The sequence below is a fragment of the Drosophila takahashii genome, chromosome 3L (genome assembly GCF_030179915.1).
Source record: "Drosophila takahashii strain IR98-3 E-12201 chromosome 3L, DtakHiC1v2, whole genome shotgun sequence".
NCBI lineage: Eukaryota > Metazoa > Arthropoda > Insecta > Diptera > Drosophilidae > Drosophila > Drosophila takahashii.
In genome coordinates this window covers 6,450,366-6,692,161 of record NC_091680.1, presented here as the reverse complement: position 1 = coordinate 6,692,161, position 241,796 = coordinate 6,450,366, and the positions used below count along the sequence as shown (strand labels likewise).

The 241,796-nt window shown below is 39.8% G+C and overlaps 11 protein-coding genes and 1 long non-coding RNA gene across 13 annotated transcripts; 7 read left to right on the top strand and 5 right to left on the bottom strand.

Moving 5' to 3' along the window:
* Nucleotides 1-33,252: 33,252 nt before the first annotated feature.
* LOC108055836 (phosphate-regulating neutral endopeptidase PHEX-like) lies at nt 33,253-35,169 on the top strand. Its single transcript, XM_017139379.3, has one exon. It carries the CDS (start codon nt 33,253-33,255, stop codon nt 35,167-35,169), a length of 1,917 nt encoding a protein of 638 aa, XP_016994868.3.
* A 1,187-nt stretch (nt 35,170-36,356) lies between these two features.
* LOC108055835 (membrane metallo-endopeptidase-like 1) lies at nt 36,357-38,237 on the top strand. The gene has a single exon (XM_017139378.2). It carries the CDS (start codon nt 36,357-36,359, stop codon nt 38,235-38,237), a length of 1,881 nt encoding a protein of 626 aa, XP_016994867.2.
* Nucleotides 38,238-57,474: 19,237 nt separating this feature from the next.
* On the top strand, nt 57,475-58,130 carry ATPsynCF6L (ATP synthase, coupling factor 6-like). The gene is made up of 2 exons (XM_017139424.3): nt 57,475-57,812; nt 57,872-58,130. Exons 1-2 carry the CDS (start codon nt 57,517-57,519, stop codon nt 58,041-58,043), a joined length of 468 nt encoding a protein of 155 aa, XP_016994913.2. The 5' UTR covers nt 57,475-57,516; the 3' UTR covers nt 58,044-58,130.
* An 18,892-nt stretch (nt 58,131-77,022) lies between these two features.
* On the top strand, nt 77,023-80,088 carry t-Grip128 (testis-specific gamma-tubulin ring protein 128). The gene has a single exon (XM_017139377.3). It carries the CDS (start codon nt 77,114-77,116, stop codon nt 79,991-79,993), a length of 2,880 nt encoding a protein of 959 aa, XP_016994866.2. The 5' UTR covers nt 77,023-77,113; the 3' UTR covers nt 79,994-80,088.
* Nucleotides 80,089-96,762: 16,674 nt separating this feature from the next.
* LOC108055846 (ubiquitin-conjugating enzyme E2-18 kDa) lies at nt 96,763-97,529 on the top strand. Its single transcript, XM_017139389.3, has one exon. It carries the CDS (start codon nt 96,868-96,870, stop codon nt 97,408-97,410), a length of 543 nt encoding a protein of 180 aa, XP_016994878.1. The 5' UTR covers nt 96,763-96,867; the 3' UTR covers nt 97,411-97,529.
* Nucleotides 97,530-102,023: 4,494 nt separating this feature from the next.
* On the top strand, nt 102,024-148,059 carry Con (leucine rich repeat protein connectin). 2 transcript variants are annotated; one of them, XM_017139419.3, is made up of 5 exons: nt 102,024-102,374; nt 119,019-119,093; nt 125,493-126,538; nt 129,708-129,924; nt 144,504-148,059. In XM_017139419.3, the coding sequence occupies exons 3-5, from the start codon at nt 125,528-125,530 to the stop codon at nt 145,352-145,354; spliced, it is 2,079 nt and encodes a 692-aa protein (XP_016994908.1). In that variant the 5' UTR covers nt 102,024-102,374; nt 119,019-119,093; nt 125,493-125,527; the 3' UTR covers nt 145,355-148,059. The 2 variants fall into 2 exon arrangements, with proteins under 2 accessions (XP_016994908.1, XP_070071343.1); XM_070215242.1 differs by lacking the exon at nt 102,024-102,374 and adding an exon at nt 116,619-116,778.
* A 16,197-nt stretch (nt 148,060-164,256) lies between these two features.
* On the bottom strand, nt 164,257-164,823 carry LOC138913173 (uncharacterized). The gene is made up of 3 exons (XR_011418822.1): nt 164,635-164,823; nt 164,447-164,574; nt 164,257-164,381 (listed from the first exon to the last, which is right to left on the bottom strand). It is a non-coding gene; the product is annotated as an uncharacterized lncRNA (long non-coding RNA).
* A 5,428-nt stretch (nt 164,824-170,251) lies between these two features.
* On the bottom strand, nt 170,252-182,662 carry Rh50 (Rhesus blood group-associated glycoprotein Rh50). Its single transcript, XM_017139427.3, has 9 exons — nt 182,192-182,662; nt 179,192-179,360; nt 178,255-178,420; nt 177,293-177,554; nt 173,003-173,193; nt 171,439-171,633; nt 171,276-171,369; nt 170,794-170,896; nt 170,252-170,527 (listed from the first exon to the last, which is right to left on the bottom strand). The coding sequence occupies exons 1-9, from the start codon at nt 182,358-182,360 to the stop codon at nt 170,494-170,496; spliced, it is 1,383 nt and encodes a 460-aa protein (XP_016994916.2). The 5' UTR covers nt 182,361-182,662; the 3' UTR covers nt 170,252-170,493.
* A 4,365-nt stretch (nt 182,663-187,027) lies between these two features.
* hoka lies at nt 187,028-189,107 on the bottom strand. Its single transcript, XM_017158712.2, has 3 exons — nt 188,962-189,107; nt 187,425-187,508; nt 187,028-187,371 (listed from the first exon to the last, which is right to left on the bottom strand). The coding sequence occupies exons 1-3, from the start codon at nt 189,005-189,007 to the stop codon at nt 187,091-187,093; spliced, it is 411 nt and encodes a 136-aa protein (XP_017014201.1). The 5' UTR covers nt 189,008-189,107; the 3' UTR covers nt 187,028-187,090.
* Nucleotides 189,108-190,112: 1,005 nt separating this feature from the next.
* LOC108068880 (uncharacterized) lies at nt 190,113-191,762 on the bottom strand. The gene is made up of 2 exons (XM_017158709.3): nt 191,645-191,762; nt 190,113-191,580 (listed from the first exon to the last, which is right to left on the bottom strand). The coding sequence occupies exons 1-2, from the start codon at nt 191,645-191,647 to the stop codon at nt 190,297-190,299; spliced, it is 1,287 nt and encodes a 428-aa protein (XP_017014198.2). The 5' UTR covers nt 191,648-191,762; the 3' UTR covers nt 190,113-190,296.
* Nucleotides 191,763-192,914: 1,152 nt separating this feature from the next.
* On the bottom strand, nt 192,915-233,045 carry Dnah3 (dynein heavy chain 3, axonemal). Its single transcript, XM_017158839.3, has 52 exons — nt 232,678-233,045; nt 232,324-232,527; nt 230,820-230,861; nt 230,480-230,749; nt 230,032-230,198; nt 229,870-229,970; nt 229,520-229,667; nt 228,849-228,965; nt 227,774-227,940; nt 227,431-227,722; nt 226,736-227,155; nt 226,513-226,678; nt 226,010-226,224; nt 224,619-224,809; nt 224,267-224,451; nt 222,812-222,929; nt 222,574-222,721; nt 221,931-222,088; nt 221,533-221,599; nt 219,547-220,437; nt 219,217-219,321; nt 218,986-219,156; nt 218,513-218,660; nt 218,008-218,106; nt 217,819-217,933; nt 216,467-216,635; nt 212,520-212,713; nt 211,557-211,759; nt 209,510-209,697; nt 209,038-209,208; nt 207,311-208,516; nt 206,938-207,081; nt 206,615-206,797; nt 205,758-205,963; nt 205,373-205,687; nt 204,612-204,843; nt 203,220-203,345; nt 201,342-202,738; nt 200,913-201,060; nt 200,434-200,644; nt 200,019-200,153; nt 199,778-199,950; nt 199,014-199,181; nt 197,884-198,443; nt 197,292-197,466; nt 197,017-197,189; nt 196,292-196,774; nt 195,734-195,913; nt 195,524-195,683; nt 195,061-195,470; nt 194,200-194,410; nt 192,915-193,598 (listed from the first exon to the last, which is right to left on the bottom strand). The coding sequence occupies exons 1-52, from the start codon at nt 232,895-232,897 to the stop codon at nt 193,272-193,274; spliced, it is 13,173 nt and encodes a 4,390-aa protein (XP_017014328.2). The 5' UTR covers nt 232,898-233,045; the 3' UTR covers nt 192,915-193,271.
* Nucleotides 233,046-234,594: 1,549 nt separating this feature from the next.
* Nucleotides 234,595-235,714, top strand: LOC108068870 (uncharacterized). The gene is given in 4 exon segments (XM_017158697.3): nt 234,595-234,633; nt 234,635-234,684; nt 234,686-234,728; nt 235,616-235,714. Coding segments are annotated over 4 exon segments (231 nt in total).
* The last annotated feature ends 6,082 nt before the right edge of the window (nt 235,715-241,796 follow it).

Sequence of the window (241,796 nt, the reverse complement as noted above, 5' to 3'; positions counted from 1 at the left end):
AGTTTCCAAATTTCAAAATAGGATATTTTTATAGGTTCTTTAGTATTTGAGTGATTTTAGATGTTTTGTTGGTTGATTGATTGATTAAAGCTTGAGCAAAACGACGCATAAAAATACTTGTAGTAATGGTAAACCTAATAATCCAATTAATATATTTTTTAAGGTAGAAGTGCAAAATGTACTTTATAAAATAGGTCAAGGAATCACTTTTCTTCGAAAAAGTGTGATAAACATTGTTTTTAATTAAAGAAAAATAAAATTGGGTATCTTACCGTGGATACAGTGTCTATCTCCTCCTCAGTTGTCTCTTTCTACTTCACCTCCCCCTCTATCTCTCTCTGCTTCTCGTCCTGCTCCTCCGTTTCTGTTCGCAGCCACGCGAAGAGGTCACACTTAATTTCCGCTCCCCAGCCGTAGCATACTTTTTTGGGGCTGTTGCTCCTGCTGCCGTTGCTTCTGCTGTCATTGTTGATGCAGCCCTGTGCTTGGTCCTGTCAGTTGCGCTGAACTTTCAACATCCGCTTTTCATTTACACACACACACACAAAGGCACACGCACACACGCACGCTATTTGGCCTGTGTCCTGCTCTTCATCTTGTTGTTGCTGGCAACATCTGTTGATTATTTTGGCGCTGCCTTCGTTTTTTTTTGCACTCCACAATGCAGTTGTGAGTGTGTGTGTGTGGCTTGTTTATCGCTCACGCACACATACAGGCACATGACACAAGGTGGCTCAAAGTTTTTTGTGTGTTTTTTCATTGCTTCTTTTTGTGTTCTTTGGTGCTTCCCCTTTTTTGCATTTCTCCTCACACAGACACACACACACATGTCAGCGGCAAAATTGATTATGAAATGATTTATTGGCCTCAAAAACTGCTTCAATATTGATTAAAGTTACTGTTGCTCCCTCTCGATTTTTCTCGCTTTTCCTCTTTTTCATGTTTTCCCTTTTTATACCCGTTTGTGGCCATTTCCGAGTCGCGGACCATGCGGCGTATGCGTAACGTTTGTCATGGCATTTTATTACCACCCCATCCAGTTTTTTGAACCCCAACCGTTTAAATGCATTTTTGTAAGCTACCAAATATCCGCATCTCAAAAATAAAACCATTGCGAAATAAAACTCTGCATGCATTTTTCAACAAAGCTCATATTTGCGGGTTAGAGAAAAATGCATATTTGTCGGGATGGCAAGAAGAAAATGCGGTGAAAAAAAATCAGTATAAAATATATCTTTTGTGTCGCAGCATTCGGGAATTTGCACAGATGAATTGAGTGTGTATTGCTTTTAATAAAGGGATTATTTATCCGGGTTTAAATCGGTTAATTAACGCAGCCATTGTTATGAATAAAAATTGAACCATTAGTGGCTTAAATGTTTTTTTTCCAAATCTCCACCATTTCAGGATTGATTAAATATTTAGTTACTTTTGTACCTTTATACAATGGGATTCTCTTGATTGTTAAGGTTTTATTTTTTGTTCAAAAAAGTATTTCATATTTTTTGAATACCTAGTATTTGTTTGGAATTTGTCTGCATTCCTATTCAATTATAATGCCCTGGTAAACTCAATATTGGTTGAACTAAATTTGTCGGGATCTGAAAACTAGTTTTCATAAGTCTAGGCCATAAACATATTTAATGCCACTGCTTTAAACCTATTTTAAATATTTGTTGAAGGTTTTCTTTCTAAATTAAAAATAAATTACATTTTATTAATGGAAGATTTGGGTTTCTAGCAAACATCCAAATTATAAAAACTTTTACATAAATATTATAAGTTTTAATTTGGTATTACCTTTAAAATATTATTCAAAATAGTTTATAAAATAATGTTTTAATAATATTTTAAGTTACATTAAATATAACCAATGACACAAACAATCATCAGAGTATATTGTTCTTCGGTGACTATTGATGGGCCCTCTGTTGTTTTTGAAGACTGCATTTTTTATATATGATATTTCATAGACCTGGTTGTTGCTGTCGCTGCTCCTGTTTTTGCTATATTTCTGCTGTTCGTCCTGTCAGCAGTTGTCAACACAAAAAGGTGCGCAGCTCACGCCAATCCAACAATCCAAACAGGTGTGAGCCCCGGTGATTGGATGCTTTGTGGGGAGCCAAGTCGAGTGGAATGGAATGGGGCTAGTGGATATGTCACATGAGTTTTGTTTCAACACATTTGGAGCGTTAAATCATTCATGTTGATTTAATTATTTTACGTTGTTGATTCAATAATTTTTTATTTGATTTATTTATTTATTTACACGTTGCCACGTTTGAGGCGAAAACTTTGTTGTTACTGCCGCCGCTGTTGCTGCTGTTATTTCGTGGGTCACTTTAAATGACATCATCAATCAATCACGTCACTTATGACAGGCTCCATATGAATGCCATACAACATAATGCTTCAAACTTGTAATGAGAGCAAAAAAGAAACCCAATCTGCATTGCAAATTGCAGTGAAATTAAAATTACATTTCGCCGCGCTCTGATTAGGGCAATGAATTATTGTTGACTGCTGGTCAAATGAGTAATGGATTAATAATTATGTACAACAAAATATAAAATACGGACTGTGGAAATTACCTTTGAGTGGCGGGATTAAAATGCAAATAAATATGAAAACAAATTGTTTGTTCTATTACTTTATTAAAGTTTCAACTGGGACAAAAACTAAAATTTTTCTCCTTCTCTTACTCTTATTTATTTCAGATCTCTCGCTCTGGAAACTTGGTGTTTTTTGGGTAAGCATTAAAACAAAAAATGGAAAAAGGAATATTCGCTTTTTCAAAAGTTTCCCCGGCCAAGTGGCGGCGGAAAATGGTGAAAATGGGCCACGGATAATGCCAAAAACGGCGCCGGCTGATTAAGAGTGCAGGGCGTGAAATGCAGCTCACGATAAATTTAAATGATTTCCATCGAGGCAGAAACCCAAATGGCACTTGCTCAGCCTCAGCTCTCTCGGCTTTCCATTGTTGTCCTCGTTGTTTTTGTTGGTTTTTGCTGGCTGGCAGCGCCTTTTGGATTTATTATTATGATTTGAAAGTGCATAAACCACTTGAGGGCGATTCGGATTCGGAGCAGCGCATTTCGCTGCATAATTGGCACAATCAGCCAAAGGCAAGCGCGATAAAATCCGCTAGCCCCTCGAATCACCCACTCAAAAGACAGTGGCGTACGGAGGGGGTGTTTTAACCCCTAGGGGATTGGACAGTAATTATTGTATGGATGACATCTTAAAGTAAAATATTTCATCTTGTTTCTTTAACAAACAGATTTATGTTATGCTTTCAGAAATTATTAGACAATTTAAAGGAATAAATCATAATAAAAAGTTAACTAATTTACTAAAGAAATGTTTTAATTTAGGCTTCCTATTAAAAAAACACAATTTACGCATTTTGAAACACCCAATTATATAAAATAAAAGATTAACTAATTTAAGTAATAAAAACTAATATTTTTTTAGTCAGCAAAATAAATTTAATAATTTTAAAATACTTTAAAAAAATGCTATATACATTTTAATCAATTAAAATATATACAAATTTATCAATTTAAGTTTTAAATGTAGTACGACCAAGTAACCCGTATTAAATTAATTGCTTATGAATCCCCATTAAAAATTGTGGGTACTCCACTGTCACAGATCCTTTCAAAACTTGAAGTTGTCCGCTTCGGTCTGAGCTGAGCTCTTGTGGGGTCGTTTTATATTTTTTGCTGCTGCTTGTGTTGATTTTCCAACCTTTTAATTAAGTGACAGGACGAGGGCAAGGCGTCAGTTGAGCTCAAGTTCCAGCTGCATTATAATGACGTAGGGCCACGAGTCTTTATGGGGGGCGTCGCATCGAGACTTTGGTCCGCAAACAAATCGCTGGCAAAACAAACAAGCCAACAGAGCAACAAACAAACGAACAAACAGACTGAGGACTGAAGGCAGACAGTGATTGAAAGAAGTCTGCACACGTGCGCACAGGTGCCCATCGCTGGCGCTCCTCATTAAAATGCAACTGTGTGCGGTAATGGCCAAAAAGGGAAACGTGCAATAAAAGCAGAGCCAGAAAAAACAGTAGTGGAAATGGTGGAAATGCTGGGAAAGCGTAGAACATAGCATAGAAATACATTTCGCTTTATGCAAATGCATAAAAAATACCACAGACCAAATGGAGGCAAATAAACGGGGCGGCAGCGGCAAAAACAAAAAACTCCAAACGCCAAATGGAGCAAAATGCGGGAGTATATCAAAAATCCATGTCGGCATCTATCTCCCATCTCCTCCAGCTTTTTAGTAGCGTCTGTCTGCCTGGCATGGAAATTTCTGGATCCACTGCTGATTTTCCCCCTGCTGCGCGTGTTATTTCAGTAAAAACGCGCGCCAAATAAATCTAAAAAGTTTTTTAACCAAAAACACAAGGAAATTTATTTCGGAAAAAAGTGAAAGAAACGGGAATACCCTCTTATTTTTCTGGAAAAATAACAAAAATATTTAAAGTTTTCCTTTTAATCCGCCTGGAAATTCTTTGTTGCACATTTTCACTTTCTTTTCAAAAAAAATATCTTCTTGTAAAATTAACATAATTTAGGAACTTATTTCCTAATTGTTTAATTAAAAGTTGACTTTAAATTGTCACCCAAAATGTAAATTTAAATACGGAAACATCAAACGGATTTGCCCGCCATCATAATTGTTAGACGCTAAGCTTTAATTTCGCCTGCAGGTGTGAAATGCAAACTACATAATCCAAATACATACAGATAATTATCAATACCCTTTGATAGACTTAATGTGAAGTGCTGAAAAGGGTTTGGGGTTAATCCGAATGTCTCAAAGGGCCCAGAGCTAAAATAAGAAATGTTTTTCGTTGTTTTTCAAATTTTACGCTCGACTGAGGTCGGTCTTCAGTCCAACGGAAAGGAGTCTCAAAAGTGCCAAAGGCACAAATTAAACAAGTATTTCTCGAACAAGTTTGGGGGTGGGGTGAGAGAATGTATTTAGTTGCTCAGACTTAAATTGGTTTGAAATTAGAAGCGTGTTCGTTTGCTTAAGAGCCCCTCGTTTCCTTTTCCCTTCCTTTTCCTCGATGAGTAGTTGTTTCGGGACTAATCAGCCGAACAGCTGATGGCCAAGAGGGTCGGGCTCGGGCTCGGGCCAAAACGCTTTGGGTCAGACAAACATCAATAAATTAGAAAATGAATAAATAAATAAGCTTCGAGCTCACACACACAGGAAGGCAGTATTTCGAGTGTGGGGGCGGTAAATAAATCACCACAATAAATCTTTGGCACGCAGTTGGAAGCGTTTTGCGGGTGACCCACCCATCCATCCACCTCCCACCTCACGACCATGGCACATTTTTCCGCTTGTAACTATAAATATATTTATGCATGCATGACATAAGTTTGTCCGGAGAGTGGATGAGCTGCTGCTCCTCCGGATGCGCCTCCTCCATTGAAAATCCCAGCAAGCTGCAAAGTGGCAAAACTTTAAGCAACTTTGGGGCAACCGCAACACCGCACTCAATAGACGACAACTGCCACTGGGACAATTTCCAGTTGGGGCGGGAAAATCGCATTAATTTCCACAAATTTAACTGGCAAAAGTTTGGAGCACCAGGCATCAGGCACTTGAAGTTAAATGCCATTTAAAGACAAAAGGATACACTTCAGAGGCGGAACAGGAGGCTCAATAGTCAACATTTAATACGGGGTGATTTGCCTTTGTCGCTAAACTTTTGAATGGATCCTTTTAGCAGGCAAATTTTAAAGCAAGCGATAAGAAGCTGATAAAATTTCCAAACTAAAATATAAAATATTTTTATTTTATTTCCTATTTTTCCAATTATTGATTTCTTACTAATATTTTTCGTAAATAATAACTTCAAGTTGAAATCTAATTTTTGTATGTAATGACTTCCAATTTCTAGCAATTGTTTTTCCAATAAATTATTAAAAAGCAAAAATATGCCATCCTCCTAAAATTGAGGCTCACAAAATAAGCCCAAGTTAAAAATTCAAAAGCAAAGCTTTGCTGTTCTGTGTAGAGCAAGAATTCTGGGCACTCAATTCATAGCCACACTTCCATTTATTCGAATTCACCTTGGCCACACACTTTGTGCGTATTTTAAAAAAAGAAAACGAAAAGAGCTCGCAATTTATACAATAAATTCCAGTTGGACTTAAGAAATTTGCGGCTTCTATTTTTAAATCTCAAAGCCAAATTAGCCTTCTTGTTGCCTGTCAATAAAAAGCCATGTTCAATTTATTTTGCCAACAATTTATTCATATTTTTAATGGATCTTTCAAGCCTTCTGGCCCGAAGCAAAACCAAATATATATTCTGCAACGACTTTCTTTCACAATTTTCTTGTAGTTTTTTCTTCTCGTTCTCTTATATATATTTTTATTTTTAAAATTTTACACTTTTTGGTAAGGATTTTCTTTTCTGTTAAATCATGCTGCTTGAAGAGTTTTTCCCTGGCAACGGCACGGCTTTTCTTTTGGCAGCAGTCAAGCCGCAGCCATTAGCTTAATTTGTTTAATTAATGAATTTGCTGAAACTTGTTCCCTGATTTTATCCTTCTTTTCCTTGCTTTTTTCTTACCCGCAGTGAGTGTGTGTGTATTTGCAGAGGCGTTTAAATGGGAATTCGTCTTCACAAGTAGGCCCACACATACACCGAAAAATTAAGGAAATTAATCATACGCACTGTGTGCCCATAAGAGAGGCAGAGGCGGAGAGTCAACTCCCAGTCGACTGACTGCACAGTAAATTTTGTATTTTCCACATTTACTCGTTGAATATGCACTCAATTGGAATTTATGTGATTTGTGTGCTCAAGGACCTGTTTGGGTTATCAACAACACGGCAGGCTGTGCTCCTCCTGCTCTGGAAATCCTTTTGCCTGGTCCATGACTTTGGACTTTTGGCTTATACGCTCATAGATACTATATATATATATGCAGACTAGAACCTGCTTTTGGGTCTTTTAATTAGCAGAAACTCTGAATGTCTGGGTGTGTGTGCCCAAAGTTTTGGGGCATTTTAATATTGTCATCATCATCATAATTGAAATAAAGCAACATAGCTCCTCCAGGCATAGAGCTCCTCTGCTTCGTCTAAGGGCGTGACCCAAACTCTTTTCGGTTTCCCGTTTATACATTTTGTGTGCTACTTTTTCACAACTTGTTGGGTGTTTCACTGGTGCCCTTTTTCTTTTTTTTCTGTGAGTGGGGTTTTTGGTTTTTTGGTTTTTATTTTTACGCCACTTTGTGTGCTACTTTTTGGCCCAGAAAGTGTGTTGCCCTGCGTTTACCTTTATAAGCGGCTTTTGGCCAATTTACAGGGGTACGAGGATGCGAGGTACGGCGGTTACAACGTGCGTGGGAGATTCCCCCCCTTTGGCGGCAATTTTCGGTCGGTTGTCGTCGGTTACGGCAGCCGGTTATCATTTATGGCTTACACATTTGCCTAGACTTTGTTTTGTTATTGCAATTAGCAGCAGGCAGCATAATGAAGTTGGCTAATTGTTGGACCGCCAGCCGATATGGGCGAAGGGCCCTAAAATCATTTACGGTTAGCCATAAAGCAATTAACCAAAGCTCCTTTTAAACCGAAAAACTAATGTGCATGTGGGAAAATATATGACCGAATGGTAATTCGGGGTTCGGAGGAAGGGATATCTAAATATTAGGGAATAATTAAACCAGAAAAATAATATGGGTTTTTTTTTAATTTATGAGCTTAAACAATTTTTCAACTTAAATAATTTATTAAATTTTAAATTGTAGAAAAGTGAACTTAAAATTAAACAAAATTAAAAATGTTTTCTGTGTATATAAAATGGATGCATAGTATTTTGTGATTTTTTAAAATATTTTTACGAGCTAAAACACTTTGTAAGTTTAAATAATTTGATGAATTATAAATTGTAAAAAAATGTAACTTTTATACAAATTTATATATTTTTTCTTCAGTGTAAACAAAACGGAAGCAAAGTAAGCCATTCCGTTGGTTTATTTTAATGAAACATTACAGTTTCACCCAATGGCAGACAATTTAAATGCCTGTAGATGTCATTATTTATGCGCTAATGTTTTTGGCCCAGCGAAATGCGAAATTCGATTTGACCCGGCGGCAGGAGGAATAACAACAACAATAATGGCCGGGAATCACTATCAAACCGAGCGGACAAACGTGCGGACCTCCAAAAAGTTTTTACGAGCGCTCAACCAAAACAAAACTTGGATTTGCATAATATACAAATATACCCCATACCCACACACTGGCATTCAGCGGTCCAAAATTGTATCCCTGTGTTCGTCCTGTGTGTCCTGTGTGAATTTAATGGCTGCAACTACAACGACAAGCGACAAAACTCAAACTGCGGTTATTTAGTACGCAAAGCTTTTGATGTACTTTATGCGCAAGCAATGAACTTTTAATATGAGCATTGCCAAAAGCAACAAGGCCGCCAAAAATGGAAGGAGGAAGTGCCAGTGCCGTTAGTAGTGATATATCAGAGCTAAGCACTCCCGCGAAGCCATTGTACGCCCACAAAGCTGGAACGGAGCAGGGACCATACGAAATTTACTTGCGACTTTCCTCGCCTGAATTCCGCTCTTCCATATTTTTGGGTACACCAAAATAAATTTGTAAAAAAGTAAGACATTTTTAAATAGTGTTGTAAAATTAATAATGATGCAAAAAAAAGTGTTGAGGGCTGGACAAAAATGGAAACATTAAAATTGAAGTGAAATCGAAAACAGCTCATATTTTTAGCAATCAAATAAAACCAGAGTTGAAAAAATCGCTTAAAAGTCTTGTAAAACATATAGGTAGTTCTTAAATCCCATACATACCTGTGATAATTTCTCTCAGTGCCAAACATGACTGCTTCGCACGACTTACGAGCTTTGTACACTCAAAAAATTTTTTTTCCTAAATTTTAGAAAATCGCCATAAAATGAATTTTTTTCTTAATTTTAGAAAATTTTCTGAATTTTAGAAATTGTTTTCTTGAAACTAGGAAAAAAGACCATAAAAACAGAATTTTATGAAAAACCTTTCTAAAATTTAGAAAAATGATTTTTTTTCTTAAATCAATGGTGTTTTTTCCTAGTTTGCTCTCCAAAAGTTTTCTTAAATTAATGGCGATTTCGCCATTAAATTAAGAAAAAATGTACTTCAGCCCTTCCTATAATCTAGAAAGTCGCCATAAAAAATACGGTAAATTTTTCTAAATTTTAAGAATTTTTCTGAATTAAAAAAAAATGTTTTCTTGAAAACAAAAAAGTAGAATTAGAAAATCACCATAGATTTAAGAAAAACTTTTTGTATTTCTTTTATGCTTCTCACTCTTTCTTCGAAACGAAAAAGAAGAAGACAAGGGGTTAGTCCGCGGCGCGTTGCTACGACAGTTTTGGCGTATGTATGTATATGTTTATGTGTGTTTGTGCGTATGATCGAGAATTTTCTTGTGCGTAGCTGTAACTTTTATTGCGTTGTTGTTTTGGAAATGCAGTCTCTCGCGAGAGAGTTGCTTGCGTTGCGCTGCATTTTGAACCCTTGTGCTCAGTTTTGGATGAGCATTCAAAGTAATAAGTTTGTGTTGAGCCTATTTAAGAAAGTTAAAGTGCGATCCCTCTAAGAGGCAATTAATAGGTAAGCAATTTAAATAAATTTAAATATAAATTTGGTAAGTGTGTGAAAATTTATGGTAAGCAAAGGCCATACTATTGCAGGCCGCAAATACTATCCTTCTCTAATATTCATTTTTATTTTCGATTGCAGGAATAATTTCAGTTTCAGGTATTGTTGATAATTTGGCAGTAAGTAAATTTTAATAATAGGTAATATATTAAATACCTACTTAATATTAATATTAATAATTTTTATCTTTTTTGTTTTGTTTTCTTTTTTCTTTTTTGTTTAGCAAATATTTATAATGTAATTTTTATCTTTTTTTGTTTTCTTTTCTCTTTTTTCTTTAGGAAATATTTATTATCTTATTTTTATCTTTTTTGTTTTGTTTTCCTTTTTTGTTTAGGAAATATTAATAATTTTCTTTTCATCCTTTTTATTTTCTTTTCTCTTTCTTGTTTAGGAAATAAAATAGTAAAATAAATATGTATACATTTTATTAAAATAAATAAAATTTTCTGAAAATAAAGAAAGTCATTTCTTATTTTAAGAAAAAAAATTCTATTTTCAAGAAAAGTACTTTCTGGATTTAAGGAAATTTTTCGCAATTTTATGGCAATTTTTCTTGATTTTAGAAAAGTATTTCTGCTTTTCAGAAATTTTTTTCTAAATTTTAGAAAATTCCTTTCTAAAAAATACGGTAAATCGCCATCGACTGAAATTCATGGCGAATTTCTTGATTTAATGGCGATTTCGGGCTGTTTTTTTTTTGAGTGTACGCGGTTTCCTTTTCTTCTGGTGGTTATGTTTTTATTCCCCTTTTCTTTCTTTCCCAACTGAATGATCGTTGAGCTTTGCATTTGGGTAAAGTTAGCATGTGTAAGCGAGAAATAAGAGAATGTTGAATATCATAAAAATCTAATAAATTTTAATAAATTATAAAACAGCAGAAGCGATTTTCCAACGAAAAAAGGCCTAAATAATTATTAAATTTTTATTTTTAAATAACAATAAATTGCTATCCCGATCTGCTCTTCCATAACTTTCTCCAGACTTCTTCTCAGCGCTTTTTATCTCCTCCGGCAGCCACTTCCATTATCAAAGAGCTTGCTAACCGCAGCTAATAGCATCCATTTATCCCATATATATCCCAGGCCCCGACTAAGTTTGAGTAAAAAAGTGGCTGCCATAATCGCAGGGGGTGGGTTCTACCACCCACTTCTTTAGCCCCCTTTTCTTTAACCCCCGATTTTCCCGCATTTTTCTCTCGAACGCCACATGTGCACAGTCTCCATATGCATCTGTGTGTGTGTGTTTGTCTGTGTGTGGGGACGCCTAATTAATTGCCGCCGCGTTGAAAATATTATTTTTAATTGTGTGTTTATGCACACAGGCAAGGAGGAATAAGGAGAGGCATTTAAAAACGGAAGCCATCCGGAGTCAGGTTGCTTGTTTGGTGGCTGAGCTGCTCGGTTGCTAGCCAAAAACCGCTCAGCTGCTCTTCCATTTTTCCGCTTTTCCACTTTTCCGCTTTCGCGCTGGCAACCAGCCTCCAGAAATATATAAACACAAACAGCCACACAGACACACTTAGCCACATGGCTCGAATATTTATGAAAATTATCCTTTCGCTGTGGCTTTTTAAGATGCTCATAATTTATATTTAAGTTGAGTTTAGTATGTCGCCAAGTGAGCAAAAGCAACAACGCGATGTTTTATGGGTTAAGCACCAATACACAGGCAAACATACATTGAGGGCATAAATTATGGGGCCAGCAAATGCGGTTTTTTAGATTTGAAGAATTTTTATTAAGGAAATTTTATGTTAAATTTGTTAAAATCTAAAAGTTTTTATATATAATTTTATAATAAATATATTAAATTTTTAATGATTTTTTTATATTATTTATTATTTTTATCAGTACACTTCATAAAATGTATTTCTAATAACTTTAATATAAACAAATTGTAATTTAAAAAAAAAATGCATTATGAAATTACTTTTGGATTTTGGATATAACATTTATATTAAAAATTAATGTTCCATTATTTGCAAAATAAATATCTAAGCTCCCAATTGCTTAAAGTGTAACACTAAAATTGGTTTCCATAATTTCCGTCAGCACTGTGCCCCCGAAACAGATTTTCCTATATGGAAGGGAAGTCGTGTTCGTGTTTAATGGCGGAAGCTGTTTAGTGTCACGGCTTGCATCATAAATCTCAGTCTCTGCCCCTCTCTGTCTTCTGATCGACCCTCTCGCTTCCTCTCCCTCTTCCTTCCATTTTACTACCCAGGGTAAAGGGTAGAGTGTCAAAGGGTGTTGGGGCAGCCGACTGTGATGCTGCTTTTAATTGGTTATCAAAGGCGGCCAAATAAACCTGGGCGCTCAAATATTTACCCAACGCCCAGAAAGATTTTTGGCAACGAGAGCTGCCAGTTGACCAGGCCAAAGTCAGTCGATGGTTTTTTGGCGGGGGAGTGGTGGGCTAGTAGGTTGATAGGTTGGTGGGTGGCAGGGTGGCCGACGGGCGGTTGTGCAAGGCCATTAAATAAACGCAACGCAGCGCAGCGTTTCGAGTGGTTTTCCCAAAGTAATTTTCACTTTGAGTCAGCCAGAACAGACGATGGAGGCGTTTGCATCTTTAGTCTGCCACCAGCTGTGCAAGCACTATAAAAAAAGGGTAGTTATAAGGCATTAAACACTGTATTTCCTTTTTAATAATTTTGTAATAATCATAACTTATTTATATACCAAAGACCAATAAATACTTTAAAACACCTTTTAAAGAATGAGATGTAAGGAATGTATTTTTATTAATATTGTATAATTTGGTTATTTATAAAATCAAGGAAGTAAATAAATATATTTTCCATTTAAGTTCTTAAAGTAAGGTTTCCAGATAAATAAATTAAATTATTTTATTTCGAGAATAATAATATTTCGTTATTTCGATTCAAACTTGCAGTTTTATTTAAATTTATTAATGTATAGGTAAGTCGTGATATCTGATCAAAGTATTAAGATCAAGAAAACCATTTTTCAAATAAATGGTGTCGCTTAAATAGTATGAACAATAATAAAAATATAAGGAATACTTGATTTATACAATTTTTACAAACCCTAACTTCTAAAGGTTTTCTAACATTTCAAGTGCACTGAAAGCCAGAGGCTTAGCATGGGTTCGGATGAGGAGACGGAGTGTGTGCGTGGGCAGATGAGCTCTTATCGCCTGCACCTCCGCCTGACAGGATATGAGTATTTAAATTTATAGCAGTTGTCGTTCAACGTCTGTGGCAGTTTGTGTACATAAATTAGGGCCAGCACCTTGCCTTTTGCTTCTGGAATTTTCTCCCCCGTATATAGCACCCAATCTAAATCAAAGCTGATGGCAAATCGAAGCCAATAATTGAGTGCCATGTGTGTGTGGTTAGGGGCAAATGGCAACTTGAATTGCAGTTAACAAACATTTACTTTAGGAGAATCACCAAGGTAAAAGGGGTAAAAGGTTAAAGCCATCGGACACATCAAACAAAACCTAAACCAAATCCAAGCGGTGAGTGTTATTTTTTGCCTTAAATGAAATTCAAGCAATCAACGCTAATCGGATCAATTCGTGAATAGTGAATAGTTCGAGTGTGTGTATTTGTATTCGTATTTGAATAAGGCTTTCTTGTTGTTTTATTGGTGTTTTGTCTGCGCATCGCTGCGCTTTTTGCTTTTCCCCTTTTGTCTACGGCTTTCTCTTTGTTTTGTGTATTGTTCTTTTCCTTTCATTTGCATTTGCGCAAAACTTTTGCCTAATGAAATAAGCAGTGTAATCGATGTGACGCTGTTTTTCTTGTTGTAACTTAAGCCACTCCCCCTTTTACCGCCCCCTTTATGTGTGTGTATTTGTTCAAGTGTCGTATCGGTTGCGGCTGTGGCTTGGCTGAATGCCTTCGTATTGGTGAGTCTGAGGCTGTGTGAGTGTTTGAGTGCGAAAGGAAATGGTATCTGTGTGTGCGGTTGAAAAACGGCAATTCAATTAATTTCCGCTGCTGCTTAAAGCCGTAATGAGCATTTAAATTGCTTTTGAATGGGGTTTTGCGGTGCCAGCAATTGTCCATAAAGGCATCGGAAATATGCACCACCATTCGACGAAGCCTCAGTTTAAATGCGAAGTGCACTAAGCGGGGCCATTAACAAATTAACTTCGCTTCCCTCAAGATATGGTCAGTAGATCAATACCAGTTAACCAGCCATAAAGTCACTTTATTGGGCTTATGCAGACATCATAGTGAACTTAAAATATCTGGAATATACATCAGTAAAAATTGTATGAACTAATTAGCGATAAGGTATTAAAACAAGAAAGGAAGCTAGCTTCGGCCAGCCGAAGCTTATATACCCTTGCAGATCATTCCTATTAATTAACAAATCGCAAAAATGTTCAATTTTCTAATATTTCTCATTAATTTTCCGATCGTTCCTATGGCAGCTATATGATATAGTCGTCCGATTTTGATCAAATTAAAATTGAAATTCGGAAATATTTAAAAAGAGTCATATCCTAGAGTAGAAGATAATACAATAAAAACCAAAGAAGCTAGAATTTATTTCCTATTACTTTTCCATTAATTTTCCGATCGTTCCTATGGCAGCTATATGATACAGTCGTCCGATTTTGATTAAATTAAAATTGAAATTCGGAAATATTTAAAAAGAGTCATATCCTAGAGTAGAAGATAATACAATAAAAACCAAAGAAGCTTGAATTTATTTCCTATTACTTTTCCATTAATTTTCCGATCGTTCCTATGGCAGCTATATGATATAGTAGTCCGATTTTTTAAAAAATTAATTCGAAATTCAGAAATATTTTAAAAATAACATCCCCAAAAGTAGAAGGTAATATTTCAAAAAACACCGAAGCTAGAATTTTTTAAAGTTTTTTTTTTCCGATTGTTCCTATGGGAGCTATAAGATATAGTTGTCCGATCCGGTCGGCTCCGACATATATACTACCTGCAATAGAAAGAAGACTTTTGCGAAAGTTTTGTCCCGATAGCTCAAAAACTGAGAGACTAGTTTGCGTAGAAACAGACAGACGGACAGACGGACGGACAGACGGACAGACGGACAGACGGACAGACGGACAGACGGACATGGCTGGATCGACTCGTCTTGTGATGCTGATCAAGAATATATATACTTTATGGGGTCGGAAACGTCTCCTTCACTGCGTTGCAAACTTCTGACTGAAATCATAATACCCTCTGCAAGGGTATAATGATACTTATAACTTTATTGAAACAAAAATAAATAGTGTTGATTTTATAACCTTCATTATTTTTAGCTTAACATTTTAAAATTTTTAATCAAAAATAAATAAAGAAAAGTCTCATTATTATATTTTAATATGAATGATTAATTTTTTTAATGTGAAGCTTGGGTAACGCTTTAAAGATTTAGATAGACAAAAGTATTATTAGGTAAAACATTTTATATGTTACCTGCTATATTTTAAAGTGATTATTTCGGTTTTAATATACAACTTTTTATAATTATTTTCTAATTTAATTATTTAATATTTTGTTAGTTTATTTGTTAGTAATTTATATACATATGGGCACTTCCAAAAAAAAGTCCACCAAGACAAAAACCTTGAAACTTGAATAAAACATATTTCCACATGATTTTGCACCGATATTAGTTTCTAATTAGTTGGATACTGCGCTTAACTACAAATTTGGAGTATAGTTTGATTATTTTTATGAGAAACCCCACCAATATACGCAAAAATCAGTTTTTGGCTATATTTTTGTTATTTTTTGGACCTGTCTTCTGTTGTAAATTTATCCTATAGGAATGCTAATATGTGACATTTTTCTGTACTGAATGCTTCATTCACATGCTAAACTATTAAGTTAAAAGCAAAACATCCAGCAATTGAGAGATAGAGGTAAAGAAATCCGCTTTACAAAACAGTCGGAAAAAATGTCCCGAGCGACATGTCCCGAGCGAATGTGGTTGAAACTGCATAAAAAAAAACGGCAAAGAATTTTTGAGTAAAACCAAAAGTATTTCACAGCGACATGTTTGAACAACATTCTAAAAAAAATCGCATTCAAATATTCCATCAGAATTTGCTAATTTCTGGTGTTGTATGAACTTCCTCGAAATCCACTTCTATTTTTGTCCCGAGCGAATACGGCAGTTTTTTACCGATATCTTAAAAACTAAAAGTGGTACAAAATTAAGATTTTTACCAAAAATAGAGCTTGGGAAGAGTGAAAAGAAAAGCCCATAATTAAAATTAAAATCCATTGTTTTACAATTTTTTTTCAACTTTAAAGGTGTGCAAATGTCCCGAGCGACATTTTGGAAGTGCCCATATACATTTTTTACATAATGTTTCCCAAATTTTTAAATTTTTCAAATAGAGCGTAGCATTAGTAGGACCTTAGTCAGGAAGGACCTTATGTTTTTAGGTTTATTAACTCTAGAGGAATAGGCGATTACGAAGATCCTCAAGCAGGCGGAGAGGAGCCGATGATAAATGTCCGAGTGGTCCTTGTTGAATTAATCCCTGCCACAAATCAGATGGCGCCCCGCAACCAGTTGACCAATCGAGCCATAATTGTCAAGGAGGCAAACTGTTGATCAGCATAATCCCGCATCGGGTGACACCTGTCAGCAGAGCAACCTAAAGAGCCGAACGAGCCAAAAGTTGCCTCTGCCCAAGATTTATGTGCCTCGATGCGGTGTCCATTAAGTCAGGGAGTCCCAAACATTTTCGGATATCCGGATGCGATGCGTACATAACCTTTTAACATTTATTGAAGTTTATTGAGGTCCGAAACGATTTGGTATGCGTGCGACGGGCTCACACCCATTACTCAATGGGCATTCGAATGTGAATGTGTGTGTGCGAGTGTCTGAGTGTGCGGATTGTCAACAAATTAATCAATGTTTATTTGCTAAGTAAGTTCGCCCTCGAGGCGGACAGCCGGTTATCCCAGGCTTCAGGGGGGGGGGGTCAATGTTTTGTTTCCTTTCGCCATTTCCTACTTCCGGCCATGCGTGTCTGTGAGCGAATACGAATGCGTGTGTGTGGGTTTGTGCGTGAGTTGGTCCTTTGTGCCTTTGTATTTGTGTAACTAATCGCGTTAATAGAGTGGATAATGTGCCGCAGGTATGTTGGCCGGCGCAGCGCCTTCGAATGCCAACGGTAAACGGTGAGCGGCGCATTGAAAGTGTTTCCCTTTGAGGCACTGCGAAAGGACCCCCCTTGAATCCTGGAATACCCCCCTTAAACTCCACCCTTGTGCTCGCTCTTATTGAGTGTGTGTCTGATGATTAGGCCCTGTTTAACGCCTTCGTTGTTGTTGCTGTCGGTCTTTGCCCATCTTGTTTGGGTTTTAAGTGTCTTTTGATTGGTTAACGGGGCGTATGCGTAATATTCAATTCTGGCCAAATTACAGGGCCCGAAATCCCCCGCTACTTTTTTCTGACTTTGTGTGTGTGCGCTCGCCTGGCATTTAAGCCATCGCTTTGTGGGCGTTGGTTGGGAAAATTACAGAAATTACAGATCGAGTCAACGATGCGGAATGAAAAATAGTTAATTTAATAATAAAGTCAAAGGGAAAGGTCATTAAACATTTATGGCATTTTGAAATTAGTTTGGATATTTCTCTATATACATAAAAAAAAGTAAAAGCAGGGATTTACATAAGCCTATGTATTAAATTTTATTTTTAGTATTTCAAAATAAATACCTTAAATTGTATTGCTGTATGTTACTCAAAAATATGCTAAACATTTTAATGGTATTGCTGTTGCTACCCCGGCAGCTTCAATTACAATGCTCATTTGCTTGCACAAGTCCTTTGTTTGTTATCCCAGTTGAAAAAGCAAATCTCAGCATGGAATATGCAAAATCCGCAATCCACTTGAGCCAAAGCACACACACACACAAAATATTTTACTGGGGAATATCAAACCAGAAACGGAACCCAATACCTATCGAATAACGTTGCGTATGTGTGATGTGTGATGTCGCCGTGCTCAAGCGAGCGCAGCAAATGGGCATCAAATGACGCAGCAACATTGTCAAAGCAATCGTAACAAATGAAGTCAACAGTCTGGCTTGGCCGGGGCTTTTGCTCTTGCTATTGCTGATTTTTTAAAGGCATTCGTTTCGTTGCATAGTGAGTTGAAATGCAACGCCCACGCAGAGGCCACAGAGGATCCGGGACAACGAGGACATCCAGGACGACGAGGACGGCCAGGACACCGCCAACACATTACTAATATGAGTTGGCTACGCCTCGCTGTCAGCGCACCAACACTGCTCGCATGAGCTCCTGTGGCAACCGCGATACCACACTGAGAGAAAATCGTAGCCATACTCCTGAAAAGAATTTATAAATATCTAAAATAAAAAAAAATCATAATGTAAAAATGATTTTATTAAAAAGGATCGATTGTTGTTGCATACTTTTAGTCACCTTCATAATATATTTAATACCCCTTGATAATTACAAAAGTATATTTTGCAAATAATTTCTAATTTAAAAAAATGTTATACATCCCACAATTATAAAAAATTAAGTTTGAAATTCATATTTTTAGACACCTTTATGAAATCTTTATCCCGCTTTGTAGTAAATTTTAATATTTCCATATAAAATAACTTTCTTTCCACCAATTTCAACTAAAGTTTTTCGCTGTTTAGTCAGGACAACGACAACGACCACCGACAGCTCTAGTTGCCTTCAAGTGGCAACGCTTGGGATGTGAATTTATGGCAAACACGGAAATGCGAGCCGGATGACGGCGTCAATTGCAGAGGCCATGCACACGCGCTGATTATGAAATGCGTCTCATTAAAAGGAGAGACCTCAGCCAGCAACCAACTTGGATCCTTTGCGGATCCTGTGGATCCCTTATCCTGCGTGCTCCCCCAGTGCCTGACCTAATTCCACTTTTACACTGGCTGGTGTCAGATTCAGGAGGCAGCCTCAGAAAACTTCAAACTCCGTCCATGGACAGCTGTCACAGGATTCCACAAAATTTTGATATGCAACTGGCTGGCTGTTAGCTGTGTTAGCAAAAACCCCAAGCTCAAATTGACAACACACTTTTGCCACAATATTTTTACAACTGCGCACAGATGCGAACGGATGACACTCCAAATATTTGGTTGGCCCATATAATTGTGGCCATGCGGTTTTCGGTTTCTGGCTAATTTCGTGGGTTTTTGTGGGGATTTGTGTTGATGACGACGGGACGGAACTGGCACAGGCACAAAGTTTGCAATTAAAATTCATGAATTCCCAGATTTTTCTATACGGCTATGTGTTTTGGTCAACAAATTCTACGCATTCATACTTGCAACTCTGAATTCATGCCAAAAAAATGCTGTAAATAAATGTAGGGCCACTAAAGCTCTTTTTAAGTTGCCATGTGTACTGAATTAATCTGCTTCTGCTCCTGTTTTTTTGTGAGCTCCGCTTTTCCTCCACGTTTGGCTGCCCCCAAGACTGCTTTGTTAATCTTTAGCCATGGCTTGTGGGCGCTCGCAGGCAATGACCTAATTCTGTCAACAAAATATCATAGACACCAGTCAAAGATATGAGCTCACTGCTAGCAAACGGTAGCACAGAGAAGAAATTAAGTTAGATTTTTGTAAAAATTTAATAATTTTACAACGTTAATTAAATTGAAATTTTTCACAATATACAAAAATGGTTTAACACAAAAATGTATAATAGTTTGAAGTTAGGAACTTTTTGCAACTTGAAACTTAAGCCTTTCCCTATTACTATATTATTATTATTATTTTAAAAAAATTGAACAAAAATGATTTTACAAAATAGAAACTGAAAACACTTTTTTAACAAACAAAAAACAACTATAATCAAAAATTTATTATTTTTGGAAAAATTAATCTTAGATTCTAAGTATAAGAAAATAGTTTTGCATATAATACCATATCTACCTAGGACTTTGAGATGATAACTAAGCCCTGACATTATTTTAAAAATATTTATAGGTCAAAACAATTGTTGTATGGTTTTTATGACCTTTTGTGCGGATGATACGTCTTTTTAGGTCTATAAACTTAATACCCAAGCACTAAGATTAGTTTTCTCTCAGTGCTGGCTTACAAAGAACCCCTGGCAGTGGCAGTGGCAACAGTCGGCAGGCTAAGGGCATAATGCTAGTCACAAGCTAGTCGCAAACCCCACATGACTCCGCTCCCTTGGCCATTTAACACTTTCATATTTCGTCGTCCCCGTCGTCCTTTGCCTCGTCCTCTTTCTCGCCAGGTTGTTTACCGCCTCGGGGCCAGACTTTTACTTTGCATATAGTATAGCATATAGCCTTGGCTGTTGGGAATCGGGAATGGCGATGGTTTGGCATCCCTGGGAGCCCGCACGTTTATACACTTTTGCCGGGCCGCTGCCATATTTGTGTCTCCCCGGGCGCCCATTCCTTAGGTTGGGTCGCCCTTTTTGTTTCGACTCGGGGAAACGTGGCCAACAATTTATCAAACAAAATATGCACTTGAAATACACGTAGCTAACAGCCAACACAACATCTTGCCTTTTGCTCCTGCACGCCGAGTGCATTTTTATTCAATTTTTTTCTAGAAGATCTTGGATTTTGGCCCCCAAAACGACCCTCTCATCGCGAGAAAAACATTCCCAGTTTTTGGTGATAAAGTGCGGCAGTGAAATGAATTCGTAAGTGGCAGGGACGGGAATGTTCGCTGGTTCCCATTTGGGCCAAGGAATTTATGGCCAGCGATTCCTTGAAGTGGAACACAGAGAACTATGTGTGTGTTAGTTTTTAAAGTGGTGGGATCAAAGGCCTGCTAGTGGGATGTTCTTTGCTCCAACTTGACTTCCCAATTTTGGGCCCCAGACATTTTGCCATATTTACATATAACAAGAACGTGAACTTTCGGCTCCTTGCCAATTAAAACTTAAATTATTCTATTTTGATTTTGTCAAATGAACGTTTGACATGCAAGGCAAGCCACGCCCTCCGTCTTTTGCGGCATTCATAAGTTCTTCGCTTTATGGAGTTACATGAATGAATAGTTCGGAAATTCGCCTTTGCAAATTTTGTAAGATAAAACAGTGACACAGTTACAGAAGAAAAATTTAAATTGTGGATCTATAAATGTGTACAAAATTAATAAAATGTAAATAAAATTTTTTTTTAGCCTAAAAATGATTGTGTTAATTTATAATTAAGTTTACATTTTAGAAAAATTTTGTTGTATTTAAAAAGGTATACAACATTATTTTAGCTTAAATTGAACTTGTACTACTTTTTTTCTGTTTTTCTAAAAATTAGTATTTTAAATTATAATAAAGTTTACACAATATAAATATTTTTTAAATATTGTAAAAATATAAATTTTCGAGCTTTTAAAACTTGAAGATAAAATTAAATTTATATATTGTCATTTTTAAAAGTCAAAAATATTTGATACTTACATATTTTTATACAAGAATAATATTTTTAGAATTTTTCTAATGCTGCTTCTGCTAATTTTTCTTTGTCAAACTTTAAGGCCAGACCTTTTTACCTCAAACTTTCACTTTAAGTCCGGAATCCTGTGGTGGTGTCCCACTTATCCCTCATTGTGCGCTCATTAATCCCCAGCGGTGCTTTATCGATTTCCTTTGCCGCTAATGCAAACAGATAAATCTGCCGAATGAGTCGATTTGTAGGTATATCAGTACAACATACAACAGCACTCCCTGCTCCCAAAGGGTGCGGATATATGCGACGGGATTAAAGTGGAGTGGATTCGAGGGTCCTGGGAGCCACTCGGCTGCCAAATGGGGCCTAATGTGGAGCACACAGACAGCAGTAATGAACTGTTGCTATTGTTTGTTATTAGTTTTTATGGCTGTTGCTGCGTCGGTTTCCCAGCCCCGCCCACAATTATCCGCTTTTTCGGGGGGGCTATGTAATTTGTCTCCATTTTTATCATTAAAATAACAATTAAAGCTTTCGGTGTGTGCGTGGTGGAGCTCGGGCACACGCTCGGCCCGTAAATGTGCGCAGCATTTGCGGTCTATATATCATTATGAGTGCCGCTGGGTTGTACGGGTAGTTTTATTGCTTGTAAACATTCGTACTTATTGTTACGGCAAATTACATGCTTCCCTGCCCAGCGAACCGTATAGGAAAACACATCGGACACTGATGAGTCAATATAGTCGAAGCGACAGCAGTAGTCAATCAGTATTAGTTAATATGATTATGGCCGGGCAACTAATGTTAATGAAGTTAATCAAGGCGATGGCAGAAAAATAGTAAAACTACCCATAGTGATGGGAAAATTGAGGTCAGCATAAAAAGATCATAAAATCGAATGTATTTTCCTACACAGAAATAAATGAAGATTAAAAATTAAAAATCAGCATCCTGAACTCAACGATTTCTATTACTTTTTTAATATTTAATAAAAAAGCATATTTCATTTGAAAATACTTAAGTAAAGGTTAAAAATATTAAATAAATTATGATTGTTAAATTTAATATTTAATATTTTTTTAATTAATAAAAACCTCATTCAATGAAACATATAGCGAAAAATATTTAAAGTTCTTAAGAAAAAACAAACAATTTTCACTATCGCACGAATATTTTTCAAATCAAAAACTTGATTTTTTGATTGCATTTAAGATCACTTGGTATCTATAAACCCATCCTTCACATCTCTGCGAACACTATCCTTTCCATCACATCCATCAGTTTTACGGCCCTCAAGAGATGGTTTTAATTACGGGCAAATCAGCAATCCAAGTTACAACTTGCTCTGCAGCTATTAGCTCGCATGTTCACAATGCATAAGCTTACGAGCAGGTGTACATACATCCATATGCAGGTACACAGAAAGAGATGGGTAGCTCTGAATGAAAGAGACAGGGAGAAGAGAGCATAAAGGACAGTGTACAGGCTTTTAGCAACATGAAAATGCTTTATGGCAATTAAAAAGGTAATACATCAAATGCAAAATATACAAGCCAGTGCATGTAGCAAGTTTTCTCTATTTTTTATAACTAGCTAGAGAAAAGGATGGAGACAGATTGATAGAAAAAGAAAGAGAGAGAGAGGGAGATTGAAACAAATTGCAGTGACATGAGTGCAATTGTCCGATGTGTTCCGTAAATCGAAACCTCTGAAAATTTCACTCTTAACTTTCGACCATGGTCCATTTATAATTGTAATTTTAAGGCCAAAACGATTTCAGGAACATTGGCTGGGCAGCCATTTTATATGTAGCATGAAATGTCAATTTGCAGGTAAAAGCAATTGGAATTAAATGTCAAACACCTGCACATACATTTTCATTCGAATATTCCTGAATGCAAACAATATAAAATTCAAGGGGGGAAGGATGGAGGATGTTCGTTAGGCGGCACTTAAATGCCGTCAAATTTGCAATGTCCGATGGACAAAAGTATTTGTGTAAAACATACGATAAGCTCACTTATTGATCCACTTGCAAGTGTAGTGGTCGCTGTTTTTGTGTTGCCCCTAACCCCTCACCCCAAATATTCCGCTTTTTACCCCTCCATTCGACCATTTTGGCCAACTTTCAGCGCGACGCCATGTTGGTACATTTTCATAGACGATTGGACACCGTCTAAACAAATGGATTGGGAGTGGTGTGGTATGTCTGTGGGTGTCTGAGCGCTAAGCAAATACGGCGAATGCAAACACAAAGAGCGGACATTCATACATTCAGACAAGCTGACAAAGCAAATGTAGAATCTACACAAATAGAGTCTATACTTAGCATAATTTGGGCAATAATTGGGAGCTGAAAAAGAACTATCAATAAAATCGATAGCATAGTTTATTTCAGAATTTTTCATTTAATTTCTGAAATACATTTTTCGAAAATAAAGTTTTACCATTTTGCTACAATGATTTTGCCTAATTTTCATTGCAGATCTCGACAACACACACAACATTTTGTGGTAAGTTCTTTTTGTCATTTGGAATATTCATTCGAGTTTGATTGCAATTTGGCAATATCAATATGCATTCCCATAAATCACTTTCAAGTCGGAGCCCCTCGTTGTTCTCCCCCTATTTTCCCATTTATGAACATATCCTTTTGTGTGCGTTTACATTTGAGAATGGGTACGAGTGTGTGTTGATGAATGTTCTGCCATCTAAGCTAGTAGTTTCAATTGATTTTACAAATTGCAAACAAATTTAGTAAACAACAAACAAACAAATTCAAAGCGAACTACCTCACACAAAGAGGTTTTATTGTTCTCATTTCTTATTCATATTTCGATATTATGTTCGAGGTTGATTGGGATTTTCAGACAATTAAAATATGCTTGTAGTTCTTATTTAAATTTAGACTAAACTATAATTGAAATTATTAAAATATGTATAAGCATTCACATCACTTTTGACTTAAAAATATTTTGTTGCATTCTTTTGGACACCATTTCAAATAGATTTTACAAATCCAGATATTTCTGTGGCACCCCATACATTTTTTGTGGACATTTTCTTACTATATCCCTGCAAGTCGATTTCCCTTTTTGGCCGAGAGGCACTTAACCAACTTAAGCCGTTAGCAAAGATTAGAAATGTTTGCTAATTAGTCAACTTGAGCTGAGTGTTCCCCAGAGTAGATATTTTATGCAGGTTGAGAGTAAAAAAAAAGTGTACAACTCTTTGTAATGCAAATCGTACGCAAATGATGCCCGAGAAAAATATGAAATGGAGCTCTATTACTTTGAGCACTCGGTATCCCAATTGGGGACTCGGGACTCGGCACAAAAAGGGGTTATGCAAAGTCAAGCAACCTGAAAAAGACACATTTGTGATGCAAATTCGTTGGCTGTGCGCCCTCTTCGCCATGGCGACGTGTAAATCAGGCTAAGTACGTGGTCTTTTGGTCTTTTGCCTGCCGCTTCTGCCATTTTTTGCCCATTTCGGGGTGGCTGGGTGGCATGGGAAACCGTGCCCCAAAAAATATGCAACAATTTTTGCCTGCTCAACGCTGTTTGCCCAACTTTTGCTACGGATTTACTACCTTTTACTACCCACCTATCACCCACTCCCACTTTTTATTTTTAATATGGCAGCGACTGAAAAGGGGGCGTGGCAGTGGCGCCCCCGAGTGGGGCTCTCTCAAAGCTTGTTTGCACGGCCCAAACATTTGCCGTGCGAATCGTTTTGCTTGCTATGAAATAATTACATATGCATGACAGCCCAGTCAAAGTGTGGGCGTTTTCAATCGCTCGCAATATGTACACACTACAGATATACCAGCAATATATAAGGCTATATATATAGTATCTGCATGGAAGTCAGGTTCACTTTGCCACTGTGGGTGCTATTGAAATTACGCATACGACGTGTGGGCCAGCTGCCCTTTTTCTGTTTTTTGCTGCAACCCCATTCTCCCTTCTTCATGACACCGGGCAATTGTTGTTTTAAATTAATTAATTTCGTTTTCATTAGCAACAGTAGCGTCATCTGAGAGAGGCTTTTGTTTTTTAATTTTATGTTTTTATTTGCCATTATTTGTGCGCTATTTGCCAATTTGCGCGAGCTTCGATTCATCGAAAGCGATTTTCGCGCCACTAATTATTATTTAAATTTAAATTTTGATACGCTGCCGTATGTATGTATGTATATACCGCCATGATGGTACAAATGGGATTATTTAAATAAATAAATTCATGGTAAAAATCAAGAAGTTAGCTGCGGCGCGTATTGCGCATTAAAAAAGGCACACAACACACGTTTCACACCGAATAACGACCGACGCAAAAATTTACATTTCCAAATAGGGATAATATAATTGCATCAGGCAAACAAAAGAGAAGCCCAAATAAATTGGCTGAATAAAAATGAAATTTAAAGCAAATATTGTTGACAGATCTTATGGTTAGCTGAAGGAAAAATAAATACAGTAATTATGACAATATTTTTATGAATAGCTTAAATTTAATATTTTAAAACTAATGCAAATTTTTTGAATTGGCTTGGTAACATTAATATTCTGCCTTTAAGAAGCATTGTCCGAAAAATCTTTGAATGGATGAAGAGATTTATAGTTGGAGTTGCTATTCCCCAATCATAGAGGCCTTCCTTCCGCCCCGGCAATTGCAATTATTTTTTATCTGTATGGTCTGACTGGGGGCTTGTTTATAAACTCATTTCTGCGTTGTAATCCGCCTATTTGGCAAGCGAATGCATGCGTGCTTACTAAGCGAAATGCCACGCCCCCTCCGCCTAGCCGCCCAGTTTATATGGATCCAGAGCAATGGGCCGGATCGAGCATTACAATGTAATTACAGCAAATGCAACTTTGTCTGGGAAACCGGGTAAAATTTATGTAAAAGCCGGAGTTGCGGGAAAAGCGCTCGCTTGCTGTGTAGGCGAAAATGCTGAACTCCCTCCGCGTTTTCCTCCGCGTTTTTGGCATCGACACTCTGGCGTGGCAGTTTTTAAAGGCGGGAAGCAAGCAACAAAGTGAAATTTTAATGCAAACTAATGCAAAATCTTTCGATATGAAACACGGCAACGCAACGCGAGCAACAGCAACATCAACGAAATAAATTGAAAAGCAAAATGCAAAGTGAACGGGACGCAGGACGCAGGACGGAGGACATGGGACGAGGCATCCTGGCTGCTTCGTCCTTGGCGCAGCAAGACAAATGAGTCTGCATCAATCTTAATTAATTATTTAAACGCAGCGGGCATGGAAATGGCGTCGTCGCCCGGAATTAAAGCAGCAACGAAGGCAACTGGCAATTGCACTGAGAGAAATGAATTTGAAATACTAATTAGGTGAATTTTTGATAAGCCAAAGGAAAAAATTCCTTCCTTAATGTAGGCCATGCTAATATTTTAAAATGGTAAATCGTTGAATTATGTACTTATTTTTATTTTTTTTTAATTAAATAGGAACATTAATATAAAGGACTTGAAAACTTTATCAAAATTGTTTCTAATATCCTTAAATATTAAAATTAATTTCCGTTTGTAAAAAAAAAGCTTCATAGCATTTCAAAATCAGTCGAATTTTCAGAGCTCTTCATAATATTTAAACTATTTCAATTTTGTATATTAAATTATTTTTAAAGGTTCCGAAAAACTTTATTTTCATCCCCAAAGATTTTTAAAATTTTCCAAAATTAATGTAATTAAAGAGGGCAATTTTTCGTGTAGAAAAAGGAGGAAATATTGGAAGTGAAGCTCTGGGGTCGAGCTCAAACTACTGAGCACCGACGACGACGTTTCCTTTTTGGTTCTGACTTCGCCTCTTGGCTTTTGTCTTGCGCGTAATTAAAACGAAAGCCTTTTGATATTTAAATTATTTTTCATAAATTGCATTGCAGCCAGCAGCAGCAGCAGGAACGGAATGGAAAGGAAAATAAAACCAAGGAGCCGGGTTAAAAGGCAGGCTAAGAATTCAATTGGTAGTTCTTTCCATTTCCACACATATAACTATAATATAAGTATAGCTCATTACAGGGCCTGCCACTCACTTGGCTCACTTGCTGCCACTTGATGGTGGCGGCTGCCTTATTTTAATGCAAATGCCAGGAGCCGCGCCTGGCATTAGGTTAATTTGCTGCGGCTTGTGCTTAAATTAACCCACGCTGCACTCGACGCAAATAACCGGGCCAAAGGTGGGCTCAAGCCGGCCACAACGGCTTACACATGGCGAAACCACAGCCAGCTGTTGTCAATCAGTGTCATCAACATCATGGTCCTTAGTCTGGGATCGGCAGTCACTCAGGGCTCTGACCGCAGCCAAGGCAAACTGCCATAAAAACCCAGTCTCCGTAGCCAAAGCCACTTAATAGAGACACCCCCACAGACCCATAGACCCCTAGACTCCCACTCCCACTCCCACTCCCACTCCCACTTTCACTTCGGTTCGTGTCTTGTAATTATGATTAATCTCATTTAAATTAAATGGCTTAATTGTGTAGACGGGCGCGCGTCTTGTCATTAAATTATTTTTATCAGAGATACAAAATATAATTTGCTGAGAGTCGAGGCACATGCCACCCACAATTCCAATGCACTACCTCACCCTAACCTCATTCCCTGGCCTACTAATGAATACACGGGAGAAAACTATGGAATTTTACTCTGATATTTACTTTACAATACAAGGAAATTTTATATAAAAAAAGATATATAAATTCAACTATATTTTTCTTTCACCATAACACTAACACATAACTGTCCGACGGTGTTGTTGCTGTTGGTTCCCCCCGTTTCTCAACTTATTTTTCTCTCCTTTATTTAAACACATGGATGACGTCACTATGTTCGTACCATAAGCACACATTTAGTTTCCAATTTTAACTGAAACAATAACTGAAATTATTATATAATTAACAAATGATAAATATAAAAATTAAATAACTTACTATCTTGGGAAAAACACGTTTGGTCGCTCGTGGGAATCGAACCCGTTGCCTCATAGTTTGCAGTCAAACACTTTACTAGCTGCGCTAGCTGCTCTTTGCTAGAACCCAAGAGAACAGAATGAGAATGTACTTTGTACAGCGCCTCTCGTGATGCTTCTGAGAGGCGCTGTACAAAGTACATTCTCATTCTGTTCTCTTGGGTTCTAGCAAAGAGTATAAATATATATTTATACTTTTTGATTTTACTATTATTTTATTTTTTTATTTTACCAATGGATTTCTTTTGTGTGACAATACCAATACGATTTTTGCCAAGTGTATTAGCTCCTATGGATTTGAATGCCATCTGGCCATTCATTGGAGTGTAAACATCTTTCATGGATCCACTTTTCCAAGTTTCTCATGGCAGTTGCCATCGTCCTGCTGGTTTTCCTTTTCCTATTCCTTCACCTTTACCTATCTCTCACCTCATCAGTTCGCACAGATTCCATTTCGTTTGCATTTTCTCCCCACTAGTGCCACGCCCCTGATTCACCATTTCACCGACCCGCCCACTGCCCAGGCTGGCAGCTGGAAAAGCTGGAAAAGCGCATGCCATTTATTAAGAGGCAACTATCAGTTTCGCCCTGCAACGGCGACCGTGTAAAATACTTTTCGAAACTTTTCCTAAGCCAACAGAAACAGGGGGTGGGAAAAAGTGGGTGGAAAAGGGGAGAGATAAAGGGGGCGGTGGGTCACCCAGTGAGGGTCAGTTGCCGTCTTACGCTCAACTTTCGCTTGCATGCACTTTGCTCACTTTCCACTTTTCGCTCCGCCGTTTGACGGTCAAAAGTCAACTCGAAGTCGAGTTCACTTCAAGTTGAATTTGTTTGCAGGGGCAAGTGGGGCCAACTGAGGGGAAGAAGCGGGGGGATCGGGAGTGGGGGATACTATATAGCTGGAGTGATTCATTACTTTGATTCTTTGACTTCTATTCACTTAGTTGTCCTAGTTGTGTGCCATTTTGTGTGCTTTCATTTTCAGCCATCCTGGTTTTCTCATTCTCATTTCCCATTTGCTATTTTCACAACCAGTTTTAAACTGGCACAGACAAATAATGACTCAATCTTTTGCTATTTTTATGCTCATTTCATACTTGCCAAAATTTTTGAGCAGAACAATTGCTGCCGTCACGCACCACACACAAAAATCTGCAAAAATATGTTTTAATAAAAGTTCGCCCCCTTGTTGGTTAAAAAAGAATGTCAAGCAACGACGGCGACGGGGAAAAGTTTTCGGGCCAACTCTAATAATATTAAGCGTATAGCATAAATATTTAAATTTCATTGTCACTCGCACTCAGGCGTCCCGCATTTTTATGCAAATAACCGGCAGCCAAATTTATTCGCCTTTGTCACGCCAAAAGCCGAAGCCAAAGCCAAAGATACACATGAGTGTCTGAGTGCGGAGTCCTGTGTCCTGAGTTGGCAACATGCGGTGGCGAACGGCAGGACATGGCCATCAACTCTGGCCAGTCGGAAATATTACCAGCTACCAGTTGTAATAATATTTGATACCCTCACTGGATTCGGCAATTATCTGGGAACAAATCTACACCGAAGACTACAAGGATCCAAAGTCAGACAATTTTAAAGAGGTTCTTGAAAACTATTCTCAAAAAATAATCAAGGCATTTAGACCTTTTTAAGTTTGCAGAAAAGGTGGATAGATATGTTGATTTTGTAATTTCACTTGAGCTACAAAAAAAATTCATTTCATTAAACTTAATCATTAAAATAAGAGAAGAAAACGTAAGTTTAAGAACCAGTTTTTTAAAGGTAAAATCACTTGAACAATTTGTACTATTTCCGCTTAGTATAATTTAGATAATTTCTTAATTTCTAATAGCACCAATAAACATTTTTTTTCCAACTTCGTTTGATATTCATATTTTAATTTTGTTAAATAGTATTATTATTAAAGTTATTCAAAATTTAAGATTATTTCATAATCTTAATTTTAATAAATTTACCTATTTTTATTGTCTTTTATTTTTGAAGTCAGCAACTACCCGATTTATATTAATTTTAGTTTCTTATTCTTGGTTTACCGCATTCCTCTGGGTGTAACCGACGATTTAAAAGGGTATTCAACCCAGGACCTACCTTTTTTTGCTTCTCGGGGGCATAAAACAAAGGTCTTCTGGTTCTGGCGGTTGGGGGTCGTGGAGTCGCGATGGGTGCCAGTGGCAGCCAAATGAAAACATCAAATGGCTTGTTTGCCTTTGCCAGGTGGGTCGCAATCGTTGTCGTCTGGCTGATAACTTGGCAACTTCAACTGCCACTGCTCAACTGCTGAACTGCTCAAATTATGCCGCCAGACGCGGGCGAGGACGACGACCGCCAAATGACGGGCGGGACAAACAAAGTCCGAACAGAAGCAGAAACACAGACACAAACAAGGACAATTGCCGTGAGCGGCGCGACATGCCAAAATCGAAAGTAGGCAACATCAACATCAATAGTGGGTCCACACCCACAACCATTCGAAAAACCCAACCCAACCAAACCATCCCACTTCTCCCACAGACCAAATGGCGGCAAAAAGAAATGAACTGAAATAAATTGTACGTTTCCTGAGCAATTTCCATTGCTGCCCGGCTCGGCCTGCAGGATTCGCCCTTTTTGCCATCGCTGCTGCTGCTGGCAGGGCATTAAATAAAACGTCAGCTCCAACAATGCTAAAAGTGCCAGCAATCAAATAAATTCAAACGTGACCAAAAATATCCACATATTCGTATTATCCACTTTGGTGGGGACTTTGGTCTGCGGCCGGTTGCATTGTGCAGATTTGCGTCGCGCCATAAATTTCTGAGAATGTCCACATTGACCAGCTTAGTCCAACATCATCAACAACAATCGGGCAGCGTCTAGACCGGCCAACAATAATTCCCCCGAATAGGTAATCATAATGGAGATATGGCTGCCAGAAAATGTAATGCTGAATCACAGCTGGAATCGTTGACTAAAGTGTGGCCACAAAATGTGCAAGGGTTCTTTGCTCAGCTCAGAGGTAATTCGATGAGTTACAATGTTTGCTACACAGAACTAAATAAATATTATTTTTAGAAAATAAAATATGGGAATATTAATGGGATTTTCATAGAAAATTTAATTGTAAGTACAGACAGCAAAGCATAAATAATAATATTAGAAATTATTTTCATATTTAATTTATAATATATATGGACTTTTTATTTGAAATTTGATTGTTCATGCGAAAACAAAGCATAAATAATAATCAAATAAAAATACGTGAAGAATAAGAAATGTTTGCCACACAAAACTAAATAAATATTAGCTTCTAAAAAATAAATAGGAAAACAACAATAGAATTTTTATTTGATATTTAATTTTAAGTAAGCAAAACATAAATAAAATTACTAAAAATACCCTTTACAACGTTGAACTATAATAAAATTAAATTTCAAGCATTGAACCAATTCCTGTGTTATTTACATTTACTTTCACTTTAACAGAGATAATCCCCCAGTGACAACTATAAAAAGCCTTCATCGTGTTGAGCACCTACCGATTAAATTCCTCCTTTCTTTTTCGCCCTTCAATCGTTTTATTATTTAAATCTGAAAATGTAATTAACCATCAATATGCGATTGACAAAATTTATTTGAATTTTTTGCACTTCAGTAGTGAACTCTATGGGTATTTTTTCGTCCATCCACCAGGATGGCGAAATATGTTTTTACCGGGTTGAGGACAAAGCGATTGACATTAAATAAAGAACGACGCGGACAATGGAAAAAACTATGTGGCGAAAAACCAGTAAAGAGCATTGCACCATGACACATTTAATACGTACACTATATGTGTATATATGCATAGGCAAATGGCTTTATTAACACAGCCAGCAGGTATTGATATTGTCTCTTGGGCCTTCCGCCAAAAATTCTGGCCAAAGGTAAAGAGCAAACACGGCGGCTACGTGACATGCTGCTGAATCCGTGCATTTTAATTGAATAAAATAATATTTGCCCAGCTAATGGCTTCATTGCACCCGTCTAAAGCAACAGCTCCAGACAATTACCGCTTTTTAGTGTGAAATACTTCAAATCCCACTCATTCGTGCCGCTATTCACTCGGCGCGGCTTTATCCGTTGCAATAACAACGGCAGATTCAGATTCATATCCGGATCCAACCGCAGAGTCCCGGACGAGCGAAAGCCGTCGACCGAAAACCAAAAACCAAAACCGTACCGAGGTCCTTTCCCCTTCCCCCGCCGCCTAGTTGCAGTTGATAAAACGGATTAAGCGCTGAAAGCAAGGATTTAATCTTTATAAATGTCATCCCGCTGGCACACGAAGACACGACTGAAGTTGGCCACAAATGCGTTGATATCCCAAGAATGCACAATTTATTTTTTTCAGAACAATAAATACTTTATACAAGTGATAACTAATGCTACTTTCAATTCTTTGAATTACAAAATTACGAGCTAACTTATTTTAATTGTATTTTAAAATCAACACGTTGAATTCTTAGATAAGGTTAAATCGGTAAAATTTTTAATTTTCGCTGGCTTGTGACATTATTTTCTAGAAAATTCCTATTACTTATCTGTAAGATTTAATGTGTTTTAGAAATAGGTTTATTACCTTTTTGGGTTATTTCCATATAAATTCTTCCACATTATCACAAACTTGCGTAAATTGAAAGTATGTCTTTTTTAACGTAGTACACTAACCTTCAAAATAATTTACACATTTTTCTCACCTCTAAATCCCGTTGAATTCGTATTGAAATCCTGCTGAATAGCTGAGAAAATTGCTTAATTGATGATCTAACTAACTGATCGTTTACAACCACTGCGATATGTTAATTTCTATAATTGTTGTAATTACGCTATTTAGCTAGTCATCTTTTCTAATTTCTAATTACTCGATTTATTTCGTTTAGTTAGTCATGCGGGAAATATTTTTCATTTGACTATCTCAAGACCTGTTAGCTTGATCTACTTGATATGAGCTAAAGGGGAATACACCTTTGACACCTTTGTTTTCTTTATGAAAAATTCCAAAACTTGCAAGCTTTAAAGCTTTTCAAAGGGCTGATTGGCATTTATATAGCGGAAAACTAGAGATCTGGCTTATTAGTTCCCATTTTCACCTAGAGATGAAGTGGATTATTGGCCTTCTTCTCGTTTCGACTGTATCTGCATCTCGACTTCCGAATGTCGGTTCTAACTTACGTATATTGAAGAACATCATAGGTAGTTTGAATGAAGATGCAGATGCCTGTTCCGACTACTTTGACTTCGCTTGTGGAAATTATTCTGTTACCCACTTCGACGACCCTTTTCCCGATATGTACCAAATGCTGAACCACAAATTAAATGTGAAACTCATCAAACTGATTGAGGAAATTGGTGAGAAGTCGCTGGAAGCGTCGAGTGTGGAGGCGAAGGTCTTGCGATTCTACCACAACTGCCGGGAGGCCCCTCCAGAAACACGGCAGATCGAACATTACTTGAGACTGACTCCTCCCGGCGAGGGGCTCACCTGGCCCCCGCTGACCCCCTCCGGTACTTCCTGGCCCAAAAACCAGTTCAAGTGGTTAGAAACCCTGGCATATTTAAGTCGGTTCGGCCCTATAAATGTATTGATTGATATAGAGATATCGTACAATTGGCAGAACAGTACGGAGTTTCTGCTAAACCTAAACAAATCCAATGCCCAGATCGATTCTGCGGAAGTACGCAAAATTCTTCGATCCATGGGAGTTCCATCAGAAAGAATACAGAATATAATCCGGTTGCTACTTAAGTTGGACTCGGATGTATCTAACCTTGCCCAAGAGGACGGAAGAGGCCAAATTATGAGTGTGCAGAGATTGAACAGCGCTACTGGCTACGACTGGCAGAGGTTCATCGAGATAATTGTGGGCCACCCTATTGAACCCACCCTATTCCGGGTGGAGATCGAGAACTTGCCCTACCTCACGGCTATTACGCAACTGGTAGACTCATACGACGGTGAGCTAGTTGCTTACTATATTATGGCTGGATTCGTGCGATATCTGCAGGAAGACACTGAGTTTGGGAGGGATCCCTTAGACTGCATTCAGGATGTGCGCCGCAACATGTATGTGGCTTCTAACCTACTCTACAGGGAACACTTCCTGACGACGCTGCCATTATACACAAAAGAAATTCAAGAGATCTTCGAGCAAATTCGCCACCAGTTGCTACTAAAAATCGAACGCAATCACCTTGGACTGAACGCCGAGCAGAAAAAGATGATCTACGGGAAAGTAAAAAATACTGTCCTCAACATCGGCAACATGCCCAAGGGCCGAGACCTCCGGAGCTTCGCCGATCAACACTATGAGGATCTGGAGATTTCCTCCGCAGATGAACTCGACTTTGCCCGGGAACACCTCAAGTTTATGGAGTTCCGCAACCGGAAGGAGATGGCGTTACTGCACCAGCCCGATCAGAATCCCAAAGATTATTTCGACATGCCTAGCAGATACTTTGCCACAAGCTCCGGTCCCTACTATTTACCCATTTCCAACGCTATTATATTTCCATACGGTCTTCTGCAGGAACCATACTTCCTGCCTGATAGCCACGATGTATTCAAGTTCAGCATTCTGGGAGCAGATCTTGGCCATGAGCTGATGCACGCCGTTGACAAAGACTATATGTTCGTCGATAGCCATGGAAACCATAACGAATTTGGATGGGAAATAAGGGAGCTGCCGCGGTTTCAGGAGGGTTTGGAGTGCATGAATCGCAGTTGGTCGGCCAAACTGGCAGAGCGAATGGCGGATATTGGGGGTCTTGATCTCGCCTACTCGGCCTACTTTGAAAGCGGCAAAATAAGGGACCCAACAATTATTAAGAAGGTTTCTCCTGAGCAGATGTTTTTCCTTAACTATGCCCAAGCTTTTTGCACAGATGGCTATCCGGAAGACGACGAGGATCACGATGAAGCGAAGTTGCGTTTGGAACTAATTGGAAGCGGTGCCGCCCCGTTTGACAGAGCTTTTGATTGTCGTCGGAATAACACACCATGCCAGTTGTGGTGACGTCTTTATAATCTTTGTAATCTTTAAGGATTTATAATTGGAAAGAGCTATAATTTATTATTTATTTGTTTATTTATTTCTGTAATGGGCAATTCTTTTTTAATAAAATTTATGTAATAAAATTATCAAATCGTATGTATACAATAAATTTTTTTTAAATTTCTGAATGATCTCCTATCAAAATGCTTTTTTGATTAACGGGTAATTATACCCATTACTCGTAGAGTAAAAGGGTATATTAGATTCGTGCAAAAGTATGTAACAGGTAGAAGGAAGCGTTTCCGACCCTATAAACTATATATATTCTTGATCGGGATCACTAGACGAGTCGATCTAGCCATGTACGTCTGTCTGTCTGTCCGTCTGTCTGTCCGTCTGTCTGTCTGTATGAACGCTGAGATCTATAAAAGCTAGAAGATTGACATTTTGCATGCAGATTCTAGGAGTACCTACGCAGCGCAAGTTTGTTTCAAAAGGGTGCCACGCCCCCTCTAACGCCCACAATCGTTTATATACGATTTTAAAAATTTCAATATTTTGGAAAAGTAAAAATGCAGTTTTATTGTGTTTATCAATACCTATCGAAATGTAGAAGAAATTTTTTAAATCGGAACATTCGTTAAAAAGTTACGGCGGATCAAAGTTTTTCTCCATCTCCTTCGCACTCCCTTTAGCTGAATAACGGGTATCTGATAGTCGGGGCACCCGACTATAGCGTTCTCTCTTGTTTTATGGCTCACATGCTTCAGTTTTCTTCTATTTTTAAAAGAATTTTTAAAGTTTTTTTTTTAAGAATGCATAGAATGCATAGATACCGAACGGAAAGAGAGCGTGAGCGAGAAAAGGAGAGGGTTACTTTTAATAAAGCAAATATAAATGTTTAAGTGATTTACGTTTTTTCCTCAGATCTGCCAACTGCATTAATAATACAATTAATATAATTGCAATAACAACGACTTGAAGAAAATTTCCCTACTAGGCTTGATACGATTTTTGATGACTAATCATCGTCAGCACCTATACCTAATTCTGAACAGCCGGGAAAACCGCTTTAGTTTGTAAATATTGCTAAAGCTTTAATGTAATGTTTGGGTTGAGATCTCGCGAGCTTTATGGCTGTTCTGAAACCCGGTTGATAAAAATACATTACACGCACGTCTCGTTCTCAGTCTAGTTTTCTCCCAGCGATGAAGTGGTTCATCTACCTATTTCTCGGCTCAGTGGTGTGGGCTTCTCGATCTTCGGATCTCAATAGACGGCTGCTGAATAACATTTTAGGCGATGGAAGAGGGGATACAAGTCCCTGCACCGATTACTACAACTATGCGTGCGGAAAGTATGGGCAGCGTCACATCAATGACTCCTTCGTCGGGATCTTCCAGGTGCTGAGCCACAAGGTGAACAAGAAGCTGCTCCAACTGATGGAGGAAAATGGTGAGAAGTCGCTGAACGAGTCGAGTGTGGAGGCGAAGGCCTTGCGATTCTATCTGAACTGCAGGGAGGCTCCTCCAGAAACACGGAAGATCGAACATTACTTGAGACAGGCTCCTCCCGCCGAGGGACTCACCTGGCCACCCCTGAACCCCCCTGGAACTCCCTGGCCCGACGATCAGTTCACGTGGATAGAAACTCTGGCCCATCTGAGCCGATACGGCCTCTCCGATGCTTTAATCCAGATAGAAGTAACACAAAATTATCAGAAAAATACGGAGTTTCTACTAAAATTAGGTAGCCCCGAATTAGCAACAATTCTCGACCTTGTGGAAGTGCAAAGAGCTCTTCGGGCCATGAGCGTGCCTTTGGAACGAATCAAGACTCTCATTCGGACCTTAAGACGACTAGATTGGGATGTGCGGACCGTGATCGTAAATCATGACAACGGAAGAAGCCGAGTAATGAGTGTACAAAAGTTGAATAGTGAAACTGGCTACGATTGGCAAAAGTTCATCGAGATAATTGTTGGCCACCGCGTTCAACCCAACTTCCGGGTGGAGGTGGAGAACATCGAATATCTCAAGGAAATTAGACAGCTAATAGACGGGGAAAACGTGGAACTGGTGGCCAACTATATGATGGGCAAATTCATAGAATATCTCCAGAGTTCCAGTGACGGTGGCGGAGATCCCTTGGAATGCATAAAGGATGTGCGCCGCAATATGGGATTGGCCTCGAACCTGCTCTACAAAGATCGCTTCATCAAAGACCTGCCAGCTCAAACAAAGAAAGTGGAGTGGATCTTTGGAAAAATTCGACAGCAGTTAATCGACAAAATCGAACGCAATCGCCTTGACCTGACCCCTGAACAGAGGGGAATGGTTACACGGAAGGTTAGCGATCTTGTCCTCAACATCGGCCACATGCCAAAGTTCCTTGAGCACCGGGACTTTGCCAACGAATACTATATGAATCTCGAAATTCCTTCCGAAGACCTCGACTTTGCTCGGGAACACCTAAAGGTCCTGAAGTTCCGCATGCAAAAGGAGTTGGCTTACCTGCGGCATCCACAAAATTTATTGCTTGAATCGGTGGATGCCACTACCTCTGATCCCGTCCTCATGGGCAGACAAAACTATATCGTAGTGCCCTATGACCTTCTGCAGGATCCGTTCTTCTCTTTCGGAAGTGACGATAAGTTCCAGTTCAGCTTGTTGGGATTTTCGCTTGCCCGGGAACTAATGCGCTCCGTGGATGATATCAATGTGCAGTACGATACCCACGGAAACCTAAACGAAATTGGTATTGAAATCTCGAATTCTCCGCGGTTCGAGGAGGCGGTTCAGTGTGTTAAGGAGACAAACGAGGAGGACATGAACGAACGCCTTGCGGACATTGGAGGTCTGAATCTCGCCTACTCCGCTTACTTGGCCAGCCGCAAAGGGACAGTCAGTGGCGCCACCAAGGAGACCTTCTTCCGGAATCTGGCCCAGTTCTTCTGCACAGATGGATTGCCGGATGCCAATGGTCAGCACAAAAACCAATTGAACTTGGAGTATATGCTACAGGGTTTCGCCCCCTTCGACAGGGCTTTGGAATGTCGTCGCGTTGCCCTTCAGTGCCAGTTTTGGTGAATATAAAAAGTTTAAAATGTTCCAAAAAATTGATTTGTTTTTATACATTTGTCAGTCGAATGTACAATAATTTTTCGTTGCACAATTTTTGTACGCGTGCCATTAATAAAACAGATGGCCAAATAATAATTGAATAAAATTTAAAATTATTTCTCGGAGGCAGCTGATTAAAATGTTTGAGTTTGAGAAATGTTGATAAGGCTGCAGTTATGTATGGAGCTTCTTTAACATCGTTTCTCAAACTCGTCCTTATGTTTATTAAGTCTCCAAACAAATTTCAACCTAATCAGTTGTTTGTGACCCACTTAACAATATATATCTTCTGTGGCAAGCTTTCTTTATTTAAAAAACCCTGGAAATTTAAATTAAATTTTTGGGATATATATACTTTTTTTTTCGTAGAGAGTATTTGGAATCTGAGCTTTCAGTTTCTTATAGAAAATATCTATGAATGGATGTAGAATTATACCCTCAGCAATGAAAAAGCAGTTATTCTGATTTTAAAGCGTTCTCCTAACGAAGATGATGACAAACCCGTTTCAGCCCAATGTATATATCACTAGGAGTCAGATTTGAGGCCACAATTGGATAACTAATAAGCCTTGATTTCCCCTGCAACCACATTCACTGCTGAGTTGTTAATTTAGACCATAATTGCAGCTGATGCTATCAATGTTGCAGCATTCGATGTTCTTGCCCTCTGGTAATTTCTATGCGTAGACCGCACAAATGGACAATATTCAATTAATTTAACAAACAATTATCATCAATTTTCATTAAATTAAATAACAGTTTTAACAAAAAAAGGCAACTGACAAATACAAAAAAACGCTGACCAGGATGACAAACTTTTTCCGCGCATTGCCAGTCGCAATTAGTTGTTAATAAACGGCTTTGGGGAATTGCAGCCACCTTCGGTTCTATGCCTCATAATTAACAGCGAAATAATAGCTATTAAATGGTTTAAATAACTGCGAATAATTAAAAAGGAAAAATAAATAGACTGAAAAGGGTCTGCAAAGGGGGGGAAATAATTTTGTACTTTCTGCAACAGCTGAAAAATAAAACGCAAAATATGTAAAAGAAAAGGAAAGCTGCAAAAACTATGCAAAACTTTTCGAGAGGGCAATGCAGGCTATTCACACTTAAACACAGGCACAAACACATTTTCATACAAATACGACCGCAAAAAGTCACTCACACATACACAGAGCTTCTACATAAAAATGCTTTTAAAATGTCAAAGCGCGTAAAAGAAAGGGGGAGGGAAAGGGGGGAGTGGAAAAGGGGGAGGCCGAGCTAAGGTTAGTCAAAGGATTGATGGCAGCGCTTAAATAAGCCAAGCTGGCAGGGGCAAAAGTTCACGTTGCGTATACGCCGTGTGCCAAAGTCAAAAAACGTAGCGCGCTTCAGAGCGTCGCCTAATCAAAAATGCTTTGCGCGCCGTGCCTTGCCGCTTACCCACACAAGCACACTGGCACACACACACACATACAGCTGCTAAGCCCGTATCAAGTATACGCCGCTTTGTCCCCCTATTTACAGATTCAGATTCAGCCGGGCTTTGACAGAGTTTTTATTTGCGTTTTATTAATGCTAAACGAATTCCATGGTGGCGTTGTGTGAACCACCGAAACTGATTTGCCAAAAGATTGCCCACCAAATTGCTGATTGACAAAAGCTTTCGCAGAAAGTGGGTTTGAAAATATCGTTTGGATATTTTACTTTAAATATTTGTAATTTAATATTTATGATGGAATAAATTTGGTAATTTATTTCAATGGAAATTAATGCTAAAATATGTTACAGAATTTAACATTTTTGAAAAAACAAATAGAATAAATTAGGTACTTTATTTAAATTGAATTAAATGTCCAAAATATTTTTTAGTAATTTTAACATTTTTGAAAACAAATAATATGCAAAATAAATTAGGGACTTTATTTTAATTGAATTGATGGCGGAAAATATTTCATAGGAAATTCAACGTTTTTTAATAATCAAATAGAATACAGCCTTGAAATTCAAGGTTTGATTTTAATGCGAAAACCTTTATGAGTTATTTCGTGCCAACATTTAGTGATACTGACAAAAAAGAAAGTGGGAACGCTGGTGCTTAACACTTTTCGTCACAATGGGGCTCGCCCTTTTGACGGTCGCTGTCACAAAAGTGCGCGCCGGAGTAAAAGTTGCAAAAAAAAATGAAAGGGGAAAAGAATAAAATAATTCATGCAACGCTGACGGCCCTGAAGTGGTCTCCCAGTCCAGTCCACTCGTCCCATCCCATCTCCATCTCCTCGTCCAGGACTTCCTTCTCATCATCAGCGTCCTCATCGTGAATAATTTGGGTCACTTGGCGGCAGTTAGTCAGCTGCATTGTTGCTGTTTGCTGCTGCGGTCGCGTTTTTCATTGTCGGCATGCGGCAGCCGCATTTTTCAATCCCTTTCCCGGCTTTTCCGCTTTCCCTCTCGCTTTCCCTCCGCACGGCACCGTCTCGCTTTGGGCATCTTAAACGCCTTTAAACTGAAAGACGACATAATTAATTAAGCTCGGCGGCTTGACTGATGTCCTGGATGGCCTCCTGCTGTTCGGCCAGACTTTCGAGCTACTCTTGCCGCACTAATTTCACTGAGAAAAAATATTGCAGATTTAACAATTAAGTGTCGAGACATTTTAGGATTTTTACAAATAAATTTGAAGTATCAACAAAAATGTATAACTTTTATTAAAATTAAGGGTTTTTAAAAATAAGTCTAAAAGTCTACAGTGAAAAAATAATGTTGTGTTTTAAAATGAACCTCAGATTTTCCGGCTCTAAATTACTATTGCAAACTTTTAGGCACCGTTATAAGTGATTTGAAAACCTTTGCTTTCTAATATTTTTTTTTTTTCATCAGTCTTTTCCTATCCACATTTAATGAAATTTATTTTCAGTGCTCTTTGCATTATAATGCGTGCCGCGAAAGGGCCACAAATTTAGTTGTGGCCTAAAGTGCTCCGACTGACCCCAAACTGGGCGACTGCGGCCGCTTGTGGCTCATTTGCAGTCTCCGGAAACGGAAATTTATGCGACCCAACAGGCCAAACTAGGAGCAGCTCATAAAGCCTCAACTTTCAGTCTATGAATTTTCTCCAGCTCCTCTGTGCGAGTGTGAGTGTGTTCGCGTAATAATTTAATAAAACGCTCTAACAGCAAACGCTTGATGTAAATGTAAAAAGTTTTCAAATGTTTGGCTGCAGCTCTCGGAGCGGAAGTGCTTTCAGCTTCCAGCCAGCGCAGTGATTGCTCGCCTCTGTGTTGTTATGTGTTAATTTTTAAAAACTGCCCGAAAGCAGCCGAAAAACAAGGAAAGCACAAGCACAGCTCAAAACTCCGCAGCAGTCGGCAAATGGAAATAGAGGAAAACCCATTGCTGTGATTACTTTGCAGCTGCCCAGAAGAGCGGCCACCACAAAAAAGCAGCTCTGATTTTCATATATATAGTTTACCCTTTTTTTTGTTCAACCGTTTTTCGGGGAATAGCCAGCGGTCAAACAGGAATAACTTTACTCGAAACTGTTGCACTTTTAATGCGTTTCGTTTCGGCTGCTTAGGTTCTGGCCGGGCTTTTGGGGCCCAATGAACCCGGGCCACTTTTTGGCCACTCTGAAAATTGTAATGCATTTGTAAGCTGATATAATATAATATAATATTTTCATTTGCATTCCCATTCATAACAATGTTTTAGTATGAATTCATTAATTTTCTGGATCTAAAATATACTATTACATACTTTTTGGCATTTTTATATATGATTTTCCAAATGTACTTTTTGTTATATTACTATTGCATACTTATTGGCACCTTTATATTATTTTACAAGATTACAAGTACTCACTCTCTTAAATTTTCTGAAAATTTAAAGCCACTTTAAGCTGCTGCTTCGGAGGTCTGTTCATCTTGAAGCCTGCTTCATGATGTTTATTTATGCCATTGCATTATTCTTATTATTGTTGATGTGGCCGCTGTAGTTGCAGTTGCTGTTACTGTCAGCAGCAATATTGTCCCAGTTAATGTCGTTCGACTGGCCTGGTCAATGCGATTACGCTGCTGTTTGCATTGATTGCAGGACAGGACAGGACCGGACAGGACATTGCACACACAGGACACGCAGGACACAAGCCACTGACAGAGGTTGTCAGTGGAAGTTGATCGCCTTTTTCAACCCTTTCCATTCATTTGCCTCGCATAATAGGCGTTGAAGTAGGAAGGGAGTTGCATTTGACATGGCCGAGTGTAAATTAATTGCATAAATTAAGTGAAAATGCACGTCCTCAGTGAGGGCAAAAACTTCGAGTGCAGGGCCCACGTGGCGAATGCGTAATGTAATCTCCAGGTGATAATTGATTCTGGCAGGCAAAAAAAACAGGGAGGGAAGCCCTTTTCGATTTTTACCCAAACTGGCAAGCTGCAAATGTGCAAATAATTATCTAAATAATTGAAAAGGGATTCTACTGTCAACTCCCCCTATTTTCCCCCCTCTTTACCATTAATTTCCTTCCCTTTTGCTTGAGTTCAGCAGTTCAGGCGTCAAGGATGCTGCTGTTTCACTTTTAATTATGTAGAACAACAGGTCTGGCAGCTGGACACTCCTTGCTTGTCTTGTGTTTTTGGTGCTTCACGCCAACTTATTTGATTTTCTTTTGCGCTTTTCCGCGCTTTCCCAGCCCTCTCTGCTTTCTACGCTTTTAACTTGTGATCTGTGTGAAAGAGCTGCAGGAAAACTTTGGCCAAGAAAGTTAAGTTTAAAGTGAATGTTCGCTACCTTTGGCTTGAGCGCAGCCCTTTTAATGGCTGCTTTAGGTTGTGTAAGCCAATTAGTTCTTAATTTGCAATTTGTTTTGCTGCAGTCGCCGCCGCCTGAAAAATATCCAAAAAAAAAAGAGGAGAAGCTGGAAAAACAAAGCGGCCAAAGGAGTTAAAGGCAAAGCCAACCAGCAGACGAGCATTTTTAAAAACTTTTGTTTTTCAACTTTGCTACTCTTCCTTTTCAATTTTTTTATTTTCCATTTTTATTGTTCTGCGAGTTTTTCCCTCCATCCGCTGGCTGCTCTTCCTTTAAAACGCTTCGCCCCGCTTTTCCATTCCTTTTCTTTTTCTTTTAATGTGAAACTTTTAACTGAATTAATTCCTTTTACTGCGCTCCTCTCGCCTTTCTGCTCCTGCTACTTATCTATGGCTGGAAATGCGCAGCCAGGCGTTTAGTTTAATCTTTTAATTTTTCGCTTACTTTTTTTTGGGGGCTGCCGGGTCTGTAGCTTCAGCATCGAATGTTGATTAAAGACGCGAACTTTCGGGCCATATGCTAAATTGAATTCTCGAGGGGGAAGCAGCAGAGCATCCAACCCTTTGGCTTGGCCTCCTGTTGCACATTTCCTTCGATCCTGAGGCAGCCATAAATCAAGCGTGTGAGGCCATAAAAAATAAGAGTCGCGAAAGGGGGAAATTAATATTTTAGTTGGGCGAAAAACACACGCACAATGCTGCTGTCATAAAGGTAAATGTCATAAAAGGATGTGGGATGTTGGAATGCTGATCCCTGGGAGTCGAAGGGAGATGGTGACTGCGTGACTGGCGTCGGCTCGTCTGAAACCTACAACCCACGATTCAGAACCCACCGCCTTTTCGCTTTGGGCCAAGTTTATCAGCGTCGCTGGCGGATGTCAGAGTAAGTGAAATATTTCCAAACAAATAAAATGAAATGTGCCGCAAAAACGCGCGTTCTCTCCGAGAAACAGACAAATACAATACCAAAGTGAAATAAAGCGTACAAACCAAGAAAAGAGTGGAGAAAACAAGGAGCCAACGAAATGGTAACATGACATAAACATGACATTTGACTTTCTCCTAGTCTCGACTTCTGTCAGCCTTATGGAGGGGGCACCTCTGTTCCTGGGGCTCCTCTGTTGTTTTTTCCATTTTTGTGGCACGTGACTGGCCGCGTTTAGCAGCTAAGCAAATCATATGCACCTTTGTTAAGAAATTATAAGCCCCAAACTGGCACGCGAATCAAAAATGCACGAAAGGTTGAATAAAAGTACACCGGAAATACAAACAATAATATAATTTAATCAATAATTATATAAATAAAAAAAATATTATCTTCATTTCCATAAATTAATTTAAAACTCCAACTTTTACTTTTGTAAATTTAAATAAAATGTTCTTGTTAATTTTATAAAATGATTTATTTTTTATACAAAAATAATAATAAATCATCAAAATAAATGAATTAACTTTTTCTAAAAGTACATTTAATTAAAGGTTCTACTGTATTAAATTAAACTTAAACAGCTCATTTAAAAAAAATTACTTATTTTTATGAAAAAAAAATCATTAAAAATAAATCAATCTGGTTTCTGAAAAGGAAAAGCCACAGAGTAATCTCCTCAGCTTTTTAGTAAACCCCAATTGCGGGTGAGTGTATTCGGGCTTTGGCCTGTCAAACTTTCTCTGGACCCAAAAACGCCCTCACCGCCTTATTAATTTAAAAGCCTTTAGCCAGAAAAAATAATGCCAGGGCCAATTTGGCAAATTGTTTGGCATCTAAGCTAAATGTTACGACCCAGACATGTGGCCTGAAATTTATTTGCTCGACAATTGGGCGGCCCACCATCCAAACACCATCCCTTAGTCCCTCTCGAAGTTAAAAAGTTTTCAATAAATGCAGTTCGGGTTGGGGGAAAGTCAGAAAGCCAAAGCCAAAGCCAATCAAGAGTGAAACCCAAGGCTCAAATCAATGGCCATTCAAGTTGAATGCATTTTAGCCGAACTTATTTTTGGGTGGAAGTGTGACTGGGTGTCCAGTCAATTGTCAGCTGCCATAATAATTTGCCACATCATTAACGTCTTGGTTGACGACTCCCCGGGCGAGCTGGCTGGCCAAGATCAAAGCCCTTAATAAACTCTGACAGGTCATTTGGCTGTACTTTCTCTCTCTAAACCACGAATTAGAAAGGCATTTGGGGGCCAAGGAGACCAAGTGGGCCGCAATGCCCAGCAGACATTAGCATTTTTAATTTCCAATAAAAATTCAAAAAATCGCCGCACAAGTAGGCGATAAAAAATTAATAAAGCTGCGATTATACAGAGAGACTGAAACCAGCAAGACAGCCGCGGCTCAATGTCAGTCAGCCGGCGGAGAAGCGGAGGTGGAAGTGGAAGTGGATGTGGAAGTGGAGCACCACTAGCCCAGAGAGCTGTGAAAATAATTTGAAATTCAATTTTCGACAATGGCACACAAAGGAATCGCGCCGCATCAGCAGCGGCAGCAACAGACAGTTGAGGGGGTGGTGGTTGAGTGGGTGGGTGGTGGGCAGTGAGTGGGCCACCAGTGGTTGGGCCGCCTGGCCACGGCTCGTTAGGAGGCAAGCGAGCGTCGGCCGAAGTCCTGTCCTATAACGTACCTGCGGCCTGGATATTGTCGTGTGCACTAAGAGAAAAGTGTTTTAAAGTGGTTTTAAAATTGCAAAATAAAGAAAGATTAAACGAAAATTAAAAAACAACTTTTAGAGCATGTGACTTTGTAACCCTGCTATATAAAGTCAATTTATGGTTCAATAAGTCCCAGCAAAGGCATTACAAATAATATAAAGTCCTTAAAGAATAATACGGCTTTATGAAATATTTTAAAAAATTTAATGAAATCACTAAAAAATCCCTAAAGTCATAAAGCTTAAAAAAAGTAATAGTCTTACATTTTATAAATTATCTGTGGGTAATTGTTAATTTTTTTCAAACTTTCAAACTAATTTCTTTAATTTTCTATATTTGTTTTTTTTTTTAATGTTTTATGGAGTTCACAAATTTTCTAATTTATGTTCTACGTTTAAAAAAATTGCCATTAACTCAAAATCATTCTTCAATTTCGAAACAGGGGAGTTAATTATAGTCAAAGTTATTTCTCTGAGTGCACCTTTTTTCAGGTTTTCCGTTGCGCGTTGCGCTTGTTGAATGTCCACCAATTGCAGTGCCTGAGGGTTCGAGGGTTTCGGCGGGTCGAGGTGCCGGGATCGGGATCGGGGGCAGGGGCATTTCACTTGCAACACGACGTGGAAAATTTACGATTTTATTACTCAATAAATGCAAAAACTCGCCACTCGTAAAGAAAAACCCATTGCCCGCCCTCCCATTTTCGCCCTCGGATGCTGCACTTCCTGCGTCGTCCTCTTTAAGTTCTTCGCAAACTGGGTTTAAATTACATCTCGAGGGCGGGGCATTTGGGGGCGGATGGGTTTGGGGGTCCTTTCTACGAGCAAGACATAGACACCCTCCACTCTTTCTGGGTTAATGTTGGCAGGTGGAAATTTTCGAAATCCCCGGCGGTTTGAGCTCCGCTCCGTTCGTTTCGCTTCGCTAGCGGGTCATGCATAATTTAAAATTAATTTCGTTCTATGTAAAATTTTCGCCATGGCTTAGATATTCGAGGGGGTGCGAAGGGGCGAAGAGGATGACTGTGAAATATTATATTTTGGCATTGTGTATTGTGCTGAATTAATAGGGCAAATTGAAATTTTATAGCCATCAAACATTTATGGAGGGGATCGTTTGATATTTGATTTGTGTGATTCCGGATTTCTGATTTGCCCGATTGACCCATCTCATAAATAGAGAGAGAGGTAATCATTCGGTAAGTGTCTGGTTTTTGGGTTGGGCAAATAATTACGAAGGAAACGGGGCAAAAGTTTGCACTCGAATTGCAATTGCTTGGGCTGTGTAATTGTTCTTTCGCAGCTTTTGCCCCTCCTCTTGGCAAACAAACCGTAAAAGCTGTGCCATAAATTGGGCAAATTTTCCTTTGGCAGTGTCAAGACTTTTAATTGCAACAAAATAATTATGGCGCCCTCGGGCAAATTGCAAATTGGAAATTGCAACTCAACGCGGCGCCAAAAAAAGATGCTAAGCAGACTCCAGCTGCACCAGCACTTGCAAAATTAAAAGCAAATGAAACAAAAGGCAAACAACAATAGTGAACAATAGAGATCTGCAAGTTGGGTTGGGGATAAAGTGGATATCTTGGAAATAAAGTTTTCAAGGAAAATCTCGAAATATTTAAGAAGCAGGAAAAATCATAAATGAGTTAAAATGTTATATATTTTGGTTTTTAATAGTTAAACATTTTAAAGTTTACAGATTAAGTCGAAATATATTTTTTATTAAATTTAAACACAAAATATTTTAAATTTTGAGTATATAAGCTACTCTTTTTAAAGCTATTTTATTTTAAAAATTTTTAAAAGGTAAGGTTTACATTTAATGTCAAAATTATATTATCTTACTTCAAACATATAAAACTTTAACTAAAAGGTTTAAAGGTAATTTCTAAAAGCTTCTTTAAATTCTTATTTATTTATTATTCCTTGTTTCCCTTTCAGAATTATTTCCTGTGTGCCGACGAAAGTGCTCTTTTAGTATTTTAGTATCAAATAGTTTTAAACATCTTGTCGAAGTCTTAAAGGTCCTGCTGCTAAATAAAATGGCAATGACTGGACTTTACGAGCCAAGTTGCGTGTGCGGCAATTTTTAGAGCGCATTTGGGTAAAAAGTCCGCAGCAAACCATTTAGCAGTTAGTTTTGGGCTTTAGCCATTTGCAGTTGTTGCTCGACTCGGCTCGGCTTGGCTTGGTTTATGCCAGCCTTATGCCTTTGATACGGATTTTGTTGCCGTTAGAGAAGTCTTTTTATGACTGCACCAAGTGTGCTGAAAGTTTGGCCAGGACGAGGAGGTCCCCCTTATACACCCCCCTAAAACAATGGGCCAAGTGCTTGGTTTCGTTTGTACCACCAGTGCGTGACGCATTCCGGCTGCACTTGAAACTTGAGATTTTTCCCCTTTTCCCCACTGAATTTTCTCCCCTTTTCCCCGCTTTTCCTGCGGCAGGCTGTTCTGTATCTGGCCAAGCTGCAAAGTGTTAGATAAAGTTTCGGCGCCACTTTGTTGACTTGCCAGACCAAAATGTGTGCTTAACTCCCAGGCTCCCTGGCTCCTCATTCCCCGCGTCCTTCGTCCTTGCCGCAGAAAAGTTATCGAAATGAAGATCGGTAGCGCTCGCAGCTGTATCGTGCCGAGTGCAACTTGATTTCGAGTGCATTTGATAAAGTTTATTAAACTCTAAAGTGCTGCGGATGGCCAACCAGTCTTATTCAGCCGGCAAAAGTGCATTAAAGAGCACAGCTCTAACTGGTTTAGTGACACAAATTGGTTAAGAGAAAGTCGTTTGTTTCAGGATTTTCTTTTATAATTTAAATTTGATTAGAAGGAAAAGTGCTGGCTTGGTAAAGAAATTTGAAAACAATTTATTATGAGGGATTTACAGAAGTTAAAACTTAAGCCAAATACATCAAACTATTTAGAAACAAATATTTATCAAAATCAAAATGTTATAAAATAAATTATACTGGTATAAGTAATAAAATAATAAGTAGTAAAATAATAATAGGTCTTATTTTATTTTCTTAAGATTAATTTTATATCCGAAAAACTTTTTATTTTCAATGCAAAAAGTCATCCTTTCAAATCTATCCTTAAATACTTGTACTAAGGCAAACAACCAAATTATTCCAATAGAGCTTTTCCGTCTAATCCTATCCCCAAAAACCCATTAATATCGCATGAATTGATCCCCTTATTTCCCATATTCCCCAGGAATAAAGCGCACGAGAAGCCTATCAAATTAAATAAATTACGTGATCTTATTAAACGCGTCTGGCTAGGCTGAATAGATGTCCTCTATGGCCTAGACACAGTCCAAATGTGAGTTTATTTCCAGCCGACTAAACGTAACTAAGATTAACTGTTGCGCGGCAAACTCGAATGCCAAATGCTGCAACTGCGAACTGGAGGCAGGTGGCAAAAAGCTGCACGTGTCCAAAGGAGTCAGACACTGAATAGAGAGATGGGAACTGGCAAATAGGAACTGGGTAATATGGTAGTGGGACCCCAGATAGAGTGGAAGTGGAAGTAGGAGTACGGGCGGGGTTGTGGAAAATTAAGTGCCGCACAAGCAGCTGGAAATTTATATCAAAAAGTTAACGCAACGCGCAACCGCACCCAAAATCGAGACTAGTCCGAGTCCATTTAAAAGGAAGCCTTCTGTTGCCTGTTATTTCCTGCTACTGCACTTGGAGAAATTCTGGTTGAAAATAATTGCAAATTCCCATTGAAAAAAGTATGTATTTACTTTGAAGACTTTGAAATAATTTTAAAAAGTGTCTAAAAGTATGCAATATTATATTTTAATCTGAAAATTGATTGATTTTAGACACTTTCACAGAAGATTTATAAATGTGTTGAAATCGCGTCTTTTTCAGCAAGTTTCCCCATCTTTAGCTATTTTTCTTAGTGCATAAAACACCTTCCCCCAGCAAGGATCCTTTCTTGGCGCGTGTATAAATCTTGCGCCGGTTTTATTTGGCTTAATGACCAGACGTGCACGGCTCCATAATTTACAGGGGGTTGGGGGTGGTTCGCTTTCATGTAGATGAGCCACCGGCAGACAAAGTAGGCAAAGTCTGGGCTCCGCTTCTTGGCCCGGCCATTTGTATCCTTGTATCCTGGCATCCGGAGCAGTGTGTCGGTGTGTCTGTGCTACTTGAGGCAACATGTTGCGCTTTTACTGCCCCGGACTTTTTGCACAGGGAGGGGAAAGGGAAGTGTCTACTTTGTCTTACTTTGCGCTACTTTGTTGCGGCTTTTAATAGAAATCCTTTGCCCCCCGATTCCAAAAGCCCCCGATGCTCACCTGAACGCGCTGATTATCTCTCCATGGCCCCCAATGGTAATTACCCGGGGACAGAAGCGACTGTCCTGGGGAGAAATCATAAGAAATGCCCATCGCCCCGCTTTGAGTAAATCTCATAATTTATTTAATTGTATTTTAGTGTGTGCAATAAATTTATATTAGTGGACCCGAGCTGGAAGCACCCGCATATGGCCAACCGCAAAATAAAAGGCAGCGGGGTTCGGGAAGTGGAAATGGGAGATACAATGAGGACACCAAGCGTAACAATATAATAGAGGCCAACCCCCGAGTCATGTGTGTCTGTGAGTGCGAACAATGACTGACCAAATATTGACATAAATGTCAAACTCAAATTAGAGCTCAGGGTCAAGGGTCGTACCTCCGCCAGCGCAGCCACCAGCAGTCAGTCGAACAAAAGATGCAAGTTGCCAAATCCAGCCGGTTTCGGGTTCCTGCCCGGGGTCTCTCTGCTCTAATCCTAAACAAACAGGGGAGAACGGAACTCAACAGAACAGACACTTCACCCATTATGCAATAAAACAATGTCGTGGGGGAGGGGGAAGGCAGGAGTACACTGAAGAAAAGAGGTTTAAATTATTCTGTGAATATTTAGAAATAATATTACATTTTATTAGTATGATATTTGCAAAGCATTCAAGTGCAAATGTACTTTTTTATTAATTTAAGCAAGAACAAAATCTCTAATATTTTTTAAATTCATGTTAACAGGAATAAGAAATAACATTTTAAAGTTCTTATTTATTAACTATAATATTTAAAATCGAGGTGTATTTAGTATGTTTTTGCATTATCTATATTTTAAATTTAATATTTTTATGAAAAATGAATAAAATGTATTATAAATTAAAATAAATGATTACTTAAATTGAATATGAGAAAATGAATATGACATTTAAATAGATAATGATTACTACAAATATATTAGAAAATACATAAATAAATTGAATTAAGTGATTTAAAAATCGGAATTGCTTACAAAATATTTGAATAATTTATTTCAGTGCACAGCTCTCGAAAGATATATTGAAGATTAAGTCCGCAGCATATTGGAATTGTTTGATAAACAAATGCCAGGCCGGGGAATCGGGGAATCGGGCAATCCGGGAATCCAGGCACAGTGCATTGGATTAGCGTTAAGTACTCCTCCTCTGCGGGGGCGACTCTATGGGATGGCAGTCGTAAACTAGCTGACTGGAAATGAGCAAATTGCACGCTAATGCAAGGCATTATGCTTCTGGATCGCTCGCAATATCCTTTCCCCCTTCTGTTTGCCTTCGGTGGTGGTGGCTTTTGTTCGGTTTTTGGCTCGAAGTTGTTTGAATGGCGAGCTGCGTTATTTCACCTTTAATCCGCACTTAGTGCATAGCACACAGATGGCTGGGGCACCACCGCTACACCACTACTCAACCACCACCCCCACTTCAACCACCGCTGCAAATGCATTCCATTCATTATGCACCACATCGCAGCTCAGATCCGCTCCCTTTGAATCCACATCCACTGCCACATTGCCATTGATGTGGATGCGAGATGGTGGACTTGTTTATTTCACGGCATGATGCCTCTTCCTCCTCCGCTTTTTTCAGGGGTGGCTAAAAGGTATCGGGTTCAAGGTTCAATACTGCCGCTTGAGCCGAGAACAATGGAATTTATCCCGCAGAAGTGGCTGCTGATCGAGGGGGTGTAAGGTCTACGTGTAGGTTTAATGGGATACCAGCTAAATGGGTTACAGAGCCGCTACTTAATTCCATCCCCTGTATCTGTGTCACATTATTGTGATGTCCTTATAGCTAGGATTTCTGAAATGCGGTGCTCCAACTTAACTAGATTGTTGATACAAAAATTATTTTTTTAATAATATCCACTTGTACACAAATACTGAATAACAATTTTAATAAAATAAATATGTCACATATTTAATTATTATAATTTAAAATCCCTAATTAAAATAACAATTATCCATTACAACATCTTTTAATAAGAATAACTAAGAATAACTTTTTAAAATAATATATAATAATTAAAATAAATTATCTTACCTCCAATATTATGCTAAGAAGAATAAGTGATTGTCCAAAGAGCTATTGCAAAGCCTTCATAGAAAACAGAAAGTTATAAAAACAATTTCTCATATTTCATACATATTTTGTGTGTTGCTGAACTGATAATTTTCCTCTTTAGACACAAGTGCACAATTTGGAAGCAAAACAATAGCCCATCAACTGGACGTAAATATTTGATCAACGCAATAATTAGCAGAAATTACAGATTAATGAATATATAATCACTAGTTCACTAGTCACTGGCCGAAAATGTTGCAAAATTGTTTGTCGTCTTTAGAAAACAGAGTGAAAGGTGGAAGGGTAGTGGAAATTGACAGGTTGACTGGATGGCTGGATGACTGCGGCTGAAATTCTTCTCCTGAGCCTGCATATTTACTTGAAATAATAGCCAGGCCAAATTAATTGAGTTACATTATGCATTAGTGCGTTTCTGTGTGCAAAACCCCAAAACAGCAGCAACAATACATCAGTTGGCAAGTGAAGCCGAAATATTTCACAGCCATCCGAACTGCTTGAATGGTCGAAATGCAATTGGAATTACAACGCTCGCCGCAGAGGGGACACACAGATACACACCCACACATACACCCACAGTCGGCCACTAACTGACATTCTAAATATTGCATACATCTTGTGCATTGTGTCCATGTGGCAAATAATTATGGCATTAATATTCCTATGCAAATATATGCACAGTGCTTTGTTCGCCGTATCTCACATCTAGGCATCCGTGAGATACAATCCGCCTGTTCGGTTTTGCTGGCGGAGTGAGGAGTGAGTCGGCCATGTGTTCATTAATACAATTATGACCGCAACAGGCGTGGGGCATAAACACAGGTCGATCCCCAAGAGAGGCGTGTAAATGTATACTTAAAACAAAAACTGTTTGAATTGGGAGGATGTAAATAAAAATGGGTTGGGAAAATATATTTTTAAATGTAAACACTTTTTATAAAAATTGTTAACAAAAGGTAAGGTCGCGATATAGATTCCTAGTGCTACCCTATCTCCCATTATCTTTTTTTGACGTTTTAAAATATTTTTTTTTGCATTAAAGCTTAGAAATAATCTTTAGCCGGTACTGTATATCCAGAATGGAAGGTGTCTTTTAGATTAAAAAATACTGTTGCATACTTTTAGACACCTTTATAAGTGATTTCATAGGAATGAAGGTGTGATGTCAAAAAAATTTATATTTACTAAAAATTTTTTCTTTACAATTTTTTATAAGTGCCTAAGAGGTAAACATTTGTATCTATATTATTTAAATTTATTACTTTTTAATCCAATGAGAAGAAAATCATTCATTATTATTTTAAATAGACTTAAATTTTTCCTTGTGCATGCATTTAGTTATCCGCTTGTTTCTTTCGCCACCGAAACGGTAAAGTAATCCCCATTAGTGAGTTTTGTTTAATCGCATCAGCCAGCCGAAAATCCAAATCAACGCCAGCTGCAGCTGCAGCTTCCTCGGGGCAGGCCGAAATGTATAATCAAGCAGGTACAGACTGTTAATGGATCTAATACCCCATATCCCGTATTCCGTATTCCAGATCCCCTTCGCGGCAAAGACCACCCAACACAGCACAGCCCCATCTCATTCCCATTCCAACCCCTACTAAGCACAGATTTGGTTCGCTCTAATGAGCTCTGCGTGCAGCTTAAGGGCAACTCCAGCACGGCTGCTTCTATTTGCGGCACTTTGCCAATATGTGGCTAAAATTACTTGCAACTGCCGGCGGCGGGGTGCAGATACATCACCACCAGATGCATTTTAATTGGAATACCGAATACCAAATACCGAAGCGGCGAATAATAGCGCACAAAAAAAATGTGTACAAACAAAAAGGCGGCGACTGCCCAATTAGAAGCCTATTAGTGGCAGCCACCACCCAAACACCCCACCCACTATCCACTTCCAATCGGAGCTGCTCCATTGTTACTGCAAATATTGCAACACGAATCGCCCGGCGCCCAAAGCAAGGCAACAAATTATGCCGAATGGCTAATGAATAAATATCTGCAACTGGCACAGAACTTCCTACTTCCCTCCGCCCTCCGATAGTTTGGCATCCTTTGAGATGCACTAAAGAAAATATTTAGCTTGACTTTCTACATTTTATAAAAATTAAAGGAAATGATAAGAATAAAGAAAACATACTTCTTAAAGCGTTTTATGTTAAATGCATTTTTTATGCTGACAATCTAAGGATCATATTATAAAAAATGTTAAGATAAAAGTATTTTTCCTCATTTTTGCATTCGAGTTTTTGGTTAAAAATATACTTTACGGAAAATCTCATATTTTTTTTTTTAAGTAGATTTAATTTTTTTATAATGGTTTTTAAAATTACAATTTTTTAAGTACCAAAATGATAAAAAAAATGTTAAATATAATGTATTATACGGAAAATCTACGAATAATATTTCTTGGCGTTACAATTATTCAGATTGTTAAAAAAATATGTTTTTTAATTTTTCATACATGTTCTGGTTTACAGAAATATACATTTTTTTAAAAAACTCTCATATTTTTCTTATATATTATTTTTATTCAAGTAAACAATATTATACTTGCATTTTTTCCGCCCTTGTTTATCCTCTATTTAAAAAACGTATTTATCATTTTTATTTGCTGCCGCGCTGTTGGCGCTGAAGCTGCACTTATGAGAGAGCGCAGCGAAAAGCGCAAACAACGGGGAAAAAGCGGCAAATGCAGTTTTGTATCTCTGGCTAGTAGATGTAGCCTGTGCAAATGCATGTATCTGTGTGTGTACTTTGTGGCATGCCACATAAACTTGACGCCGCTGCTACTGCTGTGTGATATTTTAGCATTGAGCAGCTCTCTATCCCACTCCATCGCCCTCTGGGATATTTAAATCCTTGTTCCTACGCAGGGATAGCTGGGATACGCTGCAGCAAGGACTCGGCGCTGTTGGCTTTTGTATGCGCATTAATGCAACGACTCTCATGTTTATTCACACACAAATTTGCAGCGAATACAACGCACAGAGAGAAACACTGCGGTGATAGCGGGTTGCATTTGCACTGGGAAACTCCCCTCCCCTCCCGGATTTCCCAGGATACACTCCTCGCACTTGGCTGGAGCAATCTGCTGGCAAATGCGCTTTACATTTTGCACACGCTAATACAATTTAATGGTCGCATTAATTTGGCGCATCTGTTGCATTTTAAAACACGCACACACACACAGTGTACACCCACGCAGAGATACAGATACAATGGTACACAGATACAGATACACATTGAAGGAGCGGCTGGCTGGCTGAAACCGCAGGATACTTTGCTCACTTTGTTGTCGGCGGGGGAGGTTAAAGCATTTGCCAACTGCAAATAAAGTTGCGCTCAGCTCTCAGCTCTCAGCTAAATATTAATTCTAACCAAGTTAGGGGAAACTACTTTAATGGCGGGGGCGTGGCAGCCGCACAACTGCTTAATCCTTGGCTGTAGTCGGAATGAAGATTGAGATACATGATTCGCTCTGTTCTGGCGCGGACAAAAAAGATCTGATATATTCTGCCAGCAGGCAATAACAGTTCCACATCTTCTTGTTTTCACCAATGAGCGGTTGAATAGAGACTTTATGGTGCACTGACATAAAATTTATATTCATACAAACATGAAATTAAATTAAATTTCAATAAGTTAAAGAAAACTTAAAATTAATGATCTCTACTTTGGTGTATTTTTAAATGCCTACATAAATAAATATTAAACATTTATTTAAAGAAAAATAAAATCATTGAAAGGATTTGCATCATTTAAACTTTATCATAACATAAATAAATAAAATTTAAAAATAAAATTTAAATAAATAAAATTTAAAAAAAGTAAATTAATTTACTTTAAAGAATGATTTATCAAAATGAAAAGGAAGTAAAAATATTATTCAGACAGCACTAAAAAAAGAATAAGTTAATAATTTTTGACCTTAAAAAATATAAAATTAAATTTTAAATTTAAAAATTTAATGAAAAAACTCTTTCAGAAAAATGTAAATTACTATTTGCATTACGAACTTGGCCGATTCAAAACACGTAATAGAGAATTCCCTCTCCATCGCCGTCGCTAATGCATGGCAACTTTGTTATTGCTGCCAATTAGGTTGGCATTCTGTTTGTGCCAATGTTTGCATATTATTTCTGCCCAATTTGCATTGATGCAATATTGTCCATGTTCCGCGACACCATTCCCTCTTGTTCACGGAGCCGCGTCAAATGCAGAGAATGTCAAAATTTAAATATTGAAAGTGACGTTGGGAAAGCTGGGGAAAAACCGGAAAAACCCCCTCGTGTTGCGGGCGTGGCACTAAGCGGATAAGCGCTTGTTAAATTTTTAATGCGTTGCATAATTTTTAGTTCGTCGAGGATATTTTGCACAAAATATATGCAGTATATGTTTGCAATATATTTTAATTCGAATGGCGGATGGCGAAACGCAGCGTGAGTGCTGTTGGCTGCATTTGAAATGAGCCGCATGTGGCGATGGCCGATTAAGCCCGGCTTAGAAGCTGCACATTCCTCATTTCGCACTCGACAATGATCCATTTATTTGCCCTGCCAACTGCCAGCCATGCAAATTTATATTAATTATAATTTTCGCAGCCATGTCTTCTCATCAATTATCTGAGTTTGCCCGCCGGCTCACTTCGCTTTTTCTCATATCTCCTGTACTCTTCTGTTCTGTTCTGCTCTGTGCATTTAAATTTTTCGCCAGCAAAGTCCTTGATAAACATTTTTCAATTAATTTTTATTTGCTGCCGCCGACATTTCTTTGTCCACACACGCGCATACATTTATGTACGTTGCTGCCGTGCACATCAGTAGCAGCAACAGCAGCAACATCATCGCCTTTATGTGTTTCACGTATTTCTTTAACGGATTTCCACATGTCTCACTTTTTGAGAAAAACTTGTCGAGATGGCACACGCATTGTCAAGCCCACTCACACACAGGCATGCGGAGATAAGGCGAGACAGACAGAAGCACAAGCAGAAACAGAAAGAAAATTTTACACGCTCGGGAATAAAAGAGAATGGGCAGCAGCGGCGCGTGAAAAACTCGTCCGGAAGCGGAGGAAAACTCGAGATGTGATAGCCAAAATTCGGGGGTTTGATAAACGAAGCAGATACTCAAATTGAAATTTTAAAAATATTTTAGGTTGAGATATTTAAAGTTTAACAATAAATTATTAAACAAACTAAAGGTTAAGCTACAGGTAAATTTAATAAATTAGATTTTAGTGAGGATATTATTTTTACAATTGAATACAAGTTTTATGAAAATTTTCCAAATTCTGGATCAAATCACAAATCATCTTAGAAAGCCAGCTCAGAAACTTATTTCATCGACCTAGTATAGTATCGAATCGGCAGAGAACAAAACACTCAAAAATGTTCGCCCGAGTCCTGAAACCAAGCCTAGTTTTACGCAGGAGCGTGACCACCACTTCATCCTTGCGTTACAAGGATCCCATTTACCACATTTTTCTGGACAAGGTGCGTGAGTACCGACTGAAGAGCCCAACCGGCAAGCCCATTGATCCTGGTCCGGAATACGACGCGGAACTAAAGGAGTCTCTTGAGCGTCTGGCTCTTCAATACGGTGGCGGTGAGGGCGTTGATATGCTGGAGTTCCCTAAATTCAAGTTGCCCGATATAGATGTTGATCCCATTTCGGTTTTGGAGTTGTGAGTTTTCTTTTTATTTAATAAAAAATTTAAAATTGAAATGCATAATACTCCCAAAGACCAGAAAACCAACCTAAGCCGGAGAAAAAAGGTTCTAAAGATGATAAAGATGAGAAAGTAAAGGGTAAAGATGATAAGAAAGCAAAGAGTGGTGATAAAGATGTGAAGGCCAAAGATGACAAGAAATCGACTGAAACAAAGGGCAAGGACGAAAAGGACAAGAAAAAGTAGTGTCAAACTAAACAAAAATTTAACTAAAATTATTCTTAATTTTTTTTCGATTTTGGATAAATTTCAATAAAGTTCGTCTGTACTAAAGATTGGTTTTTTAATATTTAATATTAAGACAATCTAACTTAAACTTAACCTAAGCAAAACAAATATTCGTTTGGATTAAGAGGCATTTTTTGTTATACAGAAAACCTCGATTTCGCGGCTCTTTAACCTTAAACGCCTCCCTTACTTGTGCTACCCATTTGTAACTGTTCCAGGATATAATCAAAAAAGGACCCACCGAAATATTTATTAAGCACATACATGCATAAGCAGCACTCACCGACACATGCACATGCTTTTGCCATGTTAAGTAATTCCTTAAACAACACAACAGGTCGCCGCCATTGGCATGGCCTTGTCCTCCTCCCCTTCGGAGGTCCTCCTCCCCTTTGCCCTTCCCACGGAGGAGGTTCGCTGTAACTGACGCTGAGTGGCAGACACACAGATACTCACATAAGCAAATTGAATTTAATGCTTTCTGCTGTTGCTCTTGATATAAAGTGGAAGAGGAAGAAGGAGGGGTAGCGAGTGTAAGAGAGAGACAAACAAATCAAGAGACGTCGCGGCGGAAATAAAAGCCAAACGCACAAATAAATACGCACAAGTACATAAATTTAAATTATTTTCGTGGCCCGGCCTCGCTTTCATTTAAGCTTTTTTATTTTATTATGCTTGCTCCGCTCCGCTCAAGTCCGCTTCGAGGATTCAAGGATCCAAGGATCCAGAACCAGACGTCCTGGCACACTTTCTGAATGCCATAAGAGAGGTAGTACCTCTGTGTATATATGTATCTGTATCTGATTCTGTATCTGTATCTGGTACCGCTTCTGCGTTAATCTGTATCTGTGTATCCTGTGTAACTGTGGCAGCGCATCTTCAGCTGTCTCTTAGCGAACTATGCGGCCGCATCGAGCCAACAACTACACACAAACACGGCCAAGACGTCCTTGGTCCCTGTGTAAGGCATGTTAACTGGGATTTGACAGCTCGTAAATAATATTTCGCCTGTTTGCTGGCTCGGCACAACGAGAGCAACGTCTTGCACAAGGCCGAAACAATTACAGTGGGCTGGGATGGGAGGAATATCTTTTCAAGATTCTTATCTTCGGTATTTAGCTAAACAAAATATAAATTTCAATCCAATATGTCAATAGATACTTGGGGAAAATTAAAAAAAAAAATTTTTACTGAATTTTGTACTGAAAACTTTTAAAATTCATGGCGAATATTTATTTGAGAGTACTATATAAATATTTTATTAATTTTAAAAATATGTAGAATCGATTTTCTTTTACAAATGAATTCAATGATTTTAATTTGTTTAAAAAATGGCTTAATTATCTAAATTAATATTTAAAAAAAAAAACAACTAATTTCTTTTTAAAAATTGTAATATTTATAATTTGAGTGTGCTCATGCCTCCCTAACTTCCACCATCTAATATTAATTATAATTCCTAGTTCTTAAACCACTGTGACCTATCCGATGGCAGTCATGTGAAAACGAGAAACGCATTTCATTTTTAAGCTTTCTCCTCCTTGGCTCTGCTTGTTAAACAATCTTTTTACATGACATATGTGGGTGGTTGGTTCATCCGTGGAGGAGTCAGATTCGGATGAGATGCGGTGGCTGTCCTGGCATGTCCCGATTTTTCGGTCCCACTGCCTTTTCCACTCTCATTATGCGCACTCCCCAAGCCGGCTTATTAAATTTTCATAAGGCACAGGGGCTCGTAAAAATTGTACTCGGCCGCTTTTAAGCGCAAGTGGATTAAAATTAAAGCATCGAAGAAGAGGGCGGCGACTTCAAAGGCAAACCCATAATTAAAGCCATGAAAACTGTCCACAATTCGATTGCCAAAAACTGAATTAAACTGGGAACTCGACCATCCAGCCAAGAAATCAGAGAAGTTGTGAAACCCGAAAAGCAGGAAGACTGAAAACCACAAGAGAGTGGAGTTCAGAAGGAGGAGGACCTTCTCAACCTCTTGATTCGCTCAACTGGAAGAAGATGATGGCGATGACGAGGCGGCGAGAGATAGCTAAGGTCGCTTTTCCGCTTTTCCGACCTATAAACTTACATACAGACACATGTCTGTGGCTTAGATATAGGTTTAAATATATATATATACCCGATATATATCTTTGTATATAAAACCACGCCCGCTGGCTGTGCTGAAAGTGAAGCATCTTGTGCAATGTAAACGAAACGTAGCCGATAAAAATAATACGAGAGGCAATTTCGATTTATTGACAGGTGCTCGACTTTATTGAAACGTTTAACTTGAAAACGTAGTATGCTCACTCCATTCTGAAAATATACATATATATATTGCACACATGCAAAATTGTGCAAAACGATAAAAATTATGTGAATTTCGTTTTGATTTATCGCTGTGAGCAGAGCTTGGGTGCCGGGCTGGATTTTATGGGCCCAGATTTATGACTCCTTCGGAAAAGGAGCAAACACAGGATGTGCATCCGAATTTTGGGACAAATTTAATTACAGTTTTACCTTGTGTCTTGTGTGGATCAGCCACGCACTATTTGTCATTTTGTTTGGGCGAAGAGACGAAGAGACCCCATAAATTCCGATGTGCATTTAATTTTGTCGAGCCGCACGTACGCATCAATGCCTGGGCATTATTTAATAATGAAAATTGAATAGTCCTAATTCAAGCTGATGACAAAGTGGGTCCAGGTGTATATATACATGTGTGTATATAAGGACACGTGCCACTCAAACGCACACAGGACACACAGGACGCCCCTCCAATTGTGGTTTTCCTTTTGTCGCTTCCGTTTCCGCATAATTTTTGCAAGCGGAAAACTTGAGAGCGCTAACAAAACATTTGTTAAAACGGAAGACGGCAAACGCAGACAAAGGCGATGGTTTACCGGCAAGATAGAGAGCACTAAAACCCCCTTTAAGCTTACGTAATTTGGTCTGCAGAAGTCTCAGGTCCAAAATACAGGACCAAATGCGGGCACGTACGTACCAAAAATGCCCCAAGTTCTCCACTTCATTTTCCCAGAAGGCAAAGGGGTCCAGGTCCACAGGTCCACAAAGGTTGCATGTGATTTGTGTCGGCGGCGGCGAAGTCGCGCGCCCTCCAGGATATGTCCTATGTCCCAGACTATATATTATGCCGCCGGGCGACAGTTACAACAATAAAACATTTCGGATGCCTCCTTGTCTTGTCGCTCGTCTTTTGGACCCCTCTCTCCCACCCCCTCCGCTTGTTATCCTTCCTCCTGCCGCATCCACATCCACATCCTTATTCACGCACCTGGCCAAAAGGGCTGAGCCTGAACGTAATGAACGATGCCTGGCATTTTCTTGTTATTTTTTCATGCCGCAAGCGGCGGGCGGTCGACGGGCGATGGGCGACATTATCCTTGTAGTTAATGTGGGCGTCCGGCTTTCACAGGCTGTGCACGCACTGCCTCCCACCTGCAGGCACAGTGGGGCAAAAGTTATTTATAGAAGGGTTCCGGGTAAACTTAGCTAGGAAATGCCAGTTAATAAGTAGTTGGTCTAGATTTAAACTGCAAAGGTCGGTTTAGAGATTAATTTAATTAGGCTAATAATAAACCTATTAGCACTTAAATTTTTACTAAATTCTTGAAAGGTTAGGTTTTAGATATTCTATAGGTTCCTTGAAATGTGTATGCTCATTAATGAAGTTATTTAAATTATTTAAAAGTTTTCAAATTTCAGTGGCAAATTGTATGCATTGAAAAGCATAATACTTAAAAATAAATTATAAATATAAACAAATAAAAAAAAAAAACAATTATTAATACATATATTAATAACTAATTCAAAATAAAGGGTAAATCACCACTATTATTAAAAACTTATAGAAAAGGACATTAAACGTGAAGAAAAATTAAAATACTCGAAATCATGGCTATAAAAATGCTTATAATATATTACGATTTTCTTTAAATATTTTGGTTTATTTTCCCCTAAATGTGGTTCCACGGTACCATTTCGCCTGCAGTCTGACATGCAGCATGCCTCGTGGCAGAGATAATGGCGCCGCAGTGTCCTTTATCCTTCATCAGTCCGGGGATTGCCGCGCCCACTGACTTGGCTCGGCGGTTGACTCGCAAATAACCAAGCGGCATGGACTGCAGGTGAGGCCTCTTGCCTGCTGCCTTCTGCCGGCGGAAGTGACAATGAGAACGCATTTAAAATTCATTAATTGAACGCATTTCCTGCTGAACGAAGTCGATCTTCCAGCCTGCTGGCGCCTTATTACTCCATCCATTTGTATGCTGTAATTGAGGGCATTCGGACATTCGGAAATTCCATTCTCTCGCAAGCCTTTCAAGGCAATTTTTAAGGCTTCTTCGAGCCGAAAACTTTACTTCACACTGCATAAATTAATTGAGTCTTCAAACAACGGACTGTGTCTGCGGTTTGGCTTCTCTCCGGGGCGATAGAGTGTGTGCAGTTTTCGTGTTAAGGGCGGAAAAGTGGGAGTCCTGTCTCTGTGGGCAACCGCACCATCAAAAACTTTTGCCAACCGGCTCCTCGAGTCTGCTGGCTGCAGCGTCTAATGCATTTTTCATGCCCAGTTTGAATGGCAGCCCAGCCTCAGCGGCTGCTCTGATGCAATCGAATTAAAATTTATGACAAAACCATTAACAAAGTTGCCCCTTTTGGGAGCTCCGCCCCGATGACGTTCAACGGAGGGGCACATGCAAAAACTTTCCTCACTTTTTTATGTAGTGTCTTCAGATTTAAGAGACTCATTCGGTCGAGACGGCGGCTAAACTTCCCAAATTAATCGATGGCTGCAACGATTTAAGCGTCGACAGCAATTAGCTGAAGAGAAAGACAAAATATGGTCGAGTAATAAGTTTCAGTATATTCACGAGTATTTCGAGTATGAACCATAGTCAGAGAGAATCCCTGCTCGGGCGCCACTTGATCTGCGACACTAGATCCCTGCTCAGGCGCCACTGTAAAAATCTGTTTATTCATATGTTAAATCTAAATATAAAGAGTTTTGAAAATTAGAAGAATATAAAATATAGAGTTAAAGGCAAATTTTCTCTTAGATATTGCAATGTCCGTATTTACCTTACTTTTCGCCTTATAGTAATAGAATTTTTGCCGAAATACTGCTAAAAATTATCGGAATATGAAGTGTCATACCTTGCTGAACTCGTATATTAATTCCCTATCGATTGCCATTCAATCCTGGAAACTTTTATTTTTGTCCATTTTTCGCAAAAAGTCATGTACCTTATCAAAAATGTGAAAATTTGTCCAAATTTTAATTTTTTTTAATTAGTCGTAAAATAATAAAAATCGAAATATTGGGTTATTAGCTGTCCAAAGCAGCGCGACTTTTAGATTTGCGATCATTTTTGTCCAAGTTACAGCAAAAAAAAACACAAAAAAAATTATTTTTTTTGAAAAATATTTTATTTTTCCATTTTTTTTAACTTGTTGTGAAAATTATAAAAGTATTTATTCATTTTTATATTAACCTTCTACTTACTTTTTAAAATGGCTCGGTATTTAACTATCCATCTTATGATTACATTGCATCATCATTTAACGAATTCAGATAAAATTTTCTTTTAGCCATTCTAGCAATTTGTATGCCAAGGTATTTGACTTGTTACACTTATTTGCAGACAATGAAATAAGCAACAGCAATGGAGGAGCCTCCGCGTGGCCATAAATGTTTAATGGCTTTCGAACCGGGCCCCGTTTTATGCCATGTTCTATTTGCGCATACCACAAATGTCTGGCCAAGTGGCCGACAATGGGCCCTGAGGACCGGGCTCCGAGTTCTACTCCCAAGTTCCCTATTCCCATTGCCAGTTCCAAGTCCAAAGCAAACGGCTCGAGTGTGCCGGCATCTCAGACATCTCACGATCTCTCAAGACGGCGACTTTGCGTGGGCCTCCTGTTATCCTTGCCATCCTGCGAGTCCTGCGAGTCTGGACGGGGCGATAAAACGCTTCAATGTTCCCTTATTGGTCAGTGGGCCGGCAACCGGCTGGCTGGCGTTTTAAATTATGAATCGATTCGAATCGGAACTGAAAGAAAACCTGTCGAAGCAGCGACTTCCATGCTGCCAGTTTTCTTTTTTGCGTACATTTTATTCAGTTTATTTTTTCTCTCCTGCCGGATTCGGTTTTAATGGCTTTTTAAATGCCAACTGATAAATGGCCAGGCTGCATGACAAATGAGATTTCCTGTAAAGTGTTCCTGTTATTATTGAGGGGGAGCTTTTTTACCATACATTTTTGTGCCCAGCGGATTATTAACTTATATGGAGAGCCAGAAGCTCATTAATAATTCGCTTATAAAGTGAGATGGCAAAGGGCACGTCTCAATGTGCCAAAGATTAAACAAAGGTTAAAATATTGCGCATACGCCGCTTGGTCCCCGGAGGTCCTTAAAATTAAATGCAAAATAACAACAAGTTACACGAAGTCATCTTTCGCAGGCACTTAGCCTTTGCTTCCAAAGTTTTCTTGCGGGTTTTTGTTATTTTTTTTTCTTTCTTTTTTTTTGGGTGGCACAAAGGACAAGATACAAGGACAGTTGGCAGGACACACAAGCACTGAAGTCTGAAGTTTTCGCGTAATTTCACGTATTTTGTGCAAATACGCTCAAATATGCCACACACAACAAGCGGGCAAACAAACAAAACTGTTTTCCTGCCAAGTTTCCAGTATTTTCCCCCGACTTTATCCGCATTTTCCGACTGGGGACTGTTGTCAGCTTTTTACGTAAAATTAAATTTTATTTATTCATACATTATTGTATTAATGCCTCTGTCGGGCGATTGGGAAATGCAATATCTTTTGAGTGAACTATGAAATAAAATACCCAATGCAAATAAACCGAGTTTAATATTATGTGACAATGAATACGTGAAATTGATCTCATTGTTTGGTTTGTGCAGGTTTTTCGAAAGAAATTCAATATTCCTACTTATTATTATCGAGAGAAACTCTGCTATTTATGGCAATACACTTAGAATCAACTAATTGCAATCACTCAATCACTTTTCTTTCCTCAGCTTGTGTTTGTCTTTTTGCTTTGGCAAATACGAACGAATGCGAAAAGTGCAACATCACTTCTATTTGTTTTTGAGCCACTGCTTGGGGGGCAAACAATGAGGCTGCACTTTCAATAAGTCGAATGTAGAAGGTAGAGAACGACCAGGAAAATCTTAAATGGATTAAAAACCAATGGAAATTAAATTGAATTCAACCAAGCAGAAGTAGTTTTTTCCTTGAGATTTTACTATTCAACGGACGACTCCTTAAAGGCAATCAACAACATTGTCTTGGTCATTCGCTTTAAGCTCCAATTGTTTTTAAACGATGCCCATATGCTGTCAGAGGAAAGCTGAAAGTTGAAGCTGAAAAGTGATTTGCCGTAACGTTTTGTGGCTCTCGATTTAGTCGTAAAAATGTTGGCAGCCCCAAAAAAAATAGAAAAAACAAGAAGAAAACACAGTGAAAGGCAACAAAAGGACTGTGGCATAAATCGAGGCGCTGTCGCAGGACTAAACTGATTTTTATGCCGGGGAAAAGCGAGGCAAGACATCGCCCAGAGAATACAAAACAATAGTGCGTAAAGATGGGCAAATTGTCTATTTAGAAAAGAAGAAAGAAAAAAAGGGATACAAGGTCAGGTTCTTGTTATTGTTGGGATTGTACTAGGGGGTCAACGGAATGATGTCCTGTTTAGTGCTGGCTCAACGAAGCTCAACATTTTATAGACTATAGACAAACTCTGAATAATTTATGCGCCATAAAAATGAAATCGAATTGCGAGTCTCGGGCCCTTTTCAAAAGAGTCATCAAACGGCAATTTATGGCGATTCGGATTCGGATCCTGTTGCTTTATAGGCAGGATCCTCCAGGCTCCTCCAGAACATATGTGTCAGGTAGCGAAGCCAAAACACTTGACGTTCGCTTTATGCAAATTAGTTTCGAAATTCGAGTAACAGGGACACCCGGCAGCGGCAGCCAGAAAGTTGTTACATAAATTACCCAACTGCTGAAAAATAAATTAAATTAAATGAAGTTGAAAACTGCGACAAAGCGACGCTCCCCCGTATCGTCCGTGACCGACAAAATATTTGTTTATGGCGCGTGGAAATTTATGTAAAAGAGCTTAAAATGATACGCGACAAGCGCAAAAATGCAATGAAAATATTTTCCTGCTCATCGCGCAGCAATGAGGCAATAAGGCAATTTTGAAATCAAATTAAGGTGCAAACCGAGAGTTTTGCAATATTTCAGCAGTTATTATTGGGAAAGTTTAAGGGGAAATTAGTTTTTGGGGCAGAATCAGAATCGTGCTGGTATCCGCGATCGAAATCGAAACCGCCAAAGGAATCCTCTTGGAATTTAATTGAAAGATAGTTCCGCGATAGCAAGCCATATGAAATTGCAAGAAATCTCGCACGGTCCCCAGACGTGATCTCGTTTCCCGATGCGATGCTGCTGTCATTGTCTTGGCTCCCGACTCCCGGCTCCCGACATTCGCGGAGTTTGGCTAGGTGACGTGACTTGGCCGCTACGTGCTCCACATTAGCGTTGCCGCAACGTAAACATAATCATCCCCTTTGGCCCACTGCCCCTATCACCCAGAAACACCCCCTCACATACATCGTTGTCGCATGAAAAGTGGAAAATCGGGTTAACAGTGCCAAAAACGCAGACAATGGCAACGTTGACTGCGGTTCGCGATAAATCAGCAACAATACATTCCCAAACTCCGACGCTCCATCGCCATTCAGGTCGTCGCTTGTGCGCTGTGTGGGTGGCAAAAATAGATTTAAAATTTATAAATTATGAGCATTTGTTGCAGCAAATTGAAATGTTACGCTTGCAGCGTGTGTGGAAACCTTTAGCACGACGGATGCGATGGCTGCAAATGGCGCACTTTAAAATGCGTCACATTCAATTTGGTCAACAAATAAATATTTGAAAGTAACCGCGTATATTTCAAGCGATTAGGTATTTGAAAGGCTTAAAGAATTATTTAGAAACTATTTTTAAATATAATGAGATAGAATAGAAGGCAAGGAATAGCAAATTAAAATACCATATATATTTAAACAGATAAGTGGAAAAAAAATAATAGCTCACTAAGTAATTTAACTCGTTTAAAATTGGTAAAATTTTCTTTTGGTTTTTGAGTTCACAAATTTTAAAAGGCATTCCATTAAGTTTTTATAATATGGGTTCAAACATAATGTTGACTACAAGCAAACAAATAATTTTCTTTAAATTAAAACCAACTCAATCGCTGCTCTCAATAGCCAACATAAAAGAATATTTATCCGTAATTATTATCTTGTTTAAGCCATGTTTAAGCCACACTCTATTCAAAAATTTGCAGCTAATTGAGTAATCAAAATTGTGGCAAATATTTGCGCTGCTTTACCATCTTAAAAAGTATTGACAATTTCATTTTCATTTTTCGGATTGAAAATTTGTTTGCTCTCCCCGCTACAAACTATAAATCATTGGCTTAGTTTATTTCAAGTTTTTGGACCACCCACAACCCACCGAAAAATACTCGCACCATATTCAGAGATATTCAGCCGCCACACTCATCCATTTGGGATGATTTTATGGCAACCATTTTCATTTTCATATTCATGCTCGTATATCAAAAACCATTTCAAAATGGCTGTGCGTCGCTTTTGCGGTGGCAAAAGCATAATAAAATGCAGATAACGGCAATCAAATTTACTGGGCATGACGAGGGGGGAGGGGGATTTGGTCTGGACAAGGAAAATGGAGTTCTCTACGATGGAAGGAAAATATCGAATAAAAATATTTCAATAATTCCCAGGCAAACAACGAGGCAATTAATTAACCAAATATTTATATCTCTCTAACATCTCATATTTCTTTCGCTATCCCCCTGCCACTATTTCGATTTGGTTGATGGAATTTGCTGGAGCTTCAGGTTTTGGATTCCTTCACGAATTTTCCTCACCCACGTAATTAATTTTGCCAACATTTAAAGGGACGAAATGTGCCCCTTTTTTTGGGGCGAGCTTCTCCTCATATTTATGCTAATCAAACACAATCCTGACCTCGGGCAGAAATCAGCAAGACAAACAAATCCGGGACGCAGTTAAGAAGAACTTCGACCACCGCAGAGTTTTCGGGTTGCTTTAAATTTTCGAGGGCAAGGGCAAGGCTGCGCCACGCCCCCCGGGGGCTACTGAGCCTGCCTGCTTGTTTATAAAAATAATTAAGAAATATTTTCATGTTTTATAACTTTTGTGCAGCTTGAAACTTTTTAAATAGACAAACTTTTGTTGCCGCCGCTGCTTGTTTACTTACAAAATGTTCGTTCGCTCCGGCTTCCCCGCTCCGCCGATGAGAGGCCCTATATCTGATGGATACATTTGAAAATCTCGAAACAGCTAACAACATACTTCATTATAATATTTTCACTTTTAACTTGCCAGCTAGTGTCCGTCCCGGGTCCTGATAAGACTCTTTAGCACTGGAAAAAATAGTAGTCTAGTTTTGAAAAAATGTACATTTAAATTTGCATTACAATTCCAACAATTAGTTTTAAAAACTTTTGCCTTGGTATTTAAATGTTGAATAATATATATAAAGTATTGTAAAATGTAACATCATGTTATTTTAATGTTGTTACTAGATTTTTAAAATTCTATCTTGTGGTATATTTTTTTATAAACATTAAAATTAAGAAAAAAATTTAAATTTTACAAAAAAAGAATAAATAATTATTTTTAAATTTGATATTTTACTTAAATATATAAATATGTTTTATTTTTAAATTTTTATTTGAAATTTGAATAAATATATTTGTTCAAGGGATTCCCCAGAGAAATGCTATCAACTTTTTTTATTTACACTTTTTACCGGCAAGAGCAAGCGAAACTTTTCCAAATGAAGCATAATTTCATTCCTTTTTCCTAAACCACTTTTCTCAGAGTGCCGATTTCTGCCGGCTCTTTTGGGTTATTGTTCTTGGTATTGTTGTCCCTGCTTTTTGGCCCTCGGGCGAAACATTGCCGCCTCTTCTTGGGAATGGAAATGGGTGTTCCCTTGACAAAATGTCTAATTTCCGTGCAGGAAAGCAAGAAATTACTTTATGGTTTGTTAATAGCGGGCGGCCTCTTCAAAAAGCAGCAGCGATCCTTGGGCTTTGTGCGATGTCCGTTGTTGTCTTGCGAAGACTTGGCTTAAATGCTGTGACATATTTTGCCTGGCATCGCATCCTGGCCAGTTTCCCGGCGGCGAGCCATTTGCCTAGGCCGAGTCCCGTTTAATGGGAATTTAAACGGTAACAATTACAGCTCCTCAAAAGAAAAAGCCGAAGATGGGGCAAATACCCACCTGTCAAGTCAATGAAACTTTCGCTGCGCTATTGAAATTTCTGGCGTGTGCGGCCATAACGACACCTGGTTTTGTGTCCTACGCCCTGTTTTGTGGTCCAAAACTTTGTTAGAAGCTAACGACTAACGACTTGGGCAGCGGAAATGGCCGGGACACCCACGGCATCCCCGGAATTTCATCATCTTGTTGAACTTATTCCTTTTTTTTTGTGTTGCCTCTTCGATGACTCCACGTGGGCCTTTGTTGTGGTTTTTTTCTTCGAGGTTCTAGTTCGGTTTCGGTTGTATTCATATTTACGCATGTAAAAGCTATGATAACAGTGGCTAGACTCAGGAATAACAAAGTTTGCCTGCCCATGGATGGCGTTTCCATGGAAAACAGTTAGCCAAAAATTAGAAAAGGTGGATATATTCTTACTTTTTGTAGGGGCATCAGCATGTAGGGGATAACATAGAATATATTAAAATATTTCATTTTGAGAAATAAATATTTTCGAGAAATAATTTAAATATATAATTTTGGGAAATAACTTTAAAAAAATATATAAGCTTATGAATTTGATTTTTTGCATTTTAATTTGAAACCAATTACATATTAACTAAAAACAAATATTATATATTTTAATTTTATATTATCCATTTAGCAAATTAAACCTAAACTAAATGGAAAAGAGTAAGGAGCTGTGAACTGTAAATTAGACATTAAAATTAAATTAAGCTGGTATTCACCTTTTAGAATAAAGATTTTGAATTAAATAGTTAAAAATGTAGACCTCTTTGGTTCTACTGAAAGCATGAATCGGGGCCTTTTAAATAAGAAAATGTTCTGTGACTCGATTAAATAGCTGTCGGGACCACAAAAATCCAAATTATCTGTGGAGTGTCGTTCCCCTCGCAGGACTCGCAGGACCCCCGATCCTGTTGGCACCCACTTTGTGGGGTGTTCTCAGCGTTTGTCTGCGGCCTGCATTTTTGCGCCCTTTGCGACGATACAAGTTTTTGCATTGCCAACATTTTTTTGTGTGTTTGTCGCCGCTCTTCCCATTTCCCGGCGCCCTCCGCCCCTCGGCCGTTGAGGAATTTTCCGCTTTTTGTTTTCGCCAGTGAAAAGCTCCTGTGGCCTAAGTCCGCTTGTATTTGCCAATTTTGTGTGCTGCCCACAACAAGGACATCAGGAGCAGTAGAAACAGAAACAAACAGGAGGAACAGAACTGCAAGGACCTCGGGGCTAAAAGGGCAGGACGAAGGGAAACTAATTTCTTCCCGGGATTTCGGCTTCTTTTGTATCGTGTTTGTACGTTTGTGTGTGCGTGGCTCGCGGCAGAGTTAAGTTTTTCCCATTGTTGTGAGGGTTTTACTCCAGTTTTTCCTTGTTTGCCGTTGCTGTTGGCTAGCTTGTTAGCCACCCAGTTGCCCAAAATGCCATTTCCTGCCCCCCCTGCCGCCACCGCTGTCCATCTATCCGCAGGGCAAAATATTTAAATTATTATTTTCGGCTCTGCCGAAGAAAGGCAAATTTGATTAGGAAAATAAATGCTACCCGGGGGACTTAACATGCCATTCCAATTTGAGCCAATTTACCCCTGCTTGTCCTCGACAGACACACACTTTCACCTGTGAGCTGTGAGAAAATCGGAAATCGTTATGGTCAAAAATAAAAACAAAGAATAAAATACGATTTCGGTGATGTCGAGCTGCAGATGATGCATTTTCTTGTTAATTAGTTGCAGTCTGTTTATGCTGCGTAATTTATGGCTTCTGTTTTGGGCTACACAGCAAGCACTGCAATAAAAGAAATATAGAATTAGAAAATATCAGAAAACTTTAAGAAATTTCCAGTAATGGCAAAATATTTTTATACCCTTGCAGAGGGTATTATAATTTTGGTCAGAAGTTTGTAACGCAGTGAAGGAGACGTTTCCGACCCCATAAAGTATATATATTCTTGATCAGGATCAATAGGGGAGTCGATATAGCCATGTCCGTCTGTCCGTCTGTCCGTCTGTCCGTCTGTCCGTCTGTTTCAATACCGTTTGCGAGCTCAGTTTAAAAGCTAGCGCCTTGAAACTTTCACAGTCGTCCTAAAACATGTGTACGCAGATCAAGTTTGAAAGCCGACCCGATCGGACGTCTATATCCTATAGCTCCCATAGGAACAATCGGATATAGCTTTCACAAAAATGAAGATATTTCGCTCAGTGTAAGAGCTATTGGCATGAATCTTTCCAAATCGTATTTTTTTGTGCGTACCTTGATCAGGGTAAAAGCGCGTGCCGATCGGACGTCTATATCTTATAGCTCCCATAGGAACAATAGGGTGAAATCGGTCAAAATTTGACGTTTTTCAGGATATTTCGCGCAAAATATTAGCTATTCCCATGAATCTTTCCAAATCGTATTTTTTTGTGCGTACCTTCATTAGGGTAAACGCGCGTGCCGATCGGGCGTCTATATCCTATAGCTCCCATAGGAACAATAGGGTGAAAAATTTTAAAATTTTATTTTTTCAATTATAAAATATTTTGTTGTTTATTAATTCATGTTGCTAGTCTAGTCAAGTTTTAATTCGTAAAATCTGCAAGGGTATTAAAACTTCGGCTTGCCGAAGTTAGCTTCCGTCCTCGTTATACCCTTGTAGAGGGTATTATAATTTCAGTCAGATGTTTGCAACGCAGTGAAGGAGACGTTTCCGACCACATAAAGTATATATATTCTTGATCAGCACCAATAGCCGAGTCTATCTAGCCATGTCCGTCTGTCCGTCTGTCCGTCTGTCCGTTTATATGCGAACTAGTCTCTCAGTTTTAAAGCTATCGCGATGAAACTTTCCCGAAAGCCTTCTTTCTATTGCAGGTAGTACATATGTCGGAGCCAGCCGGATCGGACCACTATATCTTAAGGCTCCCAAACAAATATAAGAAAATTCATTGTAACTTTGTAGGAAGTAGGCGTTTTGATTCTTGACTACTTAAAAACAAAATTGAAATAAATCGAAACGCTGAATCTGGAATCCCTGGAACTGCACCGAGTGAGTATTCTTTTATCTACAAGGGTATATAAGCTTCGGCTGGCCGAAGGTAGCTTCCTTTCTTGTTTTTTTTTAAATTTACTTTTATATGATTAAATGATTTCCATACAAACTGTTTTTAATTAAGGTTTATTTAATTTAATATAACAAAATATTAATTTATTAGCTTTTCTATTCACTTATTAGTAATCATAATATACTGTTTAAGTACAATATTAACATTAAGTAGTTTTTTTTATTTTTGTAGAATAATGGAGAAATGAAATAATATAAGTTACTTTTAAAATTGTAATCATCTCTAAATGAATAAATAAAATAAAATGAATTAAAATAAATAACAAGAAAGGAAGCTAGCTTCGGCCAGCCGAAGCTTATATACCCTTGCAGATCATTCCTATTAATTAACAAATCGCAAACATGTTCAATTTTCTAATATTTCTCATTTATTTACGATCGTTCCTATGGCAGCTATATGATATAGTCGTCCGATTTTGATCCAATTAAAATTGAAATTCGGAAATATTTAAAAAGAGTCATATCCTAGAGTAGAAGATAATACAATAAAAACCAAAGAAGCTTGAATTTATTTCCTATTACTTTTCCATTAATTTTCCGATCGTTCCTATGGCAGCTATATGATATAGTAGTCCGATTTTTTAAATAATTAATTCGAAATTCAGAAATATTTAAAAAATAACATCCCCAAAAGTAGAAGGTAATATTTCAAAAAACACCGAAGCTAGAATTTTTTAAAGTTTTTTTTCTCCGATCCTTCCTATGGGAGCTATAAGATATAGTTGTCCGATCCGGTCGGCTCCGACATATATACTACCTGCAATAGAAAGAAGACTTTTGGGAAAGTTTTATCCCGATAGCTCAAAAACTGAGAGACTAGTTTGCGTAGAAACAGACAGACGGACAGACGGACAGACGGACAGACGGACGGACAGACGGACATAGCTAGATCGACTCGTCTTGTGATGCTGATCAAGAATATATATACTTTATGGGGTCGGAAACGTCTCCTTCACTGCGTTGCAAACTTCTGACTGAAATCATAATACCCTCTGCAAGGGTATAACAAAACTCAACTTAATATAATGCATTTCCAGTTTAAATATATATATATTTTTTTAGGTGTACTTAATTACCCACATTTTCCTTATGTGTAAGGTTCAGAGAGGCGTGAGGTCAACGTCTGACTGTCTTGTGTCTGGATATCCGATATAATTCACATTCAATTTCCATTTCCAATCCGCGGTTGCGGCACCCGAGGCACAGATGTGTGTGTGTCGCATCCCAGAATTCCAGATGCCGTCAGATGCAGTCGCTTCCTCGTTCTCCTCTTCCTCCAGACCCACGTAATAATCAAACCCTTGCGAGGGGAGATACTATATGGTATATGGCATGGCATGTTGTTCCTGCTGCCCCTGTAAACAAAACATTCATCAAAATTTTATACACTCAACATGTGCCACGCCTGACTGCAGTTTTGCTTTCCCCCTCTGAATTTTCGCCTCGGGCTGACAATATTGTTTGTGTTTTCGGCTGCCCGCTTCGATTTTGAATGTTCTTTGAAAAATCACAACTAATTAACTTTGCCCATAGCTCCAAATTACGTGGGACTGGAGTTGGGGGGTTTTTCGGGGAGGTGCTATTTGCCCTTTGGCATCGGGAAGCGTTTTTTGTGTGGCCTGCTGCTCCTGGCGGCCAGATGTGTGGGCTGTGTTGATCTGTGTTGATGAGTAGCTGGCTCCGAAAAAGCAGTTTATAAATAGAAAACGTGTTCGGGCTGAGGTAGTTCGCCCCACACATCCGGTCGCTTGATAAGAAATCGCCGCTAAATGAGGCCCATCAGCGACAGAGGTGAGCTACGCCGAGACTTACGGATTTGTAGGGTCGTTTCCCTCTGTGGTCCCCATAAAATGTTGAACTTTATCGCGAAGTTCATCAGGCTGTAAAAGGGAGGCAGTTTAATTATATCCGTATGGAACTGGTGCACGATTTTTAAAATATACGGAATTGTAACCTTGATAGTATTAAATATATGATGATTTGGGATCAAAATTTATAAGAAATAAATTTATAAAGCAGTATTTCAAAACAAATGTTAATATATATTTATAAGGAATTTTAAATTTTTTATTTGGAGTCTTGATTATTCTTTGTTATTACCTAAAAAAGAAATAGAAATTCTCAGCAACAGACTTTATAAAACTATAAAGAATTTACCTGTCAGTAAAAGCCACCACAAACTGCAGTGCTTTTGTCTTTTCATTTTTTTAACCTCCACAATGCGCAGTTTGATATCTTCTTTTGGACCATTTTCATTCCATTTTCTCAGCTTATTTCGAGAAGCAAACTTTGGTTAATTGCAACAATCGTGGCCGTGGGTTCGGGGGCTGTGAAAAAGTTCATAAAAATGAGTAATTTTGAGCAGCTCTCGTTTGCATTCGGCATTCGGCATTGCGAGTCTGTGATTGAGGCTTCTGGCAGAGCTGATTGTTTCCTGGCGACTGCCTCCATTGTGCGGCAACTTCTGGGGGCAACTGTCGATGAGCGGGTAAATTGTTGGCAACTTCGGTTGCCCCGGAAAACGCGGGAAAACCCCAACCAAGCCAACCAGCAGGTGGCGAAGACAATGGCGAATGGAGGTATTTATTAAAACAAACTTGGGTCGAACACCATCCTCCTTCCACATTTCTCCTTTGGCCTTGGGCAAAAGTTTAGCGCAGTTTCGCAGCTGGGGGAGTTGGCATAAAGGCTGCCAGGATTCAGGATGCAAGCTGGCAGGCGCATAAATGTCACTTAGGCGCTTCTTGACGCCTCCAAGCCACCATCCTCATCACCATTGTTCGGTAGCTGCTGGATCTCCAGTCAACTATTCGGGGGAATTGCGAAAGTGACAATTTCGACAGGCGCCGGATGAAGCGAGTCCTGCGGGAGGCGATGCGAGTCCTGAATGAATTCTCGAAGAACTCGAAGGCGTCTGGCCAAAGTGTAAGTGCAAATTCAGTTTGGTTTAATTTCGACAGGCTGCGGTCGCGGTGCTGCATTCTCCCCTTTCCACTTTCCACTCTCCATTGACCAAAAGCTGTCACCAAGAGTCCTGCCCCTTGAGTCCCCCGGGAGTCCATCTCCCCCTCCTCCTCTGCCTGCAGCAGGTCCTCCGATCTTTATTAAGTTTTTCGCTTACTTCTCTCGCCAAAGTTTTTCCGAGGACCTAGCAAAGGCAAAGGCAAGTTTCTCACTGTTTTTCTACATTTCGGCTTTTGTTTTCTGGTGCAGATTTCATCTAGCCATCCTTCGGGCGAAAACTTTCCCTCTGTGAAGTGTCCTCTGCAAATTTGTTGTCTATCGCCTGGCTAACAGCTAGGAATAAAAAATAAAAAACTAAAATAAATCGCCAGAAGTTTGCATTGGCAGCAAATTAATATTTTGCAAATATTTGGCAAACTTTGGCTAAGTTTAAAAAATTATTATTTGCGGATTTCATTGATTTGGTGTTATTCTTCTCTCGGCTCTCTGTTTTATGCCAAGGAAATTGAAAAAAACTTTCGTCTTTTATTGACAGTGAATTAAAGTTTATGCAAAATTGTGCACTGAGGTCACTGACAAATACGAGAGAGCTGTGGTCATTTGCGAAAGCCTAAAAATATACCATATATGTGGAATATTCCAGAAATAAGTATTCAAAAGTCTTTGGGGGAAAAGCGGAAAACTCTAGTGCAGTTGGAATGCTCGATTGCATTTGAGTTATTGCTCGGAAGCAGCTGACAGGACCTCCTCGTCCTTTTAGCAAACACCTCCCGAATATTTGCTCCATGTCCTTGTGCATTGCCACACACATCCCATTGGTACATATTCAATATTTTGGTATTTATCTTGTCGGACAATAAAATAAAGCAAAATTCGCATGTCGTGCGGAGGGGGGGAGTTGGGAGGTAAAAAAGGATAGCCAAGTGGGTCACTAAGGTCCTCCAGTTGCTGCTCCAGTTCCTGGGTAAATGCCACAGGAATTTACATGTTCGAATTCTCTTTAAGCATTTTGTAAGCCGCTCTGCTCTGCTGTTGTCTTGGCCATTGGAAAACAACGTAAGCCGCTTGGATCCCTATTTTTGCTGCTCTTCCTTTGAAACGGGATACTTTTGCACTCGAATAAGCATTTTAAAAGTCAATTTAATGGACGCATAGAAATAAATTATATATTTGAAATAAATTGAGTAAATTAATGTACATCACTGATAAAAAACGTAGCAAATCCTAAGATTTCATATTGAAATTTAAATATTTTTTATTTACTGTGAAATTTTATTTAAACTAATATGAGTAATACTGAATGTAATATTTTCTACCTTGATTCAAATATTTTCCAATTAAATCATGCAATTAAATATTTTTTAAAGTTACAATTAAATTTTTTTTTAATCTAAACATTTAATACGAATCTTTTAATTCAATGCACAGTTATTTATTTAAGCTATGCCATTTTTTTCTGTGTACCTTGACAGATTTGATTTTTTACCAGTGTAACTGCTAATTCTCTGCTGTCGTTTGTACACAAAAAATTCACATTTATATATTTTTCTACAATATTAACGAGTAAATAAGATGCCCGAGGACCTGTGCCAGCAAGTCATTGACCGCAATGTGCCGCAGTTGATACAATTGCTGTTGGAATCCCCCATCGATGGCAAGAAGAAAGAGGGCGATGTTGAGGTGGACCCTGCCACCCTTGAGCGTTGCCTCCGCTTTGCCAAGAATCACCTGGAGTCTCCCGATCAAGAGGAATCCTCGCCGGACGCCGTGTGGGCCACCATGAACCACTTTGCGGAACGCTATCACAGCGAAAATCTGTCCGAATTCGCCGAGACCTTCAAGCAGCTGGGCAATGTGGTGCTGACTCACCCGATCTGTGTGAACCACCCGCTGCAGAATCTGCATTGGCGCCTCATCGACTTTATGCTATCGGTGGCCTATAGGGCCGTTCAGACGGCCCGTCGCCATTTTAGGGAAATGGATCAGAAGCGTAAGAACATCCTGGAGGCTCTCACGCTGGCCACCGAAAGTTCAGATGTTGCCAGCGAAGAAATAAAAACAAGTGATTCAGAAATTGGTAAGTTATCTAAGGATGAGTATCAGTTGTCTTTGGATGAAAAGATTTTGGAGGAAAAGTCCCAGAGTTCGAGGACGCTTGTTAACTCGGTTAACTCGATTAATCCTCCACTTTCGGAACCGGAACCAATTTCATCATTGGAAACCTATTCTACTTTTGGAAAACCTCTCCCCTACAATAAACTTGTTCGAGAAAACTTTGCCTTAAAAGATGCCCAAATGGAGCTTGAACTGAAACTCTCTCAGTTTGAATCAACGGCCGAGAGACCCACGAGGGTTAATCGCTACAAAGAATCGAATAATTTGCTTTCCCGTATTCAAACTCCCTGGTGGCAAGTGGAGGTCCATGTCTATCATAAGCCGCAAATTCTGGCCAGTAATTTTAGCCAGAGTTATGGAGATTATTTAATCTATCAACTCAGGGAAAATCGCCATTCGGTGGGAAAAATGAGCGAAGAGCATCAGTTGTTGAATGAACTCATTATTCTTTTCTTTGCAAACGTAAATAGTAGATATTTTGAAGTGCTGGATGACAAAATGGAGCTAAGACCAGATGAACCACGCTCTTGTGCCCTCAAACATTTACTAGAAAATGCCCACTTCGGTGAGATTATTAGCTCTATTAAGCAGATGCGTTATCTAAGGGAGTTCATAGAGACCCATGGCATAAAGATAGTATGTGATGATCGCTTGGAGACCCTCTCCTTTTTCAGTGTAGCCCTAAGACGACTTCTTCGACCTGTGATGGAATTCCTGGTTTATTTCAAGAGGCGCTTGGCAACGGGTATTGAAACCCCCACCCTAAAACACTTTGCAGATACTTCAAGGGGTCTCTTAAAAAGTATTAGGTGGCTGTATGAACTCTGCAAGGAAACTAGTGAAGAACAGCCTTCATTGAAAGGTTTAAAAGTTTTGAACACCCTATTCACACGGTGCTCCAGAAATATTCACCCCAAAATCCTGCGATCCCTAAGCGCCTCCTTACTCCTGCACTCCCTGGAGGCCTACTGTCGTTTTTTGGATAGCTGGTGGTCTACGGGGGAATTCAACGATTGGCACGAGGAGTTTCCCTACCAAAGAATCGAAATCGAAAGACGAACCGAGTATGAATTAAGAACCGTATGGGTAGGGATACCAAATAAGGATATATTTCATATCATTCAAAGGCATATTTCCGCGTCCAGTGAAGCTGTGGCCATTCTCTACGATACCCGAAAGATGGGTGACTTCAACTTTTGTCACAAAATCAAACCGGAAATATCCCTGTATAATTTATTAATGGCAGCGGTTTTAAGGGAACTGGCTCATTATCAAACTGAGAAAGTAGAGGAGGTATTCTATGCCCCGGATATCCTGGAGCAGTTAAAGTCCACCGATGACGATGTAGTTCGTCGGTTGTTCTACTCACTTTACATGGAAACTCGACCGGATCCGAGGAAGCCCGCAGCTTATTCGATTCAGGAGTTACTGAGAAACTTTCAGGCCTGTGCTCACTACACTCCTATAAAGGATATCATCTCGCAGGAGCTGAAAAGATTACTAAACCGCCGAAGCCTCTTGGCCAACTCTTATGTCTCTGAGATGGTAACTGATTTTAGGATGGGAAAAATGGTAAAACACCTGCGAAATGTTTTTCTTCTCTCAAACTATGATCTGCTCCGTAATGAGTTTGAGTTGTTCTTTGAGTATCTTGAAAGAAATCAAATGTTAGAAGCCTCTGATAAATTAAGGGATATCGTCCGCTCCCAGGATCCCAAGCTGGGTTATTTATTTCACGTCTCTATGACCAAACGACATCCCGAATTAATGCGTCTCATGGTCTACGACCCTTTACTCAATCGTGTGATTAGCCAGGAGCAAATCGAACAGATGAACAACTGCTTTCGTCTCATATTGAACATGCATTTTTCACTATATCAACTGAATAAGTTACCTCCCTTCGATAACTCAAAGCAACAGCGATTGGTTAAAATTTTCCAATCTCTGAAAGATTCTCTAGTTTCCGTGCTCAGGGAACAGCTATCACATCTTAATTATATGAAACAAGTTCTACAGGAACTTTATTCTTTCAAACTTGGATTAAATGAGTTTACCTCTTTGACTGAGCTTAGAAAAAATCAAACAAGGTTCATAATTAAATTAAGAGAATTCTTGAGTGACGAATCTAAAGGATGCAAATGCTGCTTGGAGGAGCTCCTTAGTCTGTGCAAAGTGCTCTGGTATCGATGGCAAAGGGTCCACGTCCTTATAAACGATTATTATAGGCAGAAACCGAAAAACGTTTTCGACATAAAGTATGAGTGGATGAGGTACAATTACGTGCACTGCACTTTAAAAAAAATCCAGGCTTTAAAATCCGTCCATTTTATTCACTAAATATTTTAAGTTTTAAAAATGACATGTTGTATATTTTTACAGAAAATTATTATCAATTAAAGTTAATAAAATAATGTCATGGGATGGACAAAATATTATTATTAATTTTAAGGTTTATCTTTTATATATTTTTTCAAAAAATAATTCAGAAAATGATTATTTAATTTTAATTTAAAATATTTTAGTTATTATATCCAAAAATATATATATCTTTTAAATATTAGTTATTTAAGCCCAGGACATATCTTGAATATATTTTCAATTGTGACAGCATTTATCTCTGATTTGTTGCTTAATCGTTCGTTTGTTGTCCACCTTTTTTATCGCCCGCCCAGCCCGTTGTCCGCAAATAAGTTTTATCAATTTCCAATGGAAAATCGAGTGTGCGTCGTCGTCTGTGACAGAAACCGCAAATTAAATCGTTTGGGTGCCGGGCAAAATTTATTTCTAGCGCGTGGCAAAAGCCACAAGCTCCACACGCATCGCACATAGGATCCTCTTTTTTGAACCAAACTAAAAAAAAGAAACCAGAAATAAAGCGTGGAAAATTAGAGCAGGCCATGCCAAATCCAAAGCCAAATCACAGCCAGCAACCGAAATTATTCTGCGGATTTTGCGGCCTCGGCGGTGGGACAGTGTCGATGGGTCCGGAGGGGTAGGGGCGGTGGTCCAAACACACGTTCACACTCCGGGCCATAAATTGCACCGACGCCTTGTTGGCCAATAAATACTAGAGTCTTGATATGCAGCGGTCGTCGGCGCCAAGTGCCATAAACTTTGGTCCCCGGGACAAGGGGAATGGCTAATTAAAGTTTGTGCCGCATTTTCAAATTAAAAATTGGTAATTTGTGTACAGTTTCCACTCCTCCATTTTTTATGTTTTTTATTGCGTGGGCGGTGATCTCGGCGGTTTATGCCCCTGACATCATCAGATGGGGCGAGAGAGGACGTAAAATCTGCGCCATAGAGGGAAAAGGACAGGTTTATGTGCGGAACTAGACGTTTTATGGTCGGGCATTTATTTTTTCTCATTATCTCCCGCGGTCAGGCGAAAATCGCGCCTTAAATTTGTCATTCGAATGCAGGCCACTTGAAAGGGGATTTCCCTGACTGACTTGTGCTATTTAGCATATTTAATAAATAATGCAAAAACATCACTTTATTCTCTCTTTTTTTTAATCTCCTCTGGAAGTCACAAACTCACACACAAAAATACACAGAAAGTGTGGGTAAACATTTTTCATTTCGCTAAAAATATTTTCATTTACTTTGCCGGCCACACATTGAAACCACTGCAACCGCATTTGAAAAACATTTTAAATACCTTTTACATTTTTACCATTTGTTTTTATTTGGCCATTTCCCATTTCACAATTCGCATTTTCCATTTCTGGCAGCGGAAATGTTTTTGTGTGATTTTTGTGCGCGGGTCTAACTTAGCAGAGCTTTATTTCATTTTGTTTCCAATTTCACCGAGTCTCTGTTTCTGTTTCGGCTTGATTTCAAATTTTTCAATTTAGTGGCATTTTGCTCTTTGGTGGCATTTTATTTAATAACAGAAATTCTAATTAAATTTTTTATTATTTACCCTTTGAGTTAGTTTTTCCGCCCCAACGCACGCTATATTGATTTCAATCGCTGTTTGTGTTTGCTTTTGGGCATGGCAAAGTGGTGTCTCAGTCGGTATTGGTACTGATTTAATGATTTTCTCACAGCCCAGCTAGGGTAAATAGTAAATATTTACTTATTTGCTATTGGCACCCCCACCAAATAAAAATAAAAATGGGAAATAGAAAAGCAGAAGCCCGTGCCACTTTTCAATAAAACAATCAACTGTCAAAAAAATATCTAAACACACAGTGGGAATTTTCCAGGCGTAATTGGAGCGGGTATTTGTCACAGGACCACCAAAGTTGATTTGCATGTCATTAACACACAAATCGAATGCTGCTGCAGGCGGCTGAAAATATAGATGAGGGTCTGGGGGTTCAACGACTGCAACCCTGTAGACTGCAGACTGTAAACAAGCCGCCACTAAAAATATCACATGTCATTCGAAGGATGAGACGGAACCGGAGGCGACTAATTAGAGTGTCTGCGAGAGGGAAATCCCCGAATATTGTGTGGATTGTGTGGGCGAAACGCAGTCAATATTGATGTGGCAGCCCGAGGAAAATTATCTTTCAGACTACACAGATATTTTCCCATGGAAATGCTCGGAAATATTAGGACCACATGGGAATTTATCTTATCCACCCAAACCAGACCAAACATTTACACATTGGCAAGCATCAGGCAGAACTTCTTCAATTCGCCAGCCCAAAGCACTTCAAGTGGCAATCTGTCCGAACTTTGGAGTAGTAGAAAATCACAGCCCGACAACAGGTGCAAAACAGACAAAATTTTTAGGAGCATGTGCATTCTGTGCGTTGTCTTTTTTCAGTTTGCATGGGAAATGTAAACAAAACAGGGGCTATGTTGTAGGTATACACAGAAAAAAGCAGTCTAATTAAGAAACATTTTCTTACTTTAAAAACGTTTTGTCTTAGAAGTGAGTCAATAACGATTGTTCCTTTGGGTCATAATATTTGAAGAACTATTGTTTTTATTTTAAGAATTTTCTTATCTTAGTTTAGATCTAACATTTTTTCTTAAACACTTCTTCTGAAATACAAAATTTTGTTCCTAAATTTAAACAGGATTTTTTCTTCGGTGTTCATTTCCTATGGTAGTTGGCAAAGGGGAAATATGTGTAAGTAAGCTTTAATGGCCATGGTAATAGTTCGTAGTCTACCGATCTACCAGCTGCATCCCACTATCCCAAGTTGTTGCGGTTCCTGAAATGCCAAGCGAACAGGAGGCGGAGGTGGTGAGCCAACAGTCGGCATTCGGATGTAGTTCAAATCCCAACAAAATTATTAATATGACTTTAGAGAGCGGGAACTACTGGTGGGCTGTTGCTGCTCCTGCTGGTAGTGCTGAAGTACCCAATACACCCCCTGCGGTTTCCAAGACAGCCGACGATGTATCTGCAGGATGCGTTTTCACTCCTGTCTGGGTCCAAATTATGCCTAAGCCCTGCCAACTGCTAGACGAAAAATTATCTCAAGTGCAGAGAGAGATGTTTTTATTTCCTAGTTAAATGGAGGATTATGGATAGAAAAAATAATCCCAATAAACTCTTTAAAATATTAAAAGCATTGTAAGAAAATTCGTTTGCTGTTAAAAAAATTCTTCTTAGTTTAAATCTTTAAAACTAAGTTTAAATACGACTATTTTAAATAGTTCAAGTAACTAAAATAATTAGATTTTTGTCGATCAAATTTTAAATTAAACATTTATAAAAAATGTTTAATTTAATTAAATTTTAAGTTCCTGAACTATTTTTTCCAGTGTTTATGTGTGTTTGGTAGAGTGTGTGTGTATCTTTCTGATACTTGCACTCGGGCACTAAATTTGCTGCACATTATTTAGTTGTTTGAGGCGAGAGCGGCGTCATTGTCTCCTCGCCCGACGATTCTGTTATCTGTTTGTGGTTACGGGATTACGGCTGCAAAGCCCACATCCAGGTGCATAGTATACCTCATATATATATATTTATGTACAAAGATATAGAACGGCCACGCCCACATCTCGGTAAACGAAACCGCCTCAGCCTTTCAGCTGTGTTTGAACTTCTCAGTTCTGCCGAGAGTTTCGGACCCTGACTCGGCTGAACTTCAAGGCTTTAGTTTAGTTTTAGCTGGAACATCGCCCAGCATTATCCCCACCTTGTTTACGCATTTGTGCTGCGATTTTTTTTACTACTCCTGCTGTTGTTATCCAGCTCCTCGCCCTCAACAAGTTTATCGCAGCAACTCTCGCTCCGACTCTAATTTACATAACCACGCAAATTAGTTTTGCGTCTACTGCAGTTTTTATCTGCTCCCAACTTTGTCACGACCCTCGCTGCATACCACACCCCTTGCCAAACCCACCCACCATTTCGACCGCCCACCGACATCGCAACTTAAATTTAGTTGCCAAAGTTATTTAAACTTTTCATACCCTTCTCGCTGGGGCACTGCAATTATGGGCCGGAGTTTGCCAGGAAGGAAGTTAAGGTGACATCTTCAGGTGTTAAATGTGAAAGCTTTTCAGTTCGGGGAAGTCTGTTTGGAAATTTCCTCTAAAAAGGTCAGGAGAAGATATTACTTTTTATTATGATTTTATAACTTTAACTACAATTGGTGGTCAAATGTATACAGATTAAATAAAGATTTATATAGGTACCAAATCCATTTCTATGTCTTTTAAAATTGGCTTAAATCATTTTTTCCGAATTTTTCTTTGGAGTATTTCTTTATAAAAGGGTATAATCCTTCCAACTTGAATGTATATCCTTTTTCTCATTTTTTATTCACTCTTTAGTAGATCCGCAATTTTTTATTTAATTTTTTTTTACTTTTCGAAAAATGAATTTCATGCAACTTTTTTGGCTGCTGCACCGCGCCCGCAATTTTAATAGACACACAGACCCCTTCACCTGTCGGCTGCTTTTCGCAGGGTGTGGGGAAGGGGGGCCTTGTCTCGGTAGTTAAGACAACAATTCATTTAACATAGAAGCAGACTTCCAGCCTCTTCCTCCCCCAAACTCCCGCCAAAAACTTCACAGCCCCCTGCTAACTCGCTCTTTTTTCGTAAAAGTTTGCTAATGGCCCCCTGCCAGGCACAGTGGTTGGAAAACCGTTTACGAAGAGTGCTTATGGTAGATAAAAATGGCACTTGTTAGCTAAGCTCTGTCATTGTAGTGGTGCCTTACAGAAGGAGTTGATTTGGGGCTGGCTTCACTGTACCTACCGGCTGTACCGTCCATTGTTCCACAAGTTTTATATGGGTTTATTGTGGGCTTCGCAAAACAACTGATTGGCAGCCCAGTCAAAGAAAGTTTATATTATTAATGTGGCCCTGAGCTTGGGAGCGTTAGAAGGGGGCCGAAACGCGGGCTGCTGCCTTCAGTCAGGCTTCAAATGCTGCCTGCTTTCGACAGCCCAGCTAATTGCATTTTTCGCAAATTATAAACAAATAGATACAACAACTCAGATATGAAGTCTGACGGAATTTCCTTTTCCTGCACTGGGAAACCTAACAAAATTGAAATTGTTTTGAATATTTTCCTAATTAAATTGATCGACCTGACAGTTGGAATATCAAAATAGTAATATTTCTGACATGGTAGCTTTTATTATAATTACCTGATATTAAAAGCTCTACAATTTTCGAATTGTCTTGTAAAATTATTTGAAATGAAGGGAGAAAATTTAACGTTCCATTTAGAAATTTTAAAAATATTTTGTAAACTGTTTCTAATTTCTAGATGCATTAAATAATAATATGAATAAAATATTATATTTGATATCTTGGGTGCTCATAAGTGCTAATAAATCGAAAATTATATTTCTAAGATAACGAATATAATAAATCCGTTGGATATTTTTCTCTGTGCGAAAAAATGTGCCATTTGCGGTTAGGTATTTTGCCATTAGCGGATCCGCAAGCACTTTTCCCGTGGAAATCGGTGGAAAGGGACTCCGAATCGGGTGCAGACTTTAAATAGAAATGTTTCCTGCAATTTGGCAAAGGCGGAACCAAATCAGGTTGCAGGTTGCAACGACGACGGCGACGAGGCTGGCGGAAGTTATTTTTGGAACGTGCAACAGAAAATGTTGCAAATTGAAAGAAAAGTCGCCCGCCCTCCGCCCTGACCCCCATTTTCCGTGGCCCAGTGGCCCGCTTTTCCTCTTTCTCCTCCTGCTTTCTCCTTTCTCCACCCAACATCCATATGCTTTTGTGTATTTCCTTCTCGTATTTGGCTTCTATTGCTAACATTTTCGTTTTTTTTTCGGGCTCTGCCGTCCTAAGCGATTTTCTGCGATTTCTTTGCCGAGTTTTTCCGAGAGCATGTATCCATGCGTGTACTTAAAGTTGTCTATTTGCTAGTTGTTGTTGTTACTGCTGTTAATGTTGTCTGGCTGTGTGTTTTGTGTAGTTTTGTGTGCCAAGAGAGCTGCATTGAAAATGAAAATGTTCGCACAGTTTTCCGCACAGTTGCATTTTCACTATGCAGCCGCTTGGCGCGGCTCAGTTACTTGATATGGTTTTTCCAACCCCACCCCCCATGATTTTTTTCGCTGCCTGCATTTTTCTTTTGATTTTTTTCGTCGCCCTCTGCCCTGTTTTTCCACCCAGTCTTTAGTATCTTGTTGTTTCTATGCTCATCTACTCAGTCGTGCGCTTTGTGCTTCTCAGGATTTTCCCTCCTGATTTTCCCCATTTTAAATGCGCTATCTGATTTTTTGTTCGGCTCATGCAGCATTCAAAAGCTTGTGACGGAGTTAAAAGTTGAGATTCGAGATGGGGCGAACACATGTGACTGGGTTTTTGGGGGGTGAGAAGAGGTCCTGAAAGTACTGAAGGACATCAATTTTCAATGCTCTTTCAATGGAGGCTAAAAGCGAGAGAGATATACAGAGATTGCTGGCTGGGCAAAACATTTGGCAAATGAATCTTCCTCCTAGTTGCTGGATAATTATGACAAATAACCAAGTAAACGGCATAAGTAAGTAATGCGATAAGAATTTCTGATAAGCTCTCGACTTTGGCAAAAGCAAACCAACCCAAACCGAGCCACCCGCTGTGGCAATTAGCACACAAACATGAATCATATATATTCGCTTGGGTTCAGGACTTGCAGGACCTGCAGCTCCTTCTTAATCCGTCGACTACCATTCATGCAACTAATTTGATTTTTTTTTACTCCTCGTATTCCTCGTAGTCCTTTCAATCCAGCTTACTCGGATGGCATCGTAGTGCAGCAGAAAAATATTTTCATTAGACATTTTGTAAATATGAGCAGCTTTCGCCGGGGATTTCAACTTAAAGCAATGAGAAATCATTTTGAAAAGGGGAAGAGAGGAGAACCTCTACCCATATTAAACACCAGCTGGAAAATGGGGAAAAAGATGATGCATCTGCTGCCAGAAACGACGACGATGATTCGACGCTTTTCCCGCGGCAGCAACACTCAAAATAAATTTAACCCTAAATTTTAGAAAATCGCCATTAAAATTTCTTTTTTCTAAATACAAGAAAGTTATTTCTAAATCTAAGGAAATTTTTCTTAAGTCAAGAAAGTTTTCCTTAAATCCAGGAAGTTTTTCTTAAATGTAGAAAATGGTTACCATGAACTAAAATCACCCTAAAATCTAGAAAAAATGCCCTTAAAATTAGAAATTATTTTCTGAAAAATAGAAAGGCAAACGAAAATAATAAAATATATTGGCAACACCTTTTCTAAAAATGAGTGTCCTAACCCTAAAATTAAGCTAACCCTAAATAATAGAAACATTTCCTAAAAAGTAGAAAGTTTTTCTAAAAAATAGAAATAGTTGTTTTCACATGCTCTGGCACACCAAAATGTTCAATGCCAGAACTTGTCAGCTGCCGGCCAGCTGTACTCGTGGCGCAGACCGTTAAAGCACTTGGTTAGCAATCGAATCTACGCGGGTTCGAGTCCCAGAGCAACATTTTTTAACTTTTTTTTTTAATGTTATTTTATTTTTTTTAATTTCTTTTATTTTATTTTTATTTATTTTTTTTACTTTTTTTTATTCCTTTTTTTATTGATGGCAAGCAGTAAACTAAAAATAATTAGGTTTATATTCAGTTATTTACTATATACTACACATAATATAAATTGCGTTAGCATAAATATATACATATGTATATACGTATGTAAATAAGTAAAACGCAAATGGTCAAAATTATGCAATTAGTATTCAAATGTGTTGTCCGCTTCACCCTTTACATACATTGCTCGGTTTGCCACAGCAAGTTTAAGTGCTACAATGGCCCAGTATGTAGGCCATTCGCTCCTCGCGCGGGAGACCCGGGTTCGATTCTCACGACGGACAAGTAAAAAATTGTAAGTTTTTTTCATGAACATAAAATATTAACAATCATAATTTCTACATTCCCAATCTTCCGCAGTCCCGTAGTCCACATTTACAACCACATTTGGCTTTGGTTAGATAAGAAATCCAAGCGCAAATACATAATAATAAATACATAACCTTTAACATTCACAATATACAAGACACACAACGCCTGCATATGTATATAGGGAGGAGTACATAATATAAACGTATATACAAAAAAAAATCATGATTGAACATGTTTTTTTGTTTTGTTTTTAATTTCTATTTTTTAGGAAAATTTCCTACTTTTTAGAAATTTTTGCCCTTAAATTTAGTAAAATTACCCTAAAATTTAGAAATATGACGTCAAAAAAAATCAAAAATATAGAAAAATTTGACCCTAAAATTTAGGGCGAGCTTGTCTTGAAGACAAAAGTAGGGCGATTTCCTTGACTTTAGGGTTAATTTTATTTTGAGTGAACAAATTCATCCAATTATGGAAGAGTCCAAATGCGCTTGTAGAAAAATCAGAAATTTAAACATATTTGCTTGGGAAAGGAATGAAGATTAATTTCACAAGAAAATTGTAAACAAAATGAATGTGAATTCCTTTTGAACAAACAAATGTCTTGAGAATGTCTTTTAAATATTATTAAAGGTCCTTGTGTTTATTATTTAATATTTCATTTAACGTTTAATATTTAATATTTCATTTATTATTATTTTATAAATTGTCAAAATGAAATGAAATATTTAATATTTAATATTATACTTATAAGTTCGATAATTTGTAGACTGATTTTTTAACTTAAGTAATTTTAGATAGAAACTTTTAAGTAAAATATTTTCCTCAGAATAAATCTATTTATCTTATTTTGCAGCTGCAACTTATTTCATTAGAACTTTTCTTCACCTATTTAATCATAAATGTTGGGGAGCAAATCGACTCTTGCCTTAGAAATTAACCCAACCCAATAGCCCAACAACTACTACTCTCCACTTGAAGCCGGCAATCTAATTTAAGTAAATGCTTTTCCACACTTTTCATTGCAGCTCCGTCTAACGAGTCCCCGGCGATTGTCTCGTCCTCCGCCAACTCCGCACTCCGCATTTCCCAGTCGTTTTGCCAGAGGCTTTCGGGTAAGTCCCAAGCTGAAAGATACATTTTTGATTACCCCCGAGCTGCAATTGTTCGTCGGCATCGACGGCCCAGAAGAAGCACACACCTTTTCCACTTTCCTTTCGGCTTTAATTACTCCACTCCCACTTCCACTTTTTTCCCTCATCATCCCCAGTTCGAGGACTTTAACAGTTCATAATTAAATGAAAATTTTGCCGTATTATTTCGAGCGTAAATTTGAAGAGTGTGTGTGTGGGAAATTTTACGAGATTTCGCACGTGCTCTGCACTTGCCACTTGCCACTGGACGACGATGAATCGTGGACTCGTAAATATTCATTACACTTACAGTTCCGTATGTTCCACGGATTCTACGAATCGCTACTTGCCGAGCTATTTGCATAAAGTTACCGAAAGTGAATTTGTTTTTTCCTGCTTTTTCTCGGGTGCATTCTTAATTAGGTAACTGCTGACCTTGGGGTGGGTTTTCCTACGAAATCTGGTTGGTTGGATGGGCTTTCGTTTTTACTGGGGAACCGCTGCAGCTGTTCCCAGTTCCCAGGCCAAAAACTACAGACAACACAAATCTGGGCTCAGCTCTTCCTTTGAGTGGCAGCGGAAATCGCATAAAAATGGTGGCATTACTAGGATGTGAGTCGCAAGGAGAGGCTCATCAATGATATTAAGCGTCCTTAATCCTTTTACTCGCCGCGCTTCACTTCATTTGCCATGGCGACACAGGCATCGAGTACACTCTGCAGATTGAAGATAAAGGACATGGGCCCTGCACTTGTTGGAGCCCGTTAGAACTCTTTGTGGCGCCTCCATTTCCACTGGAGGCCGGATAAGCTGCACCCACTCTTCGTGTGGGAATAGCTGCCTTTGTTCGCCTTTCGGTGGGTGCACTGAGAGAAAATCTGATATACTTAAGGGGCTAACTTTTTGTAACACAAAAAATGTCCATTAAGATAGTAAAATGTAGATTAATCATGGAAAATGTATTTTTAAAGATTTTTCGATTTTTATCTAGTTTGAAATATTTTTATTTATTTATTTATAATTTATTTGATATAATAATTTTAAATATTAGCAAATTAACCCTTATATCTATTTTTAAAAGTAAATTATTATATTATTATTGAAATATTATAATCTTGTTTAAGACAGACTATTCTATAAAATATATTATACATTTTTCTGTCTATCTCTTGATTATAAAATAAGTGTGGAAATGGCCATGCTATTAAGGTTAATAAACGTCAATGATATCTTTGAATATTTGGAATGTTTGTAGCTTAAGAACACATTACATAATTAAAACAAAAAAAAAACTTATTAAAATATTTATCCTAATTCAAGTTTATATATTATCCTCAATCTCTTCATTACTAAATTCTTTAGAAAATATCGGATAGGCAACTAATTTTGCTATTATTTTCCTAGTGTGCCTGAGGAGCTAGAGCCACAGGCACTCATAACTTTGGCGGCGCCTTTGGTGACGCGAATGCGTTTAGAAAAACTTTCTACAACTTTAAGCCGCTTAGCAGCTTTGTGCTCTCAGCACGCGCCTCTGACTTCGTCCTGCGATCCTTTTTCCCCGTATTCATCTCCATTTCCACTCCCACTGCCACTTCCATCCAATGCTCACTGGGTAGCTGGATAGCAGCCCAGTTGCATCGGTCAGCGGAGGTGGTGTAAAATTCCGACACTTTCCTGGACGAAAGTAAGGCCATTAATTTTATTAAACTGGGTGGAAAACTTTGTTTACTTGTTGTTTTGCCATGCACGTGGCAGAAAAATGCAACATAAGTAAGAATGTGTAAAACCAATTATGAACATGTTTTCCACAGACTAACAAAAATCTCTTGATGAAACACAAAGCTACCGAAAATTAAATAAACGAGTTAGTTTCTAGGGCGAAAATCACAAGTTTTGATGGCTGCCTTTTTACAGGGAAGTCTTATAAATGGTTGTTATTTTAAGTTTGATAAGTATTTACTTGATTTTATATTTTGTTTTATTTAATAATTTTAAATGGCAAATATACAGAAAATCATTCTGGTAATATTATTGTTTTATATTTATTTTTTGGTTATTAAAAATCAAGAGCAGTTTTTCATAGAATTTCTTATATAAATGTGAAAATGGATACTCCACATAAGACATATAATGGCTGCTATTTAAGTTTCTCCAATAAGATGAAATTCCAACGAAGTTGCTAACCAAAGGAGTATTTATCGAATTTCCTCAGAGCCTTTTTTATATATCGAATTAAAGTTGTAAATTCCTGATGAATTCAAGAAGTTGAGAACTTAATTGCTCAAAAGTTAGACACCAGCCACCACCCCAAAATGCTCCACCGCCTGCCAAAGTGTGCCTAACAACAACAGGAACAACAACACTAAGGCACAACAAATAACAAACAACAAACAAGGAGCAACACAACACACAAAACACACATTTGATGGGTATCCTTTTTGGTGGATGGGTATGGGTGTGTGTGTGTGGTCCAAGAGAGAATTCTACAGATGCCGCGCATTGTTTGGGGGCAACCTTTTTTCGGGCCCTTTGATTTATTGGCATCCCCGGGCCAACGCCTTAAATATTTTGCCCACTACTTCCCCCTCACTTGCCCCTCGCCAAATCACCGAGGGTTGGTTGAATGCTTTGACCAGTTGCTCGGATGATTTTATTCCCTTCCCAATCGATGTGGTTCCTCTGGTGTTTTTGCTTCAGTTCAGTTCGTTTGGCTATCCAAATCACGCTTATTGAATTTCATTTTTATCCTGGCCTCTGCTTTTCTTCCTTTTTTGTTGCGTTATTAATGGGCCGCCAACCCCACTCGTCGATTAAAGCCCAAGAAAAACTTTGGGTGAGCTGTCAAAAGAAATATTTTAAATCACTTTCGAACCCTGAGGAAAATCCCATCGTGGCCCATATATAATAATTTTGCCACTCAAGAGGGGCAGATGTGTTTTATTAAACATTTTCCGATTTTCCCAAAAGCAGGCTGCACTGCATAAGCAGCGATTTATTTTATGTGGGGCCATTTTCCTTTTCTGCGGATTTACTTTGATGTTTTTGTAGTCTGTGAAATATGAGTGCTTAAACCTAGTCATTTTCAAATATGTATGTACTTTTGGGTAAATATGCAGAAGAAACCTCAACTTGTTTTGCAATTAAACTCGGTGCAAAACGGCGGCTGCAACAGGTGCATGGCACGCATCACGTATACGCCCCGTGGGCTGCGTGCGTGTTTTATTTATGGGGAATTCTACCATCCCCCTTAAATGCAATAAGCAAATGAGCGAACAACGAACGAGCCAAGCGGCAGCAGCCAAAAAAGCCTCAAGAAAATGACGTTGCACGCACACGACGTTGAAAAGTCATTAAGTACAAATGACGTTGCTCACTGCAAAAAGCCTTTTCCAGACGGGGAGGGGGCGGGGCTTTTCCACTGGGGGAGGCTCAGGTTGGAGCCGTAATTGCAGCACGTTTGAGCACAGCTAACTGCATATTGAGTAATGCCCGCGAGCAAACGACAACGATGGCAGCAGCAGAGGATTGGTAGTAAAGGCGGTTGGGGAAAAAAGGGTTGAGAAAAGGGGTGCTGGAATTGGGTGGGGATTGGATTGCAGGGGGGTTTTCAGAGGGGGTGGGCTGAAGCGAAGGCTGTTGCAACGTTTGCCTTGCATTATTTATGACAAAGCGGGCACCAAATTAAGACCCACTGGAAACCAGGCAAGTCGAGCAGAAGTGCTCGAATTGGGAAAATGAAATCACCAAGGGGTATATCATTCATTTAAAGCCTGATTTATGCCTTTTTAGAGCTGTCTCTAATAAGGGTTTAAGCCTTACAAATAAAAAAAACTTTTTGAGGATTTATAAAAAAAACTTAAATATTTTTGGAAATGTAAAGTATTGAAATGGAAATAAAAGTTAGTGATATTTTATTTAAAACACATTTTAGACACAAATAAATTAATATAATAATATTTATACGGATTCGAAAAATACCCATCAATGAACCTTATTCATAAATATGCATTTCTAGCCAAAATGAAAAATATATTTTGTACCATATATTTTTTTTTTTAAATATTATCATGACGAATATACATTTTATTTTTGAAAAAGAAATATATTTAATTAATTTATGGGCTCGTAAAATTTAAAACACTTAGAAACAACTAAAGGAACTTCAAACCTTTGGACACCTTTTGTGCAGCCCTGAAATCGTAGCTGTGCCTATGCCCACATCTCAAGGATCCCCAGGATGCGAGGAGCTTTGAGTGTGCGGTTGACTCCAGGTACCAGGTACACCTGTGCGTTCGTTCGAGTGCTGGCTTTTATTTACTTGGCGTAATTTAATATTATGCCATGGCAACGATGATGACGACCATGTCGTGCATCCACTGAAAGCATAAATAATCTGTTGCACAGGGAAATGTCGTGAGTGTATCGGGAGTTGGCTCCATTTGCTTTTTGATATGAGTCCCCCGCTTAATTAATTCCAGCTTTAAGCAACAGGGGCGCAAATTGCCAATCGCCAATCGCCTTTTGGCCAAATGTCAACTGGCGAATTGGGCAGCTGACACTTGTCGATAAACCCGTCGTCCACGTTGTCCAAATCAATTAGGAGCCTTTCACGTTAATCGCGCCATATATCAGGCTCTTTCCATCTCTCTCCTATCCTATGGCTATCCCCCTCTAATCCCACAACCCCCTCGAGGGCCGTAAGCGATACCCAGATCTTGACAAAAGGGCCCGAAAAGGTCGATGACAGGCGGCGGAAGTCAGCAGGGGAAAAAAGGACAAATCAGCACGCGACATTTTTCGCGCGCTGTTGCTGGTCCTGGTTTTTTTTCTTTTTTTTCCATTTTATTCGTGGGCTAATGAAGGACCAAAAAGCGAGCAGAACAAAAGGCGTGAAAGTCAACGAAACCGAAGCCAAAGTGTTAAAGTACGATAAAAAGATTAAAGTGCACAAACAAACACACGACGCGACACACTGAGACAAAAACGGGCAGGCAAATTGAGATAAATTTCAGAAATACTCAAACAAAAGACACATAAGGATTTTTTCCGGGGAGGAATCCCTGCAATTGCTAATAGAAAATCGGATCAGATTAGACTTAATGCGGCGACGGCTAATTTTTGGGTGATTTCTCATCGAAACGGGAAAGCGGCAGGATTCAGGACTCCTCATCCCTTTTAAATCTTTGGCGCCATCGCTCCAAAAACCAACGGAGAGCTGTCAGCGGCAATACGCCGGCAATGACAGCTAAACAAATGACACAAATGCGGTGGGGTTTTCGGGGGTAGGGGTTTGTGGGGTTGGGGGTTGCTAGGCTGACAGACCCCCAAACACACAGAAGGATATATGAGAGTATATCTGAGTATCCAGAAGCAAACTGCGAGAGCTGAACGGCGAGCGTCATCAACATTTCCGCTTCCGGCTGTTTATGCTAAAAGTATGGCGACGACAACGCCACTGATGGGTGGGTGGTTGGCAGTGGGTGGCGATGGTGGGCTAGAAAGATGGGCCACCCGCTGAGCTGTCAGACGCCTTGGCTGCCACCGGATTTTTCTCCCTTTTTTTTGTTGCCTGCTGGATGAGGAGGCATCTATCATGTTCATGGCTCGACTTTCGTTTGGCAGCTCCCGAATGCTAACTAAGACAGCCAAACTACAGGAAACTATTGATTAGGCGGCTATCAGGCGGAGCAGTCGCTGTGATTCCCGGCCCTCGGATTATCCATTGGAATTTCATTGGCCCTAATGGCCTTTAAGGACACTCTGGGCATTTCTGAGTATAAAAGGCCCATACATAAAGTAAACAAATCAGAGCCAGATGCTTTACAAAATATGCGAAAAATTTTATATTTAAGGTCAATAAAAATAATGTTTGATATGCATATTGAATCATTAAAAGCCATTTTCACTAACTAAAAAGTGTAGAATAAATTTCTACAAAATGTTTGCTTACTAATAATTGTTTTTAATGTTTTTTGTGCAAATATCCTAAAAGAAATAAACCAAATAATATTGCTAGAATTTAAAAAAAATATTTAAGCAAAGAGGCAAACAATTCCTGTTAGAATGTGAAATAATTATGTAAATCTTTCGGTAAATATTATGGCGGTACATTTTAAATCTAAAGCTACATAAAGGAAAGTATTGATTTAAACTTTCAGCCATTTAAATAGTTGCATTCAAAGTTTCTAAAAATACATTTTAAATTTAGTATAGTTAAAAATATCTGGAAAATGTAACAAAGCAATTAAGCATCTATTAAAAACAATCTTAATTAAATGCGAAACAAATAAATCAGGGCAGCACTTGCAAGATATTGGTGGAAGGAGACTCGTATCCGCTTTGGCTTTTGAAGCTGCTAACCAAACGGCAAAGGACATGGCCAAGAAGCGCCAGCTATCAATCACATTCTCCTGCTCTCACTCAGATACCCCCCACTCATACTCCACTCACACAGAGACAAACGGGGGGAAATGAAATAATTATGCTTAGCTGGCATTCCCGTTGCCATAGAGGTCCTTTGCCGGGGTCCCGGGGTCCTTGGAGCGTCCTTTGGCGCTCTGGTTTCATTTACATGATGATGACATCTCTGCTTATAAATAATTACACACACGCACTGCGCTGTTGTCGCATACATTTTGATATTTAATTTTTATGTTTTTGTTATCTGCCAGGCAAAAGGTAAATATTCCTGTTTGCTTCTCTGGTTCCTTTGGTTCCGTTTGCTGGCGGATTTTTACATATTTATGAGTGAGTTCCACAGACGACTGTTTCCCCGGGGGAATAAATAAATCCGGGGGCTGGCTGACTGCTGCTCGTCCAACTAATTGAAAACTAAAATGTCAATGGCAATCTCATCATCCTTCGCCAGCCCAGGATCATTCTATTCGACCAGACACGCCACTCAAAGGCAGCCCGGGGTTATGAAATCTGCGCTTTAAATATGACAGGAAAAAAAGGAATCTCTGGATAAAGGCGGGCAAACAGCCCCGATTTTTGCAACTCCAGCGCGGCTAAGCACATAAAACGGCTTTTCATTTCGAGGGCCAGGAATTGTATCGCCATTGCTCCAGGCTCTCCAGGCTTCCAACTCCATTCTCCAGTTCCGCGTCCATATAGCCTTAACTCCATCTCCCAGGCGCCGGCTTCCGACCACGTTTGATCCTAATGTGCTCCTGTCAGAGCCTGTCGACGTCAGCCGGACTCTCGCCAGCTATTTCGGGGATTAATGTCAATGTGAAAGGATTTTTCCTATGCATTGGAACTCAACTAGCGCCCTTCTACTTTCCCCGCTCTTCTGTAGCATTTCCATTCACATTCACTCGGAAAAAGCACTGGGGATTCAGTACATGAATTAAGCATTTTAAATGAGAGGACCAAGGGGGGAGAAACATTTTTTTAGTTTAGTTTTTTTAAAGGAGTATTCATGCCAAAATAACGGAACATTATAATTAGTTAACCTTAAAGAAATAAGCTATTTATTTTAATTTAACCTTTACTGACAAGGTTATTTTTTATTGGGTATTTTAGATAAAATAGTAAAATTCATAAAATGAATAAGGTAAATATTCCGATAAAATAGATAAAATATATAAAATAGATCAAAATTATATTATAAAGAGAGTGACATTTTTTCCGAGTGTTCCTCCTTCGGCACCATAGTAGTCCTGTCCAAAAACGTTAACAAAATCCAGCAGAAAACTCCCACACACGCAGACACACAAGCCACTTACACCCACTAACGCACAGAAACACAGAGAAAACATGGCCAAAAAGGAAGAGCTCCTTATGGACGGGCCCAAGCGGCTGAACCGCGAGCTGGCCCTGATGCTGGAGGACAAGCAGAACCTGCAGTTCCGCAACCTGATGGTGGAGCCGAACAACATCTACAAGTGGACGGGGCTGCTGATGCCGGTGGCCCCGCCCTACGACAAGGGCGCCTACAAAATGGAGATCGACTTTCCGCTGGACTATCCGTTCAAGCCGCCCCGCATCCACATAAACACGAGGATGTACCATCTAAATGTCAACGAACGCGGGCAGATTTGTGTGCCCATCCTGGAGATCGAACACTGGATTCCAACGACACGGATCGATCAGGTCCTGCAGGTCCTGCTGGCCACCATCAATGATCCGCAGCCGGAAAATGCGTGGCACATGGAAATGGCCGGCGAGTACCTGAATGATCCGGTGCGATTCTTCAAAATGGCCGATGCCTGGGTGCAGAAGTACAGTGAAAAACGACCCACCGAGGAGGAATTGGCCAAGTTCGCCCGAAAACGCAAGAAGGCAATGTCGAAGGATTAGATTTCAATATGTCCTTGAAATATTTATACTGTATAGGCAAATTCAAATGTCAGAAAATTAATTAAAAGTGTAATAATTCAAAAAATAGTTTCTAGATATAAAAGGCTTCCAGAATCCTTTTTGATACCGCCTATAAATATTTTGGATTACATAATTTAGGGAATTATGTAATGTTTCCCACGAACATTTTTATATTTCTTGGGAAAAAGTTAGTCATTGTAATCCTAAAAATCAACGAACAATCTGGTTATGAAAAACCTCTAATTATAGTCACTAAATGTTTATTATCCAACTAGGAATATTAAACTTTATCGAAATCGAATTGCGAACAGAAGCGTCTTTTATGCTCCATTCGCCGAACTCTATTAAAATCGCATTTGAATCTTATGTATTGCCCCAATCAACGCCCATTTATCGATATATTATTTCCGCCACCAATTGCTGGAAATTGAGTTGAGGGACTTTCTCAATCGAAGTCCCCCCACGGAGCGGCGTCTTAAATTGCTGGCTGAGCTTTGTTTTCACCCGCAAACCTCCCCCCATCGTATATGGCCATATGACCATCTAATTGGAAGCGTACAGTGAGCCCCAAGCGGAAGGCAGGCAGGAGCAGGAGCAGGACACTTCTACTCCAGCCAGCTGCGAGATAAATCATCCGCCTCGGCGGCAAACAAGGATGCCCCACGCGGCGTCGCCCAGCGAGCGGGCGGCATTAGCTGCCAGTGTCATTGCCATTGTCAGCGGCATATCATCGTCCTCATCCGCATCGCATTCGCATCCACATCCAAATCATCCGCCTCCGCATCCGCGTCATCGTCCGCATTTGTATTCCTATTCCTATTCGCATTTGGATCCGCATCAGCGTCAAAGTCCTGCTGCTGAACCGCTGAAAATCCGTGCTGTGTCCGGGGCCATATAAATTTCAGCAATGAATGAATCAACTTTACGAACATCGAGGACACATGTGACTTGCTTTACGGTCCCCCACCGCCATTCTTCACACTTCTGGCACTGAGAACAAAAATGTCTTGATTATAAGGAAAATGGGATTTTTTGGTCTTTAAAGATGAGATAAATCAATAAATTCCCATATTTAAAGATCAAATATTAAAATTCAGTGTTTCAATAATATATGTAGGTATTCAAAAATATTATAAAAAAATTGAACAACCTACAAAAGAAAATTGTTTTTCTTTTCAAAATGTTAGGATATTAAAAAAGTTTTTATTGTTTAAAGCATGTTGAAATAAAAACCCATTGAAATTGTGAATAAATAAAATTGCTTTTCTTTTCAGTAGTCGAATTTTTGCATATTAACTTAAAGCCCCATTATTTTTCTGCCTGTGTAAAATCTTTATGTGTGTGCGTTTAATGTGCCTGTGTGTTTTGGGCAGTTCACTTGATATGCTCACTCGCTCTCTATCTGCGACCAAACTTGGACTTGTCAATGGCAGTAGTGGGAGTTGTTGGGTGCAGGATCCCTGAATCTGGGATCTGGAATATGGTTGCCTGGAGTTGGGTGATGGGAATAAGCTGCCACTATAATTACAGCAAAGGCCAAAGGCACACACAGCAGGGCTAAAGATATTTGTATCTAGTTTCTTTACTGCTGGATTTACTGCCCAAACAGATAGAGTGAGTGGTTCCGGGGGACGGAGTACGGGGGTTTGAGGATGGGGGCCAGATAACTGGTGTCCCGAGCAACCATTGTGAAGATGGATTACCATGGCGGCAGCGTCAACAGTTTTTCTATGTGCGAGCATGTTTTTGTGGGCGGCAGGGGGGCGTGGCGGGGAGGGGCGGCCGAGGCGTGTGTCTTGTTAAAACTGCCAACTGATTATTATCACCTTCCAACTGGCAGGCCAGTCATTGACACCCATTGCTGCCGTCGTCCTTCAGCTCGGCCATCGAGAGTCCGCGATGGTGCACTCAGAAAAAAAGTAATTACATTAATTAAATATTAATTGAAATTTTCGTTTTTCTGTTATATTGACCTGTATGTAAGAATATTACCCCAATTTTAGAGCAGAAAGGTATTTTTATAAAATTGTTTAATGGATTTACATTTTTACTCCCCAAGTTTTAAAAATTATATCTGAAAATATACTCTTAAAATTTAGAATAATAAGTAATAAATAAAACTGATTTATTGCTTTAAATTTAATCACCTGATAATTATATAAGATTTTTAAAAATTTTAAATGTAATTTTAAAGTATTAGACAATGCTAGAGAATTGGAAAATAAACGTATAGTCCCATATTTTTTTCTGTTTAGTCCCTGATGCTGGGATCTCAAACTTCTCGGACTCGGCCACGCCCACCGCCCCGAGTGGCGCCCTCTAGTGTCTGTCACTGGCAGAAGTCGTTTGCTGTTTGCTTTATTTCTCTTTCTCCATCTCCAGCTCCTCTCCAACTTTTTCCTTCTCCTCCTCCGACCACTTCATCTTGCTCTGCGGCAATGAATCGCAGTTTTTGATTAGCTACAGACAGCTGAAAAGGACGAAGAGGAGGAGGGGGAGTGGGAGGGGGAGGGAAGGACGAATTATATAACCGTGGCAACCGCTTCGGAAGTTTTTCTTTGTTTCAGTCGCTACTTAATTACTGTTTGCCAGTTCGAAATTAGAACCCACATTTTTGGTAACAAAAAGGAAAAACAAGTTTAAAATTTATATAATTATTTTATTAAAAAATTTTTTTTTTATATGTATTTATATTTAACTTTATTTTCAAAACTCGATTAGTGAATAATATATCCCAAAAATTTTAAATTCACAATTTCGGGTTTTAAATTGAGCAATTCGAAAAACGTAATCAACTCGTACAATTTAAAGTAAATTTGTTTAATTTACTTTGTTCAATTTGTGGCGTTTTGGAAATGCAGCAAAAACGGATTTAAGCCAAATGTAATAAAGCTGCATAAATGGTCGATCGATTTTGCATTCATTACCAAAAGACGGCGGGTGGGCGGTTGGTCGGTTGGTCGGTGTTTTATAACAATTTACGACCTGCGACCCATAAAATATGCAGCTTATAAATTGCATAATTTATACAGGACCTTACGCACACAGCTAGACAAACAAAGTCAGATTGCGATATGAAGCATTGTTAATTCATACATATGAACTCGGTTGGCTGCTGGGCCAAAAGTGCTTACAAGTAAATAAACGGTGCAGATACACTACAGATATAATATAGATATAGGGTGGAATGTGCAATTACAGGTGCCGATGAAAATACCCAGATAACTGCTGCAAAAGGGAGCTTAAGCTGTTTTCTGCTTTTGTTTTCACTGCAGCGCTTTTCTGCCGTGCGCACTGCTTGTAAAACCAATAAAATCAATTAAAAGGCACTCAACATGCAAACAATTATATGCAAATTTATTTATACACACACAGCCAACTAGAAGCACGCAATGCCAATGCAGCCAGCAACCAGACCAAAGAAAGCAGAGTGGAAGTGGTATTGGAGTGAAAGTCAAAGCTGAAAACGGTTTTATACCTGTCAAGTGCTCGTTAGATGGGTATGTTGAGTTTAGAAAAATGCTGGTAAAATAAATCGTTTGCACGTAGTTCAAGTTAAATAGAAAATTTCTAAAATAAAGGATCATTATGAGTAGTTGTTGAATAAGAGTTTTCATCGCAGCACCATAATACGTTCTTTCCTTAAATAAATAACAGAATATTATTAAACAGATAAAACATTTAGCTAAATTTCAAAATTAAAGGAGACATTTTTCATCACATCCTTAAACATTATGTCATTATACCAGGATTAAAAAAAAGTAATTAACAACCCATGCAAAAGGCTTTTTTCATTAAATTTTTGAACATTAAATCCAAAATTCTATCAAACCTTAGAGATTCATTTTTTTTACTAAGTATCAAAAACTCTCAAGACTTGACAGTCGAATGGCCCCCGAGTATTTGCATATGCCGTACGAAAAAAGCCCGCAAATAAATATAAATATACACGGACTTCTGGGCAGCAGGAAAAATAAAGCAAAATGGCAACAAGCGAAACAACAACAAAGCAGCTCAAAGCAAAGGCAATGAAAACACACACAGGAGGCGGGGAAAAGTGGGCGGGACGAAAAGGGACGAAGGAAAAGGCAGGCAGGCGAATTGAACCTGTTGCGCACAACAACAACAATCCGAACGAAACAAACAACAAAAGCAGCAAAAACAACAATGCCAAAGGATAAAGGTCCTGTGAAAAATCGCTGCTCCTTGCGGAAAGCAGGAACGGAACGGAATGGAAATGGAACGAAATCTGGGAGCGAAAGAGCGCAGAAAGCGGTTGAAAGGCGGATTGAAAGGCCGGTTGAACAAAAGAGTGGGCGCAAAGAGAGCGGCAATGAGCTGCGCATGCGCTGAGCGAAAGTGGAGCAGTCTGCCAAGGAAATTGAAAGGGAAACGAGTGGAAGAGAGCGGAGAAGCAAGAGAGGAACGTTTGGGAGGCGAAACAGTTGATAGCTCAATTGGCGCTGCTCAAAAAATGGGAAAATCATATGCGGGGGTGGGAAAAGTGGGAAAAAGAGAAAGAGCAGCCTCGTTTTCCACTTTTCCATTTCGTTCCCATTTACCGTTGTCAGTCGTCGCGTGTGCGTGAAAATCATTAGTCTTCGTTAGGCGGTCTTTGTGTCAACAACGTGTTGCTCCCTGTGAAAAATCGAAATCGTGAAGTCCAACAATCGCCCCTCGCGATTTTCCGCTCGCGTTTTTCCGTTCACAAGGACTACAAAAGTGTTTGTGTGTTTTTCGCCCATAAACCAGTGTGCGTGCCAAAGTGCAACAAGTCTTAACCGTAATTTAATTGCAACAATTTCGCCGCTTTCCACATTTCCCGATTTGAACAAGTGCAAAACACGACTCGATCGTATCGGGCCAAGAAGATATATCAGTGTCGCAGTGTTCGTGCAAAGTGGAGCATTCATCTCCCGAAAAAACACAAAAAACCCAGTCAAGTAAGTTCCTCTTTTTTTGTTGCAAGTAAAAACGAAAGGAAAGCAAAAGGAAAAGGACTATGAAAGGAAAGAAAAATCCCTATTTGTGCAGCATACATTTTGGCGCAGTACACAGAAACAAAGACAGTGAAAAACTTAAAATAAAAAATCAAATTTGAATGAACAAGCTGTAGAATAAATCATTCCCTATCTGTGTTTGTCTTAATTTTTCCTTTTGGCGATATGGAAATAATTAAAATAATATAGAAAAAGGAAGCAACCTTCATAATGATAAACAGATCTGAAGTTTTGTGATAAAAACACTCTATTTAGATGTTCTTAAAAAAATGAATATTACTTATCCATATCAAACATCCTATGATCGATAAAAGAAATAATATTTATTCTTAGAGGTTTCTATAAATGTATTTTCAACATTTTAATTCTGATGAGATACAAATGTGATATTTATAAATTCAAAAGCTGTATTTATTTTGTTGGTAATAGAACCATGTATTTCAATCATGTTTTAAGATTCGAGGTGCCAGTAAAAAAGAATTCTTGAAAATGAATAAAATCATAACAAATAGTTCAAAAAATCTTTAAATTAAAAAAGAAAAATTTGTATCTTTTTTCGTAAAAAGTGTTATCGCCCAGAAATTTCTATTATTTTGTGACTTGCCCAACTTAAAGCCGATTTGCCTCCCAAGTTTGTAATGGTTGGTTTTTAGAACAAAACACTTGACATTTTCCTCTGTGCTTTCTTGACGTACTTTTTTGTGGGTCAATGGACGCTCAAACACTCGGAGGAAAGGACGAAAGGAGCTGCCAGCGAAGGCAAACACACAATAAAAATATGTTTCTATGATGTATACTTATGCGTATTTATACATATTGCCCTGCTAAGTGGGCTAAACAAAGTCAGCGAATTCCTCGCAGTTGGAAAACTTTTGCCAGACAAACAAACAAGCAAACAAACAAATGGCAGCAGCAGCAGCGGCGGCAGCAAACAAAGGCAAACAAATCCCTGGGACATTTCTCGGAATTTAATTCAATAAAATGAATTCCAGTTCTCGGGCACCCAGGGTGTCCTTTTGCACTCTTGCTTTCAAAGTTGTTTTTCATTTTTTCCTATTCTCGGCTAAATGTCTGCAAATTAACTTTGCGAAAAGCAAAGAAAAACGCAGAACGAACGAAATTCCATTTGACAAATCGCAAACGTAAATAGATCCTCCGAAAAATAAGAAAAAGTGTCTCCAAGTCGGGATTTTTAAATGCAATTTAAGTTTTCTCTCCACTTCTCCTACTTTCCCACTGATAAATGGCGAGGGCCAAAAGTTGCGAAATTTAACATTAACCTTGGGTCGCTGGTAGTTCCATCTCTCCATTTCTTCGGGCCCACAAAAACCCTGTGTAATAGACTCACAGCCAAAAACTAAATCACTGTCATTGTGGTCGGAGATTCCCAACCCGAAACACGGACACACATGCAGTGGGAAATTTACACCAGAAGTCACAAGGATAGCATTTTTTACTACGAATATTTAATCAGTGTTGCATTTTGTTCAGGAATTTTTTAAACAATTAAACGCAGTGGATTTATAAAAAATCTATTTGTGCATTTAATGATTTTAGTATAACTTAAAAGTGTTTTATATTGAACTATATTTAGTGAGTGCCTTGTTTCATTCACAACTATTTTCTTGACCACATTTGTTAATATATAGCGAAGAACCAAAAAGATAAAGTGAAGTGGGTTCGGAATCACAGTGAAACGAGCTATATAGAGGCAACTATTGTTAGGCAATGATTTGCAATTGGTTTGAAAAATGCATTCACAGCCACAAAAGACAAACAATCTGAGGGGGAGTTAAGCCGAGCACAAATAAAACCATAAACAAACGCACCGAGCCAAAGCTTCAAAGATACAGATACATTTACAGATACAAATGCAGATGCAGATACAAATAGCCGGTTTCACAGATGCGGATGCGGCTGCAGTTTGCAGTTTGCATTTTGCAGCTTGCGGATTGCTGGATTGCTTTGGCTTTCAGCTCGGAAAAGCGAAAGCTGACAGAGAAATGGAAAGAGGAGGGAAATGTATAAAATTGCAGCCACAACCGTCAATTGCTGGGCAACCAAATGTCCACCCGTTCTCCCATCCCAAATCCCGCATTCAGCCTCATCAGCAATCCGCGACAATTCTTGGCAAACTATGTACTTCTCCGAACGCTCCACTTTCTACTTCTCTACTTTCGAGCACTCCATCAACTGCTTAGGGGAAAAGTGGAAAAGTGTGGGAGAGGGAAGGCAATTTCATATGCGGAATATGCCCAACCCTCCTCCTCTGCAGCGAACTGCATACAATTACAAGCAAGATGCAAAATGTGCACCCAAGTATCTGCCAGATACTTAATAGCAGCAGCAGTAGAAGCTGAAGAAGCAGCACGAAATGGCCCGGAATGCCAAACGAATTCATATTTGATGTATGAGCCAGCAGCTAGCAGCTAGGGATGTTCAAAGGAAATGCCAAATGAGATGTTTAAGCATATTTTGCGCAAAGAATTCTGGCAGCACAGTAAACTCCGTGTGAAAGCTGATTTTGGAGCTGGGAAAAGTAAGGAAAAGCCCGGGAACTTGTGTGAAATTAAGAAGTGTGCAGGATGTGGATAAGGAAATGTTGAAAAAATATCCTTTCCATTGAGTGCATTAGGGAGTATTTGGAAAAATGGAATAAGGAAAAGGGAAATGTAAGGAATATATTTGTCTAAAAATGAATTTTAAAATCATTTCATGTGTTCCAGTAAAGAAGCTTAAAATAAAAAGTGATTAAGAAATAATTAAGTGTAATTCCAAAAAATTACTATAACTAAACCAATTTATTTATTTTTTTAAGTAGGGGAGAGTGGGGGAATTTCGTCACAGGGGCAATTTCGTCACCTGCAATATCTCGGAATCCATAAGTCGCAAAAATATATAATTTTTTTGTTTTAGTCCTTCAAGACGGCCAGACACAACCAATGCATTTGTTTTGCACAGAAGGCCAAGATAATTAAGCTATAATATTAAATGTGTTTTAACAGTTCAAAAGCTACATTTAGTTCTCGACGAAATTTTTTCTGTATGCCACAATTCAAAAGGAATAAGATACACGATTTTTTATATAATACACAGTGCTATAATGTGCATTTCTGCGTCAGTGATTTTTAACTTCGCGCCTAATTTCTCAAGAAAAATAATTATTTCTAAAAAAGTACGGTCTGGGGAAATTTCGCCACCCTACGCTAAGGGTAAATTCGCACCTATTTTAAATACATATTTTTATATTTGACGAGCTGGCTAACGAACAGACTACCAGCAGCAGCAACAAATATAGGACGTCAACAAAAATGGTACGCTTGATCAGTGTAGCATATTTTCAGGCGTTAAACTCCCTACATTTTTCAGGTGACGAAATTTCCCCAGTTGTGTGGTGATTTTACCCCCCTGTGTGGTGAGATTGCCCCAGTATATTGGTTTTACATTTTATTTTTTTATAAATCACCAAGCTAATTAAAACAAGAGAGAACGCTATAGTCGGGTGCCCCGACTATCAGATACCCGTTACTCAGCTAAAGGAAGTGCGAAGGAGATGGAGATAAAACTTTGATCCGCCGCAACTTTTTAACGAATGGTCCGATTTAAAAAATTTCTTCTACATTCCGATAGGTATTGATAAACACCATAAAATTGCATTTTTACTTTTCTGAAATATTGAAATTTTTAAAATCGTATATAAGCGATTGTGGGCGTTAGAGGGGGCGTGGCACCCTTTTGAAACAAACTTGCGCTGCGTAGGAACTCCTAGAATCTGCATGCAAAATGGAAATCTTCTAGCTTTTATAGTTTCCGAGATCTCAGCGTTCATACAGACAGACAGACGGACAGACGGACAGACAGACGGACAGACGGACAGACAGACGGACAGACGGGCAGACGGACATGGCTAGATCGACTCGGCTAGTGATCCTGATCAAGAATATATATAGTTTATAGGGTCGGAAACGCTTCCTTCTACCTGTTACATACTTTTGCACGAATCTAGTATACCCTTTTACTCTACGAGTAACGGGTATAAAAATAGGGGAATGTCACATTTTAAAGCTTGGTGCTAACCGCATTCAACAATAAAAATAGAAATATGATAACGTGTCTCAAGATGGACAAAAAATAGCTTTGAAAAAATGCTGACGAAATTCCCCCACTCTCCCCTACTACATTTTATGTAAAATATGGCATTTCCTTTCGTTTTGGATGTACGTAAAAAATCTTACAATTTTACTAAGAATTATATTAAAACAAGAGAGAACGTTATAGTCGGGTGCCCCGACTATCAGATACCCGTTACTCAGGTAAAGGGAGTGCGAGGGAGATGGAGATATAGATTGAAAACTTTGATCACGCATAACTTTTTAACGAATGGTCCGATTTGAAAAATTTCTTCTACATTTCGATAGGTATTGATAAACACAATAAAACTGCATTTTTACTTTTCCAAAATATTAAAGTTTTTAAAATCGTATATAAGCGATTGTGGGCGTTAGAGGGGGCGTGGCACCATTTTGAAACAAACTTGCGCTGCGTAGGAACTCCTAAAATCTGCATGCAAAATGCCAATCTTCTAGCTTTTATAGTTTCCGAGATCTCAGCGTTCATACAGACAGACAGACGGACAGACGGACAGACGGACAGACAGACGGACAGACGGACAGACGGACATGGCTAGATCGACTCGGCTAGTGATCCTGATCAAGAATATATATACTTTATGGGGTCGGAAACGCTTCCTTCTCCTGTTACATACTTTTGCACGAATCTAATATACCCTTTTACTCTACGAGTAACGGGTATAATTAATAATGAAATAAATTTTTTGTGTAAAAAATTGTATATCCTTTTTTATCGGTTCATAAACATTTTTAGAACTTTAATAAAAATTCTTTTATGATTTTGAACAACTCTCACTTGAATTAACCCCCAATTTTCCGCGACCTGAAACAGTTTTCTCGCGATGATGGCTCCGCCTGCCTGCCAATTAACATGTCAAGTCAAGTGTCGGAAGTTGTTGGTTTTCGGCTCGCGAAAGGCTTTTCCTCTCCAGGAGCCAGGAACCCGGAGCTTTTCCAACTTTTCCACGCGATTGGCCGCAACATTCACCGACACGTGTTCCCCGTGGCCAACTTTGTTTTAAATCAATTAAAGAGCCAAAGAGGCGGTGGCAAGAGTGACCGATCCCGAGCAATTTGCGGCACATAACCAGGGGAATCTGGAATCTCTGTACGGCGACTCAAATGAAATGTCACGCAACCAAATGAAATGCGAGACAGGCCAAAAGGATTCAGATTCAGAGAAGGATTCCGATTCAGATTCAGATCCAGTGCCATTTACCATTTGCCTGGGAGCGGCAGGAAGCTATTAAATCCACATAAAATTGTAGAAATGTGTGGCATGTTGAGCAATTACACAACTCCATGTTGAATGTTGGAGGAAAATAAGGGGAAATACGAGGGCGGACGCACCTTTCGGCTGACATGCTCATCTGAATGCAAAGCCCGGCCATGTTTCAGTGGTTTTCCCCCTGTTTTCCCTTCCCACCCCCTCCCCCTCATGTAGTTTTGTTCTCGTTGTTGTGCAGCTTAAGAGCCGTTAGGAAATTGCACTTGCCACTCCCCCAGCAGCAGTTTTCCCGGCTCTAGCCCTTTCTCCAGCCCCGCGAAGTGGGCGTGTGAAAAAAGAATTAAAGTCAAGTGAGCGCACTGAGACTGAATACATAAAACGGGGAGGCAGGAAAATGGGGGGCAGCAGACTGGGAAAACTCGGAGGAGGCAGTGAAAAGGCATTCAGTGGGCGTGTCTGCATGCACAACAACAGAAGAAACACCAAACATCAACGTCAACGCCAAAGAAAAGCCGGAAAAATGCCTGGCCAACAAAAACAACAGCAAGGAAAAGCAGGAGATGGTGGAAAATATGGTACTCTGCATGGCTATTTGGCCATTTTTTTTAGGTGCCTTTCCTGGATGAGAAAGGTATAATTTTCGGCGCGACATTTGACGCGACTTGGGGGCCAAAATGAAATGTACAAAAGTTTGCCCATTTTTTCCACCGGCTTTTCGCCTTTTTTCCGTGCCCAAAAAAAAGTTGAAGTCCAAGATCCTAATCGCGCCTTAGACTGAACGGGCAATTATTTGGGCATTTATCAAAGATTCCCTTTTGGGTGTTGGATGACCTCAAGGGGAAAATCAGGAAAGGTGACAGCCTGCATGGGGTTTATACTAAAAGGTACAAAAGATTGGATAAAAACTGTTTTCAAAAATTGTATTGTGCAATAATAAAATATATTTATCATTTTAAATAAAGAAGATATTTTTCTTTAAAAAACCTTTAAAGCTTCAGATTTTTTTCCCTCTTTAATACCATCATTTCCCTTTCTAAAGCCCACACCTATTACCATTTCAAATCCCCTGTCAATTTCCCCATATAGATTTTTTCTCGCTCCCACTTTAACAATTTTTTCTTCTGGTGAAAAATTAATTAGCATAAAATACACACCAAAATCAGTTCCGCTTGGGCGAAAACGAAAGGAAAAGTAAAAATAGCTAAAATAGCAAAAGGAAAATTATGGGAAAGGGAAATAGAAGAATGCGGGATAATGGGGTAGGGACACGAGACTCTGGCCAAGGGTCAGGATGGAAAATTGATAAGAAATCTGATGATGATTCAACTTGTTAACCAAGAGCGTTGGAGGAGAAGAAGAGAGGTCTGAAGGGTCAGAAAAATCTGGGAAATTGATTGGACATTTTTCAGATGGAAATCCATATGAATGGAAAATTTTCATAGATAAAAATGAGCAAGGAGAAATTTCCATTTATATTGTAATTCCTTAAAGTCATAGTTTTCCTCGGCAGCTTATTCATAATTAATATATCGATTTCCCCAAAGGCAGCGGCTCAAAATTAAAGTGTTTGCCGAACCGCAAAAGCCTTGAAATAATTTTAATAAATAACACGAAATTTCCGCGCACAAATACGGGTGGCCAATCCTTTGCCTTTGCCAATTGAGAGATCACGATGATTAAACTTTCAATTGGCAGTGTCAAGGCAACGCTTTTCCATTTCCCCCCAAACTCCCCATCGGAACCACAGATTTAGTGGGTGGATGTCATACCCATTTTCTGTTTGCCGGGGGGCCCGAAAAATCCTTTCAATTTCCGCTGCTCACCGAACCCACAGACATGCGAAACGAAACGGTTCCGGGGTTCGGAAAAACCTTTGGGAGAGGGAAAGACGGAGGGAGATGGCTCCCTAACCGTTAGTTTAATTTGTTAGATTAGTAAACAAATGAAAATTAATTGAAGCAAACGAAAAACTTGGCCCCGAGCGAAACGGTTGAGAGGTTTTTGTCGGTGGAAATCGGGGGGAAATGAGGAAAAACTTTTTCCTCGCCTGCCGTAGATAAAACGCTTGGCGAAAGGACCTCTCTATGTTCTATCTTCTATATGTGTGTGTTAGTGAGTGGACCGACTACAAACAAAGGTAGCTGCAAATTGTTTCTGCTCTTCAAGGACTTCAAAAGGGGTGGCGAAAGTTTTGCCTTTTCACCCCGAGTATAATGTCTTGATTTTCGTTTCATTGTGCGGATTTGATTAACTTAATTGTTCGGCCGTAATCTTCGATTTGCGGGTCGCATTTTCCAACGTCTAACCGTCTGGCCGTCTGTAAACAATGATTAACGGCGAAAGGACGAAGGACACAGGATGAGGGATCGCGCTAAGCCGCTTTTAATGGCATTCTAGCTTGGCACTAACAAAAAAATAAAACTAGGAAAAACAAAAGGACGCACGCGTGTCCTGGATTTTGGATTTAGTTTCCTGCTCGAAAGAAAAGCGCAATGTCAGCGGAAAAGCGAGTGTGAGGAAAGGAGGGAAAAAGGATGGGAAAGGCGGGAAATGGATTGCAAGGCAGCAAAGCAAAACAATCGAAAATTATAAAATAACAAAAGAGCGAAAGGCGAAAGGGAATCGATTGGACGAAATCTTTTTATGCCGCCAAGGATCTGTGTCCTTTTTTATATGCTGTGTTTTTATTTTTTTTTTTGTGTTTTTCCAGTACGCGTCACGTATTGTCAATAAAAAAATAATAATAAGATACAATAAATTTTTACCTTTAACGAGCAAAGGAGAAAGAGCGGGTTAGAGCGGGACATGCGTGTCCTTTTCTCGCTTTTGCCCGCTTTTCCATTTTCCTCCTCACTTTTGCCGCCTTTGTGCGTATCGCGCGCCACGCACAAAATATATAAAAAGAAAATAAACACAAGAGGTCCCGAGTGAAAGCGAGGGGCATATATCCTGGCCAAAAAAGGGGGAGGGGCAGAGGGTCCTGCAAAAAGCAAACAAAGGCAATGACACGAAACGATGACGACGGTCCTAACAACAGTAACAGAAACAACAACAAACATCAGCAGAACAGCAGAAAGCAAACAAATAAAAGGCGCAACAATTGCAAAAGAGGGAATGTGGAACTTTCACCCCCGACTTTCACCACCCACTTTGCCACCCTACAATTTCCACCCACTTTCCTTTGGCATTCGCCAAGTGCGTGTGTAATTGAAACTAGGCGCCTCAGCTGGCAATGCGTACATGTTTATGGGCAGCAGGATAACCAGGATAACCAGGATACGAACCTAGATCCCCCGGGGAGGTGGAAGGAAAGGCCAGTGAACTAATGCGGGGATTTCCCGAAGTGGAACTAGAGCCATTCCAGCCAGGTGAGTTCGGGGGAGGGGGATAAGTCCCCCGCTGATGGAAACTATCGTTTTAAAATGCCAAAAGCTGGGAACGCAAAGGGAAAAGGGCAGGAAAATGGGAAAAGCTCTTTAGTTCCTTGGTAAAGTTAAAATATAGGCTGGGCTTATGAAAGTCGAGAGCTAGAAATGTATGAAATGTATAAATATTATATTAGAAATTTTAAATGTAAATGTAATTTAGTTGATTGCTTTACTATTAATTAATTTTTTTAATTATTTAACTCACTAAACTCTTGTAAATTACTTTTCCCAATTGCCTGCCCTCAACTGTTCAGCGAAATATCCCTCTTAAAATGCAATAAAGTACACAAAGGTCGATTGTACAGGTCAGTGGACTAAACAGGGGTTCAAAATGCTTAATTAACCTGATGGCCCTGGCCACGCCCACCTGCATAGCCCACCCACCCCCGCCCACTTGAACCCAAACCCAAGTTGGATGCATTTTTAGACGGCTATTTGACTATTTGCCCTACGACGATTGCAATTCCATTCCTCGGTGTCTAGACTCGAGCGCTACTTTTCAGCGAGTTTGTCTTTTCGCCGGACAAGCGGAGTGGATGAGGCTAAGTCGTGGGATTTTGGTGGAGGGGATTTCCCAAAGAGAGAGGATCAGCAGTCCGCAACAACAACTTTCGGACGGCTGCAGCAGAAAGCAGCGGAAAAATATGCAAAGAGTTTTAAGGAAAATGGAAAGGTGGGGAAAAGGGGATGCAGCGAGGCGGAAGAGTGCGGCAAAAAATTCGCAATATTTGTAAAAAGGACTACAGACAATTTGCCTTTAAATAGAGCGTGGCACTTCAAACAAGTGAAGCCCTTTCCCCAACCCAACCCCACCCCTCCCGCCTTTATGCAGCAAACAAAACATGAAAAACGAAGGCAACAAAAATGAAAGAAAAACAGGGTGAATCTGCAGGAAGAAGCGGCGAAATAAAAAAAAACGGCAGAAATGAAAATCAAGAAAATGAAAAGAAAATAATATAACGAGCGCATATTAAAGTGGGTTTATTTATTTTGCCCTCGACGCTGTTGCCACTTTGGCCAAAGGTACAGGACACGCAACAGCGAAGGGGGGTTGGTGGGTGGATAGGGGGGCCTTTGGTCTCGGGATGAGCGGCTGTTCCCTTTGTGTCTGTGTGTTTGCTGTCGTGTTTATTAAAAAATAATTTCCATGCTCAACTTGGCAATGCCGCCTAAGCCGTCAGGAAAATATCCATCCACCCCAGCACCACCCCCTTCTTATGAGTGTGTGTGCTATCAACAGTTTGCATTCTCAAGTGTCCCAGAGAAAACATTTGAAACAATAAGCTCGCAGAACAGGACCCTTCACCCCCTGGAAGTCCTTCCGCCCACTCATGCAAATTCAATAATGCGACATCGACAACAACAACAGCGACGACGACGACACTAAATTATTCAAGCCGGAAAACGAAGGAGAAAAAATGTAAATCTGTGATTTTAATGCGTTTGCCAACTGTAAACATAAACCGAAAATATTACAAAACTTGTGCAAACAGGCGAAGCAATAAAAAGTGAAGAAATGCTTACCCCTCGGCATTTGTGTATGAAATAAGGAAAAGGGAAATGAATACGAATGCGAATGCGAATACGCGTATGTCAATTTAATGGGCGGAAACTGTTTTGCGTGGGCGTGGCACATGCCGAAGTGCCCAGAAAAGAAATATGAAATATTTATATGAACATTTTCATTTATTGAGCGTAACAAATGTGCACAAAACAGGGCGAAAATCCAGCGGGGGTGGAGATGATTCACAGCAAAAGGTGAAGGACGATGGAGGAGGGAAGCTCACCTGTGCAGGTTTTTGTGCGTGCAGGATTGCCATCATCATAATCATTGGCAGATGGCCCTGTCCTTCATACAATACACCACCCCCGCCACCCACACCAACCACTTTCACCACCCACTCCGCCGAGAGAAAGACAATCTGGCCCCACGTTCTCCCCCAGCCACTCGAAACTTTCGTCATAAATACTGTGTCTACAGTTGTTATACTCCAGCGAAGGAAATGGAGGGTATACCAAGGTTTATGAATAGTACGAAGAATATACAGAAATAAATATAACTAGAATAGAAAATCTTCAGAAATGTATGGATTTATATCAAATTTTTGGTTATTCTCAATATTTAAGTTGTCTTCGAATTTGAAATGTAACATTTCCTATTTTATTTTATTTCTTCATCAAAATTTATTCATCGTAAAATTTTTAGGCGATCATTAAAGATCCTTTGGATTTATACAAATATTTTACAAAAATCAATGAACAACTTACTGAAATATCGTTTATTAGGTTTTTTAAACATTTAAAATGAAATATATTTTTGTGAAAAATAAATATTTTAAAATATATTTTCTCTATAGTTAAAAAGGACTTTATAGGGAATATAGAAATTCTGTTTTACACCCAAATGTTTCCCCCCATTTTTTGTGTTTTTTGTGTGCGCTCTGGTTTCTTTGTTTTCGCTTTCGCTGCCTTGTGCTCTTGCTTTCGTTTGGTTTCGTTCCTTTGTTTGTTTATTTGCTTGTTGCGGTATTCGGGGAAATTATTATATTTTAATTACACATGCGTTGCGCTGCCGCTGCGCAGTTGCAGCGCTGCCGGCGTCAAGGCAGAGGGCAGAGCAAACAGGCGAGGAAAATGGCCCAAAAAATAACCGCAAAAATGTAAATGAAAATGGCGTGAAAAATCAGTTTCATGGTTTTTATATCCCTGTTTATTTGTTGTAAATGAGCACATTTCGTTGGGGGGGGGGGGGGGGGGGCGTGGCTGTTTTTCGAGGGGCTGAGAGGCGGCGGCGAAGGGCGGAGGGGGCGTGGCAGTGGGTGCGGACATAACGGAAGTTGATTATGACCATTTAGCATGGCCATGGCCACGTCGAAACGAATGAAACGTCAACGTGGGCCAGAAAATATATGTGTTGTGTCAGCCTAATTAATTTTTGTCACTAATGTTTATATAGTTGGTAACGGTAACGGTAGCAGTAACGGTAAGAGTAGCGTTAACGGTAACGGGACAGGTGCTGCTCAACACTCGGCCAAGCAGCTTTATTACCCAATTACATTAGCAGGAGTGGGTGTTGTATTTTGTTCCAGGTGTGTAAGGGGGAGGGGTGTTAAGAGGAGGAGGTTCAGTACAAATTGAAGATTTTTGAATTTCCTAAATGAATATATTCAAGGTGCACAGAAGAAAATAACCACTTAAAACAATTTTTTTTTAGATTTTATTATTAGGGGAGTGTAGGGTAATTTGACGAGTAGGGTAATGTGACGAACTCGTCGGATCTCATATATGACGTCACGACAAAAATTCCAAATAAATGTAGTCGTCTCCCCTTATCGTGTCGACAATGTATTTACAGTAATATTAATAAGAAGTCCCGTAATTTGTTCGTGAGGTAATTTTCGCTAAAAATGTGGTGCGCAAACTAGCAAACCCATTCAATTTACTTGTGTTTCAGCAGTGCCAGAGCAAAGATGAGTGGAAAATAAAATCAGGCAAATATATGCACGTATACATGAGATCTTTATCAACAGTTTTTGGTACCTCGCGCTTTTTTCTTTTGCGCCGTTTGAGAGTGACACCGTTTTTGCTCCAAGTCTACCTTGTAGGGTATCGTGACGAACTTTTTGTAGGGTATTGTGACGAACTTTTTTTATTCAAGAATTTTAACTGTTATCGTTGATTATTTGTAAAAAAAATATAATAATACCAGATAACATTTACTGCTGCAGTTTTATTGTTGTTTTTAATAGTGACGTCAGTTTAATTTAATTTAAAAAAAAATTTGCACTTTGACCATTTTTTTTTTTGTAAGTTTGGGTATTATCTTATTACTTTTTTCTTTTCCGTATCGAAAAAAACCCTTTCCGTAAATAATATATAAAAAAATGTTTTTTTTTTTGTAAAAAGGATGGTTTACACCAAACGCTGTGGGATTTGGCTACGTTGAAATTTCGAATCCAAATTTTTTTAGAAATATGCTCAGTAAATGTAAGCAACTTTCTGCTTTTACACTTTTAAAAAATATTGATTTTTGGAGAAGTTACATTAAAGAACAAATCGTTCGTCACATTACCCTACAACTTTTGAAAGTGCAAAAAAAGTAGGGTTCACGCCAAACGCTGTGGGATTTAGCTGCATTGGAATTTCGAATTTCGAATTTTACAGGGATATGCTCAGTAGATGTAAGCAACTTTCTGCGTTTACACTTTTGAAAAATATTGATTTTTACAAAAGTTACATTCAAAAAACGAATCGTTCGTCACCTTACCCTACACTCCCCTACATTTTTTCTTAAATAAATAAAGTCATTAATGATTTATTTATTTAGTTACTTACTTATTTTACTTTGAAATGTATCTAAGCGGTATTCAAACCGACTTCGAGTTGAAGCTAGGACGCTATTCTCAAGAATATCTAAAAAAAACAAGGGTATCCTTATTAAAATATTTTATTGCATAATTAATTAATAAAGCCTGTCACCTTGAATTTAATTATGTGAATTAAATTTTTAGATACTTGAATACATTAATTTTAAACACTTTATTGATTAATCTGTAATCAAATGTTTTCAAAAATCTAAATGCTTTTTAAGTTTTAAAAACTTTCGAACGAAATAATTTTATTTTTCGGTGTACGAAAAAACCAAACAATTGATGTTTTTTAGGATGGGGAAATGCCAGTCGCATGTTAAGTTGCCCGACGCCCCGCAGCAACTGCTGTTTTTCTACCCGCTACTCCCTATCATGCCGCCTATCATCCGCAGCTCCTCAATATTAAGAAATAACAACTTGCCAAGGGCAAATGAGGACTCGAGGGGACTTCGGGGCTGGGGAGAAAGGACGAAGGAGGCCCCAGGATCGTGAGTCGTGTGGCAACTTTGCTTTTGGGGTCTTGGATGTAAACAAGCGAGGCAAATATTTAACTCGCAGGCACTGGCAGCGGTGTCTCCTTCGTGTCCTCTAGTTGAGACTGTGTGTGTGCGTGTGTGGAGGCTGCCACAACCCACACACACACACTCTGATATCCTTTGGTACGTGCAAACTTTTCTCCTGCAAGAAAGGGAGCTTCGGGGCTCCGCTGTCGCTTATTTGTCGCAGCAGTTGAGCTCAAAGCTTTGGCTTGTTACACTTTATGAAATCAGCTGCAGTCCTGCCACGCCCCCTGACCCCTGCCGCCCCTGCCACGCCCACACCGCCCTTTGAAGCACAAGTGTTTATGTTTGTCTTGGCGAAGCGGCGGCTCATAAAGTCCCAGGAACTCACCCCCCATTCCTGTCAAAAGTCACGTCGAGTCCTGCGAATGTGATTCCCCCGAGTTACCTTCTCCACTCTCCCTTCTCCATCGAAAAATCCCCATCCTTTCTGGCATGTCTCTGCCATAAACTTCAACTGGAAATTGTGCGTAATTATATTAAATTTTTATTGCCTCACACATGAAATGGAAGCGCTGCAGCAATTTCCGAAAGCGACTCTCTCCAAGATTATCCACATGCAAATTGTTCCACATGGTGAATAAAATGTGGGTGAATAAAGAGCTGGGAGTTTAAGCGGAGCAACGATTTGGTAAATTGATTTTAATCAAATCAGTACGATGTTCTTGTTCTAGTTAGTTTCCAAGCTGACTGAGAAAGGGTTTTAGTTAAATGTGAGCAATTTAAATGCAGTTTATGAGACTAGAGAAAAGTTAATTTAACAACGCTGATAAAAGATAAGTTGCCCAATAAGAGATTTCATAATCAATTTAAAAATTTTTCGAAAGGTTTTTATTAATTTTAAATATGAAAATATAAAATTAAATCGTGGAATTAAATTTGTTTTGTAAGAAATATAACTATATTTTATTCAATTACACATTTGTAAGGTGCCATTTTTTTCAGTGAAGCTTTAAACCCAATTCGTTTATCACTGTGAATTTATGATTCACCCATTTTAATTTCGACAAAGTTTAGTTTTATAAATTCGAGTAAACTACAAAACAGTAATAGAAATAAATGCGATATAAATACGGAAAGTTTGGCAATCTAAACTCCAGACCCCGAAGGCCTCTAATGATCTAAACAAATTGGATCGTTTTCTGTGTTCCTGTATCGCATTACCGCCTAAACAAGTTTGTGCACCTTGCTCTCTCACCTGCCCGAAGGAAAAACGAAAAACCTCGCCCAATTGAACAATCAATGTCATTGAATCCAATTTTCCATATGTTTTCCCCATTGGCATTTTCCTGATTTTTCCCGCCGTTTGGAGCAGAGAACTGCTTTCTAGCTTTCTGGAGTTTCATTTCGGGGCTTCGGTCGCTTTGGTCGGTTGCCACTGGCAGCCGCCGTTTGAACTTGTTTGACATTCCACCGACAATCAAATTTAGATGCCCCGATATCCCCAGTCCCTCTACAAAACCCAGACAATTGTTCGGTTCGCCACAAAAGCACTTCCCCCGCCGCCAATCTACGTTTTTTCGATGGATTCCGCCTCCGTCAGCAATTATTCAATGCTTAATCATCAGAAGGCATCAGCGGCATGAATGGCATAAATCTTATTAAATATTCAAATAACACAAAAAGTGGATGGCGAACCAGAAATGCGGGCATAATTAACGGCAATGAGTAAAAAAACGACGAAAAAACCACAAATGGTCAACGAATGTGGGAGGCGATTATGATTGCAGTGGAAAAGCGGGAAAGTGGGGGACCTCTTCCTTAGGCGTAGCCAATGCAATTATTCCATTTTCATTTTCCTACACACATATGGGCGTGGCATTGCGCCCACGATGGGGAATTGGCTTGGGCTGTCGTCATCGTCGTTATCGTCTCCGCAGCAAACGGGCGACCGAAACTATTTGAATAACGCGCCATCCACGCCCACGACCTGTGACCCCTGACCCCTCGAACCACCGACCCCTTGCCCCTCCCCAACCATCCACGCATTCCTCGCACACATGTGCCTCCCCCGCCCCTCCTCGCAAAGGACCTTCGTGTTAATAGTTTTTCCCTTTGTTCCCGGCCTTTTTCTGCTGTTTACGTTATCGCATGTCCTGGCTGGAAGTGAACTTAGTCGGACCACAATTACTGGAAAATTAACGCAATTAGATTCGCCCCGAGAGCCAAGCCTTTGATCTTTGAAGCCTATAAAGTTGTATAAAAAGCAGGCATTGCAAGGGCCATTAAAAACCACAATGAATAACGCTAAAAGGGTGGAGGTTTGATAGAGCTAATTTTAGTGACATTAAATACAAAAAGGAATTTCCTAAAAATATATATAGGAAACTATATAAGAAAATCCAGAAATAATATAAGATAGAAATCCATAATTTAATAATTCCCTATATAAACTGCGAACAGAGTTATAAAAGGGCTTTAAAACAATACTTCTTGTAACATTAAATACATAAATAAATTATTTTTGATATTTAATATTTTCCAAATATTTTCTAAATAATATAATTCATAAAAATGAATTTGCTAACACGTATGACTTTACCATAGAGCATAGATAAGCCTTATGAAGTGAGTTATATAACCAGAATTTCCCAATACCGGCAATTTTCCTACCTTGCTTAATATCGCGAATAGATTATGTAGCTTATTTCCCAATTCATATAATATTCCCGCTGTTATTTATTTAATACGTAATTTCCATTAGCATTTGGGAAGGCCTCCCAGGGGCTTATGAATAAAGCATATACCAATTCCGTTCAACGCTATAATTTTGTGGTTGAAAAACATGTCTGTAACGAGAGGCCGAAACATGACATTATAATAAGTAATATCAAACTAATTTGTTTTCCCGCTCTCTCTATATATTTGCAGATACATTGCATTAGTCAGCAGATCGAGGACTCCTGCTGTACGTGACTTGTCCTTTTCCAGCACTCGAATCGAAAGGTAAGAAAGAGTCCTTGGGGTGTATACAGTACATATGTAAGGGATAGGATAGGAAATTCTCCAGCGTCAGGAATCCCAACTAATTAAGTTGAGAACCCCTATGAAACTCACTTTTAAAGCGCTCAGAAAACAGGTGGATAAGTAAAGGGAGCGGCCACAAAAGGGGGTTGTCAACCAGGAATCTTGGAAATGTTTTATTCAAAAATTGCTAAAATATTTGGCAAGTGAGTTAAAAGTTTCGCTCAGACGACGAGAGTCTGTCTGCTAAGTCTGTATTTATGTTTGTGTTTGTCTTTGTGGAGCATTTTTGCCTAACTGAAGGAATTTATTATATAATCAGGAGAGAGGGGAGAGGGGAGACAGGGGAAGTGGGAAAGCTCAACGAGCATGACAAATTTTCACTTTGCGTCAGGGAAAAGTTGCAACAAACTTGCAACAGCGAAAATAATTTCGCTCCTCGTTGAAAGTCAAAACACACAGCCTGAAAAAAATGCTGCTAAGGAAAAGAAAAGAAAAGCGAGAAAAACGAAGGGAAACTACTTATCTGGCAGGACAGTCAGCCAACACTTTTGGCCAGGTGCTGCCAATTTGGGCGTTAAGCAGTTGCCAGGACTCTCTAAAGGACCTTCGAGGGGGGATTCTCAACTTAAAGTAAAGCCCGAAAAGAGGGCCACCAGGAATGAAAGTCCACAAAAAATCAAGGGAGTGACGGCCAAAGTAATGTGGCAGGCAGCTCAAGTGCAGTGGGGCGTTTGTCTGTCTGAATGCCGCAGGGGCGTGGCAGGCATATGCATATTGCCCCCTTTCCCAGAAATATGTGTCAACAGAAGAGGCAGAAGGCAAGAAGAAGGCGAAAGTTTGCTCTGGCAACTAGTTTCCATTTTATTTAGCTGACAGGTATGCTAAAAGCTAAAAAACGTACAAGATGAAAACCCTGGGAAATGGAGCCCAAGTTGAAAGTAGTCGAAAAGTGCGAGAATGGTTCCTACTTTCTGGCAATAAGGAAGGGGAAATTCGGAAAGTGGGTGGGTGGTTGGGAGGACAATATGTGTGACAGCTGGCAATGACTGCCTCGCATGATAACAGAAATAACAATAACCGGGGCCAAGAAACAAAGAAAAAAAATTCGCAACAGCGGCAGCTGAAAGGGTTAACAAATGGCAGTCGAAACTTTGGCGCGACTGTCAAAATAAATGCGAAGCAATTTATGAAATATTTATGAAGTGTGACATGGCTGACAATAAATATATATATATTTTATATGGAATGGGTTAGGAGCCTCCTCCTACTCCTCCTAAAAATAAAAATAACCGCCCCAGATTTGATCGAAACAGAAACAGAAACAGACTCCAACTGGCGATGACAAGTGACGCGAGAGCCAAGGACAAATCCGGCTAGGATATCAGGATATTTGTGCGCCAAGCCTTAATAAAAATGCGAATAAAACGTGCGGACGTCATAACTTGGCCAACTGATTGATGGCTCTGTTTCGTCTGCCGCCTTTGCCCCTGCGTCATTTGTCAGACACGAAAAAAGAGGAGAAAAAGGGGGGTTCACGGGTCAGGGAACTTGGATAGATGGAGGATAGAAGACCTAAACCAAAGACAGGAACTGCAGTTTGTCCAACTGACCAAGTTTTTGCTGCTGCTGTCGTTTTATTTGCAGCTCAGCTAAATGGAAAGCGACTAACCTCCTTAGTGGCTCCATTCCCGTCCCGTCCATTCCATTCCCACCTCACCAGTCAGTCAGTCAGAAGCAGTCAGTCAGTCAGTCAAAGTCAAGCACGTCCGAGCTGCGTTCATGTCACAGCTTAAAGTTATATTCACATGATATGGGAACAGGACTGCTCGCACGTATATTTACGGCAAATCTTACACGGAAGAAAAATGAGAGGAAATAACTAAAGTTGATTGATTTGGCTTAAAGTAATCAGATTCATAGATAAAAAATATTATTTATTATAAAAAAAATTCTCAGAGTAAAATAAGAAATACAAAAATAAATTAAAGTGCGCACAACGACACAAAGCAGAATCGTCGTGTGCCCAATGCAAGATAGGCATGTGACCGCAGGCATGCCAACTCCTAATTAAGTGGTTTATAATACTTCCGGTTAAATATTAAATTCTTTTTATATTTTTTCCATGTAAGAAATAATCCTTAATTTAAATAAACATTATGCTCTAAATAATAATCATCAGATTTATCATAAATAAATCACCCCAAAAAATATGAGAGTTACCAAATTGATTCATCTGTATAAAAACCTCATGTAGATATCCCTTTTTCCGCCGTGCACACAGGAACCCGCTGCGAGGCGAGGCGAGTGATGCTCATCCTGATGCTGATGATGATGATGATGCGGCTGAGCCCGAGGATGCTGCATCTGATTCTGATGGGGGACTGCCATAAACAACTACCAGTCTTCCGGCATAAAAACTTATTGTTGACAAAACCTCATGACACACAGAGACGTGGGCTCGGAAAGTATGGAGGAGATGGGGGTGTGTACATATTGTTAAAGTCCTGGCCCGGCTGGTGATGATGCTGCTGGTGTCCTGGCTGCCACAGCGGAAGTGTCACCATTTGTCAAATAACGAAAATTGAAAACAATTTCCACATAGCAGAATCCCGACTCGGAGCTTTTGTCTTCGTCCTCTCTATGTTTGTCTTAAGTTTGCCGATACGATACGAGATGGCAAACAAGGCCAAACCGAGTCGGGTTTCTTGGTAGGTGGCCCTACTTGCTCACCGCCTTTTTAAAGCTAAGAATTTCCATTGCTGGAAAATATTATCTGGCTCTCGGGCCCTCGGCCTCCCTGGGAAATTGCTTGCGTGGCTGTCAGCTTAGCTGCGGCTTTGCTCCAATTTCCCACTGGGTCGCCGTCATCATTGTTGTTGCTGCGGTTGCCTCGCTCTTTGTCGACACTTCTGTCACACTTTCACACGCCTTTTCCTTTTCCCCCCGGCCAGAAGGATCCCAGGCCCCCCTTTGCATGGCCCATTGTTTGCACGCACACCAGCAAACCCGGCGAGGACTCCCAAACACACACAAACATATGCGTTTCTCGCTTCGAAAGTTTAATCGAAATTATAAACAACAAGACAAATTGCTTCTTGTTGCAAGTTTCCCCTCCCCTCGACTACAGTGAAAACATTACAGCAACCCGTATCCTGATGTTGCTCCTGTTGCTGTTGCTGCTGTCTTGAATGTTGCTGGTCATGTTATTATTGCAGTTGCTGCTCGGGCTTTCCTTTAAGTTGCCGCTTTCCTTGATGTTGCTGATGTTTCCCAGCAACTATTACTTTTACTGTTCTTACATGTTACTTGTATTGCTTGAAAGTTTTAATGTTGTTGCTCCTGTGCTCTAATGGCATTAGTTGCTGCTGCTGCGGTTCATGTTGCTGCTGTTATCTGTAGAACTAAGGTTGCTGCTGCTGCTTAAGTTGCTCTAATGTTTCGCACTGTTACCTGAGCAATTAATGTTGCTGCTGTTGGTTTTATTGAAGATGTTGCTCGTGTTGCAGCTGCACATATTGCTCATGTTGCTGGTTGCTTTAATGTTTTTACTTTCCTTGAAGTTGCCGCTGTTGTTGCTTTCGTAAATGTTACTTGTTCTGATGATTTTTCATTGAATGTTGCTGCTGTCGCTTTAATGTTGCTACTGTTACCGGGTTAGCAAATATTGCTGCTAGCCCGCATTTTGATCATGTTGCTGCTAATGGTTGCCGTTGTCAATTTAGTTGATGTTGCTCCTGCAACGGCAACATTGGCCCAACAACCCTTTGTTATTGCTGCTGGTAGGCCCATGTTGCTGCTGCTGTCGTGATTGTCCCCGTTAAAGTTTCTGTCTTTAATTTAGCGATGAGTTTGCTGCAGCCCCATTATCCTTCTGCTGCTGCCAACAATATTGTAGTTGCTGCTGTGTTTTGCCTGTGTAGTGTTGCTAGTTGCTGCTGCTGCTGCTGTTTCTCCCATTTTCCCTGGGGGAATAATTTTCTTGGTAATTGTTTGTCGTCAAGGTTTGCCGTTGCCGTTGCTGCTGGTGTTTGCTTACTCTGCGAGATGAAGAACTTAAGCCAGGCAGATAAATTTGTACGCAGCTTGCATTTAATCTTGTGCAAAGATGGCATCTCTCTATATATAGATATATCCCAAGATTTGAAAGCCACTCCGTCTAGACCTTGTAATCGGCTGTATGTATATTTTATTTAGTTCATCTCAAGATGAATGAAACATCTCTGGATGCTTTTTGCCCCTATTGCCACTTCGATTTGCGTTTCGCTTCGTCGCTTTCTGTTTTTGTTTTTGTGATTCTGACATGAAGGCAGAAAAAGGAGAAGTTTGCTCGTTTGATAAATGACTCATGAATGCTGAGTGAGGAGTCGCATAAATCTTATGATTTATGCATAATCAACAAATTGATTTTTCATTTGCTTGTAACGTCGCTCTCTCTTTCAGCTTTTTTCCCACGCCCCTTTGTCCCTTTTGGCCTTCATTCAGGCCTTTGAGTAATTGGCTGTCAGCGAGGCGTTGCTGCATGTGTGAAAAAACGGAGAAAAAATATGGGTTATATATGCTATATAGCAGATTTCTATTAGAGATTTATTTTGCATTATGGGAAAAATATAAAAAATTGATATAAAGCATTTAAGGCCCTTTAAACCACAACTATTCTTGATTTTGATCAGTGTAAAAACTTTTTAGTGTGTGATTTTCCTTCTCCCTTTTCCGCTTCTTAAAGCAAAATCTAATTACACACACATGCGAGTGTATTTTTTGATTTGCTGCTTCACGACACACTTAAAAATTCCCAGAATATGTGAGAGATATTTCCCCAGCCAACTCAGCCATATATCCTGTGGTTCCTCAAGTGCACGCATGTGTATGTGTATTTCAGGACATTTTAGTTTAGACTTTGCTTTGATATTTAAATTGAAGCCATCAAGTCATCTTCAGCTGCCGTCGTCGTCGTCGTCTGGCTGCTGCAAAGTTTTCGTGTATATTTTGAGTACTTAATCCTGCGGTGTGAGCCACTTCTAATGCTCCTTGAGCCCCTGAACTTTGGTCATGGAGGAGATGGGCTGGAGATTTAAGATTGAGATGGAAATGGGAGATGGAAGAGCCAGCTAAGCCGGCATAAGCATCGCATCATGCTACGCAGCACTTATCATCGTTTTATTTAAAATTTATAATCGAAATCAATGTAATGTAGCATGCCCGAGTCAATAACTCAAGTGACTTTCGGCTTTCCATCCGCCTAATCCCCCTTATCCCCCCTCTATATATCTTTCACTGTTATTGCGACAATATTTTATGCAAATCACTGGGCTGACTGTCGATGAACGACGATAACTCACTTGACAACTGACAATAACTTATTTACACTTCATTATGCCAGCCAAGAGGCAAAGAGCCAAAAAGCCAGCTACCGAAATATGCCCAGTGTCAGTGTGACTTATTAATTTATTAAAAAATACGAGCATAATTAGAGAGCACTTTGCCCAATGACACTTGAAATGCAAAATTAAGGGGGAAGGTCGGCAAAAACGTAGGCCAAACTCGGCTCTTCAGTGAAACCGTTGCCGTTGAGCGAACAATCAGCGACAGTGTTGCAGTTATTTATGAGCTCGATAAATTTGTTTATGGGGGTAAAATGGTAAAATGGAAAAGGGCCAAGTGACAAAGCAACCGAGCGTCAAATGAAGCCAGCATGAGGCTTCGCAACGGGCCAATTCAACTTTCAGGGGGCTGAAAAAAGGGGAAATAAATGGGAAGTTGGGATGAATCCACCGCGGAATCTGCCTGAATTGGGCCAAATGAAATATGAGCAAAAGTGAGAAAGTTAACAACATTAATTAGCATTTTTATGAAGCACTTTCCACTTTTCAGCCCCGCGAAAACAATAAACGGGAAACGAGTGGGCAAATAAACTCGAATGAATGGCTATCAACTTTGATTCCCATTTCAATTTTTCGCCACCTCAAATAACGCTAAGAATTTTATGAGAGGACCACATAGAATCAAATCCATTTGTTAGGCAGGAGAATATATTCATTTTGGGAATATTTTTAAACACAAAATCGTGAATATAAAAATCAAATTTTTCGCTCGAATCATTTCCACCTTGCCTTTTTTACGATTGCTACACTCTGAGAAAGAGTTGTACTTAAGGCATGAGAAGAATTAGATAAAGAAAATATCCGCAGGTTTAAAGCAGGCTAAATTATTATGAAGGTTTATGGGATATTCTTTTTTCTGATACTCAAAAGATTTTAATCTTTTTTATGTTAAATTTAATTCTTTGAAATTTTTTTAAGTGCTGTAAGTCAAAAACTATCTAAGATAAACCAATTTTATTGACCACGTCATTCTGTTTTGCTCCGTGTATTCTTTCAGAATCCGCTCGGCCGAGCGATAGGAATAAGCTCGCCATGTTGCCGCATCATCAGCGCCATAAAATGGCGGCTTCATCCTGCATCCTGCTTCTCTCGCTCCTGCTAATTGGAGGCTGCCTGGTGGCGCCCACCGAGGGACGGGCCAAGGAGGACCGTCGGAACAGGGGGCGTGGCAGCAGCAGTGGTGTCCAGTCATCCTCATCCTCCAGTAGCAACAATATGAACTATGGCTATGGTGGCTCCTCATCTGCAGGAATACCCTCCTCCTCCGGCGGCTATGTGTTTACCAGCAGTAGTGCTGTGAACTCGGGAAGCACTGGCTACAGTGGACCCATGGACAGCACCGGTTTCTGTACCCGACGACGGGACATGAAGCTGATGTGCTACTGTACCCCCGATGAGAACCATGTGCCGGTGCAGAAGGCCGAGTGCTGGGTCTTCTCGGAGGGACTGCATCAGAATGACACCACCTGGACGCGATTCTACCAGCAGAAGCGACTGAGGGAGCTGAAGTTTGTGATCCAAAATAATGCTCGATTGGACTATATTCCTACCATGATCATCGAACCGCTGAAGAACCTGAGCAGCATTGTCATCGAATACTCGCAAGTGGAGATTGTCAAGAGCTATGCCTTCGCTAATTTACCCTTCCTGGAGAAGATTATCCTCACTAATAACCACATCATGGCTTTGGATCAGGATGCCTTCGCCAATCACATTAGGCTGAGGGACTTGAATTTGGAACACAATCAGATCTTCGAAATGGATCGCTATGCCTTCCGCAATCTGCCGCTCTGCGAAACGCTTCATCTGAACAATAACAACATTAGCACTCTGCACGAGGGCCTTTTTGCCGATATGGCCAGACTGACTTCGCTTAACTTGGCCCACAACCAGATCAATGTGCTGACCAGCGAAATTTTCCGAGGATTGGGCAATCTGAATGTGCTGAAGCTGACTAGGAATAATCTGAACTTTATCGGCGATACTGTCTTTGCGGAGCTGTGGAGTCTGAGTGAACTGGATTTGGATGATAATCGCATTGAGGTGAGTTTATTTAGTCATTTAATCCTTGAAAAAGTTTATGAAATAAAAATAAAATTATTTGAGAACTTTTCAATAGGGTTGGTAAAACAATACTATCGATGGTTTTAATATTTAGGAAACATCGATGGATTTTCCGCGGTATCGAAAGAATCGCTGAGTAATATAATTTAATTAAAATAATTTTTTTCAATTAATTTTAAGTTTTCAAGTTTTCGTTATTTGTTTCATTTGTTATTCATTTTTTCTTATTTCCGATATTATCGATATTATCGATGGAGGCCATAGACAACACTATAATATTTACAGAGATATCAATACATTTGACACAGAATATTGTTTAAGAACTACTCAATCAGGTAAAATAAATGCAGATCAAAAACCAATCAGATGTGACCCAATGAATGACTCTAGGTAACTGATTGTTTTCTGTAATTTCCCCAACAAAAAACCCATTTAAGACAAAACATTAATTCCCAGATTGATTGAGTTTTTCAAGTGCGCCTTTATGGCATTCGGAATAGTTGTTTGACTGCTTTTATTTATGGCACGGCACTCCGCACAGGCACCTCTATATACCATATACTAAATATAGAGGGGAATGCAATCTACGAGGGCCAAACTTCTCAATCAACTCTAATGCAAGTGGATTAAAAAGATTTGTCTGCCTCGGCCACTTGGTCAACTTGGATGGGAGAGCTGACTTAAGAGGCCATAAATTGCCGAGTGGCCATAAGAAACAGAAGGGACGAGGACGAAGGAAGAAGGACTGGACTGTGCCGCCATAAATGGCACATCCTTGGGGGCAAACATACAACTTTTTGCTGGTGTCATAAATTCAATTCGAATGTCTATTCTTGTGGTGATTTAAGTGGTCACTCAGCATCGGTGGTTCGCTGGATCGGTGGATCGTGGGGGGTGCAAATATGATAAATAGATTGGTAAATTATGTTTTCGACGCAAGGTCCAGTTTCGGGTGCCCTGACTTAATTCGCACATTTACCCTCTGCAAAAGGACCTCCTGCTGACAGTCGCCTTTCGGCAAACAAATGTGCGCCGCAAGTTAATCTACTTACAAAATATTGAATAACAAATCATGGGAATAATGGATTTATGGCGCTCTGCCATCTGATATCCCGGGAATGGGAACCGGGACCCTTCTGTGTGTCCTGGAATGGCCATAAAAATGGCCAGCGTGTGTGTGGGTAAATAGAAAAATGTCGCTTAACACTCACGAAAGCAAAGTTATGTAAGGCAGCCGTATGAGCGTAAATCCTGAATATCCATATCCTGGGCCAACATTGTGCCACTGCTGCTGCTCCTGCTCCTTCGCTTTTTCCTTCATTTTACAAAGTGCTCGCATATCATGTCACACTCAGACGACTCGCATATGTGTCAGGCTACTAGGACAGGACACTAGCAGAAAGAACACTCGAGAGCAGCCGCTCAAGTGGGGTCCTGTTCAGCTCGGATCCTTTGCCGCATTGTCATGAGCCATAATGATTGGGCTTGTTATCGCCCACGTTGCGCTTTGTTTCGAGACCCGGATTCCATAATCCAGATTCCCGGATTTGCCTCGGCCCCAAAAAATTCCCTTTCTAAGTTTAGGTGTCCGTGTCGTTGTCGTTGTCGCCTTCAATAAAAGCAAATTGTGTTGCATGTTTGGCTTGGGCTTCCCCGTCAGCTTTCCCTTTTTTATATTTTCTTCCTTTTTTTTGCTCACTTCATAAATCATTTGCCGTTGAAAGGTTTAGGTCTGACACAACATAAAACGCTGCACGTATGTGTGTGCGGTTGGTCCAAGGGATGAAGATAAACAGATAATCGGGTTAAGGGGCTAAGGGGCTAACCGAGTGCATTAAGGTGAAAGTGTGTACGAGAAATTAACAGCTTTAAGCAGCTTTCACTCTGCTTTGTAGATTAAAATAGTTGGCAAAGCCATTACAGCACTAAGAAGGTAAGAATGTAAAGTAGGTAAAAAGTAGTCAGTATGTCTCAAAGAAGTAGATAGTATTGCAGTTTAAAATCGTTGTATTTTAAATAAATTAATTTAACATTTCAAAATAGGAGATATATTAGGGATATAATTTCTAAACTATCATATTAAAAACTCTTCTCTCTTAAATGTTAATTTAATATTTTAATATACGAGATATATTAGGGGAAATACTTTTAAATTTTTTATTGTTTATGTGAATATAAATATTAATAAAATATTTAATTATAAGGAATATACTAGCCGAAAACACTTGTAAATTATCACATTTACACCACTTTTATAAGAAAATGTAACCAAGTGTAGCCCAGGAATCCTTGGCAGGCTTCCATCGAATCCCTGCCCACCAATTAATTCCGTTGTCATAACTTTGTTTACTCAATCCGCGCACATAAATCGCTCGTAAATTATATTTTTTCGCTGTTGTCAAGCTAATAAATTGGACGCGTGGGCATCGAAGGATCCCGCGCCCATCAAACTAACAAAATATCGCAATAAAATAAATACAGATATATTTTTTTATATGTCAATCATCTGGGCAAATAAACAAACATGAAGCGAATGGTGGGTTATATTTTTCAATGCCACATCACCGGAGCGCAGGGAACTTCCTCCGCCTTGGAGGCCATCATTTAATATGCATAATTTTTCCATTTCCCCAGACAAAGCATATTGAATATTAAATAATGGCGGAATACGCCGCCTTCACTTTCGTTGTTCAGCCAAACAAAACCGAAAACAGAAAACAAAATAAGCAGAAACCAGAAATAAAATAAAAGAAAACACTTTTTTTCCGTATAATAAAATTCAAGACAAACGAATTGGGACATACAAGTTAAAAAAGCAGAGAAAACACAAGAGTTCGTGTATATGGGTGTGATTGCGCTTGTATATGTGCCACATATACATACACATAAATAAATTGGCAAACAAACAATGAAGACAATGACAACAACAATGCCGCACACGAAAAGCGAAACTCTGTGAAAAACAATGAAAATAATACGCAGAAATGCGGAAAAATGGCAGCACGAAAATATTTTTCGGGTTTTTCTATGCTATGTGGCGAGAATAACATTTTGCACCCGCAAACAAAAAATTTTCATGTTTAATCAAATTTAAGAACAAACTAGAAACTAATCCTTTTAACTTAACAAAATTTTTCTTTTTTTTTAGCGAATTTCTGAACGAGCTTTGGATGGTCTGAATACACTGAAAACCCTGAATCTGCGAAACAATCTGCTGAAGAAAATCGACAATGGTCTGCTGAGGGGAACCCCCGCCCTGCTGTCCATCAACGTGCAGGCAAACAAATTGGAAACGCTGACGTTCTACACATTCCAGCCAATTATGGACAATTTGGTCAACAGCACCAGTGAGCTGCTAGTGTCAGGTGAGTCGAGGTTCAGAGGACCAAAACTAAGATACAGAACAGAAACTTTGACAGCCCATCGAGCGACAGGGGAGACGTGACAAAAAGCTGACAAGTGCACAAAATGGAGCACTGTCAAAAGACCGAACTTGTTATAATTACACATACGCCCCGTTGGCCCCGTTTAGTTCATATGTGCTCTATGTGCATATATGTGCAGCCAAATGAGCCGGAGGGCCATCAACTTTTATGCCCCTCGCCTTCATTAAGGAAATGTCGTATCGCCATTGCTCAAGTGTGCACTTCCACTTCCGCCCGGCTCTCACGTCCTTGCCACCGAACGTCCTTTAATGTCCTTTCCCCGGCATGTGTCTAAATTAGTCATTAAAGTGCAATTTTGAAGTGCTTTGCGGCGCGAACGCATAACAATAAAATATCTGCCTGCCTGTCCTCTGCTGTCCTGTCCTGTCGCCAACAACCACTTTAGTTCGGTTTGCCCCGGCGGCTAATAGCGAGTGCAATTAGCGGGTTGATTAGCCCAATTAAAGGTAAATGAAAATGAAATAGTAAGTCCTCAGTTTGGTGGCCTGTCATTTTGGTTTGCATTTTTGCCACTTGTGTAGCTGAGAAAGACCACGAAACTAATTTGACTAAGTAATAGAGAGTGGAGGGTTTGGAGCTTTATTTATCGTAAAGATTCAATTTATTTTAGTAAAAAATTAAATGAATTTTAAAATTTTAAATTTTTTAAGGTGCGTGAAAGTATGCTAGAATATTTTTGTTAGCTCAAAATCTAACTTTTTCTTTTTTCACTGCATACCTTTAGGCACTTTTATAAGTGATATTAAATCACTAGTAATTTCTGCACTTTTTGCAATCAATTCTAGATTCTTTTTCCCCGTAAATTATAGAAAAGAAAAAGACTTTCAAGGCTCCGGCCAAACGTTTAACCCACTTGGTCGGCACCTTGAAAAAATCCCCTTCTTTGTGTGCAATTTTAGTAATTTTATTTTGGGCTTAGGTTGCAATTAGACTTTGGCGTAAACGCAAATGCTGCTTGCCAGCCAACAACAAAGCGAATGGAATGGCTTTGCGCCCATGGAATACATTTAAATATTTAACAACGCAGCCTTCAAAATCACATTTCTCTCTCTCTTTCTGTGAAACACCAAACTCACACATGCACACAACTTAATTATCACCCTCACCCATACAGTGGCATTTTTGCTAATGGTTTGCCATTAGCATGACTCATTTGCAGTTGGAAAAACGAAAGAAAAAAAGGAATAAAGCTGGCAGCAGAAAAAAAAAACAAAAAGGACGAGTGACGATGAAACGTCGGAATGGCTGAGCGCATTGCCAAACAAATGTATTTGTGTGTGTGTGCAACTGTAATTGCATTGGCACACACATACATGCGCAGACTTTTCGCAAATTGGCTACAAATGACTTCAAATTGCTTTAAACTACAAAATATTTTCGCATTCGCCACCCCGAAAACTTTTTAATTCATATGCAGTGATTATCCCCGCACTCTCTCGCACATTTTCCGGCCTTTAATGCTAAAAGCTGAGTGCTGAATGCTTCATTAGAGCCAAAAGCCTAAAGTTCAAATATTTACATACGATTTTCTGATTTCCTGATTAAATTTGCACAACTTTTTGCGTACAAGTTAGTAGCACGCCTAATGAGGCTAAATGTTATGTCACACTTCAAACGGAATCTGAGTTTTTTTCCCAGATTGAATTGAGGGAAAAATGCTGCTCAATTTAGCGAGTAAGAGATGGCCAAGTGTCGAAGGTGGGAGGAGCTTCGGGGGGCTGTGTGCCAACTCAAGTGCATAAAAGCACATATAAATTGCAACAAAATGGCCAAGGACATGGGAGGACTCACGAGGACTCGACTCGCAACAGACGTTGACGCTGTCGGCCAAAGATAAACTCGCCCTGGCAGCCATAAAACGTGACATGTGGGTGGTGGGAGGGGGTGCCACTCCCACTTCTACTGGCCACATTCCACTGACAGGCGGCATTCCCGTTCCCCTCGGTTGAAAGTATTTGCTTCGCCGGCAAACGACTAATCGATCAGCTGATGGAATTCCTCGGCAGCCCGGCTACCCAGGGATTTGCCATCAAGGTGAGCGGCAGTTGGCAAAACTATTTGCCAAAATGCTCGGCTCTGCTCTGCTCGTCACACGATTTTCCAGGCGGTTGGGGGGATTTTCCGGGGATCCCTGGACAAATGATCAGCATGTACTCGCCTCTGAAATTGCTGCACATGCATCAAGCTCCAGCTGAGGACGAGCTTCTACCATCGAGAGGTCGATAGTTGACTCTTCATTTCGCGCCGTGATTTGTGCCAGCCACTTGAACTCTGCACCCGCTCGTAATTGGCATTGACAGGCGGCATCTAAGCAGCTTGGCCAAGGAGATTCTGGGGACATGTTGGTTGGAGCATCGATGCAGGCAAAGAAAATGTTGTCCTATAAGTTGGTTTGTGTTTTTTCAAGGATTTTTTAGATTTTTTAGATTTTTCTATGTTCCCATATCTTTATAATATTTTTGTAATTAAATTCTTTGTTAAATTATTTTATAAATTTCTACAATAACTTGGGAATTATGGTAGGCCACAGAAATAACTTGGCATTTTAAATCACTCTTAAAATATGTGCCCAGAATTATGCACCAAATAAAGGATAGTCGTTTTTTCTATTAATTCATATCACTTTAGGGCTTAAAAAATGGTGTTGCATACTTTTAGACGCTCTCTTTTATTTTATAATTGTTTAAAAATAAAAGTCCTTTAGTGCAATTGGTACTTTTATTTATTTATCATCCATATTAAATCTAGCTTACGGAAAATTATTGAAAAGCCATATAAATATGTATTTTTTTGACTTCGGGTGACTTCTTTTTTTTTAAGTGTTTGATTGAGGAGTGACATCAACCGCCGGCCAAGCCTGCTTTGCATTCAAATGTTGTCCGTGTGCTGTTGTTGGTTGTAAGTTGGTTTGTGTTTTTTCAAGGATTTTTTAGATTTTTTAGATTTTTCTATGTTCCCATATCTTTATAATATTTTTGTAATTAAATTCTTTGTTAAATTATTTTATAAATTTCTACAATAACTTGGGAATTATGGTAGGCCACAGAAATAACTTGGCATTTTAAATCACTCTTAAAATATGTGCCCAGAATTATGCACCAAATAAAGGATAGTCGTTTTTTCTATTAATTCATATCACTTTAGGGCTTAAAAAATGGTGTTGCATACTTTTAGACGCTCTCTTTTATTTTATAATTGTTTAAAAATAAAAGTCCTTTAGTGCAATTGGTACTTTTATTTATTTATCATCCATATTAAATCTAGCTTACGGAAAATTATTGAAAAGCCATATAAATATGTATTTTTTTGACTTCGGGTGACTTCTTTTTTTTTAAGTGTTTGATTGAGGAGTGACATCAACCGCCGGCCAAGCCTGCTTTGCATTCAAATGTTGTCCGTGTGCGGGCAGTTGAGCGCCGGCCCCTAAACAATGCCCCAGTTGGCCATTTCACGGACCTTTTGAGCCCCGTGAACCACACCCACTCATGCTGGTATCTGAGCCACCACCCATCGAGCCACCCGAACATTGCTATTGCAACTGCAACTGCACCTATGGCCAATGTATTTGGTGAAAAATTTATAGGCACGCCCTGCACTGTGGCATTTGTTTCAATTCCGAGGCCCCAAAGGGTCATGTGTGTGTGCGATTGTGTGTGCCTGTGTGGGTGGTGGAGGAATGGAATCCTTTGTATCCTTGTTTATTTGTATGCGAATCACGTTTTGTTTGTGTCGTCGCGCCTGTGGTGTCCTGTTGGTCTCGTCTACCGCCCAATGTCCTGTGCCTCATGTCCTTTTCCGCTTTAAAGGCTGCTTGTTTGGGGAATTTTTGTACAGAAGGCGCCGCCATAGCAATTGCTAATAAATGCCGCGCCCTGTTACCGCCCCACCGCCCCCCAAAGGATCGTGGCCAGCTCAATTGGTTCGTTATGCTCGCCGGTGGCCAGCGTCCAGCATCCAGCGACCCAGTCGTTAGATGGAATTGAATGGTTATTGTTTCGAAATATAAATAGGATTTCTAACAGATTTTTTTCCAAGCCCTCTGTGTTTTTGCCGGTCTGCCGAGAAAATAACCGAAAAACATGAATGTAAAAACTGACAGCTGGAAACTGCAATTTGATTATTTGGTCCACCCCATTTCGGCTTTCAGTTTCTGTTTTCTGTTGGCCTCGCAGCACTTAATGGAGAATTGTAAAATCCCGGAGTTCATAAATTTTCATGAGGCCAAACACAGAAAAAGGGGACATGAAATAATATTTGTTTTAACCGAGGTTAAAATGTTTCAGGTTACTTATCGATTTGCAAGTAACGAAAGATTAAAGGCCAGTTGGATTATATATTCTGAGTTTAACCTTGCCAAAATAATTAATAAGGAAACTAAAAGCCACAAGGTCCCAGTTTCAGCATTATTAAATTAAGTTTTCTCCTTAGGGTTAACTAAACATGTTTACCTCGTTGTAAATTTCAATAATTAGTCAACTGATTAATTTGCCAGCACTTAAAAGAGGTGACTGTCACCCGAATACACGCCTCTTTAAGCCACTTAATAGAGAAAATTCCCCTGATTTAAGCCTAATATTATGCAACGCTGACCCTTCGGCAGTTAAATTGCCCAGCTAGGCAGCAAATTAAACTTTCAACTTTGAAACGGCCGGTGCTCATTTGTAATGCAGCATCAGCAGCCTTGTAAACACACAGCGCTCAGTTTTCACTGGGAAACTGCAACAATAAACAGGTATTAGGGATATTTAGGGAGTTTTTCCGAATGCCGGAAGCGAGAATTTATTGGAACGCATAAAAGGCGTTTGCGCCTCATTGGCAAAAATGGCGAAAACAAATGATGTTGGCCATAAACTGGACAAATGAGCGTGTGGCACGCACCCGAAATTGACTTTCAATAGTCAATGTCAGGATAGCAGCAGCAGTTGCTCCATGTCCCGAAAGTCCTCCATGTCCTGCATGTCCTGTCTGCAAATCCCGATGATTGCCGGCCATAAATCTATGGCTCAGCATTGTGTAACATGTGTCCAGCCAGACTAATAAGTGGGTCTCCGATTTGATGGGACTAGGCCATCTCTACACTGAGGTAAAAGCCCAGTCTACATATAGGAACGTTTTTGAGGAAAATAAATGAAAACAATCTTTAATTTGTTATTGTTTTTATGATATAAAAACCGGTCTAAAGATAATAAAAAAGTTATTAATTTAAGACACCTTGATTTCTTCTTGATTAAAGTCCGTTTTGTTTTTTTTTTAAAGAGAAAATAAAATAAACAATATTTAATGTTTTATTTTTTTTTTTTTAAAAAAGTTTATAAAGATAAAGATTTTTCTTGATTTAGAAACATTTAGTCCAAATTTATAAACAATTGTTTTTGACTAATTTCTTAATTTATGAACAAGCGTTCTTAATTTTAGATTGTATTTTTCTCCGTGTATATATATAGATTTCTATATTTGGCGGAGTGCTGTGTGTGTTTATGTGGCGAACATGCATGCATAAGTAGTAATTCATTCCGTTTCGATTCGTTTCATTGCGTTTCATTTGCAATTTGCTGCTGAGCACTGCATAAATCACTCACAAAGTAGAAGCCAAAAGGATGGAGCCATGCTATAAATATTTTAGAATTCAATTTCCGCACTTCCTTGGCCACCCGCCCATCCTTTAGCCAGCTTTCGAAATTCACGCATCATAAATTAAAATCTCCGCCGCCTGTCCACGTAATTAAACGCAAACTCATCGCTCATCTTTTGTTCGACAGTGCGCGGCATGCATTTAATTGTCTTTCGCCCGGGCACCGTTTTAATTACGCACCTTTTTTTCTACAGCCGCAGGCAACAATTCGATTGAATGAAAACTGAAACTATGCACTCCAGCACCGCCGCCTGGCATACTTTTAAAACAAACAATGAATGAATGCCGGGGGAAATTGCGGATAATTCCGGTAGTAGAGGGGGCATCCGTCAGTCAGTCAGTTGGTTTTCCTGGGAGCTAATGGACATATTCATGCAATTTCCCCCACACACTCTCACTCACTCGCTTTCAAAGCCGTCGGCCACATTAAGTAGTTCAATTATAACTTAAATGCATATTATTAATGAGTTTTTATTGTATAATGTTGGACAACTTTTTGCGCCTCGGGGGGAGCTTTCCACTCTCACATGTGTTTCCACATTTTTCCCATCAGCTGCATGTATTTTATAGGACAAACTTTAAGCGAAAGAAAAGCGCTTGGCTTGGTATTAAGTGGTAAAGTCTTCAGTTGACTGGCACTTGGCTTTAGTTAGCCAACCAGATATTTCACTACACTGACAAATAATCGCATAAGGCTCATAATTAAATTTCATATTCAATGTAACTATTTTTCGCGTTTTTTTTTAATTTTTTAACGACTTTAAAATTTTACATCTATTGTGTTTCCTCAATATTAAGTTTTTACATTAATTTTTATTTATTTGAATTTATATGCATTTATTTATACTTATTTTTATTAAACTTTTTTTTTTAATTGAAATATTATATTTTCTTATTTTAGTGTACCGAAAACTTAATCCAATCTCTGGCTTAGCTGACAATAGAGCCGGAAACTTTTAGCCTCTGTCCGTGTCATTTGGCCCAGGCGGCAATTAAGCCTTTGCATATGCCAGGCCATAGATATAGATACATAGATACACAGATATAGATACTGCTGGAGATTAGTGCCAGGGCTCTGGGTCTCTGCTTCTGCTGATGGCTGATCATTAACGCGCTTTATTAACTAAATTTATTATAATTGTCAGCAGCGGCAAAGTCGCATAGTTGGTGGGCCGAGAGGCCTTAAAGTTTGACGACAACATTTCGACGGCATTTCAGCGGTGGGATAATGAAGCTTGTTTATAATTTATGCGCACTTCAAGGTGCCCGGGCATTAGGCGTGTTAATTTCCCGCATAAAGCCGCCTGGATTCCGAGGGATCCTTTGGCTTTGGCTCTGCTTTTAATGCGAATTGGGGGCTGTCATTGGAGCACTTATGCGACGACATGTGTGTGAGTGAGGTAATCTATCTTAATATATGCACGCCCCCAGAATTTGCCACCCCCACTGAATTTTCCAACTACCTAGGGGTAATGTTTTGCCTGTGGTTTTTCGTCAGTAGTTGATGTACTGGAATGTGTTGTTGCCACTCGCTGGCTTTGCCTAATTTGCCGGTTTGTGTTTGGTTTAGAACAACCTTCGATGGATGAATCACCGAAGCATACCATGTTCTCCTCCCAGCTCGCAGGATGTGTGCTCTGAGCAAACACCTTCATCAATACTCGTTTCGGCTTTGACAGTAAACAGCTAAGCCTGGGGAAAGACATCATTAAAAATGGAATGCACAGGGGAAAACATTTAAGTTGAACCGAGAGTATTTACTAGAGAGGCTTTGTAATTGTAAAGTAAACTGTTGGAAAATAAGAGAGTTGTAGGTAAATATATATCATTATTATACAAGCCAAAAATCGTTCTTACTACTGTAATGATTTTTATTAAATCCAATTTTATTACTAGACTACGGATTTTATGGAATACCTTTGGTCTAGGGAAATGGTACCAAAAAATTATTTTCAATTAAAAATACAAATTAGTTAAACCTTAAATCTAATTTTGAATTTTTGAGAGCAATTTATTTTTAGTCAAATATTATTAGAAATTAATTGTTTAGAGTACGTTTTAGCACATTATCCTATACCAATTAATTACTCCTATCTATTTCACTTAAATTCCCATAAAATAAATCGAACCAATATCTATTTTCCATTCAAAACTAATTAATAGGCCATAAATCATTGCTATGGTTTTTATTTACCGTGTACCTGCAACACGAGAAACTGTCTGTTGGCTCACATACATAACTCTCGTCCAGGTTTATTTATTTGCATAGTTTCCCATCCGATATTAACAGGGGCCAAAACTCATTAGTCCGGCGCACTGGGCAAACATAAATTGTGACCAACCGACTAGCATTTAATTGAATATTTTGGCCAACTTATGCCGCATTCGATAAAATATATGGAGTGTCGCATAACTCTGGGCCCGTCGGCCATCGCATCGATTAGCAGTGCAGAATGGCCCATAAATAAACAGATGGCAAGGAACTGCTTGCCAGAGTTTACACTATGTAATAATTTCAATTTGCAATATATCCGCATATATATCGAGGAGGAGGCAGAGAGACTACAGTCCAGTGAAACGATATATCGGGGATGACAGGCGATGCGGACATGAGAGTGTTGGCATTGATGGATGGCCAACTGCACGGTGCACCGGGTTATAGTGGTCATAGTATCCCCCAATCCCACCCCCAATCCCCTCGATCAAGCGGACAATTTATGTCAGCTTGATGCTTGATATATGGCCAGTGTCGCCTCCCCCCATATAATGCATATCTCCCAACCGATAATAGACTGCTAAAAAAACAGGGACCATCCTTGCAGGGATGAGCCGTATCCACTTGACTTGGCAAATCACAGAGCAATAACAATGGATTCATTACTTATTTATACTTCTTTCTACCCCTGGGGCCACCCTCTCTGTATATTTTATTAAATACAATTCAATTTCGAAGAGGGGAATGATTTTGGGGGGGCTATTTTGGCAAACATTAGGCCGGCAATCGCCAGTGGATCAGGGGTAACAAGTTGTTATTGTTATGACCATATATAACTACCCCCTATGAGTTGTCTGTATTTTTTATGCGATTTACCATATAACAAACACATTACTCGCGTACCCTCTTCCTGTATAGACAACCCCTGCTCCTCCCTGGAAAATCTAACCCCCCAGCTGTGCAAATATTTTGGCAAAGATGCTCGAAGGCTAATGTTTGAGTCTCAACGCGGTTGAGTGGTCATATTTGATCGCCGCCCTTGATTTCTGATTTAAGCCTCCCCCTAAGTTCGTTTTTTCCCCTGGTTTTTTTTGGGAAAGTGATTTTCCTTCTGTGATTCGTCTTTGATTTGTTTATGCGATTTCATAAAATATTTATCCCCGGGCATAGTTGTTAAATCGCCTGCAATGACTTTCCCTTTTGCCAGTTGCCCGTTTGATCTCGCCGACTGCTTATTTGACTTTACGCTCGATTGCCGAAAATAATTTGATATGAAAGAAATAAAGTGTAATTTTTTCCGATTTTTCTGATTGAAAAATCCTGGCGGAAAAAACCCCAGAATGTTATTAAAATTACAAACTACAAAACATTGAGGGAAATTCAACTCGCCAGTGTTATATATACATTTTTACGGCTTAAAAAAATAAAAGGGCACAAAAAAGAGGACTTCCAGTTTAGTCCACTTCCTGTAGCAGCTCGCATTCATTTGGCCTAATAAAAAACATTCAATGAGCGGCGCATTCACTTGGCCAAATAAAGAAAATTGGCGAGAAAAGCGACGGCCATTCAAATGGCTTTCAATGGCTTCTCCTGCTGCTGCGTCGCCTTCCTTCCGCCACTTTTGGCCCCAACTTAGTGGAACCCCATTTGATTTTGAATGAACTTGGTGAAAATTGCCGGGAAACGCTCCAAAAGGGACGAACAAAATTAAATACACGCAATGCGAATGAGCCGGCAAAATCACACACAGCCCATAACAAGCCAGAAAACAAGAAGCAGCAACTAAAAAAAATATAAAACGACCGAAGGAAAAACTCTGAAAATGAAGCTCATTAAAAAAAGGCGGCACGAAGAAGGTCCACAAATTTGAGGGCTTCCCCTCGGATGGACAAATAAAAGAACTTGCCGAAAAGTTGGAGGGAAATCGAGGGGCAATGGAAAGTAACACAACGACTAACTTGGACACTGAGATGGATAAACTTCAAATTAGAATGTTATGGGAATGTCAGGGAGTGAATATTGCCCAAATAAAATGTTGCTAATTAACAAGGTTTACAGGGATGGAGGTTTAAGTTCTAACTTAGATCAAAGATTGGTTTCATTTTGTTTTATATATTTTTTCAAAATAACTTGAGTCTATATAGAAATGTTTCCTAATTACAACTGTTATTGGGTTTATATTGATTTTTAAATTTTAAAATTAAAATTTTAGGGGCAAAAAATGTTTAAAATATTATCTAGAAAAACTCGAATATTCCCTTTTAAAATTTTAATTATTTCCAAACTTAACAATATTTATATTTTCTTATAAATGCTTTCTCTTTTATCCTGATAAATGTGTAAAACCCATAAATATTCTTCAAAAATTTAACTGGCCCTTTTGCTGGTCTCTGCATCAATAACTTTCCCTTCGAAGCTGTGTATACATCAACCGAACAAAAGAGTATCCAAAGCCAATGAGTGGAATCGCTCCCCTTCACGCCTTCCCAAACAAGCTTGCCTTTATCACCAGCTCTACAACTCGGGAACTCTGGAGCTCCCCTACTCATCCGCCAACAACAAAAGCAACTAGCAACTATACAAAGCGAAACTTTCGACTTCATTTGCATACATAGCGCTCTCGAGAAATGTAATAAAAAATGATAAAATCCTCAGGAGAGCTGGTCCGTCCTCCACACACACACATTCACATAGAGAATTACGAATGCCACGCCCCCTTGACCTCAACCGCCCCCTCGCAACTTGGTAACTGGCAACTGTGCGTGCTGTCCCCTGGTGGCAGCCAAAGGCGGTCCACGGTCCAAACCCGAGCACCGCAAACGAAGCCAGCTCCTGGTAACTGGTTACTACCAACTACAGCTACCAGTTTTCCCAGTTGGCCAAAAGCCCGGTGTTGGCCAGTTGGCCAGGCCGCCGAAAAATGAGCTGATTTCAAACAAAGCAGCGCGGCATTCATGGATTCCTGGTGACCCCGACGATGAGGTGGAGTGGAGGGGAGGATTTTAAAAAGAGGAGTCCGAAAAACCGTAGTCCAGAGTGAAACAAAGGCCTTAAAAGTAGGCCAGCAGCTGTGCTGATTTGGGGGCGTTTGTGTTGATATTTCCACCCCTCAACCAAAAAAAGGGGGAAAAAAAGGGGAGAACATTTCTTTGCGCTTTTCAATATATGTAGGGAAGGTAGTCGGGAAATGCGGGGTACCGGCACCTAAAACCAACCAATTAAAGCAAATTTTTGCCTTTCCTTTTGAAACTTTTTTCGGGGTCTTCAGTTTTAGTGTATTAAATTTAAAATAAATGTTAATGAAAGGCCATTTAGAGGGTTCGCACGCCCAAAAAAGGAACAGGAAACAGAGGCTGTCAGGAGTCATCATGATGAGGGATTGCTGCTATTTTAGCCAGTGTAAAATAATATCCTTTAAAGAGCCAAACATCTTGTGCAAACAAAGCCAATCAAAGGAGTCCAGTCCACATATTCTCCTGTCTCCGAAACGAACCGCTCCGAACTGACAACTAATTATGAATATGTTTCAACACATGAAATGCCTCACAGACACATTGCCATTAAAACTGACCAAACAAAGTTGGAGTCTAATTTGGCTGCACCACATACAGACACACACACTCACTGAACTTATGCAAATAGAGCTGACCGAAAAGTTACGGGCGGGAAAATGGCAAGGAAAAGGGGTCCGAGTTCGAGTCCCAGTCCGAATCCAACCGACCGACGACGCCATGAAAATGACAATAATAAAATTTAATGTACACAGACGCATGTGTGTGCATGTGGAGCAGGTCCTCCCACTGTGTGTGTGCCAGTTGTCAGTGTGTATGTAAATGTCCTTTGCTAACCGTAAAAACGTTTCCGACAGTTTCCTGGCCCCCTTCACCAAATTTCCAACCCGAAATGAAAGAAAAGCTAAAGCGTCATCATGCACTTAAAAAACTACTAAGGGATTCTTAATTGATATTTGAAATAAATTTAGATGTTTAAAATGTCATAAAATAAATCAGAACACATAAAAGAGGATTGCGTTTACTAAAATCTATTTTATATAAAAAAAGATTTTGTTAAATCCAATTTTTTTTCTTTCATGGGATTGAGCTTTGTATTATTTTACTTTTTTTTCCTATGTACGATATATTCCTGATTTTTTTATTTGTTCGATATTAGAATTAAGGGACTAGTTAAATAACTTATAAAACTAGCCGTGGTCTGTACATAATATATTATTTGTATAAGTATTTTTTCACAGTGCTTTATAAAAGGGATGAGAAGCCGGAGCTGTTAAAGTTGAAAGTCATCTAGTTGACTAACAGCCGCAGTTCTCTGGCCCTGCATATACATATATAGCAATAAGGGGGCGTGGTCGTCGTGGGTTGAGGGAGTGGGAGTTCATTGCATGCCAAAAGAGGGGTGAGGTGTGTGTGTGTGCCGGAGTGTGTGCAGCAGACCAAAACACTTCCTACCGCTTTGGCCAAGTATCATTAAAAATATAAAAGTATTTTATGGCACACAAAGTACGACAGTCTAGTGTCCTCGCCATCGTACTCGCCCTCCTCATTTTATATTTTATATGTATTTTTTGTAATTTCTATTTTTTTAAGCACTTTTATGGAACGAACGAACGTTGTCTGTGGGGGCAAGTCATTGTCATTTGATCAGCTGCGAACAGCTGGCAGCTGCAAAAGCCACCCACCCACATCCTCACCCACTTCCTAAGCATTTTCCACAGCATTTTCCACCCAGCTGGGGTCACTTCATTATCATGTTAATTTTGTTGTAATTTGCTTGCTAAATGTTGCCAAGTCGTTGGCCATTTTTCCAGCATTTTTCCGGACCGGCTTCCAAGTGTAGTTCTCCTCTTCCTCCACTTTTCCCCTCCGGCTGTGCATATTTAACTTTATTTATGGTTTTTGCATGCTTTCATATGGAAAATTAGAATTTTTGACTGGCTTTTCCCCTTCACCCCTCTCGGCACCCCAGCCCTTCACTAATTTGCCAACTATTTTGCAAAGCAAAGTTTCCTTTTGTCGTCGTTTTGGGGCAGCAAGTTTTTGGCCGGACTACAAAAATATGCCTCGGATTATTATTGTCACTTGGAGAGGAGAAAGAAAGGAAAGGACTCCCTTTTTGGCCCGGAAAACTCATATGGCAACTCAATTGGCTGACTGACTTATCCTCCTCCCTTTTTCCTGATAATGATGTCGTATGTGCTTGCCAGTTAGTCAATATTTTTCGTAACGCTTATGCTAATTATGCGACTTGTTGACAGGGCAAACTGTGTCACACAGTGTTTGGGCCTAATTATACCCACGGGGGTAGCTGCCTTTCAGGACCGAAGCTTCCTTCGGGAAAGGAAGCCCATTGAAACGTAATTTGATTTATTCATTAGACCATTGTCGGCGATTAGATCCACTCTGGCACTTGTTTATCCGCTCAATTTGGAGCCCATGTCCTCTAACCAAACGGCAAATTGAAAGGGGTTTCCGAAGGAAGGCTGGGGCAGATTAGGGCCACGCATGGCCAGGCGGACTGCAAAATAATTGACAACAGTCAGTTGGGTTTGGAGTAGGAAGAGGAGGATAAGTTTGGAGTTGGAGTAGGAGAAGCTGGCTGTCCAACTGACTGACATACGCTGGCCAACAGACGGGCCTGGTCAAAACCCCGGCTGCAATCCAGAATGCTCCCGAATGAGAAGAGGAGGCTGCTGTCCAAATTGGAAATGTCATTGAGGCGTTTAACGTGAGGAGCAGCCCCAATGACAACGACATCGACATCCGACTCCTGCTCCCGGTCCTCCCTCTGCTCCTGTTCCTGCTCCTACTCCTAATCCAACTCCGTCTGCAACTTCGATTCCGGACTGAAACGTGGGTAAAATCATTTAAAGCGGCTGGCAGGATTCAGCCAAGCTGAAGCCGGAGTTTAGAGCCGTGCACTAAGAAAATTCAGAGATATATTCTTGATTTTATAAGATAAATTTAAGCTTGTTATATATAACATTGATATTATAAGATTAATTTAAACTTTTAATATTTGAAAATTTAATATTAGGATATTTATTGAACTTCAAGAAATATGAGTTTTAGAATAGGAAAACATTGTATAGAACTTGGAAGCATATTTATGAAAACTCCAAAAAATGTATTATCTTGATTTTAAAGATGCTATTAATTTTTGATTTTGGATAAAAATACATTTTTAAAAATGCAAATTGCATAATTAGTTTTTATACGGGACTATATTTTGGGGTTCATAAAAAATATATTCCTCCTCACACCATTTTCTTTATTTCTATACAACCTTTCAAAAAATTTACCATCCAATTTTTTGATAGGTTGTATAGAAATTAGTAACACTTTATTTTTAGGAATAATATAAATATTTTTTTAGTGCACCTTCGGCTGAAGTGGCAATCGGCCATCAAATGACAGCCAATTGTTGCAGTCGGCCACTTAGCAGCTGAGGGGGAAATCATTCGCTTACCTGGGCATTCAGACATTCGGGCACACAGACATTCGGACAGGCATTCAGACTTGGACAATCGGTTTTCCGGGCGACGATTTGACAAAAGCAATTTCAGTGAAAACCCGCCAGCCTGAAAGTTATATTTAACCCCCTCTCGTTTTCTCCTTTTCCACCTGTCTTCCGCAGACAACAAATTCATTTGCGACTGTCGTCTGCAGTGGATCTTCGAATTGAAAAATCGCACACGTCACCTGCAGCTGCGTGACTCGCTGGAGGAGCTGCACTGCACGCTGCAGGACCCCAAACTGTCGCACTTTGTGGACCCCGTGCCCTCGAGCATCCTGGACGAGCTGAACGTGGGCGGATTCACGGCGATTGGCAGCAATAGCGCCAGCATGGGCGGCGTGGGCAACAGTGTGGTGGGCAGCAGCTACAGTGGTCTGACCAGCCTCGATGAGTCCAGGAAGCATTTGTCAGCGAGCAGATCCCGGCAGGCGTTGCGAGGACAACGGCAGTTTGCCGAGAATGTGGTGGAATCGAAGAGGAGGAAGCGCCAGCAGGAGGATCTTAAGTCGAAGGACCTGGCGGCAGTGGCTCCTACTCACAAGCGATACGATTACTACGATGATAACAACAGCAATGGAGGAATGTCCCTGGGCCATGGCTTGGATTTCGATGACAATCTCAGCCTGCACAAGCAGGGTTTCTATGGAGCCGGTTCACCCGTGGTCGTGGGTAGCAATCACAACGATGTGGATGTCCTGATGACGCCGTCTCACTCGGCGTCCGGCGATGCCCTGGATATGCTGGGCAAGAAGAACGCCATCTACATCAAGTTGTTCCTGCTGAAACCGGAAATGCTGCCCTGCCACGATGAACTGAGCGATCCCACCGAGCTGCCCCTGTCCCGAGATCTCATGGATGTGCGCAGCAATGTGGGTCAGGATATGTCGACGGCAGGAGCAGATCGATTATTCCAGGGTATCGGTATGATCATGGTAACCCTACTTCTCACACTAACACTCAGCCGGGGTTGAATACTCCATCGCCTAAATGGTGACCCTAACGTTTGGTTCTACATTAGAGCTTGAAAACAATCGATATTTTCGATATATAGATGTTTCAATGGAGAAAAATATAAAATATCAAAAATTAATCGAAATTTCGATAATTTTTCGAGCTCTTTTCTACATTGTACATACTGTCTTGGAGATGTGGTGCCCTTGGGAAACGAGCTTCAACACACGATAAATACACACGAAAGATACCAGCTACCAGAGTCCTGTAAATATGTAAAAAGGGGTAACGAAATTCGATAAATTTACTACTATAAACCTAGCTGATAGCTGTAATGATAGACTCTCGACTTTTCACCAACAACTTCAGCAGCAGATTCAGATTCAGATTGAAAAATGAGATATAGAAACCTACAAAGCCCAAAACGAACCCAAAAAGAGAACCTCCGAGCAAACTGGCGTTTCATTTAAAACAAGAGATACTCTACTCAACCGCAGGATGACGACTACCACACTACACTCTACTACATAGAATTAGTTTAAACGGTTAGCAATAGTGACACATTTGGTTTACTTGAGCAAGGTACATACTACAGTAAAACTTGGAAAGCGCTAAACGTCTTAGGTGGACAGACAGAGCTGGCCAAAAAACCACTAAAATGAGGCATGCCTGTAAGATAAACGCAAAAGCAAACGCAGAAAATGACACACAATCGCTGAAAGTTGCAACGATAGCCGATAGTCGATAGGCAAATAGACGATAGCAGATAGTCGATAAATGATAAATGTAATAGGTAAACGTAATATTCCCGGCCACCCCGCAGTTCTCTTTAGATTTTAAGTCTGCTTTTTAGTTTGTAAGACTATTTGCTACCCTCTACAACCGTCGCCTGAATTTCCCCCACAAAAACCCCACGGATAAATAGAGTTTTTCGCCACGGGAAAAACGCTCTTCTGCTTTTCTCCTACTTTCGCCGCACCAGAAAATGTAAACGTAAAAAACAAGAAATAAAAATATGAATACATTGCGAATTTATATAACTTATTTGAATAGATTCAAATTATAGCAAACAAAGGCATAAAGAGGATAAAATAATAATACAAAAAACCAAAACAGAAATATGCATAACGATTTTTGTAGCTTAAGACTGAATATATAAAGGTAAATTATGCTAATATATACAAAATATTTATATGGAAAAAAGGAAAATACTGTATGTTTAATTGTATTGTAATGAATGCGCAAGCTGGGGGAAAGGGTAATGTCACTTTTAGAGAAAAACCAAAAAACCAAAGCCGACGATTCGTGCATTCAAATTACGGCGGATGCATATTACACTTTATTTGGCAATTTATTACGTATTTAATTATGCACAAAACTATGATTTACCAACAAAAAATAGAAAAAACTAAAAAAAAATACTGTTTGATTAATGTGTTTAATAATTCATATACAAAGAGAAGTTTAAAGTAAGCGAAAAACCAAATGCAAATTTATTGTGTAAAAAAACGGGCAACAGCTTACACACAGAAATCCCCGGAAAGAAAGGGAAAGCCAGAAAAGTAGAGCGCCGAGCATAAGGAGCAAGCATAGTTTTAGTGGACAATCAGCAGATAAGTGAAGTGAAAGCGAACAGCAGGAAAAGCTGGGAGGAAAACGCGGAAAAGTGTCGGGAAAAATAAAGGCGAGGCGAACTCAAAGCACTTGAGACAAGCGAAATAATGAAATAGACGTGAGCAAAACAGAAAACACAAAACTATTTTAAGTAAATGGATATAAGCTAAATGTATTTAGTGTTTTGATTAGCCACTAAGAACTTAAACACAAAAAACCCAAAAAAACCAAGAATTATAAATGTGAAAATGAAAATGAAGAAAATAACAGTGAAATCTAAGAAAACTTCTATCTAAGCAGGGCACTAATTTCATTATATTGTTGATACTCAGCCACTTTACACTCAGTTCGTTTCTCGATTGTCACGAAGTTACTATGCCAGAGATTGTGAAGGGATTTTCAGTTGCCTCAAGGAGTCGGGCGAAATTCAATTCAATTTCTGTCCACTCTGTCTAATGCATTAAATGCTTGTAATAAATTAATGATTTAAATTAATGTTTAGCCTTAAGAATTGAGAAATTTTAACCAAAGATTTTGCGTTCCTCTTGTTGCCTAAGATATTATAAATGTTTGGTTGTTTTGTTTGCCATTTTCACATCATTTGTATTTCCTCTATTTTGTAACTGTAGCTAAGCAGCGCATGGAAGTAGGCAGCGAGTAAAGTAATTTTTAAATATTAACAACTAAATGTAGCTTACTTAATTATTTTAACTTAAATGTACACAGAGCGAACGGCAAGCAAGAAGCAAATAATTATAACCGAAATATAAATGTACTTGATGTAAGAAGTTTGCTAAATTGAAACCGAAACCGAAATGTCAACCCCAACCCACAAAAAAATAAGAGACCATGAATGCAAGGGGAATCATTAAGGCGTGTGGATGGCAAAGAGAGGGCGTGGCACTACACAAAAAAAAATAAGAAAAAAAGGCCTCAAACCAGAACACATTCCAACTGCAATATTTTGTTTAACTTTTACTTTTCGCTGTAGCCTCAGCCCCCTCTTAAAGTCCCAACGCCATTTTGAGGTCGCCGCCCATGGAAAACCAGAAAACAATTTTGACAGAAAAACCATCTAAATATATTTAATGTAAAAAAAATAAACCAAAAACCCAGTGTTTCTCTTCTCTTGATTTTATTTTATTGTCTTGCTTTTGCTGTGCTCGCAAAGCACAAAGCATCTTCTGCCGCTGCTGCTGCCTTGAGTAAAACTTGAAATATTAAAATGCTTCCTGGACCGGAGCCGCCTGTTTATCACTTCCGCAATTTAAGCGCGCACAAAACATTTCGGCACATGGCTCGATGGCGCCGTAAAATATGCAAAGCTTCCCCCGTCGAAAAAATTCGGAAAATTCAACGCCGCAGGACTCGCGATTCTTTTGTGCGCGAGGATATTTTGCTAAATTTCATTATTGACTGAGGCATACGTTTCACCGACGTTCGTTCGTTGCGCCATTTTGCCATTATTCAGGTGGGCATAAGAAATTGCCAGCCCATTAATGCCGCTCCCCCCCTCCAACCCACATCACTCATACGCCGCGTTGCCCTAATAATAAAGTTGTATGCACATCGTTTCGCGGATAAGCTTCAGCCGCATGTCTGTGGGCGTGGCACTGCACACGGAAAAGTGGGGAAAGTGGAAAATGGGGAAAGTGCTGGGGTGAAAGGAAAACCCCTGCTGCAAAGTGATAAATTGGATCCAAACGGTGGAGCAGATTTATTGATTTCATTGGGCTGCTGCTGAGCAGCCGAGCGGCACGTCAAATTGAATAGACGCCACCGGCGACAAAAATCAAAAACAGATATGCAAATAAAGCACACACACATTTACAACTACATCCCATGTGAGTGTGTGTGTGTGAGTGAGGAAAATGGCGTAGGAAAAATGGCGAACGCGCTTTTTGCCCCGTTTTACTCGACGGCGTGTCAAATTTTTGCAACTGATTATGCCAAAGGCGACAACGCTGGAGTTCACAATGCATGCATGAGTGGGTGGGTAGTGAAGTGGGTGGTTCCTGGGTGAGTAGTGGGTGGGGGGTCCTGGAAAAGTGCTGGGCTTACGTCACACGGGTGGCCAGACACGTTGCTAGACGATGTTATCAAACAAAACGACGGCGACAACGGCAACGGCAGCTAAGTGCGGCCTGCCAAGTGCCCCGCAGCCCAATCTGAAGTGGGTGGTTGGGCGGTTTATAGGAGCTCCATTATTCCGCGATATGCCAGGCAGGCAGGGTGAAAAAAATCAATCAAGCGCCCCGATCGGAAATGCAAAAATGCCAGGAGGAACCTCCTCTGCTGTTTGCTTTCGCTTTGAGCTTTGAGCAGTTCCTTTTCCATTACCAGAAATGCGCTTTGAGATCAACCTTAGCCGCGTTGAGTGAACTTCACCACCGCCACAGTTTAGCTAGCTTACCCCTTGCAAACCTCCCGGTTATGTTTCCTTTTTTTTACCACCATTTCCACAGAACAAACTGCAGGGCACGTGATTGACATCTGTCTATGGATATGGACTGGGGCCAATATGGCGTGCGATTTACGTGGCTTTATTATTACCTTCGCTACATATGTACTTTTTTATGGCAAGCCCGCCACTCGAGGAGTGCAAGGGTTGTGAGTTGGGGTAATAAATGGAAGAATGTGGTCCTTAGTCACTCATAAATAATACATACGGGGCATTAGTCAGAGTGTCGATTTGGCAGGGTAATTGCCTGAGTAATATTTTTATTTACAAAGTAAAAAAGGTAAGGTAAAATTAAAGTAGACACAATATTTCGTTTAATTTCTTACAATATTTTGTAAAAAATGATTGAAATTTTTTGGTTGAAAATAAGGTTTTGTGTTTTGGGTAATATAGGATGGTTCATAAGTCACTTCAAAGCATTTTGTTAAAATTATCAATTTTTGGTAGTCAATAAAACCGAAAACCAGCTTATGACATGCAACTTCATTATAATTTTTACGATTCCACATGCGCTGGCTGCGGGCAAATTGCATTTCACGGCAGCTAAAGGAAACTTGCCGATCCAAGCCGGCGTTTGGCGCTCGGCTAATGAAATACAGCAGGCTGGCGTATCAATAACGCAAATGAAGCACTCTCCGAGGGAGCAGGACATCCAGGATGCGGGGTGTGGAATGTGGGATCCAGGAGCAGGAGCCGTGCACACTAATAAAGTTAACATGGCAAACAACTCGGCAATGATGTGAACTTTATGCGCAAGCTAAATGTCGTTTGATGCAGCGACATGATGACGACGTCGCCACGCTCCGTCGGCTGCGATGCGTCCAGCTAAAAGCTTTTGGCAAAAAGGCAAAAAATCTAACAAAAAAGCCAGCTCACGAATGGCGGAATAGATGCGCAGGTAGAGCAGGCAGAGGCAGAGCTATTGGTAAAAGGTTTCCAGCCAAGTGAACCGTGCACTTAAACGGAAAAAAGAGGAGGTGACACGAGTGTGGGATCGACACCGAAATACCTGTTATTAAATGGAAGACTTAAAGGAATTATTAGAAAGTTTAGACACATAAAAATCTTAGCTTAATAGAATTTAATGGGGGAATTTACACCAAAAAACTTGTTCATCACTTAAAGCCCCACTAAAACAACCCATTCTACCTCCATAACATTTTTGAGTACTGGGTAAGATTGCATCAGCGTGCATCAAAATGCCAGCTTGAAATTTAGTTTCGGGATGCGCAACGTTTATTATTCAATTATGACAGCGGAGATGGTCAACGTTTTTTATGGACAAAATCCTCTTGGGGTAATAAAGATAGCTAGCGAAACAGGTTCGATTTCGATTAAGTTGAGTGTCTTTAATTTAAGAGGAAATATTATACCATCACTAAAATATTAATGGCATAGTCAATTATTTTAGAAAAATTCAACATTTAATTTTTAAAAAGTCAAAAAAATGTATATCAATTTAAAAAATAAGTTTTCTATTTATTTTTAAAATCTAAAAAATTCATATGCCCACAAACCGCATCCATCACACACATTAAAGTGATAAAAGGATTTGTTTTTTTGTGTTTTTCGGCCAACTTTGCTGAACCAACTTTGTCCGCCGGCTTTTCTTCACTTTCCTCACCTATTCACCATTCACAATGTGACTGAACTGATGTTTACTGCCTTTCGGCCATTGTCACAAAGTTTGCTCATCGGACTTATGACTTAGAGCAGGCCATAAACCGATTTGTGAATGCGTTTTTATGCAGAATTCCTAGTATTTTTGAGCATCTGAACGGAAACCGCAAAACTGTTTGGCAACAGACGAGTTGTTCGTGCTTACCCAATAAAGGACAAGAGAGGCCAAAGGTGCATTCAGAGAAATGACAACTTGACCACAATTCTAGTTCGAAATGTGGCCACAGTTCTGGCCGAAGGATCAGACTCATCCTGGTCCTTTTTCATTAGCCGAACAAAAAACAATTTCACTCCTTAAAGGGTAAGGAGAAAATCGAAGAAGCGGCATTATTAATAACCTTTTCGGGATGCCCACCAATCGAAGTGAGGCGTCTTAATTAGCCCACAGCAACTGACAGGACAGCTGTCCTGCGACCACATCTGCACATCTCGGAACATCCCGGCACAGCCGAACATGAAATGTGTCTAATGAAGTTCTCCGGTGATTTATGGCTCCGAACATTTCCGCCATCTCCGAATGGAGTCTCCATTCGAGGCATTCTAGGCTCCTGCAGGACCTGCGACGATTAATAGATGTCACTCAATACAAGGACGAGAGAGCGGGCGCCAATTTCCGAAAACTAGCAGGCCTCCCGAACTCCTTGCAAGTTTAATGGCCTCGCTGGATGGCCAGGACAACATGGGCCCAGTTTATTACTTTAAAATCGCTAAATGCGGCCCGCTGTAAGTTGCCAGCTCATAAAAGTGCTTTAAAGGGTCGTAAATAAAAATGGAAAATGCGTTGACAACTTGCCAAACGAGAAATAAAATCATAAGGCTTTATCAGTCTTTTGGTTACAAAAAAAAGAGGAAAAAGCTAATCTTGTCCTCCTGGCTTTTCCATTAATTTAACTAAATTAAATAGAGGCACTTCTGGGCAAGCCTCTTATTCACCTGCAATTGCACTAAATAATCTTTTGCCCGGCGTGAACCCACCAACACCTTATGAATATGCCAAAGCGTCAATCCTATTCTAAGGAAAAACACTGGGAAAAATTATAAAAAGTAAGAAAATACATTCTAAATGTTAGAGAAAACTAAAATGAACTATTTTGCATTTTAATAATGTTTTTCATAAAATAATTTAAAGAACTTCTAAATCTAGTATAAAATGTAAATATAATACTTTGCATTTTTGTAATGTTTGTCTTAAAATAATATTTCAAACTAGCAGAACATTAAAATAAATATTTAATGAGTTTATTAAAATATTTAAGAGACATTTCTCAACAAAATATATTTTGTTCTAGTCATAAATAAAATTATTAGTTTTTATTCTCATAAATTTTAGTATTTTCTAATGATTTTTTGATTTATATACATTTGTTTCTTAGTGATCTGAGCCCATAAAACGGCAGACATTCCTGCCCCGGGTCGTTGCCTTCTCTTGGCCAACTCTTTAAGCCGCCTTTCACGCAATTTCTTTTATTATGTCGTGGACTCTGGTATTGCAGTTTGATTTTATTTTTAGCAAATAAGCCGAGGCAAATAACAACAGCGCCTGGCGTTGGAAGGCTTTGTGGCCTCATCTCTCCCATTTTCCTTTTCCAGCTCCCACGCTTTTCACTCAACGAATGACCCTTGTTGTTGCCGCTCCGGAGTTGCCTGGTTACGCAACCGGCTATAGGAGCACCCACCTCCCACATTGGCAATCATTTCTACGGTCATTTGGCGTTCGCCGTGCGCGCTACTCAGCCTTAAAATTGGAAAAATGTGCTGGCCAGGATGCGAGATGGAACTATAGCAGCCCGGAGATGCTGGGAGATCCTGGGAGTTTGGAGCTGGAAGTGAAGCAGAAGCTAAAGCTGAAGCCTCGTCGGATTTTATGACTGGCGCTAAAAATGTGCAGCGCCCGGCGGCTCGAGTGCAATAAAAGTAAAACACATTGCCAAAGCAACTTACTGCAATATTTGCGCAATATGGCGGAGGAGAGGAGGAGGAGAGCTGGGGCTCATCCGTGGGTGCTAGACCGTATTGGCAAAGTCTGGCCGGACTGCCACTGCTGCTGCGTTCATTATTTATTTTATTTTATTAGAAATTATTTAGTGCTGCTGCTGCTGCAGAGAGAATGGAGCGAGAGGGAGGCCGATGCCCTGGACCGGATTCCATTTATTGTTATCTCAGTCATTCAACATTTGCTCGCCAGCTGCAGGATGGAAACTGCAGGATGGAAACTGCAGGATGGAAACTGCAGGATGGAAACTGCAGGATGGAATGGAGCAAGGATGGAGGCCACCAGGCTGCAAGGACAACGGCAGTGCATTAAAGTTGATTAATTTTATTAGTCCTGCGACACAGCAGAGCAAGTCGCCCGGATTTAAGGAGTTCCACGAACGCCAATTGTTTCTTTATCAGCAGGCTTTCGCTTACGGCCAGCCAGCTGCAAATTGCAAATTGCGTACATTGTCGAATGCCTTTGAGGCATATTTAAAATGCCCGTTCGCAGCGCAGGAGGAGGCAATGCGATTTCCGTGCGATTTTCACTTTACGTCCGCAAATCAGACACCGCATCATAAAAATGCATCAAGAAGAGCAGCCGCGGTGTCTGGACGGGATGCATTGTTGGTGCACTGAAATAAAATATTACAGTGCATATTATAAATAAACAAAAATTAATTTAAAATATTAAAAAAGAATATAAAATAATTTTGTGCCTTTTTCTAAAATTTTTAGATTTAAGCTTCTATTTTTAGTGTATAAATTAAAATTATAAATTAGTTTCTATTTTATAAGACCCTTTCTAACTAAATTATTTTAGATATTAAAGATAAAAACGAAAAGATTTTAATCTAAAGTCTTTAGCATTTCAAAAAATAATAGAGAATGCTTTTATTTATCCTATTTAAATTAGCTTGAATTTTCAATGCTAGTATGTAATTTAAAAATTAATTTTTGTTTTATAAAAACCTTTTGAATTGCTTATGTTTTAAAGGTGTTGGACATTTTAAAAAACATTTTATTTTACCTATATTTTTAAACTTTTTTTTCAGTGCTTTGTTGGTGGCTGTGCATTTGGCAGGCCAATTGTCGATTGTCATCGATATTGATACGGATGTGCATTATGCCGGACGACGGAGGACGAGATGCGTTTCCATATCCATTCGACGGTGTAGCCAATGAGCCGCCGGAAGCGCCAATTGCCAACTGCCAATTGGGCGCCATTTTGCAGTTTACAGTACCGCCGACAACAACGGTTATTGTAATGGCAAGTGAAGTCGCCGAAAAACCTCATCATTTGTTTTAATTCGGGGATTTTGGAGGGGTTGGTTGTGGGGTTAGGAGGGGTCAGAGGTCACAGATCGGAGTTACCCCGTTTATGCGCTTGTTTGCGCGCATTTTCACCGCTCTTTAGGCGGCCTCCCTATTTTTGGTAGGTATTTACCCCCATTCGAAAACCCCAGAAAAGTATGCAACAGTCATTCGGGCTTTGTTATTTCGCTGCTATTCGTTTGATGACTGAAACTGCGAATGCAACTGCAGTTGAAATGGCCAGACAACTGTCTGTGTGTGTGCACCTGGAAATGACCATAATTAATTGCATGTACCTGCGGCCAGGCGACCGGGGGTCATCCTCCTCCTGAACCATCCCGTCAATTAGACTCCGCTTGGCTCTTTTGCCGCATTCCACATTGATTGATGCACCATTGAGGCGCAAAGAGCGGGCCAACTAGTCATTCCCCTCGACGATATCTCTTTGTTTTACAAGTTAATAACACTTGATGGCGACGCACTTCATTTGGCGCCCATTTTCATTTAGCAAGTGGAACTTTTCCGCCCCATCCCCAACCACAACCCCTCCAAATGCCCCATCAGCAATCCACTTGGCACTCGGACATCGCTCACTCCGCCGCAGAAAGGCTCTCTCTTATCCGCCACTGGACCCCACTTGAGAGCATTGTTGGCCATTATAATCGACGGCGGCGGCGACGGCGGCAAATCGGTTTCGCATGAAACGCAATTGTCTATAATTACATTATCCAAACTATCAATTAAACCAAATTGTCTGACGGCCGCGCCGGGCCGAGAGTCCGGAACTCTGCCAGACGCACGCATGCCGGGCACACATATATGATCGTGCACTGGGAGAAAAATTATGTGTGGTTAGCCAAAAATAATTATAGCAAAGTTTAAAAACAATCGACTATTAGTCTTTGACATTTTTCTTTAAGATATATTCCTTTAAACTCCATAAATACAAACACCAATAACTAAATTAGAATTTAATATTAGCTAAAAGAAGTTCCTTGTGATCCCGATTCTTAAAATTCTACTTGATTAAAAGTATAATTTCAAGTGAAAGTTTCCCTTTAAGTTTATGGACTAATGGCACTCTTTTAAACTCCTTAATTTTACCAAACCCTGTGATAAAATAGCTCAACTATATTTTAATCTTTATCCCTAATGAGACCTGGACTTTTTCTCTCGGTGCATACGTACTCCTCTCGCACCTCTCTGAAACTCTGACGGCAGCATAATGGGATCTCTTGTATGTTTTTGTGATTGTTTAACAAGGCTCCTGAGTGGATGGAAGTTCGAGTGAGTGTATGAGTGCGGATGACGGTGTGTGTGCTTATCCCCGCACCCACACAATCGCACAGTTCCCAATCCCAAATCCCCACTGTGCACTCGTAATCCCCGAACAGCCAAGCATTTAAATAATTTCGCTGGCACTGTCGACGCTGCCGCCTGATATCGGAGTATTTTTCAAGTAATTGTTATTATAACAAACGCAAAAACAACAACAAGCCAGTGGCAATTACATGGCAGCACACACACATTCAGACGCAGTGAAATATGGAATTCACAATTACATTTAGGCACACGAGTACTCTCTGCAAATAAGTCCCAGTTTTGGGTTTACGCGTGCGAAAATAACAGGATTACCGACTTTTGTTATGCAAAGACATTGAATCAACGTTATTTCAGGCGAAAGCAGCGCGGAACAAATGGTAATGGTTAGTTAACTACGGGTTTTAAAAAGTTAATACTATTAAATGTTGAGTAAATCTTGTTTTATTATTTTTAAAATTTTTAAATATTGTTTAAATGCTGCACAATAATAAATGAATTTTTAAGCGCTTGAAATATTGGTTACCTTTTCCTTTTGCTTTATCATTAATTGTTATATTAATGAATTTTTAATTTTTAACAAGGTAATTTTATTTTTTATAAATAAATATATATATTTTTAATATTTAGGGTAAATAATCCATTTTTTTTTAAATATTTTAGCTAAGCCCAAAAAAGATTCTTCTTAGTCTGGTTTGGCTTATGGATCATATTTATTAACATTCATTCACGATCTCCCACTGTATAAACAACCGATACCGGTATGAACTTTCGGGGCAGAGTGCGAGTAAAGTTAAAATTTGTTTTGCTTTCACATTTAATTGAAATTTACGCCGCTTTGTCGGCGTCTCGCTGTCGCGACAAGCGGCGACTTTTATCATTTTAAAAGCCGCCCGATCCGCCCAGCTACCACCCACTTTGCCACCCAACCAGAAGGCCGCCCGCTGTTAAGGCCGCTTGTGATGACGGTGCCGAGGCGACTGGAGCCAGGCAAAAAGGACCTCCGCCTCCTTTTCGTCCTGGGCCACTTTGCTGCAAATTAAATGCATTTTGCAGCGCTCGCACGAAAGTTATTTATGTGTGTTTGTCATTTAATTTTAAAAAGTTTCCCTGCACGAGATTTACAGCGCCTGAAATGAAAGGCAAGGCAAGCAGAAAAGGCGGGGAAAATGCCCACTTTCATTTCATTTAATTGAGAAGTTGGCAAAATGACTTGGTCGAGAGAAAGAGCTGCAGGTGAGCAAATGGGAATGCAATCAATAAGAAATTTGTTTACCCCAAGCGGAGGATTAATCCAAGTCACTGCCAGCGGCATTGAGTGGCATATTCCCAACGCAATATATGTTCTATTTGGTTATATTTATATGCAAAGAATATCTGTTGTGGTCAGGTGATCCGGAGATCCAGAAGGTGGTTATGATGCGGTGCATCTCCAAGTCAGAGCCAAAGAGTCAAGCCGAGACCACAAGTGCCTCGGAGCATGAAGCAAAAGTATTATGTCAGCTGCACACCCGCACGGATTTGGCCAAGAAGTGTGCTGGGTGTGGGTCTTAAAAGGGCTCTAAAAGGGCAGCGGCGACAAAAGACGACAAACACAAAAATGCAACAAAAGAAAAGTGCAATGTTTGCGGTCAAACACAAAGAGACAGACAAAGTCCGGGGCAAACACACTCAGAGCCCCATCATACATTCAAAGCACAAAATCAAACTGGCACTGGGAAAATGGGGGATTTTATGAAGAAAATATTAAAAAGCTGACAGCCCTAAAATATTTATTAAATTAAATTCTGATTTGAAAAATCCAGGAGTGGTTGAATAAAATGCTGTGGAAATTAGATAAGAAGTGCTGAAAGTGACTTCCTGAAATGTAAAGGACTTAGAAAACATTTAATAAATTTAATAATGATTTGAAAAATTAAGGAGTATTTGAAAAAATATTTGAAAATTATATATTAAAAAGTACTTGATTATTTCGTATGCTTGAAATGCATAGAATTTATGATTAATTTTTTATTTCCAGTTTATTTAATTTTTATTTTAACTAAGATTTTAGATTTTTTGTATGCAGAGAGTAAAAATTTTTCTCAGTGCTTTTCAATACAAAGGCCCCGGCTCAGTTTGTTTGGTCAATTGCCATGCGACGATCGGGGCCCTCTGGCCACATTTTACGCATTTTGCACGGAAATTTATGAAATTTCAAAGAAGCAGCGAGGCCAATCATTGGCCACTCCCAGTCCTGATTCAGACTGAGGTCCTGGTCCTGGTCCTGGTCCAGAGATCCCAATGCCCAATTCCAGGCTGCAGTTCCAGTTAAGGGTAAGTCCAAACAAAAGGGCTGAAAGCGAACTGTGGACTGGGCCAAACAAAAATGCCATTTATTTGTTAATTTACGCACACAGCATCAAATATGTAGACTCAACAAAGGCATCCCTTCTTTTGGTTTGGTTTCTGGCCCAGGTGTGTTACTCCAGCCCCGATAAAGGGAGTGGGGATCGGGAGCTGGGAATCTGGAAGGGGAACCAGGAACCAGAACCAGAAATCCATGGAAACTCCTGGGCCGGGTTTTTAAGCTGCTTGTTTGTCGGTTTGTGTAATCCGCTGCGGATGACTGCCCGTATTGGACTGTAGTGGTGGCCACGGACTTATTTGCCTCGGCCAAAGGACCGTTTTGGGTCCGAATGCTCAGTTTATTAGTCCCACAGACAGGCGGCTAATGATGCCTGGCCAAGGATGGCATGCACTCAAAAAATTAAAAAACTGAAAATCCGAAAAGAGTGAGAGTTTATTTGATTTAAATGCTCAGACCAGTGATTAATAAATAATGAACTGCCTGTCACTCCAAACTGAGTATGAAATAAATTAAAGCATTTAAAAAAATTTGGAAAAGGTATTAAACAAAACCGTTTTGTGAATTTGATTTAATTTTAGGGCATAGTAAAATCAAAAATGAGAATAAATTCTAAATTAAAGGGTTATATAAATCTCAAGATCGTTATTACAAAACCTCGAAATTATAGTTAAATTAAAAATATTATTAAAATTATTTTTAGATACATTAAAAATTATATTTACTATAATAAATATTAATATCTTATAAATGTATATTTAGTCTAGGCAAATAAATTTATTTTATTAGCTTTTTTAGTTTTTATTACTAAACAAAACCATGTAGTAAGGTATTTTCAGCTGATTATGACCAAAACACAAATGAAACTTCTTGAAGTATGCTAGAAAATTATGAAATTTCTGTTGAAAGGAAATATAAGACTTTATTAATTTTTTTTTCGTAGTAATCTCTTGAACTATCATCTATTGTAATAAATGGATATAAGAATAACATGCAGACTGACGTTATATATACAGATTTTAGTAAGGCCTTTGACTCTGTTAACCACTCTCTCCTTTTATTCAAATTAGATCAGCTTGGGTTCCCATGTAATCTATTAACTTGGATTTCAAGTTACTTGAATGGTAGGACTCAGAGGGTTATATTTAAGAGCGCTGTTTCTAAAATGATCAACGTGACATCTGGAGTTCCTCAAGGTAGTCATTTAGGCCCTTTGCTGTTTACTTTGTTTATTAACGATCTTCCCTCTATCGTAGCTCATTCTCGTGTACTAATGTACGCTGACGATGTTAAGCTTTGTTTATCATATAAAGATGTAAGGTCCGGTTTCAACTTACAGTCAGATATTGATTGTTTTCAGGGATGGTGTGAGTACAACCTTTTAAATCTGAACTGCCTTAAATGCAACGTTATGACTTTTTACAGGGGCACTCCTACGTTTGTTAGTTATTCTCTTCAAAATACACCACTCGACCGTATATATTCAATTAACGATTTAGGTGTTCTTCTCGACCCAAAACTTAAATTTGATTGCCACATAATGGCCACTGTCAATAAAGCTATGAGTGTTTTTGGGTTTATAAAGCGTTGGTCAAAAGAATTTGATGACCCTTATACAACCAGATTATTATTTACCTCCCTTGTCCGTCCTATTTTGGAATATTGTTCTTCAGTTTGGAGTCCACAATATCAAGTGCACATCGACCGTATTGAGTCGGTGCAAAAAAAATTTCTTCTTTTTGCCCTTCGTAGTTTGAACTGGGATCAAAACGTAAGGCTACCTTCCTACCAGAGTAGATTACTATTGCTTAATTTACCTACACTTGAAAACCGTAGAATAATGCTTGGTACTATTTTTATGCAAAATCTTATAAGAGGTGATATTGATTCCGTAGAACTGGTAAACCGTTTAACTTTTAATGTTCCCGTTAGACTAACACGAAATTATTACCCTCTTAATTTGCCTCGATGTACATCAAATTTTACTCTGCATGAGCCTTTTCGTGTTCTATGTAAAAATTATAACAATCTTTATCATTTAATTTGCACTTCAACATCTATCCCCGTATTAAAAACTAAAATTTTATCTCATTTGCTTCAATCTTAGTTGTAGTTTTTGTAGTATTTGGTTTCATGTCTTTTCCTCGCGAACTCGCATTTTTGCCCTAATTGATAAAGGGTCCCGCGCGTAACAAGCACGTGCTTGGTATCGTTGGGCCACTTGTTTGTACTGCTCGTAGTGCATCAACGTCCATCATATATAATCACAACATTCCATATTTTTCCCCGGTGTAAATCGGTGTTCGTTCGATATTAGGCCTGTCTGTATTAGCTTCATCCTTTGGTTAACGCTTCAGCGGATATCTCCAGCCATGTCTACGCAATAATTTGCATTTGCATACGGCAACCGAAAGTCATTTTGGGTAATGAAAATACTGTATTTGGATTTGGACTTCAAGTGAAGATATTTCGGGCATTTTAGTGAATTCGCAGTTCATCTCCGCTTCTGTTTTCCTGTTGGCAACGCAACCGAGTTATTGTTTTCACGGGGCCTGTTTTCGCCTGTATTGTGTAGTCAACTTGTTGCCCGCTGTCTGTTTTTTAATTTACATTGGCATTGTGTAAATATTTAGACAGCGCGGAGAGCAGCTGCTGTTTACCCTCGCCGCCCACACTTAACCCCCTTTTATTTTTGCCAGTGATTTATGCAGGGGGGTTGTTGCCATCCCCCCATCTAATGTTGATTTTGCGTCTTTTTACTGGCCACCGAACCACGAATGCCGCAGTAAAAGGCAAGTTTGGCTGGCTGTTCACATTGTTTGGCCAAATGCTTTTTAAACAATTGCATGCCAGGGCTAACAGGCAGGCAGAATCCCCGGGGATTAACGTGAGCCACACACACGCATTCCTAAGCGGCGGGGGCGCCTTCCAGATAATCCAATTAATATGCACACAAAAACGCAGCTAGACAACAATAACAAGCCGCCCACCTGACGCCATGTTTAATTTTCGCCAAGCCGGAAGCGAAAAGCAGGAAGGCAGTTGGGGAAAAGCGTAGGGAAAGGCGGGAAAAGCCCGGGAAACGTCGCAGCCGCAGAGCTCAGGCTCTTCAAACATTCATGAGCTGGGCAGCGGTTTTAGGTGGAGCGTTAGCTCCAGGACTCTCTAACCGGAGACCCGACAGAAGCAGAAGGCGGAGCAGAGGAGCAGTTGGTGGCACGGGTTATTGGCTGCACAAACAACTGGCTGAGCCAACTCGGAGTCGCAGTTAATATCCTTGGGGGCGAAAAGCAGGCAGACACCGGTGCAAGCCAAGGACGAAATGGGGACAGCACTGCACTGCAAGGAATCTCAGCCAGAGCAGACTTAAAACTTAAAAAACTAGTTTGTTTATTTTTCACACAGTTTGTTCATTACGAAGGGACCACTTTCAGTTTTAAAGTTTCCAGTAGGACAGTGCTCTTACCAGAAGTAATAAAAAAACACTTTTAAAATAATATTATATGACAATGAATATTGAGACAAATTCTACTCAACAAAATATAATTTAAGTTGTAATAAATCCAGGTAAAATAATTAACTAATATTAACAAATATGTAATTGTGTTGTAAAAAGAAATATATGTTTTTTAAACTCAATAAAGGTAATTTAATATCCACTTATTAATTTATATTCCCCAAAATATAAAGAAAACTCTAATAAATCAAATTAAAAATGTGAATAAATTTTAAAATAATTCTTAATGTGTTGCAAAATTTAAATCTAAACCTTTCCTTATTTTTCTGAGTGGTGCACCTAAGCCGCGGCATTGCATAAAACTAATTTGCGGCTTGGCAATTATGAATCTGGGCGTGGGTGGTGGCCATTTTCCAGGAACCAGGACAGACCTGGCCACCTGCTAATGTCTTCATTTAGCCATATATGAAGTTGTGCGAACGCAGAACTGCGAAAAGCGAACAGGTGACCAGGACTACATGCTCCAGCAAATATTGAAAATAGTTAATGGTAGACCAGCGTTTGCCAAGCAGCAAAATTAATGGAATATTTTCTTCAACAGGATTCATTTCCTCCGGGGGAATACCAGATTACCGCTGTTGATTCTTACTTCATTAGCCTTGACACCGGACTTGACTCTCACTTAACCCGACTTCATTATCCCAAAAAAACGAGAAAAATAAAGAAGTAGCTGCTCTCCAGTCAGCAGAAAAACTTTGCCTATTATAACTATGCGAAAGTGAGGGCGCCATCTCATCTCGTTTTCAGTCGGCTACGCGACTCTTCATATTCTAATAGTGGCAGGCAGACTGGGGAATCAGTTTCTACCCCCCAAAAGCCGCACACGTATTGCCGTCGAAACTTTTTATTAGTGTCTAAAATGATATCTACCCGAGGAGAGTAGAGAAAGGAGATGGAGGAAAATTGCTGGGTGAAAAGACTGGAAAAGAAATCACAGACACGACACTCGGCTGGGACAACGCTGCGTATGATTAATATGCCGCACACGTATCACCGCAAATATTGATTTTTAAATAAGATGACGCCACGAAAGTGGGCCAGGCCCCTTCCATTTTCTCCTCCAAACGGATGTCAAAACTTTCTTTGGCCAAAAATCAACAACGAAATTATATAATTTGCAATGTAATCAGGAAACTTTAAATGTGCGCTAGAGGGAGGAGGGTAGAGCGTGATTTGAGCGTATGAGTAATGCCCGCCTATAAGATTACCCATACGTAAAAGCCACAAAAAGCGGCAGTCATGCCGCTGAGAAGCACCGTGAGCCGCCGAAGCACTTTGACAAATGAAACACGGCGTCGTCCTGCCCAAAAAAAAACAGAGGAGAAGAGCCGAATAAGGCGGCAAATATCCTGACGGGATTCGAAGGGGGCGGGAGGGCGAAGGGGGCGTGGCACATGATGAGCGCTGTAAAAGGGCTGTGTCGCCAGCAGCAGCAGGGGTTTTAATGCCATTGATGGCTTATTTCAGGTTTACGACTTTATTTTCGCTACCTAGTCAATGTCTGTTTTCCCCGGCATTCACTCACGGCCCCGATTTCGTAACTTTTGACTACGCTGGTAGATGGAAGATTTTCCCATTCCGATTTCCCCCTTCCAAATATCCAAGCCCCACTGCCCAGGCCCTAGTGTATGCTTGAGTGGTTTTTAGGCACGGCTGTTTCTATTTTATTGCACTGGCGAATTCCGCGCTTTTTATTGCAACTCCATTGAAGTCCGCCAGCCATTGAACTGTGAGACTCTCTCCAATGATCTTATGAGGACAACAGGATGCCGCCGATTACTCTTCTGGCTGAACTAAAGGTGTTTGGGAATGAAAAAGGTTATTTTCCTGGCATGTAGGTGTTTAAATTATTCCGATGGTTTGGAAATAAATGGTTAAATTCTGGCTGAAATTTAAGTTAGATGTACAAATATTCAAAAACTTTAATATAAGACTAAGTATTATTTAAAACCCATTAATCCTATTTAAAATAAACTTGAAATGAAAGAAAATAGCTTTAAATATTTTTAAAACATTTGATAGCCAAATAATTTTCCATTTATTAGAGTGGTGTTATAATAAACCCACAATTACTATTTAAAATATGTTAAAATCAATAAAGTATTTTAAAATATATTAATACGACATTTAATAATAATATTTTTAAAAAATAATTGAAATATTTTTTAATTTTTATTTTCCTATTATAATTTTTTATAGAACATTTTTGGGTTTGTTTTAGATTTATTTTATTTGACTATTTATAACTTTTTAACAAATAAATGAAAGGTATTTAGTTTCAGGGTATCCTGTGTTCGTTTTCCCTTTGTCCCCACAAATCCCTCTTCCATTTTTTCTCATATGTAGGTGAACCGTGTGGGTGACTTCCGTCTGACCTGCTGGCGGCGGCGTGCAACAGCATGTTGCATGCTGCTGAGCCGCTCAACAAATTTTTATTGTCAGCATATTTTTTATATTTTTATGTCGGCTCAGAGCCGAGTCCCCACACTCAGAAAAAAAATCGCCCTGAATTTTAGAAAATCGCCATACTTTTTAAGCCAAAGGCAGCTCGCCTTGCCTTTTAGAAAAAATATTTCTAAAAATTAGAAAAAAAATTTCTAAAATTTAGGGCTAGTTTTTCCAAAATTGAATAAGAAGAAGAAAAAAAAAATCGGGGAATCGGGAGTTATGCCGACTCCACCCCTCTGTCAGTGTGGGGTGTTGTTGTTGGGGTTCTCGTTTCTCAACTTATTTTTCTCTCCTCTATTTAAACACATGGATGACGTCACGATGCTTGTACATAAACACACTTTTAATCTTAAATTGTAACTGAAATAATAACTGAAATAATAACTGAAATTATTATATTATTTATTAATGATAAACATAAAAATCAAATAACTTACTATCTGGAGAAAAACATTTTGGTCGCTCGCGGGATTCGAACCCCTTACCTCACAGTTTGCAGTCAAACACTCTACTAGCTGCGCCAGGGAAGCATCACGAGAGGCGCTGTACAAAGTACATTCTCATTCTGTTCTCTTGGGTTCTAGGTTTATACTCTTATTTATCCATTATGTGTGTGTTAGCTTACCTAAATCCTTATTTGTATTAAAGTATACATTTTAATGCGCAAAAAAAAATAAATAAAGACGCAAAAAATGTCCGCCTCGACGTGGGATCGAACACACGCTTCCGAATATAAGCGTAGAAAACAAATAATCCGCTCGCATTAGACCCCTAGGCTACCGATTGGCCAATTTCCTAAAAAGTAAGGCGATTTTTTCTTAGTTTGAAAGAAAAATTTCTGAATAACAGAAAATTTTTCTAAAAGTGGATAACAAGAGGAGTTGATTTAATCAGGGTAAGTTTTTCTTATTATTTAGAAAAATTTTTCTGAAAAATAGAAATATTTTCTGAATTTCAAGGCGATTTTCAAAGTATGGCGATTTTCTAAAATTTAGGGCGATTTTTTTTCTGAGTGCATCTAACGTCCCCTGGGCGATGATGAACGCGGCCTGTGCATTGACATTGTCTGTCTGGATGGGAGGATGGTCGAATGGGTTGTATGGCATGAGGTCCTGGAGCCCCGTCTGTCTAGCTGCTGGCGTTAAATAAAATATCGTTCTATATAAAACACAGAGGCTGCATCGATTAAAGGGGGCTTTGGTGGCGGAAAATCCCAATCCTTTCCCCCCTGCTGCATCCACACAACGCCAGAATGTTTTACATTTCGTTTATTTTCCATATTTTTTCGCATGCCCGGGCTACACGTGTTGGTAACATATTTTTGGACATTATTACAATGGTTCCTTTTTTCTTTGCTTTTTGTTTGTGCTGGAACAGAGGCAAACTGAAACGAACCCATGCCCCTTCAATATGGATTTTATGGGTCTCCTTTTTTATGAACACTCGAGCGTATTCAAGTTCGCAGCGTGTTTTGAATGTGTTTTGGGGCGGACCAAGTCCACATGGCAAGTAAACAAACGACTGGGACAAGTGGCAAATGCATTTTATTTGCAACATGTTTTATGCGCAAAAATTTCGGAGCTAAAAGGTGAAGTCAAGTGCAAAGCGATGCTCTCGACCGTCTTCAAGTGGGTCACCGAAAATTTTTGTCAGCTAGAAAATGGAAATATATTCAAAAAGAGACGAAGGGCTGCCAATTTAGAAATAACTCTTCAAACATTTTGCATAAAAAAGGTTATATGGAAAACTAATAGTTTAAAAGAAGAATTGACGTGTGCGACGTTGCGATTTTATGGGCTGTTTTAAAATCTTAAAGTCCCGCTCATGGTAATCTGATTTAAGGTAGACAAAATTATCCATAAATACCAAAAGGTCAAAATAATGCAAGGTGAATAACTTTTCATATTTTTCGATAAAAGCCTGCGTGTATTAAAAATTTGTTTTTATTTATAGGCAGCATTTGAAAGCCCTACACCGCCATATTTAAGCCACCTTTTTTGCCAGGTGAGTCGGCGGCAAAGAAATGAGCTCTCGTGTGCCTGAAAAGTGAGCTGCCAATAAAAAAGATTAAAATGCAGCCATAAAATACACAATTTTATACACATTGCCTTAATGAAAAGCAGCCGAGGAAGCAGAAGTGGATCCCCCAACCATCCTTAAACCATCCCCATCTCCGCCGGATAAAACCGAATTTCATGCTTAAGCTCTGTAAAATTAACATTTAATTGAAGCCTACAATTCAGCGCTTTCGGCAGTGCCAAAAAATTGGTCGGGGGTGAAAAAGGAGGCTACTGCAGGTCCCAGGATACAGCCAGGATATATGTGTGTATATTATATATATGTTTAAGCACACAGACAAGTGCAGTGGTCCGGGGGGCGCCAGGGGAGTGCATGTTTTGATAGCGTAAATTATGTTATAAAATTTATTTAATTTCACTTTTCTGAACGTTTTGTTGCCCTGACACTGGCCCACGAAATGTGCGCCGGGCATGCAAAAGGGAGAAGTGCCACTACCTCTACTGCCACCACCACCCCGATTTTCATCCACCTGACGCACTCAGCACTCCCATATGTACTTTTTCTCCCCCTCCCAAAAAAAACCCCCAGCAAAAGCCAGCACAGACATATCCATATCAACTGCCACAGCGGAGTGAAAAGTCCCTGGAGTATTGCAAATTGTGCAGGGTCGCCTTCGCCTCAGACCCTTTGCTCCCCTTTTTTTTGGGCCCCGCCCATCCACTTCTCCAGTGGGAAGTTGCGTGCCCAGTGCGCATATTTATGTAAGCAAGCCAAAGAACACGCTCAAATTTTCGGTAGTCGTCTGGCACTGAGAAAAAAACTGCATTCTGAATTTAACAGCATTGTAATATGAACCCAGAAAAAATATTAAATATTAGATTAGAATTAAACATTGAAAAAAATATTTATTAAAAAAGGTAAAGTTTCGAAATGATATGCATATTTTAATGCAGATCTTCAGTCATCAATCCTAACATTTTTTATTTCGAGTATAGAAAAAATGTATTAATGTTAAAAATAAAATTTTCCATGTACTTACAAAACATTACTTTATTATATTAATTTAAAATTTTTATACACTTTCATTCTACATGAAAAAAATGTACTATGAAATTATAAAGTTTATTTAGCTATATTAAATACAAGTTGTTAAACTTTTTATTTTAACTCTAGTTTTTTTTGTTAAGCATATTTATAGGCAAGTATATTTTTTTCTAAGTGCACCACTCGCAATGAAATGGAAAGCGCGACCAGGAGCAGCAGAAGTCCGGAGTCAACCGTAGTGAGTCCACGACCCCGGCGACCCCGGCGACCCCGGCAAATACAACCCGCACGTGTGTGCTGCTCGCATCGTGGATTTCTTGGGGCACCTGCAACGCAGTCGATTCCCCGGTTGACAGGCGGCTTAAACGACCCGTGGCTGGTTAAATAATTAAGCACCAATGACACTTAAACGTAAATCATGAATTTTGCAAGCGGCCCACAGGGCAGCAAGAGCCGGAGTCCTCCGATCCTCGATGAAACATTAACCAAATGGCGACCCTTTCAAATCGGGCCAAGACCAGACCATTTGTCGGGCCCTTCAAAAGAGGAATGAAGAGGGAAACTGTCAGCGCCGGCGGAAACAACACCCGAAAAATTACTGTTGCAAAATGCTGTACAAGCTTCCGTCTCCGAATCCGAGAACGAGAAAGAGAAGTCCGAGGCTTCCTGCAACAACAAGGAGAACAAGGAACAAGGAGCTCTAAAACTAACACTAACGCCAACAAATCCCTAGCTGCTCAGCTCGTCCAACATTCCGGAGCAAACGGCAGCAGCTAGAGAGCTACAATGGAAAGAACTATGGCCAACAATTTGTTGCAGTGAAGAGGGGATAAAGGGGAAAGCGGGGCTAAAAGGAAGTACAAAGTCAATGTCGGGATGCCGGCAGAGTTGTCAACGCGCTTAAAGTTGCCTTAATTGCAGTCCTTGTTGTTGTTCCTGTTCCTGGTCCTGCACTTTTTATGGCAGCCGTGTCACAGGCGACAGTCCACAGTCGACAGTTGTCCTTTGGCGGCGGGCATGCATAAAATATGCTGCATACTTCGTGGCGCAGGAACACACGAAACTCAAAGGCAACCAGGGGGATTCGGAAGGTTTCGGCGGGTGGAGGGGAAAAATGAATACGGGACGAAATTGGGACTGACGACATATTTTCCTTTCAGTTTCAGGCTGTTAATTATTATTATAGACGTGTGAGTGTCTGGACGGGCAATCGGCAAACGGCACACGACCATCGAAGGCAGCGCAAGGAAGAAAGCAGGATGGCAGAAAAGCGGGCGACCAGTCAACCACATGCAATAAAACAGCACTTAGACATAGACAGAGGCATAGACGTGCACAACGAGAAAATTATATAAACATTCAAATACTCTTAAATATATTAAAAGCATTTATAGCACTCTATATAGAAAGATATACCTAGATTAAAAATATAATATATTAAAGACAATTATTCAATTCAAATATTTGGCTATAAATCCAATATATACTCATATTTAAAAATATTTGGGTAATTAATGTGTATTACTTCTTGGGTACGAATTTATTTAGAAATAGTTGCTCTAAATATTTAATAATTTAAACCTTCTATTTTTTTATAAAACTCAAATTTCTCCCAGTGCAATCACGAACACAACCGCAAATGGGAAGACAGAGACATCAACGTCGACCCCCTCCAATGAGTGGAACGGTGCACCGGGGAATACTTTGCCAAATTGCACAATCTACTCAGTCTCCTGTCGCCTGTCCCCCGAACTGTGCTCAACCCCCTGACTCATCGTGTCCGAGTCCATTCTGTCCGAGGTCCTGGTCCTGGCCAGACTGGTCTGGCAGACAGAAAGTGGCACCAGTTCTGGCCACTCATTTGACTACTCGGCCTTGTCGTCGTCGTGAAACCGCCTAGTCCTCCTAGTCATAGTCCGTAAAACAGTAGGCTTGAATCGTATTTTTCGGCCCTCATAGATCTGAAAGCAAGATACTTTCAACAGTGCCAAATGGCAAAACAAAATGAGAAAGCCAATTATGGGCATTTTATATCGACAACTTCTCACTGGAAAATCGCTCTTTATTGCAGCCGACAACTTTTATTGACAGTCGTAAAAAGTCATTGATTTCCGGGAAACTAAGGATATGTTCTGATTTTCACATTCACTAAGTTCGATTTTCCCTGTCCGTATTTATTTTCATATTTGTTATCATTTTGCCAATATGTATGGAAGAATTAACCCATTAGATTATACATTTTCACTGATAATTTAAAATGGGGCAAATTATTATAAAGTGCACCCAAAAAATAGTTCTAATTGTTGTTTTAAATACTTACCAAAATATTTGTAAATAATTTAATCCCATTTAAAACTCTATTTATGTTAATATATTTTTGCAGAAAGTGTTTTATTTAGAATTTGAGATATAGAAACCGGGAACTAAAGCCTGAAACTGTACAATCTTAATAGCTTATCTTCACTTCTGTAAATGAGTTAAAACCAAAGCCGGGAAACAAAAGCCAAGACATTGGCTGACAATTTTTATTGAAACTTGTTGAACTTTTTGCCGGTAATTGTTTGCCTTTTGGGCTTTGTTTGTGCGTCTGTGGGTGTGGTGACAAAGCCAACTTAAGTAGTTGGCCGCCAGCTTATCGCTTGGTTTCCCAGTGGAGGTGAGACTGGGAGTCGTTTGAAAGACATTATTCCTGGTTCGCCTTTGTCCGGCGATTACGGGCCTTCGGCGCCAGGTGCGCTAATCGCCGGCTGAGCTGTCCGGCAGGGAAAACTGAGAAAGCTGGAAAAGCCAAGAAAGCTGACCGGATCGGATTGGATTGGCTGGGATCGCCAAGGTGGTTGGGCTTTCCTTGTCTTGTCTTGGCCAAAAGTCGCCTAATTAGCTGGCACTTTGTCCTGGGCCACTTAATTAGCCTTCATTCCAAGTGCAGAGCTCCTCGCACATACAAATTGTTGGCGGGGACAATTGCATTCCAGTTGCGCAACAGAAATGGGCGCCAATTAAAGTTGGCGGCAGATTGGGAATTCAGTGAGTTGGCGGCGGCAGAGGCATCGTCATCCAAAAGTTTGGCGAGCATATTTAAACTTTTTGCGCCATTCGTTCGTTGTTGGATTTTATGTGTATGATTTTAATTCCATTAAAAATTGCGACCGGCATGCGAAATATACAAAGGGTAGGAGTTGGAGGGCAAAATGTCACATTTAAAATATTTTTATTGCTAATACTTTTTTTTGCTTTTTCGGTGCTCGACGCTAATTAAATGTGTAAATTGTTGGAGTTTTTAATTAAATGCGACAAATGTCTACAAAAATTAAGCGAAGCGAAGCAAGGACAACAAAAGGATTGGCCGGGACCCATTGTCCTCTTCTCATGGAAATGCTGCAGAGTTGCATTTGTTTGGGTGTTTTTTGGCTTACTTGGCTTACAGCAAAAGCTCGTCAACTTTCTCTAGTTCACTGCAAAAAAGGCGGCAAATCAAATCAGCGAAATGCAAATGCAAAGCGAGTCAACGGAAATGGCAAACAATTTGGCAAACTTATTCTTTCTTTTTTTTTGTTGATTTTTTTGATGAGGGCAGGCACAATGGCAAATGCGTGCATTTCGTACAATAGTGTAATGTAAATAAAATAAATGAAAATAATAATAAGTAGTCGAAAGTAGTTAGACAAGGCACATAAGAGACGCGTGAACTTTGATCAATCTGGCAGGCACAACACTTAACTATTCCTCCTTGTTCTCGACAGCCGGCACCTCCCAGTAGTGCTCGTCCTCGTGCTGCTCGTCCTTCTTCAGGTTCCGGAAATTGGTGTACTTCAACACGGCACCTGGTTTGGGATTAAAAAGAAAATTAATAATAAAATGATATTATGTAAATTATTTTAGGATTTTAGGAGGGTTTTATTATTTACTTTTCTTATTTAAAACAACGTATAATAAAAGTAGATTTTAATTTTCAAATTAAACCAGTTGTAAAAAATGTAAATGTACTAGGGAGAAACCTTCTTTCTTAAGCCTAGTACTCACTTCAATCAAAAAGTCTACAAAATGAAAATCTTAACACAAAATCACAAAATTTTTCACCTGTCATTTTGTCTTATTGATTGAAGTGAATAATAGGCTTTAGTTAGAATTTTGTAGGTTATAATTTTCTTATAAAAGTAATTTTTGTTTTATTAAATTTTTAAAAGCATGTCTCATTCATACCTGTCAAAATACCACCACCGATGGCAATGAGCAGTGTGACAGCGATGCCGAACAATTGGTAGCCCGCCTGTGAAGTTGCATTCCGGCCAAGACCCTGCGGGAAACGAGTCCAAAAAGGATTAACACCCGCCGTTTTGGAACAGCCGGATACTCGGATACTCACGCCCATGATTTTGGTCTCGGTTCCGTTGGTGCCCACCATGGCCGGGAAAATGTCCTGCAGCTCCGCTTGGTAATCGCCCACGGTGGCCATCGAGGCGTAAATGGCGGAGGCAATGGCCGAAATCAGGGCAGGCATTCCGTGAAGGTTGTGCACGCCACAGGTGTCGTGCAGCCTCAGATTGGCCGTCATCCAGGGCTGTAAAACGGACGAAAGGGTTATAAATGGGCAGCAGAAAAAATATTTTAGAATTAAGAACAAGAGTTGATCTTTAAAAAACAAAGTGAATATATTTCTAGAATATTTCAAATGCGAATTTTAATAATTGTATCTAAAAGATGCAATCAAAAAAACATTTTAAAAGTGACAGTTCGTAAAAAAAATATATAAATATTTTGTAAGCCGCCCTACTGTTTTTGATAAATGTTTTATTATACCCTTGTAGAGGGTATTATAATTTCAGTCAGATGTTTGCAACGCAGTGAAGGAGACGTTTCCGACCACATAAAGTATATTTATTCTTGATCAGCATCACTAGACGAGTCGATCTAGCCATGTCCGTCTGTCCGTCTGTCCGTTTCTATGCGAACTAGTCTCTCAGTTTTAAAGCTATCGCGATGAAACTTTCCCGAAAGTCTTCTTTCTATTGCAGGTAGTACATATGTTGGAGCGAGCCGGATCGGACCACTATATCTTAAGGCTCCCATAGGAATATTCAAACAAATATAAGAAAATTCATTGTAACTTTGTAGGAAGTAGGCGCTTTGATTCTTGACTACTTAAAAACAAAATTTAAATAAATAGAAACGCTGAATCTGGAATCCCTGGAACTGCACCGAGTAAGCATTCTTTAATCTACAAGGGTATATACGCTTCGGCTGGCCGAAGGTAGGTTCCCTTCTTGTTATCTTTTGTGGCTTACAGATTTATTATCAGTTATTCAATTTATGAGTTAAGTAATTCATATGATTTATTAGTAATAAATCCTCCTTAAATTGAAACCCCAAAACTTCACTTAAAACACACTCAAATCCGAAAACAATTAATTTCACTTCAACTTTCAGCAAGTTAGATTACAAGATGTGTGTTTCTGTATTTAAAATAATTAATGGCCAGTCCACGAATTAAATTGAATAAAAGTGAAACATGGCCAGGGAGTCAGTGTGTCATTTGAAAAGTGCAAATTTATTTACTGCTCCAGCGAGCGGGAACGGAAAATAGAAAATGAAACTGGGAAACCGGGAAACCGGGAGGGAACCCCATGGATTTTGATGCTCCGTGGTCGTAATGCAAATGGAAGTCCGGCGGAATCCGGGATGAAGTCCGGGCTGTGCGGCTGACCGGCGGGCAACAAACTTTACTCATTAGCGTCGCATTTTTCCTAGGCGCACTAATTAAAGCGAAGCCACCGCCAGCTAGTAGTTCTAGTTCTACAGCCAACAGTACAGACCAGGTTTTGCGATTTGAATAGCGGGTTTATGCTTGTATGGCGGGCACATAGAAAATGCCCCTTTTGGGAACTGATTTTCCTCCTTTTTTTTTGCATTTTCTGGTTCCTAAAACTTACGGTTAAATAGCGATAGCCGAGCACCGAGACCGTGCCGGCGATAATGCCAATTAAGACAGCTCCGTGGGCGCCGAGCAGCAAGTTGCACACCGTTCCAACGGCCACGCCGCCGGCGAGGGTCGAGTTCTGCACGTGCACCATGTCCAATTTATTCTCGTGGCTGACAAGCGCGGATACAACGAAGGTGGTCACTGTGAAATATACCAAAAATGGAGGGGGGTTGTGAGAGTTAGGATGGGTTATTCCCAGAAATAGAGGCTAAAAAAGCCGGGAGGCTGCGGCTCGCATTCATGGTTGCCGGGCAGCAGATTGAATGCAGCGAGCAGCGGACTTCGAATGGCCCCGGCTTAATTACATGATTTTAATGCATTTTTGAATGAGTCCCGGGTTGGTTCATTAGAGTGCGGAAAAGCACAGGGAATGGCTCTTAAAAATGTGGGATGAATAGGATAGAGAGTTTTTTAAGGACTGCTTGGGAGTAATTATAAGTTGCAAACTTAAAGTGATGAATTCATTATAATTTTATTATTTTTCTATCAATTGTTTTCTAAAAATATTTATTAATTTATATTTAGTATTTAAAGTAAGATAAAAATTTAACTGATATTACAGTAATTTTATATTTTTAAAGGGGGCTTACTTTAAAATTGTTTTAATTTATATATTTGTTTTCCACCTGTTATATTATATTCCACAAATATTTAAAAATACTTTTCTAACTTAAAAGATAAAATCTACTACTCAACCCGACGTCTTACCAACTTCATTATCACATTTTTCAACCTCACTAAATTGATCAATCAATTGCAAATGAGACATAAAACAGAAAAATCACGTATACGACTAGTTGAACAGCAAAGTCTCTGTTCTTCCCTTGCTATTTATTCAGTGCTATTCTGTAGTTTCTGTAGAAAGCAAACTCTGTTCCGTGATAAAATCCTTTGCATGCATAAACCCTCCTTTTTAAGTTTACTAAGACCAACAAGCAGCTATCGCTAATCACTCGAGCAGCAGGAATGACACACCCAGCACAGAACACACTTTTGCAATAAACACAAAACTAATAAAAATGTAAACACGACAGTGGCCAGATCCCTTTGGATTTCCCGGGGTTTTCCGACTAAACAGCAAAACAACAAGGACGCTTCGGTTTATGACCGGCGGCCAGCATAAATCTCGGCTGAATAACACTAAATACTTAAAAATCTCCATTTTATGGCGGAGCATATGTTGCAGCCATAATAATTTGCATAAATTAGTTGGGGCCACTGGCGTCGGTTGGCCACTGCAAATAAGTAAGGCAAATCTCAACCGACGTGTTGGGTAAACAGGGGACAGTTTTCCGGAGGAGGAAGGAGGGGAACTTCAACCGCAACAATTTCAAAACAGCTTTTGACGTTGTCCGGGCGACGCAAAACAACGAGAACAGCAAATTCTGGCTTAAAAATCAATTAAACAGCTTTTTTACAGCCGCTCCTCATCCTCGTCGTCCTGCTCGAGGACTAAACCAAAGCCAAGCCAACGGCATCCGAGATTCAGGATTCAGGACATCAGCTGCCGTTGCTGTTGTTTCTGCTTTGTTGTTTTCCCCTGCTCTCGAACATTAAACAATTTAAATTAACGCCAATGGTGTCACTTGCGACTGTAAAATGTGTTCTGTGCTTAGCGTTGTTGGCCAATGCGGGCAGCCTCCCACCCAATCCCTCCCTCTCCTTTAATCGCCCCCGAAAAATCCACCCCGCTGACCAGACTGGAGATCTAAACTGACCCAAACCCAAAACCAAACCCAAAAACGCACAGGAAAAAATAAATGAATTCTTCTCTCTATTCAAAGATGAAATTCCCATTTATTATCTACTTAATATCAAAATTGTGATATAATGTTTTATTAAATCCTCGTGTTAATAATGAAATATGAATTTGCCACCTATAAATATTTAAAATGAAAAATATTATTTAAATTTTAATTATGATTAGAAATAATAATTTTCAATAATTTTTTAAAATAAACAAAAGATGTATAATTAAATTTTTGTATTAAAATTTAATTTAATTTTATAAATAAAACATTATCTTTTAGTTACTTAAATTATTTTTTTTATAGTTCTACAGTTTTTTCTGAATAGCGCCTTATAAATTTTCTACATCTTCATCCTTAATTGTTTCTCTGTGCATTTCTAGGAGACGGTCCAGACGACGTTTCGGCTCATTTTGTGCCTGGTGTGAAAACAACAACTGGGGCGTATTTTTGCTGTTGGCGCCGCATTTGGACACCAAATGGCGTCGTCTGATCCGCTACCCTTCTGGTCCTGCTCCTGCTGCTCCTCCTTCCCTCCCAAAAACCAATCCTGCTGGCCAGGCTGCCATGCATGTCCGCCCGCATGGCCAACAACATGGAGCAACGTGGGCCACACCCACCAGACCGCCTCTAATTTCAGCATTGAACTGAACCCCAGCTTTAGTTTAATTAAGGCAACAACTAGTGAGCCAAGCAACCAGCCACCGAATGGACAAGGACACGAAGGACATCCGGGAGAGGGTGGGGAATGGAGGGTTTAGGCCACTGCAACGGACGGAGCCGCACGTTGACTCAACTAATCGCACTTCCTTCCGCATAAAATGCCCAACCAGACTCCCATTTTCCCATATAGGATACTCTAGGAAGTCTATTTATGGGATGGGTCATTCGGCTGCCCAGATTTGAATTCATTGATTAAGTTTCCTCTTCGGCCAGATATGAATTGCAACTAAATTTGAATATGCACTTTATTGAGACGAGAATTTTTAACTCAAATTAAGATGTACTCTTCTGGCTGCCAGCTAAAAGTGCTTTTCAAAGAGCAAAGAAATTATGGCCAAAACAGCAACATGAAATACTAACAAGTGGTGTGCTCTTGAAAATATGAAAATTCAATATGATTCATTTGCACTTTATGCGGTGCGTACGTACGCATTCCATTCGGGCAATTAAAAATGCGAAAAATCCGAGTGAAGTGTTCTTTGTTCAGCACATATAAAGTTAATGAACTTTGGCAGAAGAATATTTAAGTTGGCAAAATATTTAATAACCAATATATGGGAAAATACTTTATTTAATTGCTGCCGTGACATCAATTATTTCAATCGTCAATTCAAACAAAAGAAGTATTTGATTCGGATATTGAACCAAAGGAAGTGGTGGGTTTCATTGTGTAAATTAAGAGTTTTTTTCTTTTAAACTTATTTCATTGTTGCAAAACCAACTATTTAAAAACAAAGAAGGAATCAAATAATATTTAAATCAATAGAGTCAATTAATTATATTATTTTCAATTTATTCAATGAATTTAAATATTTACTTTATAAATATACATTTAATTTATTTTGAAAATAAGTGTTTGTAAATAAATAAATAATGATTTCGGATAGTTAAATAATTAGGTAAAAATAATTAATTAAAAATTAATCATTTTTATAATTTCCTAGGGTATTTATTTCTACGACTAGCACATCCTGCATCTTCTGGCCAACTCATGTCCCTTGGTTAGGTGTTACCTCCGCCGCTGTAACGTGAGGGCTTTAATACCATGGCCAGAAGAGCTGGAGCAGAAAGCCGGCGAGACTCTGGTCACAGTTAGCCAAGTGTCTCGACCATTCCAAGTTGGCTTATCTCAGCTGCTGGCCCTCTACTACCACTATTATTACGGCCCTTGTTGTTGCTGCCGGGCGAACGTCCTTTGTATACATTTAATTTGTGTTTTGTTATTTACATTAACCGAGCGAGCGAGTCAGCCCAGGCAAAGCCAAAGCCCGACCCCGGGCTGCTGCTTTTAGCACATTTTCTATATGTGTGCCTGGACTGGTCCAGAACCTAAACCTGAATGGGATTTGCCCACTACTGACCCACCCATCGCACTAAGCAAATGCCGGACAGGCTGGCTGGTTCGTTTTTATGTGCGCTACGTGCTCAAAATAAATTTTCAAATGTGTTAACGAAACTATTTGACATTTAATTAGTTTGTGAGCGGCATGCACAAGGACCTAAAAGTGAGGGGCGGCGAAGGGTTGGGAAGAGAGAGCTGCCTGCGAGCCTTTTCAATTTCATCGGGTGCCGTGCTAATAGGCCCGCCAACATTATAATTAACAAGGCCTAAGGAATGACCCAACCAGGCGTGAAGATATGTCCGAGTGGGCGAAGATGGCCGGAAGATATGTCAGGAGATGAGCGAAAGGACGATGGACGAGGGACGCTGGAATGCCCTACAGCTGCCCTCCACTTGAGCCGGCTAATTGCCGGGGCACGTGACTCACCTGTTGCCGCGGCTAATGACAGGAACGTGTTCAAAATGGCCCGCTCGCCGCCGGCTCCCTCGGCCAGCACCGAGTTGAAGCTGGGCCAGTACACCCACAGGAAGGTGGTGCCGATCATGGCGAAGATGTCCGAGGTGTAGCTGGCGCCCTCCAGCTTTCCTGCCTCATTTTGATCGCTGGCGGGCCTCAGCATCAGGGCCACCGCCAGTCCAAAATAGGCGCCGAAGGCATGAACAGTGATGGAACCGCCACAGTCGCAAATCTGTCAGGAATATAGCAATGGGAGAAATAAAAAAAATTTACAAACCACTTCGGGTAGATTAAAAAATATAATGTTGGAGAAATTCTACATTTTTCTTTTGCCAAAAATTGTCAAAAGAGTAGGAATAGTTAGAAACTATTTGGACAAAGGTTTTTGATTTTGTTGGCATTGTTCTGGAAAAAATACTAATTTTTTTTGAGAAAAAATTAAAATTCTGTGTCATAAACCGGATTTATATTCTGGTTCCACACATGAAATATCTGTTTTTAAATTACATCATCAAAATTATAAAAGTCAAAGTAATTAAAATGTATAAAAATAAAGCTAATTCTTTTGGAAATTATGCCATTCAAGGCAGTAGCAAAATGTCATTCTATTCCGTAAAAGGTATTATGCACGTTTGTTTTAAAATTTATTACATTGCTTTGATCAAGCTTATGGAAATCATATATTCGTTTTTCCAACATCCTAAACTGCATAAAATTAACACCGAATTTTAGCATGCATTTTAATTCAGTTTGCATATGGTATGACCCATTTGTCACGACCTGTTTAAAGTTTAAACCTATTTTCATAAATAAGTTTTTGGCAAATAATAAATATTAGTTCGACAAAATAGTGATTGTTATATGCAAATTCGTGACTACCAGCTGCTGAATAATACATTTTTAGCGCCACTAACTTAATGGCTTTTACTCACACTGAAAACATGCAGGGCCAGGTACTCGTTGGCCGCGAAAAGAGCCACCTCGAAGATGGACATGCACAGGAGTTGGATGGGCGTGGTCCTGCCCAGCAGAGCGCCCATGCTAATCAGGGGCACGGCGGCGGCAATATCCGCATCAATGATGTTCTCCAGGGAGAGGCTGTGGGCGCAAAAGGGAAGGGAATACGATGAGCAGGAAGTGCGACAGGTGACACGCCCCGAGCCGCATAAAAAATGGCTACATCTTCACCAAGATGAAATGGCCGCCAAATGAAATGGAATACATTTTAAAGCATTTCAAGACAGTTTATATTTCTACACAGGGAATATATAAAATAAATTTAGGCATTCACATAGAAAGAAAATGTCTGAAAAGACACTTTTAAATTGCTTAAAAATGTTCAAGAATTTACTGATATTTTACTTTACATTTAGTTATGACAAAAAATATTTATTTTAAACGTTATTATTTCAATTCTTTTTATTTCTTTTATATTTTTTATTATTATATTTATATACATTAGAATAAGATAAACTTAAAAATTGTACTTTAAATTAAATGAATTTCCCCTAACAAAACAAAAATGATTTTAAACGAATATATTTTTCCACATAATAAATTCAATATTTTTTTCTTTTAGTACATTTGACTGTCAGCTCCATTGGTTCTTTTTACAGCTGCTTGTCCTTTTGTTTGCCATTTGACTTGGGATTGTTTCCCATTTCACTTAGCATAAGTAGAGGATTCCACCCCAAACCTCCTCCGCCTCCTTCTCAACTCAGGTTGACTTCTTCATTTAAAGTAATTGCTTGAATTCATTTTCAGCTTCGGGGTATTTTTCTTCATTTGACATCGCAAAGTTATTTGCTTTGTGGCCTGTCAGTTTGGCTCTTTGGCTCGAAGTCAAGCAATTAATAAATTGGAGCTCACCTGATCTTGCCGCCCTCCATGTGGAGGAATCCCTTCATCAGGACTGCCCACTGTACCACCAAGGCGGCCATAAACAGGGTGAAACCGGTGGCACTGTATCCGTATTTCCGCAGGAAGGTCATCAGGAAGCCGAAACCGATGAAGATCATCACCTGGATGTCCTGGAACTCTGTGGGGAATGGAAGGGGGTTAGTCTTGGCCAGCTGGGATGCCAATTAATAGAGTCAAGTCGTTTCAATTAACCGCCCAATTGTCTGCTGCCAAAAGTCAATTGCATTGAGATTGATGTCACCAGGGCACCAAGATGGTGCCTTATAGTAGGGTGTAAATACCAATCAACCACCCACTTTTGCACCCTCTTCTACACCCCCTCACAAACACATCCCCTGTGTGCGTATGTGTGTGCTCGCGCGGGTGCAATTAGTGTGAAATACGGTTTAATTTATTTATTATGAATTGCAACAAGTTGTTTACAGACGCATTTGCATAAATTGAAATTAATGACTTTAATTATTCATTTGTGCGCGTGTGTGTGTGTGTCGCATTGTTCGGTTTCGCTTCAGTTCGTTTTGGGTTCGGTAAAATGTACTATGTACCCTGTACAGTGGCTGAAGTAATTAATGGAATTGGTGCCACGGGACCCAAAAAGACAACGGAGACTGTGTGCGAAAAAGAACTTCATTTATTTATGACCCGCCAACACTTGGCAAACAATGCGGGTCCTGCTCTTGGTTCTCGTCCTGACTTCATCTCATTCCCCTCCCTCCCGAAAATAGAACAGGACTAGAGTTTATATCTATATATATATATCTATATGGGTAGCATGGGTAATAGCTTTATGTGGGCTTTGATTTAGAGCTTCGACTTGGTGTCCTTTTAATTGTTTTCGACCATTTTGCATTGAATTTGCCTTGGTTGGTGATTCTGGCATTTTAATTACTCGGTTATGAATGGAATATATAAAAAGTTTTCAAGTGATTAATTCATTTGTTGATACATTCTTATTTTTGGATCTTATCTATTCACTATTAATTCACAAACAATGAAACGGCACGAGATCAAACGTTTGTTTAATTAATAAAAAAATTCTTTATTGATCACCACCATAATATATTTTTTGTGAGTCATAGACAAAAAAACAAATATGAAAAATGAAACTGTTGCCAAGTTCCCTCAGGTTTAAAGCCTTTTATTAGCCCTATATAGCTAATTAACCAACAGAAAAATCAAAATAAAAACAGAGCTAAAAATAACACCTTTCGCACACTTGCGGTTAATTTTAAAGAGCAAAACTAAAAATAATTCAGATGATATTTAAATATTTATTTAAGGTAGCTGTTCAGATTGACTAGTTGAAGAGAATGCAGTGACATTTATTGCACAAAAACTATCGAAAACAAACAAACCAACAATAATATGGAAATAATGTATACAAATACTAGAAATGATATTTTTGCACGTTTGCTATTATTTTAGAGGGGCAAATCTAAATATATAACAAGTTTCCGCACACAAGAGGTGCACATTGTGGGGGTTCCATGTAAATTATTTCCCCAACGTATAAAAAACTTTATTATTTGATTTGTCAGTATGAAAATGTTTGCGCTGTTGCCATGCATATTTAGTTTTAGTGACTTTTATTAGACAAAGCGGGCTAATTAACCAACAGAGAAATATTTCAAAAAACACAAACAATAAAATGATATCTTGACTAAAGTTGTTGATAAATATTAATTTGATTAGCAAAAGTGTTTGAGCTCCTGCCGAGCAGATTTAAATTTAGTGGCAGTTTAGCTTTTGCTGGCTAATTGAACAAGAAAATAATACTTGAAATGCATGTCCTATAAAAAACAATTTGGTCAATAAATATTTTCGCACGTCGTGATTCATTTTGAGGGGCAAATTTTAGGATTATAAAATAAAATGGGGTGTTTCTCAAGAAAGATGCTGTTATAAACTATTTGTTAGCTTACTCATTTTTATAAGGTTCTGCTAAACGATTTTTAATGGTCCAATAAAGGCAAAGGAAAAATATTATAAAGAAATGACCAACCCATTTTTTAAAAGCTTTAGAACTACATTAAAAACATCAAAATTCTTACTGATTCAAAAAAATGTACTCTTTATCATTTTAAAACAAGAGAGAACGCTATAGTCGGGTTGTTGTCCCGACTATCTAATACCCGTCACTCAGCTAAAGGGAGTGCGAACGCTGTGTCGGGTTGGTGTCCCGACTAATAATCGTAACTCAGCTAAAGGGAGTGCGAGGGAGATAGATATATAATTTTTGATTGCGTATAACTTTTTAATGAATGGTCCGATTTGAAAAATGTCTTCTACATTGCATTTATACTTTCGGAAATCTTTAAAGATGTGGGCGCAGGACCCATTTTAAAATCGTTAGTGGGCGATTGTGGGCGTTAGAGGGGGCGTGGCGCTCGGCTAAAATAAACTTGCGCTGCGTAGGAAGCCAAAGAATATGTGTGGGAAATCTCAACCCTCTAGCTTTTGTAGTTTCTGAGATCTCAGCGTTCATACAGACGGACAGACAGACAGACAGACAGACAGACAGACAGACAGACAGACAGACAGACAGACAGACAGACGGACAGACGGACATGGCTAGATCGACTCGGCTAGTGACCCTGATCAAGAATATATATACTTTATGGGGTCGGAAACGCTTCCTTCTAGCTGTTACATACTTTTGCACGAATCTAGTATACCCTTTTACTCTACGAGTAACGGGTATAATTATCCAAATTAAATTTAAATTTTAAAGGCAATTTATGGACATATAAAAGTGAATATTTTATAAAAAATTAAAAAAAACTTAAATATTTTAAAGTTTGACTGTAGAATATAAATTAAATTTAAAGCTTTGGGTGAAGATATAAAATAAATTCACATTTATGGTTAATTTGAGAGACTTGCTTGACTGAAGACGTTTTATTCAAGGCTAGCAAAAAAAGGATGGGGGCGAAAATCCCAGCTACTCACGCGGATATTTGGAAACGTGTTCGTTTGCTGATCCAGCGTCTTCGTCGCCGATTGCCCGGGGCATCGCCGTCTTTTCGTAACGCACGAACAGCCAGAATAGAACCAGGAAGATTATTTGCACAATCATCAGGACGACGTAGCCCGACACTTTGGCAGCCGGCGAATGCATGGCGGTGCTGGTGAAACTCGGGCAAAAAATACGGCAAAAAAAAGAAAAGCTAGACGGAACGGCTCCTGATTGGAGTTCGAGTAAAAAACGGAGACTGAGATGGAGATGGAGTTGTTGCCTTTGCAGATCCCGGCCGCAGACGATGCAGCACGTGTACGAGGAATTTACTACGGACAGGAAGTGTTTTCTCTCCCTTTTCTGGGGATGTGCAAATATTTGTGTGCTTTTGCTGCTCTATCTCCCAGACATCGGGATGCACACACTATCTCTATATATATATCCGTTCACATTCACGATCTGCTGCGGCTGAGCACTGGGCGCGTACTGATGCCCCGGAGCGATGAGCGCGGCGTGTAAGTAGCTGTGCGAGCAGCAAGTCGAGTCTGCGGTCAACGGGGCGTATGTGCGATATCCACAGCGATTTACTCGCATGATATAACTATTTGATTTAATTTGCAGTGGCCGCCGCTTGCTCTGAATTATTCACATTGAACCCCTTTCGAAGAGACCGAGTCGTTGTGGTTCCATTATATTTAAATTGTTTTTGTTTTAGTTTTAGTTGCATTGCAATTTCAATTCCATTTCCCAATTCCGAATCCAAATCGTTTTACAAGGCAGCCCAGACCTCCTTTGCGGTCTCTCCACCCAAAAGTCTGGCTTCTGTTCGCTTCGGTTTCGGTTTGTTTGTTTCGTTGGTCAATTGATTGGTAATTCGTTACAAATTTATCCTCAGACTGCTGCATTTTAGAGCTGTTGGAGCAGCCGGACAATTTGCATAAACACCATTGAATGGCTTGCCGAGAAGGTGAAAGTGAAGCTTAAGCTTTAACGAATTCTCCCCCATTCAGAGTGTTGTTATTGACTCTGGGCCAATCGGTTAAACCACTTAGAGGGGTTTTCTTGTTGACTGATAAGCCGCAATCTCAGTCTCTGGTCAAGTGGCAGTTGTGAGTGTGGCAGTGGGGGATATGTCAACAGAGGCGATCTGTCTATATACCAATTAATCACACATACCCAGTAGTTGCCTCAAAGTAATTAACATGCTGACAGCCGAAATGAACGGTCGTAAAATAAACAACCGCTCAAGTGGAGCAGCTGACTCGATCACAGATCGCAGATGAGCCCCTTCATTCGGCTTTTTTATACCGTTTGTTCAAGCAATTTCAGCTGATTAACAGCCTTTTTTAGTGGTTTAGTGCGAACTTAATGGGCATATAAAAGCGCGGCGAGTCGCACACAAGTGCCAAAAGCTTCGAGTTGCGAATGTTTGAAATAACTATACAGATCAGATGCCTATATCGCTCTATTTTGCGGGGGAGGGGAGAGAACGGTAAAGTTATTGCAAAAATTAGTTTTTAAAGTGAATTCGATTAAAATGCTTATCAGTCTGTTTCCATCTTATAACTATTTAAATTCACTAAGAAGAAATAAGTTTAACGTAGCCTAAAATGCAAAACGTGAAATTTTGTTTTGCATTTTTTAAAATTAAAAATAAAGTTAGTCATATTTTAGTTAAGTGGAATTTTAATTTATTATTTGTTTTTCTTATGACTAACCATTTAAGTTTAAGCTTAAAACCGTCAGTTAGTATGGGACCCAATGACGTGGCAATTTAATTAAATATCAGCAACATTAAAACAAAGGAAATATGAAAACAACATTAAACAAATCAAAATTTACTCATTTTATTTTGATGATTTGACAGTAGTCTCATCCAAAAAGATATTCCTAATTAAGTGAAAAAGATTTTTTATCACAAAACAAAACGCGCGGAAAATGATATCATAGAAATCATTATTTTAGTCAGAATAAAACTTGCCTTAAGAAATCACGTTTGCAGCTGAAATATATACCAAATTGATCTACTGATATATAGAACTTCATGTTTAAAATCTGGAGAGCAGTCTGCTAATTGTTAAAGCAAATATCCATATCAAATTAAACAGAACTCATAAAAGCGGTTAGTGGGGGGCCAGAACTCAAACTCACAGAGGCCACTGGGGCGTATGATTGATATTTATTTTTTCAACAAACACAAGCGCACCTGTGTGAAAATTGAAATTCTCATGGCGCTGGCAACAATAAAAAAGGTAAGGCCCCACATAAGAAAATGTGTGAAGTTTGCGCAAAAACCACAAATGTTGCCAGGCACGCGCTCAGATCTTGAAAATCCACACACACTCACTCACTCACTTACGCCGACAAAGAAGGAAAGAAAGCAGGCAGTGAAAGCACAGCAAAGAAAGCAGGCAACCGAAAGAAAGGAAAAGCAAGGCAAAAGCAAAGGCATCCATGGGTTCGAAAGGGAAGCGATTTCGTGCTGCCTACTTGGGAGGGAAATTTGCATCCGCAATCACTTTAAATGTTTCCGTTTGAATACGCAAATAAATCGAAAAGGATTTCCAATGAATGCTTATGAGTGTCCCGGCGAAAACCCTTGTTAACGTTGTTGTTTACAACAAGTGTACATGTCTAAAGCCCCAGAAAAGCGTCGGTAAAAATGCGAGATAACACTGCCAAACTGTCAGGATTGCTTCTAAAACTCCGACCGCAAGTGCTGCTCCATCCATCCATCCAACCAACGGCCAGTCTGGGTCATGTGGAGAGTACAAGTGCCGGCTGAGCCATAAATAAATATGAGCCACTGTTGTCAGACATCTCGGGCACAACAACAGCACAACAACGTTGACGATATGTTGATAAACTTTAACACCCCACAAACACTCGCCTAAAACCCGGCCAAGTGTCCAGTGGAGTAGTGCAACTGAACCAGGATTCCTGCTCGTCCAAGGACCTCCGGCTACAACTGCTACTCCTGCTACAACGGCTTCTGCTCCAGCTGACCCACAACAATTGTAGGAGTGCCGCTCTCTCCGTCCATATGCACTGTGTTTGCATTCCCATTCGGGGCGAAAGTCCATTCGGTAGCATATAGCATGGCAGAACTATTTTGTATGTGGCTTTCCTGCGAAAGCCCAAGTATCTGGCGAGGAATCCTTGCTGGCTCACCAGCACTAAAAAAAATAAATAAAATATTAGAGGAATAAATATATGTATTCCTTTTCAGAAATATAGTTTCTGGATTTTTATTTAACTAATTTTGTAAAATTTTAGAAAATAAATATTTTATTTTGAGTCAAATTTTATTTTTTTAATTAGTTATTTATTTTAATTATAAACAAAAAAAGAACAGATTAATTATTATTTATTAAAAAATAACGTTTTATCAAACAAAAAAAATAAATGATTTTTAAAATGGATTTATTCGGGTAAGTTATTTATTTATATATATATATATTTATATATATTTATATATATATTTATTTTAGATTTTATTGCGAGAGTTCACCATCAAAGAAAATTATTAAGATAAAATAAAATAGAAAGTTGGTCACTAAAATTGTAGTTCTAATAAGATCATAACCCTATTAATGCCTTGAAAATATATATTAAGATATTTCTTCAAGTGCAGCATTCCAGTGTCGCTCCAGTTGCACAATTTTTGGCTGCCGCTGCACTCGTGTCTAAAAGTGGGGATCTGGATAGTAAGGGGATGGGAATGGGGATGGTAACTCCTCGGTTGCGGGTGGTTGCGCCTAAGCGATTCGCTTTTTGTCTGTTTTGTGTCAATTTTGGAATCCGCTTTGGTTACCGCCCCCTCACCTCAGCACCAACCCCCCTCAACCCACGGCGCGTCGCTTCGGAAAAGCTTTCGGTTGCGCCAATTGTTGGCATTTACAGCTACTTGGCTGCCGGGCCCTTGACTTGGCCGGGATTTCGGATTCCGATTCCCCGGCATGGGATCTTCTCCACTGTGTTGCAGCTTAGAGATCCAGCTCAAGTGGCGCACTGGGGATTTTTCAATTGCGTTTATAATAAATTTCGATTTGTCAGCGGCAAAAGCGAGAGAGAGCGGCATCGGCATCAAGTGGCCGCCGCATCCCAAGTGGCAACGAAATCAGTCAGCGATATAGCCTCGGATACAAAAAACACAGCTCAAAGCGACGACAGCTCAATTCCTGAATCTAGAGTAAAATGTTTCGGTTGAGAGCGAGATAATCAAATGCAATCTTGGCACTACGAAACTAGAAGCCTTTGAAATATAGAAAGAATACTTTATTAAAAAAAAATCTATTGATTTAAATTTCAGGCTTTCACATATTAGAGAAAATTTTGTTTAAAATAATTTAATAGAAATTTGGAATTAAACGTAATGCTTAAATATTTAATAAATTATTTAATAATATATAGCTAGAAAAAAGCTGAGCTATTTTTCTCACAAATCCTCAAAATTATGCCTTATATTTTGTTAAATTACCTACAGATCTTTGATCTTCATCCTCAAAGTAGACTATAACAGTCTTAACCTATACAAACCAGTTTAATTTAATTACAAATAAATTAGTGCTGCGTGTGGATGCAGACGATCAGTAGACAAACTGGATCGATATTGGGCGGATATATTGGTCCGCACAGCCGGTGCAATAAAATGTTAAAAGCCAGCGAATCGAATCGAATAGATCGTTTGACAAACGTTTAGATTGTATACAAAATGTGAACTGAGTAGTTTGGCGCCAGCAAAGTGACAAATGATGTTATTTTATTCGAAAATGAAGGCAAACAAAGGGCACAGAACTCGCATAGCATAAAGCTAGTTATTGGCGAAATTTAAATGGGATTTATAAAGGGGTCATGAATTAGGTTACTTTTGCACTGGAAAACCCTCCTTCTTAAGCGATGGCAGTGGCATGAGTGGGCGTGGGAGTCACATTAGCCGTCTCATGATTAATGGCGGGAGTATAGGTTGTGGCTCCCGTCTCATGGGTCTGCGCAGGAGTATAAGTAGTGGCGGCCGTCGTATGTCCTTGGGCAGGAGTGTAAGAGGTGGCCGTGTCCTCGGGTTCCTTGTCCAGAATCACCTTTTTCAGGATGAAGTACAAGGCTCCGCCAACCAGCAGTTCAGCCAGGGCCACACAAACGATCAGAGCCCAGCCGGGAATGGCAAGACCACCTAAAAACAACAAGGCGGCTGAGTGATATTTTCTAGAATACACCACTACTTACTGAAGTATCGGCGGGTGAGGGTGCGACGACCGCGGTTCACACGTCGCGTGGCCTCCGTTTCCTGCAAAAAGCAAGCCAGCAGAACTGCAAAAAAAAATTATAAATAAAATATATTAGACATATGGGCACTCGAGCTTATTTCTGGGAGTACATATATATTTTTTTTAACCATCTATCACCGCGTGTGGTCGAAGGTGGCCCGCTGCTTTCGCGGCATTGGCTTTGAAGCCTCAACCATCAACCCCACAAGCCGTAAAGCGAGCCAAACGGAACTCATTGAAACAACACCAAGACCATTCATCATATAGATCTTCGGCTGCCGCGAAGACTTGTTAAGATATTAACAATTAATTATTGAGAAAATGTTTAACAGCAGAGAGAGCCAAGCCAAAATCAACAGAAAAAACTTCGAGCGCGCGCCAACTTGGAATGATAAATGTGATAAATTCTTCCTCCATTGTTTCCATTGCGGATGTCAGACTCGATTTCACGTAAAAATTATCAAAATGTATTTTTAATTAATAATATTTTATGTGTGTGCTCGCTGCTCATCTATTTGTTTTGGTTCAGCTCATTCGGCATATTTTGCGCATGAAATATTAAACGGATTTAGTTGTCGATATGGAAAACACAGTATTGATTTCCCCCTCGATTCGATTAGGTTATTCATGGAGATTTACGGACGGGGAACTGTGACAGAAAGCAATCCGCCAAATGGATGTGGCTAAGAGTGCGACCGAGTTTCGTTGGCCAGCCGCTAACCGAAATTAATTGTTTTCATCCATTTTTTGTGCGTTTAACATATTTCATAATTTATATGCGAAATAATTACCGAGCTTTGGCCACTTCCGGTTTTTAGGGCATTGTACTTTTGGCCTAATCAAAATTGCATGAAATGGAAATGATGCGGGATTTATTTGTTCAAATTTATATGATTTTCTCCTAAGCTCACTGATTCACCACGCCCTGAAATTAAAACCCACCAAGTGTTGGGGCAACAATGAGTAAACACAGTGCTTATCTGAATCGCACTGATAAGCAGAAACACACACATTTTTGTAGAGTTTTTCCTGTATGACGCACACTTGGCCCAGTTACTCATCGTTAAGGTCTCCAATTGCTGAAGTTGGGCCGTTAAAACGCCCCCACACCTCCGAGATCCTTTGGTTGCAACATCACCAGCACATTATAATGCAGCTTAGTCTCACATACACTCAGAAAATGAATCGCCCTGAATTTTAGAAAATCGCCTATGGATTTGCTTCACTGGCGATTTTTTTCTTTAAAATAAAAAAATTTTCTACTGGTAAAGAAAATTTTCTTCCAATTAATCAAAATTCATTAAATTCAAGAAATATTCCAGAAATATAGAAAAAAATCGCCAGTAAAGCAAATCCATAGGCGATTTTCTAAAATTTTTTTTTGAGTGTAGATACACAATACACCCACACTAGAGCTACATATCCACCAGATACGCTGCGTATCTCTGGCTGGCACTCAAAACTCAACAGATTCAAACGAGCATGCAGAACTTTACCCAAGCATATCACCAAGTAGGTGGAGCACTTCTTAGCCAACTTCATTTCCGTCGCTTTCGTTCGGTTCGGTTCGTTCGTTTGGTTCTTCCAAAAAACTTCTCTTCGCTGCTTCAGCTGTTAGCCAAGTTTGTAACGCGCACGTCGTCAACTCCAAAGTGGAACTAAAAACCTGTGCGTGATTGCATTCGATGGCAGGTGCGAGTATCTTATCGCAGCGCTCCTTATCGGCTGCAGATAAGATTAGAGGGCTCTCTTTTTCTCTCGATATGTGATAAGTCTGAGGTCAGCAACACTGGAAAAATATAAATATATTTTTAAGATTGTTAAAACTAAGAAATAAATTATAGTACTTATATATTTCCAGGTCTTGTATAAAAATAATATTTCTAAAAATAAATACATGATAATTTATATTATTCCAATAACAATTTATCAGAATAAAAATGCATATTTCTCAATCATTTTTGTTTCTTATAAATATTCTTTTATAGGGAAGATTTTTCAAAGTTACAAATAAATCTTGCTTTAGATAAAATTAATAATCTTTACGATTGCCTATTCATTTGTTTGAAATAAATATATGATAAATTCTTTATTTTTTGCTGGTTCATTCCTAAGAATTTTTTTTTAATGAAATATCGACGGGGACTTTTAAAAGTTACAACAAAATTATACTTTACATATAATAAATTAGATTATGTTAAGATTTTTAACAATGGCCCCATTTATTTGTTTAAATATATTATAAATTCTATTATTCCCTGGTTCAATCCTAAACTATTCTTTTGAAGAAATAAATTAGTTTCCTACTCTATCTCAATAAAACCAATACGAGTTTGTTCTATCTTTAGATAACTCTTAAGAAATATTTTGATGTGTTCTTTTCTCTACCAAAACTAAACGCGTTTGCTCTAAATTGGTACGTCTATCTAAGCACAATGCCAGTTTTTGACTTCATTGTTAGGTAAGATAGTGAAGGTAATATTTTAGATACCCAATCATGTTCTTGGTTTGAAACAGGTATGCTTAAAAAGCAACAAATGTTGTGGGTTAATCAAATGCTATAAGATATGTTAGGACTTATAGACAACATTTGATGTGCCATAAATATTTTTGGCAAAAGGAAAAGAGTTGCAAAGTTTTTTGTTTAAAAATGTTTATTATTGTTAATTCGGGTTTGTACTCGGGTTGTTCATAACGGATTCAAATTGACTAATACGCTCGACTTATGGTTAGTTTCATCTGGAGACTTTCAAAGGCAGGACTTCTTCTTCTTTTGAAAAGCATCCTTGACAATCTCAAATGCTGCGGTGGGAGTGGGCACAATCGGCGGCTTAGTGGCGACGGAGCTTCAGACGACGGACGGTCTTGTAGCGGTAGCCATCGGCGGCCAGGACGGTCTGCTCGGCGGGCACATCGATGATGGCGGAGGCGGCGACGGACTCCTCTGCGGGGGGCAGGTACTCGGCGGAGGGCAGCTCATTGACATCACGACGGCGACGGATCACACGACGGACGGTCTTGTAATGGTAGCCATCATCAGCCAGGGGAGTCTCCACGGCAACAGCCTCGGAAGCCTCCTCCTGAACGGGGGGCAGGTACTCGGCGGACAGCTCGTTCACATCACGACGGTGACGCAGCTTCAGGCGACGGACGGTCTTGTAACGGTAACCATCATCGGCCAGGGGAGTCTCCACAGCGATGGCCTCGGAAGCCTCCTGAACTGGGGGCAGGTATTCAGCGGAGGGCAGCTCATTCACATCACGACGGCGACGGATCACTCGGCGGACGGTCTTGTAACGGTATCCATCATCAGCAAGAGGGGTCTCCACAACCTCGGAGGCGGCTTCCTCAACAGGGGGCAGGTATTCGGGGGACAGCTCGCTGACATCACGACGACGACGGATCACACGGCGGACAGTCTTGTAGCGGTATCCATCATCGGCCAGGGGAGTCTCGACGGCAACAACCTCGGAAGCCTCCTCAGCTGGGGGCAGGTATTCTCCAGAAGGCAGCTCGTTCACATCACGACGACGACGGATCACACGGCGAACGGTCTTGTAGCGGTAACCATCGGCAGCCAGGGGAGTCTCCACAACCTCGGAGGCGGCCTCCTCAGCTGGGGGCAGGTATTCACCGGAGGGCAGCTCGTTGACGTCACGACGACGACGGATCACACGGCGAACGGTCTTGTAACGGTAGCCATCATCAGCCAGGGGAGTCTCAACAGCCACAGCCTCAGAGGCGGCTTCCTCAACAGGGGGCAGGTACTCAGCAGAAAGCTCGTTAACATCACGACGACGACGGATCACACGACGGACGGTCTTGTAACGGTAACCATCATCAGCCAGGGGAGTCTCTACACCAACAACCTCAGAGGCGGCCTCCTCAGCTGGGGGCAGATACTCTCCAGAGGGCAGCTCACTGACATAACGACGGTGGCGCAGCTTGAGGCGACGCACGGTCTTGTAGCGGTAACCATCATCGGCCAGAGGAGTCTCCACGGCGATGGCCTCGGAAGCTTCTTCCAGGTTGTTGTCCACCGGCGGCAGGTAATCCGTGGCAATGGAGGCCGCCGAGGCAGCTGCGATCACAGCAAAGGCAATGACAAAGAATTTCTGGGGAGAGCGGAAATGGGTTGATTAGTCCTGCTCCAAGGATCACCTCTGCAAAAGAACTAACCATTTTTCCAGAAGATCCAAGACGATGTCTGCTAGATTAATCCAAAGTTGATTCTGTTTCCAAACCAGACCCAACGACACTATTTATACACAAACTGAGGCGAAAAGTTCTCAACTGGCCGATGTCCATTCACTTTGAGATCAGTGGAGATGAGATGAGCTACGATGATCGCAGAGGAAACCGGTTGGTAAGCGATGAACGGACTACCGCATCGATCGATGGCTTCTTCTTCTTCTTGGGGTCTCTGATGAAGCTCCGATCTTGGATCTTGTCTAGTTGCTATTGTCAAAAAGTGTCTCAAGCACCAATTGAACTCTAGCTGGCCATAAAAGATGATTAGCGCGGCCAACTGCCAGCGGACAAAACGAAAGTAAACAAAGAGTCCGTAGATTTGTATATTGGTATTCTTCGTAGATTCGTAGACTTGTAGATTTCGTAGATTTTTGTAGATTCGTAGGCATAACAATGGTCGAGGGCTCTTCGATTGTCTCGATTATTTGCATCGGTTTATGTCTAGCATATATGATATGTGGTATCTGGTATTGTATAGATCGGATACATTTGTGACAATCCATTACCATTGGTAATTGCAAGCGGAAGTCGTGTATTTTTGGAGGCTCTCGATCGAACGTTTAAGGCCAAGATCTCTCGATTGATATGCTTTGATACTTGATGGACTAGAGACTTGAGCTTTAAGTTTTTTAAGACTTGAGAATGGAGTGTTGCTATTTTCGGCTATTTCGCTCGCCACGCTTTATTAGGAGGCTATTAATAGAGGCATGATTTAAGAGTTCGCCATCGACTTTTCCATTTTTCAATTTATAATTTTAAATTTAAATGGCGTAGATGCTCCAATTGAGCGGCAGGCAGGCCATAAATCTCGCGGATAAGCTTAACAATCTCCCACTCACAGCGATTGGATGGCTTAGAGGAATATGGATTCCCATAGTAAATCCATTCTGGCGATGAGAATGAGTTTGAGAACGGATGATGGAGCACCTCTCGACGAATGGCAATGGAACCTCGAGTGGTCTGTCTGTCTAAAAGCGTTTTGATATGTAGATGGGTTATAAGAATAGAATGGAATGTGCTTTTTATATTCTATATTCCCCCATACGTTATATCATTCGTGTATTACATCCTGTTGTGTGTAACTGAGTGTACGAAAGCGTTCTTGTAATTCAGATTTAAACTGCGCACGAAACACCGAAATCTTTCTTTCATTAACTTTATTTCCTGGTCAGCGAAAAAAATGGTCTCAATTTCAAATATATTCACACAGCATTCGGGGGGCTTTATTCTTTCGTTTATTCATTTGTAAATGGCGCACATAAAAAATATATATCTGTATGTATTTCCACAGCCAGGCTGTATAGTACTGTGCATATTTAATTTATATCTGGCAATCAGCATCATCATCATCATGAAAATGCCCCACCATCTTGCCACATTGCCCCCTGGGTGAAGCACACAAAATAAATACGACAGTTCGCTTTTGGGGCTTCCTGGGATGCGGCGGAATCAAACGGAACAAAATCAAAATGTATATCTGCATATAGATGGGACGACTGGCGGTCCTTTGTGCCGGCGAGAAAAAACATAAATAGTTCCAGGATCTGGATCCCCATCAGTCGTCCAGCTGGCAGAGGCAGGCGGTGCCCCGGTTAATCCAATGCATCGGCTTCCGGGAGCATCTGAGCTGCAGGTACATCACGAAATTGGTCGAATGGCCGGTGGTCGAGAGGACGCCCCTCCGTTCGCTGGTCTTGTAAACGGGACAATCGTAGATGGCCTCCGGCTCAGCAGCGCCGCCGGTGGATCGAGGCAGATCCTCCAGGGCTTTCAGCACAGGCCGTAGGTAAATAACCGGCAGGGTGTCAAACAGGATCTTAGAGAAGGATTCGTCCACCTCCTTGGTCTTGCGATTCCAACGAGCGCCCTCTATGAAAATTCCCTGCAGAAAAAAATTGTATAAGTAAAAGAAAGAAAACTTAATTTAATGTACAAAATTCTAAACCCATTACCTATAATCATAAAAACCCATAATACCGAAAATAAATAGTTTATCTAACTCTGAGAAGAAAAGTAGTATTGTTCTAAATTAAAGAACAACTCAAAATAAATATTTGAAAGCTTTATAAATCTCTAAATAAAATTATAAGATTTCATAAAACATTTCGAACTTTTTATAATTTTTTAGCTTGGGAAAATACAATATTTAATTCAATACGATTCCTAAAACAAAACCTTCATAAAAACCTAAAAGAAAAGCAAAACATCATTTATTTTATAGAATAATTTTAATGTTATTCAACTGATAAAGTGGGTTATATTTTAACCAAATTAATTATTATTAGCTAATGTCTAATTAGCAGGCAGTGCAGGAAACGTGTGTGCTTAAAAATAGTCTTACTTGAATAAACTTGGTCTCATCGTTGACCTCTTTTTGTTCCTGTTGCGTGTGTGGGAATTAAATAAAATTATAAACTCGTTTCAGCAGAGTTCTATTCGTATCTGTTTTTGTTTGCATAATAAGTTGGCTAATAACGACTCACCCGGATGTAGGCTCCCACCTCGGGAGTTCCAGGGACCTGCACCTCGAACTTGGTCACCGCAAACTCGATCAAGATCATGTCGATCTGGAAGCGATTCTTTCGCGAGTAATTCTGCAGCACGCCGGTGATGAAGGACTGGGTGAAGTAGAAGCCGGATATCCAATAGACCATCGGTTCGCCGTTGTCTATCCAATCCTGGAAGAAGGCCAACCTGCGGAATGGTTGTGGGAAGAGAGTTATCTTATTTTTCAATTTATTAATAAATATTAAACATGCGACAACAATGGGCAGAGGGTATTGGGCATTGGAAAAGGGACTGGGAATGGGAATGCACACAAAGCAGGAGCGGGAGCACACAAACAGCATTCGTCCTTTGATGTCAAAAGCAAATAAGATTTTTGCCATGAATGGCAGTGGCAGTGGCAACCACAGGAGGAAGAGCATCGGATGTGTGTGCCGTATACATTTATTATATTTGCACAATTGAGGCAAAGAACGAAAGGAACGAAAACGAAACGAATATAACTCGTAGCAGGGCGCACGCGGCATTACTGGCAACTCAGCTCAATACACAATGCCATTGATGGCGGTCCGAATGTCTAGAAATACTACAAGTGCACTTGGAAAAATAAATAATTAGGTTTTAAAAAATATAAAATAATATTTAAAAAAAAAACATATTAGCAAAAGATACTGAAATAATTATCAAAAATATTTATACTTTTCAAAAACTTCTATGAAGTTCAATAAATATATTAAAAACCACAAGTGCACATAAAAAAAAATAATTTGCTAATTTGCAATTTTTTTAGAGTGCACAAACATGACTTCACCAAAGGGCTAGGGAACTGGAGGACTCACCGGGCCAGAAGGTCGCTCACGTAGCTGCCCAATGGCTTAAGCGACGGATAGCTTTTCTTCAGCCAGTCCGCCGGCAGCTTGCCAATGACCATCGAGGCGTGTGTTCGCTCCAGCTCGGGTATCATCGCAATCTGGCCGACCACCGCCTTGCCCACGTTGACCAGGCTCTTGCGGATGTACGAGAGCAGGCGGTTGAAGCGAATCAGTTCCTGGCGGAGCACGGTGTTCATCGAATTGGTGTAGATCACGGGATATGTCTTGGAGACCTCGTCGATGTCGAATTCCTCGGGCAGCTGGCTCAGCACCTGCTTGCAAATGGCTATGGCCGGATCCTCCTTGGCGCCGCCCGAGGAACTGGCCTTCACCGAGGCCATCAGATCCGTTTGGGTCAGCAAAACGCCACTAATGAGCTGTGGAAAATAAATATAAATAAATATTTAAAATTTATTTTGTAAGGACTTACGGCATTGGTTTCCTTGACATTACGATTAATGTCCGCATTTTCATGCAGTCCATAAACCTCCGGATGCGGACTCAACGGGAAACTGGACACATACTCTATGGAGTTCAAACGAGTGGGACTCAGGGGAACCAGATAGTTTCCAGACTGAGACAAAGCATAGCTAAAAAAAATGAATTAATATTTATTATTAAAATTAGGAACTCGACTTACTTATCCTCTTCTATGGTATTGGGATTATATATCATGTTAAGTAGCGATAATATCAAACGACGATCCTTATCATCCGTAACTCGACCTCCATAATTGCATTCTCCCGTCAAATAAACATGTCCTCGGAAAGGAATACTCTGACTTTGTGTGATGAACATCTTCAGCTGCAACAGTGAAATTCTGAAAAAGAAAATATAATGTAAAAAATATAAATTCGGTTTATAAAAAGCTCTAATCAAATATCAGTGTCCCAATAACCAGTTTTATAAAGTTAATTTGTATAATTTAACATGCTATTAGTATTCAGTTTACATTTCACCGAATGTCGTTTAGTAATAAAAATTTAACAGTAAAACCGAGCAATAAAAAGTAAACTCTGGTTTTAAGTATAGGCAATAAATATAAGGCAATAGGTATACCTCTATAAAATTATAAAATTAAATTCAATAATATAAAAAAAATAAATTTAAAAAAATTATATAAAGTTTTTCCAAAAATTCTATTAAAAATAGTTAGATTTCTAAATGTTTAATTAAAAAATAGGTTTTATTTGCTTACTTCAAATCCGACTCATTGAACTCGTAGGGGATGTTCCATCCCAGGGGACCAAACTCCCTCCTCTCCTGGACGACGGCATGGAAGAATACCAAGGCGAAGACCCCCCTCAGCCAGCACTTGTTCGCGCTATCCGAGAATAGGAAGGCGTTGGTGAAGAACTTATCCCTCATTAACGGATCCGAGGTAAAAGAGCGATGCATATTGGCCCTCAGTCCCTTGGGCGGTTCGTTTGTCATCTTCACGGAATTCTGGAGTACCGAAACAGGGAAGACGGCACTCGGGTACGAGGTGCACCACAAACGATAGTCGTGATTGGCCCCGTCCGTCAAGGTGGTATCGTTGCAAATCCTCTCCAAATCGCCCATCCAGCTGATGGCCACATGACAATTCTGCAGCACCACCCACTGGCCATGTCGCGCCGCCTCCGTGATCATCTTCTCCGCCCGCGGACCTTGTCCTTGGCCCAGCGAGATGGTTTTCAATCTGTTTTCGGGACCAAAAGGTGCTTAGCATAAATTTCTTTAAAGGAAAGCAGCAGGGGAATGGGGATATGGAATACATATATCGACAAGGCGCACATGTCGCGCTTAATCGAAAACAAGCCACCTTTACCACCGGCAGCATCACCATCGGCATGGCACCCACATCCTCATCCACATCCCATCCCATCACCCATCCACATCGGACACGGAAATATGAGCCACCACTCTCGTTAATTAACTTACTTGTCGTACATGTTGCGTTGTTTGGCGAACATGAAGAGACTGGCCATGGGATCCGATCCGGCCGAGAGCAGGAACACCAGCGGAATTTTCGGCGAGCTATCCGCGAACGAGGCCGCCAAATCGAAGGGTGGCGGCTCCACAAACGAGCGGTCCAGGTTGCGCGTAATGAAAGCCTGACAAAAACCCGATGGGGGATGGGGAGGGGGATATGATATTAAATGTGCACTCCTCCGCCCAAGGGGCATTCGAGGGGGATTTTTGGGGGCTCAACTTACCCGCACGGCGGGCACCAACTTGTCCGGCCGGAGAGCCTTGATGACGATCAGGAAGTACATGTCGTTCACCGCGTTGTGCGGCGCCGGCAGCTGCAGCTGGTCGGGATTGCTCGCATCGTAGAAGGCGTGCCAGGCATCAGCATGGGTCTCCATCATCTGGGGCAGGTTCTTGAGGCTGAGGAGGAAAACAAGGGGAGAGAAAATTAAGGAAGATTCATCAATCTGCACAGAGGAAAACTTAGTGGGATATTAAATAATATTTAAATAAACTTACAGGAAAATATAAACTTTTCCATGACACAAATAAAGTATTTTAATATTAAATTATATTATATTTATATTCACAATTTTAAAGTATGGTTTTTTAAAAATATTAAATTATTGAAAAATTACTTCTTTTCAAGATAAAATTGTATGAGACAATAAAGATAAAGATACTTTCTAAAATTAATATTGTCACGAGACATAATTAGCATAAATATTTCCTAAAACTGTTTTAATTTCCTAGAAAAAAATCAATTGAATTTCAAAAAAAAAGTTTAAAAAAATACTTTTCAGCATTCTTTTAATGCATTTATGTTCCCCATCTTACCCTTCCAGATCCGCTGACCTGCAGATGGCCGCCCAGGATTTATCGGGCAGCCAAGACCCCAAGGGATTCGCCGGAATTTTCTTGTAACCAATGCCTCCCGTGAGGAAGAAGAGCAACGCTCCCTTCTCCACGCGACCCTGTGAGACGAGGATACCCAGGCACATGACCAAGGAGATGACCAGTTTATCCTTCTCAAACAAAGAGCGACACACATTTGTATAAATGGACTTGGTGAAATAATCATTGAGGTTCTTCAAACGTTCGCTCAATTGATCGGATTTTGGTGCCTTCAAGATTGTGTTGACAAAGAGATTGAGGAACCAGGACAAAGAGTACTGGTACATGGGATCCACATTCGCCAGTTCGCTGATGCAGAAAAACAGAATGGCCGAGTGCTTGGACACCGGAATATATTGCTGTCGAGCAGCATCGATCTCGATTTCTGTGGCAACCGCAATCACTTGCTTCTCTTGAATGTCCTCTGAAAGGATTTTACTCGACGAAAGGATGTTGATGGCGTTCTCATCCTCCAAGACGTTGCCTTCCGAGGTGGAAAGAACCTAAGAAATAATACAAATAAACTAATATCAGAATGGGAAAAGAGGACTAAATGTTTTTTTTAATGTTTTAAAAATGTTTTTGACTTATGATAAAATTTTTAATTATAACTTTTAAATTAAAAATGTTTTTGACTTTTAATAATGTTTTTGGATATTTTAATATAATATTGCTTGTAATATTCTATTTTTGCTTTATTTTAATAAATCTAATTTGCATAATTTTGAGGTTGTAAAGATCTTATTATTATTATTATTGCAAGCTAAATTTATGATCTATATTTTATGTAAAAAACAGTTGCGATTTAAGCGTCCTGCTTCCAGTTAATTGAATTGTCATTGGCCAGGCACAAAAGCATAAATTGCTAGCCGGTTCTCTAATTGAATCTGCGGAGCATGGCCAACGGATTGGAATGGAAACTGCCGGAGTGCTCAAAGAGCATGTGAGGAGGGAATAAAAACATTTATTATGCCAACAGCAGTAGCAGCAGCATCAGCAGAAGGACCAGAATCAGCAGGACGAACTGGAGCAGGAGCAGCCAAGCCAAGCCAAGCCAAGCCAAAGAGCCTTACCTCTAATATCTTCGATTCGATGGTGTACAATGCATCACGATTCCTTGCGGACTCAATAATCAATTGTTCCTTCTTCTCTTGCAAATCGGGACGCTCGTGAGCCACCACAATCGCCAGCAATTGTTCGCGTAATCCCTGTTCCGTTATCATGAAATTTAATACTGTTACCTAAACAGAGGAGACAAAATGGAGAAGGCAGGCACGAAAGGATCAGTATGGAATGGTATATGCTAGTATGGGTAGTGGTGGCACGTAAAATGGAAGGAAAACTCAAAATAAACACACAATGTGCCACAAAAAAGGAGAGAGAAAAATTGTGGGTGGGTGGCTAAAATATAGAGATGGTTAAAAGGAAAACTGCTGACAACAGTTGCAGCATAAAAAACGGCAGCAGCAGGAGCGAAAAGCTGGAAAAATTTTATAAACACGTCGAGAAGGAGGAGTCGGAGGAGCAGTAGGATGAGCAGGAGCATTGGGATAGATGTCCTCGATGTTGGGGCTTTGGCTGCTAGTTATGCAGACACGTACATCACCATTCCACATCCAGAGCCACATCCACATCCACATCATCGTCAATGCCAACGAAAATTTGCATATTCCCTGCCGCCTGCTGCATCTCGCATCCTCCCAAATATATCAATTTAAGTTGGTCGTTTTATTACACAACTAACGTCATCATTGCCGCAGACTGAAGACTGCAGACTGGAGTTCCCCATTATCCCAACCCATCTCTATTTTTCCCATTTTTTTTTAGTACAACTTACCATAACCATCACTTCCGGCGGATAACGCGGATTGCGGAGACAGGTCGTTATGTAAAGACGAAAGTTGGGATTGTATTCTATCATTTGGTCGCCGCTCTTGATAAACAGACCGCCCTTGTGCTTGATGATGTTCTTCTCCAAAATGGGCGTCAGATTCGAGTCGAGCTTCTCACCTGTTCGTAAGCGGAGATAAAGAATGGAAATTATGTTGGGTATGGAATAACTCCTAACCAGAACTCACCCACATTCTCGATGAGCACGGGTTGGCCAAAGGTTATGGCCACCTCTAAAACTTGCATATAGTTGGCATCACTCTGCTTGATCACCTTCAAGTTATTGTTCTTCTCCATGTTCTTGATCCATTTGTTGGCTTGGACTGAAAAAAATCAAAATAATATAGGAAAGATTTACTGAAGTAAATTCAAAGATTTTATACTCAAATAAAATAAAATAAATAATGATAATAATTAGCAATAACAATTAATAGTTAATTTAAGGATTTTCAACTTTGGATTTAATTTTTTACAAAATCTTTTCAAATTAAATATGTTTTTTATTAATATTATATTTAATTCAATAATGTAATGTGCATTTTCAAATTCAATTTGCTGTTATAAATTTTACTATTCCATTTATTTTTTTTAAGAAACACCTACCCTGCGGATCGATGAGCAGAGAGTAGCGACTGGAGTTGGTCACTATGATGCCGTTTTCCACTGAAAAGTTATCTGCCGGCAAACCAGCCAAGGACCAGGCTCGAATCGTCATCGGATGACCCAAAGTGGTGGCCAGCGAAAAGGTTTCGCTGCTGGGGATGTGTTTGCGCAGGCACAGGGCATTCCAGTCGTCCAGAATATTAACACGGTACTAGAAACAAAGTACAGAGGTTTTTAGCTAAATATGTATGCTAAATGTATATAAAGCGAGAGGAAAATGTCCTGTCAGCCGTCTAAAAAGCGGGCAAATTGAAAAGGACCAAAGCAAAATGGAGAGAAAAATCAATGTCACGTGCTCATGCATATTAAAAACCTTTATGGAAAAGCTTCCAGAGAATGGAGAACGGGGAACCGGGGGCGTGGACCATTAGCTGTCATCGCTGGACAAGGACATATGTAAAAGCAAACCGAAAACTCACCTCCGTGGTAAAATAGCCGAGGTAAGCGGTGCAACCGCCGGCGAGCAGGACATCGCCCACAATGTTGCTAATGGATTCGTGCAGATTCTTGGCCGCCTCTGACCAGCGAGTCTTTTCGCCTCCAAGGCCTCCTAGAAGCTTTTCAGCTCTGAAAATAAGAGTTAAAGATTAATAGAAAATTTAGAATATGTCATGTTATCGATGATGTATCGATATTTACACAAAGATCGATATAAATATAAATTTTAATATTTTGTTGTGATACATCGATATTGGGTTCAATATATCGAACCACATTAAATTTGTAATTTCCATATTTTGACTTTAAATGCGATATTTTTCGATTCATAAAATTTCGATATTTCAAAATGTACGATATTTTCGATATGATCTTAAGTTCGATATGTTATATCGGACTTTACCTCTCACCTGTTCAACTTTTTCTCGCAATTGTCAATCTCATCCTCTAATCGCTTCTTTTCGCGTGATTTCTCCGCAAAGAAGTCGTTGAGCTTCTGCAGTTTGTCCAGAATAACCTGTAGCTCAGCTCGTTTGGCATTCAGCTTCTCCATTTGCTGGGAAAGCTCTCCCTCGGCCTCAGCCAAGGCAGCCTTTTTGGGCATTACTATCCGGGCCACCTTATCATAGACATCCATGGCCCTCACCCAGCGGCAAATGCCCTCGCAGGCCATAGAAGCCGCCTTGATTTTCTCCGGCACAAAATCACGATCTGCTATGTACTTTTCTCGAATCCTTTTTATAATGGGCGGTGGTATGTTATCTTTGTCAAAGGTTTTTAACGAATCCAGGAACTTCATGTCGCTGAGCATGCGCATTGAGGGACCCCAGTAGTCCTCAACCATGTGGCCACTGGGATCTGGCTTTCGATCGGGTTTGATGCCTCGGATAACACAGACAGCCTCCATGGTTAGTTTAACACCGTAAGGAGGATTCTTCATGGATTTCACTATGAAAATATCAGCTGGTTTTAGGGTATTCAAGGCCTCCAAAGCTGCCTCCATGGCGGGAATGGCCTCGGCCAAGTCAGTTTCACAATCATCTTTGATGGCCTGAGCTGCGGCGGCAGCTTCATTGGCCGCCGCTTCATCCGCACCCACCACTTCCTTCTTTTTCTCCGCCTCCGCCGTCTCACGTTCTATGTTCACCATAATCCGATCCGTTTCCTCGGAAAGCACTTTCAACTTGGGCTGCAAATCATACAGATTCGTTTGCATTTCACCCACCTGACCGGCGGCAAAGTCAAGTTTCTCCAGACCTGTGGTATAACGATCTCTGAGACGGGTAATCTCGTCCAGCTTTCGGGTATAGAAAGTGCGAAAGGCTTTCAGTAACTCCAAATATGCAGAGGGTGTCACATAATTCCGGCGATTCAACTCTAGGTAACACTTTTCACTGGCATCCACCACGGATTGATGGAAGTACATGACGCAGTCCACCAGGTCGGCCTCCAATTTGGTTAGCTCTCTATCCCCATCAACAGTTTCGCGACGCACCTGCTCCTCCTGGTCAGGATCGGCGGGGTCCTTGGTCTGCTGAACCTGCTGCTCCTGTTGTTCCTGCTCTCCATGCGGCCGATTCAGATGCATCGAGGTCACGAAGTAGACTCCCACCCGGGATAGAGCCTCCTCAGGCCATGGCATATACCAGTCGATGGTGCAGCAGTTGATTAGCGAAGGATAAACGCGAATGCGCTCCTTGAAGGAGTCGCCGATGGGCGAGAAGGCCAGTGCGATGTGCAGTTGCTCTCGTATTCGATCGATGTAGTAGGCGTACACCTCACTGGGCAGCGTGTCCAGAACCTTGCCCTGCGGTGGGGATTACATCTGGGGTTAGTTAACACTCATCGAAGGTTTTTTTGTTTTTGTGCAAAGGGATTTGGCCAAGGGAGTTGCATTTTGAGTTTTGCCAAAAATACATTTACCTTTCGTGTAGTCAGTGATGGCAAATATGGCCATTTAATAACCAAACTTAACTTTTTGAAAAAAATAATTTTGATAAAATATCATTAACTTTCCAAATTTTAAAAAAATATTTAGGCCACAAATTATTATACATGTAAATACTAAAAATTCAAAATATTTAACATATTTTTAAATTTTAAATGGAAATATGATTTTATACGAAGCATTTTAGGTATCTTAAACTTGGTATTTCATTTTTATGCTTTTCTATTGACTTAAAAAAAATGTTATTTTTTTTATAGTTTATTTGTCACCAAATCCATCTGGTGGCTACTTTTTTTGCTTTTTGGCTTGACAACACTTACGCTTCCCTTTTCGCACTCACCAATTGTTTGGCTACATTTGCCATATTCTCCATGATGGTTGCCTTGTCCTCCAGCTGATAGAGATTGGGCAAATCACCGGTATTAAGTATGCCATTGATATCCTCCACGTAGCCCTCATCCGTTGCCTTCAATCGACCAGAGGTGGAAACACCGAGAAATAGAGAGACAGAAGCGGAAAATTCACAATTGTGCAATGCAAATGGGAGTGCAGTTCGAGTTGCAGTTGAAGTGGAAGTTGGCATGGCAGTTTGGTAGGCAGAATGTAGAATGGAGTATGGAGTTTGGAGTTTGGAAGGTAGCTGAAGTTGAGCTATGCTGCTGGCCAAATGCATTTTTATGTAGCCGGGGTAGAAGGGCTACTGCCCTGAGATCCTGGGACATGCATTTTGCATTCGCCTAAGTGGCCTTGTCCCAGGACTCAGGATTCAGGACCCAGAACTCAGCTCCCCGTTGGTCATTTCAGTGTAATTGTTAATTAATATCTGCATTGGGGCTTTGTTGGCACAGACGACAGACTGAAAACTGAAAGGGGGTAGATAAATCATTGATTGGACGGCCAAGGATTCCGAAAACATTCTAATGCATCGAAAAGTTTTCCATCGAATGGAGAGGAAAGGAAAACCCAATCCGATTGGACTTCGAATAAAGCATTGGCAAACAGAATTAAAGCAGTTTTAATCCGGTCAAATGGCTTCTTATGGATTTCTACATTTGGTCACGCTTCATGGTCAAATGGTTTTCGGTGGACAAAGGGCGCATTAGGCGAATTTGGAGCAGTATTATTATGTTTGGCAACAATGTGTAAACACACCTGCATATTGTTTTGGCCTACGTTTCGATTGGCATTTTGGCCATGCTAATTTATTGAGCCACAATATATATATTTCTTATGGCCTGGGAAGGCGACAAAACACCACCTTTATTTCGTAGCCCACTCATGTGCTCTTGATTTGCCATAATTTTGAGCCGCTGCCTATGCAAATTGCTGAGCAATAATCAAGTTAGTTCAACAATTAACCTAATTATAAATGCAAATTCTCGGAAAACAATGAGAGCGGCTGTCGAGCTTCCGTATTGAAAACTGATTCGAGCCAAATTTAATTGTCCCGACGAAACTCGTGCGACAAAATTTTCAACCAGACAACGGAGCTCTGCTTTATTTCCAAAAGTATTCAAATTAATTTCAATTTAATTTATCAATTTACATACTCAGATTACCGAGAAGTCAGGGGCTTTATGGGTTTATTGTTCCCTGGCCTCAGTTTTGATGTCGAGCCGATTTACAACCTTATTAAAACGCCATTCTGATGGATTAGCATATCCCCATCAACCGCTTCCAACAATCTGTCTTTTTTTTACGAGAATCGAGAATCGGTTTCCAGTTAACTCACCTGTGCGTCGGAGAAGAGGAACACCGTGTGGTTGAGATTGAAGCTGGCCGACATGAGTATCTTCTTCAGGTCGTCGCGCCAATCCGTGATGGTGTAGCTCTTGGACACCTGCACCGTCATCAGCCGGCAGTCGGCTATGTAGGCGGCCAGGCGAGCGGAGCTCCGCCGTCCTGATCCGCCCATGCCCACCATCAGGATGTTGCCACGCGGCATTTGAAGCACCCGGGAAACTCTGGAAACGGGAAAAGAAAAAAAGATGGATTAGTTTAGACATTTGTAGTACATATGTAGGTATAATAAAATCTTGAAATGAATGGGTTTTAAGATATATAAAATGTATTTCGAATTTACAAATACATTTCTCTAATAAAAAAGGTTTATTGACAACCTTAATTTGTTTTATTATTTTGTTTGAAAACTCAAAAATAAGACTAGCCAATTTAAATTAATTTTTGTAAATAATAAAAACTAAAAGTCTTAAATAAATAGTTTAAAAATAGCAAAAATTACTTATTTATTTAACCTATTATGTTATATGATAAATTCATCATTAAAAAATATTTTATAGTAATAAAATGTATCTTTAATATATCCCTTACAGATTCTGGGAGTATTTGTCTTGAAATATTTATGTATAAAAATATTTAAAATTATTAATATAAATGATTGTTTAAAAGTTAAATATTGTGACTTACAAAAGCAAATTTTAATTTTTAAAAAATCTTGCATTAAGTTCGGAACAAAATCCCTCTCAAATTTACCTGCTCACATGTTCGATGGCAAACCGGAACATGACCAGATCCATGGGTGAGCTCGAGAATGAGTTGTACTCCCTGAGATAGTACTTCATCAGTTTCTCCAACTTCTCATATGTGTCGCCCTCATCGTAAAACTTGGGTTCGGCATCGGGTTCCATATAGTTCCCATAGAAAAGGTTGCGGAGATCGTTGTCAGTCAGTTTTTCACCCGGTTCGATGCGTTCGCCAAAGGCCTGTTCCAAGGGGAATCTCAGATTGGACTTGCACGCATCCACGGCCATCAGGAGCAGACGATCTCTATCTTTTTGATCCACCAAACTGGAAACAAGAGTTATTAACGTTTTTAATATATTATCAGTTATCAGGCACGGCAGACACATTAACTCACCGGTCGTAAAACACGCGATAGGTTTCGTGGGCCCACAGGCGACCCAGCTTCTCGGGATCGGGCATCCGCTTCGGCGGCACCATCACGATGCCCTGGAAGACGCGGGTGATGTCCCGCAGGGAGAAGGAGTAGTGCGACTTGGCCGGCGTGGGCAGGAAGCTGCGAATCGCCTCGCGGTATACACTGACCATGGCCTCCGATAAGCCCTGCGAAAAAGGAGATAGCCAGTTTTTCACATAAAGGTGCAATAATAAAAACCCCACAACACAAACAGTTAAAGGAGAGCCAGAGACAGTCGAAGTTTTTTGGGGAAATGAAGCTATAAAATACGCCATTTTAATTTTATTATGTTCGCTGCGCTTGGGTGCCAGCCAAGCTCGGCGGACGACACATGGATGGACCATTGACTCCACTGACCAGACAATCATCCTCCGGTCGCATTCTGCGTGCGGTTTTTACACGAATACAAATTGGCCAGGGACACGGTTTTTAAAACAAAGAAATATATATTTTTAAAATAAAATTTGAAGTTTACAGGTTGCAAAAAAAAATTTTGATAAGAGAAATAAATAAATATTATAAAATAAAAATTAAAGAATAAAATTGTGTTTATTTTAGTACTTATTATTTAAATTATTTTTTCATATAGCACTTGGGTTAGGAAATATCCAATCCGCATTTAAATTAAAAGTAACATGTGGCATTCAAAAAGTGTAAAACAAAAAATTGTTCTGAAAACCCTTACCCACAACCATTTGTTATCATTATTTATTTTTAATAAAAATAAAATTTACTTTTAAATATTTTTTTCTCACTGCAAGCTGTTGTTTTGGGCTACAAGAGACAGAGATACGTACGCGGGAGAGCAGAGCCACCTTTTCCGGATAACCCTTGGAAAAATGCCAATCACCAATCGTTGTGAATATTCGAACGATGGTGGAGTCCTCAAAGGAATCGACGGCCACCACGAACATGTGGCGATAGAGACGCGGGAAAATGAAGTTACTGCCACCCAAAGTGCCCATGGCGCACATCAGAGTCTGTCCAGCGATTCCGGGTGTTCATAGAGTTGAAGGGAGTGGGAAAACAAGACGGGTGAACAGAGATGAAAACTTTACAGATAACTTATGGCCAGTTTATGGACGGAATAAGTTGTCAAACTGGTAACTGCTGCACCTACCATGTCCACCAATTCGATTTTGGTGGTGTCTACCAGGTCCGACCAATAACCATGATCCAACCAAGTGCGGAGGAGCTCCAGAGGAGCCTGTGAGCCATAGGTGTCCTTCGAGGGCATGGCCACATCATCGCAGAAAACCGTGCACTTTAAATGGGGATTTAAATTAAACACAGGATTGAAAATTCGTATTATTTGTACCAGAGCTTTATCGATATTTTCGATATTTTCACAATATCTTATCGATAACATCGATTTTTTGAAGGAAAACACATCATTATAAAAATGTTTATATCAAAATGAAAAAAAAGGGTTGTTTCCCATAAACATCGATTTTTTAAAAAATATCGATAATTTCGATTTTTACTCTACTTACCTTCTTGCCCAATGAGGGTCCAAAAACTCCCTTGCGCCGCCTGTCCAACTTGCTCATGATGGTGTCCTGTACCATTTGAGCCGAGGTTCGAGCCGAAAAGTTAATGACATTCACTAGATTTGCAAACTTAGGCATAGCCAGCAGATTGCTTGTAATAATAGCACTCTTTCCCGTTCCCGTAGGACCGACAACCAACATGGCGTATGATTTTGAGATGCAAAAGTCCTGCCAGTAGGAGATATAGCCCGTTTCCTTAGTCGGGACGATAAGTTCGCTAATCTGTGCATTTTCGGGAAAGGTGGCCGTGGTTCCCGAGCTATCGTCACTCTTCTGCCAGGTCCACCAGTTCTCGGCCTCATCGAATCGGTAGTCCAGGAAGAGCAACTTCTCGGGGAACATTTGCCCTCGATTCAGCGAAAAGTACTTGGGTTTCGGGTAATTCTCGTTCGAACCATAGATAACCTTGCGCAACAGGGTGTCAAAGTTTCGCTGACCCTGATAGGTGAGCGCTGAGCAGTAAGCCCAGGCAAAACAGAACAGGAACATTTGCTGAAACCAGGCCTGATTGAACTGCTTGTGCTTCTCGAGGAAGTGTAGGAAAAACCTCGAAAAGGTTTGATACTGATAAATGGGGGAGAGCTCCAACATTTGCTTGCACTGAGGCAGAAATTCTAAGGCCGCCGGCACCAACCACTCGGTCATGTCCTCGAATAGGGTCATGTAGATATCACTAAGACCCACTCGGTTAACCAAAACATTGGTGAAGCTCTTGTGAAGGGCCCGCCAACCCAATTGGGATGGTTCCATATAGATCATTCCACAACGTGAAACTGTAGCAGGGGATGCCTGCTCCAAGTCCGCCGGCTCGAACATCATGTTCATCAGCTTGGTCATTTGCATTATTTCACCGGACATCAGACAGAGCTTTTTGTTGTCATCCAGCACGGTGTTAAGATTCTCGATCCAAACCGCATCCACGGGGCCATCGAACATCACCCAAGCCCTTTCGCCCTTGGGTCCTTGGACCTGCTCCCTGAAGGTCTTGGCCAGCACTCCGTCGTACCACTCGTGGGAAACAGGATCGAAGCGTCCGTACAGTTGGCCCATGGTGATGGCCTTCGGATTGATGATCCGGAACGTGACCGGGAACTCCTTGAGCGTCGCCTCCTCATCGTTGGACACGTTGCGCAGTGTCTGGGCCAAAACCTAGAAGAAAACAAATAATAGACACACGGAAAAAAATATTATTTACAATTATAGTTGAAATTATAAATTTTTTACATTGAGAATATATTGATATATCGTGTGTCGACATATAATTCGATATTTCAACGTATTCGCGATAAATCCATGTTATGTTTGAAGTAATGGACCAAATTTTTTCAATAGTATCAATCAATTTGATATTTTAAAGTAAATTAAAATAATTTTGAAATTTTAAAATTTTGATATATAAAACTTAACAATATTTTCTGTAAGATATTGAGCTTGCATCGGACTTTGCCTCTTGATATACATGTCTATTACGCAGTCTATTTCCATTAATTAAAGAATCAGTTTTTTTACTATTTTTGATATACATAAAAAAAAACAAAAGTTAATAATCTGTAATTAATTATTCCTTGTGCAGATTAAGTCGTTTGTTAACTCATTAATTCCAGCCCATTTAATTGGCTGGCCGGCAAAAGTAATAAGCGTCGTTACTGAAATTCAGGCTGCCCACTCACCTGGTAGGCAGTGGTCTTTCCGCCCATCGAGCCACCCACTATCATCAGGCCGTGCCGCACGAGCAGCATCTCGTATATCTGCAGAATTTTCTCCAAATACCAGGGCGTCGCCTGCAGATTCCGATCCGCCAGGTTGATGTGCAGCCACTTGAGTATGTCGCCACGTTGCGGCTATCCGGCGTAAATAAAATATGAAATGGTGGAAAATGGTATGCGGGCAGTTAATAAATGTTGAATATGCACACTTTGAATGTCTATCGATATATAAAAAAAAATAAAAGATATATATTACTATAGTTTTGGATATAGTAAAATATCATAAATATTATATGTGTTTAAATAACCTCTGTAAATACATTTTTCCTATTTATTTATCATTTAACCATTATCGAATTAATTGGCGGCGCTTGCAGGTCATTACACCTGAAGAATGTTAATTGATTCAAAACCGATGACAGATAATATTGCTTACCATGGGCAACTCAACGCCGGGAAAGAGATCCATGTAGATGCCGATAAAGAGGGAGATGTCCTGCTCGAGGAATTTTGGCAAATTGACATCCACAATGGCACGCAGCACAATCTCCGGCTCCGGCAGGTCAGTATAAAGTCGTCGCAGCGAGGCGGAGGCCAGCAGAACGGACTTTACGGCGCGCATTCCTGCCAAATAAAAGTACAGTGAGACATCAGTAAATATAATTGGCAAAAAAATTGGTTGTAAATTAAAAAAAAAAGAATTTTCAAGAAATATATTGCCCTAATGGGGAAATGAAAATCGTTAAAAATAACTATATAACGAACATTACAATACAAATCTATGTAAACAACCCATTACCATTTACATTTATAATAATATATATTAATATTCTCTAAGTAGTTTTTTAATAAAATTTTAGTATTAAATATTTTTACATATATTATATTATTATTACATTTAATAATGTCTATTAATATTTTCTAATAATGTTTTTTTTTAAATCAATCTTATTATTACAAAATGTTTGTCCATATTTCCCTTAAATGAAGTTTATTACTTTGATCGAAATTAAAGATCATTTCAGTTTTCTGCTTTCTAAGTTCCAATGTATTTTTCTAAGCCCAAGAGATCTGCAGAAGTTCAGGAGCGTGGGAAGTTGGAGGTTTTGGGGCATTAGCTTGACAGTTATGCGAGCGCATAACTCAACGTGGAGTCAGCAGGTTCTGGTATTTGCTATTCGGCGATGCCCGGTTGCCGATGGCGTCGACGAGACGGGGTGTCGTAATACCTGGAGTTCAGGCTCCATTCCCTTCGCATCCCAGGCTTCTTCATTATGGAGCCAGGGAAATGCTAAACTTTCGCAACGTTGCAAAAACAGCTGGACAGGCGGCAAATGCGAATGCGAGTGGTAGTGAGGGAGGGCAACTAAATGTACAAATAGTTTTTATTATTACTTGGCAGAGCGGCAAATACAATGTGTGTGTGTCTATGTGCCATTTGTCTCTCACACACGCAACATGCACAAAAGCGCAGCAGCGAAACTTGCAAGAAAGTTTTTCAATTTAAACTCAAAATAAGATACTGATCAAATGTACTTTGCACATAAACTTGCACACAGCTGCCTTCGCCTTCGTTTCGCCTTCCTGCAATTGCAGCCAGCGGCCGGACAAAGATGCACACGCACACCCATGGATCCCAGACCCCAGAATACTGGAAGCTGGAAAGCTCGAACCCAAACCCAAACGGAGTGGCTAACACAGACATGTTGTAATGTCATATGACATGTTACGTCGTAAAAGGAGCAATATCTTTGCCTTGAAACAAGCAGAAGGATGCACGAAAGGCGATGGAGAAGGAGACACGCACGCAGGACATGAGACATCCGGAAAGTTGTATCCCCTTTAAAAACCATACCCATACTCTGTACTCCCTCCGAAGTTCTGCTGCATTTTCCACAGATGGAAGGAAAAAAACACGTGTTGTTGACTACTTTTGCGCCTTATTAGCCAGGTGGAGCAGACGCAGGACCAGGACAAAGACGACCATCTTGCCCCCTGACCAGGTCATGTCTAATACCAGCTTTATGCTGCGGAGTTTTTATGCCCCAGTGCATTCAGGGCGGAGTTCCCGGAAGCGGTGGAAATAAAGTGTACATTGATGCTCTGTCAGTCAGTAGAACAGATATTTCATTTATAATGATTATTAAAAACAATTACGAAATTCAATGAGACATTCACAAATACTATTTTATGTATAATCATTAATTTTTTAGAACATTTTATAATTAAAATTCTTAATTTATAAGAATATACTTGTGTCACTAGAAAAAAACAAACATTTTTTGTATATATGGACAAAGAGTAAACCAGTATTATTTTGACAAATATACAATCTTAATTCGTTATTCATTTTATTCTACATCAAAAAAATATATTTTATTTTAAAAATGTAACCCTTGTGCTTTTTTTACTTTTTTAACGTTTACATCATATTTTGTATCAGTAATTTATTCTCTAAAGATTTTCTCGAACTCTCAACTCACCGTAATCGTAATGAGACTGCGAGGACAGCTGCTCGGAGCACAGCTTATAGGCCTGCACAATCTTCTGGGAGAGATTCCGGGCCATGTCGAATCCGTTGGAGTACAGGGTGATCTCGCCAATCATGGCGTAGTCCGGCACCATCATGGCCACCGTTCGGAACAGGACCTTCAGATTGTCCGGCAGCTCCGTTCGTCCAGCATATCTAAGGATAAAATGGGGAAAGGAAAGGGTAGACACCGGGATTAGAGCCCCTTTGGGCAATCAAATTCATCAAAGTGCAAGTGCTAATGGCATAAATACTAAACACAGGCTCTCCTCACAGTTCTATTGGACATTTTCCCCATTTCCCATTCCCATTTCCCATTCCCGATGGCCAATAACCAATATGAGTGACTGCTCTTAAGAACGTCTGGTTGCGTGACAAATTGGCAGGCAGGAAAAAGCAAAGTGGAGTGAAGTAGGTGCAAAAAAAGCAAACTTCTAGCCGGCAGGAATGGCAAAGCAAAGCATAGCAAAAGCAAAAGCGACGTCCAATCGAAATTAAGACCTTCGCTGAATGGCGCAATCAGTTATGGCTGGAAAGGACGAGGATTCAGAACCAGGAACCAGGAGCACCAGGATTCCCAGAGCCTGGCTAATATGCATGTTTGTCGCAGCTGTTCCACATGCATGCCAAAGCAATAAATATCCCGATGGGAAAATCTCCAATAACGCAATAACTACCAATATCGGAACGCAGTGCGTCCACCTCTGTGTCTGGGGGTGGCTCTCTAATAGCCCTTTCCCCCTTTCAGCCGTATCTCCCATATGGTAGGCTTACAAAGTAACTAAATGTATTTTCAAATGCCCACAGAACAGAAAGGACCGGAACGGAAAAAAAACCAGGAAGTGCGGAAAAAATGCGATGCGTGAAACCGCAGCTGCTGTTCCCAGGCATCCCCAGAAAAACCCCCGCCACTCACCCGGGATTCATGGTTATGAATATGGAACAAGTCGGATCCAGTTTGAGCATTGTATCCTCGAAAAAGAATTTCACAACCTTGCGTCCGATGGCCCGCTGGATGGTCAGGATCTGTTGCGCCACCACGGAGAGCACCTCCAGCTCGATGCGATTGAACTCGTCGAAGCAGGCCCAGGCGCCCGATTGTGCCAAGCCCTGCAAGGAATCCAGAGAAATGGGTTAGAAATGAGGAGGAAGCAGTCAAAACAGCACGCTCTGTCCAGGAACAATCCCGAATAGGGCTGAAAAACGAAAAAAATAGCAGCACACAAATAGAAACAGAAATTCCTGGACAAACGGAACTGCACTCACAAAAAAACTAAGTGCTTTGAGTTTCTTTTAATAATACTGATAAGAATAATTCCTTCTATAAGTGAGGATATAAAAATCGGATTATTCTGAAATTCTTTATTTTTCGGGTTCTAGTTTAGGATGTTTGTGATTAATATAGTTATATTTATTGAATAATTTTATTAAATTAAGCCCCTTTTTGGATAATTTGGGTTTGAAGAACTATTTAGTCTTGATTCTAAAACATTTTCAAAAATTTAAGTTTTAATAATGATTTATTCTTTGTTCAAGAACTCGGGCCTAAAAATCCCTCTAAAAGTAAGGATACTTTTTTTCTGACTGTTTCAGGGAAATATCCACACAGTACAGTTCGATGGGGAAAAGTGGAAAAAGCAAACAGCAGCATAAACATTATTTTCTCTTTCTCATGGCTCGGTTTCTGTTTTCAGGTTCCTGATTCTAGGGTCGATATGGGTGATGGTGGTGTTCGTTCTGCGACTACGACCCTTTGATATGCTTCCTTTTGCATGTTGCAATAAATATGCTGTTTTATCCCAGCTGGACCCCGGCAGATCCCCACTCTCCACCACCCTCCACCAGCACAAATAGAACGCCAAAGCAGCGAACTGACCCGACTGCAAGTGCCATTCCATATACCATTCCATACGTTACCATATGCCTGAGTGGGCGTGGCAGGTCGGAAGGGGCGGAATCTATCAGTTATATGTCCCTATGAGCAGCCCGTTGGCAAAGCACCGGAGTTCCCATAGTTGGAGCTGAAGAAAAAGGTTCGAGTTTCCCCTAATTAGGGAAATCCTTTGTGCAGAACTGATGCAGCAAACTCTAACGAACTGATTTCTCTTCTCGGTATCTCTTACGTTTTCAATTATTGAAAAGGCAGCTTGAAATCATTTTATATCCAAAATGATGGGAAAATGTTTAAGACATAAATTTATTTTAGCTGATACACAGAGAAAAGAAACTCCATGCTCAATACTTAAATCAAGAAGAAGTGCTCTTAATCTGAGAACACTTTACCCCTGATTTCGAGAGAACTTGTTATCAAAAAAACCAAGCAGATTTGCTCTCGAATTTTTCGCTCTGCAGTTTTTTCAGTGAACAAGAGGAGATTTCTTCATTTAACGACGTAAGCATAAAAACAATCCAGTTTTAGAGAACTGAGAGATACAGAATCAAAAATAGGTTATTGTATTTCTACTCTCTAGCGCCAATAAAATTAGTTTCCTTATTAAACCCCCGAAAGCCTGTCAAAATGCTAACTAAAACCAGATATGCATTAACTAAAACTAAACACAGTCACTTATCAGTGGAGTAGCCAGTGGACAGCTGTTGCTCCTGACCGGTCGCGGGGCATCCACTTGACCACCTCAGAGGTGCCTGAATGGCAAGTGGCTTCTGTTGGTTCTGCCGCAAGGACTTCCTCCTTTTTTTCCCCTACTCACTCCCTACTCCACCACAAAGAGTTTACATTCTGTTGCGCGTTCGCACGCTTTTTGCAGCCACTGTTGTCCCTACAACCGATGCGGTTGTTGTTGCTGCCGTTTCGCTTGGCCTGGCCATTGTACAATTAGCGCCTCTGTGCCACTGGTGGTGGTGCAGGAAGTGGTGGTGTAGGAGGTCCTGTAGGTGGAGCTGTTGTGTTAGGAACTTGTTTGGCCAGAGCAACGCAACTCGATGGAGCTTGGCAAAAAAGGTGGCTGCCGTTGCCTTTGCACACTTTGAACTCCATTGAGAGTGGTTGGCCGCCGATGGCAACAGTGATGGGAAGTATCTCTATAGGTAAATTTAGGTACATTCTATCTGAAAATGTTAATCACTATAGATATATAATATATAAAACCTTACCATAATATTAAAAATATAAATCAACGATAAGGAGCAGAAATGTTTAAATTAATTTACTTAAGCAACCAAAAATATGAGTTCTTCGAAACACCAGAGAAATACTTTAAATAAATCTTTAGTCTTAGCACATTTAGAAAAGAAAGTTTACTATACCCATACATTTTCTTGGATATTTTATAAATATTTTAATCTTAGTTTCTAGTACCTCAAACCACGAAAAAAAAAGTACCCTTCCCTTCCCTACTGCTAACCCAGAAATGAAGCCATCCTGTTGCGATAACTTTTAGCATCCATCGGATGCGCCTTTTGTTCGGTGCGACAGCCATTGTTGTGGTGCCATTTTATTTGCATTTAATTTATTTACGATTACTTTCTGGGCAGGCAGAGAAATTGCTCCGGCACATATTTCGCATATTTTGTCAATTGCAAATTATTTTATTGTCGCAACATTCTGTTTCCCCAGACATTCATTCCCAGGCCCCCGGCAACTAGAAATCAAAAAACCGCACCGCCAAATCGACAAAGTGGGAGAGCAGAGCATCGTGTGCTGTGAAGATTTACGACTTCCTAGAGATTATTAGAACAAATGCCAATCCAGTTGGTGACAAAGAGCAGAACGACTTTCTAAAACCCGACTGTGCGGCTCTACGACGACTCTGCTGCTCTAAAAACCAGACGCAGAGACCCAAATTAAGCAATAAAAAGAATAAACAAATGTCCAAACTCAAGTGGATCCCAATCGCATAAATTCATTAATTTAAATTGAGCAAGAAGCGCGCGATGGCAATTTATGGGCTCTCCTATCGACGCAACTAAAGTTGCCGGTTTGGGTCGAATCGTTATTAATACAAATCCCATGCAAATGAACAAGAACTCTGGGTGATCACTTTACCCCTTACCTAACCACCTACCTCGACTACCTATCAGCTCATCGAATGGCTCCCGTGTTTATGGGACCCACTCTGTTTTCGGGGGCTTAGGAACTATTATGCAATTAGCCGTGTGAGCGTATTAAGCGATTAGAGCCTATGGGCAGCATAAATTTTACTACAAGGTTTCAGCACCCACTTAAGATGTGCGTGTGTTTTTGGGGGCTTGCGAATGGGATGGGGATGGATGTCCAGGAGGCTACGGTTAACGACCTGCAAATAAAAATTTGCATAAACTTAAGTGGAGGCGCACGAAAGTCGAATGTTTTGGGAAGGTAAGAAGGAAGGGTCGGCAGTCGGTGGTCGGCCATTACTTTCGCAAACTGCCTAATTAGTCAACAGGGGAAAATATCCCCTCGCTGCATAAATTTCAATAAACATATAAAGCCAGAGAGAAGGGCGCATCGAAAGTCGGCTCCAGTGTGTCTGACATGAGTCCAATTAACTATGCTCGTGCGGCGGTATTGAAAGTCACGATTGTTGCGTGTGCCGCCGCATCAAGACGGGTTCTTTGACGAGATTAATGTGCTCCACTCGACTCGCTTTTTTCGGGGGCCATCAATTAGAAAGCAGTCGGGCAGCAAATCGTAGACAGAGCGACGCTTAGAATCTCACGTTATCTTTATCTACACATATAGTATAAACTTAGAATCTAGAGCTTGAAAAATATTGAAATTATCGATATTTTCGATAATTTTATTAATTTTTGTAGATTTTTTTCCTTGAAAACATCGGTATTATCGACACTATATTGTGAAGTTATCGAAAATATCGATGAATTTCAAGCTCTATTATAGTTCCGATTTAGATGGGGGAGACTCACCTTGAAGAACTTGCCCAGCGCCTTGTAGTCCAGTCCATCGGAACAATTAAAGACGACACACTTCTTGGCCACCGCCTTGGCCAGATCCTTGCAGGTCTCCGTCTTTCCCGTTCCCGCGGGTCCTTCAGGTGCTCCACCCAGGCAGAGTTTTAGGGCGCCCATCAAAGTCCTGCATTCGGATCAGATCGCATAGGGAATTGGAGAAAAAATGGGTTTATTCTTTAGTACAGAGTAGCAACAAAGAGTTGATGGATCGTACATATGGAAAGGGCACGATTTTAATATCTATTTGGAATTTTTTTATCCCATTCCTCACGGCAGCAGCTTAAAAAATTGTCATTTATGGGTGGTTTTTCTGACCTAAATAAAAGCTTTGGGGGAACTTGGGTATATTGACTAGTGAAATGAGTTAATTTTGCATTTTAAGAATACAATTCTAAAATTTTATATACATTTGGTACCTATATCTATATTTTAAATAAATTTTATTATTTTATTTACTTTAAGGCTATAGGAAAGACGTTTTGATATTTATTTTAAAAGTTTAAGACCAAATAAATAACTTAACAAATATATGCTTTTCTTGTGAAACTCTCCACCTTATTTAAAGATACTTTCTCATTCGACTAACTATCATATCATTGCTCATTTTTTGCCGCTTGTTTTGCAAGTTCATATTTTTATCATATTGGCAGTGTCCCCACTTTGGTTGCTTGTGCATATATTTTTTAGCTTTTCCGGCATAGCCCTACAAATATCTATATACACTCGGTAACATTTTTTGTTTGTCTGTTTGTCCTTCCTTTTTTAACTATCCAAGCATGAGTGTTAGTGTGCCGTGTGTGTGTGAAAAACTGTCCAACATTGATTTATTTGTTTAATATAAAAGTTTTATCGGAAACCCCATTAAAATGTCCTTTCTGCCGGCTTGCCAACGACGGCCTGCCTGCCATCCTGTGCTGCCAGTTTGTGTGTCCTTCCTTTAGTCCTGAAAATAACCCCCTTATAGCTACTGTTGTTGTTGTTATTGTGTGTTTGTCGTAGGCAGCTTAAACATCAAAAAGGTTTTCAGCTCTTTTTGCGTATTTTGTTTGGAAAAATGAAAATAAATTTAAAATGCAGCGAAATAAAATAAATATTTTCCCAATAAACGTGGCTGGCTTCTCGTCTGACTTTTAGATGCACACACACAGTATACACAGTATGTGGAAAGGATGGGGGGCTTTTTGTGCCAACGGTTTGTCAATTAATATTTTCGATATTCATACATTCATACACAGGAGCGGAGAGTGGGGTTTTGTGGGATTTGTGTAAGATATATAGTATGGTATAGTACACGGGATAGTACCCACCGGTAGCAGCGATCGGTGAGGGGAGTGACCACCAAACGGGGCAGATTGCCCAGGTATTCCATGCCATATTCGACATCTGTGACCACCATGCTGACGCACACCCAATCCTCGTTTTCTGCGGAAATATGTTCGGGGATTTATGGTTGTGGTCTGTTTGGTAGAAAACGTTAAGCCCCCAAGTAAACTCACTCTCGTTGACCTTCCAGTAGTAACGCAGCTGGGAGATCCAATCAAAGTCCTGTATGTTCGAGATCTTGCAATCTGTAAGGTACTTAACCACATCACGGTCTGAAAATATAGAAGAGAGAGTTTATAGAACAAATTATTGGATTTTTTAGTATTTTCTTGAGAATATATGTTAACCAATTGTATTACCTAATAGATTTATTACATGGGAATTACTATGATTACTACACAAAATGATATTTCGTTGTAATATCTATTCAAAAACAAATAATTTGTATACTTTAATAAAATAAAAATTCAGGTAATAAAAAATGTAAAAGCTCAAACCGAAATCTCCTGCGGTTTTGTTTTTTGGTTTTGTGCTTTATTTAATTATGCAAACGTGTTCGGTTTGTGGTTAGGTTAAAGAGCGTTAAAATACGGTCAAGTTGGTTTCAGCTTTGAAGCTACTTTGGTCTACATTTAAAATTCCACTTATTGTTCTTGGCTCTTCACTCCCTCAACTTACCGTGAACATCCAACACAATCAGCGCCTCGACGGCAATCCGGACGCCGGCCTGCAGATCCGTGCGCACCAATTGCACCAGGTCGGCAATCTGCAGATTGGACTTCTCCAAATAAGCCGGCAGCTCCTTCGTCTCGATGGCCTCCTCCACCTGGAAAAAAATGGAAAAAAAGGTAAGGCATAAAGTGTCTGAGAAACTGCAGCGAAGCGAAAGCAAATAAAGAGCGAAATATGGTTTTGCAATTTCGCGGAAAAAACTTGTTCAAAGTCAAAGCCCAAAAGGGAAACGTTCACAAAAAGGAGGTTCACCCGAGGGGTTAAGGAAAGGAAAGAAGGAATAGAGGGTCGACTAATCTCACTGTCAGCGGCACAGAGAGCTCTCCTTTCTGACAACCCACTGATGGACATTTGTTTGTCCCACGGACGACGTCCTTGCGGTTATCGCGGTTTTTGTAGCAAAACTCGGGGCAACTCACCTCGTAGGTCCAGGCCATGCAGGAGATGCCCTGCACCACCTGTCCCGGCCAACTGACCACCCAGGAGATGCGCTCCACCATCGCGTAGTCCTCCCAGGCCTCGCGCATCTGCTCCTTCACGCTGTCCAGCATCACCATCTCCACCTCCTTGAGCCACATCTCCACTAATCCCTATTAAAAAGAGGTCTGTCGATTAGAGGAGAACCAGATTTAAATGGGAGTCTATCTTACATTGGCCAATTGTGGGTTGATTTTGCGCACCAGAGCCACACGCTCCTCCTCATCGCTGACCATCTCGACAATCTCCATGTTGTCGTCAAAGGTCAGACTGCCAATCTGTGGGGAAATTATAAGATTTTAAGAAAATATAACTTAGTGAATATTATTTTCTTATTAAAAATTGAAAAATAATTAATTTTTTTTTAACATAACTCTATGCTAGCTAAAAACTCAAAAATTTAAAATTTTTAGAAAATATAAATCAATGCATATTATTTTTAATAAAACACTAAAATGAAAAATGATTTTTTCTTAACTACAAAATTTGAAATTCGAACTTACCCCCTCGAAACACTTTCTCAAATGAGGCTGAACCCGCATAGGATCCTTGGTCTCCGAGAGAATCTCCAACAGCTCGTCGTTGGACAAAAAGAAGAAGCGGGCGAAGAACAGACGCTTCTGTTCCAGATACGTATTCAAGCCCTTTGTGACGGTCTCCAGATCCTCGATAGCCTTCGTAAAAACTTCCAGCATTTCAGGATATTCAGTGGCGGCCATCACATGTCGATCCTTAATAGTGTGCTTCATGATCTTCCTCCACAACTTATCCACCGCCTTGAAGTTCCTGCCCTCTAGAGGCATTTGTCGCATAATATCTTCGCTGCTGAATATGGGCTCCAGATACATCCAGGTAATCTGCACTTGAGTCCAGGCATCAATGATATTCTGGATAAGCAGGAGGCGGGCCTCCCAATCGTCTGCCTTCGATCCCAAAGCCGTGATAAAAGGCGATCTCTTCATGGCCTGCGTTCGCATTATATGATCGTCGAGAAGCGTCTGAATATCATCCAGGCTGGCCAGGATGTGCGTGTCCGAGTCGCGATACTGCAGCACCTCGAACATCACATCCTTCCAGTCCGCCTGCATGATCCTCAGTCCATTATTCAGATCGTACTCCTTGCCAGCGGCATTCGCAATCTCCTCCAGTTGTGGCAGAATGCTCATAATATCCACATCGATCATATCTTTTAGGGTAGGATACAGTTTAGGGTTAACCTTGCGTCCCAGTATCTTGGAGATCTGGTCCCAATGCCTCTTCTCTAATCCATGACGACAAATCGAGTCCAGGACGGGCAGATAAACACGGAACTTCTCGATCTTCATGCGCATCTGCTCGGCGGCTCGTTTGGCCACTGGATTGTAGGCCAACTGGCGGGACAGCTTGTACATTATCTGGAGAAAAAAACAAGTAAATCAGAAGCCTTAGAGGGTTAACAAGGCAAATAGAAAAGAGCAATGCCTGGGGTCAACCGAAAAACTTTCAAGTTTCTAGGCAATTATCAGAAATGCAATTAATTAGGTCGACCTGTCTTGATACCCCCTTCTAAAAAAGTCTTAGAAAAAAAAGTAAATTATATTTGGTTCTACTTAAAAGTCCTTAAGATAGTATTAACTGAAAAAGTATCATTTTTAATGATTAAATTTTAACTCAAAAATATAAAGATTTTCTAATAACAGATAATTGTTTTTTTTACAAAATCATTTCTCATTTTAAAAATAACTCAATTATTTAAATATTCCCCCCTTTAAAGAAAATAAGTTAACAGTTTAAATCAATAAAAAAAACTGTGGCCCAGTTGTAAGGCTTAAAATAATTCGATTTCACTAGGGTATTCGAGGCTTCGTTGGTGGAGTGTCTCCCTTATTTCTTCTTTCTTTTTTTGGGGTCCCACTTTGCCGCTTCAGCTGTGCCGAAAAATTCAATTCAACTGACTTTCCTTTTGCGCCTTTGTGCAGCTTTTTTGCGTGGCTCCGAACGGCTTCCTCCCAGCTGACCCCGCAGGGTCACAACCCCGAACCTCCGCCCCCCGGTGGATCCTCAGACCCGTATTTCCCAACTACTCATCTCATGCCAGCCAGACCAGCCGCCAAATATGTTGGGCATTTTTTCCATGCATACTTTTCGGCTGCCAAGTGGAACTTTTTTTTTTTTTGCAGCCAGTTTTCAGTTTTGGATTGTCCCTTGCTGACTGAAGGGATGGATAGTTGGGCTACTACTATTGCTGCCCTAGGTGGCTTGAGGTTTTTAGTTGCATTTTAGTTGCTACATTGGCTTACAGACAGACAGGGACACAAAAAGAGGGGCCAAAGGACGCAGGACGCAGGACTCAGGAACCCATGCATGGGCAGTTGAGCAGGAGAAATCCGACAACAGCTCAAACTTTGTCGGTCGTTGCTCGTTTTTATTTCCGCCAGCTACTGGAGCCACTGGAGCTGCTACTGCTGAAGCCCCCTGGAATGACAACTTCCGACTTTGCAACTACTTACCTTGTGCATACTCTCCACTTGCTCCCGCACGCCATCCGCATTAAGGCATTCGAAGCGCTCGAACATCCTGAAATGAAAGCACCAGCAGAAGAGATGTAAATAGAAATACACGAAAAAAAAGGGGGAGCAGGAGCAAAAGTAGTGTCCTCATCATAAGCGGCAGCTTTCTGCTGGAATTCCGCCCCCGGGCTGTGGGAATTGAGTGAGGGCCACTACGAATTGGTATTGGGATTTGCGTGCAGCAATGTCAATGGAAATGACTGCCGGACTGGGGGCCATTTCAATTCGGAATATTACGTTGCTCCGGGAAGTGTGACAACGTCCCCCCACCTCACCATCAACCCCCTCCGGCTGACAGAAGTATAATTGCAATGGGCTTAAACGTTGTTCCTGCTTACCAAATGAGATAATCCTTTTCGAATTCGTACGAGGTCTTCCACAGTTTCTCGATGGGCTCCATTTTTTCGATGATCTCGGCCAGCAACGGAAAGGCGGAGACATCAATTTGGAGCAGTGTCTCCTCTGTATTAATTGCCTTGGCCTCACGACTGAGATTCTGTTAAGGAAAAATGGGAATTAATAGGGATCAATCTTTGATAGATAAATCTTCATAGAAAATTTTGACTGTGAAATAAATGCAACAATTTTAAACTCGGTATACAAAGAAGGATCAGGAAATATAGGTTTGAAACCATTTTTAAAAGGTGACTAAAAGTATGCTACGACATTTTTTAAGTATGCTTGATATATGAGAAAACATTTTTGTTGTTTTTTTGTCGAAATTCTGTTAATTAAAAACTTTTCATTTTTTAAGGAGTTGCATAACATTATTGCTCCTTTTACTTTTGGGTAGATTGAAATCGATTAATCGATTTTTTTATGAATTTTTAAATTTCTATAGCATACTTGTAGACACTTTTCTAAGTGCTTTCAAAACCATTAAGATTTTCGTCTTGAATTCAATGATTGTTTAGCTTCAGCCACAACGAATCAAACGCAATCTACTAAATAAATACCAGTAAAGTGGAGCTAATCCCTCACCTCAATGGTGGTGAAGAGCAAATCGACCGTGTCCACCCGCTCCTTGAGCTCCTCCAGCGTGAGCACATCCCGGATTTCCCGGATCCGAAAGCCGTCCATCGTTCGCTTCTCCTGGGCGAGCAGCTTCTCGAACTCCATGCGTCGTTCCCTGGAAGGATGTGTCGGCTTAGTATCTTGGTATCTCGAGGTCTGGAATCTGCTGTTCTGGGATCAGGTTCCTAATCGGCATTTCACTCACCGCAAGGCCAGCTCCAGATTATCACGCACCACCGCCAAACGGGCGGCACTCAGATCCAGGACCTCTTCCAGTTCGCCCGGCAGGATGAATGTGCGCGAGTTGAGATGGAGTTCATCGCCTGAGGAGATAAAAATGGGGAGTGAGATTCGAGACCATGAACTGAGAAGACTACTATACTCGCTGCTAATTAACTGCGCTTAACTCTTAATTAATTGGCTGCGCGAGTCTTTCTTTTTCGGGGGACAAACTAATTAATTATTCGAGTAGGTACGACGAGTATCTTTGGCCCTGACAAGCTGTATCCGTGAGTATTTGGTGTGACAAAGCCACACATTCGGACAGGCAGACAAACAGACAGACGGAGGCAAACAGACAGACAGATGGAGATGGAGCCACAAATGCAGAGGGACTAAAGTACAATATTGTAGCTATCCGAAAGATACACACGACACTTGACGATAACTGGCAATTGTCTGCGTGGATTTCTCTGGCTGTGAATGTACATATGTGAATCTGAATGTGGGTGTGAGTTTATTCGCTTGTTCGTTTCGTCTGCATTTGCCGGTTGTCAAAGCAACTTTCACACATTCATGAATTTGTTAAGCTCATTAAGTTGCATTTTCGGGGTTTTAGCGGAGCTCAATGTTTGGTGTCTCACCGCAAGTAATTATAAAACCAATTAGTAGACTCAGCTTGTTAGTTGAGGTTAATTATGTTAAGCGAAGCTGCACTTCCTGCCTTTCCTATCAGCCCAGCCCATTCCCTTCCGCATCACCTCTCTCCTTCGAAAAGCCAAACACAGCGCAAAGCAAACACACTAGCTGCACTGGCAGAAAAATTGTGTACTATTGAGGTATTTGAAGGTGGGGATTTTAGTCTTGAAACAAAACGAATTTAAGATAAAGTTTTGCATTGGACAAAGGCATGGGAAGTAGTCAAAACCTATTTTTAATAAATTAAAATAATTATTCAAAAACTTTTTTTTAAAAATTAAATAAAATGGAATTATTAAAAACGTTTTGTTATATTTAATTTGAGTTTTCCCTTCAAAAGACCGATAATTTCGAATTGGTGTTGTCGAAATATCGAAAATATAGATAATTTTCAAGCTCTATTAATAAGTTAGAATATGAGTCTTAACTACAAGAAAACAAATTATTTAATTTTTTTACCAAAGGTAAATTTAAATTAATAATTAATTACAATACGAAATAAAATGTCTTAAGTTATTTTAAATGTCTTTTAAAGCTCAAAATAATTCACCCCCAAAAGATTTATATCTCAGTTTTTATATCACTATTTTTCCCCCAGTGTCTGAGTTTTGGCCAGGATTGGAGGAGAGAAAGCTCGGCTGGGCAGGTGCTGCAGCTGCACAAACAGCGTAAGGGAGGTCTGGAAAGGGAAAAGTCCTGACCAGAACCAACCAAACCAAGCCAAACCAATTGCATCACTCACTGGACAGGTAGGTGTGTGTCAGCAGGAAGACGACGCGCTTCAACACGTTCTTGATTTCATCCTTGATGGCAAATATGCGCATCTCCCGGCAGTCGTTGATGTAGTTCTGCAGGGCCACCACCTCGGGCGTCTCCTCCGGCCGCTCGCCGGCCTTCATCGACATCTCCTCCAGCTCCTCGCAGATGCTGAGGTGGCAGAAAGAAAAAAAATCCCGTAAAAAATACATATATGTATGGTGGAAAGTTATATCTATTAAGTGGCCTTTTGGTGCAGGGCAGTCAGCATAAAAGTTAAGTGGAAGAGCACTCGCACTTGCACTTCATTTAGCTGATGCGGCCACTTGGCTACTTACGCCCGATTCTCGTTCCAATTGAGGGCTTTGTAAAAATCAATTATGAAATCGTAGATTTCGCGCACATACATCCGCAGCGATAGCTTCACGTGCCGATTATCCAGCATGAACAGGTTGAGCGGAATGAAATCGCGCAGATAATAGGTCGTATCGCTCACGGCCTGCAGTTTTTTCAGCAGCTCCTGGACGGGCTGAAAAAAAATAGCAGGGGTGTCATAAAAGGGGGGTTATAAATAGGGGGGTCATTGTGGCTGAATTTTGTCATTTTTAAAATTCTAATAGTGGTATTGGCCTAATAAACTGATTTTTAATGAGCTCATTTCATATGCTTATTTTGCATATTTTAAATTTCCAAAATACCCCTTCAATTTTAAATGATTTCCAATTACACTTTAAATATGTAATTTAAAATGCCATCATTTTGGGAAACAATTACATTTAAAAATATTCAATTAAATAGATTAAATGCTTTTAAATGGGAAAATAAACAAACGAAGTTTGCTCTAGGTTTTGGTAAACGTATTTGATATTACAATTCATAGATATGTTTGGAAATATTCTAACTTTTTTCCTCTTAATGAGCATTTATTTGTTTGTCACAGAAAGCTCTTATGTAAACCAAACCTTTGCTGATTTCGATTTTAAAATTGTAGCAAATTAAATTCGGAAAAAATGGGGGTGTCTATGAAACCCCTCCCAATCCCCAAACTCCACCACTGTACCACCAGTGGTGCATCGATGGTGGTGCTGCGGACGGAGATGCACTCGCATTTCATGCATCGGCAGGCAGCATACGCAGTCGGAAGTAATTTTTATTTTATATAAATTGTGCAAAAAACCAAACCGAACGAATCGAAAGGGAGAGGAAATTGCTGGTCGTTTCATAAAACTTAATGAATGCGAACTGCAATTGGAAATGTTGGTGGGGAGGAGAGGGGGTTGGGAAGTAAATTGAGCGTATGATATACGTTTGGTAATTCACAGGGACCCCCTAAGTATAATGACATGCCAAACTTTGTTAAATCAACAGGCTTGCGAAGCCAAACAGCGACTAATTAAACATTGCACATAGCTAACAGAAACTGTCGGGGAATCAACAAGAGACAGACGAGCAGGCGTTATAATCCGGATTTCGGGATTCCCGGCGAGGTGGAACTTGTCAAATTACACAAATTGCCAGCTACTTCTCCCAAAATCTCCAACCTTCTCTGTCAGCCGACTGACTTGTCTGTCTGTCAGCAGTCTATTAATATTCCATAATGAAATTTTATGTTAATTCTACGCATCATTGCGTGTAATCAAATCGAAATAAATAATTAAATCCATTTGAAGGCATTGCCCCGGGCTCAGTCGTTCGCTGATTGCCAACAGGAGAGCTACGCTAAACTCACCCCAAGTTCTGGCAGGATATTCTCAGTCCAAACCTTCTGCACCATGGGCATTATTAACTTCTGGAAAAGCCCGAAGTAGTACTTATAGATGGGCTTCAAGTACACATGCACTCCGCGCCAGTTGACTTTGACGATCTGCTCGACCTTCTCACAGAGCTCCAGAAAGTCCACATGCTCCTCGTCGATGTAATGGAGGTAGCCCTGGGTTTCGGGTTCTGAAGGAAATAATATATTTGACTAAAATATATCTATAAAGAAAAAACTAACAAAATTATGTCTAGGTCAATTTAATATTTGTTTGATCAAGTTATTCATATGATTTTTATTATATTTGCGATATTTCAAAGAACTTAAAAAAAAAACTTAATCTGGAAACATTTTTTAAATACCTAATTAATATGTTTATGTTCTAAATTTGACGTTTACTTATAGTTATGAAATAGATATGAAATAAGGTAGAATATATAAAATATTTTTTTCTGCTTATGAATATTATAAATTACCTCCTCCTGACATGACAAATTCCAATCGGGGAATATCATATCCGACCGCCAAAATACTCTTGAAATGCTCTGTGAAAATGCGAGGTAGTTCCTGCATATAAGGATATATATAAAGCTTATTCGAATGATCCAACTCGAACTGCGCCACATCATCAATGTCAGGGAACTGTGAAAGAAAGAGTCAATATATGTATATTTAATTATCATATTAAAACTTATTTACATTTTCCACAAACTGTTGGCCCTGCGGCTGCTGGAAAGGATCGGCATCGTCCTCATCGTAAACATAGATATTCGAGGAGGGTCTAACGCCGGGACCCATGTCAATGGGCTCGTGATCGAAGTGGGCACCGACCACTGAAGCAATCAGGGTCATCAGCGGAATCCTCTTGAGCTTGGCATCGAACATGGAGTACTTGTCGATGCGGTTGCCGCCCTTGAAGGCGCACAACACCTTGAACAGGTAGTTGATGCTCTTGCTAATGAGGCTGTTCAGGTGTCGCGACATCGCCGAGTGGATGCAGCGGAAGAGCATGGCCGCCCGACCTCCATACTTTCCCGACATGGGCACCAGATCTTTCCAAGTGCCACGCATCTCGTTCATCAGATCGGCACAGCGAGGCAACCAGTCATTTAGAAGCAACTAAAGGGTAATTAAAACCATTAGCAACCATTTTTATATTATTTTGATATTAATTTTTTGATCCTTCGTCCGCTTTTTGTTAAATTAAAATCTAATTTCTGAAATATTTAAAAAAGAAAAGTTTCAAACCGATAGCTTTAAAACCGTAGACTAGTATTCGTAGAAACGGACATACGGACAGACGATCGGACAGAGAAACGGACAAACAGACAATGCTAGATCGACTAAATAAGGGTAAAAAAGAGAGTGTGGGATATGATACTGTAATTACTTACATCCCTAACTTCGGCACAGCTCTTCTCGATGAAAACCTGCACAGTATCCGCATCCAGGGGTCTTTGGGCCAGAAGCAGCTGACCCAGGTCCACCACCACCAAATCCTCGTAGAGATCATGCCACAACCTATTTAAGGCCTGAATCGTGGGATGTGTGGTCATGAGAACCTCGCCAATGCGAGCTTTAGCCCTCAGGAGATTGGAACGCCAAGGAACCGGCGGATAGATGGTAAAGTTAGGAAAATCTGGTGGCTCCCTCTCCAGCTGCAGACGTCTCCGTTCCATATTAGATCTGTAAATCCAGGATTAATAAAAATTCCAAATAATAAACTAGACAACCCACGACAGGAGGTAGTTCAGAAAGGTGCGCTTGACATGGTGGCGGAAATCCTCCTGCAGATCGATGAGGCACACGATGATAAGGATGGCCAAGTCCTGACGCACACCGCGGTCGCCCACGAACAGATAATCCATTAATATAACTTCTGGCGGCAGTTTGGGCCAATCTTTCTGTAATGAGTTGATTAGACACGGTGGGTGGGGTGGATGGGTTGTTGAAAAGGGGACGACAGGTGGTGGCATAAACTTTTGCTGTAGCGCTCAGGGGCGATTTTGGGAACTACTTAGGTTTGTCTACTACAGAGCATCTTCAGCTGCTCATTAAGCCGCCTTTGCCGGCACTGATTCGCCGGTGCTGATGGCAAGTGCTTGGCTTAAATCCCTGCCAAAGTTTGTTTGGCGCTCACGTCAAAACATCAACACGCGCCCCGTCACTTGTCATCCCAGTTCTGCCCCCATATCTTCCATATTCCCCCTCTATATATTCACCATCCAATCCTGGGAGCATGTTTAATATGCTCGCACTGCCGGCAAAACTTTTTCGGCATAAACTTCCGCCAAATTCTGAGCCAGTTAAGTTTACTAATAATGTCTACTGAGTCTGGGAACTCCTTTCATATTAATCTGTGTTGCACACATAGCTTATTTACTGGCTGATACATTTAAAGACATGTGCATATTTTGTAGAAAATTAAACCAAAACCTCCAATAGATTTAATTTTGTTTGCTTAAGAATAATAATTGGCTCAGGGATTGAAATAGAAAGTTGTGGTTGATTAAAATAAAGTCAAATGTGGTTTCAGAAAATAATTGTCTAGAATTTTCGTATGCCATTTTAATTACGGGATGATAAATGACTTTATTGACATTTTAATTTTAAAATCAACAGTTAATTATTGGTTTATTTCTGGTTAATTAAACGCAGATGAATGGTTCTAATATTCAGCGTTTCTAATAGGAAAAATCACATTAAACAGTTAGGAATGTGAATGAGGAAATAATTTGTTAAAAACGGGCTTATAAAGTCTGGTTCCTATAATAATTTAGTAATACATATCTACCCGAGCTACTATACTTACCTCCTCTTTCAGAATAAATCGGTAGGCATCCTGAAGAAGCGAGCTCCTCGGATCGATTCGTCTGAAGGCCTTTCGTATGAGGTGTGAAGGATACGTCGCCAGTTGCACTATGGACATCTGCATGGGTAGAAAGGATAAAGATGCCATTAAATCGGGTGTGATTTACGCCAACGCCAACCACACAAGCGGTTCCTCTTTTTAACAACTAATCACGTTATTCATAACTCTGACCACGCCCCCCCCCAAGCGCCCACCGACGGACCATAATATTTACGAGGTATGAATTATATAATTTTTATAAGCACGTTCCCCAGAAGCCAACGCAGCTTAATTTACTCGCACGCTCACGCACACATGTTTACTTTGTGTGGAGTTTATTATTATCATTTTTTATGGACAGAGATACGGACAGGGATACGGACAGGGAGCAGGACACGGAGCACAAGTCGGAGTCAACGATAAAATTTATTTACGCCCAACGCTGGTGCTCACTTTTGATGGTTTTTTTATGATCTCGGTCAGGGAGTCATTGCGCCCGGTATTTGGCTTTCATTTTTCATACGGAATTTTCTGCTCTGCATTTAGCATATGGTTTGGTCAGTTGCATAATTCAGAATTACGCAGTGGACACACGTGGAGCAAACTCAACTATCTCCCATCGAATCACTCACACTTTTCAGCAGGCACTGGTATCGCTTTTGCATCTTCAGGGGAAAAAGCTTCTCGGCTTTTGCTCGCTCCAATTGGTATTTGGTCATCAGTTGGCGCTTCTGGTCATCAGGATCCACCGGTTGCAGGGGCTGCATGTACGGAAAGTGGCTGTAGGAGGAAATAAATATATTCAATTAATCTTAAAATATTAATCTTTAAATATTTAATGTCGTATTTAAATAAATAAATAAAGTTAATACAAGAAACATGAAATCCTAAAATATTTACCTTAAAATTAATTTAGGTAATTAATTAAATACCTGAAACCTGAAATCTTGAAATAATTAATTCTGAGTTTTTAATAACTTACGTGGCTTCCATTTTCTTGAGGCACCGCAGGAACTCCTCATTAGTAGAAAAATCCTTACGATGAATACGACTTTTTCCGACATAACAAGTCTTTTTCTTTCCCTGAATATAAATTCAATTTATTTTCTTTACTTTAAGAATCAACTGATTAATAAGCACTCACCGCAAGGAGGCCCACGGATTTCATGACTCGCAACGATTTATCCTTACAGCTGGGTGGATCAGGATGCTTGGTGAGTCCGTGTCCAATTTTATGCTCGGCCGCCTTTAGAACGGGCTCGATTAGCTCGTCAATTATCTTGCCAACCCTCACTAGTTCGTTGCGACATTCTATAAGTTTATTAGTTAAGAAAAATAAATATTAATGAATTAGGATTGAAAATTTAATTAAAACTTAAAACAGTAAAATAATTAAATTATAAATGTTTGAACTGCAATACAAAATTCTTTCGTTAGTCATCTCATGCTCATTATCTAAACTTTAAAGCCCAGAATATTAATTTTGACTTTGTAGCCTTGACAAATAAATAGTTTCTACTAGCTTTCATCAATTTTAATTTTGGTAAATATTTTTTACAAATTATAAAAAATAAACTAGAATAATTCCTTACCCTGCGGCGTTCGAAATGCATAATGATCGCCGGCAGTGAACTTTTCCTTCTTTGGAGGCCCTTTCATATTATTGACTCGCATGTGGCGAGCGGAGGGCGTTCGATAGGCTCCAATGAGTTCCGAAGGAGACCCGTGCTGTCTTCTCAGTTGATTTGTCCACAAAGAAGAACTGGTTCCACAGCCCGGATAGAAGACCCGAACTCTTCGATTGCAGTAGATTTCCAGAAGCTGGCATGTCATTTCATAGATTTCCTGCTCACTGGGCCGCACTGCATTAAGAGGGAGGGTGTCAAATTTTTAATAATGCACACTGAATAAATATTAACGCTTATTTATTACCGCCAGTCATCCATTTGTCAATCCAGGGAAATTGATTACAAGCTGCAAGCGAAAAAAAGGAAACTGTATTGAATGGTAAAAAAATAATGCGAAAAAATGCGAAATTGAAAATCGCATTTAATATTTGCCCACGAATATGACATGGGTCTGTCTGCACTTTTCAAATTTGATTTTTCCCCTTTTTCCGTGACTTTTAACGTGCCCGAAAGGCAGGTCAAATAGGTTTGTTTGCGCAACATGAAATTGTTTTAAATAAAAGTCACGGCGGCGGCAGAGTTCGATTTTTAACTGATTAAACCGGAATTAATTTCCATTCGGGGCCTTTACAAACGGAATTCCCTGCGGCCTGAGTGGCCAGCATCTCGTCCTATCTGTGGGTTTCCATTTTTTTGTCGAATTTGCATGCTAATGTCTATTGGCAACACGCTTTTATACTATTGTGTAACCTGATCCCTTATTAGACCTGATGGCGCTTCCATTCCGGCATTAAATATTAAAAAACTAGACACAAAAATGAAACATTTTTATTACGAACTAACGACAAAAGTCGAGACTGAAGAGAGATATGTTTTTTTTGAGGGTAAAAGGCGATTCATGGGTTCTCTTTTTTATCTGATAATTTGTTAAAGAAAGGTTGAAAAAATTAAAGATAGCGAATACATAAAATACTTTTTAAAGTGCAACGAATTTCATAAAATACTATAAAAATACCTTTATCTTTCTTTTAAATATACCTAAGTAAAAAGGATGTAAAAGTTTTTATTGAAAAATTCCATTAAAATATAAATGTTCCATAGGCAATTCATATGTAAAAAACACTAAAGTCTAATAGTAATATTTATAACATATTCATAAGCTAAGGACCTTTCTCCTTCAAAGCATCCTTATTGCCCAAAGAGTATGCAACGGAAAAAAACGCAAACATAAAAATGTTCCATGTAAATGCTAAATAAAACACTATGATAAACATGTTGTAGAGTCACTCGACCCCTCCTTCATCCTTCGTCCTTAGTCCTGCTCTCCCCGCCCTCCCACTTGCCGCCCCCTGAGCGCCCTGCACTCCCAAAGGATATTCAAATAAATGTCATACGCATTTGTTTTTCGGTTTTACCTTTTTTTCCTCATTTCGGTTATAAAATTTTATGTTAAAAGGATAATGTTTGGAATTTTTATGTTTACAGGTGAACAATTTTCCAGCGAGCTGCGCTGTGGGAGTCGGGAAAATGGGGGGCAGGAAAATGGCGAAGCAGACAAGAAGAAATAAGGAGTTTGAGGAGGGAGCTACTTCTGTTCAGGGGCATGTTTTCGCATTTAATAAAGTATTAAGTGTTATGTTTTTGCGGTAAAGTTCTCACTCATTGAATAACACGAAATGTGTGGCAATTTGTTTTGGGGCGAATTTCCGTTTCCCATTCCCGGCATTTTCTGGCATAATGCGCAAATGTTGTTCAACTTAATTGTCAGCCTGTGGTTTTTCCCTAATCCTAACCAATTTCATACTCACCCATTGAATCGAAGTTGTACGTATGCTCCTTGGCATCACGCAGTAACTCAAATTGTTCAGGCATTATAATATCCTCCAGCTGTAAATCCTGTAGACTGTCATCATCGCACTCGTCGTACTCCTCCTTAACATTATCCAAATCATAGCGGTGGAAATCGAACTCTCGATTGCAGCGTCCCACGATTTTATCAGTTTGCATGTGAGCTAAATGTTAAAATTAAAGATTCAATAAGAGATATTTAGCTGCCTTAAAGAGAAGAACTTGCAAACTTCGATATTTTCGATATTTAAATGTAAAAAATATTTAATATCGAAATTTCGATTATTTTCAAGCTCTAATTGGGAGACCCTCACATATCTTCTCTTGCAGAAACTCCTTGACAGGATCCAAGGGCAGTTGATCGAACCCATATTTGAGATTGAAGAATGGGCAGTCGTTTAGTTGCCGTTTTTCGCCCTTCTTCTGAGCCTGCGAAACTCGAGGAAGATGGAGGGTTCTCTTTCTCCTCAACTTATCGTCCTGCAGCCGAGGATCGCAGTAAGGACGTCGCTCGGGAGCTACCTTCTTTTGCATTGTAAGGTCATGGATTCCGGGATGGTGTGTGCCTGATCCTTCCGTCGATGATGTCGGCTTGTTAACGGAATCGTATTCAAAAGCCAACAACACAACGAAACACGATTTTCTAGTCTGTTTTCATTTGTTTCACTCGGTGCGGGGCATACTTTTCTCTCTCGATTTTCCCTTCGAGAAAAATTTTTGAAAAAAAGAGGAATGATGGCAAAAGTTTGCACAGCAGCAGCAGCAGCGAAATATTTGCGGGCCAGCGATGAACGTGAAATGTTTACAAACAAAGTCGAGGCCCAGGCAATGGGCATGGCAGCATGGCCATGGCAACGGAGGACCCGGGGGCTCAGGAGGGAGTCCAGGAACCGGGGGCGTACGTGTAACCCCGGCAACCAGGACAGGCAGACCGGCTGCAAAAGCCGCCACCGGAGGAGCTAACACCCCAACACTCCGTCAACGTGCTCTCCGCTCGGCTCGATAATATTTGATATTTGTGTCTGGCGAAGGGATGGCTTCCCGTTGCTACAGCTGCACTAGCAAAGACACGGAGGAAAACCAAGGATTCTAGAGGGAAGTGTCAGAAGAAACTTTAGACAAATGTACGTAGCAAATGGAAGTTAGAATTGTTTAAAAATAAAGTTAAAATTTAAAACACACAAAGTATACAAAAACCAAAAATTAAAAAAAAAAAAATTAATGTGTTTATGTACTATTTTTATATTAATTTTTCGAATATTTCTATGATAGCTATATAATATAGCCGTCCAATTTAAAATTATATTATATAGAAGAGAATTAATGTGTTTATGTACTATTTTTATATTAATTTTTCGAATATTTCTATGATAGCTATATAATATAGTCGTCCAATTTAAAATTATATTATATAGAAGAGAATTCGATAAAAAATATAGAAGCTATATTATATTGTCGTACGATTTATATGTGAATAAAATATTTGCCTTAAGTCGTTCCCACAGGATTTAAAAAAAAAAAAAATGTTTCACCTAACTTAATATTTTTATATTTCCTTGTTTTCTCACAGTGCACCCAAAGCACACGGAGCAGCAGGTAACGCGGCAGCTTTTCTCGAATTGTGCACACATTTTTCAATAAAGCGCTGCAACTGCAGAAAAGCTGGTCCTAGTGTTGCCTTGCCGCCGCTGCTCCTGGCATTCTGTGTATTTATTATCCCATCTGTCTGGCAAAAGGCAAAAGGAGCAGCAGCTCTGCTCGTCATTGAACCTGATGATATGTTGACAATGATGGAAAATAATAATACTCGTACTGTTCATACTGTTCGGAGCTCCCTAATAGGGTTGCAGCTCAATGGGAATCCCATCCATAATGCTACCAGGCAAGGCAACATAATCATGAGCCGATTTTGCAAGCAGAGGAGATTCGATCCCCGATGCATTTTAGACCACCAACGGAATTGGCTTCAACACAAAGACCTCTTTTGGTTTGGCAGTTGTGTTTGGGCCTCTGAGCCTGCACAATTAGCGCAACAATTAATTGTGGCAAATTAATTGGAAATTTGATTAATGGGCAATTGCGGTTGCCTTGCCTTTGTGGTCCTCCTATCAGGCGAAGGCATTCAACTTTGACCAACTTTGAGGGCGCCGTGTAAGTGCGGTTGCCACAAATGCGAGGGATGGAGTTATCATGTGTGTTTTCCAGTTGACAAGTCGTGGGAATAGCCGGGCATGCGAAACCATCATCGGAGGCCGGGAAAACCAGAAGGATTCAGCATTCAGGAGTTAGGATCGAGGTCATCTGCCTGTCACGTGCCTAAGCCAACGCAATGCAGGTGCCACCGACAGGTCCTTCGGGAATGGAAAGCCACACTGGTAAAAAAATGTAGCATATCCAAAGATTTCCGATTTATCTTAAATATTCTTTCGTGTTTTTCAACCATTTAGGTTTTTATTATACCCTTGTAGAGGGTATTATAATTTCAGTCAGATGTTTGCAACGCAGTGAAGGAGACGTTTCCGACCACATAAAGTATATATATTCTTGATCAGCACCAATAGCCGAGTCTATCTAGCCATGTCCGTCTGTCCGTCTGTCCGTCTGTCCGTCTGTCCGTTTCTATGCGAACTAGTCTCTCAGTTTTAAAGCTATCGCGATGAAACTTTCCCGAAAGTCTTCTTTCTATTGCAGGTAGTACATATGTCGGAGCGAGCCGGATCGGACCACTATATCTTAAGGCTCCCATAGGAATATTCAAACAAATATAAGAAAATTCTTGTTAATTTGTAGGAAGTAGGCGTTTTAATTCTTGACTACTTAAAAACAAAATTCAAAAATAGGAACACTGAATCTGGAATCCCTGGAACTGCACCGAGTGAGTATTACTTTATCTGCAAGGGTATATAAGCTTCGGCTGGCCGAAGGTAGCTTCCTTTCTTGTTAATTTTAAATATAATATATATAAATATATAGAATAGAACACGTAATTAATTGTTTCTAATTTAATTATAATTTTAGAAAATTTATATTAATATTATTAGACTTTAAATTTAGCAAGAAATTATTCTTTAATGATTTACAAATATTTAAAGTAATTATGACTAATTTTTTATCTTATATTTTCTGCCCTAATTCAAATATTGTCAATTTGAATCATGGAATTTTATATATTGCGTTAAATATTAGATTTTTAATTTTATTTAAATATTTTTTATTCAGATATTTATTTTTTTCTATATTATTTTGTTTTCTGTGCTGGGGATGGGTTCTTCGTGCTGCACTGCATCCAAAGCCATGCGTGACAAATATTTATTAACTGCCACAACAGCGGGCAGCAGCTTAGAAGCTTGATCTCCGGCATTAGAGAGCTAATAAAAAATTGATTCCGACTTCGTCAATTGTCACAAATAATGATTACTACGCATTTTCGACGCATGACACGCATCAAATTGCATTTAGTTTGTCATTGGCCTTTTGTGGGTGAGTTTGACTTTTTCGGGGGATACGGTTGATGCGGGGTTGAGTTCGGTCTTCGAGCTTTGGCAAACAAAGGGACCGTAATGCGACGGCTGTCAGTCACGTGACCTCATTGCTGAAAATACACACACACAAAGGGGAGGGACAACATCATTATTAACAAAGTCAACGAGCAGCAACAAAAGTCCGGAGGAGCAGCAGCATCATTTCCAGCATTTCCAGCCTGCGAGTATGCAACACTTTTCACCAGAACGGAAATAAGTCGAATCCAATCATACCCTAAGAAGCTTAACTTCTGGAGTTGTGGCTGTGGAGCGCCGGTTTTCGGGTGTGAGGCAGTATGAAATTGGATATGCGCTTGCCTCGAAGTTCGAACACAAAAGATGAAATAAATCTTGGCAGAAAAGCAGGAAATAAATCATTGATATTGAAGAATAGCAAAAAATATGAAAACTTTACATTGGAACTTTAAGTGGAGGAAGTAAAGGGCTTAATTTAAGGCTTTACTTCAACCTTAAGAGTTTTATACGCTTAAAAATGTGTGTTTGGTATTGCATAAATATTAAAATAATATTTGAGAATTATTTGAGTACATTTTAAATTGAAAGAGGGCAGCCGTAGTTCCTATAATTTATTTAAAAGCTTTGGGAATCATTAATATAATTTTTAAGGCATTTATATACCAGATTATGAATGTTTGTTATTTTATAATTATTTTTAAAATTATTTTAAAATTTGAGTTTTATTTTAAAATAAATAAACGCAACTGTATCGTTGAACAAATGTCTTTTTCTTTTGTGATAAAAGAATATGTCTATAAATATTATAAATATTTTTAACCTTTAACATATTTTAAAATGTATAAATTAAAGTTCCTAAGATTTTTTATAACCTTTTAAGTTAGAGTATAATTAAAGAACTGCCTCGTCAAGGCAAAGTTTTCCTTTTTTTACTGCCCAGTCTCTCACTTTCCTGCTCCGTTCCGTTCCCCATTGTTTATTTGCCTCGATTCTGTATTTTTTTCGCCCGTTTGCTGGCATGGCGAATCGCATTTTGTCCACGTGATTAATGGGCAGCGCTGGAAGACGTCGCGACTTGAAAAATTACATTCAAAATAAACGACAGAGGCGTCGTGGTCGGCGTTTTAAAACGGCCCCGTCACACGTGAAGGGGGGGTAAAAAGGGGGGTTGAAAACAGGACGAAGGGCGTGAGGTGGGCGAAGGATAAGGAGGACAGTGTCGCATATCAGGCAGCAAAATTCGTCCTGACGCACGTAAAAGATGCAACAGGAGCGAGAGCAAACACCGTGTGATTTACACGCAACCTCGAGGGGGGTGGGGTTTGAAAGGGGGTGGGTATTGGGCTGGGGTCATAGTGCAAATTAGGGGTTGACTGGGCTGCAGGCGACGCACTCTGTGTTGTCAATTGAAAACGTGCCAACAATTTGCAACGACGATTAATCGTGCGACCAAACTGGGAGTTACAATTGCCCCTGGTCCTTTGGCAGTTTCAGCTTCTCCTGCAAGGATGCCAGAATCCGACTGTCTGGTATCCTTGGAATCCCCCTTCCTTTTCAACGGTGGAACACCGTGCATGTTGCGGCGCATTTGCAGCTCTGTTTACGAGTCGAAGTTTGCCCTGCGTTTGACTAATTTGTGTGTGGACTCTATTATGCACGGCTGGGAAATGGGAAATGGAAAATGGAAGGTGGTCCGGCGACTTAAGCCTGAACCGACGGACGTCTGATGATGAGCACTTAATTCCCAGCCGCTAATTGGTTCCAATTCCAAGATGAAGAAGGACCACGCAACGGTGGGATGATCAGAAGCTCGGAAGTCAACAGAGATAATATATCTTCTTCGGTTTTAAACCAAACTTAAATCACGTGCTATTTTTATGGCTGGTTAATTATCGCCAGCCATTCGCTTAAATTTTTTAATCAATTTTTATCGCTAATATTTCTTTTCCCCCTTCTTGCTTTATGTTATCATTAATAATGAATATAATTATGGAATGTCAAAGTGGGTAAAATGAAAAAAAACCAAATCGGTTGAAATACAATCGCTTTATACGGATGCAGATACAGATAGAGAGAGATACTGTGCTATACCGGGGCCATCATTAAAGGCTTTTGTATGCAATTACATGCCGCATTGAGCAATCATAAATTAGCTTTGCAAAAGTGCGATAAAAAATTATATAGCGAAATTCAATTAAATTATAAAATGTGCAAAAATTTAATGCTCATAATGAAAAGTTGGCCCAGCTCTCGCGTTCGCATTAATCATAACAATTTGCAACTCATTTTTTTAACCCACCTCCAAGGCATCTCGCATTTCACATTGCTAAAAAAAAATTGGCTACTGAAATCATCTGCCCACTGTATATTCATATTTGTTTTAAATGTCAACAATCATCAATGCAAATTCACTGCAAATATAGCCAGTCATTCCTGATTTATCCTCGAAACGTCGCATCAATTGCGATCGAGTGGCTGCTGATGGAGGGAAAACAAGTGAATCGAAGTGGAAACCGCAGCGGTGTCAAAGATACAGATACGTGGATACCTGATAACTATTCAGGTGACCTTACTTGTACTGGAAATGGTGAAACTGAAGTAACTAGAAATAATAAAAACTTGTTAAATTTTAATTTATATATTTATTTATTCGATAACAGTTTATATTTAAAACCTCAAAATTAGTTTAAAAATTCATTGACATATGCATGTATTTCCCATTTTGTTCCCTTTTTTTGCGATGAGAATAGATAGCGAAATTTAGTTTGGAAATTAAATTATCGGACGAGCAACTTTAAGGGCAGCGGCTATGCAGGAATAGCAATTCGCTTAGCTAAGCATTTTCTGCGCTCTCCGATAAAATTTCCAACCCGGGTAAATATTTGTGCGAATTTCTGTTCTGCCGGATAAACCATGAAGCTCTACTATGTGATGTGTCCATGTGATGGCTATGCGTGTGTGCTGGTGTGTATCTGTGTGAATAAATTCTGCAATGCGTAGCTCAAAATTTCCAACACTAAATTGTTATGGTTTTTAGTCTTAAAGATAAATGTACTTAGCCAGAGGACTCGGTTGGTCGTTTTGGTGTCGGGTTCATTTTAAAGTTTTGCATATGCCTCCGAAAATATTTACTCGTGAGGAGAGAGATTGTTTAGTTAAACCGTAAAAAGACTGGCATGTCTGGGGGTTTTGACTCTGGGTTTGTCCAGAGTTTCTCTGTCGCTGCCAGAGACAATGTAACATTTAAGAAAATTTAAGCCGCAGGCGACTTAAAAACGAGACGAGAGTCCCTTTTTTCCAAGCCAGGGCCATATGATTTAGCCATTCTGTTGTTGTTTTTGCTGTCTATTGTTGGGGATTTGGCTTGCCTTTGCCGTTGCCTTTGGACTTGGATTTTTTACTCATTGTCTTCGGGATAGACCGAAAACAGCGAGGCCAAAGGACCAAAGCTCTGGGATAGATGGATGGACAGGCAAACAATTGTTGTTTGTATCCTGGTTAGCTTTGGCCAAGGATCTGCTGATGCTGATGGTGAAGCCTCATCCTTTGCTGCTGCTACTGCGGCTGCTTTGGCTGCTGTACAAATTAGTTTCTAATACCTTCAAGTCAAACAGTGGACCCACCCGGAGGAGACCTTTGCCGGCAAGGCAATTCAAACATACAGACAAACACTGTGGATCTGTGGCTCAAATGGGGCTGGGTCAAAGTCTTTGGGCATCCCCCCAGAAGTTTGCCAAATCACTTGAGCGTGTTTATGAAATAACGTTGACTCGAGTCTATATACTTGGGGGCGTGTTCTGAACTCTCTCTGTGAGCCGCCTAATTACAAAACTCATCCGTTGTCGATTGATTCCCCGGCAAATGGTATTTTAAATAGTTTCGCTTAGTTACATTTTGGCTCCATTTAAAGACCATCCCAAAACCCTTCGAAAAAGATTGCGTAATGATGCAGACGCTGTTAAAAGTTGGGCCAAAAACAGAACCACAAGACCAAGAACCAAGAAGACCATGTGGCGGGTTTAATGAGCTAACTGATTCCCTCTCGATTCCTCGCTCTCACCGTCATCCTCCGTTTATCTTTGGTCCAAAAAGTTTTAAAATTCATTTTTAATTGTTTATGCAGCAAAAGTTCAGCTCCGAGTTAAAGGAGGAATACAATGGGAAAAATAAGAACAATTCTTGCAGCACTAAGAAATAATAAAGATACTTTTTTTGTTCCTTGTTTGTATTGTGTTGAGTTCTCGAAGGTCCTGCTGCTTTTTGGAAATTAAGCAATTTTCATTAGGGCAATAAGGGAAATTAGGGGATCTTAGGATGTAGATATCTCTATTTAAGGTGAAATTTTCACTTAAATCTTTAAATCTTTTTTAATTTTTTAATGAGCAAGTTAAAATATAAATTATTTTTTTGTATTTATAGCAACTTAAATAATAACTAAATTTATTAATCTATATATTCTATTTTTGAGCCAAAGAAATTTATAAATAAAAATTGTAAAAAACTTTAAATTATAGTTTACATTTTATATTAAAAACCTGTAAAGAATATGTTTTAATAAATTACCAATGATGTTTGAATTGCGAATAATTTCTTTAGTGCTGCATGTCTTCCAATTACAATAGATAAATATTTCAAAAAAATACTTTTAAGCCTTAACAATGATCTTCTGACACGCTCCTATGTTTGAGAATCCCTGACCCTGTATTAGAACCATAAAACGGCAGCTGCTTTTAGCCAACTAACCCAGAGAACTAAGACCTTGCCTTGAGCTCAGAGTTCAGAGCAGATGTGAATGCAAATTTCGAGAGGTATTTTATTCAGACAATTATAATCGGGGCAACAAAATGCCCATTGATGACGATCGTGTGTATAAAACCGTTAAGTGGGGTGGTGAACCGAACCCATGGGCATTACGACCGTCGGCGGCCATTTGCATAACACTGGCCTGGCTCGAACACCGAAAAGAGTTGATGGCGCGGTGTCAGCACTAAAAGCGGAGAGAAAAAGCCAGCGGAAAACAGAGGCAATGCTTTATAAAAGAAAATTATGCAAATTGCTAATAAATTATAGTGAGCCAGCGAACGACATGTAAAATAATAACAAGCGGACGGAGATGGTTGGAGCTCTTTTCGGGGGGAAGGAGGAGCGGTCGCGAATTGAATTACAAATGTAAACACAATGCCACAGGACAGCGCAGGAGGAGTTCCAGGACATGCTGACAGGATGGAGAAAGAGAACGGGCACTGCGAAATCATTAAAATAATAAAGCGCTGTGTTCGCTTTCAAGACGACGACAACAACGCGATGACGACGACGCGATGACAACTGCGACAAGGACATTAACTGGCGAGCGGATAATGGCGAAACTTTTTGACATTTATTGTGTTTGTGTCGAATGTTTATTTATGATTGCACGCGGCCTGCCCGTATTTACATTACAATGATCAGAAGAGCATAACTAAGGGCCACCGAGATATACAGCCATCCCCATTCCTTTAAAAGCCCTTCCATATCATCGGCTTGTTTGCGTTTGCGAATGCGTATTAAATTAATGATACTTTCTAGTTCATAAAATTCGTTATGCCAAAGCTTCGGGCTATGAATCTCATTCTGGTTCTGATTCAGAGTTCCGAATCTGTTCTGTGTGCGAATATCAACGTCAAAACACAAATCAAATAATCACATAAATGAGAGCACAACAAAAACACCAACGACAAACGCTCGCACATGTGCGGCGGGTGTGTCTATTGGATTGAAACAAATTGATTGTCATAAAACATCGTTTATACATATTATAATGTGTCATAGGATGTTTTTGCTTCACTTCATACTTTTGGTACGGAAGAACACAACCGCCAAAAAATATACAGTTGAACTCACACGCTTCGAACCAACATCTGCCACATTTTAAAATTCAATTGTGAGAAAGAAAAGTA

Bases quoted from the DNA above. Each gene is read 5' to 3' on its own strand.
- LOC108055846 (XM_017139389.3), top strand. From the start codon at position 96,868: ATGGCCAAAAAGGAAGAGCTCCTTATGGACGGGCCCAAGCGGCTGAAC.
- ATPsynCF6L (XM_017139424.3), top strand. From the start codon at position 57,517: ATGTTCGCCCGAGTCCTGAAACCAAGCCTAGTTTTACGCAGGAGCGTG. The intron at 57,813-57,871 runs GTGAGTTTTCTT...ATACTCCCAAAG, and splicing joins CCCATTTCGGTTTTGGAGTT to ACCAGAAAACCAACCTAAGC.
- t-Grip128 (XM_017139377.3), top strand. From the start codon at position 77,114: ATGCCCGAGGACCTGTGCCAGCAAGTCATTGACCGCAATGTGCCGCAG.
- Con (XM_017139419.3), top strand. From the start codon at position 125,528: ATGTTGCCGCATCATCAGCGCCATAAAATGGCGGCTTCATCCTGCATC. The intron at 126,539-129,707 runs GTGAGTTTATTT...CTTTTTTTTTAG, and splicing joins TGGATGATAATCGCATTGAG to CGAATTTCTGAACGAGCTTT. The intron at 129,925-144,503 runs GTGAGTCGAGGT...TGTCTTCCGCAG, and splicing joins CAGTGAGCTGCTAGTGTCAG to ACAACAAATTCATTTGCGAC.
- Rh50 (XM_017139427.3), bottom strand. From the start codon at position 182,360: ATGCATTCGCCGGCTGCCAAAGTGTCGGGCTACGTCGTCCTGATGATT. The intron at 178,421-179,191 runs GTGAGCTCCAAT...TTGCGCCCACAG, and splicing joins ATGGAGGGCGGCAAGATCAG to CCTCTCCCTGGAGAACATCA. The intron at 173,194-177,292 runs GTGAGTCACGTG...TATATTTCACAG, and splicing joins GTCATTAGCCGCGGCAACAG to TGACCACCTTCGTTGTATCC.
- LOC108055835 (XM_017139378.2), top strand. From the start codon at position 36,357: ATGAAGTGGTTCATCTACCTATTTCTCGGCTCAGTGGTGTGGGCTTCT.
- hoka (XM_017158712.2), bottom strand. From the start codon at position 189,007: ATGAAGTTGGCTAAGAAGTGCTCCACCTACTTGGTGATATGCTTGG. The intron at 187,509-188,961 runs GTAAAGTTCTGC...TTTTTTTTGCAG, and splicing joins CTACTTGGTGATATGCTTGG to TTCTGCTGGCTTGCTTTTTG. The intron at 187,372-187,424 runs GTAAGTAGTGGT...TGTTGTTTTTAG, and splicing joins CCTCACCCGCCGATACTTCA to GTGGTCTTGCCATTCCCGGC.
- Dnah3 (XM_017158839.3), bottom strand. From the start codon at position 232,897: ATGCAAAAGAAGGTAGCTCCCGAGCGACGTCCTTACTGCGATCCTCGG. The intron at 227,941-228,848 runs GTAAGTATAGTA...AACTCATTACAG, and splicing joins GATTTATTCTGAAAGAGGAG to AAAGATTGGCCCAAACTGCC. The intron at 195,471-195,523 runs GTAAGTCCTTAC...TATTTTCCACAG, and splicing joins ATGTCAAGGAAACCAATGCC to CTCATTAGTGGCGTTTTGCT.
- LOC108055836 (XM_017139379.3), top strand. From the start codon at position 33,253: ATGAAGTGGATTATTGGCCTTCTTCTCGTTTCGACTGTATCTGCATCT.